Here is a 288,358-nt window from a genome sequence, read left to right on the forward strand (position 1 = left end):
CACCACTGCTGGGCTGGTATCTCACCGTCTGCTCTGCGCCCTGGACCTATGACCAGGCTCCAGTAGGTGAACCTCTTCCTTCTGTAGCAATCCCTGTAGCTAAGGGAGTATGAAGAGCATAGCAATCCCTGTAGTGATTATAAGCTGTCCCCTACAAACATGAGTCAAAGCTGCAAGTTAGAGGGTCAAAAATAGGTCTGATCTGCTGGAGCACACAGCCTGCTTTTTATTGAGGTTACATGCAAACAGGACACTCTCAGGGGGAGGCATAAAATCCCCCATCACACATTTGATATTAGATAGAGAGACACTCCCTTTGACAGGCCACAACATTACTTCAGCAGATAACATTTTACACACAATAAAACAATGCAGTCCACCTTATCACTACTAGAAGTCTGATTAGACAATGGGAATGTTTTATCACTAAACTTAATTAGAGCTGATCCCAGCAAACTTGTATTTAGAATGCTTCTTGAAGCTGAACAAAGTTATCTCTGTAGTTCTGACCGAAGGGTCTGTCACATAGCACTTGATGGCACACAATGAAACTGAACCAAGTGGGAGAAAGCCAGGGACAAGTCATTTCACAGGTCTGGGGACATAGTCTTAAAGGGGCATTGTTCACCAAAGTCACAATATGTCCCCAGACGGTTCTTAAAGGGCCATACACACCCAATAAAAGTCAATATGTCCTCAGGGGCACAATCTTCCAGGGGCCATAGTCATGTGGAAGGAGGCTGGCAAATAGGCTTCTCCAAAATCCAGGGAAGCAGGGCAATTTTCCATTTAAAGGGCCAGTTACAAATAGCAGTTTGTAACATATCTCCCCTTTTGGAGGGAGACTAACCAGGCACCTGACCTTCTGCCGGTCAGTGCCTAAGTTAGTCTCGCAACCCACCCACAAATAATCGTTAGCAGCAAAGTAGCCCCCCCACAATACGTAGTACTGGCCTGTAAGTTCCAGGTTGTAGGATGAAAGTGTAGCATCCTCTGCCTTCCTGGCGCAGCTGGGCAAATAGCTGATGGTACTTGGGGGGCAGAGGCCAGCGGCACTCTGCCCTGGTGCCAGCGCTTCTGCTGGGGTGAGGGGTTTGCAGGCCAGTCCTGTAACAAGGACAAGGTCTGTAGGGCAGAGGCCAGCAGCGCTCTGTCCTGATGCCAGCTCTTCTGCTGGGGGAATTGGGGCATAGTCCTGCCCGGTGGCAAAGGGAACGTGGGGGTCAGTGGGGGTTAACATCTCCACTGTTAACCCTGGGCCCAAGTTAGGAGTTAGCTGGGGAGGGGGAGATTGGCTTACCTCCTCCTCCTGATACTCCGGCGGCCGTTGGGAAGGGAGGTCGATGCTCTCCACTTCCTGTGAAACATGCTGCGGCTGGGGAGAGAGACCGGTTGTCTCCTCTCCCTGGAAGGCACACTCCGGCTGGGGAGGGAGGTCGATGCTCTCCCCTCCCTGTAGCTGGGTCTGTGGCTGGGGATCTGGGCCGCCTGCCCAGCATCCCTGTTGGGCCGGTAGAGAGACTGCGGTCCCATCTCCACCTGCCTGCTGGGGGTCCTCCCAGGACCAGTCTATGAGGCCTGCTGCCTCTGGTATCTCTGGTTGAGGTTGGGGAAGGAGACCGGTTGTCTCTTCCCTCTGCACAGTATACTGCCGCTGGGGAGGGAGGTCGCTGCTCTCCTCTCCCTGTGGAACATGCTGCGGCTGGGGAGAGAGACCAGGTGTCCATACCCTCAAACTCCACAGTTGGCGCTCAAAGGCTCATGCCGCTTCATTCTCAGTAGCCAATTCCCGGATGAGGCGACTGACTACCTCCTGCGCAGGGTCTGGACCATATTGGACTAGCCGCCTCTTTACCTCTGGAACGAAATCCGCGCCCTCATAGCGACGGATCAGGTTGAGGTGCTCTTCACAGGGTTCTGACCAGTATCTTGTCAGCTCCATGCTGCTGTAGGTAGGGACGCTGCACAGTGGCTAGCATTGCCCTCAATAACTTTCCTACGATACCAGTGCTCTTGTGGTGCTGCTCCTTGCGCTAGGACGCCAATCCCACCGCTGACGCCAAATGTTACGGTTGCCTCCAGGCTGGCTGGAAGTTGGACCGTAGAAAAGGATGCTCCTAGCGCTCACCAAAGGAGCAGCAGCACCGTAGACTCTATAACTGCTGCGTAGCCACCATAAGTAATGCAGACTCTATGAACCACCACTGCTGGGCTGGTATCTCGCCGTCTGCTCTGCGCCCTGGACCTATGACCAGGCTCCAGTAGGTGAACCTCTTCCTTCTGTAGCAATCCCTGTAGCTAAGGGAGTATGAAGAGCATAGCAATCCCTGTAGTGATTATAAGCTGTCCCCTACAAACATGAGTCAAAGCTGCAAGTTAGAGGGTCAAAAATAGGTCTGATGTGCTGGAGCACACAGCCTGCTTTTTATTGAGGTTACATGCAAACAGGACACTCTCAGGGTGAGGCATAAAATCCCCCATCACACATTTGATATTAGATAGAGAGACACTCCCTTTGACAGGCCACAACATTACTTCAGCAGATAACATTTTACACACAATAAAACAATGCAGTCCACCTTATCACTACTAGAAGTCTGATTAGACAATGGGAATGTTTTATCACTAAACTTAATTAGAGCTGATCCCAGCAAACTTGTATTTAGAATGCTTCTTGAAGCTGAACAAAGTTATCTCTGTAGTTCTGACCGAAGGGTCTGTCACATAGCACTTAATGGCACACATTGAAACTGAACCAAGTGGGAGAAAGCCAGGGACAAGTCATTTCACAGGTCTGGGGACATAGTTTTAAAGGGGCATTGTTCACCAAAGTCACAATATGTCCCCAGACGGTTCTTAAAGGGCCATACACACCCAATAAAAGTCAATATGTCCTCAGGGGCACAATCTTCCAGGGGCCATAGTCATGTGGAAGGAGGCTGGCAAATAGGCTTCTCCAAAATCCAGGGAAGCAGGGCAATTTTCCATTTAAAGGACCAGTTACAAATAGCAGTTTGTAACATATCGCTACATGACTTTTGTATACACCACATACCTAAAGATCTAAAGGGGACTACAGCTCTGCTATAGGGGTGGAGTGGGGACAAGTGAAGGTGACCCATCCTATTTAACACCAAAATTAAGCCCATACACGTCTGAACCTACAACCACTTTTGAATACAGGCTGTAAACTAATACTGCTCAGTTAAACACGTGAAGCTGGCACTGAACATAAATATCTATACACCGCACTGAGTAGCAACTGACTTTGAAGTTTGTTCTTTCCTCCCTGCTCTGCTTTCTACCAAACAAAGGGAATATTCTTGAAGGGGGGAAAGATAGAGGGGATATATATCTGATCTGTTGCAGTAAACCCCCACACTGTATTCTGGTACCTCAGTTCAGTGTACCATATGGCACCGGTATATACATTCAACAAGCAGAATAAATTAGCAAACTTCCCAAAAGACTCTGGAATACATGTAGCTTGTAACTAAAGGGACAACACTGCAACTTGAAGATTTGACTGCAGATCCTTTGTTTCCCATAAACGCCTAGCCAAAACATCATTTGGAACCCACAGACTACCATCCACAATAGTGCAGGCTGCCTTGATATTTGCTTGAACAGAATTATAATAAGGGGAACCTGCTGCTTTGGTGTGTGCACGGGAGCTAAAGCCTACATAATAGCTGAGATTACACAGAGCTTTCAGGACACAACTGCAAACTCTACCAGGGGCACTTTGGGATCTCAGAGTGTGAGGAACTTTTCATTATCACCTTAAAAAATACACGAGACGCCTTCCACCTTGTTACTGGACTCTGAGCCCTGAGAGAAAACGCACACTCCCCCCCCCTTTTCCTGCCGTCCCGTGTGACGGTGGGTCATATCCCACTCCCCTTTTCCATTATCGCCTTGTGAAGGCAACCTCCCTGGGGGGAGTGTACTGAAATCTACCCCCAACTTAGTGATATGTGATTGATGTAGTTGATGGGGGCATGTTGGGGGGGGACCTATCTCCTCATGCACGACTAAAGAGCTGAAGCAGCACCTACTATGCTACATAGATGAGAGAAAATAACTGACATATGCCAATACTGTAAAATTCTGCAATCCCCTTGAAAAAATAACCCTATCTGAAGAGGAAGGACATAGGCAAACACCCCTGAAAACCCCTCTCTCTTGGTACTAGGCTCTGGGAGATAGAGGGAGGCGAGAAGATACAGGGGCATTTCATCCAACCCTACTGATACAGATATCTATCTTCACCAAAAACCAACCCCAAATTGGTCCCCGCAACAGCCATTACAGGGATATAATGACTACGAGGAGAAGAGGGAAAGGGGAGAAAGTAGCAAACCCGAACACACCCTCCACGGTATCCTCCTTCTTTAAAGCTTCCCAGCCTCCTAAAACCACCAAGGACATGGCAGGAGGTGAAGAAACAGGCAGACACTCACCACCGACTGCTGAAAGCCAATCCCATATTACCAAAGCGGACCTACAACACTTAGTATCCAAGAAAGACCTGACGGATAACTTTGAAAAATTATGGGAAAAGATAGATTCAATACATACGTCAGTGACGTCCACCATGGCTGAAATTAAATCTGATCTCACGGACATGGGAAACAGAATTGACATACTGGAAGACCAGAAAGATGCAATGGTTGAAAATGTAGATGAAATGACGCAAACAATATCTGACCAACAACAACTTCTCCAGGAATTACAAGACAAAATGGAAGACTTAGAGAACAGGAGTAGGCGAAATAATATTAGGCTGAAGGGAATCCCAGAAGAGGTAACAACTAAAGAAATTCCGGCTTACATTGCACAACTCTTCAGTCAAGTCACAGGCTCGACCCCTGATTACACATTCCAAGTAGAAAGAGCGCACCGGGCTCTCAAAGCCAAAGCCAGAAACGGTATACCCCCAAGAGATGTGATAGTCAGAATGACCTTTTTTCCCGATAAAGAAAAGATATTGCAAGCATCCAGGAAAAACCCAACCTTCAAGTTCCAGGGTAACGTAATACAATTCTTTCAGGACCTGAGCCTACGTACCCTACAGCGCAGAAGCCTATTAAGACCACTAACCACTATTCTCCGCAAACAACAAATTCCTTACAGATGGGGATTTCCCTTCGTCCTAAGTATTCTCAAAGATTCCAAAACCATAAACATCAAGAATCAGGAAGACATACCGGAGGTATGTGCTTTGCTGGGCCTGGAGCCCCCAGACCCACCGACCCCCTCGGAGCAATGTCCACCAACACAGCGGGGGAGTAACTCCACAGGCTCTGGTATCCAACAGAGTTGGCAAAAGGTCAGTTATAAGAAGCAAAAAATGAGCGAAGCCGAAGCTGAGAAATCATGAGGATGTCCCCTCTCCTCTCCTTTGGCTTTGTTCTTCAATGGCTCTCTCCATCTGTCCCCTTCTGGACTTAATCAGTTGTAGATATGGGGGTTTCAAACCTCAAAGTGACTCTTCCATCCTATCACCCCCCCTGGGACTGAGGGAGCTGAGGGAGAATCCCTTGATGTCTATCTAACTGGGACAGTGAGGGAGAGAAGCTATAAACAGACGATTCCCTCAACAACTTTAGCATAAGTTGGCCGAACAGATGGACACATCCTATAACAATGCTCACCATATTATCCTTTTTGAAAATTTGATAGGTGACTACCCCCCAACACCTAAGTTAAGTGGAAATCACTTGTTTAATAAGATGCCTATGGGCATCGCCAAGTTGTCTGGGGACCAGTTAATTGTTGATTGTTTGACATTGTGTTGTGTTTTCCTTGTTTCCCCTCCCCCCCCCCCCTCTCAGCGGCCCTCCCGACACAGAAACTCCTGCGATGTGGCACGTCTACTCAACTCAGAGATCCTGGGGTAAGAATACTCACGAGGTGGGTGATATATCTACACTATCCTTAATACACATATTGACACTGAATAATACAAACACTCATGAACACTAAGATTAGATTAATATCCCATAATGTTCGTGGCCTAAATACTGATGTCAAACGCAGGTTGGCAATGAACCAGTATAAGACCTTAAATGCTAACCTAGTGTTTTTACAAGAAACACATTTTCTTAAAGACAACTTACCAAAATACTGGGCCAAACACTTTACCACACATTACCATGCCACTGCACCCAATAAGACCCGCGGGGTATCCATCTTAATCCACTCCTCGATAGGCTTCTCTCACACTAACACCCTGGCGGACCCTGAGGGCAGATATCTGATAGTGAAAGGCCGCATTCATGAAACTGAAGTAACCCTCTGTAATGTTTATGACCCCAATGAAAACCAGTACCTATTCTTTGCCCATATCGCTCACCTTCTAACAGATTGGTCACAAACTAAGATTATCCTGGCGGGGGACTTTAATATAACCATGGCTCCCATCCAATCCTCTCAAAGTAAAAAACTGACACCTAAACATCATAGACATAATCGCATAGTCAAAGCAATACAAGAATCAATCACACCGCACACTCTTATAGACACATGGCACACACTTTACGGTTCAACCACAGATACCACCTTTTTCTCAGCAGCACACAACTCCTACATCAGACTTGACTATATATACCTGAGCCAGATACTGCAGCCTATGCTGCTAAGCTCGAGTATACACACTTGCGTATGGTCGGACCATTCCATAATCTCAATTGACTTGACCGGACTGGTAGGTGTAGGACTTGGACATATGCTAACACCCTGTTAAAACACGATCAGGATCACAATGACATATTACGCTCCATGACGGAATTCTGGACAATCAACACTGACTCAACCACAACCCCAACATACACATGGGCAGCCCATAAGGCAGTGATGAGGGGATTATTAATCCAACTTAAAGCTAAAACTAATAAAAAACACAGAGCCCACACAGAACAGCTCTACAAAAATATTGAAGACTTAGAATGACAACATAAGCTCACTAAAAACCCAGGGACATTGCAAATCCTCCAAGATAAAAAACATTCTTTAGCAACAATCCTAAATTTACAAGCAGTAAGAGCAGCTCAGAGACTTAAAGCACATTACTTCATATTCGCAAACAAACCCGACAGATATATGACACACAAAATCAGGGAGAGGCTCAGAGCATCGGCTATACTATCGGTGGAGACAGAGAAAGGGGACTTGACCTCCCACCCCCAGGAAATAGTTAACACATTCGCAAAATTCTACAGTAGGCTATACGACGGGGAAAAGGTGATACACAACACGGAGACCTTAACTCAAACAAGGGAATTCTTAGATGACTGTGAATTGGCCTCACTCACGACAGAGCAAAGAGATACCCTCAATACACCGATATCTACCACAGAGATTCTAAAAGCCATTAAAGACCTAAAACCAGGGAAAGCAGCTGGCCCCGACGGATTCCCGGGGGAATATTATAAACTTTTTAAAGGTACATTAACTCCCCATCTGACTAAATTTTGTAACTCTGTCATGGAAGGCAATCCTATTCCTCAGGAGTTATTAGATGCAAAAATAGTAGTGATCCCCAAACCAGATAAGGACCATAAGAAATGTAAAAATTACCACCCTATCTCCTTAATTAACCAGGATCTTAAGATTTTCACTAAGGTCTTGGCTAATCGCCTCAAACCAATCATGCCACATTTGGTCCACCCTGACCAAGTGGGGTTCATTCAAAACAGAGAGGCCCCGGACAACATTAGACGAGTAATCAACTTGATCCATCATCTAGAAAGCACACGAACGCCTTCTCTGATCCTCTCACTGGATGCGGAGAAGGCGTTCGATAGAATAGATTGGCAATATATGCTCATGGTAATGGGAAAAATGGGTTTCGCAGACGCATTTATGACCGCACTGCAGGCAATATACTCAAACCCGCGCGCTCAGGTGACTGGGGGCGGATATAAATCTAACCTATTCCCTATACTTAATGGGACAAGACAGGGATGTCCTCTATCACCCCTACTGTTCGCTCTTTGTATTGAGCCGCTGGCAGCCAAAATTAGACTTCATCCAGATATATCTGGACTCCGGGTAGCCCAATCCGAATATAAAATTTCTTTATTTGCGGACGACATACTGCTCACCATTACAAAACCACTTATATCACTGCCCAACTTAAACAAGACACTAACCGAATTTTCACGTATTTCGGGATACAAAATAAACATGGAAAAAAGTGAACTTCTCCCCATAGCCATACCACCTCACACACGGAAAATAATCGAACTCAATTTTGAATTTCGGTGGGTATCCAAAACACTCAAATACCTAGGCATTAATCTTCCAACCCAGACACAACACCTATACAAATATAATTACCCCCCACTACTCAACCAGTTTAAAAGAGACTTAATGAAGTGGCGAACATGTGGTTTTTCGTGGATGGGGAGGGTAGCATTAGTCAAGATGAACATATTACCGCGCATTCTATACCTTTTCAGAGCCCTTCCCATTAAACTGGTCAAACCAGATATCATTAGAATACAGTCTGATCTACTGACCTTCATAAGAGGTCCGAAATCAGCCAGAATTGTGAAACAGGTGATCTGCAGAAGCAGAGCTGCGGGGGGAGTGGGGGCACCAGATCTTCTAGAATACTATAGGGCTGCTAGACTAGCTCAAGACACTTGCCTAATGAGGAGATCAGAGGAGGCCACCTGGGTGTCTTTAGAGATGAAACTGGGAGGTTGGGAGGAAAGAGACTCAATTCTATGGGACATACACCCTAAACAACCAGCTAAAACACATAACCAAGTATACAAGTATACACTTAACCAAGTATACACTTCAGACCTGACCATAAAGATCTGGAGACAGACACTTAGGAGACCAGACTTATTTCCCGAACACTCTTTACTGACCCCAATTAGAAATCTTCTGACAGGTGACTCCCGAAAGATAACGGCCAAATGGGAAAATAAGGGATTGTATAGAGTGGCAGATATAGTGCAACGGGGGCAAATGATGTCCTTCACACAACTACAAGAAAAAATTACACCCATAAAACTTCACTGGTACCTTTACCTCCAACTGCGCTCATCTCTACACACCTTTCTTAAAAAAACAAAAACTGAACACTTTACGGTGCTAGAGAGAGGTGGAGCAAGCTTGACTAGGACAAATCATAACATATCGAAGATATATTTAACATTACAGACACCTCCGGATAGGGTCAAGTCCTCGGTAATCAGGGCATGGGAGAAAGATTTGAATATACTTAAAAGTGTGCAAGAGTGGGAGGAAATAATTCTAGGGGCTGATAAAGGGTTAATCAGCATAGACCTAAAAGAAAACGTCATGAAGACCATATTTAGATGGTACCTTACCCCAACGAGAACAGCCCATATGCAGCTGAATGGGAGTAATCTATGCTACAGGGGATATGGTGAGCTAGGATCATATAAACATATGTGGTGGGACTGTGGGGAGATACAAAAGATCTGGCAGCGACTCTCCACTCTTCTTAGCCAACTGCTAGAGGAAGAGTTTAATCTTACAATTCAACAGGCACTGCTACACGAACATATAGACAAATTCCACAAACATATAAACACGTTCATTAGAATACTTTGTACAGTCACAAGGGTCTGCATAGCGAAGTATTGGAAGGTGGGCTCCCCCCCATGGTCAGAAATACACAACAAAATCTCCTACACTTACACCATGCATGAACACGCAACGAACATTTTAAACAACAGAGCTTCATTTCTGAAAATATGGTATTATTGGATCAGTAACTCGTCCACCCCCAGAAGGGAAATTGTGACTCAACAGGAGCCCTGAATACTGAACAGATGTCATCTCTGGGAGTTCGGGAGATCCGCTGGGAGTGGGGTCAATGTCTGTCCCCATTCGTTCCCTTCCTTTTCCTTCCCTCCCTCCCCCCTCCCCCCCCCCTGCTCTCTTGAGGGCTGGGGGTTAACTGATCATTATAAGTATTATGAACCCTTTGGTATTCTTTAGATTTTCTATATTAAGAGGTTCACGAATGAAGATAAATGTGAAACAGTATTCTCAAACGCAGCCAAATGTAGCAAAGGGTGAGAACCTTGATTTAGTTTATGTGACCCTGTACCCTCAATACTGTGCCCCCGGAAAATATGAGATATCCTTAGCCATAGAGGAGATGCTGGGGAAATATTAGACACACTGGGTCTGTCTCTTTGTGAATGTCATCAAACTTATTACTAAAAGTATTCTTTTACTGTATTGTACATGATCAGAGATTCTTGTTATAACAAAAAATAAAAATAAAAAATATTTTAAACATAAAGAGGTTTGACCAACTGTTCCTAGGGTAGAAGCTGTTTTCAACCTTGGCTCAGAGATCTACTACCCCTATAGAGGTTAGTTGTGCTTAAAGATCTGATGGATGATCAATTAGAGGATTTTATTAAGAAAATCATCTTTACCAGTGTATAAAGTGGCAACCGACGGTATGTATATCTACCGTCATGTGTGCGGCAGTCTACTGGTTTGATACTCGGAATGCTGACATCAAGCAAGCATCATCCTTGGACGGAATCCAGGACAGGGGATTATCACAATCTTATTGGATCTTAAGTTGGAGCCACAATTTTCTGTATTTTTTGCTCGCAGGGCCTTATGACTGACAGCTTGGTCTGCGGACGTTTTCATCTAAGTCATACCTTCTAGCTGTCCCTTACAGGGGTGTGACAGACCCTTCTGTCAGGACTGAAGGAGTTAATTGTGTTTAGCTAAGAAACTAATTTCTAAAGACAGAGTTGCTGGCCTCAGCTATTGTGTGCTATAATTACATTTAAGTAATAAACAGGCCATTGTTTAATCACCCTCAGAGAGCAGACGCTAGGTGATAAGACAAGCCAAATGTGTTTAAGTTGTTATCTGCCTAAGTAAAGTATTTAAGTAATGTAATTCTACTGTTTCATAAAAGGGCGTCTTCCCCTTTTTATCTAAATGTACAAGAGTCTTTCAACCCCCCCATCTGGGGTCAAACCTGTATAAATACTAGGCATCTAGCCTTTAATAAATGACATTCTGTTTTAAACCTGAAACTGGCTGGGTTGTGAATTGCTGATTCCCTATGCAGGACGTTGTTCCCTGGTATTAACCCTTGGTACACTGTTGGTACTGTAACATTGGTGGCAAGCGACGGAATGAACCTTATCGCCCAGAAGAGCAACTACACAAGCCAGTAACCTCAGGAAGAGGGGGATTATTACAATACTGACTAAGATGGAAAGAGTACCAGCGACAGAAGGAACCAATGGGCCCAGCATAGCAGACAGAACCCCCGCAGAAGCAAGCTTTGATCGGGCGGTTAAAATAAGACTGGCACATTATGGCCCCAACCCATCTGCGGAAATTATCGACCGGGTCATAGCAGCTGTGGAGGCCAACCTACTTCGCCAAAGCGGCGCTGCAGCAAACCCAGTGGAAAAGAGAAAAGTACATTTTGCAGCTTTTAAAAACTTCCTGGAAACAGAAGGAGAGATTGATGGGTACCTTGCGGATTTTGAGAGGCAATGTGCACTACACAAGGTACCCGCAGAGGACTGGGTCATGATATTATCCGGAAAATTATCCGGCCGGGCCAGTGAGGCTTTTCGGGCCATTCCAGATGAGGAAGTCGGGGATTATAATACTGTAAAAGAGGCTCTGCTCTCCAGGTATGCGGTTACACCGGAGGCATACCGGAGGCGGTTCAGAGACACTGTTAAATTAACTGGAGATTCCTACCTTGAGTGGGCATGTAAGGTGCACCTCACAGCAGCTCACTGGATAGCGGGGTGCCAAGCCGTGTCTGGGGAAGAGGTGCTGCAGCTATTCCTGTTGGAACATTGCTTCGACAAGTTACCCGCAGGAGTTCGAGAGTGGGTTCGGGACCGTAAACCCTCCACCCTGCATGAAGCGGCTCGCTTGGCAGATGAGTATACGGATGCCCGCAAACTGGACACTTCTACCACTAAGCCCCCTGCTAGAGTGGAGTACAGACCCCCAGTCACCCCAGCAGCTGCCAGTTACCAACCCCCGGCGCACCGCTATACCACACGTCCTCTGGCCACGAACTACCCTCAGAGAGCCCGGTTCAATTCACGGGGCTACTCACAGCCTATTTGGTGCTTTGGATGTAAGCAACTAGGGCACAAAAGACCAGAGTGTCCCCTAAATGCAGCGAACCAAGCACAGTCCTGGAGAAGACCCGCCGGCGGAATCCCACGTAACTCTCAGCCTGCGGCCCGCTACGTAGAGGCGCAAGAATGCTGGAGCATCCTACATGAGGCAGACCTTGTGCAAGCTGCCCACTGGAATAACCGGCAACTGGTTAAAGTGAATGGGAAGAAGGTCAGTGGTCTACGGGATACTGGTGCTACCATGACCTTGCTTCAAAAGAACTTGGTGTCTGAGAAACAGTACACTGGAGACACTGTGGCTGTGAGGGTAGCAGGGGGCGATGTGTTCAGCCTACCTGTTGCCAGGGTACATTTGGATTGGGGAGTGGGCGCTAGACCTGTGAATGTGGGGGTCAAGAAGGACTTACCTGCTGATGTTCTTCTTGGAAATGACTTGGCTCCCCTTGTTTCTGCCTATGCTCCCATGGGTCCCGCTGATGTTAACCCTGTGACTACCCGTGCTCAGATCCGTGCAGCAGAGACTGACCCCCCTGCTGCTAAGCCCCAGGACGCTGAGCTCAGTAAATCTCTATCCGCTATTGATACGTGGAAGTCCCGTTACAATGCGCTGATGAAGGAGAAGAGGAGCGCAGAGGAAAAAGCACGTTTAGAACGTGAATCTCTGCTAGACAAGCTGCACCGACAGACTGCAGAAAACACCAGCTTGAGAGTGGGACATGAAACATTAAAGACAAACTTAGCGACACTTGAGGAGAAGCTGACGCTGGCTCATAGTGAGGTGCAGCAACTCAAGGGCACCCTATGTCAGTATGAAGGGATTGTGGATACCTATAAAGAGCAGGTACAGAAAACTCGTAAAGAAGCTGATGGGATTTTGAAGGACTGTTTAGCCCTAGTCTGGGCACTGAGGAAGTTGAACCCTTCTTTGTATGGACAGGAATTCTCTCTCATAACGGGAATACAGATGGATTGTCCTGGCAAACTGACATGCCTACCACCTCCTAGTCCGGTCATCCCCAGGTTGACCCGCCAAAGGGTCAAGCCGGGTCTGCCGGAGTGTTCCACAAGGGGGGAGATATGTGACAGACCCTTCTGTCAGGACTGAAGGAGTTAATTGTGTTTAGCTAAGAAACTAATTTCTAAAGACAGAGTTGCTGGCCTCAGCTATTGTGTGCTATAATTACATTTAAGTAATAAACAGGCCATTGTTTAATCACCCTCAGAGAGCAGACGCTAGGTGATAAGACAAGCCAAATGTGTTTAAGTTGTTATCTGCCTAAGTAAAGTATTTAAGTAATGTAATTCTACTGTTTCATAAAAGGGCGTCTTCCCCTTTTTATCTAAATGTACAAGAGTCTTTCAACCCCCCCATCTGGGGTCAAACCTGTATAAATACTAGGCATCTAGCCTTTAATAAATGACATTCTGTTTTAAACCTGAAACTGGCTGGGTTGTGAATTGCTGATTCCCTATGCAGGACGTTGTTCCCTGGTATTAACCCTTGGTACACTGTTGGTACTGTAACAAGGGGGAAGACCCTGTTAGGTCCTGAACTGCAGGAGATTATTTCTGTCATTTCGGGAGGTGAGTGTCACCTCCCTCAGGATAAAACTAGACTAAGCTAATTGGAGACCCACTCAATCTTGGTATGAGGATACTCAGCCCAAGGAGGCGGCCAATACTCTGATACATGAAGGGTTTGCCCCCGATCCGGGACCAGATCTGGTAGGGGCCAGACTTCCTTTTCATTCAGGCTTGGGTGTGAAGGATCCCTGGGTTATGGAAATAGTGTCTCGGGGATACCAACTGGTGTTCAGAAATTCTTCCCTCCAAAGAAAGATTTCTTCGTTCAAGATTGTCTGCAGTCCAGATTAGAAGAGAGGCACTCTTAAATGGTGTAAGAGACCTCTCTTCTATGGGAGTGATTTATCCCGTTCCGATACAGGAACAGGGTTTTTATCAAATCTGTTTGTAGTTCCCAAAAAGGATGGTACCTTCAAACCTTTCTTAGACCTTAAGAGTATAAATAAGTTTCTCAGAGTTCCACCTTTCATGACGGAAACTATTCGTGCCATCCTCCCATTGATCCAGGAGGGTCGATTTTTGACTACCGTGGATCTAAAGGATGCATATCCACGGAGATCATCACAATTTCCTGAGGTTTGCCTTCTGGACAAACATTTTCAGTTTGTGGCCCTTCCTTTTCGGTCTGGCCACGGCACCCAGAAGTCTCACAACGGTTCTGGGGTCTCTGCTAGCGGTTCTGAGACCGCGGGGCATTGCAGTGGCGCATTTTCTGGATGATATTCTGATCCAGACGTCGTCTTATCAGCTAACAAAGTCTCGTACCGACATTGTTCTGTCCTTTCTGAGGACTCACGGGTGGAAAGTGAATCTGGAACAGGGTTCGCTAGTTCTACAGACAAGGGTTCCTTCTTGGGAACTCTAATCGACTCTCTATCCATGTCAATATTTTTGACAGAGGTCAGACAGTTATAGATTCTGAGTACATGCCGGACCCTTCAGTCCAATCCTCGGCCTTCAGACTCAGACGGTGGAATAGAGATTATACAAATTTGTCCCCAAATAAATCTAGATCAGAAGACAAGGGACTTTTTTCTATGGTGGTTGTCGCTGGATCATCTATCCCAGGGGACATGCTTCTGCAGACCCTCATGGATGATAGTGACAATGGATGCCAGCCTGATAGGATGGGGAGCAGTCTGGAACTCCCTGAGGGCCCAGGGTGTAGGACTCAAACGGAGTCTCTCCTTCCCATTAATATCCTAGAGTTGAGAGCAATATTCAATGCGCTTCAGGCTTGGCCTCAGTTGGCTTCGGCCACATTCATGAGATTCCAGTCGGACAACATTAAGACTGTAGCTTACATCAATCATCAGGGAGGAACAGGGAGTTCCTTGGTGATGACAGAAGTAGCCAAGATAATTCAGTGGGCGGAATCTCAGTCTTGTTATCTGTCGGCGATCCACATCCCAGGTGTGGAAAACGGGGATGCAGACTTTCTGAGCAGAAAGACTTTTCATCCGGGAGAATGGGAACTCCATCTGGAGGTATTTGCCAACCTGATTCTCAGATGGGGCAGGCTGGAGTTGGATCTTATGGCGTCTTGTCGGAATTACAAGCTTCCGAGATACGGGTCCAAATCCAGGGGTCCCCAGGCCGAGCTGATAGATGCCTTGGCAGTGCCTTGGTCTTTCAACCTAGCTTATGTGTTCCCTTCATTTGCTCTCCTTCCCCGGGTGATTGCTCGAGTCAAAGAGGGCATCGTTGTCCTAATTGCTCCTGCGTGGCCTCGCAGGACTTGGTATGCCGATCTGGTGGGTATGTCATCTCAGCCACCTTGGAGGCTTCCGTTGCGAAAAGACCTTCTCATTCAGGGACCCTTCCATAATCCGAATCTGGTTTCTCTGCAGCTAACTGCTTGGAGATTGAACGCTTGATTTTATCTAAGTGAGGTTTTTTTTTATTCGGTCATAGATACCTTGATTCAGGCACGTAAGCCTGTTACTAGAAAGATTTCCCATAAGATATGGCGTATATGTCTTTAGTGTTGTGAATCCAAGAGCTACTCATGGAGTAGGGTTAGGATTCCTAGGATTTTGTCTTTTCTCCAAGACGGATTGGAGAAAGGGTTGTCAGCAAGTTCCTCAAAGGGACAAATTTCTGCTTTGTCTATTTTGTTACACAAGCGTCTGGCAAATGTTCCAGATGTCCAATCTTTTTGTCAGTCTCTGTCTAGAATCAGGCCTGTGTTTAGACCAATGGCTCCTCCTTGGAGTTTGAATTTAGTTCTTAACGTTCTTCAAGGGGTTCCGTTTGAACCTTTCCTTTGAATTGCTTCTGCTCGCAGAGTATCTGAGTTTTCGGCATTACAATGTGATTCTCCTTATCTTATTTTTCTTCGGATAAGGTGGTTTTACGTACCAAACCTGGTTTTCTTGCTGAGGTTGTTTCTAATAAAATTGTTAATCAGGAATTTGTTGTTCCTTCCTTGTGTCCTAATCCTTCTTCTAAGAAGGAGCGGTTGTTACATAATTTGGACGTGGTCCATGCTTTGAAGTTTTACTTACTGGCAACTAAGGATTTTCGTCTTCCCTGTTTGTTGTGTCTTCTGGGAAGCATAGGGGTCAGTAAGCTACAGCTACCTCTCTTTTATTTTGGGAAGAGTATCATCCGTTTTGCATATGAGACTGCTGGACAGCAGTCTCCCGACCGACTTACGGCTCATTCCACTAGGGCTGTGGCTTCCTCATGGGCATTTAAAAATGAGGCTTCTGTTGTACAGATTTGCAAAGCTGCAACTTGGTCGTCTTTTCACACTTTTTCCAAATTTTTTCCAAATTTTACAATTTTGATACTTTTGCCTCGTCTGAGGCTGTTTTTGGAAGAAAAGTCCCTCCCTTTTCCGTGTACTATAGCTTTGGTATTGTATCCCACAAGTAAGGATGAAATCTGTGGACTCATCGTATCTTGTAACAGAAAAGGAAATTTATTCTTACCTGATAAATTTGTTTCTTTTACGATACGATGAGTCCACGGCCCACCCTGTTATTATGAGACAGGTTATTTTCTTTTTGTTAAAATTCAGACACCTCTTCACCTTGGCTTTTCCTTTCTCTTCCTAACTTCATTCGAATCACTGGAGTGGGAGGGAAGGGAGGAGCTATATATACAGCTGTGCTGTGGTGCTCTTTGCCTCCTCCTGCTGACCAGGAGGCGATATCCCACAAGTAAGGATGAAATCCGTGGACTCATCGTATCGTAAAAGAAACAAATTTATCAGGTAAGAATAAATTTCCTTTTCTGTAAGGTGTGCTACACCAAACTTTGTATTTATATATATGTATATATGTATATATGTATATATGTATATATATATATAGCAATAAGAAACAAATTGCAGAGACTTTTTGCAGATCCAAAACTTGATTTATTTCAGTTTAAAAATAATCCATGAATACATGATCAAAAAACGGCATGTCTCACAACTCCAGCAAAACTTGTAGAAAGACATGTTTCGCCGCTCACGGCGTAATCATAGCTACAGGTAAAATCCCTGCTCACCTGTTTAAGGTGGCTGGAAAAATCCAATTGGTTAAAATTTAATTGGCAAGTTTAAGCTGGAATAAATACTTAACCCCATGTGAACTGTGAACACTTTAAGAGGAAATATCTTTATGTTTATATTTTATTTCATTATATAGGTTTGTTTTTATTTTTTACAAACTGCATGGTAATTTAATTTTAAACCTTGATTAATGCAAAGCGAGTAATTCATATCAAATGGTCTAGTTATCCATTTGAAAAAATGTAAGCATTATAGGATACACCAAATTACCTGAAATAATAGGGGGGTAGGGATTATCAACCCTGTGTTCACACTTAACATGAGGTATGTATATGATGCCCATTATTACACAATGGAAATTCGTAACCACACAGTTTCGGTGAAGCATATCACACAAATTTGGCTTATAAGAATAACTTAAAGCCATTCAAACTGGATGCAGATTTATACAAAAAGTTGAAAATGAGTGGTATCTGAATTAAAAAGACAAATGAGGAGGTATAATGAAAATTTTATAAATGTTTTATCTAAGATGTTAGTTATTCTAAAATTGCAATGGTTCGAGTGGGAAAAGCTAGAGTTATAGACTCTTCCTAAATGGTAGACTTACTGTATTGTTGTATATTGATATTTAGTGTAGATATTACTCTTGTAATTTATAATTTTCCTTACATCAGGCCAATGCAAAAGAGGGAGATGAATGACCACATGATTATTTCCAGAAATTAATTAGATCATATTCAGAGTTCAGACCCGAAGGTACTCGGGTCTGAAGTTTAAAGATCCAATACATCTCCCTCTTTTGTAGTAGCCGATCACGATCACCCCCTCTAGGTGGACAACATACTCTTTCAATAGCCTGCCATCTAAGACTTTTAATGTCCTTATTGTGGCATCGTGAAAAGTGTTTCACCAGAGGTGTACTAGCTTCTCCTGCTTGAATGGTGGACAAATGGTTGCGAATGCGTACCTTTACTTCATTTGTTGTTAGACCTACATACTGTAGGTGACAGGAAATGCAGGTGAGTACATATACAACATAAGTTGAAGTACATTTCAGGCAACTAGTGATGGGAAAAGTTTCACCCGTAACTTCAGATTTAAAAATGTTAGATGCCAAAATGTACTCACATACCCGACATTTCTGTCTGCATTTGAACAGACCCTTATGGGTTAACCAAGCACTCGTCAGTCTGTTCAATTCAGGCAAGGATGAAGGTGATAATGCATTAGCCAAAGTCTTAGCTCTTCTATAGGAGCATCTTACACCAGCTCTGACACATGTCTCCAATTTGTCATCCGCAGAGAGAAACGCAAAATGTTTCTTAATTATCTTACATATTTCAGTGTATTGCGAACTATAATCGGTGACAAAGGTTACACCTTGGAAGGATGTGTCAGCGCTGGGAGATGTTTTTAAGTGTCCCTTGACTAAGCTGTTCCTATTGAGCTTCTGAACTGTTAGATGCCAAAATGTACTCACATACCCGACATTTCTGTCTGCATTTGAACAGACCCTTATGGGTTAACCAAGCACTCGTCGGTCTGTTCAATTCAGGCAAGGATGAAGGTGATAATGCATTAGCCAAAGTCTTAGCTCTTCTATAGGAGCATCTTACACCAGCTCTGACACATGTCTCCAATTTGTCATCCGCAGAGAGAAACGCAAAATGTTTCTTAATTATCTTACATATTTCAGTGTATTGCGAACTATAATCGGTGACAAAGGTTACACCTTGGAAGGATGTGTCAGCGCTGGGAGATGTTTTTAAGTGTCCCTCGACTAAGCTGTTCCTATTGAGCTTCTGAACTTCTTGTTGAGCTCTGTGAACAACATGGTTTGAATATCCTCTTTTCTTTAATCGATTGCTGAGTTCAAACGATTGTTCCTGGTAAGTGTGATCTAAAGTGCAATTGCGTTTGACCCTTACAAATTGTCCCTTTGCAACAGCAAAAGGAACATGCTGGGGATGACAGCTGTGGGCATGTAGCAATGCATTGCCCGCTGTGGGCTTACGATAGATTCTACTAATGATTCTACCTTGTTCAGTACCCTCCAATGTGATATCCAGGAAGTTAGTGGTATTCTTACTTAACTCAGAAGTAAATTTAATACCAACATTGTTATTATTCAGAGAGTCAACAAATTCTGAGAATTCTGAGTCCCCGCCACACCAGATGAGGAGGAGGTCATCAATGTAACGTCCATAAAAATGGATCATATGTCTGTAGGAGTTACTATCTCCATAGATGTGGGACAGCTCCCACCAACCCATAAAAAGGTTGGCATAGGAGGGGGCAAACTTAGCCCCCATAGCTGTCCCACACCTCTGGAGATAGAACTCCCCCTCAAATTTGAAATAGTTATGGGTGAGCAGGAAACCCAGAACTCTCAGAATGTACTCTTGGAAGTTTTCACTAAAATCTGAATAATTTTTAAGAAAAAATGCCACTGGTTCCAAACCTTTCTGGTGAGGGATTGAGGAATAAAGTGAAACTACATCAATGGTTGCCCATTGTATAAATCAAAATTCCACTCCATAGGTTCCAACAGTTTGATCACATGTTTAGTATCACTATATAGTGATAGTACAAACGGTTGAAGGATGCCATCCATCCACTGGGACACATGCTCTGTTAAAGAGCCAATCCCACTGACAATGGGGTGTCCTTTAACATCAGTTAAAGACTTATGTATTTTAGGAAGATGGTGGAAGATGGGCACTATAGGATGATCAACACACAAGAACTCAAAGGTATCTGTGTCAAAGTGCCCATCCTCCAAACCATCATCCAAGATTGCCAAAAGTTCACGTTTGTACTTGATTGTAGGATCACCGTGCAAAAGGGTATAATGCTCAGTGTTCTGTAATTGGCGTAGTGCTTCCTGAACATAATCTGTTCTATCAAGAACCACTATTGAGCCACCCTTATCTGCTGAGCGCACAACAATATCCTCCCTGCTTCTAAGATCCTCTAAGGCCAAATTTCTGTTGTTTGGTTAAATTAGATGTGATCTTGCTTCCTGTTGTTTTCAGAGCAGTTAGATCACGTTCAACCCTTTTGAAGAAAGTCTCTAAAACTTGGCCTCTGGTGTGTATTGGATAAAAATCCGATGGGTTCTTAAACTTACCGCAGGAGTTAATGTTATAGATTTTAGTGTCAGAGCAACTCTCTCTTAGTAAATGTTCTAATGTGAGAGTGTCACATTCTTCTCTGAATGTTTGTTTTTCTCTTACATTACTAAAGGTGGATATTATTTCTTCACTAAGAGGGGTTGTGTTTGTGTCTGACAAATTGGAATTATCTTGGAAAAATTTCTTCAAGGTGATATTTCTTATCAGTTTATTAACATCCAAAAGTGTTTTAAAAATATCAAAATTATTTGCAGGGGAAAAATTCAAACCAAACCTCAATACAGATAATTGATCAGGAGTTAATACATAACTAGATAAATTCACAACATTGTCAGTCATTTGTATTTCTGCTGTCCTCTTCTCCCTCTGTTGCCTCTGTTGCCTCTCAGTTGGTATCGTCCCTGACTTTGTTGTGTCTCTAAACCTATCCCTGTTTTCTGGGGAGGGAGACAAAAAACCTGAGCCAGGTTCATTTTATCCTCATTTGTAATGTAAGGGCCCTGAGCCTGTGCACCCAACGTGTCTGTCACATAAATATACTTAGATCCTGCTGCAATAGAACCAGGATTAGAATCTTTGGGTCTAACTACCTGTGTTGCGGGTGTGTCTAAAGTATTACATATTGGTGTTTGCATAGATGTAGTCGTTTTCTTTAGAATACCTTTATGTGGTTCTTCACCTTCAGAGACTACAATATCCTCTCCTGAGTCAACCTCACTGTCTGAATATGTGACTTTTTTCTGACTATTTTTGAAGCCTTGTTGTCTATTGCCATTTTTATTGGCATTAGAATTTTGATTCTGTTTTCTATTCCTGGATCTACTTCTATTTCGTCTTTGATTACCCCTGTCTGAACGCTTCCAGATATATACAGTGTTATTTGTGTAATCAGATTGGTCTCTTACAAATTTTGTGTGTTTAGTCTCAAGAACAATCTGTTTAACCTCTGCTACCCCAGTTTTTAGTATGGCATCAAATCTTGAAAAATTAATATCTGTTAATCTGTTATTCATTTCAGCCTGTAAGAGGCCGATTTCTTCTCTTACAGTGTTTAACAAATGTAATTTATAGGAGTTCAACAACATCATGAGACGAATAGAACATTCAGAAAGAGCATCATTCCAAGAGTTAATAAAATCAACATCAGAAACATCAAAAGTGGGAAACTTATTGATACGTAAACCACGTGGGATAATTTTAGCTTTAGCATATGTTTCCATTGTCCAAATGTCCCATTGCAATTTATACTCTTTTATTAATAATTTCTCCATCTCCTCAAAAAGGCCAGGGAGCGAATAATTCGCCTTATCTGTAGAAAAAACCTTAGTAATTTCAGTATTTGAACTGTCCCTTGCTGAAAGAGGCATCAATGAGTAAAATTGTGAGATATCCATGATAAGTTTTGGTCAGTCCCTTAAGGTAAGCTGATAAGTAAATTGTGAAAGACAGTGTTATCAGGCAAACACCATGAAATAATAGAAATTAAGGTAAATCACAATTACACTCAGCAACCTAAATAATCAATGTCCTTTTGACAAAAAATATATATGTATATATGTCCAAACAAGAGTCCTTAATAGAACAGGAATGAGGTACTCCTTAATACATTATTCCAAAATACAGTTCATGTATAGGTTAAACTCATGTGCAGAGATATATATATACACATACAGTGGATATAAAAAGTCTACACACCCCTGTTAAAATGTCAGGTTTCTGTGATGTAAAAAAATGAGACAAAGATAAATCTTTTCAGAACTTTTTCCACCTTTAATGTGACCTATAAACTGTACAACTAAATTGAAAAACCAACTGAAATCTTTTAGGTGGAGGGCAGTAAAAATAAAAACTAAAATAATATGGTTGCGGGGGTGGTGCCAACAGTTGAACGGACCAGACACACATTCAGAAAGCTCCTAGGCCAAAATCATTATAAGAGTATTAAAAGTTATTAAAAGTGGTAATAATTTGAATTTAACATTGGCTGAGAATTAAATAGACTTTTGGGGACTGTGTCGAAGGGCACTTCTACAAGCACCAAGTTCCGGTAATAGCGCACAGAAGGACAAGGATCTTTACTGCGCAGCAGATGGACGGCACCTTACTACTTGAACTCCGGAGGGTCGGGGCTCCGCTCCGGAGTTACTGCACAGAGACCTGTGGGGAGCATCGGTGGCACTGGGGACAGAAGTTTGCATCGAACCTCAGCAGACTACAGGTTAAAGCGCGCCTTTACCGACAGTCCACTCTGTTTCCACGCCAGCATCGAGTGTAAGGAGAACCATGACACCCAAGTACAATCAACACCCTAAAGCCTTCTAGACATGCCTGGATTGCCGGTTTAATAAGATAAGTTAAGGCGAAAATGTACCCACGCACCAGGTGAACATTTTACAATACAGGGGAGCCGCCATATTGCCTGGCTAGTGCGCAGCACTCTAAAATATCACATAGCCCTCAGACAGGCGTTTGAAGCTTAGCTGAGCTGTACAAGTTACATAAATCAATGTTTAGTTAAAGACTCAGTAATAGTGATTCTATGCTCTACAACCCTTTAACTACCAACACAGCAAATAGAGATTTATTTAAAGTCAAGGGTGGCTCATATATATTGCCTAATAAGTGCGCAGCATCTTAATTCATTGCGTAGCCCTCAGACAGACATTGGACAGCAAATAAGGCTACGCAATTACTTCAGACCAGCAATTAAAGACCCACAAGGAGTAGTTAACACTCTTATGCCCTGAAGCTCTGATAATCAAAATTAGTGTGTGGACATTGAGATTACCATAGGGAGACAAGGCAAAATTAGGTTCAGATATTGCTATACTGAAGAAGTGGGACTATAGATGTTATAGCTGTTATAGAGGTATATAAGGGATTACCCATAGCAAGCTGGTGAGTCTTTTGTGGCACGCCGCATATCTAAGATCAATACTGACACCTTATCTCACGCCATATATCACAACAACCACTTGAAGCAGAACAGTAATCTGTGCCAACCAACCCTACATTAATGAACCAACAGGCACGCTAAGTAAATCTCCCTAATTACTCTTTAAAATCTGAGAGGGTTCAAAAGAGACTGTTTGTGGACCTGCAATTCATATCACACTGTGGGACATAGCACACCATCTGCCTACTACATAAGCTCCAGCCATACCTCTAGTAATTCACTAGCAGCCACATTCATCTACATAAAAACGTACCCATAAGGCTATGTAGCTGTGTCTCTCCTCATCCTTTCCCACTCTCCTGAGCGGGTCATATCCTCTATCCTTTTGCCGTCAGTGTCCAGTGGTGACATAATCCCTGAGGAGAGGCACATTACATTTTGAATCAAGATAAAAGGCTCATTCATATCCTTTGAAGATAACTGCACCCCCCTTAAAATAACCCTCACTTTTTTCTATACTGGACTTCCAATGAGGACTAATATGACTTAAACTCCCTAGGCCAAGTCTACCCGAGGGGCCACCTCAGAGTCTCGGAACCTAATATAAATACGTACGGAACTGTTTAATATTACCATGCCACAAGGCAATAGAAAGAAACAGTCAGCTGCACTCCCAAAGAAATCCCTTGCAGACCACTTCAAGGCTGCTATTCTCACTGATAACAACTCTCAGAGCTCTGGGGTAATCCCCCAACCTGAGACCCTGATTCACAACACACCACAGCTGATAGCTCCTTCGGTAACTATGGATGGATCAGCTGCGTCAGCAATAGTTGACACTTTAACCAAAAGAATGAAAAATCTTGAAAAGACCCTTGCTAAAACTATTCTAGGATCTGTGGCTGAACTGAGAAGAGATATTGGAGTTATTAGTGAACGCACGGAAGCTCTAGAACATAAGCAAGAAGACCTTGCAATAGATCAAGCTAACTTGCTCACCCATTCACAGCATATAGTGGATCATGTGAACATTATTGAGGCGAAAGTGGCAGATCTCGAAGATTGTTCGAGACGGAACAATCTTAGGTTCCGAGGCATATCAGAGGATGTGTCACCCAGCGAACTTGGAGATTTCATCCTGGAATATTGTAAACAACTCAAACCGTCCACGATTCAATCAGAATCACTCATTGACAGAGCACACAGACTTCCGAGGGGACGGAATGTTTCAGCTGATAAGTCGCGAGACACAATAGTGCGGTTCCATTATTTCACATATAAAGAGCAAATACTGAAAGCAGCCTTCAACACCTCCTCCCTACCTGAAGGGGTCAGACATATACAGGTCTTCCCAGACCTCTCCCAATACACGATGAAGAAAAGAGCTTCTTTCCGGGAAACTACAGTTGCCCTTAGAAAAAGGGGGATCAAATACCGATGGGGATACCCAACAAAGCTACTTATACATAAAGACGGTTCGCTAATCACTCTAGATGACCCTAACCGAGGCAGAGACCTCCTAGATCTGTGGTTCCAAGGCTCTTCAAGACCCTCGGATACCCAACCAACTAGACCCACTGGAACTCAGGATCTTCACACTCCAGGACATCATAGATCTGAGAGACTTAGCCAGAGAATGGGATCCTCTTCCACAGAGATCACAAGCCCCGAGTGCCAAGAGTCAGAACCAGGACTTTGTTTCCACTCTGCACTGAGATAATATGAACTCGGCTATGTTTCTTGGGACTAGTAGCCATAAATACCGGAGACCTGAGAACGCCAAGCAGTAATGTATATTCTTATTTAACTTTAATGTTTTCTTAATTCTGTTGTTATCTTGGTTTGTTTATTACAAGTTACTTGTTTGCCAACCATAACAGGGAAAGACACAATTGTGCTTCTTAACTGTGTGATGGTTCCCTAGATGATTTTATATTTCCCAAAAGAGGCTATAACATAGTTACACTATTCTCTCACACTATTAGTTCAACGTACTCTCTTATTTTACAGTAGGATGAGCTCAAGCATCACTTACTTATGTCCCGAAGTTCTAAGATACACTACACTAGACCTTGCAATTAAAACCGGAGTCTGAATGTCATGTGACAACTAGTCACCCATGCAATAAGTCTGCGGTTGATCGAGATTGCATCCAATACAGAAGTCTTAATTAGGACACAGTATAGTTCATCACCCTAGATTCTTTGCAACCCACACCTAAGATAACTTTGAGGGGTAATTAACCACATGAGCCCTTAATCGCCTTAGCAAGGGACCCCTTAGATGAGATATCCTGACCTAGTCTTAATTGTTTTCTTAGCAATAGGCCTACACCTAGGCCTCGATGATTGAAAGTTCGTCATTGGCGGAGAGAAATGTGTATTTCTGACTCGCAACTCTCGCAAATTTCACGCCTTGCGTAATGATCGTATAAAGTGGGCAGTCCATTGTAAACAATACGTTACGCGATAAGCTGTCCATAGTAAACTATAGACTTCGCCTCCTTATATCATTTCACGAACTTCGAAATGGGTTTCCAAATATCATTGCGTCGCTTCGTACTTTTAATGATTCACTTTATTTCAGTTTGCGTTTGCATATTTCAAAATGTAAAACTACAGTTATAGTATATTGTCTAAATACGTTATATCGTATTATTTTTAAAATGAAATAAATATTGTAAATAATGTTATTCATGTTATTTCGCCAAAGGATGGCTGGCGAGATATGTATGTGAGTTGAATGTGCGATTCGTATGGCGTATGTTTTTATATCATCGTAACATATCTGCGAAACTTGCGAGATTTACTCAGGTTACGCCCATGGAACGCCCATCTTACGCCCTCTCCTTCGCAATGAAACTCTCCTTCGCAATGAATTCTGCTTTTACTGTTCTGGTTATATTTTGTTATTCTTTTTATTGAAATCGTACAATAAATATTTTTACGCTCTTTATTTAGATATTTTCACTCATTTGTATTATTACGAAATTGCGTATATGTTTTAAACAATGTTCAATGTGCAATATTTGTTAACCAATCATATTTACTGTTATATTATTTCTGTTACCATAATACCTTGCAATACATTTATGTATGCATATTTATGAGTACTTCCTTAATATTCTCCAATCACAGCGTATTTTACATTTTACTCTGGTTACATGTATATTTATATAGGTATCATATTTTATTCTGTGAGGCAGTTGATGAGATATTTGAAAATGGTTGCTGAGAGGTTTACAGTTGTGGAGAATGAAATCCTTGTATCTGCTTTGGAGCCAAATGATGACATGCTTTTTGGACCACAGAGGCGTGACACTAGTTTAAAGACAAGGGATGCAATCTGGGAAGATATTGCTGAAATGGTTAATTTAAATGCCACACATATAAAGACTGTGGCTCAATGTCGCAAAAGGGTTGCAGACATTAAAAGGAAAGTTCAAAGAAAGAATAAGAGGAGGAGGCGATTTTTAAAATATGAAAGAATATTTATTAAACTTTTAATGTCTGTAAACCCTAATGTGGACATTGAGCAACAGTCGACTTCAGCATCATCTTCCCAGACTTCTCCCTTGTGTGAAGAACATGTAGATGTCTCTGTTGGCCCAGAAAGTGATGTTTCACAGCAAAATAATTCTGAGGATGTGGATGAAGGTAATTTTTTTTTTTTTTAAATTTATTTAGTTAACATATCATGTTCCTTATAAAAAATTACATCAAGTTTATTTTTATTTAGTGCAAGAAGTTACTACATCACCAGCATTACTTGCTGAAAACACTGAGGCAGCGCGTGGAAGTGACCAATTTGAAATTCCAGCAATTCAAAATATTGAATTCATCATTACCGGTATATATGTGGATATTTTTATTTTATAATCATTTAGCATGTAAATTTAAACATCAATTTAAAGTGACAATGAACCCACATTCTTTATTTTGTGAAAAAGATACAGCATGCAATTAAAATCAACTTTCTAGTTTACTCCTATTATCAAATGTTATACATTCTCTTGCTATCTTTATTGAAAAAGCAATAATGTAGGTTTAGTTGTTAGCACATTTTTGGCAATCAACCTGGGTTGTTGTTCTTGATTGTTGGATAAGTTCACGCACAAATAAACAACTGCTGACCAAAATAATTGCTGGCTCCTTAGCTTACATGCCTTCTTTTTCAAATCAAGATAGCAAGAATATAATTAAAATTTGATAATCGGAGTAAATTAGATATTTTCTTAAAATTGCATGTTCTATGAGTGTGTTCAGTGTCCCTTTAAGCGTTGTAATTTTTGAATATATATTCATTTTTTTATATGACAAAGTTCCCTATAGACCAATATGTAAATCCCCTGATCTATAACATGCTAGGATATCTCCTTACATCTGCAAAGTTTAACCCCAAAAACCTGCTTCAGATTTGTAAATAATGTTAAAAGCACTTGTAATGGATGTTTATTAATTATGCATCCATAAAAGGGATTTGTTATACATTAATGGATGCACAATATTTTATTTTCCCTACTTGTAATATAGAAATTAATATATAAATATGTTTCTTAACTAATTGCATTTTCTTATTTTTTAAGATGATGAAAATGCAATTAGTACAAATGTGGTTGATGCTGCCAATGGAGAAGATTCTCAACCACATGAACAAGGTATGTATTCATTTACACCTTACCATGTTAATTTGCATGTTAATAAAGAATGTCACTTATGTGTGTGCATTTTTTATTTAAATGTAAAAATAAAATTACATTGTTGTCACAGTTTTTATTTTTAACACATGAACTATCAATTCCTTTTTTCTTTTTTTCTTTATCATAACAATATTTTAAATATGTGCTTAGTGCAATTAAATTTTTAATGTAGTTTAATATGATATTTGTTTTATGTCTAACAGGAAAAAGGGAAGAGAATACATTGGATAAAATGTGTGTTTTGCTAGAGAATATAAACAACAATCTCACCATTTTAAAAGACTCTATGCTTCATAGACTTCACAATCAAAAAAGTAAGAAGACTTTTAACCAGAGTGATTAAAAATCAAAAAGAACAGCGTGCTATAATGTTCAGAGAAAGAAGGTGGGAGGGAAGGGCATTTTATTCTGGGGTTAAAACACGTGGTGGACCATTTTATCATCCACATTAATATCTTATGTTTGTTTTTTCGTTTGTTATTTAGAAAGTTAATAAAAAGAATGTTTACAATTGGTCTCTTTATTTTTTTGATTTATACACCATACAACACATTACATATTTTTCACACATGTATTAAAGGGACGTGTACATTTGATTTATGATTTCAGTGTGGGGTGTTCACAAGTATGAATATATAATTATTGAACATGGATGTATATATCATTATCAAATCATGTTCTTACTTATATTAGTTTATAATACACATATTTATCTGTATATTTGTGTGCACTGTCCCTTTAATATTTTTCAAAAATAAACCTTACAAATATTTTACGAGTTTTTTATCTTCATTTATTTTAAATTACTATGTTTAACTCAAAGAATAATAATATACACATATTAAATTTATTTTCTTTTTCTATATTTTCTTATTGGTTTTTTACTAGCTTGAAGATTACCATCAGAATTCTGATGTCCTTTTCTTTTTCCATCAGATATTATAACATCAGAATTTATTCCATCAATATCTGAATTACCTAAATTGGTTGATTCGGTTACAAATTAATTTAAATTTTCAGGATTTTCTGAAGAACTAACATTTAAATTTAAAGGAGTATTTTTTTGACATAGAAAAATCATTGACTGAGCTATTGATTTTAAGGACTCACTAATGTGTTCCAAATGTGTATTACTTTTTTCCACAGAATCATTTAATTTTTTAATAGCATGATTTTGTTGAACTATTTCTTCCTTAAATTCAAGCATTGTGTTATTCATAATCTCAAGTCTGTCGCGTAATAAATCATTATGTTGTATTAATTTATAACTAAATTCACCAACATCCTTATAAAATTCATTGTCCTCAGGATTGTTCTCATTTTCTGATGGTAATGAATTATTTTCATTTTGTAAAAAAATAATTGTATGTTCAGCTTCATTGCTATTGTTGTTTTCCTCCTCCTGTTCTATGTTACTATTTGAAAATGTGGCTTGTGATAAATCCAACACTACATTTATTGGTATTTCATTTTGAGATGATATATTGTTGGGTGGTAGTTCACTTTCAATACTTATTTCTTTATTAGTTATATTACATTCTAAATTATCCAACATTTCATTTTCATTAATATTAGATTCATTATGATCCAATGATGGTGCCTCAAGATTTTCTTGTGAGCTTTCATTTTGTTCTTCTGCCATTAAAAAAAATGTTTTTGGTTTATTTTATATTTATTATTTCACAGACATATTTAAAATTACATTATCCAGAAACATAATCAATATTACCTGTTCTTACACCAATATTAGTAAGTCCAGGAACTCCAGAAACCATTGCAGCTGGGATTAATTCTCTAATTATTTTTTCAGAATCAGAGTATGTGATTGGTACATATGTTCCACCACCTGTTTTCATTCTTTCAGTTTTTTCTTTTCCCATTTTTGCTTTAACTTTAATTTTTAAATCAGAGTATCTTTTTTTGCATTTGGTCACTGATCTGGGCCTAACACCGACAGCTGATACAGATTTTGCAATTTTTTCCCATATTGAATTCTTTTCAAAATTAGAAGTTTTTGCAGACATGGATCCAAACAATTTATCATAATACATTTGCATTTGCTGTGCTAATACAAGATTTTCCTCTTCTGTGAATGCAGGGTTTCTACCAGACTCACTATTTTGGGATGATACTCCAGTTGGTAGAACCTATGAATACATTTTAAATGTCTTTTTAATAAAATAACATTACCATTAAATGTCATATTTCTTTAAATAAATAAAAGTAAATGTAAAATAACATATACAAAAAATATATATAATATGTTGGATTATATGTACTTACCATTGTTAATATTTTCGTAATTTAAATACACTTGTTTTTCTTTGGGAAATGCAAATCGAATTTTAAGTTTACTCATGAAAGTAGCATAGAGAATTTCGCGCCATAAAAAGTGGACTTTTATAATGTCAAATTACGTAACGATTGCAGTTACGAATATTCACAAACACATTTACGAAGTTTATATTGAAATAGCGAAGGATGATTGCGTATGTTTTCACTGCAAAACTTTATTATAAAATGTGCAATGATCAAAAATGACGTGATCAAAGAGCGTCGTAATAAGCAATTATGGAGACTATAAATATTTTGACGTAATTTTCAAAAAAGTGCACGAAATTCAATTTACGAGGGTAAGTTTACGAAAATTATTTCGAAAAATATGATTTTGAACAATCTCAAGGATTAATTTCAGAACCAACAGCCATGAGGACACACAGGGTATACAGGCCCAGAACATACAGAGAAAGACAATTTTTAAGTGACATGCCTGATGATATTGTATTTCAAAGATTTCGATTTAACAAATCAGTTATAATTACCCTTTATGAATTATTTAAAGATGATTTGGATCCTAGAACAAGGAGAAATAGAGCAATACCAGGAATTGTTAAATTATTGACCACACTTCATTTTTTGGGAACAGGTTCTTTCCAACATACCACCAGTTCTATTACAGGTGTGTCACAAAGTGCTTTTTCCAGATTTCTTAACCAGGTAATTAATGTTTTCAAGAAAAATATTGACAGATTTATACAATTTCCAATGACTGAAAATGAAAAAAATATAATTAAGGAATATTTCTATGAACATTATGGAATACCAAATACTCTAGGATGTATTGACTGCACACACATACAAATTTGTGCACCAATTGATCATCCAGAAACATATTTTAACAGAAAGGGGTGGCACTCTCTAAACACTCAAGTTGTATGTGACCACAAATACAAAATTATTTCTCTGTTGTCAGCTTTTCCAGGGAGTGCACATGACTCGTATATTCTAAAGCAATCACTCCTTTATGAAGATATGAATGCAGGAATTTGTGGAAATGTTTTGATACTTGGTAAGTTATGTACTAAGATGTTTAATTGCCTAATACATAAAATAAATTATTTGTAATACTAACCATAAATCATACATCCAACAGGAGATGCAGGATACCCATGTTACAAATGGTTAATCACACCTGTCTCCAAACCAGCAAACAGAAAAGAAATGAAGTTCAATGACGCACACTCAAAAGCAAGATCAGCTATTGAACGTACATTTGGACTTCTTAAGAGTAGGTTCCGTTGTATTGATAAAACTGGAGGAGCATTAAAATATCAACCGACAAAGGCTGCAGACATAATAACTTGGTGTTGTATGCTTCATAATTTAGCCATTGAAAATAATCTTGATATTGATGTGGATTATGATTATGAACATGGAATAATTCAAAATGAATTTTCTTCACAGGACCCTGCTGTAAACACCAGTGTGAGGGAACACATGATTAATAATTATTTTTGATTTAAAACTGTATAATTACATTGCATTGCATTGCTTTACTTATGAATGCAATTGTATTAATTTTCTTTTTATTTCAAAATAAACAGAAGTCAGAAATAATACATGAGTTTTGGACATTTAATATTTATAATATACAAATCTGAATTTCTAAGTTCAAAGTTGATAATACAATTGATCAATAGACACCTTTTTAAAAAAATTACGAATACAGAATTACACATACGAAGTGGGTATTTAACATTACGCAAACCAAAAAAACCATTCGCAGCGTATGTCGAATGACGAAAAAACGCCCATTTCGAATACATACACGCAATCAATTTTGAACACTTTCATTCATTACGATATTATATTCGCACTCCAGTGCGAACATCTTTACATCATATCATTTTAAAAAAGAGCTTTCAATCATCGAGGCCCTAGTGAGATAACAGTTTTTCCCAGGAGTTACATGCTAGGACACGAGTAATGGCTGTCACAGAGCCTTCTAGGTAATTACCCTTAGCACACTAAAGGGAACCCAAATGGTTTTCAGAAGCCTTATTACCTTATGTTGTTTTATGAAGTCATTCTTTTTTGGCCTATCTGTTTATTCACAACTAATTATTTTACTGTTATTGATATATGGTTGTAAAATGTTTTATATGTTCTCTCTAATTGTTTTGATATTCCAAGGTTATGTTCCAGAGCATGTAGCATAGGAAATGTTATCAACCCCCCCACCCAATAGTCAAAACACGACTACTAATAATCTTAATTACTCCATGAGACACCACATACTTTCTCTAGTTTAATCCTACATATTGGCCCCTCGGGGGGCTAGGCCCTCATACTCTATTTTACTACCACTCTACTATCTCTTTTTGAGATTTTATCACATCCCTCCTTCCGTATATACAGAACCGGAACCCCCATAGCCTAGTAGGTCTAGCCCCTCCCCTCCACCCTCCACTCCCTTAATCCCCCTCATCTTTTTACATAAAGAATGGTATGTTATTACCCTGAATCCCTTTCCCCAATCCTGTACACCTTTGAGCTTACTTCGTAAGCAGTGGAAAATATATCCTGTAGAAATTTACCTGTATTTTTCATGTATGTCTGTATGTTTCATGGTCCACCTATTGTATAATTTAAAGCAGTCTTGACTCATGACTGGGCATAAATTACAATATATTCCTAATAATATATTCACTCCGGGTCCTCTAGCTTCCTCCATCTCGACCCTTAGTCTTATTTTCCTCTCTCTCCCTTAAATCTATATCTATAACCTCTAGCTCCTTCCTGCTCTTTCGCTTTCTACTAGACTTTGTCTCCTTTACTTAGTCCCACTCCACCCCCCCTTTCCCCCCGTCCCCCTTTTCTTTTCTTTTTTTTGTTGTCTCTCCCCCTTTACCACCGACCAGAGAAATTAAAATCATGACATAATCTCCGCCTATTACTTTTACCACATTGAACACTAGGGGATTAAATTCCCCAACGAAGAGGAGCTTATTGGTGAGATACCTTATCTCGCAAAAAACAGATATAGGATTCCTACAAGAGACCCATTGGGTAGGAGGAGATGAATTGAGATTGAAAACTCCACTCTTCCCAGTTGTGTATGCAGCGTACCAGGTTAATAAAAGCAGAGGGTTTGCTATTATGATCAATTGAAATCTCTCTTTCAATGCTTACACGTTGAACAAGATGTAGAGGGGAGATACTTAATGCTAGTGTGTAAACTGAATAACTGCCTATTTACGTTGGTAAACATATATGCTCCCAACCAAGGTCAATTGAAATTCCTCAGGAAAACTCTAGACCTGGTTGACAAAATTAAACAGGGAACCCTCCTTATAGGAGGAGATTTCAATCTAATCTGGGACCCTGCTTTGGATAAGACATTTTCCAGGCTGGGTTCTAGTGATGTACATATTAATTTATCTGCCCCGAAGTTTCGGGATTTAGTGTATCAATACCAACTCTTTGACATTTGGCGCTCTTTGCACCCCACAGATAAAGACTACTCGTATCTATCTCCAACCCACAGATCTTACTCCCGTATAGATTACTTTTTTACCGACTCTTGGACTCTAAATGGTATCCGTACTGTTAAAATCTCCTCATGTCCCTGGTCAGATCATGATGCAGTTACTATTGCTTTACCAGGGAATACGTCCCTGTCCTCCAGACCTGCTTGGAGGTTTCCTCAGTCCCTTTGGGCTGACCCCCTGTTTCTTGGGTCTTTACAAGAGACAACCATTGACTTCCTCCAAAATAATCCGGAGGGGATTACCTCCCACCAAACTAGATGGGCTGGTTTCAAAGCATGCACCGAGGGTTTTGTATTAGTAAGCTAGCCAAGATTTAAAAAGATAGGGGAGCACCATTAGGCAAATTGATGTGTGACCTAAGGGAAACGGATAGGTTAAATAAATCCAACCCTACACAGGCTCACTCAGATAAATTGTTACAGCTTAAGGCCCTCATCAAAGATAGGGATATTGAAAGGGTTCAAGAGGCCGCATTACGATTCAAACAGCTCATGTATTCAAAAAGCAATAAAGCAGATGCACTAATAGCAAAAAAACTAAGGCAACGAGCAGCGACGGCAAGAATCCCCTCTCTATCTTACAAGGGACAGACAGCATATACTCCAGAAGATATCAGGGCGATGTTCGCGGAATTTTATTCAAAGCTCTACAACATTGCGGAACATGAACACCCTGAGGTAATGTCACCTCAAAACATCCAGCACTTTTTAACAACCCTAAACCTCCCACAGTTGTCAGAGGAGTGTAGGGAGTCACTTATACAGCCGTTCTCTTTAGAAGAGGTTGAGAGAGTCTTGAAACAAATCCAAAATAATAAGGCCCCTGGGCCTGATGGTTTTACAATGACATTTTACAAGACACTGAAACCGCAAATAGTTACATTACTGAGGAACCTTTTTAACAAGATCCGAGAGATGGGGGAAATGCGTAGGGAATTTTTGGAGGCCACCATCATTCCTATACTTAAACCGGGTAAAGATCAGACTGATTGTGGCAATTACCACCCCATATCTCTTATCAATTTAGATACTAAATTATATTCAAAGCTAATAGCCAATAGGATTGTCCACTTACTACCATTGATTATACATTACGATCAGGTGGGATTCACGCTGGGAAGACAAGGTACGGATAAAACTAGAAGGTTGATTTCAGTATCCACGGAGGCACAACGTCTAAATATACCAATGGTGGCCCTGTTGCTAGATGCTGAAAAGGCCTTCGACAGGGTCAGATGGGAGTACATTTGGGAGTTTTTTCGATCCTTTGGGTTTCCCGAACCCTTCATTATAGCAATTCAAACTCTATATTCAGTCCCACACGTGAGAGTCAAGGGAATGGGATTCTGCTCTCCGGAATTCCCAATTCGTAATGGGACCAGACAAGGTTGCTCACTGTCCCCACTCATTTTCGCGCTTACAATGGAGCCCTTTGCTCAAAAGATTAGACAATCCAATCTGATTGTTGGGTCCCTCTCTTGAGTCCCTCAGAAAAAATAGTTCTCTTTGCAGGCGATGTGACCTTATTATTGTCGGAACCAATGACCTCCATTCCAGCAGTTTTTAACGTGATTCACCACTTTGGGGCTTTAAGCTATTATAAAATTAACTATAAAAAGACAGAAGGGTACCCTATTCAGATTGAACAATCCATTTTACTACGGCTTAGGTCCACCTTTCCGTTTCCCTGGTCAACTCAAAGCCTCAATCATCTAGGTATCTACCTTAGTTCCAAACCGGATCAGATAATTCGGGAAAATTATGACTTACTTATCTCCAACCTTAAGCAACTATTAGTGAAATGGGACTTTAAAGAACTATCCTGGTTAGGAAGAGTTGCCTCAGTTAAAATGTAATTGATCCCAAAGGTGTTATATTTATTTTGTTGCATCCCGCTCAATGTACCGCATTCTACTCTGTTTAACACACAAAAATTATTCCTCGATTATATTTGGCAGCATAAAGCGCAAAGAATAGCCCACAATACGCTATATATATTCACTTACTATGAAGCAGCGAGGTTATCACATGTCACTGCAGGGGGTTAAAGGAGGATAAACCAGGTTGGTACCGCCTGGAGGCATCTGGGTTATCAGGGGGATTAGAACTCCCAGATTTAATTTGGGTCTCAAACATAGGGAAGCTTACCTCCCATCTCCATAATATCATAGTGCAACACAACCTTTCAATATGGCAATCCCTGAAAAGCAGACTATTAATTGCCCCCCACCAATCGCCGGTTCACCACATTATGGGATTATTTTGGGATCTTCAAAATATCCATTCAGGAGAATGGAGATTGAGGGGATTTTCGACCATTGAAGATTTCTTTGACCAAAATTCGTTACTTGATCTGTCCCTAATACCCACTAGATTCGAACCAGCTCCGCCATGGTTCCCGTTTGAGTCCCTCAGGGTCCTTAGCTTTTTGAGGACATGGGGGTTTCTTGTGGATCCCCTTAGGAGACCCACTCCATGAGAGATCAGATGGAGAAGTGGGTCTAGGCACCCCAAACCTCTCACACTTCATTACAACCTTCTTTTATCGGATATTACCCCGGGATACCGTGGCAGTATAAAGCGTGGAATAGGGAAATAGGCACTAATTTCTCTGACCAAGAATGGGAAGGTGCTATTGTGTTAACGAAAAGAACTATACATTGCGTCACTATGCTAGAAGTATATATAAAAATGCTTTTGAAGTGGCATAGGACCCCTGCAAGACTAGCTAAAATGTATCCCACGGCCTCTACATTGGGCTGGCGTGGATGCAGTATAGTTGGCTCAGATTTACATATCTGGTGGGAATGCCCGAAAATAGCCCCATTATGGAGAGAAATTAGGGAATTATGTAACTCATTGAACCTTATCTTTGAGATCTCATCCGCCAACGCTTTGTTACACATTATAGGAAATGATACGCCACTAGTGTCGAGGAGATTATTAATATACATATTTATGGCAGTTAAGTTGTGTATCGCACAAGCTTGGAAATCCCTTGAACCTCCAAGTTTAGTAGAAATATAGGCAGTAATTGACTACATGTCCTACTGGCTGATATGGGATACTTGGTTACACAAACGTTGAAAATCCTTTAGGCCAGCTTAATCATAATAAGGGGAGAGGAAAGGAAAAAGGAAAGAGAAGGAAAGGAAAAAGGAAAGAGAAGGAAAGGAGGAATTATCTTAAACCCCCCTCACCCTCTCTTCCCAATTTTTCCCCCCTCCTACTCTACCTCCTAGCTCTTACTCCTAATTTTCCCCTTCTTATCTCGCTCAGACCTTTCCAATTACCTTTTACCTTTTATAGGAGGATCCAGGAACAGACCCATTATTGTTCCCCAGTCTTATAGAGTCAGACTATAAACTATAACTATGTTTCTTTTATTTTGGACATATTAATAAACTATAAGGACCATGTGATGTACCATACGTAAATCTGTTTTATATTACCTAAAACATCTGTGCAAAGATTATATCTAAGTTTTATCTTGTATACGCATATAATTAGTAACTATCTACCCAGTTATTTACGATCTATATACAAAAAGGTTTGATTACTATCTGTTTTTTTGTTGTTGTTTTCTTGGATTGATGTTATGTATACAATTCTTTATATTGGTTCTTTGTAAGATATAGCAAAAATCTTTTAATAAAATTATTTGGAAAAAAAAATAAAATAATAATATGGTTGCATAAGTGTGCACACCCTTAAACTAATACTTTGTTGAAGCACCTTTTGATTTTATTACAGCACTCAGTCTTTTTGGGTATGATTTTTTTCAGCATGGCACATCTTGACTTGGCAAGATTTGCCCACTCTTCTTTGCAAAAACACTCCAAATCTGTCAGATTGCGAGGGCATCTCCTGTGTACAGACAGCCCTCTTTAGATCACCCCACAGATTTTTGATTGGATTCAGGTCTGGGCTGGGCCATTCCAAAACTTTAATCTTCTCCTAGTGAAGCCATTCCTTTGTTGATTTGGATGTATGCTTTGGGTCGTTTTCATGCTGAAAGATGAAGTTCCTCTTCATGTTCAGCTTTCTAGCAGAAGCCTGAAGGTTTTGTGACAATATTGTCTGGTATTTGGAAGTGTTCATAATTCCCTTTACCTTGACTAAGGCTCCAGTTCCAGCTGAAGAGAAACAGCCCTAAAGCTTGATGCTGCCACCACAATGCTTCACTGTGGGTATGGTGTTCATTTGGTGAATTGCAGTGTTGTTTTTGCGCCAAACATATCTTTTGGAATTATGGCCAAAAAGTTCAATCTTGGTTTCATCAGACCAGAACACCTTTTGAGACATGCTTTTGGGAGACTTCAGATGTGTTTTTGCAAAATGTAGTCGGCTTTGCATGTTTTTTTATTAAGAATAGGCTTCCATCTTGCCTCTCTACCCCATAACCCAGACATATGAAGAATACAGGAGATTGTTGTCACATGTACCACACAGCCAGTACTTGCAGCTCCTTTAATGTTGCTGTAGGCCTCTTGGCAGCCTCCCAGACTAGTTTTCTTCTCGTCTTTTCATCAATTTTGGAGGGATGTCTAGTTCTTGGTAATGTCACTGTTGCGCCATATTTTCTCCAATTGATGATGACTGTCTTCACTGTGTTCCATGGTATATCTAATGCCTTGGAAATTATTTTGTACCCTTCTCCTGACTTATACCTTTTAACAATGAGATCCCTCTGATGCTTTGGAAGCTCTCTGTGGACCATGGCTTTTGCTGTAGGATGCGACTAAGAAAATGTCAGGAAAGACCTACTAGTACAGCTGAACATTATTTGGGGTTAATCAGAGGCACTTTAAATGATGACAGGTGTGTACTGACTCCTATTTAACATGATTTTGAATATGACTGCTTAATTCTGAACACAGCTACATCCCCAGTTACAAGAGGGTGTGCACACTTATGCAACCATATTATTATTATTTTTTTTAAATGTAAACTTTTTATTCAGTTTTAAACATTACATATCACACCTGGGGACTCGCAGGACCCCTACATAAATTGGTACATATCGGAAGTACAAATATACCAGTTTAATATTGCGTAACAGTGTATTCAACAATCCCTCTACCTAAGTAGAGGGAACCAAAATAATATACGAGGAAAACAAATATATTCAAAGACAAAACAAAAAAAAGAAAAAAGAGAAAATGCAGTCAATACATCATAGTATGATCACATGGGGGGGGGAAGGAAGGGGAGAATGAGGTTAAGGAAGGAAGGGAAAGGGGACTATCTGGCCAATCAACCTAACTTGGGCTGGAGCGGAGTTATTAATTACTTGGCCCGTGGTTTCCATAGAGTGTCAAATGTGTCCTTCCAGTCAGCCCAGGCCAATTCAAATAAGTCAACTTTATCTAAACTGTAATAAATGTCTTTTTCCATTGTGTACAGATAAGCCATTGTATCTAGAATCTCAGTCCAATGTGGAGGGGACTCTTTCTTCCAAGACCTCGCAATATTAGTTTTGACCGAGGACAGGAGGTATATGCATAGTATTTTCTGGTGTTTGGGAAGAGAATGTATATTTAAGTGAAGTAGAGCCATAGCTGGACTCCTAGATATCGTGATCTTAAGTGCAGATAGAGTATAGAAACATAAGTTCCATAAGGGCCTGATTTTTGGGCACTCCCACCATGTGTGAAGCATATCGCCAGGAAGGCCACATTGTCTCCAGCAGAGAGGGGAAGTCTGCGGAAACATTTTGGATAATCACGTAGGGACCAAGTACCAATGAGATATAACTTTGTAATAGGTTTCGAAGGTTGTTATGCAGCATAGTGTTTTTTTAGTTAATGTAATAGACTTTTGCCAGGCGTTTACGGGAATGTGGATGTGAAGTAAGGTGTTCCATCTGAGTAAGTGTGGTGCCGGGTCAGGTGGTATGCTACCGTCAAGTAAGCCATAGTGTCTCGATAGAGGCTTAAGCAGTCTGCGTCCCCCGTGCCAGATGGACTCCCATGGGGTTAACGGGCGAGAAGCATTGGGGAGGAATCCCCAGCTAGATCGGAAACGCTTAATTCTAGTGAGTTCAAAGCAAAGGAAGGATGGGATACTTTCGCGGGATACATCCTGAGCCAACAAGATATACCCATCTTGACTAGTCCTTGACCAGAAGTCCGAGACTTGTTTAACTCCAAGTCGAGCCCACGTATTTGGGTGTGTTTCCGCTAGGCCTGAAAGGAGGCCCGGGACAGATGTAATCGGGGAGGGGTGAGGTGCAATCAACCCACTATGTCGAATTTTATCCCAGACAGCCAGACATTCAAGTATTACAAAGTTAGTTATGCCCAGGGTTCGGCGACTATGGGCTGGGGTCCAGATTAGGTCTTTAAGAAAGATGGCAACGAGGCTTGTTCGATATTCCTCCATCTATCTTGTGCCTGGAGCACCCCCCATTGGGATATATGCGTAAGCATAGCCCCTTCGTAGTATTTGACTATGGATGGGGAGGTCAATCCACCCAGGTGAATAGGAAATTGTAAAGTTCTGTGGGCAACTCTAGAAGTCTTCCCATGCCATATAAACTTTGTACATTTGCTTTGAAATTGTAGTAAAAGGTGGGTGGGTATTCTGATAGGGAGACACTGAAAAAGGTAAGTAAGGCTAGGGAGGAAAGACATTTTGAGAGAGGCTATGCGGCCCATCCAAGATATAGACTTGTGATCCCATTCATTTTTAAGAGAACGTAGGTCTGCCAATAAGGGGAGGTAGTTGTCTTTAACCATCTGCCCTAAACTATTAGAGATCCTCACTCCAAGGTGAGTAACCTGCTTGTTTGACCATTTAAAGCAAAATTTAGCTTGCAGTTCCAGAATGTAATTTTGGGGATACCCCCACCAGTATATCTCAGTTTTGGGGACATTAAGTTTGTAAAAGGACAGGGCACCGAAGGCTTCCAAAATCTCCATGAGTCTGGGGATTGTACGGAGTGGATCTGCAGAAAACACAGTTACGTCATCTGCAAACAATGCAACTTTATGTTTAGATCCGGATAACGTGATTCCCTCCAAACACTCGTCAGAACGCATTTTTTCTGCCAAAAGTTCGATGGCTAGGGCAAACAATAATGGGGAGAGTGGGCAACCTTGCCTCATACCTTTAGAGATTGGGAATGGATCAGATTGGAATCCCAGTCCCCTGACTACAGCCGTCGGTCTGGAATACAGGGCTTGTACCGCAAAACACGTGTCAGAAGGGAAATTGAATGCTTTCAATGTCTCCCAAAGTTAGGTCCATCTAACCCAATCAAAAGCTTTCTCGGCATCTAAGCAGATGACCGAGAAAGGTTTATTCATTCTCGTCGACTCGCAGACAACATTGACAAGGCACCTTGTATTGTCTGGGCCCTCGCAATTGAATATAAACCCCACCTGATCCGGGTTAATTAAACTAGGTAAGAGTTTGCAAATACGTTTGGCTAACAATTTTGAATATATTTTGATGTCTGCGTTAATCAATGAAATTGGCCTATAGTTAGGGCATAATGAGGGATCTTTGTTTGGCTTGGGAATCATGACTATGTTAGCTTCCAAAAATTCTTGTTTAAAATTCCCTTCCTGTCTCGCTAAACAAAAAAATCTAAGAAGTATTGGTGCCAGTTCTTGGCAATAGGTCTTATAGAATTGTGCAGGGAATCCATCCGGCCCGGGGGCCTTAAAAGTTTTCAGACGCTTGATTACCTTCTTGAGCTCAAGCAGGGTAAATGGACTAGTTAGTGACTCTTGTTGTTCCGAAGTCAGAGTCGGAAGGTTTAGAGAACTAAGAAATTGTCTAATGTGTTGTGTGGGGGCAGGGAATTTGTTTTCATTTTTCTCAATATTGTACAATTTGGAATAGTAATCTGCAAAACATTCCCCTATCAATGAGGGCAGTCTAATCACCTTGTTGTTATATTGAATTTGGTGAATTTGGGACGTATTATTCCGATGCCGTAGTTTATGGGATAGCATAGTGTCTGCTCTATTGCCTTTGTGGTAGTATAGCTGCCTAAGTTTTGTAAGATTTTCTTGGGTGTGACGCAGTTCTAATTGGTTGATATGTGCCCTAACGGACGAAATCTGTGTTAATGTTTCGTTAGTAATGTTGGCCCGATTAGTGGTTTCTAACAGTCTGAGTTTACAGTGGGCTTTGGCTAAGGTGAGTCCCGCCAGCTTTCTAAGGTGGGCTTGCTTGCGAATAATGTAACCCCTAATTACGGCTTTAATAGCCCCCCAGAGTGTATCATCTGCAATTTGTACGTTGTCATTATGTTGGATAAGTTCAATTATATCTCTGCGCAGCTCTTCCCTAAAGGGAGTGTCTGCCAGAATGTTGCGAGGTAAAGACCACTTGCCTTTACCTGGGTGGTGGTCACTAGAGCATAAATCAGCAAGTACTGGGTCATGGTCTGACCATTAACAAAAAGAAATGCTAGTGTGAGAAATTGAGTCTAATGTTGCTGCAGAACAGAACAAGTGGTCTAATCTGGAATAGGTTTTGTGCGCGGGGGAGTAATGGGTGTAATCCCTGTCTGTCGTATGGAGTGACCTCCACATGTCAAAATAACCAAATTCTGAGATGATAGTTTGAAAACGCGTGGAAAGAAGACACAGTTGGGTATGAGTTTTAATCGGGGTCAGGGTTTTACGGTCCATTTTGGTGTCCCATATCATATTGAAATCACTTGCTAGTAGAACCCTGCCTTGTCTGTGTTGTTCTATTAACCGTAGGATTTTCCTAAGACACGCAGGTTGGTTGGAGTTGGGTAGGGTGTGCAGAACATGGTCTAACTTACAGACAAGTATTGTGTATCTAGCTTGGGGGTCTTTTATTACCTGTATTTGCTCAAAAGCAATCCTCTTATGTATCATTACAGCCGTTCCTCTGGCTTTCTTTGTAAATGGAGAGTATTCTATAGTCGTGTAGGAACGTGAGTAAAATCTGTGGGGTGAGTCTAGATGCCAGTGAGTTTCTTGTAAGAAAACAAGATCGGGGATGTGGAACTTAAGCATACGGGTAAGTAAACTACGTTTGAAGGGGGAGTTAAGGCCTCTGGAGTTGTGCGTAAGGATTCTAAGGCGACTCATTTTCCATGTTTGTTCCTGAAGTAAAAAATAGAATGAGAGGGGGGGGGAAAGGGAGAGATGTAACTCGAAACCCTGTTAAGTGGCGGTCTACGACTGGGGAGGAGGGAAGGTGGAAAGGGGAAGGGAGTCAATCAACACTTAAGTCTAAAAGATGTATCGACAGTAAGAGGTGGAAGTAGTCCACCTGGATGGAACCCTGGTGTGGGCTACCCTTTATGGGGGGGGGGGGGACTAAGAACAGAACTATGCAAGTGGGAGCCGGAATTCCGTGAAAAAAGTAAATTAAACTAGAGAAATGACATACTTCATAGTATACCAACCCTGCTCCGTAGCATATAAGACATTACATCATATCTGTAAGAGAGAGGGTAAACCACGTCTACATAGCTAGATCTATATATTAAAATGTTGTTCAGAGAACTAATTCTCTAAGTGACTCTGATACTTCCATGTCAACCTCTATGAGACATATAGTCAGTATTCGATAAAGTCTCAGAATGATGGTTGAGATCTCCAAGTTTCGCTCAGATTATTATGAGGTATCTGAGGAAAATAAAATTTGCCAATGCTATTCTTGAACTCAGGGAGATAAGGTAGGTGGCAGAGGGGGATCCCGAGGCTGCTGGGTCTTTAACCTCTTGGGTCTTTGATCTTTGGCGGACCATTCGGGGGAGGTGACTCAATTTCGAGTGAGAAGAGGGGGGTTCCCTCGCTTCATCAACCATAAGACCCCATTGTGTGAGAAGAGTAGTACCCTGAGGCAGAGAGGACACTGTATATGTTTTATTTTCTTTTGCTATTATCAATTTAGTTGGGTAACCCCACCTGTACTTGATATTCGCCCTACGGAGGGATAGCGTAACTGGTTGGAAATATCTTCTGTGCTGTAGGGTATGTGCTGAGAGGTCAGGCAACAGTTGGATATCTTTAAACCTTTCTGAAACTTGTGGTTTGTGGAAGGCTGCCTGCATGAGTCTGCCCTTGAATAAAAAGCTATGAAAGCAGACAATAACGTCTCTCGGTTTCTCTTGGAAAACCGTTCTTGGGCGCAGGGCTCTATGTGCCCTCTCCATGGTGGCGTTCATCCCTTCCGTTGGACCAAGAAGATCTTTAAAGAGGTCTTGTAGATAATTTTGGAGATCAGCAGGTTGAATATCTTCTGGAATTCCTCTGAATCTTACGTTGTTTCTGCAAGTTCTATCCTCCACATCAGCAAGCATGAACTCCAGCTGGTTTATCTTTTCAGCTAGGGATTCTGAGTATGCTAGGAGGTTTGTCTGATCCGTAGCTATATCTTCCTGTTTTCTTTCCAAGGAATCCACCCTTTCTCCTATTTCTGAGATGTCCTTACTGAGTTCAGCATGGCTTCGCTGGATCTCCTTAGTTATGGAATGGGTTTGGTTTGCAAGTAGTTTTTTGAGGGAGGCTTCCGTGATAAAGTGTTGAGACTTAGCAGATAACACATGGTCGGGCTGACCGTCATTGGATTCGCCTAAGCGCTCCTTGGATGATTGTGTAAAGTGGTCGAGGACTGTCTTTTTCACAGATCCAGGAGTTTTCGGGTGTCTTCTAGAAGTATGAGGCATTTTCAAGTAGAGTGTAGATAGCTTGAACTGAACAACTATTCCAACGTTAGAGGCAGTGAATAAGGCACATAAACCCCTCTGGTTGACAGAAGTAAAGGAGTGAGAGAAGTTCACATATATATATATACAATAGTGTGCGGAGCAGGGCTGGGTGGCCTCTCCTGACCCCTATCCCCTCATGATGGCACTTGTTGAGCTATGGAGCACCCTTCAGAACTTAACGTCTGTCTGATAGTACCGAGTCAAGTGGAGAGAAGGGCCAAGTAGATACCACAAGCAAAATGACAAGACAATGTTAGTAAGGTACCTTTACACACCCCAAACTAAAACACAAATGACAGTTCACTGTGCAAATAATCTGAGACCATGGGAGTTGGTCTTGATGAGTGAGTCACCACCGCGCTGAATATATGATACTGGTCGAACATCAAGTCTCCAAAGTATCTCCAAGCGCAGTATGAGAACCACTCAGCAAGCCGCAGTAATCAGTACTGAGTACTCAATGCTAAATACTAAATATGCCCCCTCTGAACTCAGGGAAATGGGGATATGACCTGGCGGAAGGGGAAAGGGAAAGTGGAAGTGACCAGCTCACACAGGTGGGCTGGAAAGGGAGAGTCTCGAGGGGGCTTTCACAAAATCAGCACACAAATTAAAGCACCAATTGGGGGCTAACTAGATGTAAATATCAATGTATACAGTAGGAGAGTATTATAATTAAGGAGTAGGCCCCCCTTAGGTTCTGATGTCTCGGTGGCTAATTGTTTACAAACAACAGTTGGCTATGCAAATAGTATAAATACACTCCACTCTGCGTATGGTAACAGAGGCACATATGCTGGCGCAGCATCTTGAATATAACACAATGTAAATATATAAACACAAACAAGCAGTGTCCAACCAAATTATTGTATTGCTGATCCTTTTCCCCTTTTACGTTTTCAAGGTATTGTGTTGTCAAGGGAGAACTGTGACCTGTAAAGGGGGGGGGGGGGTTCTGGGGACAGCTCCTGTTAGGGATCAGAGAAGGTGCTGCACAGAGTCAGTTGCCAGCAAAGCTTGGAAATAGGACTAGGTAAATAGCCCCACCAGGAAACATTAAATAGGGTAGTTCCCCTGAAGGGCAGTAAGTAAAATGTAGAGTGCCACTGCAAACTACAACAAGTTCCTATGGTAATTTATTATATATTTTTTTTATTATTTTTTTATTGTTTGTACTTTTTTGTGTCCTAGAGATGGGTGGGCCTCAGAGCTGGTATCAGAGGTGCAAGTCAGTCAGCAGGGACGACACCCCACTTGCAAATGATGAATAGAGGCCCTTAGGGTAAAAGATAACCAGGATTAGGCTCTGACCATCCTGGACCCCCACACCAGACTATGGGCCGCCTCAGAAGGTAGCACAAATCCCTTATGGCAGGAATTACTGAGAGGGCCCTTTCCTGAACCTGCGTGACACAATGGGGGCTTCCTTTAAGATTCAAATAATGAGTCTCACCTAAATCAGCTCAGGGGTGCCAGCCACCAGGATCACCACCAAGATATGCAGGCTGTAGAGGGCTGAGAGTCCGGTAGGCCAGAAAATCAAGATTGCGGCCGTCGGCACCTTCCTAGACTCCATACTTTGTTCCTTGCCAGATGCGGGACAATTGGTGCAGGGGCAGCCAGGCAGTGCAACCACTACGTAGGCTACCCTGTGTTCCTCTTCCACAGAGACAGGTTCCGCCAAGCTGCAGATGCCGACAATCCGTGTCGGTAGATCCAGGGAGGCCAAAAGCCACGTGGGCGCAATTTCGGGTCGGTCTGTCCTCCTAGAACCCGGTCAAGAATGACACCTGATGTGCTGTGGCTGCACCGGAGCGGAGCCCCGACCCTCCGGTGCAGTAGTTAAAGGTGCAGCTGGACTTGTTAGGGAGAGTGCGCAGGAGAGGTACTCGCTTGTCGGCTGGATCAGACTGCTCGGGAATCCGGCCTCAGGCCTCGAGGTATTCAGTCACAGGTGTTACCGGCCAGAGTGCGCACCCTTAGACAGCTGGCCCTCGGAGCGGAGCCCCGACCCTCCGGAGGACAATATACCCAGCTGCGGGTTGATCAGTCACTCTATGTAGGGCTCTCTTGTTGTTGGCTGTGAGGCCTAATGGTGGGTAAGAAGTGCCGCCAATGCACACCAAAGTTTCTCTGAGGGGTCACTCAATTAGAGTAACACAAGTTCAGGCAAAAATAAACAGACTTAGCCTGCACTAGGAGCAGATATCCTAATTATAAACACTTTTCCTAGCTCTTATTTTTATTTTTTATTTTTTTATTTTTCACCTAGAAGATTTCAGTTTGTTTTTCAATTGAGTTATACAGTTTATAGGTAACATTAAAGGTGGAAAAAGTTCTGAAATGATTTATCTTTGTCTCATTTTTTTACATCACAGAAACTTGACATTTTAAGAGGGGTGTGTAGACTTTTTATATTCACTGTAAACATACATATTTAGATATGTATGTATCTCTATGTTAAAGCCCTTTGCCTGCCTTTTTTTATTACACCTGAGACCTCATATGTTTGAGCCCTTATAACTTTGTTGTGCAATATTTGGTTTTAATAATTATCAGACTAGGCGATAAGCCTGCCCAGATGGTAGTCTATGTTTAAAAAAGAGAAACCCCAAGCTAAAGGTAAATTTTTAAAAAAAAAAGTAAAATTACAGAAAAAAATAAACAAAATTTAAACCTAAACTAATACCCCTATAAAAATAAAAAATCCCCCTAAAATAAAAACACCTCCTAATCTAATACTAAACTACCAATAACGCTTAAAAGGGCCTTTTGTGGGGCATTGCCTTAAGTTAAACAGCTCTTTTACTTACAAAAATTACCAATTACCCCCTAACAGTAAACCCCCCCCCCCACCCACCAAACCCCCCAAAATAAAAAAAAAACTAACACTAAAAAAACCTAAACTACCCATTGCCCCTAAAGGGACATTTGTATGGGAATTGAGCATTCAGCTCTTTTCGGGCACAAAAACCATTAGTCTAAAAAAAAAAAAAAAGACTAAGAATAAGCCCCAAATAGGTACTCAACGTTCCTGAAGTCCGGCGGAGGTCTTCTTCCAGGTTACTCCATCTTTTATCTTCATCCGGAACAAAAGCGTAGTGAAGGTGCGTAGCAGTCTTTCACGATGCCTGGATCCTCAGAGGCGGTCCTCGGTGGCGGCAGCAGTCCTCGGCGGCGTGGAGGCTCCTCTCCTTCCAATGTCCATCGTACACTGAAGATTGAATGCAAGGTTCTGCATTCAATTTGGGGTACCTTGCATTCCTGTTGGCTGACATTTTGAAATCAGCCAATAGGATTAGAGCTACTGAAATTCTATTGGCTGTTCAAATCAATATTCGCTGATTTCAAAATTTTAGCCAATAGAAATGCAAGGTACCCCAAAAAATATGGGGTACCTTGCATTCAATCTTCAGTGTGTGACAGACAATCGCATGAAGATGATGGAGCCGCCTAGAAGAAGACCTCCGCCGAATTTTAGGAACGGTGAGTACCTATTTGGGGCTTAGTCTTAGGATTTTACATTCTTTTGGCTTCCTCGCACAGCCAACATTGCTTAGAGGATGCATGCGCAACTAGCGACACCAACGGATGTGTTACAAACGCGATTATAGTATAGATAGTGTGGTTATGAGTGTAACTGTACTTTGTAATGTATTTTTTATGTGTTTTGTGATGCTTTTTTTGTTTCACAAAACAGTTAACCAGAGCTCTGAGGACGCGCTATCCTGACGCGCGTTGACTTCAATTGCGCTAAAGTGATCACATTTACTTTAAACTTGTAATACGACTGATAAACCCGACACGTGCAAACACCCATAACTGTTAGCGCACCAGTCGTAATCTGGCCCTTAGGTAGATAGTTTGTATATCAAGTTCAAGAGGACTATTTATCTATGTCAAATAATGCAATAAACAACGTAATGTTATACCAAATGTCTGAGGCACTTGTATGCAAAACACCTAACAAGTGTCCAACTGTGACCTTTCTCAGATAAGATGTCGTATTTAATAATTACATAATTTAATCCATTGTCCTCCAGATGTTATGTTACACATGTGATCTTTCATGATTTTGTACAAATCCATTGTTGTGTTTAATGTTTTTCATACAATGGTTGGGGGAATGGCAATGCACTCTCATTTTTAACTACTGCACCATAGCACCACCAGTGCATTTAAGGTAAAGCTGGAATATCCTACACTTAAATAGTGCACTGTTGTCCCCAAGCAATGAGTTATGAAACACCCTTTAAAGACAACATATATGCAGAGTATATCATTTGCTTAGATAATTTCCATCTGAACACATCTAACCAAATTTGTGCTGGACTAATGGTTGTAATTTTTTTCATTGTAGGCATGATCAACTGTTTCACATTGGGTGTACTAAGTGGGTCTGGTTGATAGAAGTAAGAAGGCAATTGCTGTTAGCAATTGCTGTTAGTTTTACCCAACATGCATGTGTAGCAGAGGAGAGAAAACTGTGGTGCTAAATAGGGTCAACAACTTACAAACAGTGTAGCACCACCAAATTGCATCCAATAATTTATTTAGGAAAGAGTATACTTTTGCATTGCTGCTCCTGAGTCCCAAGGTATGGTTTTCAGCAAACTATCAATGCCAAAGACCAATGCAGATTAGATAATAGAAGTAAATTGGAAAGTAGTTTAAAATTACATGCGCTATCTGAACCATGAAAGGTAGGAGTAACTACGAAAACAAATGAGGCAGCAAGGCCTTTGGCAATTTATTTATTATCATTTTTTATTACATTCTCTGTAGTGTAATGGCCCCCCCATCCCCCCTTTTTTGTATTATAGCCCCCCATCCCTCTCTCTCTGTTTATTTATTTTCTGCAGTGTAGGGCCACCCCACTCCCTCCCCCCTCCTCTGCTGGACTGCCCACCTGCCTCATGGTTTCCCTCTCACACCTCCAACCGGCACCAACGATAAACGTTACAGATGGTAACACACACAGTGTCACCGTATGTAACGATCTGCCTTTATATGATTGTGCTCCGATTCCATATGCAGGCAGATGCCTGGAGCTCAGGAACTCCAGCAGCTGGAGCTTCCTGCAGCTCGAACGTATATATATATATATATATATATATTATATATATATATACAACATGCTGTACGATAGGCAAAGTACCACAGTACGTATATATACGTCCTTTTGGGTTAAGGGGTTAAAATTTAGATGACAAATTACTAATCTTTAATATTTTTCAAAGAAAGGTCATGTGACTGGTATTGCATTCTATTGCCAGGCTGACTTGACTTTCACAATAAGTTTGCACAATATGATTTTCCGTATTTATGTTTATTAGGGAGCAACCTCTTTAGTTTAAAGATTTACATTTCTAGTTAAAGAGGTTCATTATTATATAATTTTATACAATTACAGTATAAGGTCATATTATATTCTTTGGTTTATTTCCCAGAGTGAGGCTTGCTGTCCTTTCTCGTTATGCGCAGGAGCTGGGGTGGAGGCAGAATGGAGAGGCAGGAGCAGGCACTGATATACTCATAAAGATTGGATGGTAATCCTCCGGTAGGGTCAGCGCTTGCTGTCGCATCATATTCATCACTGTGTGCCGGAGATCTCTGCTCACATCACCTCGCACCTCAAGTAACGCCAGTACATGGTCATCACTGGAGAGATAAAAAAAGATATAAGCTTATATAGAAATAAGCAGCCTTCATTGGGCTATATTACCAATCAAAGATAGATTACAGTTTATTATTGGCTAGATTACAAGTGGAGCGCAAAAATATTAGCACTATTGAGTGCTAACTGTGCTCAAGTTAAATCAATAGCACTCTTGTGCTTGCCCTCATATTATAAGTTGAAAGTAAAATGTTAGCACTAAAGTGCGCTAGCATCTGGAGGTCGGACAGAGCGGCAATGTTCACTCCCTTTCCCATAGACTTCTATGGGGCACGCTACTAAAGCCTTTTCTGCCTTTCGCTTGCACTCTAACCCAAAGATGTGCTATGGCAACTGGGTTAAAGCCCAAGGTGCATTAAGAAATACTTCAAATACCTTTGTTCTTCACTTAGAGAATTTTATTTATTTATTTTTAAAATATGTATGTTTGAAAGATTTTTGAAACAATGACTATTAAGCTGTTTACATTTCTTCTATTTAAAATTACACAAAAATGGAATTTTTTTATGTTAACTTTTTCCCATATTTGGGTTATTCTGCAAACTAAACCTATTTTCCAAGGTAGGGTTCTTATAGAAAAAGCACTGAACATTAAGGCTAAAACTAACATTAGCACAGGGTGTGAACTGCTTAAAGGGACACTCAAGGCAAAATTAAACTATCATGGTTCAGAAAGAGCACACAATTTTACAAATTATTACAAAAATCTGCATATCCTACTGAGCATGTGCACAAGCTAATTGAGTATATGTATACTAGTCTATGATTGGCTGATGTCTGTCACATGATGCCGGGGGCTGGCAAATGGGAGAAAAAAAAGAATTTGCCAGAAAAAAACAAATCTACTGTTTTTGTGAAATTCAGAGTATGTGTTATTGCATTGTCTTTTTATAAGGCACTTGTTAATTATACAATTATTCTGTATTTAGTGGTCCTTTAATGGTTAAAGGGGTTCCTTAAAATAAGAAACGTTATTATTGTGGTGGGGTTAACGATAAAAGGAAAAACAGAATTAAACCTAGCATAGTAATTTGTTATCTATGGTATAAATATGACACATAAAAAGACACAATGATTTTTATTTGAAAACAAATATATTTAAGCTTAATAGCCAATGTTCTTAGCAACAGACTGGGAGTCCATTATTAGCAATTGATTATTGTAACAAGTTAATGGTATAATGGAGAATTTAATTATTTTAACAACTAAGTTTACATAAGGGGATTTCCCTAACTAGAGCTGAATTGAATAATTATAGCATTATACAAACATGGAAATATTATTTTAATTTGCAGTATCCCCAGTCGATATTTTTATAATAGTATAAGTTGGTAAAATATTGGCTTATATTAGTTTCTTACTCTCCAAAAATATTTATTATTAACATGATTTTAAATTCTTTGTCCCTGGGACAAACTATGTGGTTCTGCTGACAATGTTTTATTATTTTAAGTGATTTAAAAAAGTTTTATAATAAACTGTTGAGTAAAATGATAAAGGAGAATGGCTTCATACCTTTCTGACATGATTTTGGCTTAGTTACAACTTAGCTCTCGGTTAGATTACGAGTTTTGCGTTATGAGTGAAAAAGCAGCGTTATGGCTCTTTTTCACTACCGCTGCTATTACGAGTCTTGTAGGTATAGCTGTACCGCACACCTTTTCGGCCCTAACGCAACGTAACTAACGCACTTTTTAAAAATTCCTTTTTCAATGGGACTTCCACAGCGCCGGTATTATGAGTTTGCCTGTCCGGCCAAAAATTGAGCAGTACAGCCCATAACTACAAGATCCGTACCATAAACTGAAAGTCAGTAGTTTATGGGTTTTACGCTACAAAGCTGTAATAAAACTCATAACTAAAGTGTTACAAAGTACACTAACACCCATAAACTACCTATTAACCCCTAAACCAAGGCCCTCCTGCAAACACTAAAATAAAATTATTAACCCCTAATCTGCCGCTCCGGACATCGCCGCCACTATAATAAACATATTAACCCCTAAACCGCCGCACTCCCGATCGTAAACCCTAGTTAAATATTATTAACCCCTAATCTGCTGCCCCCAATCTCGCCGCCACTATACTAAAGTTATTAACCCCTAAACCTCTGGCCTCCCACATCACTAACACTAAATACATATATTAACCCCTAACCCTCCTAACTTTAATATAATTAAAATAAATCTAAATAAAACCTACTATTATTACCTAAATAATACCTATTTAAGGTTAAATACTTACCTGTAAAATAAACTCTAAGCTAGCTACAATATAACTAATAGTTATATTGTATCTAACTTATGTTTTATTTTTATTTCACAGCTAAGTTTGTATTTATTTTAACTAGGTAGACTAGTTAGTAAATAGTTATTAGTTAAAATAAATACAAAGTTACCTGTAAAATAAAACCTAACCTGTCTTACACTAACACCTAACATTACACTAAAATTAAATAAATTACATTAAATACAATTAACTAAATTACAAAAAATAAATAAACACTAAATTAAACAAAATAAAAAATAAATAAACTAATTACACCTAATCTAATAGCCCTATCAAAATAAAAAAGCTCCCCCAAAATAAAGAAAAACCTAGCCTAAACTAAACTGCCAATAGCTCTTAAAAGGGCCTTTTGCGAGGCATTGTCCCAAACAAATCAGCTCTTTTACCTGTAAAAAAAATACAAACACCCCCCCAACAGTAAAACCCACCACCCACACAACCAAACCCCCCAAATAAAATCCTATCTAAAAAAACTAAGCTCGGCGGAGCTTAGGCAAGCACAATGGTGGACGCATAGTTTGTCTGCTCCTGGTTCATCTATCCATTAAAATGGAGACTTGACACTAAAACACCTTAAGAGTGTCTTCACAAATATACCAACTTGTTCCTGAATTGGCCCCACATAAAATCGTTTACCGCACTTCATTACAATACGCGGTAGATCCAGCAACAAGTCCGGACGGATCCGGCGCATTGGAGGCCTGAGTTGCAGCCTTGGCAGGTGAATACTGCTCCCCGGCAAAAGAGACAGTCTGAGACATCTCTGTCAACACCGGAGGATAGCGCGTAAGCACTCCGGTGTTCTGAAAAAAGTTCAACACGCTGCACGGCTCACAATGGGGATTTAGGAAGGAGGGGGAGGACTGCAGAGAAAGAAAGGCCGCCATGACTGCGTGAGTAGCCACGTGGGAGACCGGACAGGCTATGACACATGCCTGTGTTAGTTAAGACCGGGGGCAAAATTAATTCTAGAAACACTGACTCAAGTACAACTCGGTTATAAGCAAACCCATAGAGCTCAAGATGGAAAGTGCTGGGTCTGCAAGGGGCTTATAGAAAGGGGAGTTGCTGCAGGGCAGAACTACAAATCTAAAATCTAAGGTCTGAATAGCAAGAAAATAAATCTTGTAGCTAAAAGGATTGTTAACTCATAACTGATCACAGTTAATCACACACCTTATAGAGCTGGAAGGAGGAGAGAGAAAAGGCTCACAAAAGTCTATATTAAAGTAAAGAAGGACTATAGTTTTTGCTTAAAATTTTATTTATAAGGTGTACTGCTGAAAATGACATTTAAATATTTTGGGCGCCAAAATAAAGCTGAGACAGCTTACAGACGGATATATCCCTTATCTCCCCCTACAAAAGGCAAAAAGAAACCTGTGTGACCCACCTAATAAAAATATAACATGTCAATCAGAAGAAATAGCAAACCAGGCTGCACATCTAAGCCAGCGGCAGCCAGCATCTTCTTTAAACCGCAGAAGGGGGATAAGATATTGGAAAGAGGAGATGAGGTAGCTGAGGAAGAGATGGAAGAAGACATAGATGCTAATCCTACAGAAAGCAGCAATATACCTATAACCAAATCTGACATCAAGAATCTCATATCCAAACAGGATATAACATCAATATTTGATAAAATGTGGGAGAAGATGGATGCTCTCCAGAGCACGGTTACTAATAGCCTCACAGAAATTAAACAAGACATCTCTGAATTGGGTACTAGACTAGAAACGCTGGAGGAAAAAGAAGAAACAATGGAGGAAGACATTACCAGCGTCAAGCAGAACCTAAAAGAACATCAGCAAGAGCTGGCGGACATGAATGACAAATTAGAGGACCTGGAAAACAGAAGTCGTAGGTGTAATGTCCGTCTGAAGGGCATTCCCGTGTCAATCATTCCATCTCCACTAGAGGACTATCTACGTCAACTATTTCAAGCCATCACAGGGGTGTCTTCAGAGGAGAAATTCCAGCTGGAAAGGGCTCATAGAGCTCTAAGAGCAAAACCTAAAGAGGCAGAACCCCCGAGAGATGTAATAGCGAAACCTTTTCGCTTCCAGGAGAAGGAAGAGATTATGTCGGTGGCGAGGAAGAACCCTACTTTCAAGTTCAAAGGCTCGATTATACAGTTCTTTGAAGACCTTAGTGTCAAAACTTTACAGAGGAGATATGCCCTTCGCCCGTTGACGCAGCTTTTGAGGAAAGCCAGATCACATACAGATGGGGATTCCCCTTTGCCCTGCACGTACTCCATGAAGGCAGCACTTTCACCATTAAAGAACATCAGGATATACCAGGGCTTTGCCAATTACTAAAGCTAGAATGTCCGGATCTCCCAGAGAACTCACAAGACACCCCCAAAGCGAGATCACTACTCTCAAAAGGGACTATTCAAAATGGTCGCTGGACGAGAGTCTCCAGGAGGAAGCAGAAATCATGAACATTCTACAGGACTTGGAGGGCTGGTAACAGCTTTCTTTTTTTTTTTTTTAATTTCTTTTTATTGATACTTTTTTTCCTTTTCTCTTGATGACATAATAAAAAAAAAATACAATGTACAACAAACCAATTATACAACAATCAAGAATACAGTTCAAAAGCAAAGTTCAAAAATGTTTCCATTATTTCTCCTTCTCTCGTTTCCTTCCGAGCTACAACAGTTATAAATTTCACTGTTCTTTTTGTTACACTTAAACAATAATTCCATTTATTTCATAGGAAGAAAATATGAAATCTTAGGACTACAGAGCTGGTGCGGGGGGGGGGGGGGGGAAGAAAAAGAGAAAAAAAAAAAAGTGAGGCAGGGGAGAACTAATCCATCTATCTAGCTCGTCCAACTAATAGGAAAATTGCCATTAAGAATATTTAATTGGAAGAAAATAGATTGCTTGAATGGAAAAACCATTTGTTTTTGTACTCCCGTTGGCATTATTCGAATAACTCTGGACCATTTGGCAAAAAAAAATTCTATCTGTTTTTTGTTCCAGATCTGTATGTTATATTGGTCCATTATTATATGTGTTTCTATACGCTTGGAAAACTCGGCCATACTAGGAGCTGCAGAAGCTTTCCATTTTTCTAAAATTAAAATCCGCCCAATCGTGATAGCAGTATTAATTAAGTAAGTATTCCTATACTTTTCCCCGGGACTAACTAGAAAAATGATCTGTTGGGATTTTAATAAAATCTGTGTGTCCAGAAATTTATTAAGCCAGAAATTAATTTTGGACCAGAACTGCCTGATCTTTGGACACCACCAGAAACAGTGGAGTAGATCCGCCCTATCTGAACTGCATCTAGGACATAGATTACTAGTTGTATACCACCCTGCAATTTTTTTAGGAGTAATGTAGATCATATTAATCAATTTAAATTGTGATTCTTTACAGGCATTAGAAGTTTTTGTTTTTTTTACCAATGAAAAGCTTGCTTGAATATTTTCCAAAGTCACCTCTGGGAACAATCTATTCCATTTAATTAATATTGCACTCATAAGTTGATGTCCCGTATGGCAAATCAGGGTAGTGTAAAAATTAGTAATTGCAAAATTACCTTTCGAGTAGGCTTTAATATTATCTGCTAGCTTTCCTAATTCCCAATCTGGGCTATATTTAATTTTAATCGTCTGTAAAAAATGCCGAAGTTACAGGTATGCGAAAAATTCAGATTGGGGAATTCCGAATTCTCTAGTAATCTGACAAAAGGGTTTGATATGGCCAGATGGAGTGTCTACTATTTGAACAAGGTATATTAATCCTTGATTATTCCATTTTAAAAAGGTTGATCGTCCCAAACCTGCAATGAATTCTGGATTCCCAGTAATCGTTAGATAGTTCGATACATATGGTATTACATTGATCTGTAAGCATGTTCTATGCCAGGCTCGAATAATATTAGAAAAGGTTATCATATTGCTGATGTTAGCTGGTAATTTAGATGGGCAGCAGTGTAAAATCGCATTTAAGGTAAATGGGGAGACCAGGTCCGATTCTATTTCTAATGAGGTCAGATATTCTTTTTTGGTAATCCAATCTACTGCATATTTAAACAGGGAAACCCAATTGTAATATTGAATATTTGGAAATGCCATCCCAGCCATACTTTTACGCATGGCCAGTTTCTGCATAGATATTCGTGGTCTTTTACCATGCCATATAAAAAGGGAACAAACCCGGTTGAACGAACTTAGATCTCTCCGAGATAATAGAAGCGGAAGATTTTGTAACAAATATAATAGTTTAGGGAATAAAACAATTTTAATTAAAGCCACGCGTGCGGAGAGAGATAGAGGCAAATTCATACACTGTTCTAATTTTTTTTTCCCATATTCGAAGAATTCAGGAAAATTTAATGCGTACCAATGCGCCGGATCTGCACTAAGAACAATACCTAAATATTTAATACTTGTAACTTCTTTGAAAGGGTGGCTTCTTATACTATATGGGGTCCTCATAATCCATAGTAACTCTGATTTTGAAGTGTTTATTTTATATCCTGAAATGGAACTATAAACCTCTATGATACGTATTAATTGAGGGATACTCTGTACTGTATTATTCAGAAAGATAAGCAGGTCATCTGCATACAGGAGGAGAGTCAGAATATTCTTCCCCAGACATATCCCTTTAAGTTCCTATCTTAATAGAATCGCTAGTGGTTCCAGGGATAAATTAAACAAGAGTGGCGAGAGCGGGCAGCCTTGTCTAGTACCTCTGTTTAGCTTAAATCTCTCAGAGATTTCATCATTAATAATCAGAGAAGAACAAGGATTCTTATAAATATTATGAATAAATTGTTGGAATTGTCCTGTCAGGCCAAATTTTGTCAATGAGGTAAATAAATGATCCCAGGTAATCGAGTCGAATGCCTTTTCGGCATCGACTGTAAGAATTGCTGAATCATTTCTTAAATGGGTTCCTTTTGAGTAGGCTTTATTCCGGTACCAATCCAGCAGGATTGTAACTTTCCGCAAGCTTTTCATTGAACTACGGCCTGTCATGAATCCTACTTGGTCACTATGAATTAATGGGTCAAGATATTTCTGCAATCTCTTCGCTAAGATAGTTGTTATTAACTTATAATCTACATTAAGTAGAGATATGGGACGATAGGAGGAGGGATTTTCAGCATCTTTAACTTTTTTAAGAATCAGGGCTATATTTGAAGCTGCAAAATTACTAGAGCACTCTTTTCCATTCTGATAATACTCATTGAACAACTTAAGTAAAATTGGACTTATTTGTTCTTGGAGCATTTTATAAAATTCGGAAGGAAGGAAATCAGGCCCTGGAGCTTTACTTAATTTAGAGGTTTTAATACTTGCTTTGATTTCGTCCATAGAAATAGGTTGATTAAGATTATTTAATTGCTCCAGAGATAGTTTTGGAATTTTAATGCTCTGCCAAAATATTTCTTTATTTTCAAGATGTATCTCTCTTTCTGCATATAGGTCCTGATAAAACAGATGAAAAACTTTTTTTATGTCCGCATTGTTAGTGAATCTTTGCTTATTAGATTGGACTGCCATTATCCTATTATTTGAGTTTTTCTTAGTGAGTCGTGCAAGATATTTCGCTGAATGCCCTGAGAAACCCCCATATAGTGCTTTCTGTCTCAGTTCTCTGCTTGCTGTTTGTTGCTTTAAAAATAAATCTCTCTCTGATATGGCCTTAATATACTTATCCCAATTTTGTTCACTTACAGATGAAATATATGCCCTAAAACTATTCTTCAAAGCATTGGCTAACTGATACTCCCTCTGCTTATTCTTGCGTTTCCATTTGCACATATATGCTTTTATTTCCCCTCTAAAGAAACATTTAGCAGTCTCCCAAAAGATTTCTGTTTTAATTATATATGTTTTGTTAAAATTGTAAAATTCCGTCCATTTGGACTGTAACCAATTTTTAAATTTAATATTATGGAGCAAATGTTTGGGAAAGAAAAATTTAGAGAAATTGTTTAGTTCCTTCTTGAGATTAGATTTAATAACTAAAGTTAATATAGCATGGTCCGAGATGACTATATCTGCAATGTCTGTTACTATATTTAGTCCACATATTTTGTCTGAAACCAAAAACAGATCAATTCTCGAGAATGTTTTATGAGTTTTCGACTCACAGGTGTACATTCTCAGATCCGGGTTTTGTAGGCGCCAGATATCTTTGAGAGCCAAAGAATTACAAAAATTCCGAAGCAATCTATTTTCACAAGTTTTTTTACATTTGCTGTCCTTTATCAAGTCTATCAAGCTTAGAGTCAGGAACCATGTTGAAGTCCCCCGCTATAATTATGTTTTCCTTGGAAAATTTTAAAAGTTTTCCACGGAGGTTATCCCAGAATTCCCAGTCAATAAAATTGGGACCATATACGTTACATAGAATAAAGACTGAGTTGTTAATTTCTATTTTTATTATTTGAAATCTACCATCGCTATCTTTCTCATCATGCACAACCTTATAAGTCAAGTTCTTGTTAATTAGAATTGCAACCCCTCTCTTTCTTTGGGTGCATGGAGTAGCAATCACTTCACCGACCCATTGAATTTTTAATTTGGTTAATTCTGGGGCTTTAAGATGGGTCTCTTGCAAACAAAGGATATCAGGTTTTAACTTCCCGGCCTGTCTAATAATGGACTTTCTTTTACTGGGGGAAGTTATCCCTCCCACATTCCAAGACAGGATTTTTATATCAGGACCAGCCATATTTTATAAAAAAATGGAAGATACACACTAAACAAAACCAAACAGGGCCAAACAAACACAAAAAAAAAAATAACCCCCACACCAAGCACTTCCTATAAAATATGAATGTATATTCTTAATTTCAAGAACATGCATGTACCAAAGAAGGGGGAAAAAAAAAAAAGCCAAACACAAACAAAGCAAGCCATTTAAATACAATATCTTTTAAACATATTAATACTAAAACAGCAGATTAATTAATCTTATTTTCTGTTAAAAAACTTTGCGCTTCCTTAGGGTCTTTTAGCATCCTAATTTCACCATTTATCCTCACTGCAATTTTTGCTGGATACAACAGCCTGGCATTATAATTAGCTTGTATAAGTTTCGAGCAAAATGGGGACATTTCCCTGCGTTTACCTAACGTTTCTATAGAAAAATCTGAAAATAAAAGAATCTTGTGTTGTTCTATTGTCAGTGGATATTTCTTCCTATAGCATCTAAAAAGATTAACTTTATCTTGAAAATGTGATACTTTGACTATCACAGCTCTTGGTCTCAAATTTCCATCTTTACTTGTACGTGTTGGTCCTACTCTGTGCGCACGCTCAATCCTTATTGGACTATTGTTTGGGCAATTTAGTATCTCAGGAAGCATAGTAGAGGCAAAAGCAATTAAATCTTGATATTTATCAGATTCTGGTAATCCAATTATCCTAAAATTATTACGGCGGGCACGATCCTCTATCTCTTCAATTCTGGCCTGCAACTCATCTAGCTTGGTTTGGTGTGCTATTGTAAGTTGGTCTTGGCTATTAACCCTATCTTCTATGTCAGAGATCCTGTTTTCTGCTTCTTCAAGCCTAGTATGGAACTGTCTTACCTCATTTGTTAGTGTGGTCATTTCTGTCTTTAGTGAATCAAACTGTGGATTAATAATTCCAGCTATTTGGCTGATAAGGTTAGGTGAGTCAGGATTTATAGATGTGTTAGGCGTGACTTCATGTGAAATGCTAGTGTCATATTGTCTAGTGTTTTTTTTTTTTCTCCTTTGTGCTTAGGAGGCATTATCAGGGAATTCGCTTTAGTGTGTGATACAAATCTTTCCATGTGATATAATGGTGTGAAAAAAAAAAAAGTGTAAAAAAAAGAAGAAGAGGAAAAAAAAAAGAAGGGGAGTGCTCGAGTGTTTCCTTTCCAAGTTGCTGCTATCTACGTTCTATTTTGATTCCAATACCACAATCCAAAAAAAAAAAAAAAGATTTTTTTTTCCACACTTATTGTTATTATGAATACTGGCTTGTCACTACGACATTAAGTACACAAATACTAACTTTCAAGAGATCCAGAATCAGTGAGTAATATATTAACAAGAAAGTTCTTCTATTATTATGAGCATAGGCATAACTTAAACCCCTTTTATCCTTTAGAGGATACTTTCCTTAATGGTTTACCTATTACACTTATTACACCTTTCTGTGGCCTTACTGAACCAAGAGACAGAGACATTGACTGCTTAATATTAGCTATCTTCCCAGGGTATTCACTAATACTCTAGTATTTATAATCTTCACATTACTTATAGGTAACAAAAACAGAAAGTATACTAGAAAACAGCACATTGAGTTGGGCAGATAATACTTGGTTTCTGTTAATCAGGAGTCTTTTCCTTTAATGTAATGTTCCTGAAAAATAAAACGTTCCCAGTGATTATAGGTTTTGATCTTCTTTCCTTTACACACCAAGCAAAATGTTATGATTATAAAGCATCTTCTTTCATCTTTAAGTACTCTAGATTATCACCACAACTTAAAGAGAACAGTATGGGCTTCTAAACTTCCACTTGCAGAGTTCACCTGTATCCAAGTGTCTGTACTTTTAACATAATTGAAGATGTGTTTGGAGAGAAAAAAAAAGAAGAAGATTTGAGGCCCCAGTCACAGACACAACATGAATATCAGTCTATAGGGTACGGGCAGGATCAGAGTCATACAAGCATTTCAGGTGCCTTTTTAAATGTTATTAGCCAACACGATGTATACTTGCGGTTAAAACCTCCAGTATTGTACACTTCTAGGCCTGTTTGCTGCTCCACGGTCGTTCACCTTTTACTGCACCGGACACCTCCAGGTAGCAATCGGGACTTCCAGGCAGCAGCTTCAATATCGGCACCTTCCTTTTGATTAAGACGCCAGCGGTTTATGCACCCCTTGCGCAAGCTGGTGTTAACTCTTGGTGTTAACTCTTAAACCCGCCGTCAACCAGGGCCAGGACCAGGTAAGAAGGAGGCTCTAGCCGACAGAGCAAATTCGGCCTTTAAGGGACTTCCACAGCGCTAGCTCCACGTCCGAGCTCAGGGATTCCGCCCCGCCAGGATAGCAGTCTCCACGAGCAACGGCAAGGCAAGCACCGGTCGGTAGCGATGTAACACTGCGCCACAAACACTTGCGCCCAACAGGAAGTCCGCCAACTGCAACAGCTTTCTAAAAGTATCTAGAGTTTTGCCTTCTCTGAGAGGAGAGAATAGTTCACAAATCACTGGATGTAGTACAGTTTAACATTGCAGATCCTCTGAGATTTGCCCATTGGTTTGTTGTACAAGAGGTATGGGGAGTGAAATAATACTCTTATAGTTGGTAGCTCCAAATAGCAAAGAGACCATGTTGGGACTGGATAAGGACACTATGGGTTGGTTTGGTCGATTGTAGAGAAGAAAAAGGATAACAATAGAACAGTCAATTTCGCTCCCTAGATAGCTGTCACTGACAGAGTCAAGGTCACTCTAATCTATTTGAAATGATCATAAATATGTTGAGCTCCAAATGTTGTAATATGAATCTTATATGCACATTTAGTTAGACAATAGGATTGTAGTATATTTATAGAAAGTACTTTGAAGTATTTTTTGAGTTTCCTTAAAAATTTATTATGTTTAAATTTAACATATGTTTTCCTGTTTCCAAATTAAGTACCGTTGAGTGGTGGTCCAGAAAGTTTCTCCATGCTGGAGGTGGCCTGAAGGGGGCAAAAGTCACTCAAGATTCAATGAAAAGGCATTATTATGCAGGTATGTGGGGGGGGGGGATACGGGATGGAATGGGTTCTAGAATACAGATAATTTCACACAATGTTAGGGGTCTGAACACCAATGTGAAGAGGAAAACGGTACTCACCCAGTATACAAACATGAAATCTAGAATAATATTTTTACAGGAGACACATTTCGCACACAATCAATATCCTAAATACTGGGACAAACATTTTAAACAAAACTATCACGCCACTTCTGATAAAAAAAAGAGAGGGGTATCGATACTCATCCACGATTCAATCCAATTCACTAATGAAGAAGTGATTAGGGACAAAGAAGGGAGATATCTCATACTGAGAGGCAACATCTACGCGCCGAATGAACAGCAACATGATTTTTTTAAGAAGCTGTCACATTTACTAACCCAATGGTCTCAATCACTTTTGATAGTGGCAGGAGACTTTAATGTAAATTTAAAGATACTTAGGGACACTAATACTACTAGTCTCACAAACAAACAGAAATGACTCAACTCTATCACTAAGTTAATTAGGGAAGAATTAGAAGCACACAACACAATGGACACCTGGACGACTCTATATGGCCAAACGACCACACTTACTATTCACCCGTTCATAAAATATATACTAAATTGGACTATATATATATCAGTCAAACTTTGATACCTAACCTAATTTCCTCGTTTATCCATGCGTCTGTATGGTCTGATCACTCTATAGTACAGATCCAGCTGAAAGGTTTTACAGACATAAATAGACAGAAATCATGGACATATGACCCCTCGCTACTGAAACACCCAGATATCCAAACTAAAATCTTAAATAGCCTTAGAGAATATTGGAGATTAAACGTTGACCCTACCATTAGACCGATTATTGTGTGGGCAGCCCATAAACCATATATTAGGAGATTAATTATCAAAGAGAAAGCTTTGTATATGAAAAGAATTAGGTCAACGATAGATTCCTTACAGCAAGAAATAGAATTGTTAGAAAAATCACATCAAGCAACCTTATCCCAATTAGATTTAATTATGCTAACCAATAAAAGAAAAGAACTTGCTAAAATTTTAACTGAAAATTCCCTGAGAGCCATAAGCAAATTAAAATCATATTATTTCTTATATGCAAATAAGCCAGATAGGTTCTTAGCCAATAAATTAAGAGAAAAAACAAAATCCTTCACTATAGCACACCTGCAGAAATCGGACGGCACACTAACATCTAATCCAAAGGACATTGTAGAGGAGTTTGCTAAATACTATGAAGCCCTATATGATGGGAAGAAGGTCTGCCACTCCTCGCTGACCGTAAATCTTAGAGAGCAAATACTAAAGAAAGCAGCTCTGCCTAAATTAAACACAGACGATGCAAAAGCCTTAGAGGCCGAGATCACATTACAGGAAATAGCGACAGCGATTAAAGACATTAAACGGGGAAAGGCAGCAGGTCCTGATGGGTTTTCAGGGGACTATTATAAGCTATACAACACTGATTTGATCACACATTTACACAAATTTTGTAACAACATTATGAAAGGCTCCTCAGTCCCGCCAGAGCTTCTTCAAGCCAAAATTGTTGTTATCCCTAAACCAGGGAAAAACCCTACACTGACACAGAATTATAGACCGATTTCGCTAATCAATCAGGACATAAAAATTCTTACAAAAATTCTGGCGAATAGGCTTAAGCAGTATTTACCCACATTAATTCACCCGGATCAGGTGGGCTTTATTAAGGATCGAGAAGCACCTGATAATATAAGACGCACTCTAGCTCTGGTGGAATATTTAAAAGCGACAGGAACGCCTTCTCTGCTCCTATCTCTGGAATGCGGAGAAGGCGTTCGACAGGGTGGATTGGGGATACATGTTGGCAGTCCTTGAGCATATGGGATTTGGCAGCCAGTTCTTAGATACGATTAGAAGCATATACTCATGCCCAACGGCAACAATTAGGGTGGCAGGCTATCAATCTAGAACCATACCTATCCTAAATGGTACCCGTCAAGGGTGCCCACTTTCGCCACTGTTGTTCGCCTTGTGCGTAGAACCTCTGGCTGCCTGCATTCGAAACTCTAAAGAAATACATGGGGTCAAATTGAATAAGGGAGAATACAAATCAACATTGTTTGCGGATGATATCCTGCTTTCAATCACCAAACCCATGCTCTCCCTGCCCGCCCTCTATCACCTACTAGACAAATTTTCCAGGGTTTCGGGTTTTAAAATCAACTCCGAGAAATGTGAAGCACTACCCATGTTCATACCAAGGCATACACAAAAATTAATGGAAACTAACTGGGACTTTAAATGGGCTAATGGGTATATCAAATACCTAGGAATAAATATCACAGACACAGTGGAATCATTATATAGGGTCAATTATAATCCAGTATTTAAAACTATAAGGAAAGATATATCCAAATGTAAAAAAGGCAACTTTTCATGGCTAGGTAGACTTTCGGCAATAAAGATGAACATCTTACCGAGGTTGCTATACCTATTTAGAGCTCTACCAATCAAAATCCCCTTGAAAGAACTAGACGAATTACAGTCCGAACTTATTAAATTTCTTAGAGGAAATAAAAAAGCTAGAATAGCTGCGCACATTCTAAAACAACATAAACAACTAGGAGGATTTGGAGTCCCAGACCTCCGAGACTATTACCAAGCAGCCAGACTGGCGCAATGTGTACTATTAAGCAAGAACTGTCAAGGAATGGCGTGGCCTAGTGTTGAGACAGACATTGGGGGACTAGCAAACCCAGGGGAGCTTTTATTGAGCTCAAAGGACACAAACACCCATCGGTTAGCTCATCTAACAATTACAGAAGACTCTAAAGTAATGTGGAAATCATTAACTAAGACATTGAAACTAATTACACCACAGACTATCATTAAACCAATAGGGACGTTACTTCCGACTGATTTCCAAAAACAACTAAGCAAATGGGAGAACAAGGGCTTATACAGGGTGGCAGATTTCATAGAAGGGGGGAAGGTATTGACTTTCAATCAATTGAGGGATAAGATTTATCCGAACACATTACATTGGTTCTTGTACCTCCAACTCTCGCATGCCACATACAAATACAGACAGGGTTCCACTGAGACAAAGAACACTACTTTAGAACAACTCATTTTAACTCCAGGCAGGCATAAAAAAAAAATTACGCACTTATATCTAGCTATTCAAAACGCGAAAAAACACAACAAAACAGAGGCTCCACGATAGTTGGGAACACGATCTAGACACAACCTATAATGAAGATGAGTGGAGACAGATCTTCTCTGAGCTAAGTAGAAGTTTGATGGGGGCAGATCTAATAGAAAACTCAATTAAGACAGCTTATAGATGGTATCTGACCCCGTTAAAGACTTTGCACTACACTCCTGAAAGCAATAGATTATGCTACCGAGGGTGTAAGGAGGTGGATTCTTATCTCCACATGTGGTGGGAATGCCCAAGGATACAACCAATTTGGAATAAATTGCAACAGTTGATTAGGAGAATACTAGATGACACATTTACGCTATCAATTTCAAAAGCTTTGCTACACATTCACTTAGATTCTCTAAACTCAGCCTCTAATAAATGGATTAACATAGTATGCACAGCTACTAGATTATGTATAGCTAGGAAGTGGAAGGTGGGAGCCCCGGAATGGAATGAGGTGCTTGTTAAAATTGAAGATATCTATAAAATGTCAGAATCGGCAGCATGGAAGCAGGGCACAGTAGAAAAATTTTCTAAATATCTGGATCCACTGGACCCTGAATAAATAAGAATAGGCATTGCAAAATCTGGAACTGACGAGGGGCTGGAGTTACTCTTTAGGGCCACAACTAATGAAACATTGAAGCATAATTTGTTGGACACTGCCGGACGGGAAAGGTTTTTGTTTTGTAGTTATACTTAGTTTAAATGGTTTATAGTTAAGGAGGGAAATGGGTTGGGGGTAAGGGAGGAGAAAAAAAAAAAAGAAAAATGGGGACGGAGAGTGTATGTTGTGTATTGTCTTATTTCATATACTTAAACTATCCATAAGAAATGTTTGTACACATTATGAACTGATATGTTATTTCGGCTGCGAAACATTAATAAAAAGTATTTCAACCTAAAAAACCTAAGCTCCCCATTGCCCTGAAAAGGGCATTTGGAAGGGCATCGCCCTTAAAAGGGCATTTAGCTCTTTTTCGTTGCCCAATCTAAAAATAAAACCCACCCAATAAACCCTTAATAAAACCTAACACTAACCCCCGAAGATCCACTTACAGGTTTTGAAGACCGGACATCCATCCTCATCAAGCCGGGAGAAGTCTTCATCCAAGCGGGCAGAAGTCCTCAACGAAGCCGGGAAAAGTCTTCATCCAAGCGGCAAGAAGTCGTCCTCCATGCGAGCAGAAGTCTTCATCCAGATGACATCTTCTATCTTCATCCTTCCAACGCGGAGCGGCTCCATCTTCAAGACATCCAGCGGGGAGCATCCTCTTCTTTCAAATCCTCTTGAAGAGTGAAGGTTCCTTTAAATCCAAGATGGCGTCCCTTGAATTCCGATTGGCTGATAGAATTCAGCCAATCGGAATTCTTGAAGATGGAGCCGCTCCGCGTCGGAAAGGATGAAGATAGAAGATGCCGTCTGGATGAAGACCTGCCCGCATGGAGGACGACTTCTTGCCGCTTGGATGAAGCCTTCTCCCAGCTTCGTTGAGGACTTTTGCCTGCTTGGATGAAGACTTCTCCTGGCTTGAGGAGGATGGATGTCCGGTCTTCAAAAACTGTAAGTGGATCTTCGGGGGTTAGTGTTAGGTTTTATTAAGGGTTTATTGGGTGGGTTTTATTTTAGATTAGGGGTTTGGGCAACGAAAAAGAGCTAAATGCCCTTTTAAGGGCAATGCCCATCGAAATGCCCTTTTCAGGGCAATGGGGAGCTTAGGTTTTATAGATAGAATTTTATTTGGGGGGTTTGGTTGTGTGGGTGGTGGGTTTTACTGTTGGGGGGTGTTTGTATTTTTTTTTACAGGTAAAAGAGTGGATTTCTTTGGGGCAATGCCCCGCAAAAGGCCCTTTTAAGGGCTATTGGCAGTTTAGTTTAGGTTTTTTATTTTGGGGGGGGGGCTTTTTAATTTTGATAGGGCTATTAGATTATGTGTAATTAGTTTAAATATTTAATAATTTATTTTTTATTTTGTGTAATTTAGTGTTTATTTTTTTGTAATTTAGTTGTATTTAATTAATGTAATTTATTTAATTTTAATATAATGTTAGGTGTTAGTGTAAGACAGGTTAGGTTTTTTTTTTACAGGTAACTTTGTATTTATTTTAACTAGGTAGCTAATAAATAGTTAATAGCTATTTACTAACTAGTCTACCTAGTTAAAATAAGTACAAACTTAGCTGTGAAATAAAAATAAAACCTAAGCTAGCTACATTGTAACTATTAGTTATATTGTAGCAAGCTTAGGGTTTATTTTATAGGTAAGTATTTAGTTTTAAATAGGAATTATTTAGTTAATGATAGTAATTTTTATTTAGATTTATTTTAATTATATTAAAGTTAAGGGTGTTAGGGTTAGGGTTAGACTTAGGTTTAGGGGTTAATATATGTATTTAGTGTTAGTGATGTGGGAGGCCAGAGGTTTAGGGGTTAATAACTTTAGCATATTGGGGGCGGCAGATTAGGGGTTAATAAGTGTAGGTAGGTGGCGACGATGTCGGGGGCGGCAGATTAGGGGTTAATAAGTGTAATGTAGGTGTCGGGGATGTCGGGGGCGGCAGATTAGGGGTGTTTAGACTTGGGGTTTATGTTAGGGTGTTAGGTTTAAACATAAATTTTCTTTCCCCATAGGAATCAATGGGGCTGCGTTACAGAGCTTTACGCTCTTTTATTGCAGGTGTTAGGCTTTCTTTTAGCTGGCTCTCCCCATTGATGTCTATGAGGAAATCGTGCACGAGCACGTAAAACCAGCTCAAAGCAGCGCTGGTATTTGTGTGCGGTATGGAGCTCAACGCTGCCATATTGCCTGCTAATGCCGGGTTTTGCAAACCTGTAATAGCAGTGCTATTAAAGGTGAGCGGTGGAAATAACTTGCAAGTTATTACCGAGCCGCTCATAACACAAAACTCGTAATCTGGCCGTCTGTTACTAGTTGTCAAAGCAATGAGTGTCATACCCTCACAACCAAAGAACACAAATTGCAATGCATTTTATTTGTTCCTTCCTGATTTAGCTGTGATCTTGGCGGGAATAAAAACATAGATCAGGTTGAATTACCACTTCTGAGAGAAAAAAAAAACACCCACCCTCAGTGATAGAGGAGATTGGCTCTTTGTTATTCAATGACTCCTGATGGACTGTATTAAATTCACTTTGGAGGCCTACATTATTCTATTACCTTGTAGAAAACATTTCAGATATGGTTAGGTAAACTTCCTCATAGTTTATGGTCTGCTCTCATTTTCTAAGCTGAAAAGTTGAATGGACAGACTTTTTTTGAGGACTGCTTATCTTTTTATTCCTTAAAAAAAACCTTCAAACAGCAGCACAGTTATACAAATATTATCCATTTTTTATTTATCCAGTGCCAAATAACAACGATGTTTTGGTAACTTATACCTTAATCATGTTGTATCCATACACACAATGAACTATAGAACATTAAATACAACTTGATACATTGCTACTGATAAATGATTTATGCAAGCAACTACAGGAGCGCAAACGGGTCAGATTCTAAATGGATGAGCAAGGCTACCTCAATGGTTACTTATACTGATGGACACGTGATCCCACAATACGAAAGCGCACAGTGGAGAGAAGCTCTTGGAGACACTGTACTCGTAGGCCGCAGGATGGGTTCTCAAGTTCCGGCTCCTCACAAAGTTTCATCTTGGGGGAATTAGACAGAGATGGAGGCAGGAAACACCGCCGCAAAATAAAACTGGTACAAAGCAGAGCTGAAGCATAAGTGATTGTCCTCGATTGATCTCAGTTAAGCCGCTTTATACAAATTAATTGTCACTGCCTTATATGGGATTATCATTTTGTCCCATGAGATACTGTGTTTATTTTACTTTAAATCAGGAACCACATAGTTTTTTTAGAACGCTGAAATTAAAGATCTGGTTGCTGGTACAAATGTACAATCGAATGTACAGTCTGATAAGAAAAACTATGCAGATAGAAAAGACGTGTATAAAATCTTTAGGTTTTAGAGATTAAACTAAATTTAATCCTCAGATTTCAAATACTAGTGTGGAAACTTTTATGCAATTGGTCTTAAGAGACAATGATAAATTAAGAGCTGAAAAGAGAAAGGGGTATACTATGAAACCAAGTTTTTTTTAAAGATGAATACTCTGCAATGGACAGTACACCCTAAGGGGGAATAAAGATCAGGAGGCCGATTTATCAATCTGTCAACCGCAAATTCACTGGAATTCTGCAGCGTAATTGTGGCGAGCCTTATTCGCCCTACAGAAGCCTACAGACCGGCAAAATTGAAATTTGTGACGTAACATACGATCCGCCGGTCTCAGTCCGACACAGATCGATGCTTACGTCATTACAGATGTTCCCAATACAAATTCGGCACTATCTGACACCTTTTGCAAGTTATCAAACTTCTAACAGGTACGCTCGCCACTATTCCGGCCCAGCGTACCTGCTTTTCAATCCGCCACACCGGAGGCCGCGGATGCCATAGGAATCAATGGGAGTCTGAAAGCAGCAAAAGCTTATGTTCTATGCTGCCAGATATCCCATTGATTTCTATGGTAGAATAAAAGTTATGTTTACACCTACCACCCTAACATAAACCCAGAGTCTAAACACCCCTAATCTGCCGCCGACACCTACATAAAAGTATAAACCCCTATCCCGCCACTCCCCGACATCGCCGCAACTAAATAAAGTTATTAACACCTATCGCGCCGCTCCCGGAGCCCACCGCAACAAAATAAATGTATTAACCCCTAAACCCCTGGCCTTCCACATCACTACCACTTACTAAACCTATTAACCCCTAAACTGCCAGCCTCCCCACATCGCCATAAACTAAATTAACCTATTCACCCCTAAACCTAACAACCCGCTAACTTTACATTAAATATTAACTCATCCCTATCTTTTAATAAATTTCAACTTACCTTTAGAATTAAATTAAACTATATTAAACTATTAATTAACATACACTAACTATTATCCTAAAATTACATTAAACTATATTAAACTATTAATTAACCTACCCTAACTATTATACTAAAAATACATTAAACTATATTAAACTATTAATTAACCTACCCTAACTATTATACTAAAATTACATTAAATTACATTAAACTATATTAAACTATTCATTAACTTACCCTATTATACTAACATTACATTAAACTAACAATTAAATTAACTATATTACATATTTAAAAACCTAACCCTACTCAAATTATTTAAATCTACTATTAAAAATTACTAAGTTACAAAAAAATAACAACTAAGTTACACAAAATAAAAAACACTAAGTTACACAAAATAAAAAAACACTAAGTTACAAAAAAAATAAACACTGTTACACAAAATAAAAAATAAATTATCAAATATTTAAACTAATTACACCTAATCTAATAGCCTTATAAAAATAACCCCCCCCCCCTCAAAATAAAAAACCCCTAGCCTACACTAAACTACCAATGGCCCTTTTTAAAGAGATCAGCTCTTTTACATGTAAAAAAAAAAATACAAATACCCCCCCAACAGTAAAACCCACCACCCACACAACCAAAGCCCGCTTGGATGAAGATTTCTGATGGCTTCGCTGAGGACTTCTGCCGCTTCGTTGAGGATGGATGTCGGTTCTTCAAAAACTGTAAGTGGATCTTCGGGGGTTAGTGTTAGTTTTTTTTTTAAGGGTTTATTGGGTGGGTTTTAATTTTAGATTAGGGGTTTGGGCTGAAAAAGAGCTAAATGCCCTTTTAAGGGCAATGCCCATACAAATGCCCTTTTCAGGGCAATGGGGACCTTAGTTTTTTTTAGATATGATTTTATTTGGGGGGTTTGGTTGTGTGGGTGGTGGGTTTTACTGTTGGGGGGGTATTTGTATTTTTTTTTTACAGGTAAAAGAGCTGATTTCTTTAAAAAGGGCCATTGGTAGTTTAGTGTAGGCTAGGGTTTTTTTATTTTGAGGGGGGGGGGGGGGTATTTTTATAAGGCTATTAGATTAGGTGTAATTAGTTTAAATATTTGATAATTTATTTTTTATTTTGTGTAATTTAGTGTTTATTTTTTTGTAACTTAGTGTTTTTTATTTTGTGTAACTTAGTCATTTTTAATAGTAGATTTAAATAATTTTAGTAGGGTTAGGTTTTTAAATATATAATATAGTTAATTTAATTTTAGGATAATAGGGTAGGTTAATTAATAGTTTAATATAGTTTAATGTAATTTTAGTATAATAGTTAGGGTAGGTTAATTCATAGTTTAATATAGTTTAATGTAATTTTTGGATAATAGTGTATGTTAATTAATAGTTTAATATAGTTTATTTTAATTCTAAAGGTAAGTTTAAATTTATTATAAGATAGGGATGAGTTAATATTTAATGTAAAGTTAGCAGGTTGTTAGGTTTAGGGGTTAATAGGTTAATTTAGTTTATGGTGATGTGGGGGGCTGGCGGATTAGGGGTTAATAGGTTTAGTAAGTGGTAGTGATGTGGGAGTCCAAGGGTTTAGGGCTTTAATACATTTATTTAGTTGCGGTGGGCTCCAGGAGGGGCGGGATAGGGGTTAATACTTTTATTTAGTTGCGGTGGGCTCCGGGATAGGGGTTAATAACTTTATTTAGTTGCGGCGGGGTCCTGGAGCGGCGGGATAGGGGTTAAACATTTTAGTATAGTGGCGGTGTTTAGTGACAGGGTATAAATAAAGTTGTTAAAAAGCTGAATAGCAGCGAGATTGATGACTGCTAGTTAACAACAGTCCGCTGCTCATCGCCCTGTACTTGGTGGGAGGCTTTTTGAAGGCTTTTTTGATAAATAAGGAGAGCGTATTCAGGTCCGCGGCCGCGATGTTAGGCGAGTGTATTGGTGCCGTCGAATGCAGCACAGTATCTTGAAACAGGTGGACAAAGGTGGCGCAACAGTGCTTTTGGACAGACTAAAAGGGTTACTAAACCCATTTTTTTTCTTTCATAGTTCGGATAGAGCATGCAATTTTTTTCTTCGTTCTCTTGCTATCTTTATTTGAAAAAGCAGGAATAAAAGCTTTGGTGCTGGCCCATTTTAGGTTGAGAACCTGGGTTGTGCTTGCTGATTGGATGGCTAAATGCAGACACCAATCAGCAAGCCCTATCCAGGGTACTGAACAAAAAATAGGCCGGCTGCAAAGCTTTCATTCCTACCTTTTCAAATAAAGATAGCAAGAGAACGAAGAAAAATTGATAATAGGAATAAATTATAAAGTTGCTTAAAATTGCATGCTCTATCTGAATAATGAAAGAAAATATTTGTGTTCAGTATCCCTTTAATTATGTTGAGTAAATAAAGGACAGTTAACAAATACAAATGTGTATCAGAAATTGAATTATCTAATATAAACAGAGATCCATGTTGCTGTCACTAGGACATTGAAGAATATTATTATAGATAGTGAAACAAGTACATTTCTGATGAAGAATGAGCCGATAACAAACCAATATTTTATACACTGCCTACAGTGAATAAAGATCCCACTGGGCCACCAGAGTGTCCCATTTTAGCAAGTAATTAATCAGTTTTTTCAAAAATATCAATTTATTTGGACAAAACACTACATCCATCTGTAGAACAGGCCAGTTTCTATATAACGGATACAAGTTATTTTCTGGGGAAATTAAGTAATTTAGATTTAAATCCCAATAAATGTATTTTGTTCGCAATGGATGTGGTGAATTTGTATACCTCCATTTCCCATACTAGTGGCTTAGGACCGGTTGAATGTACATTATTTAATAGTAAAAAATATACTGATGGGCAATGTAATTTTCTCCTAGAGCTGCTAGAAATTGTGTTACGGTGTAGTTATTTCCTTTTTCAAGATCAGTATTTCCTGCAAATACAGGGGACAGCTATGGGTTCCAATGTCACCCCAAGCTATGCAAATATTTTCATGAATATTTTTAAAGAACATTTTATATATTCAAATCCCCTCTTTATTCGCTATCGTGCCACTTGGTGTCGCTATATTGATGATGTGCTTGGGATTTGGTTGGGTGACATTGGAACCCTTCTGATCTTTTTTGGTGAAATGAATGGAGCAACAGATTGAATAACATTTAAATTGACCTTGAGTGAGACTAGTATAGATCTTCTTGACACTAGGGTGCATACGGATGAGAAGGGATTGCAGAAGTATTTATTCAGAAAGAATACATACAGAAACAACCTATTGCATTTTGAAAGTGCACACCCTGGGGCACTTAAAAAATCAACTACATAAGATTGTAAGTCATCAAAAGATTAGAAGAAATGGGTAAACTGTTTATAGAAAGGGGTTTATCCAGAATAAAGGAGAATATTTTCTTTATAGCAGAAACCCCAAGGGAGACTCTATTGAAACATCAGCCAGTAAAGAAAAGAACAAAAGTGATAGATTAGTGTTTGTTTCTGAGTTTAATAATCAGAGTGAGAGAGTCTTAAAGATTCTAAAGTGACATTGGTATTTTTTGAAAGATAGGAGAGCACCATCCTTAAGAGATAAACTTAACAGATATATTTTCTAGTAAGTCTTACAAAGGCAATTATATTACAGTTGTAAAATAAAGATTGCTATCCATGTCTGAATTGTTCTAATTGTGGAAATATGAGCAAAGGTTGTTTTTTTTTACACATTCAAGTACAGGTCAGAAGTTTCATATAAATGTGTATTACAAATGTAATACAGACTTTGTCATTTATATGATTAAATGTCCCTGTGATAGGGCTTTTGTTGGAGAAAGAGTAGAGTATGTGATCGTATGATAGTCATATATTAGGAATAAAGACAGTGAAGATGCAGTGGTATTTTATTGTTTTGCAAGCAGGGCATACAATTTCAAGCTATGTTTTCAGATTATTGAACATGTAAAAAAAACCTAGACATTTATGTGACAGAGAATGTCTTTTAAAGAAAAGAGAGGCTTTTTGGATTTTCAAGTTAGGGACATTATAACCAAGAGGTCTCAATGAGGAGATGGATTGGTCTGTATTTTTGTAGTAAGTAAATTTAGGCTGCTTTATATTCACATAGGTAGTATGTAGTAATAGTTATTGAACACTAGGTGGCAGCAGAATTTAATAGGATAACAATACATCTGGGAATAAATTGTTAATTGTTGGAATGTGGGCTATACCTAATGGGTATTTAATGTTGTATAATTCATTGTGTTTTTAGATACAACATGATTAAGGGATAGGTTCCTGAAATGTCATTGTTATGTTGTTATTTGGCAATGGGTAAATAAAAATTGGATAACATTTTTAGAACTGTGCTGCTGTTTAAAGATTTTTTTTTTTTAAATATATATTTTTATTGAGATTCAGAGAAAGTAGACATAATACATACATTTGAAAAATTTACATATGGACATTTCAAACAACCAGGAAAACAAATCGTGGTGAACATAGTACGAAACATTTTGTAAATGCACACAGTGAACCTCAAAGTTTTCAGATTTTTTTGCATAATATCTAACAAACTCATTCTTTACCATAAAGTATGATAACCATCAATTACATTTGTATAGAATGAGTGGATATAGAAAAGTGTTCAATTTTAAAGGGGAAGGGGACTATTAGAAGGAAGAAGCCTTATGTAATGTCTAATTGGGGATAGCCAATGGTGTATAGATAAATATAGGGATATATATCATTTATTGACGGCAGGTAGTAAACAAAACTGGTAGCAAATGTGTCTGTTAGAAGGGCTATATGAAGGTGGCTGGATAAAGCGCAAAACTTTTTTTTTAGATTTTAGGTGTTAGCGAGCACCTACAGCGTTAGGGTGCTAAATCACCTTTTTTGAATTTTGACCCTTTTATCCCTGCTAATGCAAGACATTTGTTGCACTGTCTAGAGTTATTGCTGTCAAATCAAGGATTTGAACATTAAAATGCAATATAAAAGTTATACTTGAATTTAAAACCATTAGAGATTATGTCTCCCAACATTTGTCTGTCTGGCCAAACAATAACCACAGCGGGTTTCAGAGCCACGCCCCTTCCTCAGGTGACAGATTTAAAATCAGACCCTTTGTATATATTTTTTTTTTACCTCTCTTCCCTTGAGGTAGTTTTGGGTCACTGAAGTGTATTTTTGTATTTATAGTAGGTAATATCTATGACATGCACTTAGCAACCAGGAAAGTGCCTGTACATATTGGGTTGTCTTATAACTAACCTCATACTAACCTATAGCTAAATACTGAGTGATTTCCACAACTTTATATGAGTTTTTTTCTTTTGGGGGGGGACGGGACAATAACTGCACAGTATGTAGAATCAAGTTAATATAAACAAGCAGGTAAATATAGTCAAACATAGTCAGACTAAAACATTTAGGGAGGAGATTAGCATGTACCAAGCTACTTACTGTATTAAAGTACAAGCCCTACACATATACATAAGAGACAAAATTGTCCTAGAGCAGGGGGGGGGGGGGGCAAATTACAGCCGCCTGGAAGTTTTGTTTTTATATATCTAAGCATAAGCTTCCACTTGTATCACTGTTATGATGCCAATGAGCCACCATTTTTAAAATGAATGCAACGTGTGTAACAAGCAATTCTCTTCCACTGCATATATTACAACTGATATAGGAGAGTCTGTGTGAGACAAAGGAGTAGGGTGTTTGCTGCTGCACCATCATTTGGAAACATCCCCCCTTTTTTTTTGGAGGTTACTATTTTGTTTCCTTTAACTGCTGTCTCTTGGCCTGAGCAGTTCTGAGACTCCATCATGAACTGTTGCCTTTTGCCTATCGTGGGCTTTGCACTCACGGTCATGGCACCTGGGACCCTTGGACTCCCCCTGGTGGAACGAGGATACCAACTGTTTCCTGTATCACCACTGGGTCTACCGGACGACTATTTGGTTCCGGACTGCCTTTACTGCACATTAGTGCTTCTCACCACGTGAGTAGGATTCCTATTATCTACCAATACTCTCTGTGTTACAGTCTGATTTGCACCATGTGGCGCCCTCTATCTTCTCCTTTCTTGATATCATTATATTTCAGGAGTTTTATTAATTTTTATATTTTTTTTATTATTATTTATTTTTGCCTTTCCAGAATCCCCATGATAACAGCTGCTGTTCTAAAAAATGCTTTAAGAAAAAAATTATCCAAAAATGTTTGATTCAGCCATTACTGAATTTAATACAGATTCTGAGGGAATATTATTTGGAGACTCATTTTTAAAGACTTAAATCAATATATAAATAAGTTTACCACCTAAAATAAAGTTTACAGTTTTGTTTAAGGGCAGTATGTTTGAGCTGCAATCCAGAGCTCCAATTCCTACTAATCTGTCAATTATCAGAAGATATTTACATTATCTTTGACAGAAATATTATTTTTATAGTTATCTCACTCTATGGGGAGGGGAACTGCTTTAGGTATTATTTGCTGTTTTGATGACTTACGAGCTGAGGTTCGGATAATTTGGGCCTAAAGCTGCAGATTTATGCAAGGCTACAACTCCCCCTCCAGAAACCTGGGTCACTCGGCCACAACTGAACTGTAGATCGCTAGATCTATATTCTACAACTTCTAACCATAACATTGTTTCCTCTCTCTGTGAATAAAGTCTCCCAGTAATAACCCCATCATCAGTAAAAATGCGGGGTGAAGCTTTACCGAGCAGATCTGATGAGCTATTTATAAGATTGGAGAATCTCCTGCTCTCCCTGATTAAGATCACTAGTTGATTATGAACTGATTCAATCTGACCCAGCAAACATTGACTCAAATATATTTGCAGAAGCAAAGCTTTATTATACCATCGAAGGGTCCCAGAATCTGGATCAGCCACGTGCTATATACAGAGGACCTCTGCAAGAGACAACTAATGTGGATAACAAGCAGGATATGCAATATAAAACAAAATTTATGCTTACCTGATAAATGTCTTTCTTTCTGGACATGTAGAGTCCACAACGTCATTCCAATTACTAGTGGGATATTCAACTCCTGGCCAGCAGGAGGAGGCAAAGAGCATCCCAGCAACGCTGTTAAGTGTAACTGCCCTACCCATAACCCCCAGTCATTCAGCTGGAAAACATGGGAAAGGAAGAGGCACAAGGGTGAAAAAGGTGCCTGAGGTTTACTCAAAAAAACTGCTGAATTATAATTTTTTTAAAAAGCGGATTGTGGACTCTTCATGCCCGGAAAGAAAGAAACTTATCAGGTAAGCATACATTTTGTTTTCTTTCCTATGACATGGAGAGTCCACAACGTCATTCCAATTACTAGTGGGAGCCAATACCTAAGCTAGAGGACACGGAATGAACAGGGAGGGAGAAAAAAGGCAGGAGAACCTAAATAGAAGGCACCACCACTTGAAGAACCTTTCTCCCAATAGAAGCCTCAGCCAAGGCAAAAGTATCAAATTTGTAGAATTTTGAAAAAGTATGCAGAGAGGACCATGTAGCCGCCTTGCAAATCTGTTCCACAGAAGCTTCATTTTTGAAAGCCCAAGAAGAGGAGACAGCCCTAGTGGAATGAGCCATAATTCTCTCAGGAGGCTGCTGGCCAGCAGTCTCATAAGCCAAACGAATCAAACTTCTCAACCAAAGAGACAGAGAAGTAGAAGTGGCCTTCTGACACTTACAATTTTATGGTTAGAATCTTTAGTAGCTTGTAAGTAAAATTTTAGAGCCTGAACAACATCCATGTTATGCAAAAGATGAATAACAATTTCCTGATTAATATTTCGATCCGATACTACCTTCGGGAGAAATCCCAATTTAGTACGTAGGACCGCCTTATCAGCATGAAAAATAAGGTAGGGGGAATCACACTGCAGAGCAGAAAGCTCAGACACTCTGCGAGTGGAAGGGATGGCAACAAGAAACAAAACTTTCCACGATAACAATTTTATGTCAACAACATGCATAGGCTCAAACGGAGCCTGCTGTAAAACTTTAGGAACTAAATTAAGGCTCCATGGAGGAGCAACAGGTTTAAACACAGGCCAGTATCTAACCAGGGCCTGTACCAATGCTTGAACATGTGGTAGATCTGCCAGACGTTTGTGCAAGAGGATAGATAACGCTGAAATCTGACCCTTTAGAGAACTGACTGATAAACCCTTATCCAGTCCATCCTGAAGAAAAGACAATATCCAGAGGAATCCTCACCCGACTCCAGGATAACCCCTTATATTCGCACCAATAAAGATATTTACGCCATATCTTATGGTAAATCTTGCGAGTAACCGGTTTTCGAGCCTGAATAATAGTGTCAATGACTGCTTCAGAAAACTAACGTCTAGACAGAACTAGGCGTTCAATCTCCATGCAGTCAGCAATAGCGCCCCCAGAATCTTTGTGAATACTCTGGGAGCCGTGGCTAGACCAAATGGAAGAGCAACAAATTGGAAGTGCTTGTCCAGAAATGCAAACCTCAGATACTGATGATGTTCCCTGTGAATGGGAACATGAAGGTATGCGTCCTTTAGGTAGATGGAAATCATAAACTGACCTTCCTGTACCAAAGGAAGAATGGAACAAAGACGGAACCCTGAAGAATTTGTTGAGACACTTGAGGTCTAGAATGGAGCGAAAAGTTCCCTCCTTTTTGGGAACCACAAATAGATTTGAATAGAATCCTAGACCCTGTTCTGCTAGAGGGATAGGAACAATAACTCACAGAGAAAATAGGTATTTTACACAGATTAAGAAGGCCTCCTTCTTTATTTGGTTTGAGGACAGTCTTGACAGGAGAAATCTGCCCCTTGGAGGGCAAGACTTGAATCCCATCCTGTAACCCTGGGTTATTATGTCCACCATACAAGGGTCTGGGACATCGCGTATCCAGGTGTGATGAAAAAGAGAAAGCCTGCCCCCCACCAGATCCACACTGGGATCGGGGGCGGAACCTTCATGCTGATTTAGAGTCAGCAGAAGGTTTCTTGTTTTGTTTTCCCTTGTTCCAGGGCTGGTTGATTTCCAAGAAGATCTGGGTTGATCTGGTTTGGAAAAGGAAGAGGAAGAGGAGGACTTTGGTCCCTTAAAGTTATGAAAAGAACGAAAATTATAGGTCTGACGACCTCTTGGTCTATTTCTCTTGTCTTGAGGTAGGAAAGATCCCTTTCCACCTGTAATCTCTTAAATAATCTCTTCTAGACCAGGTCCAAACAAAGTATTTTCCTTATAGGGTACAGCCAAAAGCTTGGCCTTAGAAGAAACATCGGCAGACCAAGATTTTAACCACAGAGCCCTGCAGGCTAGTACCGTGAATCTAGACATCTTAGCTCCCAGACAAATTATCTGCATATTGCGCACAGATAACAGTATTGGCTAATTTGAGCTCATGCTACGGAGTAAAAAGATCCCACTAGTAAAAAATAAAAAAATTATTTACCAAATTTATTATTCAGTGTGTATAATACCAAATAATTATTCATGGTACATAAAATGAAAATAAACATAAAATACGTTATAGAACAAAACCTCAGATTGCCTGATTCTCCTACCAGCCAGAGAGACACCCCACTAGTAAGAGGAAAAAACAAAACTCCTTGTAGAGATTTCCATAGAAGAGGACTAAAAGCAGGCATAAGAAAAAACTTCTAACTGTAGATATACCTTTTTTTCAATATACCTTCCCTATATCATCTGCAGCTCTGAAGCACAAGATATCAATTGTCTACAACTGCTCCGCTCCGTGAAACTGGAAGTGCGGATCACGTGATTGGGACCGATATTAACTGCGCAGATATTCTTAACAGAGAATAAAGTGCGTGAAAATGCCGGAAGTTAAAAAAACGTCTTTCCGTATTAATCAACTAAGACTTTCCCTTGTATATTAGGCAAACGTCTAGAAATATAAAAGCCCTCAAGCTATTAAATAAAATAAACTTCCCATTAAACATAATGAGAGAAAAGGTTAAAAAATAAAGTGTATCCTTAATTTTAACCTCCTACATCCCTTAGCCAAGGTGTCCTCGTCATATTTAAAAGTGCTATATTTGATTAAGAGAAATATTGTGTACCCAATATGAATCCTTAAACTATAAGGCTAATTAAGTTCCCAAAAGGATCTGTTTTAAAATAAGGAATAACCCCTTAAACGCTGGAGTCCTTCTGTACCTAGAAGGCAAAAGCACTAAACTTAGATCCAATTGCATGATAGATGCTGATCCTTAGGTGTGGCAGGCGCTTCACTCCCTGTCATAGACCTGTAAGAAAAGAAAGAACAGAGTAACTAACTCTGACTTTCTACAAAGGGGTAGCAAAGTGTTAAAGTAAAGCAAAGACTTCCTCGCCGCCTTTTAACTGCTAAAAGCCACCACTATTCTTACTCAAGAGATTGACGTGGACACAGCTAGACCCCAATCCTTGCTTGCAGGGCAAAGTACCCATAAAAGATTACATTCTTCAGACACCAACTTCACACAACCTCCATTGACAAAGGCAAAAAGAATGACTGGGGGTTATGGGTAGAACAGTTACACTTAACAGCTTTGCTGGGTGCTCTTTGCCTCCTCCTGCTGGCCAGGAGTTAAATATCCCACTAGTAATTGGAATGACGTTGTGGACTCTCCATGTCATAGGAAAGAAATAAGAATTTTACCAGACAGTGTCTGATCCCTCAGCCATATACCCAATCCTTGAAACTACTTTTGCAAGTAGGAGAGGAATCACTACTGCTATCCAACCACCATTAGGTTCAGGAATCACTGATTCATCACAGCTATTAGAGGTGGTAAGAGGAGTCTCAACACAGATATCTAAAATCTTTGCTATGGAAGAGGACTCACCAACTAATCTCAAATAATTCTTACAAGTTGGGCTCTTGCTAATCCTGATATGCAGGTCAGTGTAACAGATTAGGTTGTGGTCATATTTATAGCCCACTGTTGAAACAACCCTGTTTATTCTTGACTGCAATACTAGAAAGTCCTTCTAAACTCTCTACAGGGACAGTGATTATGTTACCAAGTTCTCCATCGTTAGGTGACACATATGGATCTTTTCAACATACCTTCCCTATATCATCTGCAGCTCGCATGGGTTAAATAGACCCCCAAACACTGTCTGGAGCAGGCTAATGACTGCTTGATATCCTTAATTGCTTGTTTCTATCTAAGATTATTTTTTTACTGTTAAAACCTGTTGATAATACCTAGGTATCCAACTGTAGGGGGCGCTATTCACATATATTAGTTAGTTAACAACATTTGATGTGCAACAAAACAATAATAAATCTCAAACCATACACTTAGTGGAAATAACTTAGCTGGATTCTTTGCCTCAGCTATGTAACATGTACTGATACTCAATATAGTCCTGAAATCTTTAAGAAATTGTTTTGGTAAAGTCCAGGAATGGTTGGTAGTATGATATTCACACTTGATAGAAGGCTTGATGGGCAGCTCCTCTTATAGCCTGAGGAAACAGCCTTTGTAGCTGAGAAACTAGTTGCAACTGTTTTTAAACAATTGTTTTTATATTGGGGTGTTGTCAATTCACATCCCTTGAATTTTTAAATAAATTGTTATTTTTATGGAAGTTTAAGCCTGATTGTTTGTCCATTTGTGCCATTTATATTACATTATTGCACTAGGAGGTGCTCCCCCATCTCTTTTTTGATTTCTTGTTCAGATTCTACATTTGTTTCCATTCAAGCTCCATCATCCAATCGCTGGATCAGTGTAGCTGGGTCACTGTGATTCCCCAGCCTGCCCCAATCAGCACATAGGTGCTGCTTATTTTGTGAGTATTTTTCTTGCACAAATTCTATTTTTTGTTTATTATCTTGCAATATTGCACTAGGAGGCGCCCTCTTTTATTTGTGATTAATTTCCACAGATGTTCGGATTTTTTACTGTTAGTCTTTGAATCTTATGCAAGATTGTTTTCTATCTATAATTACTAAACTTTTACCTAAAATTATACTCATTGATAGTCTATAAATGATCTTTCAGGCTATTGAAAGCTCCCTCTTTATATGATAATCCCCATAGAGCTATATATTCTTAGCCAATTGTATTTTCTTTAAACCCATTTATAGTTTGTTTTGTATGATGCTTATCTTAATTATGTCACATATACGCTGGTGTCTTTTATGTTATACTTCTATGTTCACCAAATCTACAACAAACCAGGGGAAAGATAGGGATTTAATAAATCTAGACACACTCCTATAGGTAATCTTCACTGTAACGGGCTTTAACCTAAATTAATTTTAGTTTTCTCCTTCTCTCATATTTCTTCTACCTTGGGCTGCTCCCTATTTACATAATTTTAAAAATACTTTTAGATTTACGGAATATCTAATTTCCATATACTTTCCCCTTCTCTATATGAAGCAACCACCTACTCCCCTGAAAAGTTGATATATATCCTGCAACATCCTTTATTTGGAGTTATGCCTCACTCAACAACTTTTACTAGCCTACTACACAGTTAATATGTGCAGAAAGTTATAACTAATTTTAACTATTGCTTTTTGGTGCACAAACTTGTAGTGCTTATATTATTTTTACCTTCCTTGGGGAGACTTTCCTGAAGTTCTGTTATTGTGGTTTTGGTTTACCCATATATTCCTCATTAGTACATATAAACAAATGGTTCAGGTGTGGCCTCTATATTACTCTATTTTATTACTTTTCTGTTATATCAGAGATTAATTATATCTTCTATGAATAATTATACTGTCATTATTAGTAAAAGGTCCATGATTGGCCTTTACTTTAATAAACCCCTATGTTAGAAAACATCATGAGACAGAGGTCGAAGAGTGCCCCTATCACTGCAGTGAGATATGGGGGGGGGGATGGGGATTGCTGTCATATTGTATTTCCCATTGTGTTCTACAGATATGTTTTGTAATACACATTCAGCTAGATTACGAGTTATGCGCGCTATAGGGAAATTAACGAACGCAAGAAAAGTTGTGTTTTTTAACCCCCTATAGTGCAGCCATTACAAGTTTTTCAAAACCCGACTTGTACGTGCGATATGGTGCTTTTAAGCTCCATACCGCACAAAAAACGACCATATGAAGAGGATGCTCTGCGCCGGATGTCTTCAGGATGGACCCGCTCCGCACCACAGGGATCAAGATAGAAGATGCCGTCTGGATGAAGATTGAAGAGGCCGTCTGGATGAAGACTTGTCGCCGCTTGGATGAGGACTTCGCTGCCGGGATGAATAATGAAGAGGCTGCCTGGATGAAGATCGTTCAAACAGGACTTCAAAACCTGCAAGTGGATCTTCGGGGGTTAGTGTTAGGCTTTTTTTAAGGTTTTTTTTGGGTGGGTTTTTATTTTAGATTAGGGTTTGGGTATGTAAAAAAGCTAAATGCCCATCCAAATGACCTTTTCAGGGCAATGGGTAGCTTAGGTTTTTTTTTTAGAGTTAGGTTTTTTATTTTGGGGAGTTGGTTGGGTGGTGGGTTTTACTGTTGGGGGGTCTTTGTATTTTTTTTTTTACAGGTAAAAGAGCTGTTTAACTTAGGACAATGCCATACAAAAGGCCATTTTAAGGGCTATTGATAGTTTATTGTAGGCTAGGGTTTTTTTTTATTTTGGGTGGGCTTTTTTTATTTTGGGCTATTAGATTAGGTATAATTCTTTTTTATATTGGATAATTTCGTTTGTTATTTTTCGTAATTTAGTGTTTGTTATTTTTTGTAATTTTTTTTTTTTTTTGTAATTAGATAGTTTGTAATTTTTAGAGTAGTGTTAGGATTTTTTTAATGTGTAGTTTAGTTTTATTTAATTTAAATTAGTTTATTGCGATGTGGGGGGCTTTTGGTTTAGGGGTTAATAGTTTACTTTAGTATATTTCGTTGTGGGGGCTTTCGGTTTAGGAGTTAATAGGTTTATTAGAGTGGCGGCGGTGTAGGGCTTAATAACTTTAGTATAGTGGGGCGATGTGGGCGGACAGCAGATTAGGGGTTAATGATATTTAAATAGTGTTTGCGATGCGGGAGGGACGGCAGTTTAGAGGTTAATACGTTTATTATAGTGGCGGCGATATCGGGAGCGGCAGATTAGGGGTTAATAATATTTAAATAGCGTTTGCGATGCGGGAGGGCCTTGGTTTAGGGGTTATTAGGTAGTTTATGGGTGTTAGTGCACTTTGTAGCAGTTTAGTTATGAGTTTTATGTTACATATTTGTCGCGTAAAACTCATACCTACTGCTTTAAGATGGCGTTACGGATCTTGTCGTTTTAGGCTGTAACGCAGGTTTTTTTAGCATCAACGCAAAACTCGTAATGGCAGCGCTATGGGAATCCCATGAAAAAACGTAATTTTTACGAGTGCAGTACTGCCGTTGCGTTACAGGCTAAAAGGCTTGCGGTACAGCTATACCGACAAGACTTGTAATGGCTGTGGTGCTGTTTTAATGCTGAAAATGCCATATTTTCAGCGTTAAAATACGAACGCACAACTCAAACTAGCTGATGGTGATCCTTCTTTTGTTTTTCTTTTATGTCTGCATGCTGTTTTTTATTTCTTGCAACTTCAATAAAAATAAAAAAAAATAAAAAAGTTAAAAATATATTCTATCCTGAACATTAAACAGGGCAGGTAAAGGTACAAACTGCTTTCCCGGCTGAGCCACATACTCCTCCAGGTTTCAATTTTCACAAACCCCTCAATATAATTTCTCCCATTATGATTATCAAAGACCACCACAAGAATCCACTTCTCATTCCTTCCCAACTATATCAAGACTGTGGAATCAAAAGGGCTCACATTCTAGAGCCAGGTATTTCCTGTTTTTGCTTCTTCCCCCTTCATTTAATTGGTGGCAGGTTAGCCCAAAATTGGAATTACATAACTGCTGAATATTGAATATTTCAATAAGTAAAATGAGTTTTGATAGAATGAATTTCTCCTCCAATTCATATCCAAAACAGGCATTGTCCCTATTCCATTTTTAACAGACCTTTATTTCAGCAATCTTTTTCTAGTAAATAAAGAAAAATGGCCAATTTTGTTCTGTAATAAATCTAAGATTTCTAAATGCTTATGTTGTCTACCATCATTTCAAGGGTGGAGGGCATTCATTGCCTAAGAGAATGCCTTATAGACAACAATTAGTTTTTTCAGCTTTTTGCACGCTTTTTTGCGAAAACCTTTTACTTTCAACTTGTAATGCACATGATACCCAACGCATGCAAAACGCCTCCGTCTAGGGGAGTTAACGCACGAACGGGACCACAAACTACCATTCTATTCTGGCTGAAATTAGCAGGACATATTGAAACTTGATTAAGGTGCTGAGATTATGCTAATTATCTAGAAAACACTTTTTCTTTACCTGATATCTGGATATGTGGTCATTAAGCCAGACACTTCTAGGCAGAGTAAAGATGGATCCTTCAGGGCAAACATTTCCTGAAGAGACAATATTAGAGGGACACAAAGAGTGGATTCTTCCAAACCCTATAAGGAAAGAGAAATACATAAAAAAAAATATTGACAAACCACAAAAGCAGATGGAATAGGGAATCATTAAAAGGACATGTCAATGCAATAATAAAAATATCTCATTAATTAAAGCATTTTATTACTGCACAAATGTCTCACAAAAGGGTTAAATAAACTGACACACCAGACATACTGCTGAGCTAAATAGTGACAGTGTATTCCAAATCCTGACTGGGACTTCAACAGTGTTTAACTCATTTGTAAATTTCTTTGCACAGAGAAGAAACTCTTCAAGAGATAGCTCCCAGCTCAATGAGAGAGGAATGATAGATAATGAAGGAGCGTCCAAATTTTCTAGATGGGCCACTTTTTTAGTTTTGTTTTACTTGGAGTGAGGGACTGGGAATAAATAAAAGTCTCTCTCTCTCTCTATATATATATATATATATATATATATATATATATATATATATATATATATATACAGGGAGTGCAGAATTATTAGGCAAATTAGTATTTTGACCACATCATCCTCTTTATGCATGTTGTCTTACTCCAAGCTGTATAGGCTCGAAAGCCTACTACCAATTAAGCATATTAGGTGATGTGCATCTCTGTAATGAGAAGGGGTGTGGTCTAATGACATCAACACCCTATATCAGGTGTGCATAATTATTAGGCAACTTCCTTTCCTTTGGCAAAATGGGTCAAAAGAAGGACTTGACAGGCTCAGAAAAGTCAAAAATAGTGAGATATCTTGCAGAGGGATGCAGCACTCTTAAAATTGCAAAGCTTCTGAAGCGTGATCATCGAACAATCAAGCGTTTAATTCAAAATAGTCAACAGGGTCGCAAGAAGCGTGTGGAAAAACCAAGGCGCAAAATAACTGCCCATGAACTGAGAAAAGTCAAGCATGCAGCTGCCAAGATGCCACTTGCCACCAGTTTGGCCATATTTCAGAGCTGCAACATCACTGGAGTGCCCAAAAGCACAAGGTGTGCAATACTCAGAGACATGGCCAAGGTAAGAAAGGCTGAAAGACGACCACCACTGAACAAGACACACAAGCTGAAACGTCAAGACTGGGCCAAGAAATATCTCAAGACTGATTTTTCTAAGGTTTTATGGACTGATGAAATGAGAGTGAGTCTTGATGGGCCAGATGGATGGGCCCGTGGCTGGATTGGTAAAGGGCAGAGAGCTCCAGTCCGACTCAGACGCCAGCAAGGTGGAGGTGGAGTACTGGTTTGGGCTGGTATCATCAAAGATGAGCTTGTGGGGCCTTTTTGGGTTGAGGATGGAGTCAAGCTCAACTCCCAGTCCTACTGCCAGTTTCTGGAAGACAACTTCTTCAAGCAGTGGTACAGGAAGAAGTCTGCATCCTTCAAGAAAAACATGATTTTCATGGAGGACAATGCTCCATCACATGCGTCCAAGTACTCCACAGCATGGCTGGCAAGAAAGGGTATAAAAGAAGAAAATCTAATGACATGGCCTCCTTGTTCACCTGATCTGAACCCCATTGAGAACCTGTGGTCCATCATCAAATGTGAGATTTACAAGGAGGGAAAACAGTACACCTCTCTGAACAGTGTCTGGGAGGCTGTGGTTGCTGCTGCACGCAATGTTGATGGTGAACAGATCAAAACACTGACAGAATCCATGGATGGCAGGCTTTTGAGTGTCCTTGCAAAGAAAGGTGGCTATATTGGTCACTGATTTGTTTTTGTTTTGTTTTTGAATGTCAGAAATGTATATTTGTGAATGTTGAGATATTATATTGGTTTCACTGGTAAAAATAAATAATTGAAATGGGTATATATTTGTTTTTTGTTAAGTTGCCTAATAATCATGCACAGTAATAGTCACCTGCACACACAGATATCCCCCTAAAATAGCTAAAACTAAAAACAAACTAAAAACTACTTCCAAAAATATTCAGCTTTGATATTAATGAGTTTTTTGGGTTCATTGAGAACATGGTTGTTGTTCAATAATAAAATTAATCCTCAAAAATACAACTTGCCTAATAATTCTGCACTCCCTGTATATATATATATATATATATATATATATATATATATATATATATATATATATATACCCATTGTTTGTGTGTTTATGGTTTCTAGTGATCTGTAAGGTGTAATGTTTGTTTAACCTTTTAGTGCTGTTATTCTTTTCTATTCCGTCATAATTACACTGGGCTTTAGAGCCGTTATGACGGAATAGAAAGTCATAGCCAACGGCTCTCCTGAAGACTTCTGGATTTGATCGAGGTCTGGAGGGCGTTCCTAGGGTTGTAGGGACGTCCCCTAGACGCGATCCAATAATTGAAATTTTGCGATCGTGTGCACGATCGCGTGGTTTCAATATGTCTACATCGGAACAGTTGTTCCGATGTAGACACTTTAGCCCTGGCAGGAAAGGGTTAAATATAATTTAAAGGGTCATGTCATCAGTGTAAGTAACTAACACTGTTCTTGCAATGGGAAAATTAAATAAGCTGCAGTTTTAGTGAAACCACCATTCTGCTGACTTTGACACTTTCTGTCCTAGTCTGAAGAGTTACAGGGACATATAAGTCAAACATCAATGCCTCACACACAAACCCCTATGAGTGCAACATTATAGAGTGTCTTTAAAATATCCATTCTTAGTTTTGGCATTTTTAAAATGAAGTCTGTTTATGCACCCTGTAGCCATTCCTAGCTGCTGCAGTGCTTTCTTTCTTCATGCTGTGGGCAATACAGCCAGTGAGGTGCAATATCTCTTTAAGGTTTCTCATAATGGTATCTCCCATTATATTTACATCCTAGTGAGAGCAGACTGTTTGTGACATTTCTTTCCTAGTGTCACTCACATTCTCTTCCTTACCATTCTAGTGAGTGTAACTCTAAGCCCTTCTGCATCTCTGGACATCCTTTCTGTCATCTGAATTCTCTCCCCAGAGCTTTTACACACCATCTTGTTGTGCATAAACCCCTTGACATATTCAATGACCAGCATCCTCTCCATCTGTATTATCAGGAACTAAAGATTAAGAGAAGAAATAGATATGTAACATTATAATGTTTCAAAGATATCCTGCCTTAGCTCATAGATTTCTAAGATTTAACAAGCATGTTACAGCCTATCCCTCTCTGCAACTCTTATTTTCTTCTAGCACACAAACTGAATAATGCTTAATACTCCAATACCCTTTATCCTTGCACTTGCAGTGAGTGTTGTTGTTATAGTGCAAAGCACTGATTCACACACAATCATACATATACCATAACTGATAACAAAGAATTAGCCACTAAGAAAACCCTCTTGAAATCACATGATCATATGATATTAAATGAATGTATTGAATGGTGTTGCCAAATATCTACTCATCTAGATAGAGAACACCTACAAATATGCAGCTATAATGTACATACCATATTATGTCATCATACGTATCCTCACCTGACACATTGGAGCTTTTGCTTGTGACAGATATTGGCTGAAATTGTCAACTTTCTCACAGATCCTGTGCATGATATCTGATCCTGAAAGCCAAGGACGAGATGGAATCTGTAGGAATAGGGGCTGAAAAGCAATGAAGTGTAAGAATGCTATAAATGACAACACTTTAGAAATACACTGCACTGGAGAAACATAAACATACTACTATTACACTGGACTGGAGACAGATCACACAAGCACATAGACTCATTGCAAACAAACAGCTCTTCCCCCAAGGTTGGCATAAACACTGCTCTGTATATAGTCTTAAATTACCTTCAGATGGTTTGAAGTTTATGCCATAGAAGAAAAAGCCGCTTGTTTCCTTTTTTTTTAACATCTTTATTTATTCATCCAAAAGCATGTACACAAAGGTATTAAACTTGCATTGCTGTGCCTCGCAGGGCAAGTATGCAGGAAAAAGTAAATTTCTTATTATACTAATACAAATCCTGTTCGGTATAATGTTCATTCCTATGAGAACAGTTCTAGTCTCTTTGCCCCCCATTGTGTTCAAGATTGACTCTATAACAATGCTGCTAGACTATTAACTTTTTCTTTATAATAAATACAATTACCATAACATAAACTAACCAGTCTAAGTTGGCCTAGGTCAGAAAACTTGATCCATTGGTTAAGAGTATAGCTTTTGAATCATATCGTTCATTGAATGTCTGGTTAAAGTCTCATTGGTGATAAGTAGTGAATTAGCCAGTAGAAGCTATGCAGCAGGTTTGTCTTCTATAACCGTTGTAAAGTTCTGAGCTCAGAATAACAAGTAAGTCCCTAGCAGCAATTATAACATCTCTGGGCTATATCTCTCTTTACAGCGTTCTGTGTGACTTGAACTCAAAACATTAAAGCTCTGTTGCTTCTTCTCGACCTAATGGAAAGATCTATCTGTTGTCTCTGGTGTTTCCTGTAGGGTCATTGTATCCCGGGCATATGAAGAATGTCTGGGTTATGATGTGAGCATTTGGGGCATAGTCCTGAGGTATCTAGTTTCCATTTATGGATGGCTTTGGGTGTAATATATGCATTGTGTAGGATTTTTAAGTGTGATTCTCATATTGGTAGCTAGGGTTGCTTATCTGCATTTCTCTAGGCTTTTTATAAGCTGTTGTTCAGTTATCTCATAGTTTAGGAGTTTAGTCCATTTTGCTTTTAAATGTTGTAGGGTCAGTTTGTTTGACTGTGTCTGTAAGCATCGGTATGTATGAGAGATGGACGTCACCCCACCTTTAGCTAATGAAATCTTTGTAGGCATCATTAGGGAGGTCTGGCATATTACCAGATTGCAAAATTTCCATGACTTACACCTAGATTACGAGTTTTGTGCTAAACAGGGTGCGAAACTAACGCCAAAATGTTGCGTTATTTCACTCTCCATAGCGCTGCCATTACGAGTTACTGAAAAGCCTCCTTGTGCGTGTGATATGGTGGCGTTAAGCTCCATACTGCACAAAATCCAAGGGCTGCTTTGATGTGCTCGTGCACGCTTTTCCCCATAGATATCAATGGGGAGAGAGTGTTAGAAAAAAACACCTGAAGAGCGGAATGAAAAATCACCGTAACTCGACCCCATTGATGTCTATGGGGAAAATAAGTTATGTTTAAACCTAACACCCTAACATAAATCCATAAATCTAAACACCCCTAATCTGCTGCCCCCGACATCGCCAACACTAATAAAAATTATTAACCCCTATTCCGCCGCTCCCCGACATCGCTGACACTAATAAAAGTTATTAACCCCTAATCTGCCACTCCCCGATATCGCTGACACTATAATAAAGCTATTAACCCCTAAACCTCTGGCCTCCTACATCGCCGCCACTAAATAAACCTATTAACCCCTAAACCTCCGGCCTCCCACATTGCAAAACACTATAATAAACTATTAACCCCTAAACCTAACAACCCCCCTAACTTAAAATTAAAATCACAATATAACTATCTTAAAATAAATAAAAACTTACCTGTGAAATAAAAAATAAACCTAACATTAAACTATAAATTAACCTAACATTACTATTCTAATAAAATAAAAAAATACTACCAATTAAAAAATCTAAATGACAAATTTAAAAAAAAAAATACGAAAAAAATAAAATAAATCTAAAATTACAAAAAATAATAAACACTAAATTACAAAAAAAAAAAGCTTACAAAAAATAATAAATGTTCAAAAATAAAAACAATTATACTTATCTAATAGCCCTATAAAATTAATAAAGCCCACCCAAAATAAAAACACCCCCTAGTCTACAATAAACTACCAATAGTATCAAAATAAATTATATTTGTCCTATTTTACTATGGAATTGATAGGAATAATAGAAACACAAGTGCTGGTCAAACTTCCAAGTTATAGTTCGTGCATCCACCCAGATAGTTTTGGGGGTGGAAATCAACAAAAAACATCTCAATTTGATGACTGAGGTCTAATGCCATCAGAACAATATTTGAAATCACTCACTGAAGTGGCAAAAGAGGAAACACCAGTTTGATGAGATTCCCCTCTTGTTGGCTGAGGTAATCTGCTGTTGGTGTTCTCAGCTCAGTGTACACATATAACATCCAGTAGATACCTTTTCCTCCTGAACATTTGGATAAGAATTCAGAGAAAGATTTGTAAAGATTTGGAGATCATAGAATTCTACAATTGTCCAAAAATTATAGGATATTTAAAAGAGAAAAAAGAGTTAGTTTTTTTTTAATCAGCCTTTGTCAACAAGTGTTATCTGGCTATATTAGCTACCACTATGTCAAGATCAATAAGCTTCAATACATCTGACAATGGTCTTTCACCAAAGAACTGCTGCAATATCCAAAAGCTGGGAATGGACCACCACTGCTGCATTCAGGCTTAGGTAACTGTTCTAAATATAAGCCAACATAATCAGGAAAAGGTTGAAATTGAAATAATTACAGTTTATCGTGAAAAACTACCTATCATGAAGGCCTCAGATGCCTTCTTTCTTTGCTTTTCCTTCTCTGCTATTTACAACCCTGTATCAGAGATGTCTAAAAGAATGAGAATTATGGGACCACTGACTTTTACTATCTGCACCCGGTTCAACAGGATAAAGGGGTAATTAAACCCAAAGACAGTGAGAGAAAACAGTGTCTCCATCAAGACATAGGCTAGGTCAATCAGAGGTGACACTAGTATATCTTGAAACATGATTTTATCACATATATGACACTGGATGATAGAAATATGAAAACCATGTCTTATTTGGTATCAAACTAATCAACATGACATCACAAGGGGATTACCTATCTGTGCATATGTACTGAATATACATAGCAATATGTTATAAGTTGTTCTATAATTTCAACCAAGGTTTCAGAGTTTTTATTACCTGCCATAAAAAGGGGCTGACCTCAGAAAGAATAGTATTTAACTGTGATTTCAACACAATAATTTTGTCATTCTACATGGAAAGCTGTTCATAACAGGGTGTCTGGCCATTTTCTAATTCCATTTCCCTGGAATGCAGAAAACTATATTCTTCGGTAAAGTTATAGGTTCTGTAATTTTTTTTCTCCCTTTTATTTTTGAAAACTGTTTTGCCTTGTATTTGTATTGTTGTTAATTCTTTGCTTTTTATATAAATGCACAGTGACTCTTTTTTGTTCATAATAAATGTCCCTTCTTAAGTTTTGCCTTTGTCTAATATTTGAACCAGGTAATTGAAAGAGACTGGTATAACATATATATGGTATATATTGTGTTTTGGGATTTTTAATCGGTTAGTCTGGGTTTTCCCTTAATATTTCCCAAATAATTATCTTAGATGGTGGCAGCAGACATAGTTCAGTTTGGGTGGCATAAAGAGGGGAGTTTGGCTTTTTTCTAAGGTCTAGTACAGACTAGAGAGTGTTTGTTAACCCTTGCACCCACTGAATTAAAGGGACAGTCTAGTCAAAATTAAACTTTCATGATTCAGATAGGGAATACAATTTTAAACAACTTTCCAAACTACTTTTATCATCATATTTGCTTTGTACTCTTGGTATTCTTTGTTGAAAGTTAAACCTAGGTAGGCTCATATGCTAATATACCCTTGAAGGCCATCTCTTATCTCAGTGCATTTTTACAGTTTTTCACAGTTAGTCAGTGCTAGTTCATATGTGCCCTATAGATAACATTGTGCTCACGCCTGTGGAGTTATTTATGAGTCATAACTGATTGGGGGGAAAATGCAAGTCTGTCAAAAGAACTGAAATAAGGGGCAGTCTGCAGATGCTTAGATACAAGGCAAACACAGAGCAAAAAAGTGTATTAATATAGCAGTATTGGTTATGCAATACTGGGAAATGAGTAGTAAGGAGATTATCTATCTTTTTAAACCATAAACACTCTTTCACTGCCAAACAAGTGACTTGTACAGGGTTGGTTAACCCTGTACCTCAAACTACCAGTACAGTGGGAAACTGGGTCTTGTATGTTGCGTATACTTAGTTGTATTATTTTATATTGAGTATCTTTAGCAGTCTTGATAATATGAATTAGTATAGACATGTTAAACCTAACACTGTCAGAGGTCAGTATAAGTATCTTCCTCAATATTCTAACATAGTGAAGTATTATTTAACTCATTCTGATTATGGGGCTTATTAATCATTGGTGTGTCCGACATGATCCGCTCAGCGGAAGAGCGGATCATGTCCGACAAACATCGATGAATGCCGCCCCCTGCAGATTCACGGCCAACTGGCCGCTAGCTGGGGGTGTCAATCAGCCCGATCGTATAGGATCGGGTGGATTGATGTCCACAGTCACAGAGCAGGCGGACAAGTTACGCGCGGAAACAGGGGCATCAGGGGACATTCAGCCCTTGATAATTTGGCCCCTATGTCTTTGCTTAAATTTAAAGAGGCTGTAAACAATGTATATTAACACAAATATCTCCCAAAACATCTATAAAACATAAGGCAGATGTTGGAGTAGATTAAATAGACCACCACTGGGGCTGAAATGATATTAAGACAGACATAGAATAAGCCATACATTTACTTATAAATTAAAAACATAAACAATTTCCATAAAGAACTCAAAGTTGATCATGTTTATAAAACTTTGGAGCAGTATTGTCCATGAGAGAATTAGCAGTCTAAGCACAGAGTAAAATCACAAAAGAAGTGACAGCCTTTGAATTAAAAAATACAAAGTATAAAAAGTACTTACAAGGGTCAAGAGGAAAAAATAAAGCACTATTTTGATAAATCTATGTGATGTATACACTCTATCAATAGACATAAAGGTCCAGTATGGAAAGATGGAGATTTATCACCTAAATATTTGGGTTGGGAGTTTCTGTTCAACCTGCTTAAACATAAACAGTTCTGGGGGGCAGAGCTAACTGCCAAACTGAGAAGACGTACTTTGTGAGAGCTCTGCAGAATTGTGCTCTAAATAGCTGATATTTATAGATAAATTCTGGTTATAGTAATTTTTATTTTACAAGGTAACGTACAATACTTGTACTATACCCTGTTTTTTGGTCACCCTGACTCTTTAACCTGCCTAAAAGCAAGTTAGAAGCCTGATTACGGACCACACATTTGGGGCCTGAAACCCACCACAGGACACTTTAAGTTTGAGACTGTGTGCCCCTTCTGAGATCTGGAGGGTTGGGGCTCTGATCCAGAGCTGGGGCTTCCATACCTGAAGGCACTTTGAGAACTGGCCTTGAGGACACATGGTGCCGGATCCCTGACACTATCATGCTACCTAAAGTTGCGGTTGCAAGAGGAGACTGCTAAAGTCGAGCATCCAGACCAGACATTTCCTAGGGGCTTCTGGAGAACGTGGCAGAGATAACCCAAGTGACTGAGGTAACCCCGGAGGTGGCCTGCTTAGAGGATTCAGCCACTGTGGAGTGACGCGAATGGTCGGCAATTGCTGAGAAGGGCCATGCAGTTGTTAAGATCTTGAAGCCCTACTTATTAATGAAGCATCCACTTTGGCCTTGAGGAGGACTTTAGGCCTTATAAATTTGTTTTGAGCTACGGAGGTGACCCAATTCCAAAAACGCCTCACTAGGGATTCAAGGAGCCCAATCTGGTCTCGGAGCAGGTCTGTAATCTAAATTGACAGTATATGAAAATCACTACCCTTGCCTTTTCTGGGTAGTGTCATTGGGAGCTTTTCAGCCCTAGGTATCCCCTGTAACCATTCATATCCCTGAGAGGGCTGATATCTAAAAGTACTACTTTGAGTATACACCCAGCATCTCATCCTCACGGCCTCTAACCTCCCTCCCTTTTCACATAGAGTATTTTATTTTTTCCACCCTGGTAAAGGATTCAGTTAACTTTTCACACTCACTCTATAACATCTGTATCTCAACACCGTCATTAAGGTCCCTGGTGAAAGTGAGGGAATATTCTACCTGGATATTTAACCTCTAACTTACTCTCACTAAGCAGGCCATATCAGACGTGCCTAAGAGGTGATCCTTCACACCTAATCTGAACACTTTATTGGAACTCTACATCCACTACTCAGATTATTGCCTGTGTAAATTTGCTGTAAAACTTGTCCCTCACCTGCCCAGCTTGTCTGGGTAGGTCACATCCTCTCTCCTTTTTCCCTTCCTTCAGTGGGGGACAAGTATATTTTGTGATTATTTGTGTAGCATTTAGCCTTCTTTAGGGGACATAGCTGTTTTTGCCAGAAATTGTTCATTGATAATATTTTGTATTGGGTATTCAAGATACATCCTATAGCCACTATTCGGCATTAATCAGTTTTCCCCTGTTTTCTTGGAGAGGTAAATCATCTTACTCCTCTTAGTAGATTGGAAGGTGAAGTTCCTTAAGACATCCACCTTTACTTAATTTACCTTATAACGGTACTCCCTGTGACTCTCTAGAAGACTCATTAGGTCACCTGATTTAACAGCAACCCCTCTGAAATTAGAAATCCATCTCCCCTGAGATGGCGCTGTAGTCACTTCAGGTAGGCTGTGGTCAGCTCCGCTCTCTTTCTTTATTCATTACCTATCATAGGCTTGTACATATTATATAGGTTGTCAGTACTGACTTGCTGTATTTAACCTACGTGATACTTCTGTTACCTCTGCTGCATCCAGTCTCATAGAAACTTTTTCATCATGCTGCACACCTCAAGAAAACAACCGAAGACTCCTTCCACGGTTAAAAAAAGGTCTTTGACCATTTCTCCCAGCAGCATAAAGACCATAAAGACGCTGCAAGCAGTGACCTGAGCAACCCAGAATCCTTAGATGAGGGTTCCCACTCAAGTACGCCATCACCTACCCATTTGCAGCACTATATTACAGAGTCTACTTTAAAAAAGATGATGGCTGCGCAAACAAAGTCTATCACATCTGAGATTTAAAGAAGCTCCGTAGAATTGAGAAAGGACATATCAGAAATTGGAGAGAGAGTGGATACCTTAGAAAGGAGACATGATGATCTGGTTACCGATCATTCCAACCTCCTCTCATATTCTGAGAATCTAGCTGAGCAGATTACCTTTTTAGAGTCCAAACTGGCGGATAATGAAGAAAGAGCAATCTGAAATAATGTTAGATTCAGAGGCATTCCTGAGACTGTTTCAGCTGCAGATCTACAAGATTACCTCCTAACTCTCTTTACAGCTCTCCTAGGTCAACTGGAAGGTACATCACACACAATGGAGTGGGCTCATAGAGCCTTACGACCTAGAACACTTTCTTCAGACAGACGGAGAGATGTTGCGGTTTGTTTCAACCACTTTACCTTTAAGGACAGATTAATGCAGGCTGCATGTAAGAGACCTGTCCTACCAGAGACCTACAAAGACATTCAGATTTTACCAGACCTGTCTTGGTACACCTTGCAGCAAAGGAGGCTCTACATCAACATTGAGAAAATCCAACAATAAATACAGATGGGGTACCCCACTAAACTCATCATCATGAAAGATAATCAAACCCACGTGGTCACCTCCCACTCTTAAGGGAACAGCCTCCTTGCAAATTGGGGGCTACAAAATGACCCTACCTCTACTCCGGCCACTTCACACACTAAGCTTAGGGCCTCTGCCCCCAAATGGACAGTAAAGGAACAAAGAGCGGCTTGCCAAAAACCAGGCCTACTCCAAGGTCCCAAACGTTCTTAAACTTTGTCTGTCTTTTTTAATCTCCATTTTATGGTAAGGTCAGCTAGTTAGAACAATAGTATGAGGGTGAATACTTCATTGTTTGTTGCTTACAAGTTTAGGCAGATTTACCTTTTTTACGCTGTGTGTTGTTATCTTAGAGCAGGGCTGACTGTTATAACCTCACATGTTTCACTATTGTTTATCTTGTCAAAACTCATTCATACGGTAGAGTCAACTAGTTAGACCAACAGTATAAATGTGAATGCTTTACTGTTTAAGAGATTAGACAGAATTAACTTTCTTATACTGTGTGTTGTTGTGCTAGAGCGGGGTTGACTGTTACAACCTTACATGCCCCACTAATGTTTATCTGTTAGAGCCTAAAGAAAATTGTTATGCTTCTAATACATGTTTTTACACTTTTGAGGGGCTGGCTCTGCCAGCCTCTTTTACTGACTTCACATTAGCTCCCACCCCACCCCTAGAGCCCACAACAGGGTTCAACTTAGGTGGACTTACAAACTCCCACACTTCCTCCACCCTTTCCAATTTATACCCCTACCCACCATCTGACCCTTTCCCATTAGAAAGGTCTTTATTAGAACTCTTCTAGGTATCCTTAGAAATTTATACTCATGGCAGCCCTTAAATTCATTACACACAATGGGGTCTATTTATGAAGCTCCGAACGGAGCTTGTTGCCCCGTGTCTAAAGACCGCTGCTCCATAACCATAACCTGTCCGCCTGCTCTGAGGCGGCGGACAGAAATCAACCCGATCAAATACGATCAGGTTGATTGACACCCCCTGCTGGCGGTTGATTGGCCACAAATCTGTAAGGGGCGGTATTGCACCCGCAGTTCACAAGAACTGCTGGTGCAACGATAAATGCCGACAGCATATGCTGTTGGGATTTATCGATGTGCGGCGGACATGGTTCGCTATAGCGGATCATGTCCGTTCGCACAATGATAAATGGACCCCAATATCAGAGGTTTGAACACTACAGGTAAACGCAGCCTCTTATTGAGGTCCCTTAAGCATCACAGAGCAGACATGGCCTTCCTTCAGGAAACCCATTTTCAGGAGATGGCCCCCACATTTACCTGCATTGAAGGATTATCCCGTGATAGAATCTGCCCCTTTCACAAAGAAAGCGCGAGGAACAGCTATTTTGATTCATAGACGGTTGGCCTATGAACCGATTCACATAGTTAGGGATGCCCAGGCTAGATACGTTATTTTGATAGGTAACCTAGATCACATTACTTATACATTGGTATCTATATACTTACCGAACTCATCAACCCAGATATTTAAAGAAAATAGTACACAAAGTAGATCAGGTCAGAGTAGGGTCATTCTTGCTGGAAATTTTTACATGGTATGGGATTATAAATTGGACAGGAACTCTAGCCTCCCTAACAAAAACCTTAAAGCCACAGACCCTTTATGTCTTAAATTTAGAACTCTGATGGCGCAGTTCGGGTACTTTGACATCTGGAGGGCTTACCACTCTTTAGATAAAGATTTCACCCATTTTTCACACCCCCACCAAACGTATTCTAGATTAGACTACTTTTCCTGCTGACACTTTAGATCTAGTTAATTCTGCAGACATTTCCCTTTGCCCATGGTCTGATCATGACCAAGTCATTATTGACCTTCAATCTAAAACCACTACTAGGCCCAAGTATACTTGGCATCTACTGCATCATCCTCTTTCAGATATACCGTTTAGGGAGGAGTTAAGAAAAGATAAAAAAATTCTAATTCAAGTTAATGATAATCTATCTGTATGGGATGACACCTTATGGGGAACAATTAAAGCCACAACTAGAGGGTACTTCATTAGAAAACATCAGGTAAGTTCTTACATAAATTATGTTTTCTTTCATGTAATTGGCAAGAGTCCATGAGCTAGTGACGTATGGGATAGCAAATACCCAAGATGTGGAACTCCACGCAAGAGTCACTAGAGAGGGAGGGATAAAAATAAAGACAGCCAATTCCGCTGAAAAATTAGTCCACAACCCAAATCAAAAGTTTTAATCTTTATAATGAAAAAAACTGAAATTATAAGAAGAAGAATCAAACTGAAACAGCTGCTTGAAGTACTTTTCTAAAAACATCAAAATGGTAGAATTTAGTAAAAGTATGCAAAGAAGACCAAGTTGTTGCTTTGCAAATCTGATCAACAGAAGCTTCATTCTTAAAAGCCTAGGAAATAGAAACTGACCTAGTAGAATGAGCCTTAATCCTCTGAGGCGGGGATTAACCCGACTCCAAATAAGCATGATGAATCAAAAGCTTTAACCAAGATGCCAAAGAAATGGCAGAAGCCTTCTGACCTTTCCTAAAACTAGAAAAGATAATAAATAGACTAGAAGTCTTTCTGAAATCTTAGTAGCTTCAACATAATATTTCAAAGCTCTTACCACATCAAAAGAATGTAAGGATCTTTCCAAAGAATTCTTAGCATTAGGACACAAGGAAGGGACAATAATTTCTCTACTAATGCTGTTAGAATTCACAACTTTAGGTAAAAATTTAAATAAAGTCCGCAAAACTGCCTTATCCTGATGAAAAATCAGAAAAGCAGACTCACAAGAAAGAGCAGATAATTCAGAAACTCTTCTAGCAGAAGAGATGGCCAAAAGGAACAATACTTTCCATGAAAGTAATTTAAAGTCCAAAAAATGCAAAGGCTCAAACGGAAGAGCCTGTAAAGCTCTCAGAACCAAATTAAGACTCCAAGGAGGAGAAATTGGCTTAATGACAGGCTTGATACGAACCAAAGCCTGAACAAAACAATGAATATCAGGAAGATTAGCAATTTTTCTGTAAAACAGCACAGAAAGAGCAGAGATTTGTCCTTTCAAGGAACTTGCATACAAACCCTTATCCAAACCATCCTGAAGGAACTGTAAAATCCTAGGAATTCTAAAAGAATGCCAAGAGAATTTATGAGAAGAGCATCATGAGATGCAAGTCTTCCAAACTTGATAATAAATCTTTCTAGACACAGAATTATGAGCCTGCAACATAGTATTAATCAAGGAGTCAGAGAAACCTCTATGACTAAGCACTAAGCGTTTAATTTCCATACCATCAAATTTAATAATTTGAGTTCCTGACGGAAAAAACGAACCTTAAGATAAGGTCTGGCCTTAATGGAAGTGACCAAGTTTGGCAACTGGACATCCGAACAAGAACCATATAACAAAACCTGAGCGGCCATGCTGGAGCCACCAGCAGCACAAACTATTGCTCCATGATGATTTTGAAAATCACTCTTAAAAGAAGAACCAGAGGCGGTAAAAATATAGGCAGGTTGATAACTCCAAGGAAGTGTCAATGCATACACTGCTTCCGCCTGAGGATCCCCGGACCTGGATAGGTACCTGGAAAATTTCTTGTTTAGATGAGATGCCATCAGATCTATTTCTGGAAGCCCCCACATCTGAACAATTTGAAAAAACACATCTGGGTGAAGAGACCATTCTCCCGGATGTAAAGCTTGATTGACAGAGATAATCCGTTTCCCAATTGTCTATACCTGGGATATGGACCGCAGAAATTAGACAGGAGCTGGATTTAGCCCAAGCAAGTATACGAGATACTTCTTTCACAGCCTAAGGACTGAGAGTCCCACCCTGATGATTGACATACGCCACAGTTGTGACATTGTCTGTCTGAAAACCAATAAACTCCTCTCTCTTCAAAAAGAAGCCAAAACTGAAGAACTCTGAGAAAACGCACGGAGTTCCAAAATATTGAATGGTAATCTCGCCTCTTGAAATTTCCAAACCCCTTGTGCTGACAGAGATCCCCAGGCAGCTTCCCAACCTAAAAGACTTGCATCTGTTGTGATCATGGTCCAGGTTGGATGAACCGAAGAGACCCGTAGAACTATATGATGGTGATCTAACCACCAAGACAAAGATAGTTGAATATTGGGATTCAAAGATATTAAAAGTGATATCCTAGAATAATCCCTGCACCATTAATTCAGCATAAAAAACTGGAAAGGTTTCATATGAAAATGAGCAAAGGGAATCGAATCAAATGCTGCAGCCATGAGACCTAAAACGTCCATGCATATAGCTACTGAAGGAAATAATAGAGACTAAATGTTCCGACAAGCTGAACCCAATATAATTGACTCTTGTCTGTTAGAGACAAAGACATTGACACAATCTATCTGGAAACCTAAAAAAGATGACCCTTGTCTGAGGAATCAAGGAGCTTTTGATAAAAAGATCCTCCAACCATGTCTTTGAAGAAACAACAAAAGTTGAATCGTATGAGATTCTGCAGAACGAAAAGACTGAGCAAGTACCACGAGATCGTCCAAATAAGAAAACACTGAGAACCTTGAAAAGATTCTTAGAGATGTCGCTAGGCCAGAAGGAAAAGCAACAAATTGGTAATGCTTGTCTAAAAAAGAGAATCTCAGAAAATGAAAATAATCTGAATGAAAACAGAATATGAAGATACGCATCTATTTTATCTATTGTAAACAAATAATGCCCTTGCTGACCAAAAGGCAGAATAGACCATATAAACACCATTCTAAAAGATGGTACTCTTATATGACAATTCAAAAAGATTTTCTATCTTTGGGACAATGAATAGTTTTGAACAAAACCCCAAACCCTGTTCCTGAAACGGAACTGGTATGAATACCCCAGATAACACCAGGTCTGAGCAGCGCCTTGAGACCCCAACGGGTGACCAGCCGCGCTTACAAGTACCCAATACATATAGGTCTGAAACACACTTCAGGAAAGTGTGAGTCTTTACTGGAATAGCTGGAATATGCTAGAGAAAAAAATACTTCTCACAGGCGGTTTTACTCTGAATCCTATTCTGTACCCCAATCTAAGAAGTTTGGACCGAATTGAACCAAACAAATTTAAAAAAGTCTTAACCTGCCCCTTACCAGCTAAGCTGGAATAAGAGCCGCACCTACATGCAAATTTGGGGGCTGACTTAGATCTTCTAAATTGCTTGAATTCATTCCATGTTGAAGAAAGCTTCTAATTATAAACATGATACTTGGGGAAGAATTAGGATTCCATTCCTTATTAAGAACAAAAACTAATATAAGCTTAAGATTTACTCTTAGAACTTAATCTTGAAGCAAAAAAACTCCCTTCCCCAGAGTAACAGTTGAAAGAATTGAATCCAATTGTGAACCAAATAATTGATTACCTTGGAAAAAAAGAAATATGGATTTTAGAAATCAAAATAGCATTCCAAGATTTAAGTCACAAAGTTCTTCTAGCTAAAATAGCTAAAGACATAGATTTAACCTCAATTGTGAAAATATCAAAAAATGACGACACAAATGAAATTATTAGCATGTTGAACAACTTAACAATGCTAAACAAATCATAATCTGATACTTGTTGCACTAAAGTATCCAACCAGAAAGTTTAAGCAGTTGCAACATCAGCCAAATAAATTGCAGGCCTAAGAAAAGGACCTGAAAATAAAATAATGTTCCTTAGATAAGATACAAGCTTCCCATCTGAAGAAACTTAAAAAATAAATACTAGGGGGCGTGTCCTAGCAGCGATCCTAGTTGGTCGCACTCTCCAAGAGCTCTGATCGAGTAGCTTAAAACCCGCCGGTTACAGGCATCATTAAACAGCCAAAACAAAGGGAAAATATAGTCTCAACATTTATTAGCTCTTTAGGGAGACCATCGCTGAATTTTGAGCTGTAACTTTGACATCAGATCTCTGGATTGGACATAAAGGGCCTGGAGCGGCGGCTCAGTAAAGGCGGCGCTTCCCCCTCGGTAAACCCGAGGTACTCGTCCCTAACTGGGGGCTCAAATCTATCTCTTCAGGTGAGAAGGGCTAACAGGTCTGCTACGATAAGTTTTGAATCGTCTCACCCAGAAAACACACCACCTGGAGATAGTGAAAATGGAGCATTTGGCGGGAGTGGAGAGTATACAGCATCCGGATGAGATATGGGAGAGAATTGAAAAGCTGTTTAATAAGATGATAGATAATGCACCATACGATCGATTGATGCAAATCCTACACAATAAAGAGAAGACTGCGAGGAGCCCAGTGGAAATCACCAACGTGGGGTGCCCCATAGACACAGAACCCCCTCTGGGCATTTTGCAGCCCGCACAGCAACCGAAAAGGACTGCCATAACAAAACACGCTGACCAAGCCAATAAATTGCAACCAAGAGGGGACCCGACGCTGGTGCTGCAGCATAACAGCTATCCTGTAAATCAGAAAGACCAAGAAACACCCACAACTACCTTACATGTTTTCCCTCTGGTGGCTCGGAACATTCAAGAGTCTGCGGCGGATCTAATCCAGAAAACTATTCGGAGGCCAACGGAACAGGAATCAGCAAGGTCTCCCCTGAAAAGCGCATCCAGCGGGCCTCAGCTATCCTCCAACTACCAGCGGGATTACACTGAACGATTCTCCCGCTCTCTATTACACCCCGCACGTAAGCGACAACAAAAAATATTAAGAGAGACTAAAGACTACCCATGTAACGATGTTTGTATTACATATGCAGAGAAGGGGTAGCCTAGAGAAACGCCAGGCACATACTATTGAACTGCCATGTAACTCTACTGACCAGTCTTGTCTGTGCTTATGGTACTAACGGAACTGAGTTAAGATGACATTCTACATAAGAGACTTTGATTTCCTCACAGATCGTTATCTGACTCACAAACAGAATCATCTCCCTAGTTGATTGTTTATTTTGTTGTTTAGCTGAGGTTGGAGACTTTGCAGTTACGCGAGCCAGTTTAATAGAGATACTTTTTATTTAGCTTCTTAATACTACATTAATGTCTAAAACCTACCAGTTAAAGTGTTTTAATCTTTATTTCAGACACCGTTATTTGTATTTTCCCTTATGTTTGTATTTGGGGGTGACCATCTTAAGCAGGATAAGTGATTATCTCTATGCCTATTGCCATTATAAGCCTTGCCGTGCAAGACCTTTGTGGCGCAGCAGAAATTAGCCGTACCACTGCAATGATTCAGATGTATCACATAAATATACGGTATAATGTCACTAGTCATACCACGATAATTATATAGGCACATTTACACCCTCACCAAGAATCACTTATATCTCACAAAAGATAACACTAGCTATGTATACAGAAGACAATTTCTCTCTGGTCAATTTACTGAGAAGGACACCATTATGAAAATTACAATCACTGTATACATGTTGTTTGGCTGCACTTGGGAAACATAACCAATTTGCATTATTAGACCTGTAATGCCCGATCACTAGTTATACTCCTGATCAGTGACCCAGTTGGGACTCCCTCTTTCCCTTTCCTAGAATTATTATCACATTAAGTTATGCCTTTGATTACACATTTTGTTTCTTTGACCTCTCTTTATTAAATCTTAGACATGTGCGGTTCGTTTCGGATTAATTCGGAAATTCGGTAAATTCGGTAAATTCGGAGATTCGGATCGATTCGGATTTCCGAATTAAAATACTTCCGAATCTACCGAATGAATCCGAAATAGCTGCCGTATCTCCGAATAAATCCGAATTAGCTCGTTAAGATTCGGCATTTCCCCATAGGAAACAATGGGAGTTTCGGCTGAAAAAAAACTAACACCGCAGCCCCATTGTTTCCTATGGGGAAACACTAAGTCTGCACCTAACACCCTAACATGTACCCCGAGTCTCTAAACACCCCTAATCTAACACTTATTAACCCCTAATCTGCTGCCTCCGCTATCGCTGACACCTGCATTATTTTATTAACCCCTAATCTGCCGACCGAATATCGCCGCCACCTACATTATAGCTATTAACCCCTAATCTGCTGTCCCTAACACCGCCGACCCCTACATTATAGTTATTAACCCCTAATCTGCCTCCCCCCAACGTCGCCGCAATCTAACTACAAGTATTAACCCCTAATCTGCCGACCCGATATCGCCGCCGCCTACATTATAGCTATTAACCCCTAATCTGCTGTCCCTAACACCGCCGACCCCTACATTATAGTTATTAACCCCTAATCTGCCTCCCCCAACGTCGCCGCAATCTAACTACAAGTATTAACCCCTAATCTGCCTACCCGATATCGCCGCCGCCTACATTATAACTATTAACCCCTAATCTGCTGTCCCTAACACCGCCGACCCCTACATTATAGTTATTAACCCCTAATCTGCCTCCCCCAACGTCGCCGCAATCTAACTATAAGTATTAACCCCTAATCTGCCGACCCGATATCGCCGCCGCCTACATTATAGCTATTAACCCCTAACCTGCTGTCCCTAACACCGCCGACCCCTACATTATAGTTATTAACCCCTAATCTGCCTCCCCCCAACGTCGCCGCAATCTAACTACAAGTATTAACCCCTAATCTGCCGACCGCAAATCGCCGCCACTATAATAAATGTATTAACCCCTAAACCGCCGCACTCCCGCCTCGCAAACAATATAATACATTTTATTAACCCCTAATCTGCCCTCCCTAACATCGCCGCCACCTACCTACAATTATTAACCCCTAATCTCCCGCCCCCAACGTCGCCGCTACTATAATAAGGTTATTAACCCCTAAACCTAAGTCTAACCCTAACACTAACACCCCCTAACTTAAATATAATTTAAATAAAACGAAATAAGTTTACTATAGTTAAATAAATTATTCCTATTTAAAACTAAATACTTACCTGTAAAATAAACCCTAAGATAGCTGCAATATAACTAATAGTTACATTGTAGCTATTTTAGGATTTATTTTTATTTTACAGGCAACTTTGTATTTATTTTAACTAGGTACAATAGTTATTAAATAGTTAATAACTATTTAATAACTACCTAGCTAAAATAATTACAAATTTACCTGTAAAATAAATCCTAACCTAAGTTACACTAACACCTAACACTACACTATCATTAAATTAACTAAATAAATGAATCATATTTAAAACAAAATACTTACCTGTAAAATAAACCCTAATATAGCTGCAATATAACTAATAGTTACATTGTAGCTATTTTAGCATTTATATTTATTTTACAGACAACTTTGTATTTATTTTAACTAGGTACAATAGCTATTAAATAGTTATTGACTAATTAATAGCTACCTAGTTAAAATAATTACAAAATTACCTGTAAAATAAATCCTAACCTAAGTTACAATTAAACCTAACACTACACTGTCATTAAATAAATTAACTACAAGTACCTACAATTAAATAAACTAAAGTACAAAACCCCCCCACTAAATTACAAAAAAAAACAAACACTAAATTACAAAAAATAAAAAAAATATTACAAGAATTTTAAACTAATTACACCTAATCTAAGCCCCCTAATAAAATAACAAAGCCCCCCAAAATAAAAAAAATGCCCTACCCTATACTAAATTACAAAAGTTAACAGCTCTATTACCTTACCAGCCCTGAACAGGGCCCTTTGCGGGGCATGCCCCAAAGAAAACAGCTCTTTTGCCTGTAAAAAAAAAACACAATCCCCCCCCCACATTACAACCCACCACCCACATACCCCTACTCTAACCCAAACCCCCCTTAAATAAACCTAACACTACCCCCCTGAAGATCTCCCTACCTTGAGTCGTGTTCACCCAGCCGGGCCGAAGTCTTCATCCGATGGGGCAGAAGAGGACATCCAGACCGGCAGAAGTCTTCATCCAAGCGGGGCAAGAAGAGGTCTTCCATCCATCATACAAGTACCAAAATACAAACAAACACTAAATTACCAAAAATAATAAAATATTACAATAATTTTAAACTAATTACACCTAATCTAAGCCCCCTACTAGCTATTAATATAGCTTCAATATAACTAATAGTTACATTGTAGCTATTTTAGGATTTATATGTATTTTACAGGCAACTTTGTATTTATTTTAACTAGGTACAATAGTTATTAAATAGTTAATAACTATTTAATAACTACCTAGCTAAAATAAATACAAATTTACCTGTAAAATAAATCATAACCTAAGTTACAATTACACCTAACACTACACTATCATTAAATTAACTAAATAAATGAATCCTATATAAAACTAAAGACTTACCTGTAAAATAAACCCTAATATAGCTGCAATATAACTAATAGTTACATTGTAGCTATTTTAGCATTTATATTTATTGTACAGGCAACTTTGTATTCATTTTAACTAGGTTCAATAGCTATTAAATAGATATTGACTATTTAATAGCTACCTAGTTAAAATAATTACAAAATTACCTGTAAAATAAATCCTAACCTAAGTTACAATTAAACCTAACACTACACTATCATTAAATAAATTAACTACAAGTACCTACAATTAAATGCAATTAAAAAAACTAAACTAAAGTACAAACCCCCCCCACTAAATTACAAAAAATAAAAAAATATTACAAGAATTTTAAACTAATTACACCTAATCTAAGCCCCCTAATAAAATAACAAAGCCCCCCAAAATAAAAAAAATGCCCTAACCTATACTAAATTACAAAAGTTAACAGCTCTATTACCTTACCAGCCCTGAACAGGGCCCTTTGCGGGGCATGCCCCAAAGAAAACAGCTCTTTTGCCTGTAAAAAAAAAACACAATCCCTCCCCCCACATTACAACCCACAACCCACATACCCCTACTCTAACCCAAACCCCCCTTAAATAAACCTAACACTACCCCCCTGAAGATCTCCCTACCTTGAGTCGTGTTCACCCAGCCGGGCCGAAGTCTTCATCCGATGGGGCAGAAGAGGACATCCAGACCGGCAGAAGTCTTCATCCAAGCGGGGCAAGAAGAGGTCTTCCATCCATCAGAAAAGTACAAAAAAACAAACAAACACTAAATTAGCAAAAATAATAAAATATTACAATAATTTTAAACTAATTACACCTAATCTAAGCCCCCTACTAGCTATTAATATAGCTACAATATAACTAATAGTTACATTGTAGCTATTTTAGGATTTATATTTATTTTACAGGCAACTTTGTATTTATTTTAACTAGGTACAATAGCTATTAAATAGTTAATAACTACCTAGCTAAAATAAATACAAATTTACCTGTAAAATAAACCCTAACCTAAGTTACAATTACACCTAACACTACACTGTCATTAAATTAACTAAATAAATTAATCCTATATAAAACTAAATACTTACCTGTAAAATAAACCCTAATATAGCTACAATATAACTAATAGTTACATTGTAGCTATTTTAGCATTTATATTTATTTTACAGGCAACTTTGTATTTATTTTAACTAGGTACAATAGCTATTAAATAGTTATTGACTAATTAATAGCTACCTAGTTAAAATAATTACAAAATTACCTGTAAAATAAATCCTAACCTAAGTTACTATTAAACCTAACTCTACACTATCATTAAATAAATTAACTACAAGTACCTACAATTAAATACAATGAAATAAACTAAACTAAAGTACAAAAAAAACAAACACTAAATTACAAAAAATAAAAAAAATTACAAGAATTTTAAACTAATTACACCTAATCTAAGCCCCCTAATAAAATAACAAAGCCCCCCAAAATAAAAAAATGCCCTACCCTATACTAAATTACAAAAGTAATCAGCTCTATTACCTTACCAGCCCTTAAAAGGGCCTTTTGCGGGGGCATGCCCCAAAGAAAACAGCTCTTTTGCCTGTAAAAAAAAACACAATACCCCCCCCCCACATTACAACCCACCACCCACATACCCCTACTCTAACCCAAACCCCCCTTAAATAAACCTAACACTACCCCCCTGAAGATGTCTCTACCGTGTCTTCACCCAGCGGGCCGAAGTCTTCATCCGATGGGGCAGAAGAGGACATCCAGACCGGCAGAAGTCTTCATCCAAGCGGGGCAAGAAGAGGTCTTCCATCCATCAGAAGTCTTGATCCAGGCGGCATCTTCTCTGTTCATCCATCCGGAGCGGAGCGGCAGCATCCTGAAGACATCCCACGCAGAGCATCCTCTTCTTTCTTGATCCGACGACTAGGTGACTGTACCTTTAAGTGACGTCATCCAAGATGGCGTCCCTTGAATTCCGATTGGCTGATAGGATTCTATCAGCCAATCGGAATTAAGGTAGGAAAAATCTGATTGGCTGATTCAATCAGCCAATCAGATTCAAGTTCAATCCGATTGGCTGATGGAATCAGCCAATCAGATTGACCTCGCATTCTATTGGCTGTTCCGATCAGCCAATAGAATGCGAGCTCAATCTGATTGGCTGATTGGATCAGCCAATCGGATTGAACTTGAATCTGATTGGCTGATTGAATCAGCCAATCAGATTTTTCCTACCTTAATTCCGATTGGCTGATAGAATCCTATCAGCCAATCGGAATTCAAGGGACGCCATCTTGGATGACGTCACTTAAAGGTACAGTCACCTAGTCGTCGGATCAAGAAAGAAGAGGATGCTCTGCGTGGGATGTCTTCAGGATGCTGCCGCTCCGTTCCGGATGGATGAACAGAGAAGATGCCGCCTGGATCAAGACTTCTGATGGATGGAAGACCTCTTCTTGCCCCACTTGGATGAAGACTTCTGCCGGTCTGGATGTCCTCTTCTGCCCCATCGGATGAAGACTTCGGCCCGCTGGGTGAAGACACGGTAGAGAGATCTTCAGGGGGGTAGTGTTAGGTTTATTTAAGGGGGGTTTGGGTTAGAGTAGGGGTATGTGGGTGGTGGGTTGTAATGTGGGGGGGGGATTGTGTTTTTTTTTACAGGCAAAAGAGCTGTTTTCTTTGGGGCATGCCCCCGCAAAAGGCCCTGTTCAGGGCTGGTAAGGTAATAGAGCTGATTACTTTTGTAATTTAGTATAGGGTAGGGCATTTTTTTATTTTGGGGGGCTTTGTTATTTTATTAGGGGGCTTAGATTAGGTGTAATTAGTTTAAAATTCTTGTAATTTTTTTTATTTTTTGTAATTTAGTGTTTGTTTTTTTTGTACTTTAGTTTAGTTTATTTCATTGTATTTAATTGTAGGTACTTGTAGTTAATTTATTTAATGATAGTGTAGTGTTAGGTTTAATAGTAACTTAGGTTAGGATTTATTTTACAGGTAATTTTGTAATTATTTTAACTAGGTAGCTATTAATTAGTCAATAACTATTTAATAGCTATTGTACCTAGTTAAAATAAATACAAAGTTGCCTGTAAAATAAATATAAATGCTAAAATAGCTACAATGTAACTATTAGTTATATTGTAGCTATATTAGGGTTTATTTTACAGGTAAGTATTTAGTTTTATATAGGATTAATTTATTTAGTTAATTTAATGACAGTGTAGTGTTAGGTGTAATTGTAACTTAGGTTAGGGTTTATTTTACAGGTAAATTTGTATTTATTTTAGCTAGGTAGTTATTAACTATTTAATAGCTATTGTACCTAGTTAAAATAAATACAAAGTTGCCTGTAAAATAAATATAAATCCTAAAATAGCTACAATGTAACTATTAGTTATATTGTAGCTATATTAATAGCTAGTAGGGGGCTTAGATTAGGTGTAATTAGTTTAAAATTATTGCAATATTTTATTATTTTTGCTAATTTAGTGTTTGTTTGTTTTTTTGTACTTTTCTGATGGATGGAAGACCTCTTCTTGCCCCGCTTGGATGAAGACTTCTGCCAGTCTGGATGTCCTCTTCTGCCCCATCGGATGAAGACTTCGGCCTGGCTGGGTGAACACGACTCAAGGTAGGGAGATCTTCAGGGGGGTAGTGTTAGGTTTATTTAAGGGGGGTTTGGGTTAGAGTAGGGGTATGTGGGTGGTGGGTTGTAATGTGGGGGGGGGGGATTGTGTTTTTTTTTACAGGCAAAAGAGCTGTTTTCTTTGGGGCATGCCCCGCAAAAGGCCCTGTTCAGGGCTGGTAAGGTAATAGAGCTGTTAACTTTTGTAATTTAGTATAGGGTAGGGCATTTTTTTTATTTTGGGGGGCTTTGTTATTTTATTAGGGGGCTTAGATTAGGTGTAATTAGTTTAAAATTCTTGTAATATTTTTTTATTTTTTGTAATTTAGTGGGGGGGGGGGTTGTACTTTAGTTTAGTTTTTTAATTGTATTTAATTGTAGGTACTTGTAGTTAATTTATTTAATGATAGTGTAGTGTTAGGTTTAATTGTAACTTAGGTTAGGATTTATTTTACAGGTAATTTTGTAATTATTTTAACTAGGTAGCTATTAAACAGTAAATATCTATTTAATAGCTATTGTACCTAGTTAAAATAAATACAAAGTTGCCTGTACAATAAATATAAATGCTAAAATAGCTACAATGTAACTATTAGTTCTATTGCAGCTATATTAGGGTTTATTTTACAGGTAAGTCTTTAGTTTTATATAGGATTCATTTATTTAGTTAATTTAATGATAGTGTAGTGTTAGGTGTAATTGTAACTTAGGTTATGATTTATTTTACAGGTAAATTTGTATTTATTTTAGCTAGGTAGTTATTAAATAGTTATTAACTATTTAATAGCTATTGTACCTAGTTAAAATAAATACAAAGTTGCCTGTAAAATAAATATAAATCCTAAAATAGCTACAATGTAACTATTAGTTATATTGAAGCTATATTAATAGCTAGTAGGGGGCTTAGATTAGGTGTAATTAGTTTAAAATTATTGTAATATTTTATTATTTTTTGTAATTTAGTGTTTGTTTGTATTTTGGTACTTGTATGATGGATGGAAGACCTCTTCTTGCCCCGCTTGGATGAAGACTTCTGCCGGTCTGGATGTCCTCTTCTGCCCCATTGGATGAAGACTTCGGCCCGGCTGGGTGAACACGACTCAAGGTAGGGAGATCTTCAGGGGGGTAGTGTTAGGTTTATTTAAGGGGGGTTTGGGTTAGAGTAGGGGTATGTGGGTGGTGGGTTGTAATGTGGGGGGGGGATTGTGGTTTTTTTTTTACAGGCAAAAGAGCTGTTTTCTTTGGGGCATGCCCCGCAAAGGGCCCTGTTCAGGGCTGGTAAGGTAATAGAGCTGTTAACTTTTGTAATTTAGTATAGGGTAGGGCATTTTTTTTTTTTTTTTTTTCTTTTTAGATCTTTTTATTGAGGAATATGCATAACAACAAATATTACAACACAAATGACCAGGAACTATACATGTATACATACAATACTTTTGTTGTAGCCACATCGTAAGTATATATATTATTGGTGAACTAAAACATCTGGAATGAGCATATCAGATTTAAAATATAATGACATTTACATAAACCTCATTTTCAGTTATTATGAACAAACCTGAATATAGGGACTAGGGTAATATTCCAGTCCCATACATGAACTCAACTTTCTATAGACTTCATAGAGTCAGTTCGGAAATGCCTTTCAACACACTTCTACTAGTGACCCTAATGCGGATTCCCAGGCGGGGGAGATTTTCCTTGAGAGGGTGGAGGGGGGGGGAGAGAGACCGGGTTAGGGCAGAGCATATTATAGGAGGGGGGGGTAGAGGGGAGGGGGGAGCGGGAAAGGGGAGAGGAGGAGGGTGGTCAGACTTTGACAATAGATTCAGAAAGGCGGGAGTCGTCATTTGCCTACCACATTATAACTAGGTATGAGAAATTAAATGCGTTAAAGTGGGTGGTCGGGAATTATCTCATGTCTATATGTTTAACTATGATTTCCCTGGTAAGCAAACCAAGGCTCCCAAATCTGCCAATATAGGTCTTCTTTATCCATATTAAAATAGAAACTTTGTTCCATTTTGGCGTACATCTGTATTATAGATGTAACAGTTGAAATATCTGGAGGGATGGCCTGCTTCCAGGCCCTTGCTATTGCCAGTTTCATGGCCGCTAGGACAAAGATGATCAGTTTGGAAACATGGGCTGGAACGTTTCTTGGAAAGATGTGCAGAAGAGCTATTGCAGGGGTGAGTGGGATAGAGAGCCCTAAGTTGGTGCATAGGTTAGCTATCTGACCCCACATGGGTGCAAGTGTTGGGCAGTCCCACCATACATGTATATCTGAGCCTCTTTGCATACATTCTCTCCAGCACAAAGGAGACGTTGTAGGAAACATTTGTGACAGTCTCGAGGGGGTGTAGTACCATTTCAGAAATAGCTTCATGTAGGCCTCCAAGGTGTTTGCACAGTGAACCGTCTTTTTAGTTAACGTCATAGCTGTGCGTAGGTCCTTATCTGTAATTGGTCTGGATAGGTCTCCCTCCCAGGCCCTTAGTTGCCAGGGTTTGTCTCTGTTAGTGGACATCTGTAGGAGGTCATAGTGAAACTATATGAGTCTAGGAGTCTTGATAGGAAGCTGCCACAGTTTTTCCCAGTTAGTCAGGGGTCTATTTGGGGTCTTGGTGAATCCCCAGGATGTCATAAAAGTGTAAAGTCTCGAGTATTCAAAAGAAACCCAAAGAGGGGGTTCTGGGATAATGGATCCGATAGTATGTGGAGTGAGTAGAGTACCCGCGGGGTATAGGTGGGAAATCGAATGCAGGCCCCACTCACACCATTGTAGGACATGTGTGTCAGGTAGAGCTGTCAGCAAAGCTGACAGGGAATGAATGGGGGACGGATGCGGGGCAATGTTGCGTAGGTTTCTAAGGTGATGCCAAACTTTTAGAGTATCTCTAACAATGGCGTTTTTTAGTCCCAGATCATCCAGGCAGTGGCTAGGGATCCAGGGTAGGTCCGCTAGTTCTAAGCCCAAAGGGAGGGCTAGTGCCTCTATATTTTTCCATCCCTGCGGTTCTCCTTTGTTCGCCCATGCCATGATATGTGATAACCTGGTTGCTTCATAGTAGCCACGTATACTAGGCATTGCAACCCCTCCATGTTCATATTTTTTTTGAAGTATTTTCGCCGCAATCCGAGGTTAGATTTGCCCCAAATATAGCGTTGTCCAAGAGATTGGAGCTTGTCTATTAAAGCATTGGGGACATTTAGTGGGATGCAACGAAAGTAATATAGGATTTTAGGCAAGATCGTCATCTTAAAAGATGCAATACGACCCAGCCACGAAATCTCTTTAAGACTCCAGGAAGAGGTAAGCTCGGTGACCACTCTAATGAGATCTGTGTAGTTAACATTGATCACCATTTTCGGATCCGGACCAAGTTGTACCCCTAGGTGTCGAATAGTGGTTTGTGACCATCGGAAGGAGTATGATGTTTGCAATACATCCAATTCAAAGGTTGGAATACATACCGGTAGAGCCTCCGTTTTGGAAACGTTAACCTTATAATAACTGTGAGCTCCAAACTCGGCGACAATATCAAAAAGTGCCGGCAAGGAGCCTATTGGATTCGTTAGGAATAGTGTCACATCATCCGCGTACAATGCTATCTTCACAGCCTCCCTGCCAAGTTGGACACCTCTGATTGCGCGTGATTGCCTAATAGCCTGAGCCAAAGGTTCAATGGCCATGGAGAAAATTAAGGGTGACAGAGGGCATCCTTGCCTAGTGCCATTAGTAATATGAGTGGTCGGAGAGGCAAATCCCAGACCTCTAACCGTTGCAGAGGGGTAAGAATATAGGGCTTGTATTGCCGTGATCACTACGTTAGGTATGCCAAATTGGGCGAGCGTGTGCCACAAGTATTCCCATCTGACCCTGTCAAACGCTTTCTCTGCGTCTAGTGACAGGGCCAGCATGGGCAACCTCAGCCGGGACGACTCTGTAAGTATGTTCAACATTTTCCGAGAGTTGTCTGGGCCCTCCCTACCGAACGTGAACCCGACCTGGTCCGTATGGATCACCTTTGGGAGTAAGCTATTAAGGCGGTTAGCCCATAGTTTCGCATAAAGTTTAACATCCCCATTTATTAATGAGATTGGTCTATAACTCGTACATAACGAGGGGTCTTTGTCCGGTTTAGGGATGGGCAGAATCACTGCCTGTAAAAATTCTTTATGAAATGAACCTGCCTCTCGGGCTTCACAGAAGACCCTCAGGAGGATCTTGTTTGTCTTACCAAGGGCAAACCCTAATATGTGACGTTAAGACTCTATTCAAGGTCCACGAGTCAGTGAAGAAATGATCAAGTCTGGAGTATGAATTATGGGGTCTGGAGAAGTATGTATAGTCTCTGTCATCGTGGTGGAGCGCCCTCCATATGTCGTATAGATTATGCTGGATAATGTATTGTCGAAATTTATTAGCAGTGGTTATAGAGTATGCATCAATTTTTTTCCCTTTCTGAACTTTCTTATCCAGTAGGGGATCCCAAATCATATTAAAGTCGCCCCCTAAGATTGTCGTTCCCGTCCTGTGTTTCTCAATTTTAACCAGTATCCCTTTCAAGAATTTAGATTGTAATTGGTTTGGGGCGTATATATTGGCAAGAGTAAACAGGATACCATTTAACTTGCAGTTAAGCAATATGAATCGTCCCTGGTTATCTTTCTCTGCATGGATATGTTCGAAATGTAGGGATTTATGTATGGCAATTGCTACACCTCTTGTTTTCTCAGTATGGGAGGCTAGGACCACTATAGGATATTCAGGGGTTCTGTATGGGTTCTGGGTTGTCGCAAGCCAATGAGTCTCTTGCAGAAATACAACTTGGACTTTCAGAGACCTCATGATATTGGTAAGCATGCTTCTCTTTTCTTGTGAATTAAGTCCTTTGACATTTAAGGTTGCAAAGGAAATACTATTAGAAGTCACCGCCATCTTTAAATTTAGGAAGGGTAAGGGGGGGGGGTAGGCAATAAGGGACAAGGAAAAGGAGAGGAATTAGGTATGTAACTCACCCCGCCTGGGTCTGTGCACCTAAATATGGCACTTGATGAGCCCTAAGTTCAGCGTTCGTATTAGTGGACAATAACAACACCTGGGGTGTAATGAGAGAAAAGTAAAAGAGAGAACGTGAAAATGTTAAACAAATGAACTGGACAAACAACTGTTGAACACAGACAGTACAAAGTAAGACTATAGGTTTGAGCCAATCGTAATTGTGTGAATTAGGTGAGATTTAAAAACTGTAGCCAGTATGGTGAACCACTGGATCACCAAGAGGAGAAGTGTGTTTGAATACAAAACTGACTTCTCCAGTCCCCGTGCAAGGGGATAGCACAAATAAATTTGCGTATATGGGGGGGGGGGGGTAGTACAAGTATATAACTTGTAGATGTAGATTGACTGTCATTGGGGGAGTATGAACAAAAAGAACAAACCATTGTCTTTACAACAGACTGAATAGCATATTACCTATCTACTAGCATAGTGATAGATATCATTAGTGTTATGAAATGGACCAAGGTCTCTACTATCCCTAGGAATAATTCAATTTAGCAACAAGTAAATGTTCAAGGGAGGTCTAGCTACCTGGATAGTATAATGGGGTAGGGAGCACCCTTGAGTCCTAACCGCGAGGAGATAATTACTTAGGAAATCAGGTATCTCTGGGCAAGCAGCCCCTCCTTCACGGGGAATCCCGGGTCGCCCCACACCATTTAGATAATGAACAATTAACACATGATAAATATATTCAACAAGATATACATTTTGCTCAATTTCAGATGTAGAAACAGTATGGTAACAGGAGCGGTTAGGTGTAAAGACCAGAGCTATCTATCTCTCATTTAGCAGGCTTTTGGAGTCCAGGAGTGAATTCTAGGGCACTAGCTCGGATTCTTGTGACCTGCGGGGTGTCGGTACGACTAGGTTTCTGCGATGATTGAGCCGTGTTCGTGGTTTCAGAGCAGTCTCTAGAGGTCAAAAAATCTGTTTCTGATCGGGGTTTAGCTGAAGTTAGGCCCCAGCTTTGTAGCAGGTCAAACCCTTCTTTAGGGGTAAAAATTGTGTGAGTCTCACCATTCTTAGAAACTATGAGCCTTGTTGGGTATCCCCATCTATATCTGACATTATCCGCTCTTAGGATTTGAGTAATATTCCTGAAGGATCTCCTTTTCTGCAAGGTGTAACTAGAGATGTCCGGGAACACAGTAATTTGGAGGAATTTATCCGGTAGTTGAGGTTTGTTAACCAGCTCTCTCAGTATCTTCTCTTTATGGGTGAAGAAATGGATCCTAGCTAGGACATCCCTGGGCTTGTCTTGGGAAACAGATCTAGGCCGTGCTACTCTGTGGACTCTGTCTAACAAGAGACCAGGCGGATCCAAAGAAGGTAGTAAGATATTACAAAACTCCAAAACATAAGACTCCAGTTCTTGGGGGCCGATTTCCTCTGATATTCCACGAAATCTCAGATTATTTCGTCTGGAGCGGTCCTCCATATCGGCTAGTTTTAACTCCAGATCAGATATCTGTATCGCTAGGTTTTGAGAGTAAGCTTGTAGGTGGGCATGATCCACAGTTAGGTCTTCTTGTTTGCGCTCTAAGGTTTCAGTGCGCTCTCCTAATGCACCAATTTCTCTACGAAGCTCAGCTGTAGAACCTTTAATTTCTTTTGTTAGCGTGTCTTGAAGGAGGTTCATACGCCTGGTTAGGACATCAACAATGTTGGCAGACAGAGCATCTGGTATAGGGGACTGGGAGTCCATGCTGCCCTCAGATTCGCTGCCCTCCAGTGCAGAAGCAGATTCCCTATACATTTGAGATTTCCCAGCGTGATGATTTTTAAAATGATCTGCAACTGTTTTCCGGGGTGGATGGGACAGTTTTGATTTTCTCTTAGAAGCCTGGGACATATTGTAAAGCCTGTTTTCCGTGACAGACCAGTGTGGTTGGGCCTTTGCTCTATAGCAGATAGAGTAATAAGCAGGACAATGGTGAGGAGTGTCTAACTAAAGTCCCCCTGACGTCAATCTTGATTTAGGCGGCCATTTTCAGCAGATTGCTTACTGCCACAGTGGATTTTGTGGGTATGCCCCTGAGTATGAGTAGATCTCAATCAGTCCACTGCTGAGGTCGGCAGAGCGAAATTCTCAATGTACACCCTCTCCAGGGGAAATTACCCACACTGGGTCAAGACGGAGAAAGGAATGGGGATATGACCTACTGTGATTGCGCACAGCAGGAAAGGGGTGGAGAGAGTGCTCAAATTGTTATAGTGGTGAGCTTCTGGTCTTTAACACCTAGTGAAAAGTAACATCTCTAGACCTGTAAAACAGTGATACATGTGAGAGGACAAGATACCGCTTTATACTATATATCTGTGGAAAGGTAACCTCTTATAGTAATAGGTCTGTAATGAGAGAATCAAGGTTAGGTTAAACAGTAAACATTCTAAACCAGATATGTAACCTAAAACATAAAAAAAATAGATTTTAATAGGCAAACACTGTACTGAAATGTTGCACCACTCAAGGTCTAGTACAATTAAACTAGTTCTTTTCCTGCAGAAAAAAAAGGGTATGGGTTAAGACACTCCACTCTGAGTTTAAACTGCAGAGATACACATGCTGACGCAGCAGCTCAAACTTTATAGCAGTAATGTTACCCAAGTTCTGAATAGTGCACTAAGCAGGATGTGCCACAAAATGGATCTGTGGCTTATTAGTGCTCAAATATTACAGTTCCTTAATATAGCTCGGTTGCAGTCCTGTTGCCTATGATGTTAAAGTTTATGTATTCCAGCAGGGCTTAGCTTGCCAGAAGTATTGTGTGCAGACAAACCAAAAAGAATGTAGATAGAGCACCAACAGTTTAAGGTGTTAAATCCCCGTTTGGAGATATTGGGTGTTGGGTAACAGGTGACAGAGAAGCAGACGTTATCTTAGTCTCACACAATGTAGGTGTTAACGAGTATAGCAGGGTTAAAAAAAAAAGGCCTGTATCTTGATAATGCCTTGTGCCCCCTCCAAAAAGGTTGCTGGTCGCCTCTGCCCTGCGACAGTATGAAGTGTGTGTGTGGTGACAAGGGAGTGCTGATGTGCTGTCTGCTCTCCTTCTTGATTTTATGATTAAATTCCTCCTCCAGCTATCAGATTTCTTGAAGTGAGGGATACCGGAGTATTACTGGGCCAGCGATGTTTAATTAGAAGTGGTATTGAGTCTGCTCTGTAAAGGATTATTGTAGGATGTCATACGTGAAAAAGCTGAGTGGGACGTGTGCTGAGAATCTAAGTGGAGGTGATTAAAAACCAAGTCTGTAACCAGAGTACTAGTGCCACGTGGGGCATAGATGGATCATATATCCTAATGTTCAGGACGTGGTATTTCCTAGAGGGCCCTCTCTACATAAAACTCCGGGGTAGCCGGGAGCTAATTTTGCGGGGTGAAAGTAGAGCGAAAGTAGAGCCAGGCCCTGTGAAGAATCTGCCTTTTATGTGGCGTGTCGTTTGTGGCGCCGTGTCTCCAGGCCTTAGGTAGGAATGAGGAGTGCTGCAGGGTATGTTAATGTTGTGATCCCCGGGCACTGCTATCAAGTTGTATTTGGGGCAGTGGCCCTAAAGAGGTAGCCAGGGGCACTATCGGGTATGGAGAGGTGGTCGGGCCTGACGCTGCTCTATGGGAGGCTGGCGTGGGAGAAGACAAGATGGCGGTTTTTCGCGCCAACCTGCACTGGGTCCCTTATGGCTACAGTCACTTACCCGCTCAGCCTCCCTCCTGTGCCTCAACACCGGTCGGTCTCCCTGCTTCCACTATGCCTCGGAGAGGCCCTGGTAGGTGTTGCAGGGCCGTAGCCGGGTCCCGTGCGTGATGGTAAGTGCAGGGCCGGTCCGTGGATGGAGATGAGGAGATGTGATAGCAGCTGCTGCTGCAGCTCCGGAGCGGAGCCCCGACCCTCCGGAGCTGGATGAGAAAGGAATTAGGCTGGCGGCAGTTGAAAGAGGTATACTCCGTTAGGAATTTCTCCACTCTATCTCTTAAGTGTCCGGTCTTGATGCGGTCCTTTCAAGAAAAAAAAAAAAAGGCGTCCGATGGAGTGGTATTAGGCTCAGCACACAAGCCCACAGTGTATAGAGCCAGTTTAGGGCAGAAAAGGAGTATTCCAAAAGCTTTTAGGCTAACAAAATTAACTTTTAATAACTTTTCCGGCAGGAGCTCTCCTCTGCTGCGACTGCTTAGCTAGGTAGCTAGCTACGCCCCCCAGGGCATTTTTTTTATTTTGGGGGGGCTTTGTTATTTTATTAGGGGGCTTAGATTAGGTGTAATTAGTTTAAAATTCTTGTAATATTTTTTTATTTTTTGTAATTTAGTGTTTGTTTTTTTTTTGTAATTTAGTGGGGGGGTTTTGTACTTTAGTTTATTTAATTGTAGATAATTGTAGGTACTTGTAGTTAATTTATTTAATGACAGTGTAGTGTTAGGTTTAATTGTAACTTAGGTTAGGATTTATTTTACAGGTAATTTTGTAATTATTTTAACTAGGTAGCTATTAATTAGTCAATAACTATTTAATAGCTTTTGTACCTAGTTAAAATAAATACAAAGTTGCCTGTAAAATAAATATAAATGCTAAAATAGCTACAATGTAACTATTAGTTATATTGCAGCTATATTAGGGTTTATTTTACAGGTAAGTATTTTGTTTTAAATATGATTCATTTATTTAGTTAATTTAATGATAGTGTAGTGTTAGGTGTTAGTGTAACTTAGGTTAGGATTTATTTTACAGGTAAATTTGTAATTATTTTAACTAGGTAGCTATTAAACAGTAAATATCTATTTAATAACTATTGTACCTAGTTAAAATAAATACAAAGTTGCCTGTAAAATAAAAATAAATCCTAAAATAGCTACAATGTAACTATTAGTTATATTGCAGCTATCTTAGGGTTTATTTTACAGGTAAGTCTTTAGTTTTAAATAGGATTCATTTATTTAACTATAGTAAACTTATTTCGTTTTATTTAAATTATATTTAAGTTAGGGGGTGTTAGTGTTAGGGTTAGACTTAGGTTTAGGGGTTAATAACCTTATTATAGTAGCGGCGACGTTGGGGGAGGGAGATTAGGGGTTAATAATTGTAGGTAGGTGGCGGCGATGTTAGGGAGGGCAGATTAGGGGTTAATAAAATGTATTATAGTGTTTGCGAGGCGGGAGTGCGGCGGTTTAGGGGTTAATACATTTATTATAGTGGCGGCGATTTGCGGTCGGCAGATTAGGGGTTAATACTTGTAGTTAGATTGCGGCGACGTTGGGGGAGGCAGATTAGGGGTTAATAACTATAATGTAGGGGTCGGCGGTGTTAGGGACAGCAGATTAGGGGTTAATAGCTATAATGTAGGCGGCGGCTATATCGGGTCGGCAGATTAGGGGTTAATACTTGTAGTTAGATTGCGGCGACGTTGGGGGAGGCAGATTAGGGGTTAATAACTATAATGTAGGGGTCGGCGGTGTTAGGGACAGCAGATTAGGGGTTAATAGCTATAATGTAGGCGGCGGCGATATCGGGTCGGCAGATTAGGGGTTAATACTTGTAGTTAGATTGCGGCGACGTTGGGGGGGCAGATTAGGGGTTAATAACTATAATGTAGGGGTCGGCGGTGTTAGGGACAGCAGATTAGGGGTTAATAGCTATAATGTAGGCGGCGGCGATATCCGATCGGCAGATTAGGGGTTAAATAATGTTATTATAGGGTTTGCGATGTGGGGGGGGCCTCGGTTTAGTGGTTCATAGGTAGTTTATGGGTGTTAGTGACTTAGTGTACTAAATGGGTGTTAGTGTAGTAAAAACATACCGAATTTCGGAACGGAATAGAACCGAATTCAGCCGAATCCGAATAAATCCGAAACGAATTTATTCGGATCCGAATAAATCCAAAACTAATTTATTCAAATTTTGCCGAATCAGATTCGATCCGAAACGAAATTCTAAAAGTCCGAATCGATCCGAACCGAAAACGAACCGAATTTTTTAGCGGTGCACATGTCTATTAAATCTTAATCATATACCTAACCAAGCCCAATATTATATCCCAGAGCACTATTTCAAGACCCATGAGAGGTCTAATTAACTAATAATTGGGTCTCATGAGAAATACACTGATGTGAAAAAAATATTTCAATGTGTTACAGCTGTCATTTATGATATATAATATATGTTTTTACTATCTAGATAGCACAATGCATCACCATGTTGAAACATAATATTGTACCACTCTTCGTGCATGCTTTGCTCATTCTTTTTGTGAAGTGTATACTCAATTATTCTAAATAAAGTATATTATAAAAGTGAAAAAAATAAATAAAAAAAAATAAAAAAAATACTATTTTCTATAAGAATAGTAGTATGTTTAGCAAGAGTAGAGATAGCCCCATTAACTTTGGGGATCTTTCCCCAAAACTCTAAACTAACTGCTGGCAAAGGATACAATTTAAAAACCTTAAAGAAGGAATAAAAGAAGTCCCAGGCCTATTCCATTCCCTAGTATCAGGAACTGGAAAAAAAAACTCTGAAGAAACCACAGGAGGTTAATAAGCAGAATTTAAATGTTAGCTAGTCTTAAAATCAAAAGAACTAGTCTCCTCAATATCCAATATAATCAACACCTTTTCAACAAAGAACGAATGTACTCTATTTAAAAGTAAAAAATTAGATTTGTTAATGTCAATATCTGATGAAGGATATTCTGAATGAGATAAATCATCATCAGAGAAGGATAATTCAGTATGTTGTCGGTCATTTGAAAATTCATCAACTAAATGAGAAGTTTAAAAAGACCTATACATTTTATTAGAAGGCGGGATGGCAGACAAAGCCTTTAGGATAGAATCAGAAAAATATTCTTATAAATTCCTAGGTATATCTTGTACATTAGATGTAAAAGGAATAGCAATAGATAATGCATTAATACTAATGGACTCTGCATGTAAAAGTTTATCATGATAACTTATTACAAACCATAGCTAAAGATAAAAATTCATAACATTAAAATAAATTAACTTAGCTTTGGTAGGACTGATATCAGTCATCAGGAATCCAACAGTATTTTCTGATACAGGAACAGTTTTTGAGATATCTTGCAAATGTAAGAGAAAAAAACAACATATAAAGCAAAATATCAATTTCCTTAAATGACAGTTTCAGGAATGAGAAAAAAATTGCAAACAAAATAAGCCTCTGAAAACCAGAAGCAGAATTAAATAAAGACTTAAATAATGTCAGAATCTGGCGCCAAGTATGACGCCCACAACTGACAAAATATTTTTTGGCGCCAAGAACGTCTGTAACAGACACGAGCGTCATAGATGACGCAACTACGTGAAAACTCTCGGCGTCAACTACAACGCCGGAAATGACGTCATTGACGTCAAACAAACGTAATTCTCGCGCCAAAAAAGTATTGCGCCAAAAATGACGCAATAAATTCTAGCATTTTTTTCACCCGCGAGCCTAACAGCCCGCAATTTAGAAAAAAAGTCAAATGAAAAATTTTCAGGTAAGAATTTTTTTTTATTTATATGCATTTCCCAAAAATGAAACTGACAGTCTGTAAGAAGGAAATATACTGATTAACCTGAATCATGGCAAATATAAGTATAAAACATATATTTAGAACTTTACATATAAAGTGCCAAACCATAGCTGAGAGTGTCATAAATAAAATAAGACTTACTTACCAAAAGACACTCATCTACATATAGTAGATAGCCAAACCAGTACTGAAACTAGAATCAGCAGAGGTAAAGGTATATAAGAGTATATCGTCGATCTGAAAAGGGAGGTAGTAGAAGAATCTCTACGACCGATAACAGAGAATCTATGAAATAGATCCCCGATAGGATGACCATAGCATTCAATAGGCAATACTCCCTTCTTATCCCTCTGTCATTCACTGCACTCTGAGAGGAAAATCGGGCTTCAGCATGCTGCGAAGCGCATATCAACGTAGAAATCTAGCACAAACTTACTTCACCACCTCCATAGGAGGCAAAGTTTGTAAAACTGAATTGTGGGTGTGGTGAGGGGTGTATTTATAGGCATTTTGAGGTTTGGGAAACTTTGCCCCTCCTGGTAGGAATGTATATCCCATACGTCACTAGCTCATGGACTCTTGCCAATTACATGAAAGAAAGTCTATACATTGCGTCACAATCTTCGAGAATTATTTTAAAATTCTTACACATTGGTATTATGTCCCCTCACGCCTTGCCCAAATGTTTCTTAATACCTCATGTAAGTGCTGGAGAAATTGCGGCCAATTAGGAGATATGAGGCATATTTGGTGGGACTGCCCAAAACCTGTGCCTCTTTGGAACACTTGTTTTGCTGCACTTTTTAGAATAGGGATTTCCCTACCCAAAACACCAGCTGTTGCTTTATTACATATAGGAGTACACGCTTTGCCTAAGCATCATAGCTACTTCTGCGTTTACCTTTTTTCACTGATAAAGTTATCCATAGCCAGGCTATGGAAGGTAGAGTCTTTTATTACCTTGGAAACTCTGATTTGTTTGAAATTATATGGGCTGATTGGAAATCCAATTATAATACCCTTTGGCTTGCTAATATTGAGCTTTAATTCTAAGAAAGTATACCTACACAGTTTAAACTTATTTTTGCACACACATATACTTGGTTTCAGTAATGATCCAAATTGATTGCCTACCTCTTCTCTAACTCAAGTGCTAATTTTAGTCTTAATGGACCTTCCTAATTCCTTCCCCTCCCCCCCCCCCCTCTGGATTAATAGAGAACCTCACTCAACCCGTTTACAGTTCCTGATAATGAGAAATTCAATATTAGTGTTAATATATTTCTTCTTATAGTTATGTAAATTCCCCCAATGGTTAGACCTGCATTGACTATCCTAAAATAGAAAGATGTGAGTCATTATATTGTCATCTAATTATATGTTCAACTGAACTTTTATATTCTAGTCTGATCCTTGGGGACTTATGTATCCTAATCAATGCCTTTGTTTGTTCTCAAGGGACCTACGAGTCCTATCTGGTGTTTGACTTTGTTGTTATGTGTGCACCTGCACATTATTGTATCACTTATTCTAAAAAAAATTTTTTTTATTAAAACATAAATAAACAGTTCTTTACTGGTGAATGCTTATATGATTAGCCAGAATATATACAAATATGTAGGCATAAAATATATGGACCAGTTCTCCTATACAAAACCCTATTTACTCTATCCGTCCTTCCCATCCTACCTAAAACGTTTGAGAATGTATTTTTGTACAGTACTGGATAGCATAAAGTTTTGCAATCTGTAGTCTTTAATACCTGGAGCTCTATCTGTATTTCATCGAAAAGGAGGTGACAGGCCTTCTTCTGCGTCTTGTCAAGTGAGGTCTTCAGGCAAGGCACTGCTTTTTTGAAAACAGGACTGACTGGGTTGTCTGGCTGGAGATACGAGATTGATGAACTGTAGAAATTCACACAAAATCTCAAGGTTAAAGCTCAGGCTGAACTTTATTAATATGTTTGGTATAGGGTTGCCACCCACCCGGTATTTTACGGCATGGGGCCAGATTACAAATGGTGTGCTAAGGCTAGTGTGGGATGTGATAAACAGTATCGCTAGACCTCACTAATATTAGCGCACAACTTGGTATTACAAGTCTATGGTAAATCAGATTTACCAGAGAAGGTTTTGCTCAGCCAACATTGCACAAGCGCACCAATTACTTTCAATAAATATCATAACCCTTCTGATATCGCTGATATTACAAGCTGAAAGTTATGGGTTGTGCACATGCGAAAGCCCAAATAGCGCTTGAAGAATTAACATTAAGTGTAAGGGTTATTTTTTTTTTACACAGAACACATCTCAAACATATTAAAATAAAGTATTACACTCATGTATGTATATATATATATATATATATATATATATATACACACACACAATATCTATCTATATATTCATATAGATATATAGATCTAGATATATACTGTATTTTACAAACAATATGGAAATATATATATATTTAAAAATAAAAAGAATATTTTCTTCTAATTGAAGAACATAGGAATTTGAAGTATTCCTTTGCACCTTCGGCTTTAGTACAGTAGGTCTAGTGCAGTTTCGGGTTAGCGCACAAACAATAAAATGAAAAGGCTTTGTTTCGCATGCCCCAGAAGTTTATGCGGTGTGGGAGTTAGTGCGGTCACGATATAAGTTTGAGACTTTTGCTTGCGGGCTAACTTTTTACTTTGAACTTGTAATATCAGCGCTAACCCAAGAGCAAATTTTTTTACCTTTATCTCAGGCTTCATGAACGATAAAAAATTATCGCTCCACTTGTAATCTAGGCCACAACCGGAATTCTTAAAGGGATAGGAAAGTCAAAATTAAACTTGCATGTTTCTGATAGAGCATGTCATTTTAAGACACTTTTAAATTCACTTCTATTTTCAAATGTGCTTTGTTCTCTCAGTATCACTTGTTGAAAAAGAATATGCACATATCCTACACTAGTGGAAACTGCTGCTTATTGGTGCCTGCACACATTTGTCTTTTGTGATTGGCTGACTAGATGTGTTCATCTTGCTGCCAGTAGTGCAATGCTGTTCCTTCAGCAAAGGATAACAAAAGAAAAAAGCAAATTTGATAATGGAAGTAAATTGGAAAATTGTTTAAAATTGTATGTTCTATTCAAATCATGAAAGAAACTGTAGGGTTTCCTGTCCCTTTAAGGTTCAGGTCCAAGTTGAAAATAAAAATTAAATATAGAAATAAAGATGTTATCATGGTTAAACTAGCAGCTTTAGTTCCTGATTTATGCTGTAAAATTATTTATGCAAATGTATGCTAATAAACCTGGTCGGTATTTTGTCCCAGAAAAGGTGGCAACCCTAGTTTGGTAACACTTTACTGAACTTTATTGATATGTTTGGTAACACTTTACTGAACTTTATTGATATGTTTGGTAACACTTTATTGAACTTTATTGATATGTTTGGTAACACTTTACTGAACTTTATTGATATGTTTGATAACACTTTACTGAACTTTATTGATATGTTTGGTAACACAGTATTTAATGAATAAATCATGTTTTACCTAACCCACTCTTACAGTATCATTTGTAGAGGCTTGTGCTGTAGTGGAATGTGAAAACTAACCCAAATATCAGAAGCATATTTTATTTATAAGAATTTGTAAAAATAAAAATAAAAATCTATATTTAAAGTTCTGAACATATACAGTCCAATAAAGATGATTCCAGAGTTTGAATGGCCAACAATATTTTGTTGTACATTATATAGGCACTTGTCTTGATCCTTTGCTATGAGGGTTGAAGGAATAGTAAACACCTTCGACTAGATTTAGAGTTTTGTCGGTAAAGACCCGCGTAGCTAACGCTGCTTTTTTTCCCAACGGACCCTTCCAACAACGCTGGTATTTAGAGTTGTCTGAGGGGCTACGTTAGGCTCAAAAAAGGGTGCGTTGAGCCTAATGTAGCTCCACTTCAACCCTCAATACCAGCGTTGCTTACGGTAGCGGTAAGCTGGGAAAACGTGCTTGTGCATGATATCCCCATAGGAAACAATAGGGCATTTTGGGCTGAAAAAAACCTAACACCTGCAAAAAAGCAGCGTTCAGCTCCTAACGCAGCCCCATTGTTTCCTATGGGGAAACACTCTCTAAGTCTGCACCTAACACCCTAACATGAACCCCAAGTCTAAACACCCCTAACCTTACACTTATTAACCCCTAATCTGCCGCCCCCGCTATCGCTGACACCTGCATTATATTATTAACCCCTAATCTGCCGCTCCGGACACCGCCGCAACCTACATTATCCATATGAACCCCTAATCTGCTGCCCCTAACACCGCCGACCCCTATATTATATTTATTAACCCCTAATCTGCCCCCCCAATGTCGCCGCTACCTTACCTACACTTATTAACCCCTAATCTGCCGACCGCACCTCGCCGCCACTATAATAAATGTATTAACCCCTAAACCGCCGCATTCCGGCATTGCAAACACTAGAATAAATAGTATTAACACCTAATCTGCCCTCCCTAACATCGCCGCCACCTACCTACAATTATTAACCCCTAATCTCCCGCCCGCAACGTCGCCGCTACTATAATAAATTTATTAACCCCTAAACCTAAGTCTAACCCTAACCCTAACACCCCCCTAACATAAATATAATTTAAATGAAACTAAATAATATTCCTAAAAATAAATAAATTAATCCTATTTAAAACTAAATACTTACCTATAAAATACGCTGCTTTTGATGGCTAACGCCAAACTCTAAATCTAGGTGCTTGTTATTACACAACCTTTTGTTGTCCTGCTTTAGAATAACATATCGGCCAAGTCTAAACATTTTTAAAACAAATTAACATCTTGTTTGCTGAAATTGTTTTTCAGTAGCCAAATTCCACATACCACTTGCCTTATTTGGAGGAGCAAATCTATTGAGTCTGCAGACAACAAGGCTAGGTAGTGGACATTATGTTAGTATAAAGTGTATTACTTTGGAGTTGTTATCTGCTAAAGCTACTTAGTGAATGAGACATAGCAGCGTTAGCCTTGAGTAGTTTGCAGTATGCGTATTAAATTCTGTTTTCCACAGTTGCCTCTTTTTCCACAATTTTCAGAGTTAAATTAAATAAAAAAGGGGGCAAAATAAATAATGAAAATATACTACAAAGTTGTTTTACTACACATAACTAATCATTTTAAATTAAAATCTCAAGGTGTGTTTACTGCCAGTTGTAGTTATTTATGCATGTACTTTATGTGCCTATGTATTTATTTAAATAAGAAATGGCAGATTAGTTGAATGTTGAAGCAGTGGTGGAGCAGATGGAGACCACAACATTAGTTATTGGTGAGGGAGTAAGAGTAAGTACAGAGTACAAGGGTTTACAACATAACTCAGAATATGGATCAGGGTGTTAACATTAGATGGTAAATCAGGGAACTGGGAGCTTTAGTAGTTGGAGGCAAACGTAGAAATTAAGCAGTTGAGGTTAGAGCAGCTGTCACATAGTTATGGGTTAAAACAAATCTCAGGCAGCTAAGTGATAGTTTATAAAAGTGTTCATACCTTAGAGCAGTGCAGCCATTTATTGTGGCGAGTAGATAGGGGACATACAATTTGGGGATTGTTCTGTCCTTCATATGCTCAATGCCATATTTAACCAGGGCCTCCCGTAACCTGGAGAATGACAAGTATCAGGGAGAAATATGGGGTACATTTTTTTTTCTGAAAAGCACATTCTTTATCCTTAATTAAATTCCCTCCTTAAAGGGATATTATGTTGCTGGACACAATTTCAACAGGATGGTTAGTACTCTCCTTGCTATTGTAATAACTCCTGTCCCTGCAGCTCTCTTCAGAGCCGTTCTCTTATTCCAATGTTTACAGGAGTTGGATGATGAAGCACTGCCATTTTTGTCTATTCACGCCATCTTGGAGCTCACATATACTTACACCCTGTGACAGAAGTGGTGAACGTTCACAGCTGGATTATGTGCTTTGGGTAAGCACACACAATATTGTGCAAAAAGTTTACATTTTAATAAACAGTTTAAAAGTTACATACCATGTATAGAAAGACTGTTTGAATAATATAGATCAGTGAAGCTACTGCAAAAATCTAAAGCTCTCACTCATTGTCATGTATGTTAAGTGTACAATAGAGTGGTCAAATATCACTGATCTGGGAATGCACACTGCTTCTGTCACAGAACACCTAAGCTCAAAATGGCGAAACCCAATATGAAGATGTGGAGCTTAACTAACTCTAACCAGTAAGTGGTTAAAGGGACACTAAACCCAAATGTTTTCTTTAATGATTCAGATACAGCATGTAATTTTAAGCAACTTTCTAATTTACAGCTATTATCTTTTTTTCTTCGTTCTCTTGCTATCTTTATTTAAACAGCAGTAATGTAAAGCTTAGGAGCCAGCCCATTTTAGGTTCAGAACCCTGGATAGCACTTGCTTACTGGTGGCTAAATTTAGCCACCCGTAACCCATGTTCTGAACCAAAAATGAGCAGGCTCCTAAGCTTTACATTCCTGCTGTTTAAATAAGGATAGCAAGAGAACGAAGAAAAATTGATAATAGCTGTAAATTAGAAAGTTGCTTAAAATTCCATTACGGAAAACATTTGGGTTTAGTGTCCCTTTGAAATAACAGAACAGTTCTGAAGACAGCTGCAGGAATAGGAGGAAAAAAACAGTGAGTAGTAACTGTGCTATTGTAGATGCCAGTTTAATCTCCTATTAAATGTGTTATTCAAAAAAATACAATTACTGTAGAAATGGTTACTAATAACTCGTAAACACCATTCCTTGTGAAAGAGAAGTCTCAATCATGGATGAAAAGCCTTGTCTTTTTAAATAAGTTTTACCATTTCACATACTGCCAAGCTGCTACAAGAGAGAAACTATTGTTTTTAATTTATAACAGTTTAAAGGGACACTGTACTAAAAAAATAGTTTTCCCTTAATTCATTCCAAATGACTTGTTATACCTGCTGCAGGGTATTAAATGTATGGGAAACTATGCCTTTATGTTTATTTTTGTATTTTGAACAGCTAAGCTTATTTTGCTCATTAAAACCATCTTTTACTGTTCTCAAGGACATGTCCATATTAGTGGGATGAGACTACAGTTAAAGCAGACCTGTTTATGTTATTTCTGTCTATTCACACATCCTAATAATTATGTATTGAAATGCTAATTGTGACTGGGGCGTTCAATGAGCACCACCAGCTATTTTAGATACAAAAATATCCCTATGTATCTCTATGTATATGTTTACATATCTTTTCTACAGAAATTTCACCTGTATGCATCTTTTCAGTATGGGCAGCAGCTTCAACAGGCAAAAGCAGCTGTTTGCAAACAATTTAATTCAATCCAGCAGATATAATAGATCATTATTTTTTTAGGACACAGCATCTCTTTATGTGGCTTTAATTTTTGTATAGAGTCAGTACTTGGCAACTAGAAAGGGATACTCAAACATAAAAATGAATTAAATAAATTGTTGAAGTTTTTACTGACTTGATGTGGTGATTACAAATTTAAACTATGGCTTTGCTGATGACACCATGGGTGACATATTTCTTGTATGATATTAAAAATTGCACAAAAAAAACATAAAAAAATTTGCTCGAAAGGTAAAATATTAGGATAATCCAAATGCTATCAGTGCCGACATCCATAAAAGTACATAGCAAAAATACAGCAGAATCAATAGTATTGACCAAGCTGCAGACAAATCTATAAATTACACTACTGATGTTGTAACAGATTTTACTGATGATAAAAGATCACATTACAGCGCTTAAGCAAAACCATATCCCAATTCCAATCCATAAGATTTTACATGTAAAAACATTGGGGCTGAATTATTCAAGCTCCAAATGAAGCTTGATGTCCCTGTTTATGCACGAGCCTTCAAGCTTGCCGGAAACAGCAGTTATGAAGCAGCGGTCTAAATACATAAATTGTCCGCCTGCTCGGAGGCTGCGGACATCAATCCGCCCGATCCTATATGATCGGGCTGATTGACACCCCCTGCTAGCGGCAGATTGGCCGCAAATCTGCAGGGGGCGGCATTGCACAAGCAGTTCACAAGAACTGCTTGTGTAATGATAAATGCTGATAGCATATGCTGTCTGCATTTATCAACGTGCGGCGGACATGATACCCGCTACATCGTATCAAAAATAAACTTTCATGATTCAGACAGGGTGTGTCATTTTAAACCTTCCAATATCTGGGTGCTTAGGCTTACTTTATACTTATTTCAGGAACTTATAAAAGTTATATAAAACTATTTTGGCAATGTTATGGTGCAGTCACAATCTGTTCATTTGTATTTGGTTGTATTGTTTTTGGAGTAAGATAATGAATAGCTCAGCTGTCATTGCTGATGTTTGAATTATAATTTAACACTTTGCTGCCTTGTCATGAAATGACAATGTGCAGTCGCAGGAAGTGATGTTTTTAAGGCAGTACTGGGTAATGTGCAGTGTCAGTAAGGTATTATTTTTGGGGGGTTTTACTGATGCAGGTTGAACTTTAATATGAGGTCATGCGATATATCAAAGATGAGGTCACTCATCATGTAGTTTTCATATTAGGAAAATGATAAATTATTCAGTAGTTACTGAAAACAAACTATATTTTACAATTCAACAAAATCTTCATGCAAATCATCTTCATTCACACAGTCCACCTTAAAGGGACATAAAACAATTTTTTTTTCTTTTATTGTTAAAGTGAATGTCAACTTTACTGAATTAAAGGCCAGTATCAAATAATAATTTTAAAACAGGGGCACTTTAATTCATTAAAGTTTACAAAGATGCTTATTTTTTAAAATACTTACCTTTGCGTTATGGTAAACATAACACCGATCCTCCGCCCGCATCTCCTGCTTTCTTTAGCAGAACGATGATGAATCCGGCTTCCTCCAATCATTGTGTGCCCCCTTTGGTGTCCAGCGCATGGGGCAACGTAACAATCGGAGAAAGCCAGATTCGTCATCCATATGCTAAAGAAAGCAGGAGATGTGGGCGGAGAATCAGCGTTATGTTTACCATAACGCAAAGGTAAGTATTTTTAAAAATTCATTAAAGTTTACATTCACTTTAAGATAGATCATGCAACTTTCTAATTTACTTCTATTGTGAAATTATCTTTGTTCTCTTGGTATCTTTTATTGAAAAGCCGGGACATAAGCTCAGAAGCGTGCACGTGTCTGGAGAACTGGCAGCAATTTTGCAGGAATATTCTCCATTTGCAAGAGCACCCCTTGATTGCCTATATGTGTTCCAGACAGAAATTAAATCACTGCTGTATGTGTTACTGGGAACCAAAAGGTGAAAGGAATAGGAAAGCACAAACTAAACGGTTTAATTTAGTTAAAAACACTTGCAGGCCCATTTATCAAGCTCCGTACGGAGCTTGAAGGGCCGTGATTCTTGCGAGTCTTCAGACTCGCCAGAAACACAACTTATGAAGCAGCGGTCTAAAGACCGCTGCTTCATAACCCTGTCCGCCTGCTCTGAACAGGCGGACAGGAATCGCCGGACATCAACCCGATCGAATACGATCGGGTTGATTGACAGCTCCCTGCTGGCGGCCGATTGGCCGCGAGTCAGCAGGGGGCGGCGTTGCACCAGCAGCTCTTGTGAGCTGCTGGTGCAATGTTAAATGCGGAGAGCGTACTGCTCTCCGCATTTAGCGAGGTCTTGCGGACCTGATCCGCAGTGTCGGATCAGGTCCTCAAGCCCTTTGATAAATGGGCCTGTTAAAGGTACAGTCTAATCAAAAATAAACTTTCATGATTCAGACAGGGTATGTCATTTTAAACAACTTTCCAATATCTGGGTGCTTATGCTTACTTTATACTTATTTCAGGAACTTAAAAAATGATTATCTGAAAACTATTTTGGCAATGTTATGGTTTATTTGTTTACGGCTGGTTGTATTGTTTATGAAGTAAAACATGTAATTTTAAGGCACTTTTAAATTCACTTCTGTTTTCAAATGTATCCATTGTTGAAAAAAATATATGTACATGTCCTACACTAGTGGGATCTAGCTGGTAATTGGCGCCTGCACACATTTTGTTTTTGTGATTGGCTTGCTCATAGTAGTGCAATGCTGTTCCTTCAGCAAAGGATATCAAGAGAAAGAACCAAATTTGACAATAGAAGTAAATTAGAAAGTTGTTTAAAATTGTATGTTTTGTCTAAATCCTGAAATAAAATATTTGGGTTTCATATCCATTTAAATCAATGAAAATGTTACATTTTAATGATAGCTGCATGGTAGAACATTTTTTATGTTACATTCTAATTTTCAAATATTTAATTCTTTTAAATGGATGTTTGGCTGAAATTATGCAATGTTGTATCATTAAAATCCTTTTGTCATATATTAAAATAAGACGTCATTATACAATAATGTAAGTGTTTATGTTCTCACACACAGGAAAAAGCTGCACTTTCTTAATACTTTGAAATGGTAACATAAAATGATAAATCATATATATATATATATAACAAAACTCTGCCATATGCTTTCATTATTTATTTTGTCTAATCTCTGGTTAATCTTTGGAGTGCTAATTGCTACCACTTGTAATGGCTGGTTAATTATTGCACTCCCGCAAACAATCATTTATCGCTCCACTTGTAATCTAGCTCTAAAACTTTACACTTATTTTGTCCCTATTTAAACAGCTAATGAAAAAAATACATCTACATGTTATTCTCAAACTAATCTTTTCTTCAAATGAATCATTCTATCTAGCATTTATTTAGTGTTTAATGTCCCTTTAAGGCAAATTTAAATCTTTAAAAACGCACTTCCATCAAGAAATATTGAACCTTCTATGTTAAATGAAGTTGCGTTTGCATGCAGTGTATTGGGGGAGCTGAGTGAGAACTCTGACATCACACACCACAAATAATGAAAACATTTCTGGGCTGGTTCCTTTATTTCAATAAATTTGTTGAGGTCTGTTCAGTAATTTTGTAATCTTTTAATATTCTATAGGTAAAGCCCCCCCCCCTTCACTGTCTAGAAAACCCCAGGAAGAGAAGCAAGAGTTCGGCATGAGATCATTCCTTTCCCTGGCACACTTAGCTAAATGTCCTTTTTATGGTCAACTCCAGCAGAACATGTCTGGTTTTTTTTTAAATACAGACTAATAGGAATAATCAACATATTTCAGTTTATTGCTTGAAGATGTTTAACATTCTGCTAATGTGATTGCTAATTCAGTAAAAACAAGCAGAACTATGGTTCTCTCAAACTGAAGTCTAATGACCTTTTTGGTTTAAATACTCAAGCTCCAGTGTAACTTACCACAGTAGACAGTTGTCCATCTCATGTAAAGCAGCATTTTTTACACGGCTCTCCAGGGATTCACCAAGGACCAAAGCTAACTTTATGTTTTCAGCCATCATCTGAAAAGACAGAATGAAGTGCAATAAACATATCAAACATAGGCCACTTCCACAGGAAGCTGGACAGAAACCAAACACCTGAAACTGCTTCTTTTCAGATGGGTATAATATTCCTCATCCTCTTGCTACATTTCATCTTAGTTAAAAGCAGTAGCAAATGAAATGGGAGCTTCATAAGTGTGGCTTTGGGAACTGAGCCAAAATATTGAAATTATGGTATGATTTAATTTTTATTTATCTTGATTACCCTAGCAGCACTCACTAACAGTGATTTACCAAGTAAAATATACAGCAGTAGAGAGCCTGCAGCTCGGCTACAAATATAAAACACAAAAGAAGGTGCCTCCTAATGCAGATTAGTACGTTCCATAAACCTCCCTCCTCATATAGTGCACAAATTACTTATAATTGTGGTAGCGCTCCTTTGCGCTGCTAGGAGCAGTCTGAGCACTTGTTTCTGGAACAAGGTTTGACTTCTTGTACCACCTCTGGTATATTTGACTGGTCTCACCTATAAATACACTCCCATAGTAAGGCAACAAGTCTCTCGTTTCATCAAGTATAAAAATGTTTGATACCCAGAAATTTAAATACAAACATGTAACCAATCACAAAAAGTCTTATCCGAGAAACGCGTTGGAGTGTGCAATGTATACACACAATCCCTGCTTTCAAGGTTTTATTGTTTAACTTATTACAAATTTTACACTTGGAGTCTAGGTCTCATTGCCTTACTATGGGAGCGGATAAACAGTATAGGAGACCAGTCAACTATACCAGAGATTGTACCGGTTTCTTAGAAGCCAGGACATACATGTATTGAGTCATTGTTAGTAATCAGACTGCTTCTAACAGTTCAAGGAAGTGCGGCCACAGTTGTGAGTAATTTGTGCACTATATAAGGAGGGAGGATCATGGAACTTACTGATCTGCACTAGGAGGCCCATTCTTCTGTGTTTTATTTTTTACTAGTTGTGGTGTGTGAAATAGGAAGAGCAGGCCACGTGTGTAATTGGGAAAGAGTATACATCTAGACTATGTGGACTCACATACAAGAATCCCTTATACCTCTATGAGGACTGCATATTGTGTTGGAAAGTATTGTTTTTGTAGTTACATATAACCGATGAATGTATTACCTATTTATGCCATTTAGGTTTCCTGGCACCCCTAAGTCTTGACTGAGAGAAGAGAATATTTTGTTTTCATCTACAATTATGCTTCATATAACGGTTCAAAAAGAGGTATCATCAAGGCTTCCTAAGGAAAGTACCGGTATCATGGAGAAATTAAAGACTCGTTCATAGGTAATTCGAGAACAATTGATTTAAATAATGTTGTACCAAAGGATTTGAGATCATTGATGGCTGATAAGTCTGATAATTGGGTGCATTCTCCACCACATTCTCCACCTAGTTTTTTTAGTAGACAACCCAAAGTATTGATCTAGGCCCATTTTGGTATATTTCACGCCACCATTTCACCGCCAAATGCGATCAAATAAAAAAAATGTACTTTTTTTTCTAACTTTTTCACAAACTTTAGGTTTCTCACTGAAATTATTTACAAACAGCTTGTGCAATTATGGCACAAATGGTTGTAAATGCTTCTCTGAGATCCCCTTTGTTCAGAAATAACAGACATTTATGGCTTTGGCATTACTTTTTGGTAATTAGAAGGCTGCTAAATGCTGCTGCACACCACACATGTATTATGCCCAGCAGTGAAGGGGTTAATTAGATAGCTTGTAGGGAGTTTGAAGAGTTAATTTTAGCTTTAGTGTAGAGATCAGCCTCCAACTGAACATCCCACCCCTTGATCCCTCCCTGACCACTCTCAAACAGCTCTCTTCCCTCCCCATCTCACTATTGTCACCACCATCTTTAGTACTGGCAGAAAGTCCGCCAGTATAAAAATAAAAAGTTTTTGTTTGTTTAAAAAACAACCTCCCTGAGCCCCCCCAAACAGCTCTCTAACCCTCCCCCCTCTAACTATTTGCCACCATTTTGGGTACTAGCAGCTGTTTGCCAGTACCCACTTTGCAATAAAATTTGCCATTTTTGTTTTTGTAGCTGACCCTCCTCAATACCCTACCCTCTCCCAGATCCCTTTCCCAACATTATTCCCCCCTCCAACTCCCACCTTCCTCTCCCACCCTCCTCTCCCACCACTTCTTAATTAGTGATTGCAAATGCGCGCACACACAACCCTGCACCCCCCTGTGCACACTCTCACGCGCACCCGCAAGTCATTTCCCACTACTGGTTTAAAGTTCACCAGCGATGGACCACCCACCCCCCTCCTGCAATGGCTTCCACCCACCAACGATCAGTACCATCGCTGGCCGATGCAGAGAGGGCCACAGAGTGGCTCCACTTGTAATCTAGCCCATAATAATTTGTATCACAGTTATACTATCACCATCTAGTGGTTACATATTTAAAATATATATAAACATATAAAACATAAGGTAACATACACCATAAAATTCTATACAAAGGATTGAAAACCAAATGATAAGGACAACATAGGTGACTCAAAGGTAAGTAAGAAAGGCCCAAATATCAAATCAGTGGAACCAATAGACCAATTGAAGTCACAATTAATGACCTTTGGTTGTAAACTCCTCAATTTATAAGTCCAAAACATTTCACTTTTCTTGAGCAAAAGCTTCCTATCTCTACCCCTCCTAGGTCTTTCCACTAATTCTATAGCCTGAAACTGTAGCTGGCTAATATTATGTTTTACACTAAGAAAATGACTAGAAACTGGTGCATCCATTTCACCCCTCGTGAAGTTCTAATATACTATCCCTTAACCTCTGGGTCATTTCCCCAATATACGTCAAACAACAGGGACATTTAATCAGATATATGACCCATTTAGAGTCACAGGTAATATCTTTTTTATAGGAAGTTTTTCTCCTGTATATGTATGACTAAAAGTAGAAACCTTATGACAGAATTGCAATTGGCACAGTTAAGGCAAGGGAAACACCCCATCCTCACTGGGCCAATAGTCTCAGTGTTTTGCCCCAAATATCGGCTTTCACCTATTGGTCCCTCAGATTAGTACCTGGCCTATATGCCATCATAGGTGGATTAGCGAAGATACCGACTCCTGGATTACAGTTTTTTTTAAAACACACAAAAAGAGAGAAGTTTCCAACCAGGGAATGAACAACAATGTAATAGCTTGTTCTATGACTAATATCCACCCCTCAAGTTGCCTCATTCTGCCCAGCATGTGCCTCTCACATATAAGAACTTTCCTGTAGTATATCAGTCTGGTCCTGACTAAAGAGCATTCCAGCCCATTCCAGTTGTAAAATACAAGGTAATCCCTCTCTGAACAAGATACATGGAAACCCCAGATGTACACTTTAGCTTTGTGTTTGGGACTTGTCACATTAAACAAGAGGTGCACATCTGATTTCCCACCATCACCCTTAGGGAGACTTCCCCAAGGGTCATAATTTGTGTACACAAAAAGAGAGAAGCACTCAACCAGGGAATGAGCAATAGCCTAATAGCTTGTTCTATAGCTCGTTACCACCCCAGAAGCAGCATCTTTTTGCTAAAAGTGGCTACTCCTAGGTGGTAACTCACCATAGAACAAGCTACTGACCTGTTTGTTCCTGGTAGAGCGTTTCTTTTGTGCAGTAATTGAACATGTGCTTTTAGAAGCTAAGACAATTGTTACTGATCATATCCAGAGCAGCGAGAAACAACAATAGTCATGGTTCTAACTGAAGAGCTCTGGGCAGACGTAATCTCACACTTATAAGAAGACTGCAAATAGGACACTGCCACCGCTTCTTGTGCATGAGTTCTTCAAATGTGTCTCTGGATATAAAATATCTTGAGGAGGGAGACTAAAAATGCTGAATCTGAATTTCTATTTCTATAGCTCGTAGGGAAAACCTAATTTCCCCACCTGCTCTGGCAAGCTGATTGGGTAGCAGCATCTGCTACCCTATTCCTCAGATGCCAGTCTGGTCATTTCAGCTGACACCCCAACTTTAGTATAAGCTCAAAGGACTATGCTTGCCAGGGAAATATTTTCTAAATCCTTTAGATTTTTACAATAGATGACATAGCCAGCAGGGGGCGATATACTGACCCTAGAAACAAGCAAACAAATGTTCTTTATAAATTGGTCTCTGTTTATCTTTTCAAAGAAATTTAATCCAATCAACCTTAAGGGTACAGTAATCACTTTGTAAATACAACATTTTTTTCTGCAGTCTTACAAAAGATTTAACATATCAGCAGAATATGAATACTATTAAAACACCACTTTTCTTATTTGGAATTGATTCTGGAGATAGCAAGGTTTGCAACTGGCAAAGTGTTAACAAAATCTGCAGTGTTTAGCAGCAGAAATGATAATATAACAAACAAACTGCAATTTATGGACATATATGTGTCAGAGTCAGCCTGCCATGTGCTCTTTCAGTTTTCAGTACTGGAAAATAGACAATTTTCAGAGTTAAATTACAGGAAAATGGGGGCAAAATAAATAATGAAAGTATATTGTAAATTTGTTTTTCTATGTATAATTAAAGGGCCATAATAGTGAAAAAATTGCGTGCTCTAATTTATTAGACCATGTAATTTATGACTATTAACCCTACACTACTGTGTGTTTAACCCCAGTATCTAAAGCTGCTGTTTGGATCAGCCACAGTTTCTGCTCGGGACCAGCAATGCTCTGTGGTCCCAAGCGATACATCTACTTTGTGTTAACCCCTTTTCGGGGGGTTAAATACACAGTAGAGCAGGTTCAATAGTCTTAAAATAACATGCTCTAACAAATTAGAGCATATCAATTTTTGACTTTTATGGACCGTTAAAGGGACGCTCAAGTCAAAATGAAAGTTTCATTATTCAGATAGAGCATGCAATTTTAAACAACATTCCAGTTTACTTCTATTAACAAAATGTGCAGTATTTTTATATTTATAATTTTTGAGTCACCAGCTCCTACTGTACATATGCACAGAGTTCACAGAATATATGTAAATGCAGTTGTGATTGGCTGATGGCTGTCACATGATGCAGGAGAAGTGAAAATATACATAACCTTTGAAAATCTACTCATTAGAAGTTCAGACTAAGTCCTTTTGCATTGTCTTTTTATTATGCACTTGTTGATTAGGAAAATCTACTGTATTTACTTGTCCTTTAAAGGGACAGTCAATGCCAAAATTGTTATTGTTTAAAAAAGATAGATAAAGCCTTTACTACCCGTTCCCCAGCTTTGCACAACCAACACATTGTTATATTAATATACTTTATAACATTTAAACCTCTACATTTCTGCCTGTTTCTAAGCCACTACAGACAACCTCTTATCACATGATTTTTTAATTAGCTTTTCACAACAGGAGACTGCTAGTTCATGTGGGAGATATAGATAACATTATGCTCACGCCTGTGGGTTGTGGATGACACTGCACTAATTGGCTAAAATGCAAGTCAATAGATAATAAATACATAGCCATGTGATCAGGGGGTTGTCAAACTAATCTTAGATACAAGGTAAACAAAGAGGTAAAAAGTATATTAATATAACCATGTCGGTTATGCAAAACTGGTGAATGGGTAATAAAGGAATTATCTATCTTTTAAACAATACAAATTTTGGAGTTGACTGTCCCTTTAAAGGGACATAATACGCATATGCTAAGTCACTTGAAAGTGATGCAGTATAACTGTAAAAAGCTGATAGGAAAATATCAACTGAGAATCTCTATGTAAAAAAGGAAGATATTTTACCTCACAATTTCCTTAGCTCACCAGAGTAAGTCCTGTGTAAAAAGTTATACTTCAACTGCTGTCCAGCTGCAGGTTAAAAAAAATGATCAGCAGCTAATCAGCATCAACAGTGCTGAGGTCATGAACTCTTTTACCGTGATCTCATGAGATTTCATAGTACACTTCCTTAAACTGAATTGGGAAATAACACAAGCGTGAATGAGGCTCACTCCCTTGCCTGTCCTGGGACAGACATACTGATTTGCTGCATAAAGTCTTTTACAATGGCGTGTGAATACTTAGGACATTTTGAGGTAAAATATCTTTCTTTTTTACATAGAGATATTCAGGTGATATTTTCTAGTCAGCTTTTTACAGCTATGCTGCATCACTTTCAAGTGTTTCAACATTTGGGTATCATGGCCCTTATAAAAAAACATAATTTATGTAAGAACTTACCTGATAAATTCATTTCTTTCATATTAGCAAGAGTCCATGAGCTAGTGACGTATGGGATATACATTCCTACCAGGAGGGGCAAAGTTTCCCAAACCTCAAATGCCTATAAATACACCCCTCACCACACCCACAAATCAGTTTAACGCATAGCCAAGAAGTGGGGTGATAAGACAAAAGTGCAAAAGCATAAAAAATAAGGAATTGGAATAATTGTGCTTTATACAAAAAAATCATAAACACCACAAAAAGGGTGGGCCTCATGGACTCTTGCTAATATGAAAGAAATGAATTTATCAGGTAAGTTCTTAAATAAATTATGTTTTCTTTCATGTAATTAGCCAGAGTCCATGAGCAAGTGACGTATGGGATAATGAATACCCAAGATGTGGATCTTCCACGCAAGAGTCACGAGAGAGGGAGGGATAAAATAAAGACAGCCAATTCCGCTGAAAATAATCCACACCCAAAATAAAGTTTAAATCTTATAATGAAAAAAACTGAAATTATAAGCAGAAGAATCAAACTGAAACAGCTGCCTGAAGAACTTTTCTACCAAAAACTGCTTCAAAAGAAGAAAACACATCAAAATGGTAGAATTTAGTAAAAATATGCAAAGAAGACCAAGTTGCTGCTTTGCAAATCTGATCAACCGAAGCTTCATTCCTAAACGCCCAGGAAGTAGAAACTGACCTAGTAGAATGAGCTGTAACCCTTTGAGTCGGAGTTTTACCCGACTCGACATAAGCATGATGAATTAAAGATTTCAACCAAGACGCCAAAGAAATGGCAGAGGCCTTCTGACCTTTCCTAGAACCGGAAAAGATAACAAATAGACTAGAAGTCTTTCGGAAAATTCGAGTAGCTTCAACATAATATTTCAAAGCTCTAACTACATCCAAAGAATGCAACGATCTTTCCTTAGGATTCTTAGGATTAGGACACAATGAAGGAACCACAATTTCTCTACTAATGTTGTTAGAATTCACAACCTTAGGTAAAAATTGAAAAGAAGTTCACAACACCGCCTTATCCTGATGAAAAATCAGAAAAGGAGACTCACAAGAAAGAGCAGATAAATCAGAAACTCTTCTAGCAGAAGAGATGGACAAAAGAAACAAAACTTTCCAAGAAAGTAATTTATTGACCAGCGAATGCATAGGTTCAAACGGAGGAGCTTGAAGAGCCCCCAGAACCAAATTCAAACTCCAAGGAGGAGAAATTGACTTAATAACAGGTTTTATACGAACCAAAGCTTGTACAAAACAATGAATAACAGGAAGACTAGTAATCTTTCTGTGAAAAAGAACAGAAAGAGCAGAGATTTGTCCTTCAAGGAACTTGCAGACAAACATTTATCCAAACCATCCTGAAGAAACTGTAAAATTCTAGGAATTCTAAAAGAATGCCAAGAAAAATGATGAGAAAAGACACCAAGAAATGTAAACCTTCCAGACTCAATAATATATCTTCCTAGATACAGATTTACGAGCCTGTAACATAGTATTAATCGGAGAGTCAGAGAAACCTCTATGACTGAGAATCAAGCATTCAATCTCTATACCTTCAAATTAAAGGATTTGAGATCCTGATGGAAAAAAAGGACATTGTGATAGAAGGTCTGGTCTTAACGGAAGAGTCCATGGTTGGCAAGTGTCCATCCGGACAAGATCCGCATACCAAAACCTGTGAGGCCATGCTGGAGCCACCAGCAGAACAGACGAGCACCCCTTAGAATCTTGGAAATTACTCTTGGAAGAAGAACTAGAGGTGGAAAGATATAGGCAGGATGATACTTCCAAGGAAGTGACAATGCATCCACTGCCTCCGCCTGAGGATCCCTGGATCTGGACAGATGCCTGGGAAGCTTCTTGTTTAGATGAGAAGCCATCAGTCCCCACATTTGAACAATCTGAAGAAATACCTCTGGGTGAAGACCCTTCGCCCGGATGTAACGTTTGGTGACTGAGATAATCCGCTTCCCATTTGTCTATACCTGGGATATGAATCGCAGAAATTAGACAGGAGCTGGATTCCGCCCAAACCAGAATTCAAGATACTTCTTTCATAGCCAGAGGACTATGAGTCCCTCCTTGATGATTGACATATGCCACAGTTGTGACATTGTCCGTCTGAAAACAAATGAACGACTCTCTCTTTAGAAGAGGCCATGACTGAAGAGCTCTGAAAATTGCACGGAGTTCCAAAATATTGATTGGTAATCTCACCTCCTGAGATTCCCAAACCCCTTGTGCTCTCAGAAACCCCCAAACAGCTCCCCAACCTGTCAGACTTGCATCTGTTGAAATCTCAGTCCAGGTTGGAAAAACAAAAGAAGCCCCCTGAATTAAACGATGGTGGTCTGTCCACCATGTCAAAAAGGGTCGAACAATCGGTTTTAAAGATATTAATTGTATAATCAATGCACCACTGGTTCAGCATACAGAGCTGAAGAGGTCGCATGTGAAAACGAGCAAAGGGAACCGCGTCCAATGCAGCAGTCATAAGACCTAGAATTTCCATGCATCAGGCTACCGAAGGGAAAGATTGAGACTGAAGGTTTCGACAAGCTGAAACCAATTTCAGATGTCTCTTGTCCGTCAGAGACAGAGTCAAGGACACTGAATCTATCAGGAAACCTAAAAAAGGTTACCCTTGTCTGAGGAATCAACAAACTTTTTGGTAAATTGATCCTCCAACCATATTCTAGAAGAAACAACACTCATAAAAGACTGGAAAGGTTCTTTCTAGTGAAAAATGAGCAAAGGGAATTGAATCCAATGCCGTGGCCATAAGACCTAAAACTTCTATGCATATATAGCAACTGAAGGAAATAATAGAGACTAAAGGTACCGACAGACGGAACCCAATAGAATTATCCCTTGTCTGATAGAGTCAAAGACAGTGACACAAACTTTCTGGAAACCTAAAAAAGGTGACCCTTGTGTGAGGAATCAAGAGTTTTCAAAAAAAAGATCCTCTAACTATGTCCTGAAGAGCAATTGAATCATATGAGATTCCGCATCCTCAGAAAATAATCTGAATGAAAACAGAAAAATGAAAATATGCATTTATTGTATCTAATGAAAACAAATAATGCTATCAATGACCATAAAAAGGCAAAATAGTTTGAATAAAACTCAAAACCCGGTTCCTAAAAAAGGAACTGGAAGAAATACCCCAGGAGATTCTAGGTCTGAGCAGCACTTGAACCCCATGGGTGCCCAGCCATGCTTCAACAGTACCCAAAATATACAGGACAGAAACACACTTAAAGAAAGTGTTAGCCTTACTGGAATAAAATCAAAGAAATTTGGACAAAAATGAACCAAATAAATTTCAAATAAGTCTTAACCTGCCTCTTACCAGCCATGCTAGAATACGGCACCTACATCGCAATATTAGGACATCGCAATATTAGGGAGCTGATTTCGAACCCCAATTAAAAGCATGTTACTTGGGAAAGAACTCAGGAATTCGTTCCTTAATAAGAACAACTAAACTAGTATAAGCTTAAAGTTTTAGTCTTAGAACTCAATTTTGAAGCCCAGAGTAACAGTTAAAATTTAATCCAATTATAAAACAAATAATTTAATATCTTAGAACAAAATTCTTCTAGCTAAAATAGCTAAAGACATAGATTAACCATCATTTGCGAAAATATTCAATAAAATGAAGACACAAATGAAATTATTAGCATGATAGTCCAGTTTAAAGGACCAATCAAAACAGAGGACTTGCATAATCAATAAATGCAAAACAACAAGACAAATGCAACAGCACCTGGTCTAGTAAATGTCGTCCTTAACAATGCTAAAATAAATCATAATCTGATACTTGATCTTAAAGTAAACAGAAGCAATTGCAATATCTAAATAAATCACAGGACCAAAAGAGTACCTGAAACTAAATAATTTTCCATAAATAAGATACAACTATCTAAAGGAAAATAAATACTATTTTGCTATAGAAACAATAGCATAATTAGTAGAAGTAGAGATAGCCCCAATAAATTGGAGAACCCTCCAAATTGAATTTAACTGCTGGCAAAGAATATAGTTAAAAACCTTTAAATAAGGAATAAAAGAAAATTTTCAGCCTATTCCATTCCCTAGTATGGGGAATTGGAAGGAAAACCTCTGAAAACACAGAAGAAAAAAGGCAGAAATAATGTCAGCTAGTCTTAAAAAACTAGTTACCTTAATATCCAAAATAATCAACACCTCTTTAACAAAGAACAAATGTACTTTAATAATAAACAAATTATAAAAAAGTAGATTTGTTAGTGTCAATATCTGATGAAGAGAATTTCTGAAAGAGAAAAAAACATCATCAGAGAAGGATAAATCAGTATGTTGTTGGTCATTTGAAGCTTCAATAATTAAAAAAGAAGTGAAAAAGACCTAAAAATTGTATTAGAAGGCACGAAGTCAGACAAAGCCTTAATCAGAAAAATATTTCTTATAAATCTTCTAAACATTTCTTGTACTTAAGAATGGAAATGTATAAAGCATAAATACTAATGGAATCTGCATGTAAAAGTATATCATAATAACTTATTACAAACCATAGCTAAAGATAAACATTTATAACATTTAAAATAAATGAACTTAGCTTTGGTAGAACTGAAACTCAGTTAAGCATTTTTCCAGAAGTGACTTCTGACTCAGGGTCAATCGGAGACATCTTGCAATATGTAATAGAAAAAACAACATATATAAAGCAAAATTGATCAAATTCCTTAAATGACAGTTTCAGGAATGGGAAAAAAATGACAGTGAACCAGCTTCTAGCAACCAGAAGCAATAAATAATGAAACATAGAAACATAGAAACATAGAAACATAGATATTGACGGCAGATAAGAGCCATAGGCCCAGCAAGTCTGCCCGACCTTACCTAACAGTATAAACTTATCTAGTTCGTAGGATAGCCCTATGCTTGTCCCATGCATTTTTAAAGTCCCCCACAGTGTTTGTTGCTACTACCTCTTGAGGAAGTTTATTCCATAAATCAATCACTCTTTCTGTAAAGAAGTGCTTCCTCAAATTACTTCTGAATCTACTACCCTTTAGCTTGAGCTCATGACCCCTTGTTCTTGAATTTTCCATTTTATGTAAAATACCCACAGCCTCAGTTTTACTAAACCCTTTAATGTACTTGAAAGTTGCTATCATATCACCTCTTTCCCTTCTCTCCTCTAAGCTATACATATTTAGGTCAATGAGCCTATCCTGGTAAGTTTTATTTTTTAGACCATGTACCATTTTGGTAGCCCTCCTTTGCACAGATTCAAGTTTGTTAATATCCTTCTGAAGATATGGTCTCCAGAACTGCACACAATACTCAAGATGAGGCCTAACTAATGATCTATAAAGTGGCATAAGAACCTTACTATTTCTGCTGCAAATACCTCTACCAATACATCCAAGCATTCTGCTTGCCTTACTCGCTGCATTACTACATTGTTTACTAAGTTTTAAATCATCTGAAATAATAATTCCCAAGTCCTGTTCCTCGTCTGTAACAGTCAGTTAAGTGTCATTGAGTCTGTAATTAACATTTGGATTTTTCTTCCCTAAATGCATTATTTTACACTTTGCTGTGTTAAACTTTAGACCCCAGTCGTTTGTCCAATCCTCCAATTGTTGTATATCACTTCTCATTTTGTCTACCCCCCCTGGAACATCCACTCTGTTGCAAATTTTTGTATCATCTGCAAAGAGACATACTTTCCCCTGTAGCCCTTTGCTGATATCGCAGATAAATATGTTAAACAAAACAGGCCCCAGAACTGACCCCTGAGGAACACCACTAGTAACAGCCCCCTCTGCTGAATGAACTCCATTTACTAAGACACTTTGTTTTCTGTCCTTAAGCCAGCATTCCACCCAGTTCACAATTTTTGAATCTAGACCAAGGAGATATAGTTTGTGAATAAGTTTATTGTGTGGGACGGTGTCAAATGCTTTGCTGAAATCTAGATATGCTACATCAACTGCTCCTCCCTTGTCTAATACTTTTGTTACATAATCAAAGAAGTCAATTAGATTAGTCTGACATGATCTCCCTGAAGTAAAACCATGCTGATTTTGGTCCTCTAAATTGTTTGTCTTTATGTAAGTCATAATTCTTTCTTTTAAGAGGCTTTCCATTAATTTCCCTACTACTGAAGTTAAACTAACTGGCCTGTAGTTGCCAGATTCTTCTCTACTGCCCTTTTTATGAAGGGGTATTACATTTGCTATTCTCCAATCATCTGGGACAGCTCCTGTTAATAGTGACTGATTAAACAGATCAGTTAATGGGACAGTTAGCACTGATCGAAGTTCTTTTAAAACCCTTGGATGAATATTATCAGGACCCACTGCCTTTGTAACATTTATTTTTGATAATGCTAACAAAACCTCATCCTCTGTAAAAAGATTACTGTTAAGCTTGTTTCTATTTTGCGTAGCATCCCTTAATGTAGACATTGTATCTTCACAATCTTTAGTGAAAACAGAACAGAAGTAATCATTGAGACAGTCTGCAATCTGCTTATCTCCTTCTATTATTCTACCATCAACTGATTTCAATTTTACTATTCCTACCTTATTTTTTCTTCTTTCACTGATATATCTAAAGAATGTTTTGTCCCCATGTTTTACTGACTGTGCTATCTTCTCTTCTGCATGAGCTTTAACCTTCCTAATTAACTGCTTAGTCTTTTTTTGTTGGAGTCTCCATATTTTCATATCATCATCTGCTTGTGTGTGTCTGTAATTTTTATAAGCTATCTTTTTTGTCTTTACAGCATGTGCTACTTCTTTGGAAAACCAAATTGGTTTCCGCTTTCTTTTACTTTTACAGACATGTCTAATACAGTGTGCGGTTGCATCTAAAATGGCGCCTTTCACAAATTCCCACTGTTCTTGAACCCCTGTAATAAGAGTTTTCCCCTTTAAATAGTTCTTTAGGTATTCTCCCATTAATGAAAAATCTGCCGTCCTAAAGTCTAAAACTTTTGTTTTAGTCTGGGTGGACAGTTCCTGAACATGAATACTAAACCAAACAGATTGATGATCACTGGATCCTAAGTTCTCACCTACAGACACATCTGAAACTGTATCACTGTTTGTAAGTATTAGATCTAATATAGCTTCCTTACGAGTTGGTTCCTTGACTAATTGTTCAAGTGATTCCCCTAGCAGAGATTCAAGAATATACCTGCTTCTAGCCGATCTAGCAGAAGGAATCTTCCAGTCTATATCTGGCAAATTAAAGTCCCCCAGTACTATAACCTTACCCTTCATGGTCATTTTGGTTATTTCATCTAATAACAGATTGTCCAGTTTTTCATCCTGCAATGGAGGCCTATATACAACCCCTATTCTAAAAACATTTTTATCTCCAATTTCCAAAGTCACCCAAATACTTTCCACCTCATCATTTGTTCCTACAATTTCAGTAACCTTTATATTTTCATTTACATACAAAGCAACTCCTCCACCTTTCTTTCCTACTCTGTTCTTTTTAAATAACCTGTATCCAGGTATGACTATGTCCCAGTCATGCAAATCATTGTACCATGTTTCTGTTATAGCTACTAAATCCAAGTTGTCCCTAGTCATTATTGAAATGAGTTCAGGTAATTTATTTCCTAAGCTGCGAGCATTTGTGCTCATGGCACGAAGAATTTTTCTACTAGAATTTCTAGAATTGTTACTTGGACTAACAGTTTTGGCATGCTGTGGGGGGCAGGTGGATATATTAATGCTACCCCCCTTTATTAGTTTAAATGATTTCTAATAAAGTATTTGAACTCCTCTCCCAGATACTCTGTTCCTTTAGCATCCAAATGCAAGCCATCTCTCCTAAATAACCTAGTATCTTTCCAAACAGAGCTATAATGGCCAATAAAACCAAATCCTCGTTCCCTGCACCACTTATCTAACCAAGAATTAAATGTTGTTATCCGCTCCATCTTTCCTGCTTCCTGGTCATACACAGGTAAAATAGCAGAAAATTATAGAGTTGATGCCACAGTCTCTAAATGATTACCTAGGTCACAAAACTCTTTCTGAACAGCAGCAACATGATTACTAGCCAGATCATTTGTTCCTAAATGTACAATCACATCTAACTCACTTCCCTTTCCTGCTGCCTTAACAATTCTCAAAATACGATTCTTATCCCTGTGAGCAGTAGCTCCTGGAAGACATCTAACCTCCCTTGTTTCTCCTTTACTTTCACCTAAATACACATTCCTCAAAATAGAGTCACCCACTAACAGTCTTTTTCTCAAAATGAGACTTAAATAATGTGGAGACAATAGTGACGCCCATATTTTTTAGCGCCAAAAAAGACGCCCACATTATTTGGCGCCTAAATGCTTTTGGCGCCACATCCGGAACGCCGACACTTTTGGCGCAAAAAAAACGTAAAAAATGACGCAACTTCCGGCGACACGTATGACGCCGGAAACAGAAAAAAAAAAATTGCGCCAAAAAAGTCAGCGCCAAGAATGACGCAATAAAATGAAGCATTTTCAGCCCCCGCGAGCCTAACAGCCCACAGGGAAAAAAGTCAAATTTTAAGGTAAGAAAAAAATGATTTATTCATATGCATTATCCCAAATATGAAACTGACTGTCTGAAATAAGGAACGTTGAACATCCTGAGTCAAGGCAAATAAATGTTTGAATACATATATTTAGAACTTTATATAAAAGTGCCCAACCATAGCTTAGAGTGTCACAGAAAATAAGACTTACTTACCCCAGGACACTCATCTACATGTAGTAGAAAGCCAAACCAGTACTGAAACGAGAATCAGTAGAGGTAATGGTATATATAAGAGTATATCGTCGATCTGAAAAGGGAGGTAAGAGATGAATCTCTACGACCGATAACAGAGAACCTATGAAATAGACCCCGTAGAAGGAGATCATTGAATTCAAATAGGCAATACTCTCCTCACATCCCTCTGACATTCACTGCACGCTGAGAGGAAAACCGGGCTCCAACCTGCTGCGGAGCGCATATCAACGTAGAATCTAGCACAAACTTACTTCACCACCTCCATAGGAGGCAAAGTTTGTAAAACTGATTTGTGGGTGTGGTGAGGGGTGTATTTATAGGCATTTTGAGGTTTGGGAAACTTTGCCCCTCCTGGTAGGAATGTATATCCCATACGTCACTAGCTCATGGACTCTTGCTAATTACATGAAAGAAAAAGTATTTACTGTCCATTTAAGGAATAATCAATTTAGTTAGACAGGGAAGTGAAAATGGAGAAGAGTCATCTTATCAGGAACAACTTATTTTTTTTTAGTGTTCCTTAATTTTTTGCAAAACATTTCTAACAAGGCAGGAGAAAATGGAAATTTATACTTTTAATCACTTTTATTTGGAAAAGATGGGGCTGGTTAATTAATACAGCCTGAATAATATTTGTAAGCATGTATAAGTCAAATGAAATAATCTCTTTAGTAATAGGTGCACTATGAGAAATGTCTAGTAGGCACTTGAAGAGTTCAGTATAAAAACTGCTAAAACCTCTGACTCTCCACACATTATTATGATTACTACAACTGCTGCCCTGGGTAATATGTATCCAACAGTTATTCTAATATTATGATATAAGGAACTGGCTCTTGAGAAAATTCTAAAATTGAAGAACAAAAGCTGTAGATCAATTGTGGACTCTGTAGTTGGACTTGCCCTAATCAGCTGAGCTGTTTGGAATGGACTCCACTGGCAGTTCTGGAGTCATGGTGGTTAAAAACAATTTTTCAGTGACATCATCCAATACTGTGGAAATTGTAGATTAATGGAAGTGAACAATTAAGATTTTTTTAGAGCATTCAAATAAGACACTTAGAACTATATTTGATTTGAAATGGATATTTGTAGAAAACACTGTATGTATTTGTTTTCTATTTATACTTGTGCACTAATATTGTCTCTTGTTGTTGAACATTTAAAAACATACATAAATAGCATGTTATATGTAAAATGTATACAAATGCACATACTGCAAGCCATGATAAATGAATGTGTGCTGTCCCAATATATATAATGTACATTTCCCATAGCCAGAACGGGTACCATGTTGTCCCAACAACAGAATGAAAAAAAGATGCAATTTAGCAGTAAAGGGAGGGGGGGTTCTTATACCAACTAAAGGATGGTTTCAGGCATTTGACCAGTCCACAATAAAAGGAGGAAGTCTTTGTTTCATTAGTAAGTACAACTAAGGTGAACCAAGATGCTATATAAATAAGGCAATAGCACCATATAATTTATCATTGATATTTATTTATTTTCATAATACTGGTCCCTGCCTTGCTGGCTAGGCAAACTGTGTGTATTAATGTCATGAGTTACTGTAATTAGTATGAAACGAAATGCAAGCTCTCTGTATAAGATGTGCTGAGAATAGCAAAAAAATATAGTAGGATATCGATGTTTTCTTACCTGCATTACGAGGAGTAGCATACTAGACATATACATGCCTTCTGGATCTTTGTCAGGTTCTTGTTCTCTAGACCAGTCCATATACTCCACTTCCAACGCTTTCTGTATCCATTGGCTCAAACATGTCTGAAACAGAAAATCATTGGCTACTAGGAATAATCCTTTTTTCTATGTAATCCATTTTAACCTCAAGCTGCCTTGATCCCATTCTAGTCGCACACATATATCTTATACCCCGGGTGCAGGAGGCTACTACTGCTGCTTAGAATGGCAAAGATATGCAGACACAAAGATAATACATAACACAACCCACAGTCAGTGTTCCTTGTAAGGACAGTTTTGTGTGTGGCCCAGTAGTGAAACTGTTAATTAGGGCAATTAGCAAACACTACACAATACAGACTGCAAGGTGTGGTTCCATTATTAACTATTTCACTGCTGGGTCACACACAAAACTGGCCTTAGAGGGAACACTGCCCACAGTAATATGCATGACAACCAATTTTAACTGTAACCAATTATGCCACTTATTTTTTCCCTCATGAATATCATTTGGACCAGTGACAATCTCCGCTTGGTGTGGACACTCTAAAGGCAATGTTAGTGACTTAGGTCAACTTTTAAGTTTTTTAAGATGCTTCTGATGAAGAAAACATAATTTATGCTTACCAGATAAATTCCTTTCCTTCCTGGCAGGGAGTGTCCACAACTTCATTCCTTAGTTTTGGGAAATACAACACCTGGCCACCAGAAGGAGCCAAAGACACCCCAGGCTTAAATATCCCTCTCACTTCCCCAATCCTCCAATCATTCTGCCAAGGGAACAAGGAAAAGTATGAGAAACATCAGGGTATAAAGGTGCCAGAAGAAATAATATAAAAAGGGAGCCGCCCATCAAAAAATAAATTATGGCGGGGCCGTGGACTCTCCCTGCCAGGAAGGAAAGGAATTTATCTGGTATACATAAATTATGTTTTCCTTCCATAAGGCAGGGAGAGTCCACAACTTCATTCCATGCTGTTGGGAAATCTATACCTGTCAGGTTTCCGTGGAGGGTGTGTGTATACCTTTAACACTTCCCTATAAATCCTTGAACAGCCCTACAACACCTGCTAATTCATTTTTTGTTGTTAGCTCTGAAGTGCTGCTGGAACACGTAGCAAGCTGATATTTCCTCTCTGGCTCTTGCCAGCCAATTTGTGTTAAACTACAACTTTCTTATTTTGCCTGACGGATTCTTGATCTCATCAAGCACAGCCAGCAGCTATTTACTTAAAGATTACAAACATCACATTAAAAAACAGAATTTACTACCTCCTTCTCCATGTCACTCGAAACACTGTGTCCACTCTTCAAACGCTTTCTAAAGATACCTCCTCGACACCATCTTAAGTGCAAAGATCCGCATTGCGGTAAGCTAAAAGACTTTCCTCCTGCAACATTAATCTATTCAGTTGGTGATATTATCTGTACGCTAATTGTACTCATATACACTGAACAGTCTCAAGCCATTCCTCCCCCAGCTATACATCATCTGCTTGTCTCAGTCGGCCATTCCTCACAGCTGTCTGCTGTAGCCTGAACTTCCTCTGCTACGTGAACCTGCTTCACTGCAGTCATACATAACTTGTCTGTAAAACTATTCCTCAGCAGCTCGTTTCACACAGGATCCTGTCTGAGTCAATTCAGGCAATCAGGAAACTCCATACTCGTCACAGGAGACTAAGATTAATTCTTCCTCATTTGCTTTTAAGCAGATCACACATAAAAACATTGCTAAATAACAGACTATTCTCTTATTATCTCCTGTAACCAAAAATCAAGGGAATACACTGAAGTAGTAACACTTAATGCAAAGTTTCTACTGTTTACTATCTGCAGTTGAGATCCTCCCTTTTCCTGTTCCACTTTCTATACCATTACAACTACAGTAATCTGACAATACCCAAGCTCCAGAGGACACTGATTGAATAACGGGAGGGAACAAAAAAAGAGGCGGACCCTATACTGAGGGCACCACAACCTGCAAAACTTTTCTCCCGAAAGCTGCTTCAGCCGAAGCAAACACATCAAAATGTGTAAGGAGGACCAGGTAGCTGCCTACAAATCTGATCCATAGAGGCTTCATGAATGAAGGGACCCTGTAAAAGCAGATCTCTGCGACAAGGTAACCACCACTGAGGAGATGAGGACATCCCCACCAGTTCCTCAAATCATGTCGTTCGCAGCCACTATGGAGCAATTAGAATCACTGATGCTCGCTCCTGCTTTATGTGAGCCACCACACAAGGGAGAAGCGGTAATGGAGTAAAAAGATATAGGAGTGTGAACCTCCATGGGACTGATAGGGCATCTATCAATTCTGCCTGAGGATCCCTCAACCCGTACCTGGATAGCTTGGTATAGAGGCAGGATTCCATGAGATCTATCTCCGGAGTCCCCCACTTGCTGCATATCTCTGCAAACACCTCGGGTGGAGAGACCATTCCCCAACTTCCCATTTGTCCACACCCAGAATGTGGATCACTGACAGCGTATATTTGTGAGTCTCCGCCCACTCTAGTATCTGAGTTACTTCTCTCATCACCAAAGAACTTCTCGTTCCCCCTTAATGGTTCATGTAGGCAACCGAGGTTATTTTGCCTGATTGGAATCTGATAAACTGGGATGAACCCAGAAGGGGAAAAGCCTTCAAGGAGTTCCAATATATTGATCAGAAAGGAGGACTCCTCCTGAGTCCACAGTCCTTGTGCCTTCTTGGCACTCCAAACGGCTCCCCAGCCGCAAAGGCTTGCGTGCATAGTGACAATCTCCCAGGACGATCTCAAGAAGCATGTGCCTTGGAACAGATGATAAGGACAGAGCCACCAAGAGAGCGAGTCTCTCGACAGGTTGTCCAGCACAATCTGTTGAGACAGATCTGAATGGTTGCTGTTCCATTATCTCAGTATGCATAGTTGTAAGGGTGTAAGATGGAATCTGGCAAAAGTAATGATGTCCATACAGGACACCATGAGTTTGATCACCTCCATACACTGAGCCACTGAGGCCTGGAGGGCAAGGCATGCAGTTGTTAGCTTGCAACGTCTCTGATCTGTGAGAAATATTTTCATGTATATGGAGTCTATTATTGTCCCCAGGAAATTCACCCTTGTACTTGGAGTAAGAGAACTCTTTTCCAAGTTTATCTTCCATCCATGTAATCAAAGAAGATTGAGAAGGGACTCTAAATGTTCTTGCGCTAGACGAAAAGATGGTGCCTGCACCAAGATATCATCCAGGTAAGGCGCTACTGCAATACTTGTGTTCTGGCAACAGCTAAAAGAGCCCCCAGAACTTTCATAAATATCCTTCCCAAACGGAAGAGCTATGAACTGGAAGTGCTGGTCCAGAAGGCAAACCTCCGGAACTGAAAATGTTCCCTGTGTATCGGAACGTGAAGGTAGGCATCCTTCAGGTCTATGGTGGTCATAAACTGTCCTTCCTGAACCAGACACACAAACTTGTTTAGGCACTTTAGATCCAGAGTTGGATGAAATGTTCCCTCCTTCTTTGGAACCATGAAAAGGTTTGAATAAAACCCCAAACCTCTTTCTGCTGTAGGTACCGGGACAATTACTCCTAGAGAGGAGTGATCCCGTACGCAACCTAAGAAGGCAGCCCTCTTTTTCGGTCTTGTAGGCAGACTGGAGAGTAGGAATCTGCCCCTGGGCAGATGAGACTTGAATCCTATCCTGTATCCTTGACATACAACCTCCAGGACCCAAGGATCCTGCACATCCTGGAACCAAGCATCTGAAAAAAGAGACAGTTTGCCTCCTACTCGATCCGATCCCGGATCGGGGGCCGCACCTTTATGCCAATTTGTTCTCGGCAGGCTTCACAGTCTGTTTGGACTTATTCCAAGTACTCTTGCGCTGCTCAGACTTGGATGAGGATTGCTGTCATTGTGAATTGTCAGAACGAAAGGAACGAAATCTAGACAATTGCCGTCCCTTAGGTCTATTTTTATTATCCTGTGGTAGGAAGGCATCTTTCCCTCCAATAAACATAGAAATAATGGAGTCCAACCCTGGACCAAATAAAATCTTCCCCTTGAAAGGAAGAGAAAGGAGTCTGGATTTAGAAGTCATATCCGCAGTCCAAGACTTCAACCAGAGGACCCGGCGGGCTAGGACTGCAAAGCCAGAAGCCTTTGCATTTAGGTGAATAATCTGCATATTCGCATCACAGATGAAAGAGTTAGCAATTCTCAGAGCCTTAATTATCTCTTAAATATCCTCGAGGGGAGTCTCCACCTCAATGAACTCCGACAGAGTGTCGCACCAGTAGGTAGCTGCTCCAGCAACCACGGCTACAGCTGCCGCCGGTTGAAATAAAAACCCTGTATGTTGAAACATCTTTCTCAGAAAGGTATCAATTTTCTTATCCATAGGCTCTCTAAAAGAAGAACTATCCTCCAGAGGGATAGTAGTACGTTTAGCCAGTGTAGAAATAGTGCCATCCACCTTAGGGATGGAGCCCCACAAATCTAAAGTAGACGAGGGGGAAAAAGAAGTTCCTATTCTTTCCAATTCATTACTAATAATGTTCGCCATCTTAACTGGCACAGGAAAAGTCAGAGGGATCTTCCTGTATTTATAAACCCTGTCTAATGTAGGGATCTTAGGTTCCTCAGGGAGTGTACCCTCTGGAACCTCTAGTGTAGACAGAACCTCCTTTATTAAAAAATGCAGACGCTCAATTTTAAATCTAAAGGAGGGTTCCTCTGCTGAAGGAGTTTTAGAAACTGAAGTCTCCGACTCAGAAAGCTCGCCCTCTGAAGCTACAGAAGTTAACTTATCCTCGGATAGCTGGGACATAGTAGTTAAATCCGTCAAATATTTAGATGGCTCTAGGTCAGGAAAACTATGTTTAACCTTTCTCTTACATTTGCTAGAACGAGGTAAGGCACTAAGGGCCACAGACACAGCAATTGTAACTGCGCGGTAAAGTCCGCCAGAAAACAGCCCTCTCCAGATGGAGGATTAGTTGAGCCCCAGGACTTCCCCTGCTATGAAGAAAGACACTAAGATATTATGAGCTGCGCAACACTCAAAACCGAAAGTGAAACCTGTTTGTTCCAAGCCAAAAGCACACAGTCTATGAGCCCCAAAAAACTCTCACATTAAAGCAGCTATAAATAACCCCTAGATGTTCAAATAATCTCCCTGAAGGAGATATTAACCCTTGATCCTATCAAGGTATAAAGGAGCCATACTGTGACCCTTGTATTGAAAAAGTGTATATATAAAATGGTCTTACCCTCCAGGATCCATGCTGTAGAACAGACACAGCCTATCAAGTGTGACAGTCTTGCAGCAACGCTTCTGAAATGGACTTGAGTGTGTACAGCAAGCAGTGAAACTCATCAACACTGGTTGCTCAGGTGCTGTTAGGCGACAGTCTGGATGGGTTCGCAGAAAAACTTTCCCTGCATCTTCAGACTCTAACTTTCATCAATACTCTCACTGAGAGGTTGACATAACTACTTAAAACTCCAGTCCTTTCTTGAAGGGAACATACCCATTACAGAACTATACAAATCTTCTGACACTTCTCTGCCACCTCCTATAGTGACTGGCTGGGGTGTCTTTGCCTCCTCCTGGTGGCCAAGTGTTGTATTTCCCAACAGTAATGAATTAAGTTCTGGACTCTCCATGCCTTATGGAAGGAAAGTTCTCCTTATGAATATTTACAGCTATGAAAAATACATCAGCTCTTCTTCTTTATTTTAAGTAACAGTTTTATCTTAGCAATAGTGTTTACTTTTGACTTTGATTGTAGGTAAACTATTTTCTCATGCCTGTATAATTTATATATGTACAAATACAAAAATTATATTTAAAATAGAATTATATATTGATACATAATTAAACTTCAAGATTTACCTTCTCTACATCAGGGTCAAAAGTGATTACAGAATTATTGGCCGCTAATAAAAATTCTTAGAAATGCCTAATGATTAAGGATCCAGATAATTGCTATAGACCCAAAACCTTAAGAGGGATAAAGATATTTGGGATGCAAAAGATGTTATAGTCTCATGCTGGGAAAATATATTTACCATCCACATACTACAAGACTTATTTCAGACTCCATTGGGTGACCAACACCTTTCAGTATATGTCATCATCTGCTTATATGATCTTTTATATGTGACAAGCTGAACTGCCAGGGAAGCTGCTGAAAACATCCCTAAAGATGAATGATCTAATGATGTGCTGGTGATCTGTTCACATATCCCGAGTCTTCACTACAATACAAGACCTCATCCCACATCCAAGGCTGTTTTGAAAAAATCTGTGTGATCCCTAATTATGTTTGTAGCTTATCAGGGCAAGATAAACCATGGAAATGCCAATTCACTATAAAATCCTAGGTTCTGTTGTAAACTTTTATGGTCAATAAGTGAAAAGACAATGGAATTCATACATGATAATTCACCATTTATGTTCTAATAAAATGTATTTTTATGTGCATGCCTTACAGTGTGATAGGAGTATCATATGTATTTGTTTTGTAAATCATTGCTATACCTGCAGATAACTAGACATTATCTCTAATAAAACAGCTGCATTCTGTGTGGCAATAACCTACATTGGACTAGATTACGATTGAAGCTCAAATTAGCTCTCCCGCCGCGCCTTAACTATGCTAGACGAAGGCCTTTTGCACAAGTCGGTTGTGCTCATATTGAAAGTAAAAAGTGTGCACGAGAGTGTAAACCTGACGCAAACAAATTCCATAATTGCTGGCAAACTCGACTGCGTATATTCAGGAGTGCTAAACCCGACATCAAATATTAATCTTTCACATTCCAATGTTCTATACATAGCAGAATACAGAGGCGTAACTAGAAACCACAGGGCCCAGGTGCAAGAATCTAAGAAGCCCCCCCCACACACCCCCACCCAAAAAAAAGTGAATTTGATACATATCTTTTTTTTTTTTTACACTTAACACAAAAAAAATGTGAATCAGATTACATGTCTACAAAAGGAGGTACCCTGTACCCCAGTACTTTATAAAGTGACCACAGTAGTCTGTGACATGGTCCAGCCCCCCAGTACTGTATATAGTGGTACTGTATAGACTTACACTGTTTACCCTCCCGCCCCCCATGCTGTAGTGACAAGGTCTGTAATTTGCTGGTTCCACAAACATACACACACACACATGCATGCATAAATACACACACAGTCACATACATACATATACACATAAACACCAATGGGTAAAACAGAAACACTAACCCCTGTAGTCAGAGACACTAGTGAAGCATCATGTCACACTCACATGATATCAGTGCAGGCAGTGGCAGGTCAACATTTTTTATTGTAAAAAAAAAATTTTTTGAAGCTGGGCCCCCAGTCGCAATTGCGACCTCTGCACCCCCTGTAGTTTTGCCTCTGGCAGAATATGTTCTATTTATTCTTAAATATTTCTATATATATCTGTATATACCTATACATCTATTCCTATAGATATATGGTTATACTGTAGGTATGTATTTTACATTAACAGTATCAGATAATATATATATATATATATATATATATATACACACACTATATATATATATATATATATATATATATATATATATATAGTAATATATATAATAATAATAATAATAATAATAATAATAATAATAAAAAGTACATTATTTCCTTTGTGAAGAACATAGTAATGTGAAATATGCATTTTGTGCATCATGTATCGCAATCTAGATTTAAGAGTGATCAGGTTAGTTCACATGGAAATCTTAAAGGGACAGTCTAGTCAAAATTAAACTTTCATGATTCAGAAAGGGCATGACATTTTTAAACAACTTTCCAATTGATTTTTATCATTAAATTTGCTTTGTTCCCTTGGTGATATTTTTGAAAAGCAAAACCTAGGTAGGCTCAAACTGATTTCTAAACCGTTGAAAACCGCCTCTTAGCTCAGAGCATTTTGAAAGTTTTTCACAGTTAGACAGTACTAGTTCATGTGTGTCATATAGATAACATTGTGCCACTCCTGTGGAATTATTTAGGAGTCTGCACTGATTGGCTAAACTGCATGTCTGTCAAAAGCACTGAGATAAGGGGGCAGTCTGCAGAGGCTTAGAAACAAGGTAATCATAGAGGCAAAACATATATTAATATAAATGTGTTGGTTATGCAAAACTGGGGAATGGGTAATAAAGGGATTATCTATCTTTTTAAACAATAAAATTCTGGTGTAGACTGTCCCTTTAAGGCGCGATATTGAAATATTACAAATAAAATATTTTTAAAAATGTATAAAAATTATTACAAATTATTAAACATACTATAAAATATTCTAAATAATTATAGAATATATCTATATATTTGACAGTATTTTCTTCACATAAAAAAATAATGTACGTTTAATTAAATATATATAAATATATATATATATATATATATATATATATATATATATATATATATATATATATATATATATATATATATATATGAAACTGTTCATGTAAAACACATATCTATATATTTATATCTATAGCTATACAGATATAGGGATATACAGTATATAGATATATGTATTTAAGAAAAAAACATAATTTATGTAAGAACTTACCTGATAAATTCATTTCTTTCATATTAGCAAGAGTCCATGAGCTAGTGACATATGGGATATACATTCCTACCAGGAGGGGCAAAGTTTCCCAAACCTCAAAATGCCTATAAATACACCCCTCACCACACCCACAAATCATGAATAGCCAAGAAGTGGGGTGATAAGAAAAAAGTGCAAAGCATAAATATAAGGAATTGGAATAATTGTGCTTTATACAAAAAAATCATAACCACCACAAAAAAGGGTGGGCCTCATGGACTCTTGCTAATATGAAAGAAATGAATTTATCAGGTAAGTTCTTACATAAATTATGTTTTCTTTCATGTAATTAGCAAGAGTCCATGAGCTAGTGACGTATGGGATAATGACTACCCAAGATGTGGATCTTCCACGCAAGAGTCACTAGAGAGGGAGGGATAAAATAAAGACAGCCAATTCCGCTGAAAAAAATCCACACCCAAAAATAAAGTTTAAATCTTATAAAGAAAAAAACTGAAAATATAAGCAGAAGAATCAAACTGAAACAGCTGCCTGAAGTACTTTTCTACCAAAAACAGCTTCAGAAGAAGAAAACACATCAAAATGGTAGAATTTAGTAAAAGTATGCAAAGAAGATCAAGTTGCTGCTTTGCAAATCTGATCAACCGAAGCTTCATTCCTAAACGCCCAGGAAGTAGAAACTGACCTAGTAGAATGAGCTGTAATCCTTTGAGGCGGAGTTTTACCCGACTCGACATAAGCATGATGAATTAAAGATTTCAACCAAGATGCCAAAGAAATGGCAGAGGCCTTCTGACCTTTCCTAGAACCGGAAAAGATAACAAATAGACTAGAAGTCTTTCGGAAATTCTTAGTAGCTTCAACATAATATTTCAAAGCTCTAACTACATCCAAAGAATGCAATGATTTCTCCTTAGAATTCTTAGGATTAGGACATAATGAAGGAACCACAATTTCTCTACTAATGTTGTTAGAATTCACAACCTTAGGTAAAAATTTAAAAGAAGTTTGCAACACCGCCTTATCCTGGTGAAAAATCAGAAAAGGAGACTCACAAGAAAGAGCAGATAATTCAGAAACTCTTCTGGCAGAAGAGATGGCCAAAAGGAACAAAACTTTCCAAGAAAGTAATTTAATGTCCAATGAATGCATAGGTTCAAACGGAGGAGCTTGAAGAGCCCCCAGAACCAAATTCAAACTCCAAGGAGGAGAAATTGACTTAATGACAGGTTTTATACGAACCAAAGCTTGTACAAAACAATGAATATCTATAAGGTTTGTTTCCAGGTTGTGCAGAAATATAGGAACTCAGCTGCAGACTTAATGAGAACTGAATATGTATCACTTTGTTGAACAGGCTATTAATTAGCATAGACTGTTTGATAAAGTGAAATAAAGTTAATGTAATTTACATAGGAGGAGATAGAGTTATAATTCACTCTATTATTGTAACTGATATCAGTATAGGAGTAAGATTCTGCAATGTAAGCAGAGTTCCAAATTACTCATACATAGATTAGCAAGCAGGTATTGAGGGGAGTAATGTGCACAGAGAGGATTAGCACAGTTCGTCCAAAAGGTAAGCTAGCAGGTTTTAACAAAGGACTTAGGTGTTAAGTTTTCCTTCACAGTGTTACCATGATGAGGGAATTACATACGAGACACAGAGTCTTTGTACTAGCCCGCTATAGAGCCGAGATCAGTAACCGCTGGTAGGAGGAGCTGAGACTCTGACTGACAGCGGCACAAGCGGCAGTGAAAACTGTAGCTCCGGTCACAGAAGAGGTAAGCGGCTGTCTCTAAATGAGAGTTTGAATTGTAGGTGAGACAACCGGTTGAGTGCAATGTCAGAGGGCTTGATAAGATGGTAAGTGAAGTCCCACAGAGAAGGCGTGTGGCTTGTAAGCAGCTGCAGGGAAAGTGCCGATTATGGCAAAACATGAAATGTGATAAAACCTTTGTGCAGCAGAGGGTATTAGGAGCTATATGAAAGTCGCTGTGTTATAATCCTCCTGAGGTAAAAGGATAAGTAGAATCCAGGTGACAAAGGAATAAAGCTTTGTAATCCACAAGGAGAGCTTGATAGAGAACTCAGTAGCAAAGGATAGCAGGACTGCTACAAACAGCTACATGTGCAATAACTAAGCACCTGTCTGCAGTCAGGTGATGACTTAAATGCAGACAGGTAGAGACCATGTGATTGAAAGGTAACTGGAAAAAGCGGACTGGAATCCTTACAATATCAGGAAGATTAGCAATCTTTCTGTGAAAAAGAACAGAAAGAGCAGAGATTTGTCCTTTCAAGGAACTTGCAGACAAACCTTTATCCAAACCATCCTGAAGAAACTGTAAAATTCTCGGAATTCTAAAAGAATGCCAGGAAAAATGATGAGAAAGACACCAAGAAATATAAGTCTTCCAGACTCTATAATATATCTCCCTAGATACGGATTTACGAGCCTGTAACATAGTATTAATCACAGAGTCAGAGAAACCTCTTTGACTAAGAATCAAGCGTTCAATCTCCATACCTTTAAATTTAAGGATTTGAGATCCTGATGGAAAAAAGGACCTTGCGACAGAAGGTCTGGTCTTAACGGAAGAGTCCACGGTTGGCAAGAGGCCATCCGGACAAGATCCGCATACCAAAACCTGTGAGGCCATGCTCGAGCTACCAGCAGAACAAACGAGCATTCCTTCAGAATCTTGGAGATTACTCTTGGAAGAAGAACTAGAGGCGGAAAGATATAAGCAGGATGATACTTCCAAGGAAGTGACAATGCATCCACTGCTTCCGCTTGAGGATCCCTGGATCTGGACAGATACCTGGGAAGTTTCTTGTTTAGATGAGAGGCCATCAGATCTATTTCTGGAAGTCCCCACATTTGAACAATCTGAAGAAATACCTCTGGGTGAAGAGACCATTCGCCCGGATGTAACGTTTGGCGACTGAGATAATCCGCTTCCCAATTGTCTATACCTGGGATATGAACCGCAGAAACTAGACAGGAGCTGGATTCCGCCCATACCAGAATTCGAGATACTTCTTTCATGGCCAGAGGACTGTGAGTCCCTCCTTGATGATTGATGTATGCCACAGTTGTAACATTGTCTGTCTGAAAACAAATGAACGATTCTCTCTTTAGAAGAGGCCATGACTGAAGAGCTCTGAAAATTGCACGGAGTTCCAAAATATTGATCGGTAATCTCACCTCCTGAGATTCCCAAACCCCTTGTGCTGTCAGAGACCCCCACACAGCTCCCCAACCTGTAAGACTTGCATCTGTTGAAATTACAGTCCAGGTCGGAAGAACAAAAGAAGCCCCCTGAACTAAACGATGGTGATCTGTCCACCACGTCAGAGAGTGTCGTACAATCGGTTTTAAAGATATTGAGATATCTTTGTGTAATCCCTGCACCACTGGTTCAGCATACAGAGCTGAAGAGGTCGCATGTGAAAACGAGCAAAGGGGATCGCGTCCGATGCAGCAGTCATAAGACCTAGAATTTCCATGCATAAGGCTACCGAAGGGAATGATTGTGACTGAAGGTTTCGACAAGCTGATATCAATTTTAGACGTCTCTTGTCTGTCAAAGACAGAGTCATGGATACTGAATCTATCTGGAAACCTAAAAAGGGTACCCTTGTCTGAGGAATCAATGAACTTTTTGGTAAATTGATCCTCCAACCATGATCTATTAATAATGCTATGAGAATTATGATCTGTTACTTGTTGCGCTAAAGCTTCTAACCAAAAAATTGAAGCTGCAGCAACATCCGCTAAAGATATAGCAGGTCTAAGAAGATTACCTGAACACAAGTAAGCTTTTCTTAGAAAGGATTCAATTTTCCTATCTAAAGGATCCTTAAAGGAAGTACTATCTGCCGTAGGAATAGTAGTACGCTTAGCAAGAGTAGAGACAGCCCCATCAACCTTAGGGATTTTGTCCCAAAACTCTAATCTGTCAGATGGCACAGGATATAATTGCTTAAAACGTTTAGAAGGAGTAAATGAATTACCCAAATTATTCCATTCCCTGGAAATTACTTCAGAAATAGCATCAGGGACAGGAAAAACTTCTGGAATAACTACAGGAGATTTAAAAACCTTATTTAAACGTTTAGATTTAGTATCAAGAGGACCAGAATCCTCTATTTCTAATGCAATTAGGACTTCTTTAAGTAAAGAACGAATAAATTCCATTTTAAATAAATATGAAGATTTATCAGCATCAACCTCTGAGACAGAATCCTCTGAACCAGAAGAACCATTATCAGAATGATGATGTTCATTTAAAAATTCATCTGAAAAATGAGAAGTTTTAAAAGACTTTTTACGTTTACTAGAAGGAGGAATAACAGACATAGCCTTCTTAATGGATTTAGAAACAAAATCTCTTATGTTATCAGGAACACTCTGAGTATTAGATGTTGACGGAACAGCAACAGGTAATGTAACATTACTAAAGGAAATATTATCTGCATTAACAAGTTTGTCATGACAATCAGTACAAACAACAGCTGGAGGAACAGATACCACAAGTTTACAGCAGATACACTTAACTTTGGTAGATCCAGCACCAGGCAGCGATTTTCCAGAAGTATCTTCTGACTCAGTGTCAACGTGGGACATCTTGCAATATGTAATAGAAAAAAACAACATATAAAGCAAAATTGATCAAATTCCTTAAATGACAGTTTCAGGAATGGGAAAAAATGCCAGTGAACAAGCTTCTAGCAACCAGAAGCAATAAATAATGAGACTTAAATAATGTGGAGACAATAGTGACGCCCATATTTTTTTAGCGCCAAAAAAGACGCCCACATTATTTGGCGCCTAAATGCTTTTGGCGACAAAAATGACACCACATCCGGAACGCCGACACTTTTGGTGGAAAAAAGTCAAAAATGACACAACTTCCGGCGACACGTATGACGCCGGAAACAGAAAAAAAAATTTTACGCCAAAAAAGTCAGCGCCAAGAATGACGCAATAAAATGAAGCATTTTCAGCCCCCGCGAGCCTAACAGCCCACAGGGAAAAAAGTCAAATTTTACGGTAAGAAAAAATTGATTTAATCATATGCATTATCCCAAATATGAAACTGACTGTCTGAAATAAGGAACATTGAACAAGGCAAATAAATGTTTGAATACATATATTTAGAACTTTATAAAAAAGTGCCCAACCATAGCTTAGAGTGTCACAGAAAATAAGACTTACTTACCCCAGGACACTCATCTACATGTTGTAGAAAGCCAAACCAGTACTGAAACGAAAATCAGTAGAGGTAATGGTATATATAAGAGTATATCGTCGATCTGAAAAGGGAGGTAAGAGATGAATCTCTACGACCGATAACAGAGAACCTATGAAATAGACCCCGTAGAAGGAGATCATTGAATTCAAATAGGCAATACTCTCCTCACATCCCTCTGACATTCACTGCACGCTGAGAGGAAAACCGGGCTCCAACCTGCTGCGGAGCGCATATCAACGTAGAATCTAGCACAAACTTACTTCACCACCTCCATAGGAGGCAAAGTTTGTAAAACTGATTTGTGGGTGTGGTGAGGGGTGTATTTATAGGCATTTTGAGGTTTGGGAAACTTTGCCCCTCCTGGTAGGAATGTATATCCCATACGTCACTAGCTCATGGACTCTTGCTAATTACATGAAAGAAAAAAGGACATTATCCTGTTAGTGAAGAACATTGGTCTGAAATATGTACAGTAAATATACAGTAAACACAGAAATACATAAGTACACACATATATATACATATACACACACATACACATATTTAGACATGTATTTGTATCTCTATGTTAAAACCTTTTTCTTATAACTCCTGAGAACCTCATAGCTTTGAACCATTACAACTTTTTAAAAATAATTTTTATCAGACTGTTATTAAAGGGACATAATACTCATATGCTAAATCACTTGAAACTAATGCAGTATAACTGTAAAAAGCTGACAGGAAAATATTACCTGAGCATCTCTATGTAAAAAAAGGAAGATATTTTACATCGCAATTTCCTCCGCTCAGCAGAGTAAGTTCTGTGTAAAACGTTGTACTCAGTTACTGCCCAGCTGCAGGTAAAAAAAAAAATGAAGAAATTAATAGCAGCCAATCAGCATCAACAGTGCTGAGGTCATGAACTCTTTTACTGTGATCTCATGAGATTTCACTTAACTCACATGAGATTTCATTGTAAATTTCCTTACACTGAAGAGGGAAATAACATGAGAGTGCACGAGGCTCACTCCTTCAGCTGTCCCGGGACAGACATACTGATTTGCTGCTTAGAAGTCCTTTACAATGGGATGTGGCTACTGAGAAACTTTTGAGGTAAAATATCTTCCTTTTTTACATAGAGATGTTCAGGTGATATTTTCTAGTCAGCTTTTTACAGCTATGCTGCATCAGTTTCAAGTGTTTAAACATTTGGGTATTATGTCCCTTTTAACTGTTCTGTCAAATGTATTTTTATGTTTTTTGACTCATGTAACAGTTAACCAGAGCTCTGAAGTTGCGATAACAAGGCGCGCGTTAAATTCAATTGTGCACGTGAGTGTCAAGTGAGCGCGTCGACTTTCTATTATAAAATTAAATAAGCAGATTAGTGGTTAGCACAGCTGTGACCATAGATAACACTCACCCTTACACTGCGAGTATAACGATTCAGCTGTTCTTCCAATGCTTTAGAAGAAATAAGAGGTCCAAGTTCTTGCAAATCCACCTCAGGAGACACATCAGGATGTCCCATCATCTCCTCACTGTAATATACATTTAAATATATTTCTGGAATTTGGAAACTTTGTTCAAAACTAATTGCATCTATATTCATATGAGAAACTGAAAGTGGTCCTGTAATTCATACAGCTGTATACAGCAATATGATGCTGCACACAGCAGAATTCCCAAAGCTATGCACATACCACAACATGACATCCTAGAGCAGAGCTTTCCAAACTTTTCATGTTGGTGACACTCTTTTTAGACCTACATCATTTTGAGATACAGTAATTCAGTTGTACTAGCAAACAGGAGGTTAAACTAACTTATTTTAATAAATACAGACACATACATAAATGATATAATAACTAAATATATTTACAAGTAACAGTATGTATGTGCAAGAATTAAAAAAAAGTTTAAAACCAATAGCTTCTTACTATTTTAATGGGATGTATGAGGTTGATGGGATAAACACAGTTTCTGAATATTTAGTGGAATATTAGAAAAAGACACCCGCATTTCATCATCAAGCATTTTAAGCTTCAACTTCCTATCCATATATAAAGAGCAGGAGCAGCAATGCATTACTGGGAGCTAGCTGCAACAACAAAAAAAGTCGGAAACCAAACAAAAATTTAAAAAGAATTTTAAATTAAACAAAAATTGTGCTGAAGCAGGGACACACCTACACACTGCAGCTGACACACTAATGTGTCAGGACACACAGTTTGGAAAGCACTGTCCTAGAGGCTTAATTATTGTTGCAAAGCTCATCACTTTTTATTTTGCTTTCTTGAAGATTATTGATCTTTAGGCCTATCATACTGGCCATGTAATCATTGATTGTTATTTCTATTGTCACCATTTATTATTTTTCTTCTTTGTATAGTTATATAATAAAAAAAAAGGAATGCTCACAGTCATACAAAGCTACATCTAAGCTTTAGCATATTTTGAGATAATCTCCTTTACCTGGGGTATACAATAATAGTCCAGTGTAGAACTTGATATAATGCAGAGTGGGACAGTTTAAAGTTCAGTATATCACGAACATGACGAGAAATGACACGATTACACATCATACCCACAGTTCGACACACATCGTAATGCGGGGGAAAACAGGGAGCAAGCACAGAAGATGTAACACGAAGTTCTTCCAAAGCACGACCCTGTAGTTCTTTTAAATGTTTTGCCAAAGCTGTTGGGTTAATATTCTCCTCTTCCTCCAAGCTAGAGCCTATCAACCTCTCACACACCCCTCTCTCAAGACCTTGAAGAAAGCCATTTTTCCATTGCTTGGGTCGCCCTGGGGGTTTCCATGGGTGTCGTTGTGGTCCCCTTGACTCTGCAGCATCCAGATTCTCTTCACGTTCAATTATGCGGACAGCAGAGACTAGGGTAGTCGGATCAGAGGAAGCCAAGCTCATTGCCGAGTGGGCTAGAGAGAACAGAGTGCGACCCAACTCCTCACTCAGCTCCTGCACCCCAGCAAAGAACTCCTGAACCAGCTTAGCTGCATCTGTATTGTAATTAGAAGTGCAATTGGTGCTTTCTGTTGCAGGGCTTACCCTCTGCAGTCGATACAGAACATCATCCCGTAGACTTTCCAGTTCCCTTAAATGGAGGTGAACTTCCAGGAAATGTTGGCTATTAATAAGACTTTGAGTCTGACAAATAATTTCTGGAACTGTAAAAAGAGAGAGTTACAACATATAGTGATCTGTATCTGCAAAGTAAATAAATTGCTGGACCCTTATAAATAGAGAGATACACACAAATGTAAGTGTTTTCCACAAAAACACATCCAGACACTTCTGGATTCAACAATATTTTACACAAAAACATCTAAGCCATTTCTTAACCAACTCTTTTATAGACAAAAAGCCGGATCCTGCCGGATCCATATCTGGCAAGAACCGTCAGGATCCGGCTTTTACACAATTCCAGAAATAGATATTACTTGCCATAATTTTATTTTTCTTGTCTATATTCCACTACATTATTCACCAAATCAAATAGCTATATAAAAACAACACCTTCATCAATATAATGTCTTCCGCGAGATGTTCTTTTAAATCAACCGTTTAAATTTTTGTAGATGTAGTCATACAGAACAGAAAATCTAAAATAACAGCAGGTAAGATTGTTTTTTTTTTCTTACTCACTAAATGCAGCCACCAATCAGCAAGCGCTATCCAGGGCTGGTGTTGTGTCGAAATATCAAACCCCTCAGAATGTGGAACCCCGTCACTTCGGGAGGGTTGCAACTCCCGCAGCGCAACATGCTTGGAATTCCTAACACGAATACCGCGCATGCACACATTGCCCATTGGATATTGCTACCACAGATATACTAGATTGACCGTCGGAATGTGGAACCTCTGTCAGCACGCATGCGCACAATGACTTCCCAGCGGGTTGTCTCCTATATGTCACTTTAAGTTGCCTCTGTACTCAGACTACAAACTCTTGTCTTTTAAGTCCCCTGATAAGAAATCCTGCAGGTCTGGCCCATTCTGAATAAATTTTAATGTCTAAATATGCCTTTACTTGTTTGTTTTTCATTTAACAGATATTAACATCCAGTACAGAGGTTGGGGTAGTTTGCCTGATGAAAAGAAAGATTTTATTCAGAATGGGCCAGACCTGCAGGATTTCTTATCAAGGGACTTAAAAGACAAGAGTTGCGGTAGCAATATCTGATGGGCAATGTGTGCATGCGCGGTATTCGTGTTAGAAATTTCAAGTATGTTGGCTGCGGGAGTTGCGCATGCGCAAACCAATGGATTGAGTTCCACGTTCCGAGGGGTTATTTCGACACGACACCGGCTCAAAAGCTTACATTCCTGCTTTTTCAAATAAAGATACCAAGATAACGAAGATAAATTGATAATAGGAGTCAATTAGAAAGTTGCTTAAAATTGCATGCTCTATCTGACTCATGAAAGAAACAATTTGGGTTCATTATCCCTTTAATTTTTGAATATCAATTTTCAAGTTCCCATGAAATCTTATACTGTTTTGTATTTTTTATTTGTTGCAACATTTGAAAGATTTCCTGCACCTCTCTCTAAACATGGGTGCCGCCATTTTTTAACCTTCAATCCAGGTATCTAAAGGAGAGTTGCTGCACATGTGCAGACAAATCATCACTGGAAACCAGTGAAAGTTAGCGCTGCAGAATCTGTTGGCGCTCTACAAATACCTCATAATAATAAAGCTAGATTTCAACATGGCGCCACCCGTGACTAGAAGGAGGAGGTGAGGAATAATCTCAATACTACACTTATAAAAACATAATTTATGTAAGAACTTACCTGATAAATTAATTTCTTTCATATTAGCAAGAGTCCATGAGCTAGTGACGTATGGGATATACATTCCTACCAGGAGGGGCAAAGTTTCCCAAACCTCAAAATGCCTATAAATACACCCCTCACCACACCCACAATTCAGTTTAACGAATAGCCAAGAAGTGGGGTGATAAGAAAAAAGTGCGAAAGCATATAAAATAAGGAATTGGAATAATTGTGCTTTATACAAAAAAATCATAACCACCACAAAAAAGGGCGGGCCTCATGGACTCTTGCTAATATGAAAGAAATGAATTTATCAGGTAAGTTCTTACATAAATTATGTTTTCTTTCATGTAATTAGCAAGAGTCCATGAGCTAGTGACGTATGGGATAATGATTACCCAAGATGTGGATCTTTCCACGCAAGAGTCACTAGAGAGGGAGGGATAAAATAAAGACAGCCAATTCCTGCTGAAAATAATCCACACCCAAAATAAAGTTTAATGAAAAACATAAGCAGAAGATTCAAACTGAAACCACTGCCTGAAGTACTTTTCTACCAAAAACTGCTTCAGAAGAAGAAAATACATCAAAATGGTAGAATTTAGTAAAAGTATGCAAAGAGGACCAAGTTGCTGCCTTGCAAATCTGATCAACCGAAGCCTCATTCCTAAACGCCCAGGAAGTAGAAACTGACCTAGTAGAATGAGCTGTAATCCTTTGAGGCAGAGTTTTACCCGACTCAACATAGGCAAGATGAATTAAAGATTTCAACCAAGATGCCAAAGAAATGGCAGAAGCTTACTGGCCTTTTCTAGAACCGGAAAAGATAACAAATAAACTAGAAGTCTTTCGGAAAGACTTAGTAGCTTCAACATAATATTTTAAAGCTCTAACAACATCCAAAGAATGCAACGATTTCTCCTTAGAATTCTTAGGATTAGGACATAATGAAGGAACCACAATTTCTCTACTAATGTTGTTGGAATTCACAACTTTAGGTAAAAATTCAAAAGAAGTTCGCAACACCGCCTTATCCTGATGAAAAATCAGAAAAGGAGACTCACAAGAAAGAGCAGATAGTTCAGAGACTCTTCTGGCAGAAGAGATCGCCAAAAGGAACAAAACTTCCAAGAAAGTAATTTAATGTCCAAAGAATGCATAGGTTCAAACGGAGGAGCTTGAAGAGCCCCCAGAACCAAATTCAAACTCCAAGGAGGAGAAATTGACTTAATGACAGGTTTTATACGAACCAAAGCTTGTACAAAACAATGAATATCAGAACAGAACAGAAAGAGCAGAGATTTGTCCTTTCAAAGAACTTGCGGATAAACCTTTATCTAAACCATCCTGAAGAAACTGTAAAATTCTCGGAATTCTAAAAGAATGCCAAGAAAAATGATGAGAAAGACACCAAGAAATATAAGTCTTCCAGACTCTATAATATATCTCTCTGGATACAGATTTACGAGCCTGTAACATAGTATTAATCACAGAGTCAGAGAAACCTCTTTGACCAAGAATCAAGTGTTCAATCTCCATACCTTTAAATTTAAGGATTTGAGATCCTGATGGAAAAAAGGACCTTGCGACAGAAGGTCTGGTCGTAGCGGAAGAGTCCACGGATGGCAAGAGGCCATCCGGACAAGATCCGCATACCAAAACCTGTGAGGCCATGCCGGAGCTACCAGCAGAACAAACGAGCATTCCTTCAGAATCTTGGAGATTACTCTTGGAAGAAGAACTAGAGGCGGAAAGATATAGGCAGGATGATACTTCCAAGGAAGTGATAATGCATCCACTGCTTCCGCCTGAGGATCCCGGGATCTGGACAGATACCTGGGAAGTTTCTTGTTTAGATGAGACGCCATCAGATCTATCTCTGGAAGCTCCCACATTTGAACAATCTGAAGAAATACCTCTGGGTGAAGAGACCATTCGCCCGGATGCAACGTTTGGCGACTGAGATAATCCGCTTCCCAATTGTCTATACCTGGGATATGAACCGCAGAGATTAGACAGGAGCTGGATTCCGCCCAAACCAAAATTCAAGATACTTCTTTCATAGCCAGAGGACTGTGAGTCCCTCCTTGATGATTGATGTATGCCACAGTTGTGACATTGTCTGTCTGAAAACAAATGAACGATTCTCTCTTTAGAAGAGGCCAAGACTGAAGAGCTCTGAAAATTGCACGGAGTTCCAAAATATTGATCGGTAATCTCACCTCCTGAGATTCCCAAACTCCTTGTGCCGTCAGAGATCCCCACACAGCTCCCCAACCTGTGAGACTTGCATCTGTTGAAATTACAGTCCAGGTCGGAAGCACAAAAGAAGCCCCCTGAATTAAACGATGGTGATCTGTCCACCACGTTAGAGAGTGTCGTACAATCGGTTTTAAAGATATTAATTGAGATATCTTTGTGTAATCCTTGCACCATTGATTCAGCATACAGAGCTGAAGAGGTCGCATGTGAAAACGAGCAAAGGGGATCGCGTCCGATGCAGCAGTCATAAGACCTAGAATTTCCATGCATAAGGCTACCGAAGGGAATGATTGTGACTGAAGGTTTCGACAAGCTGAAATCAATTTTAGACGTCTCTTGTCTGTTAAAGACAGAGTCATGGACACTGAATCTATCTGGAAACCCAGAAAGGTTACCCTTGTCTGAGGAATTAATGAACTTTTTGGTGAATTGATCCTCCAACCATGATCTTGAAGAAACAACACAAGTCGATTCGTATGAGATTCTGCTAAATGTAAAGACTGAGCAAGTACCAAAATATCGTCCAAATAAGGAAATACCACAATACCCTGTTCTCTGATTACAGACAGAAGGGCACCGAGAACCTTTGTAAAAATTCTTGGAGCTGTAGCTAGGCCAAACGGCAGAGCCACAAACTGGTAATGCTTGTCCAGAAAAGAGAATCTCAGGAACTGATAATGATCTGGATGAATCGGAATATGCAGATATGCATCCTGTAAATCTATTGTGGACATATAATGCCCTTGCTGAACAAAAGGAGAGATAGTCCTTACAGTTACCATTTTGAATGTTGGTATCCTTACATAACGATTCAATATTTTTAGATCCAGAACTGGTCTGAAGGAATTCTCCTTCTTTGGTACAATGAAGAGATTTGAATAAAACCCCATCCCCTGTTCCAGAACTGGAACTGGCATAATTACTCCAGCCAACTCTAGATCTGAAACACAATTCAGAAATGCTTGAGCTTTCACTGGATTTACTGGGACACGGGAAAGAAAAAATCTCTTTGCAGGAGGTCTCATCTTGAAACCAATTCTGTACCCTTCTGAAACAATGTTCTGAATCCAAAGATTGTGAACAGAATTGATCCAAATTTCTTTGAAAAAACGTAACCTGCCCCCTACCAGCTGAGCTGGAATGAGGGCCGCACCTTCATGTGGACTTAGAAGCTGGCTTTGCCTTTCTAGAAGGCTTGGATTTATTCCAGACTGGAGATGGTTTCCAAACTGAAACTGCTCCTGAGGATGAAGGATCAGGCTTTTGTTCTTTGTTGAAATGAAAGGAACGAAAACGATTATTAGCCCTGTTTTTACCCTTAGATTTTCTATCCTGTGGTAAAAAAGTTCCTTTCCCACCAGTAACAGTTGAGATAATAGAATCCAACTGAGAACCAAATAATTTGTTACCCTGGAAAGAAATGGAAAGTAGAGTTGATTTAGAAGCCATATCAGCATTCCAAGTTTTAAGCCATAAAGCTCTTCTAGCTAAAATAGCTAGAGACATAAACCTGACATCAACTCTGATAATATCAAAAATGGCATCACAGATAAAATTATTAGCATGTTGAAGAAGAATAATAATATTATGAGAATCATGATCTGTTGCTTGTTGCGCTAAAGTTTCCAACCAAAAAGTTGAAGCTGCAGCAACATCAGCCAATGATATAGCAGGTCTAAGAAGATTACCTGAACACAGATAAGCTTTTCTTAGAAAGGATTCAATTTTCCTATCTAAAGGATCCTTAAACGAAGTACCATCTGACGTAGGAATAGTAGTACGTTTAGCAAGGGTAGAAATAGCCCCATCAACCTTAGGGATCTTGTCCCAAAATTCTAATCTATCAGACGGCACAGGATATAATTGCTTAAAACGTTTAGAAGGAGTAAATGAATTACCCAATTTATCCCATTCTCTGGAAATTACTTCAGAAATAGCATTAGGAACAGGAAAAACTTCTGGAATAACCACAGGAGATTTAAAGACCTTATCTAAACGTTTAGAATTAGTATCAAGAGGACCAGAATCCTCTATTTCTAAAGCAATTAGTACTTCTTTAAGTAAAGAACGAATAAATTCCATTTTAAATAAATATGAAGATTTATCAGCATCAATCTCTGAGACAGAATCCTCTGAACCAGAAGAGTCATCAGAATCAGAATGATGATGTTCATTTAAAAATTCATCTGTAGAGAGAGAAGTTTTAAAAGATTTTTTATGTTTACTAGAAGGAGAAATAACAGACATAGCCTTCTTGATGGATTCAGAAACAAAATCTCTTATGTTATCAGGAACATTCTGCACCTTAGATGTTGAAGGAACTGCAACAGGCAATGGTACATTACTAAAGGAAATATTATCTGCATTAACAAGTTTGTCATGACAATTAATACAAACAACAGCCGGAGGAATAGCTACCAAAAGTTTACAGCAGATACACTTAGCTTTGGTAGTTCCAGCACTAGACAGCGATTTTCCTGAAGTATCTTCTGACTCGGATGCAACCTGAGACATCTTGCAATATGTAAGAGAAAAAACAACATATAAAGCAAAATTGATCAAATTCCTTAAATGACAGTTTCAGGAATGGGGAAAAATGCCAATAAACAAGCTTCTAGCAACCAGAAGCAAAGAAAAAATGAGACTGAAATAATGTGGAGACAAAAGCGACGCCCATATTTTTTAGCGCCAAATAAGACGCCCACATTATTTGGCGCCTAAATGCTTTTTGGCACCAAAAATGACGTCACATCCAGAACGCCGACATTTTTGGCGCAAAAAGACGTCAAAAAATGACGCAACTTCCGGCGACACGTATGACGCCGGAAACAGAAAAGATTTTTTGCGCCAAAAAATTCCGTGCCTAGAATGACGCAATAAAATGAAGCATTTTCAGCCCCCGCGAGCCTAACAGCCCACAGGGAAAAAAGAGTCAAAATTTTTTAAGGTAAGAAAAAATGATTGATTCAAATGCATTATCCCAAATATGAAACTGACTGTCTGAAAATAAGGAATGTTGAACATCCTGAGTCAAGGCAAATAAATGTTTGAATACATATATTTAGAACTTTATAAACAAAGTGCCCAACCATAGCTTAGAGTGTCACAGAAAATAAGATTTACTTACCCCAGGACACTCATCTACATGTTTGTAGAAAGCCAAACCAGTACTGAAACGAAAATCAGCAGAGGTAATGGTATATATATAAGAGTATATCGTCGATCTGAAAAGGGAGGTAAGAGATGAATCTCTACGACCGATAACAGAGAACCTATGAAATAGACCCCGTAGAAGGAGATCACTGTATTCAAAATAGGCAATACTCTCTTCACATCCCTCTGACATTCACTGCACGCTGAGAGGAAAACCGGGCTCCAACTTGCTGCGGAGCGCATATCAACGTAGAATCTAGCACAAACTTACTTCACCACCTCCATAGGAGGCAAAGTTTGTAAAACTGAATTGTGGGTGTGGTGAGGGGTGTATTTATAGGCATTTTGAGGTTTGGGAAACTTTGCCCCTCCTGGTAGGAATGTATATCCCATACGTCACTAGGTCATGGACTCTTGCTAATTACATGAAAGAAATGTATTTAGCGTTTGATGTCCCTTTTGTGTTTCTTTACAACTGATGAATCCATTATACACAAAAGAGATATAAATTCTTAAAAGAGAATTTAAGCCAATAAACGTTCTCTTGAAGCTTCTGGCTCACTCCATATTCTCATTTGTTTTGTATCTTTTCATCTAACAGCTGTTTCTTTAAACTGTCAAAATACCAAGGTTCATTTTAAGCATCCAGTTTTGCATTGACCTTACATTTTTTAATATTTTTGTGGCCATCTCTCTTAAAACAGTAAACAGTATATAAAAAAAAACTTTCCTCTTTGTCTCCCAGCCATGGTAGAATTCAGTTTACACTTTATACAAACTAAACAAACAAAATCACAAATTACTATTTCATATTTAAGTCATCTTGACACTAGACTGATTGGAATCAGTAGCAGCATTTATCTTGGGGTATCTTTCACTGAATTGGTTGAACTGCTCACTATGAGAAATTGCTCAATTTTTATATTTTTTTTTAACCTTATATTATAATGTAGGTGTCTCTCATTCACATCCAGAACCCTTCATAGCGGGATAAACAGCTCTCAAGCTAAAATTTACCTTTCTAAATCTCTTTGAAGGACCTCACAGTACTGACGAGACTTCTTGCCAGACCAGAGAGCTTTAGATAATCAGCCCTAAAATTCTTTCAGAAAAAAAATACCAGCCATGGTACATGGTATAAAATTGTAGTCAGAAATTAAGGTTGCTAGGACTGACTTTAAACGTTTATTTGCTTATAGTTAGATTCAGACAAAACATTTAGTGGTTTCACAGATAATAAGACCTTTATTTCTATATATAATCTTTCTTTTCTACATTGACCTGAACCTTAAACATTGTGGCTATGTCGGTAAGATACTGGCTGGGTAGCAACATTAACCCTAAACAAGAACTTCTGATATATCTCTGTCTGTAAATGATGGAAACAAAACGATAAACAGAGCAAGCATGTTAGGGCTATTAAAAAAAGGTGAAGTGATACAATTTGGATAACTGGCTGTTTTGGTGAATAAGGATAACATTCATAAATACATAGGGGCCATTTATCAAGCTCCGTATGGAGCTTAATGCCCCTGTTTCCGCGCGAGCCTTTAGGCTCGACAGAAACAGAAGTTATGAAGCAGTGGTCTAAAGACTGCTGCTCCATAACTTATCTGCCTGCTCTGAAGCCGCGGACAGAAATCAACCAGATCGAATACAATCGGGTTGATTGAAACCCCCTGCTAGTGGCTGATTGGCCACGAATCTGCAGGGGGCGGCATTGCACCAGCAGTTCACAAGAACTGCTGGTGCAATGATAAATGCCGACAGCGTATGCTGTCGGCATTTATTGATGTGCGGCGAACATGATACACTACTTCGCACCATGTCCGCTCGCACATTGATAAATATGCCCCATAGTCTTAAATACTTATTTTGTGAACATCTCTAGGTGAAATGCAAATTTCACATAAAGGCAGGATGCAATTTCCATTGCTTAGAACACAGACATTTTCATTTTAATGTGAGTTTTTTCTTTTCAGATCTAGATCCATGATATTAGTTAACATTTTCAGTTTATTTTTGCTAAAAGTAGAGAAAGGAGTAAGAATGATTTTGTCTAACCTGTGTAGATGTATGGCAGGCTCTGGATAACCACCGTCAGCTGCACATGCTCGGTCATCAGGTTTCGTAACGGCTGTAGACTGGTGAGAAGCTCCTCACTGCCCTTCCAGATGTCCTGAGCCTCTCTGAGAGATTTCTGCACCTCTTTTACCTCAGTGAGTGATGAGCGGAGCTGTGATACACCTTGCTCTACCCCTTCCACGTAAGATTGCACTGCTGACTAAAGCACAGTGTTAATACTGCAGAATACAAAAAAGCTCCTAGATGCCAATTAAGGGCTAGATTACAAGTGGCGAGCTAAAGTTAGAGCGGGTTGCGATAAGTAATATCGAGAATGCATTAACTTGTGTGTGAGTATTACAAGTTGAAAGAAAACAGGTGCACTCATATGCTTAGCACATTTGAAGAACTAACGTAAAGTGTAAGTGGTAAAATAAAAATGCACCAATCACAACATAAGTATATTAAAACAAAGTGTTACACTCATATACAGTTTCTGATAAAAAATGATTCATATAAATAAAACAATTTATAAAGGTTAAAAGGTATATGGTATATGACAAGGTTTTTGACTGTAAAGGGTTATAATGAAAAAAAACAAAAAAAAAACAACATAATTTATGTAAGAACTTACCTGATAAATTCATTTCTTTCATATTAGCAAGAGTCCATGAGCTAGTGACGTATGGGATATACATTCCTACCAGGAGGGGCAAAGTTTCCCAAACCTCAAAATGCCTATAAATACACCCCTCACCACACTCACAATTCAGTTTAACGAATAGCCAAGAAGTGGGGTGATAAAAAAAGTGCGAAAGCATATAAAATAAGGAATTGGAATAATTGTGCTTTATACAAAAATCATAACCACCACAAAAAAAGGGTGGGCCTCATGGACTCTTGCTTATATGAAAGAAATGAATTTATCAGGTAAGTTCTTACATAAATTATGTTTTCTTTCATGTAATTAGCAAGAGTCCATGAGCTAGTGACGTATGGGATAATGATTACCCAAGATGTGGATCTTTCCACGCAAGAGTCACTAGAGAGGGAGGGATAAAATAAAGACAGCCAATTCCTGCTGAAAATAATCCACACCCAAAATAAAGTTTAATGAAAAACATAAGCAGAAGATTCAAACTGAAACCGCTGCCTGAAGTACTTTTCTACCAAAAACTGCTTCAGAAGAAGAAAATACATCAAAATGGTAGAATTTAGTAAAAGTATGCAAAGAGGACCAAGTTGCTGCTTTGCAAATCTGATCAATCGAAGCTTCATTCGTAAACGCCCAGGAAGTAGAGACTGACCTAGTAGAATGAGCTGTAATCCTTTGAGGCGGAGTTTTACCCGACTCAACATAGGCAAGATGAATTAAAGATTTCAACCAAGATGCTAAAAAAATGGCAGAAGCTTTCTGGCCTTTTCTAGAACCGGAAAAGATAACAAATAAACTAGAAGTCTTTCGGAAAGACTTAGTAGCTTCAACATAATATTTCAAAGCTCTAACAACATCCAAAGAATGTAACGATTTCTCCTTAGAATTCTTAGGATTAGGACATAATGAAGGAACCACAATTTCTCTACTAATGTTGTTGGAATTCACAACTTTAGGTAAAAATTCAAAAGAAGTTCGCAACACTGCCTTATCCTGATGAAAAATCAGAAAAGGAGACTCACAAGAAAGAGCAGATAATTCAGAAACTCTTCTGGCAGAAGAGATTGCCAAAAGGAACAAAACTTTCCAAGAAAGTAATTTAATGTCCAATGAATGCATAGGTTCAAACGGAGGAGCTTGAAGAGCCCCTAGAACCAAATTCAAACTCCAAGGAGGAGAAATTGACTTAATGACAGGTTTTATACGAACCAAAGCTTGTACAAAACAATGAATATCAGGAAGATTAGCAATCTTTCTGTGAAAAAGAACAGAAAGAGCAGAGATTTGTCCTTTCAAGGAACTTGCGGACAAACCTTTATCTAAACCATCCTGAAGAAACTGTAAAATTCTTGGAATTCTAAAAGAATGCCAAGAAAAATGATGAGAAAGACACCAAGAAATATAAGTCTTCCAGACTCTATAATATATCTCTCTGGATACAGATTTACGAGCCTATAACATAGTATTAATCACAGAGTCAGAGAAACCTCTTTGACTAAGAATCAAGCGTTCAATCTCCATACCTTTAAATTTAAGGATTTGAGATCCTGATGGAAAAAAGGACCTTGCGACAGAAGGTCTGGTCGTAGCGGAAGAGTCCACGGCTGGCAAGAGGCCATCCGGACAAGATCCGCATACCAAAACCTGTGAGGCCATGCCGGAGCTACCAGCAGAACAAACGAGCATTCCTTCAGAATCTTGGAGATTACTCTTGGAAGAAGAACTAGAGGCGGAAAGATATAAGCAGGATGATACTTCCAAGGAAGTGATAATGCATCCACTGCTTCCGCCTGAGGATCCCGGGATCTGGACAGATACCTGGGAAGTTTCTTGTTTAGATGAGACGCCATCAGATCTATTTCTGGAAGCTCCCATATTTGAACAATCTGAAGAAATACCTCTGGGTGAAGAGACCATTCGCCCGGATGCAACGTTTGGCGACTGAGATAATCCGCTTCCCAATTGTCTATACCTGGGATATGAACCACAGAGATTAGACAGGAGCTGGATTCCGCCCAAACCAGAATTCGAGATACTTCTTTCATAGCCAGAGGACTGTGAGTCCCTCCTTGATGATTGATGTATGCCACAGTTGTGACATTGTCTGTCTGAAAACAAATGAACGATTCTCTCTTCAGAAGAGGCCAAGACTGAAGAGCTCTGAAAATTGCACGGAGTTCCAAAATATTGATTGGTAATCTCACCTCCTGGGATTCCCAAACTCCTTGTGCCGTCAGAGATCCCCACACAGCTCCCCAACCTGTGAGACTTGCATCTGTTGAAATTACAGTCCAGGTCGGAAGCACAAAAGAAGCCCCCTGAATTAAACGATGGTGATCTGTCCACCATGTTAGAGAGTGTCGTACAATCGGTTTTAAAGATATTAATTGAGATATCTTTGTGTAATCCCTGCACCATTGATTCAGCATACAGAGCTGAAGAGGTCGCATGTGAAAACGAGCAAAGGGGATCACGTCCGATGCAGCAGTCATAAGACCTAGAATTTCCATGCATAAGGCTACCGAAGGGAATGATTGTGACTGAAGGTTTCGACAAGCTGAAATCAATTTTAGACGTCTCTTGTCTGTTAAAGACAGAGTCATGGACACTGAATCTATCTGGAAACCCAGAAAAGTTACCCTTGTCTGAGGAATCAATGAACTTTTTGGTAAATTGATCCTCCAACCATGATCTTGAAGAAACAACACAAGTCGATTCGTATGAGATTCTGCTAAATGTAAAGACTGAGCAAGTACCAAGATATCATCCAAATAAGGAAATACCACAATACCCTGTTCTCTGATTACAGACAGAAGGGCACCGAGAACCTTTGTAAAAATTCTTGGAGCTGTAGCTAGGCCAAACGGCAGAGCCACAAACTGGTAATGCTTGTCCAGAAAAGAGAATCTCAGGAACTGATAATGATCTGGATGAATCGGAATATGCAGATAAGCATCCTGTAAATCTATTGTGGACATATAATGCCCTTGCTGAACAAAAGGCAAGATAGTCCTTACAGTTACCATTTTGAACGTTGGTATCCTTACATAACGATTCAATATTTTTAGATCCAGAACTGGTCTGAAGGAATTCTCCTTCTTTGGTACAATGAAGAGATTTGAATAAAACCCCATCCCCTGTTCCAGAACTGGAACTGGCATAATTACTCCAGCCAACTCTAGATCTGAAACACAATTCAGAAATGCTTGAGCTTTCACTGGATTTACTGGGACACGGGAAAGAAAACATCTCTTTGCAGGAGGTTTCATCTTGAAACCAATTCTGTACCCTTCTGAAACAATGTTCTGAATCCAAAGATTGTGAACAGAATTGATCCAAATTTCTTTGAAAAAACGTAACCTGCCCCCTACCAGCTGAGCTGGAATGAGGGCCGCACCTTCATGTGGACTTAGAAGCAGGCTTTGCCTTTCTAGAAGGCTTGGATTTATTCCAGACTGGAGATGGTTTCCAAACTGAAACTGCTCCTGAGGATCAAGGATCAGGCTTTTGTTCTTTGTTGAAACGAAAGGAACGAAAACGATTATTAGCCCTGTTTTTACCCTTAGATTTTTTATCCTGTGGTAAAAAAGTTCCTTTCCCACCAGTAACAGTTGAGATAATGGAATCCAACTGAGAACCAAATAATTTGTTACCCTGGAAAGAAATGGAAAGTAGAGTTGATTTAGAAGCCATATCAGCATTCCAAGTTTTAAGCCATAAAGCTCTCCTAGCTAAAATAGCTAGAGGCATAAACCTGACATCAACTCTGATAATATCAAAAATGGCATCACAGATAAAATTATTAGCATGCTGAAGAAGAATAATAATATTATGAGAATCATGATCTGTTACTTGTTGTGCTAAAGTCTCCAACCAAAAAGTTGAAGCTGCAGCAACATCAGCCAAAGATATAGCAGGTCTAAGAAGATTACCTGAACACAGATAAGCTTTTCTTAGAAAGGATTCAATTTTCCTATCTAAAGGATCTTTAAACGAAGTACCATCTGACGTAGGAATAGTAGTACGTTTAGCAAGGGTAGAAATATCCCCATCAACTTTAGGGATTTTGTCCCAAAATTCTAATCTGTCAGACGGCACAGGATATAATTGCTTAAAACGTTTAGAAGGAGTAAATGAATTACCCAATTTATCCCATTCTCTGGAAATTACTTCAGAAATAGCATTAGGAACAGGAAAAACTTCTGGAATAACCACAGGAGATTTAAACACCTTATCTAAACGTTTAGAATTAGTATCAAGAGGACCAGAATCCTCTATTTCTAAAGCAATTAGTACTTCTTTAAGTAAAGAACGAATAAATTCCATTTTAAATAAATATGAAGATTTATCAGCATCAATCTCTGAGACAGAATTCTCTGAACCAGAAGAGTCATCAGAATCAGAATGATGATGTTCATTTAAAAATTCATCTGTAGAGAGAGAAGTTTTAAAAGATTTTTTATGTTTACTAGAAGGAGAAATAACAGACATTGCCTTCTTGATGGATTCAGAAACAAAATCTCTTATGTTATCAGGAACATTCTGCACCTTAGAAGTTGAGGGAACTGCAACAGGCAATGGTACATTACTAAAGTAAATATTATCTGCTTTAACAAGTTTGTCATGACAATTAATACAAACAACAGCCGGAGGAATAGCTACCAAAAGTTTACAGCAGATACACTTAGCTTTGGTAGTTCCAGCACTAGACAGCGATTTTCCTGAAGTATCTTCTGACTCAGATGCAACGTGAGACATCTTGCAATATGTAAGAGAAAAAACAACATATAAAGCAAAATTGATCAAATTCCTTAAATGACAGTTTCAGGAATGGGAAAAAATGCCAATAAACAAGCTTCTAGTAACCAGAAGCAAAAATGACGCCACATCCGGAACGCCGACATTTTTGGCGAAAAAGAACGTCAAAAAATGACGCAACTTCCGGCGACACGTATGACGCCGGAAACAGAAAAGATTTTTTGCGCCAAAAAAGTCTGCGCCAAAAATGACGCAATAAAATGAAACATTTTCAGCCCCCGCGAGCCTAACAGCCCACAGGGAAAAAAAAAGTCAAATTTTTAAGGTAAGAAAAAATGATTGATTCAAACGCATTATCCCAAATATGAAACTGACTGTCTGAAAATAAGGAATGTTGAACATTCTGAGTCAAGGCAAATAAATGTTTGAATACATATATTTAGAACTTTATAAATAAAGTGCCCAACCATAGCTTAGAGTGTCACAGAAAATAAGATTTACTTACCCCAGGACACTCATCTACATGTTTGTAGAAAGCCAAACCAGTACTGAAACGAAAATCAGCAGAGGTAATGGTATATAAATAAGAGTATATCGTCGATCTGAAAAGGGAGGTAAGAGATGAATCTCTACGACCGATAACAGAGAACCTATGAAATAGACCCCGTAGAAGGAGATCACTGCATTCAAATAGGCAATACTCTCCTCACATCCCTCTGACATTCACTGCACGCTGAGAGGAAAACCGGGCTCCAACTTGCTGCGGAGCGCATATCAACGTAGAATCTAGCACAAACTTACTTCAAACAAAGTTTGTAAAACTGAATTGTGGGTGTGGTGAGGGGTGTATTTATAGGCATTTTGAGGTTTGGGAAACTTTGCCCCTCCTGGTAGGAATGTATATCCCATACGTCACTAGCTCATGGACTCTTGCTAATTACATGAAAGAAAAAAAAAAAAATTATATATATATATATATATATATATATATATATATATATATATATATATATATATATATATATATATACTGTATATAAGTACATATGTATACGGGTGATTATATTATGTGTATTTGTATATGTGTATTTATTTGTTTATATTGTATATACGTACATATATACACATATATATATATATATACACACACACACACACATATATATATATATATATATAGAGAGAGAGAGAGAGAGAGAATATATATACATATATATATATATATATATATATACACACATATATATATATATATATACACACATACAAGCCCTTTCCACTCAAATACCTTAAAACTTTAAAATATTTAATAATTTTTTTAATGTAAATAATGTAAATATTTTACATTCCAATGTTATTCACTCAGAAAAATTGTTCCTTATATTTTAGGTATAGATATATATTTTACAAAAAAATCATCACATATTTATTTAAAAATGAAAAGAAAATTTTCTCCTATTTGAAGAACATTGGAATGTAAAATATTCATATATACCTTCGGATATAGCTCTGTAGGTCTTACGCGGTGTCAGGTTAGGGCACAACCGATATGTTAGTTTTTTTTGTTTTTTTTTAAAGTGAGCTTCAGTTAAGTTTAGGGAGAAGAGGTTAACGTGGTTGCGTTTTTCAAAGTCCTAAAGCTAGCACACATCATGCCTCGCTTGCAAACAATTTACTAACGTGCTAACCTGCCCGTGCTAAAAGTTTAGCGCCCCACTTGTAATCTGGCCCTAAATAGGCTACACGTCTTCATAGTAAGACATCTATTGTTTGCTTTCAAAACACAGAAAATTAGAGTAGATCTTTTTATACCTCATTAGGTTATTAGCAGAAATTGCACTTATGCATTTTTTTTTATTAAATCCTTGACATCTAAAACTAGCAGACATGCACATACCAAAAAAATTGTTTCAGATAAATTGTTCTCAATAAAAAAAGAAGTATTTAAAAAATTGTTTCAGATAAATTGTTCTTCTCAATAAAAAAAAAAAAAAAAGACTTTTATTAACCTAAGATACGCTCATGAGGATCATTCAGAATTTTTTTATTAATAAGGATCAGTGAAAACGTTATTTAGGACAAAAGAGTAGAAAATTGAGCAGAACTTAAAGTTCAAGGGACATGAAACCAATCATTTTTCTTTTATGAATTATATATTTTTTTTTTTTTTTTTAAATACTTCTATAATAAAATTTACTTGGTATCCTTTGTTGTAAAGCAGGAAGGTAGCCACATGAGTATGCACATTTCTCAAGCACTATATGGCCACAGTTCTGCAATATTTTACATTTGCATGAACACAACCACAAAATGCTGCAGACACGTGCATGCTAAGAATATGAAAACAAAGCACATTTTATAATAGAAAAGATATGGAAAAACTTGTATGAAAACATACACCCTATCTGAATATATGAAAGAATAATAAAAAGATCATTTTTAATTATTTATTTTTTAGTGGTGACTTTAATTCTGAATGGCTGACACAGAAATCAATGAAGAAGGACAATGCTGGATCACCCTTTTCCTCCTTTAGAGTTATGAGGGTTTTTTTTTTCCATTTTTAGTACAACTGCTTGAAAATGTTTGTTTAAATTCATCCAAATCCAAATGTCTATTTATTTAATGTATGTTTCTTTAGCAATGTTTTGAAGGTCTTCTCTTCTGCACCACTGACAGTGCAACTCGCTCTATGCATCAAGAAGTTGTGAGATAAACTTGGCGCCAGGGATCATAATGCAACCTGATCTATAAACTGTCTGTGATGAGGGTCAGGTCCAAATCTTTATGACTTTTTTCAAGTTGTGATGTTGCAGTGAGTTGGGTTTTTTTCAGTAAAACAGTAAAGTTTTATTAAATATAGGGCAATGTTTATAGTGTGCAAATCTGCACAAATCCTTATCAGGCCCCTGGTTTTATAGTTATTTTTTTTTTTTTAAATTGTGTATGTATTTAACAAGATTTTTCTTTAATAACGTTTGCTTATTCAACTGTTTTTTCTAATTCATATGTCAGCTCTAATTATGTAATGGATTGTTTTTTGTCCGTACAGCTATTACAAGTTGTTTTGCATGGAACTCTAACAAATGACAATTACTGACATTGCTGCTGTCCCTTGTTAATTGCTATAAGAGAATTACAAAGTGCTGATTTCTGTCTGGAGACATTTAATATGATGATACATTTACAGCAAGTACCCACTTTAAGTATTACAAGTCTTTACAAGTACATCATCAGCTCTCTTACCTTCAGTCTAGATTGTATGGAACTATTGCGCTGAGTCTCACGTCTCCTGTAATGCCCAAGTCTAGCTAGTTGATCTGAACGACAAAATATCCCAGAAGCCCATTTGAGAGCTGCTCCTCGTGCCAAATTCTCTGCTTTATCCAAGGCAAGGATCCCATAGTCTGAATTAGAAACAAATAATTAATGAGACATGTTACATTGTTAGGAACCTAGAGATATAGGGGCCTATCTATCAAGCTTCGTACAGAGCTTGAGGGCCCGTGTTTCTGGCGAGTTTGCAGGATCGCCAGAAACTGCTGCTCCATAACCCTGTCCGCCTGCTCTGATGAGGCGGACAGGAATCGTCGAGTACGATCGGGTTGATTGACACCTCCCTGCTGGCGGACGATTGGCTGCGAGTCTGCAGGGGGCGGGGTTGCACCAGCAGCTCACAAGAGCTGCTGGTGCAATGCTGAATACGGAGAGCGTATTGCTCGCCGCATTCAGCGATGTCTGTCGGACCTGATCCGAACTGTCGGATCAGGTCCGACAGACATTTCATAAATAGACCTCATAATCTAAAGGTAGATAGAGCTTTCTATGCAAAATATACAAAACAAGTGCTAAACCCTTTCAATAAATGTTTTATTTGCATGCAAACATTAATTGATTTCAATAAGTGAGTTTTCTTAAAGGGACCTGGAAATTAAAGGGCAATCGTAGTAATTAGCTTTGTTCACAGTAGCACAGTCATGCTGGAACAGGAAAGGGCCTTCAACAAACTGTTGCCATAAAGTTGGACGCACCCAATTGTCTAAAATATAATTGTATGCTGTAGCAAAGTGGTTTTCAAAATGTGAGGCAGGCATCCCCAGGGGGGTGCAAGCAGTGACACCACACTATCATATGGAAGCCACAAGCAGTAACTGACTTTGGCAAAACATAGAATGTTTTTTAATAGATGATGACACTTGCCATTTTGTGGTGGAATTAAGTAAATGGCAGCATGTAGGTGGTGGAAAGGCACTGAGTTGTCTAGATCCCTAATTGGTATTTAACACAGGAGTAACAAAGTGCAAATTGTAAAGTGAGTAAAGCACTCTTTTAGCTAAGGAGAATAAGCTCTTAAGATCTGTGTGTGAACCCTAGATCTGATGTAAATTCCCAAAATTAAAACAAAAAATAAATACAAATGTATTAAAAGAGAAAAATAAAGTAACATCTATTATGGGGGGCACTGTCTTGTAAATTTCATCAGAGGGGAGGCCTACCGCCTAAGACTTTAAAAACTCCTGCTGTAGCATTATAGTAGGGATGTCCATATACTTTTGGTCACATAGTATATATATAAAACTTTTGGCCACATAGTAAATATATATATATATATATATATATATATATATATATATATATATATAAAATGCTTTTAAAGTGATGGTAAATCCTAGCGTTTTTGACCCCTGTGCTCTCTAAAACCCCTAACTTCCCCCAAAACTGAAAGACTTGGGTCTGTTTATACAAAAGCCTAGTTTGGTAAAACAAAAGATGACCCTAGAGCAATGGACTCATTATCTATCCACCAGGAAAGGGATTATTTTGCTCTGAAATCCAGAAGGATTTTCTGAGAGAGTGAAGTATGATCCTTGCACCATTGCCAAAGCATACAAAGCTGGAAAGGTTTCATGGGAAACTGAGCAAATGGAATAGCATCTGATGCTGCTATCATCAGACCTACACCTCCATGCAAAGAGCTACTGTGGGAAAAAGAAGTGACTGAAGATTAGAACAAGCTGTGAGAAATTTCAATCTCATTTGATCTGTCAAGGATAGTCTCACAGAGATTGAATTTATAATGACAACTAGGAATATTACCCTAGTAAGAGGAGTAAGAGAACTCTTTGGAAAATTGATTCTCCAACCATGCCTTTGAAGAAACAACAAGAGTCTGTTTGTATGAGTTACTGCTAAAGGTAAAGATGGAGCCTGAACCAAATATCAACCAGGGAAAGAACCACTGAAATACCCTGAACTCTTATCACAAATAATAGAGCTCCCTGCACAGTTTTATAAATTCTGGGAGCAGTAGCCAGACCAAACAAAAAAGCAACAAACTGAAAATGTTTATCCAGGAAAGCAAATCTTAGAAACAAATAATGATCCCTGTGAATATGAATATGAAGATAAGCATCCTTTAAATCTATTGTAGTCATAAACTGCTCCTGTTGAACAAGAGGAAGGATAGTCTAAATTGTCTCCATCTTGAAAGACAGAACCTGGAGGAACCTATTTAAAGTCTTTAGTCCTAGAACTGGCCTGTAAGTTCCCTCCTTCTTTGGAACAATGAAGAAGCTGGAATAAAATCCCTGGCCTTGTTCCAAAATTGGTACTGGGACTATAATCCCCATAGATTCCAGATCTAGGACTAACGAAAAAAAGACTTTTGTCTTTATAGCAATCTTCAGAATATGAGACAGAAGAAACCTTCAACAGGGAGGTCTTGATTTGAAACCTATTCTGTATCCCTGAGAGACTATATTTATAAGCCAGGGATCCTGAAAATATTGAGACCAAATCCCCTAAAAAAGGCACAATCTGCCCCATACCAGAAAATCTGGATCAGGGGCTGTACCTTCATGCTGACTTTGAAGAGGAAGTAGGCTTCTTATACTGTTTAGCATTGCTCGTTTTTTTAATTTGGCTTCCAGGGAAATCTGGAAGAGCCCTGCTTTTGAGATATTTGGTTTCTAGATTGATGAAAGGAATGAAAACGATTAGAAGCCCTGTTCTTTACCCTAGGACATTATATCCTGAGGAAGAAAAGCTCCTTTATCTACAGTCAAAGTAAAAATAATAGCATCCAGACAAGGTCCAAATAAAGTCCTTCCCTGAAAAGGGAGAGACAAAAGCCATGACTTAGAAGCCATGTCATCTGACCATTATTTTAACCACAAGGCCCTTCTGGTCAGAACTGCTAATGCCATATTCTTAGCATTAATCTCAATAATGTCAACAATATCATCAAAAAAGAAAGCATTAGCTAACCTTAAAAGTTTCAAATGATTCTGAAACTTATCACCAGCAGATTCATCTGAAAACCAGAAATCACTGGTCTAAAGAGAAAACCTGCTTGCTGAAAAGCCATTTTATGAAAATACTCTATCAATAGGGTCCTTGAAAGAAGTATTATCCTAAAGGGGAATAGTAGTACGCTTCACCAAAGTAAATATAGCACCCTCCCGCTTAGGATTAGTTTCCCAAAGCTCTAGGTTAGCAGCAGGTAAAGGAAACATCTTAGTAAATTTTAATACTGGATTAAAGGGAATACCAATCTTAGACCACTCTTTAGAAATCAGTTCAGAGATAGAAACGGAAATTTGAAAAAGGAACTTTAGGACCCTGAATCCTTAAACTACATAATACTTCTCTTAAGAGAGAATAAAGTAGCTCAAGGGGGATATCTATCAAGCCGCATTTAACGGCACCAATATGCTCGCCTAACATCGTCTAACATTGCGGCCGCGGACCTGAATACGATCTCCATATTTATAAAAAAAGCCGGCAAAAAGCCGTGCACCAAGTACGGGGCGATGAGCAGCGGACTGTTGTTAACTAGCAGTCATTGATCTTGCTGCTATTCAGCTTTTTATCAACTTTATTTATACCCTTTCACTAAACGCCGCCACTATACTAAAATGTTTAACCCCTATCCCGCCGCTCCCGGACACCGCCACAACTAAATAAAAGTATTAACCCCTATCACGCCGCTCCCGGACCCCACCACAACTAAATAAAAGTATTAACCCCTATCCTGCCACTCCTGGACCCCACCGCAACTAAATAAAAGTATTACTCCCTATCCCGCTGCTCCCAGACCCCAACACAACTAAATAAAAGTATTAACCCCTATCCCGCCACTCCCAGACCCCACCGCAACTAAATAAAAGTATTAACCCCTAAACTCCTGACCTCCCACATCACTAACTAAACCTATTAACCCCTAAACCGCCAGCCCCCCACATCGCCATAAACTAAATTAAGCTATTAACCCCTAAACCTAACAACCCGCTAACTTTACATTAAAATTAAAACATCCCTATCTTATAATAAATTAAAACTTACCTTTAGAATTAAATTAAACTATATTAAACTATTAATTAACCTACCCTAACTATTATACTAAAATTACATTAAACTACCAATTAAATTAACTATATTACATATTAAAAAAAACTAACCCTACTCAAATTATTTAAATCTACAATTAAAAATTACTAAATTACAAAAAAAAAAAAAACCGCTATGTTACAAAAAATAAAAAACACTAAATTACGGAAAAAAAACCCACAGTATCAAAAATAAAAACAAATTACACCTAATCTAATAGCCCTATCAAAATAAATAAAGCCTACAATAAACTACCAATGGCCCTTAAAAGGGCTTTTTGCGGGGCATTGCCCCAAAGAAATCAGCTCTTTTACCTGTAAAGAAAAATACAAACACCCCCCAACAGTAAAACCCACCACCCACACAACCAACCACCCCAAATAAAAACCCTATGTAAAAATCCTAAGCTCCCCATTGCCTGAAAAGGGCATTTGTATGGGCATTGCCCTTAAAAGGGCATTTAACTCTTTTACTGCCAAGACCCTATTTTAAAAATAAAACCCACCCAAAAAAACCTTAAATAAACCTAACACTAACCCCCGACGATCCACTTACAGTTCTTGAAGTTCCGCTTGAAGGATCCATCCAGCCAGCAAGAAGTCTTCATCCAGGCGGCAAGAAGTCTTTATCCGGGCGGCCTCTTCCATCTTCATCCAGCCGGTGAAGTCTTCATCCATGCGGCCTCTTCAATCTTCATCCATCCGGCACGGAGCGGGTCCATCCTGAAGAAATCCGACGAGGAGCTCCTCTTCAATACGGTCTCCGCCGTAAACTTGATCTTGAATGCAAGTGACATCATCCAAGATGGCGTCCCTTGCATTCCTATTGGCTAAAAGGTTCCAATCAGCCAATAGGATGAGAGCAGCTCTCATCCTATTGGCTAATTGGAACAGCCAATAGGATTTTAGCGGCTCTAATCCTATTGGCCAATTAGAACCTTTCAGCCAATAGGAATGCAAGGGACGCCATCTTGGATGATGTCACTTGCATTCAAGATCCAGTTTACAGCAGAGACCGTATTGAAGAGGAACTCCTCGTTGGATGTCTTCAGGCTGGACCCACTCCGTGCCGGATGTCTTCAGGATGGACCTGCTCCGTGCCGGATGGATGAAGATAGAAGAGGCTGCCCGGATCAAGACTTCTTCCCGCCCGGATCAAGTCTTCTTGCCGGCTGGATGGATCCTTCAAGCTGAACTTTGAGAACTGTAAGTGGATTGTTGGGGGTTAGTGTTAGGTTTATTTAAGGGTTTTTTGGGTGGGTTTTATTTTTAGAGTAGGGTCTGGGCAGTAAAAGAGCTAAATGCCCTTTTAAGGGCAATGCCCATACATAAGCCCTTTTCAGGGCAATGGGGAGCTTAGGTTTTTTTAGATAGGTTTTTTAATTGGGGGGGTTGGTTGTGTGGGTGGTGGGTTTTACTGTTGGGGGGTGTTTGTATTTTTCTTTACAGGTAAAAGAGCTAATTTCTTTGGGGCAATGCCCCGCAAAAGGCCCTTTTAAGGGCTATTGGTAGTATATTGTAGGCTAGGGTTTTTTTATTTTGGGGGGCTTTTTTATTTTGATAGGGCTATTAGATTAGGTGTAATTCATTTTTATTTTTGATACTGTGGTTTGTTTGTTTTTGTAACTTAGTTTTTTGGTTGTTTTGTAACTTAGTAATTTTTTATTGTAGATTTAAATAATGAGTAGGGTTAGGTTTTTTTTAAAAAATGTAATATAGTTAATTTAATTGGTAGTTTAATGTAATTTTAGTATAATAGTTAGGGTAGGTTAATTAATAGTTTAATATAGTTTAATTTAATTCTACAGGTAAGTTTTAAGTTATTATAAGATAGTGATGTTGTAATTTTAATGTAAAGTTAGCGGGTTCTTAGGTTTAGGGGTTAATAGCTTAAATTAGTTTATGGCGATGTGGGGGGCTGGCGGTTTAGGGGTTAATAGGTTTAGTTAGTGGTAGTGATGTGAGAGGCCAGGGGTTAATACTTTTATTTAGTTGCGGTGGGGTCCGGGAGTGGTGGTATAGGGGTTAATAACTTTATTTAGGTTGCGGCGGGGTCCGGGAGCAGCAGAATAGGGGTTAATACTTTTATTTAGTTGCGGTGGGGTCTGGGAGCAGCGGGATAGGGGTTAATAACTTTATTTAGGTTGCGGCGGGGTCCGGGAGCGGCAAGATAGGGGTTAATACTTTTATTTAGTTGCGGCGGGGTCGGGGCAGCAGACTAGGGGTGTTTAGACTTGGGGCTTATGTTAGGGTGTTAGGTGTAAACTTTACTGGTTTTCTACTATAGAAATCAAAAGGATATCTGGCAGCATCGAACATGAGCTTTCGCTGCTTTCAGACTCCCATTTATTCCTATGGCATCTGCAGTCTCCAGGGTGGCGGATTGAAAACCAGGTATGCTGGGCCGGAATAGCCGCGAGCGTACCTGTTAACTATTTGATAACTTTTAAAAAGTGTCAAATAGTGCCGAATGTGTATTCGGAACATCTGTAATGACGTAAGCATCAATCTGTGTCAGATTGAGAGCGGCGGATCTCATGTTACGTCACAGATTTAAACTTTTGCCGGTCTGTAGGCTTTGATAACTAGGTCGAATCAAGCTCACCACAATTACGCTGCGGAATTCCAGCGTATTTGCGGTTGACGGCTTGATAGATATCCCCCCAAGTTTGAACATAAATGAGAATTAATCTGTATGCTGATCAGAAATCAATTCCTGATTATCTGAAAATATCTCACCTTCAGAAGACAATTCCTCAGAAGCTTAACAGATTGTTATATTTAAATCAGAAAAGCTAGACGAAGGGTTATCAGAAACCAACCTTTTGTGGTTACTTGGAGGAGGCATAGCCCCAACCATCTCAACAGTTGACAGTACAAATTCTTTAAATCCTAGAGCAAAATCTGAAGAACTCGCCTGTATGAAACAGAGGGAGGACATATACCTTTAGAAGCAAGAGCAGCATCCGTCTGAATAAAATGCATAAAATGATTCATACAGGAATTGTACTGCTGAGCTAGGGGGAATGTGTTGCAAAAAACACATTTAAAATTAGTAGAAAAGAGTTCAGTGGATATAGCTTCTAAGGAATCAACATTTAAAGCAGTTCCAGAATGCTTTATCATGAAAACAGATTATAAACCCCAGAAAGTAAATAGATCAATGTGGCAGGCAAACTGTAACAAACAAACAATCAGTGATTTAAACAAGAAAATAATAGAACACAAAATAGGCAAATAAGTACATGAACAGAGAACCTCTCAGTAAATATACCCAAAAATATAGCAGCTCTTGCAAGGAATGAAAACCCTACCACATCCACAAGCCAAGGGCAGCTGAGCAAACAAGGGAGCACTATTTAACAAAAGCAACTAAATAACGTGGTGGGAAAGGAATAAAAAACCTGTGCTAAAACATAAAGCAACAGGTACTGACCTGCAGCTCGGCAGCACAGAGAGGAATAGAAGAGCCAGCGTGCATATACTTATAGCGCTAGAAAGCAAAAGTGTGCTAACAAACATAGCATGTATTAGCCATCATATAAAGAGATGAAATTAAAGATGCTTATGTGTGCAAAAGCTGAAAAGAGGTTGACATGCACAAAGACAACAAGCTCTAAAAAGGCTGACACACGCACGCAAACAAGACCAACATGTACAAACAAGACCAACATGTACAAACTAGGCCAACATGCGCAAACCAAGTTGACACACACAAGCAAGACCTGCGTGTGCTGAAAAAATATTAACATGCGCAAACAGTCTATACGTGCTTACAATGTCAAACTTGCACAATAAAAGGTATATAATTGTGCCACTACCCAATACTCCAAAACTCCCTTTTGTCCCAAATAGCAGCTCTTTGATGGGAAAATGGGCTTCAAAACGATCTGAGAACCCCTCTCACATAAAAACATCTGGAGCTCCTCGATTCTTTACCTTCCTACTGAGGCAGCAAATATAAGGTTAGTTTACCAGGTTTTAAGTGCTCTTGGAGTTTTGGGAATCTTTGCCTCCTCCTAGTGGCCAGGAATGGAATTCCCTGGACTAATGGGCTGTGGACTCTCACCACCTTTATAAAAAATAGTAAAGTAATAGTGTTCTAAATTTAAATTTTAAACGAATACAACTACTACTAATGTTCATTGGCTCCAATTAATGCTTATTGATTTAAAGGTACTTCTTGCTTATGTTCAATTAAAGGGATAGTCTAGTCAAAATTAAACTTTCATGATTCCAATAGAGCATGCAATTTTAAGCAACATTCTAATATACTCCCATTAACAATTTTTCTTCGTTCTCTTGGTATCTTTATTTAAAAAAGCTTTAATGTTAGCTTAGGAGCCAGCCCATTTAGACACCAATCAGCAAGAACTACCCAGGTGCTGAACCAAAAATGGGCTGGCTCCTAAGCTTACATTCTTGCTTTCTAAAATAAAGATACCAAGAGAATGAAAAAAAATTGATAATAGGAGTAAATTAAAAAGTTGTTTAAAATTGCATGCTCTACATGAATCATGAAAGTTTAATTTGGACTAGACTATCCCTATAACATTAGTAGAAAGTATCTATAAATCTATGAGCATTTAGTGGGAAGTGCCCTACTGGTATATTACTTTACATTTACATTTAAACAGCTTATAGTTTACATATTATTTTTTGTAGGCAAAAAAAGATATTATACATGTTTAAATGCCCCTCTTTCAAATGGATGATGAGTACAGTTTTCCTTATATACAGAGACCAATTTTTATGTAGCAGAAACACATAATGGCCCACAGACATACACAGTGCTGTAACACAAATACTAATCGTGTACACAAACACAAGGCATTAGCGTCACATACACATTTGTATAGCATTCAAACACATTTTGACACAGTTACACAAATAATATATTACACATGCAGAGAGCTGCACAATAAAGTGACTTTTACAAAGTGATTCGCTCAATCAAATATTGACATGACATAAAGAAACAGAGTTGTAACATGAGCAAACACAAAGATGTAAAATGAACACACAACATTGCATACACTGTAAAATATATACATATGGATGCCACAAGATGCACAGATTCAGTGGCACATACTGAAGTAGCATAGGCAGATACGGCTATGTAACACAGTCAGATATAGTCTGCAGACACAAGACCACACTGTTGTGTAACCTGCACACATAATGATATTACACAATATGAGCAACAAACAAGCAGTTTAATATCTCTAACACTTTTCTAGACACAGTGACAGACAACACTACTCCTATCACTGCTGGCTCTATACTTATGGTAGAAATGAATGCAACCTCACCGTCTGCAGACATACTGATGGCTTGTTGTGCATCCAGAGCTGTGAGGGAAGGGAGGTGGCTGCAGCACATCCCTTCCCCACCTACATCCTCTGCTTGTATTGTGATCCAGAGAGAGCAGGATGTGGGATGGAATCCTCGGCCCATGACATTGAGGGCTGAGTACAAATCAGATATTACTCTGTGACACACTATTTAGATAATACGCTGCAGGACCAGTATACAAACCATCACTGTGTATATTACACTGGAACATTTATATTTCCTTGTGTAATATAAGCAGTGACTCCAACAGACTTTTCATGAAATAGATGTTGCGTTAAGAATATTTGACATTTAAGGAATCTCCATTACAATACTGATATTGTTAATTTGTTTAAAAAAGAGCAACAATTTTACAGGAAGAGGTCATAAAATGATCCCAGCAGTTTAGTGGTAGCCCAGAGGCGTGCCAGTAAATGTATGAGTACCACATTCGGAACTCTTATCATAGGTTTATCACCCCTGTCTTAGTGCAACACTTAGAACTTGTCTGCATTCTCTAACTGCCACATACTAACCTTTGAATAGTCTGTAGGTAGAGTCATTAATCCATTCTCTAACACCCTACATTTAATCTTTGACAGTCTAGAAAAGAGGACCTCTATTTAAATCCTGTTCCTCCTCTTACTGTCCCCTATGTTTTGCCCTCCTCCTACAGAATTTTCGAGAGCTGTTATTGTAATTCCTATTTAGACAACAATTGGAAATGCAATAACTTTTCATTGTTATTTCTATATAATAATTACATTTCTTCTTATTCATGGCAGCAATAACACACTGGTTACTTAGTGCCACACAGTTCTGCAGGTTATAGAAATGTTTAACAATCTTAAAGGCTCCTCAAGGTCTCACACTTCACAGCTCAATCAGAAAAGGATATAAACCTGGAAATCCCTGGGAGCTGTTACCTATCTCCTTTAGAAAGTAATGGTGCAGAATCCTAATGGGCTATGTGGTTTAACATGGCAGACACATTACTAAAAACATAATAATAATAGAATGTTAGTGTGAATATAGAAAAAGAAAGACAAACCAGAGATTCATTAAAAAAGGAGTAATTACTTATTGAGCTAGTTTCAATTAAAGCTTATCTGACAAATTAGATGCTTCATCAGATTAATATTATACTTTATTTATAAAGCTCCAACATATTCCACAGGGCTGTCCATGGGTACAATTAATTTAAATAAAACAATGATGTAAAACTTGTAAGAGACAAGACAAAATTTGACAAACACATACAGGAGGAATTGAGGGCCCTATTTCTGTGAGAACTTACAATCTAGAAGGGTAGGAGGTTGAGAAACAGGAGGTGAGGACTGCAAGATTGAGAACGATTTTAATACAGAGTTAGACGAGTGAAATGTTAGGTAAGTGGAATTAATTTATTACTGAGTTGGGTGGTAGGCTTCCCTGAAGGGAGCATTTAAAAGAAGAAAGATTAGGGCAAAGCCTGACGCCACGAGGGAGAGTATTCCAGAGGTTAGGTGCTGCACGACAGAAGTCCTGCAGTCTAGCATGGAAAGAGATGATAGTGGGCGGGCTGGACTATACTTGTTGACTAGAGAAGATAGGTAGTGGAGAGTGGCGTTGGTGAGAGCTTTGTATGTAAGGGTGAGAATTTTGAATTTAATTTTGCTGTGAATGGGGAGCCAATGAAGGGACTCGCAGAGAGGTGCAGCATATACAGAGCGACCGGAAAGGTGGATTAGCCTGGAAGAGGCATTTAGGATGGATTGAAAGGGGGGAAGGCAGAAAAGAGGAAGGCCAGTAAGTAGGTTATTGCAGTAGTCAAGTCGGGAAATAACAAGTAGATTAATTGCTTTGTGGTAATAGCACTCAGAAAAGGGTGAATCTTGGAAATATTGCGTAGGTGGTTGCAGCCGGATGAAGAAAGTGATTGGATGTGGGGGATGAAGGATACATTTAAGTCAAGTGTAACTCCGAGGCAGTGGACTTGGGGCGATGGAGAGATGGTGATCCCATTGACAGGGATAGAAAAGTCAGAAGTTGGCATAGAGATTGAGGGGGGGGGGGATTAGAATGAGCTCAGTCTTGAACATGTTAATATTTAGGTGGTGAGAGGCCATCCAGTAAGAAATACCAGATAAGCAGTCCCTGACATGAGAAAGGATATAGGGAGAGAGCGCAGGGGTGGAGAGATAGATCTGGGTGTCATCAGCATAGAGGTATAGATATTTGAAGCCATAACTGTTGATAAGTTTACCCAGCGAAGAAGTATAAATGGAGAAGAGTAGAGTACCCAGAACAGATCCTTGAGGTACTCCAACAGACAGAGGCATTGGAAAGGAGGAGTCACCACCAGCAAATGACAAAGAAAAAGATCAGGAGGGTTTGCAGAATTCTTAAATAATAAAACCCCACCATAGTTGCCAACATTTAAAAAAAAATCTAGGGACACTTTGCAGCAGAACAAGCAAGTAGGTTACTGGAGTATTGGCAACATACTGTTCAACTCCTCCGCCCACTCAGTTCTCCAATCAAAATACACCCACCTGGTAGTAATAGTATAATTTAGACTTATACAGATTACAGCACCAAGCTCTTATACCTACCCAATAATATTGACAATACCAGTCTCTGGAACACATTTTGTGCATTTGGTTATTGTTACAACACAGCATCAAAATTAGGCAGAAAAATAATATATATGAACCAATTCAATAATAATAACAATATCCCAGTAGCAGATAATTATATTTAAATAATACTATATATATATATATATATATATATATATATATATATATATATATATATATATATATATATATATATATATATATATATATATATATATATATCCAAACAGCAGGCACTCACTGGACTTTATAATAAAATATAATAGATTTATTTCATAAGATTAAAACAGACAAACGTTTCGGCACTGCATTGTGCCTTTTTCAATGTCAGGTACAAAAAGAACACACAAACAGAGTGCAGCTCTACACCCCAAAAAATCAATGTATACACAATTAAAAACATACCCTTATATGCTTATCTAAACTCCCTGTATTTTGCCGCCAAACATCCGTACCGCCATCCTGAAGGACCACCACTGACGTCACGCTGACACGCTAGTCGTGCCTAGCGTGATGACGCATAGCACGGAGTTGCCATAGCAACGTCAAGGCGTCTAGTTGGCATGTTAGCAAGGAAGTAGGGAGCATTCGGTTTTGCCGTGCGCATGTCAAACAGCAAGCGCAATAACTCACATAACTGTTGCTAACGGCAACAAGTAAACAAATACCTTGCACAACGGCAAACTCACCGGGTGCTCCCTACATAAGGCGGCACTATTAAATAGCCTAGTAGCTAATATTGTACATGGGCCCGAAAGATCAGGCACAGTTGTAGTTAACAATATGTAGATTAAGCGGAATAATTAAAACAGTGCAGCTATGCATTCCGTATATTACCAATGCAATTTTGTTTGCCATAAATCCACACATAGCTTAAATGGTAAATCCGCAAATCAGATCTAATCTGATCTAATAACATATTGGACTACATATAGATAACAAATACAAAATTGAAGAAAAACTACAAATCCCCTACTTACTTCAGGGAAATTGGAGTATAGTAGAAAAAATACATATATGCTATATCGATATATGTAATAGAAGCGGACACCCTAAATCCCCCAGTCTACTGGGTGATAAGGTAATGATTTCCATTAATAGAAAGGGCTGAAATCCAGTGTGGTGTTAAGTCCCTTCGGGGCCATGGTATCCAATTTAAAAATCCATCTGCTTTCACGTTGGAGTAACTTCTTGCCTCTGTCCCCTCCCCTTGGATTAGGGGGGTATAATCTATAAGCATGGATCTAATGCTGGACACAGAGTGTTTCAATTGTGCACAATGACGTGCTATGGGTTGGTCTGACTCGCCGTTTTTTAATGCCTCTCGGATGGCATAGCGATGGTTTGCCATCCGATCTCGGAAGGAAGTGATCGTCTTTCCAATGTACACTAGGGCACACGGACAGGTGAGCATATAGACCACATGTGTACTCGTGCAACTCAAGCGATGGTTTATTTTATACCGCTGATTTTTATGGGGGTGCTGGAAAGAATCTCCCTTACACATACTGTTACACGTGGTACAGCTCCCACAGGGGAAGCATCCCTTTTTTCATGACTTCAATCAAGTCTCCATTTTGTAATGGTCCACAGGGTCAGATTTAACGAGGATGTCCCTCAAGTTCCTTGACCTCCGATACACCAACCTTGGTGCTGCCATATTCTGAAATGGTAAGGTGGGGTCAATACCAACCACAGGCCAGTGACAGCGTACAGCATTCGATATACGTTCACAACCAGGCGTGAACGTGGTTATTAGATTGAGTTGCTCCCATGTCTCCTTCTTAAGGATTTTGGTGTCTATTTTTGTATCTGGCCCCAATAGTTTTTCTTGGATATCACAGATCTCTTTCATAGGGTAGCCCCTCTTGTTCAATTTCTCACCCATTTCTTTAATTTGAATCTTCTGTAAGGGTGTCTCGCTATTATTTCTCAGTGCCCTGGTGAGCTGGGAGGTGAGGACACCCTTTTTCTGGTGTTTAGGGTGAAACCTGCTGGCATGTAACAATGAATTCCGGTCTGTAGGTTTCGTGTACAACTTGGTACCAAACCTCAAAGTGCCAGAGTCATTCACCTTAAAGACATTAAGGTCCAAAAAATTCACACTATCAGAGCTGAATTCTACTTTAAATCGTATTGGATTGGCCATGAGGTTCAAATGTGACACCCACTCACGCAATGATGGCTCCCCACCTCTCCATATGAGGAACACATCGTCGATGTAGCGGGTATAGTAAATCACTTGAGAGTGTTCAAACGGCTTCATAAGTTTTTGCTCGTACCATGCCATATAGATGTTTGCGTAAGTGGGTGCCACATTCGACCCCATGGCCGTACCAGCCTCTGTAAGTAATAACAATCCTCAAACTTGAAGTAATTTTTCTCCAAGCAGATCGTTAACAGCTCGCATATGAATTCGATTGGTGGACCCACATAATGTTCATTATTAGTCACCATGGATCTGACAGCTTCCACCCCCTCCACATGGGGGATGACAGTGTAGAGGCTGTCAACATCCATGGTGACCAAAATGTCATCACATTCCAAATTAGTAAAACCTGCAAGTATCCTGAGTAAACTAGGGGAATCTTGTAAATAAGCCCTAGTATTTTTAACAATAGCCTGTAAGAATGAGTCAATATAGATGGCAAGGTTAGATAGAACAGAACCCCGGGCAGAAACAATAGGTCTGCCCGGGGGGTTCACAAGAGTCTTGTGAACCTTTGGTAGAAGATAGAGTACAGGGACTATTGGGTGGTCAGTGATTAGAAAACTCAGTTCCTTCTCATTAATGAATCCTGCTTCCAAACTACATTGTAAAAAGGTGTCAATGGCTGCTTTATATGCATGAGTTGGATTACCTCTCAGTTTTATATATGTGTTCACATCTGCCAATTGCCGCAGGGCCTCTTGTCTGTAATCTATATAATCAAGGACAACGATAGAGCCACCCTTGTCCGCATGGCGGACAATGACTGATCTATCATTGCCTAACCTCGTGAGTGCTTCTCTTTCAATCTTAGTAAGATTTGGATAAGAGGTTATATTCGAAGCCTCATTAATACTCGTAAGTAAGTAAGTATTCTAGTGTAACTCCTGATAGAGGAGTTAGTGTGAGGTGGTTCAAAAGTGGATTTCTTTTTAAATGGTTCAGGTGAATATTCCTGTTCTCTAAAATTATCCCTTAGTTTTAATTGGCGCTGAAATCTATGAATATCAACCATCCTCTCAAAGGTGTCTATGTGTGGAGTCGGTACAAAAGATAAACCCTGATTAAGTAGAGCTATTTCAGCTTCACTTAATGATCTACTACTAAGATTAAACACTATGTTTGTTTCCTCCTAGTTTGTTTCTGACTTGGGTTTGTGTTTGTAACCTCCCCTCCGTGTCCTACATTTTTTTGGCCATAATCTGAATCAGAGGTTTCATGGTGGACCTTGTGCTTACCCCTAAAAAAGAAGAATGTGTCTGTTGAGTGTTCTCACTTGGTACTGGAACCTCTGAAGTGGTCTCAGTCCCAGAGGAATCTCCTACGCTGCTGTCCACAACACAGAGTATTTTTTTATTTTAGATTTCTATGGCGCCTATATGGAATCTCATCTTTACCATATAACCAGTTATACACCCGCCGTTCCCTGTAATCACTCTCCACATTGTTAAATTTTTTGTTCTTGAAAGCAATCAAATCACTACGGTATTTATTGACCATGCCATCCAACTTGTTCACCCACTCCTGGCTAGTGTCATTTTCCAAAATGTGGAAACTCTGCATTTTGATGGCGTCCAATTCAATTTTAATCTTCACTTCTAATCTGCTGACCTCTTCAATGACCAAGAGGATGAGGTCATATGAACATTTATTAAGAATTGAACAACAGCGCCTGCAGAACTCCACATTTTGTCTCCCCAAGGTTGGGATGTTCTTAACCCTGAATCCCCTAGGGATAAATTTCTTTCTAAAGTATCCAGACAAGAATACTGCATGTAGGTGGTAATCCACCTCCTTTCTGAGTAGGTTTAATATCTTGTGATAAATATTAATGGGTGTCTCACCTCCAAGCTCGCCTGTATCATCTGAGATCAAGATTCTGTCCGCATCTTCATCAGTAAATGCAAGAGGATCCGTATTGAAATCTTCATCATGTTGTATAATGTCCATGTTAGCAGCCGCCTCCGCCATATGGAACAGATGAAAAAAAAAAAGGAGTTCACAAATATTAAAAACAATGTAAGAAATGTAAAAAAATGATTTCAAGGTAGTTGCACAGCTGATTCAATACAAAGTCCATAATTCAATGTGTTATATCCAAGAGGAGTGCTAATCCCAAATGCCCCAAGGCAGAATCACAATGTCAATGTAAGGATTGCACAATATATATATAGCATATATGTATTTTTTCTACTATACTCCAATTTGCCTGAAATAAGTAGGGGATTTGTAGTTTTTCTTCAATTTTGTATTTGTTATCTATATGTAGTCCAATAAGTAATTAGATCAGATTAGATCTGATTTGCGGATTTACCATTTAAGCTATGTGTGGATTTATGGCAAACAAAATTGCATTGGTAATATACGGAATGCATAGCTGCACTGTTTTAATTATTCAGCTTAATCTACATATTGTAAACTACAACTGTGCCTGATCTTTCGGGTACAATATTAGCTACTAGGCTATTTAATAGTGCCGCCTTATGTAGGGAGCACCCCGTGAGTTTGCCGTTGTGCAAGGTATTTGTTTACTTGTTGCCGTTAGCAACAGTTATGTGAGTTATTGCGCTTGCTGTTTGACATGCGCACGGCAAAACCGGATGCTCCCTACCTCCTTGCTAACATGCCAACTAGACGCCTTGACGTTGCTATGGCAATGCCGTGCTATGCGTCATCAAGCTAGGCACGACTAGCGTGTCAGCGTGACGTCAGTGGTGGTCCTTCAGGATGGCGGTACGGATGTTTGGTGGCAAAATACAGGGAGTTTAAATAAGCATATAAGGGTATGTTTTTAATTGTGTATACATTGATTTTTTGGGGTGTAGAGCTGCACTCTGTTTGTGTGTTCTTTTTGTACCTGACATTGAAAAAGGCACAATGCAGTGCCGAAACGTTTGTCTGTTTTAATCTTATGAAATAAATCTATTATATTTTATTATAAAGTCCAGTGAGTGCCTGCTGTTTGGATATACTGGGATGGATATTTGCAGTGCACCGTGGCAACGGCTAACAGTTTGATTGTGCAATCCTTACATTGACATTATATATATATATATATATATATATATATATATATATATATATATATATATATATATATAAATATATATATAAATGTTGGGCACTAGAGGTAGCATTTTATATGGCTGTCTAGCCAGTAGAGGGTTAATAACACAGCAATACAAAAAATATGTGTGTATTCCATTTTAATTAGAGGTAAAGCTTCCTAGACAGAACGGTATTGTAAATATAGACATCTCCCAACTGTAGAAATCGGGCAACTTTGAATTTCATAATTTGCAGTAATTTCTCATATTCAGTGATATCACAGTAAGAGACGTCATAGGAAGAGATGTCACAAGAAGTAAAGCAATATTCAAAAACAGACTTCTAAAAATGTTAACGAAAAAAAAATAATTCCTTTACTTTAGAATTTCTTGCAGTAAATGTGAAACAGTCTGCATCACTAGTCAAAATGTATTAAAGTAACTAATTTAAACAAATTATGCATGTGCACATATATTTACAGAACTTGTACTATTTTTCATAAAAAAAACCCTCATAAAAATAGAAGCATCTTGCACTATTGCAGTTAAATTATAATGAAACATAAACTATCTCCTAATCAATTATTTTTAACTGTCCAGCTCTTATATCAGGGCTCAAAATGTCAAGCCCTAAGCTACTAGCCAGCCCAAAATGATACTCAACACTTTCGATCCCAACCACTACCCCACTCACACCACACCCACTACCCTCCCCTCTTTGCATATGTTTAGCCAATGTGAACACCTTATTGTGCAGTCATTTTTTTAATATTGTTTTTGTTTTATACCATAAATAAAATAATGCTACATACAGTAATAAATTAATAAAAACAAGTGCAAAGCAAATAGCAACACCAACTAGGGCTCTGGGGAAGACAACAGCTGGACTGAATAAGGAAGTTGTTGAACTAAGAGAAAGCCGAGAGTGTTGACATTAATGTGAGGTCACAGCAGACCTGGAAAATTGTTTTATAATTATCATCTCTCATTTATCTTTCTCCACTCCCTTCTCTCACAGGCCATATCTTGTAAGACATCTCTAGAAGAGAAGGGAACCAATTTTGAGTTGGTCAACAAGGAGTTATCAGAAGAAGGGACAATAGATTCCTTTTCGCAAAATAAATTGTTAGAGGATTCATCGAAAAAGGTGGAAACATGTAAGCCCCTTGAATCAGCCATTGTTGAAGAATGGCATCTGTTGCTAAAGCTTTTGGATCCGGTCTCCAGCTGTAAAAGGGAAGCATCTGAAAATTCAGACGAGAAGCAAAGTGATCTATTGAAAAAGGACCTCTCAGAGATTGAAGTAGAAGAAAAATGTTTTTGTTCAACTTCCAATCGCTGCCATCCGATAAATAACGAGAACCCCAATCTGCAACTTGATTGTTTAGGCCTGGTAAGTATTCTGCTTGAATAAAAATATTGTCAAAAAATACATTAATGAATAAAGTCCCTGGTAAGGTTGGATAAAATCTTTGAAATTGTGCCACCTAACTGGTTTACATATCTGACTGCAGAAATATTGTCCATCCGGAGTAGAATTGAAATAGGTTGATTGGTTTTGATAAAACTTTTTACTGCAAAAGAACTTGCTATAAGTTTTAGACAATTGATATGAAGGTTCTTTACAGAAAAAGACCATTTCCCCCCTGCAATGTGAGGACCACATCTGGCAACCCAACCTGAGTTGGCTGGCATCTAACTCTACAATAATATCTGGCGATTTGCCAAATATAGCCTTGCCATTCCAAGCTTCTATGTTGGCAAGCCACCAATGTAACTCCATTCTGGCTTCTTCTGATAAAGAAATTATGTGAAAATAAGCAAATCATTGATGAAGATAATGAATCTTCAATCTTTGAAGAGCTCTGTAATGTAGAGGAGGATTGCTTGTATACAGAAGAGGTTTAAAGACCTGTAATTCGAGCAAGAGAATGAAAAGGAAGCAATTTTTTTGGAGAAGGAAGGTAATATCTTTCTTTCTTCTCTTTATCTTGTCTGAAGGAAGACTTAAGGTAGCTGAAGGTGTAAGGATGGATTTCTTGAAGTAGATAATGAAGCCCAGATTTTGAAGGAGGGGAATAGTGAGGTGTAAATGACAAAAAAGTTGAGAATAATCTTGATGGAGTAAAAGAATGTTGTCTAAATAAATAATTAGACAAACGCCTCTTTTCCTCCACCAAGTCACTACAAGTCTTAGAACCTTTGTAAAAGCCCAAGATGCTGAAGAAAGTTCAAAACGCAGGCAAGAAAATTGCCAAGCAGAGTCTCTCCAAAGAAAATGAAGGTAATTCCTGAAATTTGGATGAATAGGGATAGTTAAGTAAGCTTATTTTAAATCTAGTCAAACAAGCTAAGCATGATATAGAAGACAATGTCATTTGAAAGGATTGTTTTCTAGAAAACAATTCAAGTTCCTTAAATTTAGGATTGGAAGAAAGGATCCTTCTTTCTTTTTTACCAAAAACATATTGTTGATGAAGGGAATTTTTTGGAAAGGGAACTTCTTCTATGGCATCTTTTTCCAATAGATCTATTATTTCTTAAACTAAGAGAAAAAGGTTGGATTGAGAAAATTGTATTGGAACTGGAAGGGATTTTTGAATGGAAGGGGAAACGAAGTCTAAGTGAATACTTGAAACTGCTTCAAGAACCCAAGGGTCTAAAGTGATAAAATGACAATTGTGAATGAAATGAGCTAATCCTTTTTGGGGAAAAATGTATGAAGTAAGAGATGTGGGAACTTACCTGAGAAGAGTCTGCAATATGGTCTGTATCTAAAATTCCTCCCTGTCCAGGATCTGCTTCTGGTCGGGAAGAAGTTGGTGTGTGATGTAGATAGGAAGCCATGTTTTGAAAGTAGGACCTTGAGATGGCAGGAGAATGGCTGGGAAAAGCGACCCCTTCCTTTCCCAGCCCTGTCAAACATTTTGCTTTGTTGAGGGTAAAACATTTTCTTAGTACTTAATTTAATTTTATTTAGAGAATTAAAACTGTTAACATAAGAGCCCAATTATTTAAGGCCAGAATCACTAAAAAGCAATCCATTGGCTTTGGTACCCATTTCAGTGTAAGCAAAATCTTAAACCTTTGGATCAATGCGTCTCAATACAAAACGTCTGCGCTGAGAGGCTAAGGCAGTGTTGGCCTATTCTCTGTGTCCATTCTCTCATAATATATGGATCCAATAGAGAATCTTGGGAAATAGCCTCCTCAGAAATTTAAAATAATTTAGTTACAGGTCCTAAAATATTTAATAATCTATCTTGGCAAGCTTTCAAATAACGATCAGGATCTTTTCTAAAATTAAAATGCCTGTAACCAATACATTTTAATAAATTTAAATCAATAGCAGGTGCCAAATGAGTGTTATGGGGGAGATCAGGTCTGGGACATTCTGCTTTCAGAGTGGATTTTGTCTTTTTAGACAAGGGTCTTCTAAATGTAATAATCTAAGAACCTAGCAACACGTTTGGAAGGTCTCTACTGTGAAGACTGTGGGTGATGAATTTCGTCAGGGTCTAAAAACAAGTCTCCTTTATTGTCACAAAGTTTTTGTTTAGGGGAATGAGGAATAACTGTGAACAAACAGAGAAAAAATTATACAAAACTAAGTCCTATGAATTAAATAAAGAAATTGTTACGAAATGTTACTAAATATGTAACTAAATACAGTGAGGGAAAAAATTATTTGATCCCCTGCTAATTTTGTACGCTTGCTCACTGACAAAGAAATGATCAGTCTATAATTTTAATGGTAGGTTTATTTGAATGGTGAAAGACAGAATAGCAACAAAAAAATCCAGAAACATGTATTTAAAAAAAGTTAGAAATTGATTTGCATTTTAATGAGTGAAATAAGTATTTGATCTCCTATCAATCAACATAATTTCTGACTCCCAGGTGTCTTTTTTACAAGTAATGAGCTGAGATTAGGAGCACTCTCTTAAAGGGAGTGCTCCTAATCTCAGCTTGTTACCGGTATAAAAGACACCTGTCCACAGAAGCAATCAGTCCGATTCTAAACTCTCCACCATGGCCAAGACCAAAGAGCTGCCCAAGGATGTCAGGGACAAGATTGTAGACCTACACAAGGCTGGAATGTACTACAAGACCATTACCAAGCAGCTTGGTGAGAAGGTCACAACAGTTGGTGCGATTATTCGCAAATGGAAGAAACACAAAATAACTGTCAATCTCCCTCGGTCTGGGGCTCCCTGCAAGATCTCACCTTGTGGAGTTTCAATTATCATGAGAATGGTGAGGAATCAGCCCAGAACTACACGGGAGGATCTTGTCAATGATCTCAAGGCAGCTGGAGCCATAGTCACCAAGAAAACACTTGGTAACACACTACACTGTGAAGGGCTGAAATCCTGCAGTGCCCACAAGGTCCCCCTGCTCAAGAAAGCACATGTACAGGCCCGTCTGAAGTTTGCCAGTGAATGATTCAGAGGAGAACTGGGTGAAAGTGTTGTGGTCAGATGAGACCAAATCTGAGCTCTTTGGCATCAACTCATTTTGCTGTGTGTGGAGGAGGAGGAATGCTGCCTATGACCCCAAGAACACCATCCCCACCATCAAACATGGACGTGGAAACACTATGCTTTGGGGGTGTTTTTCTACTAAGGGGACAGGACAACTTCACTGCATCAAAGAGATGATGTACGGGGCCATGTACTGTCAAATCTTGGGTGAGAACCTCCTTCCCTCAGCCAGGACATTGAAATGGGTCGTGGATGGGTATTCCAGCAGGACAATGACCCAAAACACATGGTCAAGGCAACAAAGGAGTGGATCAAGAAGAAGCACATTAAGTGGAGTGGCCTAGCCAGTCTTCAGACTTTAATCCCATGGAAAATCTGTGGAGGGAGCTGAAGGTTCGAGTTGCCAAACGCCAGCCTCAAAACCTTCATGACTTGGAGAGGATCTGCAAAGAGGAGTGGGACAAAATCCCTCCTGAGATGTGTGCAAACCTGGTGGCCAACTACAAGATGATGATTGCCAACAAGGGTTTTGCCACCAAGTACTACGTCATGTTTAGCAAAGGGCTCAAATACTTATTTCAATCATTAAAATGAAAATCAATTTATAACTTTTTGAAATGCCTTTTTCTGGAGTTTTTATTCTGTCTCTCACTATTCAAATAAACCTACCATTAAAATATAGACTGATCATTTATTTGTCAGTGGGCAAATATACAAAATCAGCAGGGGATCAAATCATTTTTTCCCTCACTGTATGTGCTCAGTAGACTGCCTCTCAGAAGTTGTCAAGGAGGAGTCGTTGTGAGGTAAGGAGAAGGCGGGTAGTGAGGGCAGGAATGAAACAGTCAGGCTCGTGACAACAGGGGGCGGGAAAATGAGTCCAGTGACGCCAAGATCGGAGGAGGAGAAACAAAATGGCAGCCTTAGCCATGCATAAGGAAGAAAGCAAAGAAATGGCGGCCGGAGGTGTTCAGAGAAAAGAAACAAGACAGAAAAAAGGTAATGGAAAGAAAAGACAGCAAAAATAGCCACACAAAAAAACAAAAAGTCAGAAACAAAATGAAAGATAAGGATCTAAAATATAGAAAAACTAAATGACCGTATTTTTCGCTCCGTAAGACGCACCTGACCATAAGACGCACCTAGTTTTTAGAAGAGGAAAACAAGAAAAAAAATATTCTGAATCAAATGGTGTAGTAAACTATTTAATAAACTATAACAAAATAATAGAACAGTCAACAGTGGAATAAAGAACCATCATCAGTGTCATTAACAAATGAAGAGAGACTTTAAGGTTTTGAGTACTCTTCTAGTCTGTGTACCCCAAGAACTCAATCGCTAGAGTCAGAATTTAAGAAGCTGAGATCACAAACATCACTTTCGAAGCTATCTTCAGCTAAGAAATCATCTTCAGTTCCATCCAAAGCATTGCTAATGCCACATTTTTTGAATGACTGTACAACGATTTCCTCCTTCACTGAGTGCCATGATGTTTTCACCCATTCACAAACTTGAGTGATAGAGGGCCTTTTCATTTGTCCAGTAGGTGTCAGATCATTATTACCAGCAGCCATCCATTTGTTCCACTCTTCTCGCATAAAGACCTTAAATGGCTTGTTGATAGAAACGTCAAGATGTTGCAACTGGATGGTAAGACCTCCCGGAATTACAGCTAGATGAGTCTTTACTTCTTTAAAGCACTTTTTTGTAGTTTCGCTAATATGTGCTCTTAACTGGTCAAGCACTAATAAGGCAGGTTTTTCAGAAGCCCTCCAGGACGTTTGGACCACACTTTTTCAAGCTATACTGTCATTCCATTTTCGTCCATCCATCCTTTCTCATGAACATGTACAACAACTCCTCTTGGAATCACTTCTTTTGGAAATGTTTTCCTTTTGAAAATTAACATGGGTGGCAATTTGATGCCATCTGCACAGCAAGACAACACAACCGTGTAATGGGTTTTCTCATGTCCGGAGGTTTTCACGGTGATAGTTTTGGCACCTTTCAGATCAACAGTCCTATTAGATGGCACATCAAAGATTAGCGGGACTTCATCCATATTCCCAATCTGGCCAATTTCAAACCCATTTTTCTTCCTAGCATCAATTACAAATTTATGAAAAGACAGAATCTTATTTTCATATTCTTTTGGCATTTTTTGCGCAATTCTAGTTTTGGTGCGCATAGCAAGGCCACATCGCCTCATAAACCTGTAGCACCATGATGGTGATCCAGTAAAATCATGAATGCCATTCTCTACAGCAATGCGTTTGGCTTCATATATTATCATTTTTGTAGAGACTGATAAGCCATTATTCCGGTGATGTGTGATCCATTCTTTCATGGTCACGTCTAACTGTGGCCACTTTGCAGCATTCCCACGAAAAGTGTGCTTACTTTTATTCACTTTTTGCAGCTAATCCTCCTGTTTCCTCCAGTCTCTTATCATTTTTTCAGTTGGAGGTGGCCCAAAATGTCTCTCTGCTGCTCTGTTTTCATGCTCCTTTGCATAGTTTACTACCTCTAGTTTAAAAGGAATCTTATATGCTATTCTTTTCTGCTTTATCATCTTTGTACCGGTATGTACGGGGGAGGTTTTCTGCAAGAAAATACAGTGATGAAGAAACTGTCAGTAATGTACCAATATCTCCAATGTTTACCACTGAGCGATGACCATTTGCGTTATCTCTGAGCACTCTGGTGGCACAAATCAAATAGAATTACATCCATATTAAAGAAATATTACGGTAAATAGAATTGCATCAATATTAAAGTACGGTAAGCATTTACAATTCTGCATCCTTCCCTCCTCCATGCCGCACAGTCTCAGTATTCTTCCCTGCTTTTCACCCCTGCACTTGGCGATTTGGCTCCAGGGCACACACACATTCGCTCCATAAGACCTGTACACACTGTGATTGTGTTCTGTGAATAGCAGTGTTTTATGGAGGCTTTTAAAGTTTGAAATGAAATAAAGTATCTTGGATTTATACATAGATTTTGACTTCTGGACTTTCTGGGATAAGTGCGCTACACTACTTGTTACATTCGCTCAGGGCCGGTGCTAGGATTTTTGACCACACAGGCGAGGATACATTTTGCCGCCCCCAACCCCACCATGATTACCGGTACATACCATCCCCATTGCTAGTTAAAGGGATATGAAACCCAATTTTTTTCTTTCATGATTCAGACAGAGCATGCAATTTTAAGCAAATTTCTCATTTACTCCTATTATCAATTTTGTTTCCTCTCTTGCTATCTGTATTTAAAAAGTAGGACTGTAAGGCTAGGAGCCGTCTCATTTTTGGTTCAGCACCTGAGTAGCTCTTGCTAATTGGTGGCTAAAATCAAACATACCGGTATATATAAATAAATAAAGGACTGTAATGTTAACTACCGGTATATAACATGTCATTAGGTGACCTGGGGGGAACAATGTCTATTTCCTGATGCCTGATGTGCCAAGGGGAGGGGGGCTAACCCTAACCCTAAACCCCTAACCCTAATAACCCTAAACCCTAACCCTAAACCCCAACCCTTAACCCTTACCCGCAGTGCCAATTTTTAAAACATTAATTGCCAGATTTAAATTCTTACCGGTATATAAAAAAAATTCACCTACTCCTCCAGCCCCCTAACAGTAAAACTAGTGCATTTTGTGGCAGCATATGGCTCACCTATTGCCAGTGTTCTTCACCGGGATAAGTTCTGCTCCACAGTAGCACTAGCTGCAGCAGATCCCCGGGCCTTCACACAGCAGCTTCCGGTGCCCCCAGTCTCGGCTGAAAAGATCTGCCCTGCTCCCGCAGACACTGTGTGTGGGTTCACCATCCTATAGTGCTTCCTCCTTCACTTCTCAGACAGTGACAGATAACCTGCGCCCCGCACGCAGAAAGTAGAACTCAGCAAGACAGTGCAACCAATTAGGGGATGTGACACCATCGCCACTGTTAACCCCGCTGCTCTAACAAAATTATTATTACGGTAAATAGCCTAAATATGCAAGCGTAGGGCCTGCATTCGCTCCATAAGATGCACAGACATTTCCCCTTAGTTTTGAGGGGGGAAAAGTGCGTCTTATGGAGCGAAAAATACGGTAAATTACAAAGTCAAAATAAGCTATAAAAAAATATAGAAAATATATAGAAAAAACATACAGCTAGAATGTAAAATGATAATAAAGAGTTGAAAAGCATAAAATAAATAATTATTTAATTTATTTTAATATAAAAAACAAGAGCAATCAATATAATACTTAGCTTGTAAGAGCAGCAAAAGAAAAGAGGATGTTTAACAGCTGTTTGGATTATTTATACCTATGAGACTGTATTACTGGACATTCAAATATCTGACCACTGTACTCTCATTCTTATTGGATGTCATTTTACTGTTTGTTTAAATTGTGGCAGTTTCTTATGTGATACTTTTAAAAGCTGTTGGGCAGTAAAGGAAAAGTTAATGCAAAATATGAAGTCTCTGTCCTTGTAATCAAATCAGCTAATTCAAATGCCAATATAAAGGCTAAGGAGCTATTTGTAAACAATTTAATACACTCCAGCATGTAAAATTAATAATTGGGAACAAATTAAAGGAAAGTTTTTGGGTAAACTGCGGTGTTAATTTTGACAGTAAATTTCCATTTAGTCTTAGTTTCAGTCTTTTGACTAAAATGCTATTTTAGTTTTAGTCGTATTTTAGTCATCTGAATTGTTTTAGTAGACTAAATCTTCAGTAGATTTTAGTCAACTAAAATCTTAGGGGTTTAGTTAAAGTGTAATGCATTATTTAAGCATTTCTCTATAATTTCCAAACTCATAATATACTCCAGGAGTAAACATAGCACCTGTTATTATTTATGGCGTTAAGGTTTAAACATGCAATACAGACACAGATTTAGCTGTTGTGATATATAACGTCTTTATTTAACTTAAAATTAAATAAAACCAAGTTTCATAAACAAACAGAAGTGCAACTTTAAAATATAAAAAAACAAATTGTAAACTGTATTGGCTGTAACACCATTGCACATATTACCCAATATAAAAACTTTAACAGTTCTCTGTCAATAATTAAAACAAGTACCAAGTAACTCAACACAACAAAAAGTTTCTGCAGCTAGCACAGGCACAGCATAATTAAACCGATACTCGTGGGTTATTCTTATTTCTACAGGAAGAATCAATTGATTGTTCACAGATTTGAAAAAATTTCGGCAACAAATTTAACACTGTTCTAAAACTTCCAAACTCATTATATACTCCTGGAGTGAAGGTTTATTAACCTGTTTTTATTTATGGTATTAATGTTTGAACATGCAATACAGATTTAACAGTTGTGGTATATAACATGTCTTCATCTTAAAATTAAATAAAAGCACGTTTCGTAAATAAACAAGAAGATAACCTTTTTTTTTTACAAAAGAGCAATAATTAGATATGGATTGATTATAACAAATTGTATAACGTGTTCATTTTGACAGCAAATTATGATTTAGTTTTAGTCATAGTCTTTTGACTAAATGCCATTTTGATTTAGTTTTAGTCATAGTCTTTTGACTAAAATGCCCTTTTAGTTTTAGTTGTATTTTAGTCATCAGAATTTCTTTAGTTTTATGCTCATTTTAGTTTAGTTCTAGTCGACGAAATTAACCTTTCACTTTATGCAGTTTGCCCAAGTATAGGTGTTACTGTGTGTGCTCCTGGGTGCTTATATTTCTCTACTTGAACTGCTGATTGCTTTATCGTTACTGAACTCTGCCTGTTTCAAGACTACTCTATTGCTTAACCCCCAAGCTGCTGATTGCCTTATTGTTGCTGACCTCTGCCTGTTCCTGACCATTCTACTGATTTACCCCTGAATTGAGGAACTGCTGGATTGCCTTATTGTTGCTGACCACTGCCTGTTCCTGACCATTCTACTGGTTTACCCCATAACTACTGAACTGCTGGATTGCCTTTCTGTTGCCGAACTCTGCCTGTCTCTGACCATTCTCTGCCTTACACTTATTGCCGTGAAGGTCTACCCTGTCTAATGTGAGTACTTCTTACCTCATTTCTTAACCTAACTTTGTTCTGGGATATTTCCTTATCCTTCCACTTGACGCCGGGATAAGAAGACTACTGGCCATGTTTGGTCTGATAGGGAAATATCCCACAAGCATTACATTATACTTGGGCCATGAACCCAAATGAGGTAGCAAGAGCAGTCTATCTTCAGGGACAGACCCTGGGAACCCATGCCATACACTTGCAGAATTTGGATTCTAAACTAGAGACTATGGGGCTAAATTATCAAGCTCTGAGGCGGCGGACAGAAATCAACCCGATCAAATACGATCGGGTTGATTGACACCCCCTGATAGCGGTCGATTGGCCGCGAATCTGCAGGGGGCGGTATTGCACAAGCAGTTCTGGTGAACTGCTGGTGCAATGATAAATGCCAACAGTGTATGCTGTCGACATTTATTGATGTGCAGCGGACATGATACGCTACATTGTATCATGTCTGCTCGCACTTTGATAAATATGCCCCTATAACTGCTATGCTCTCCTTACTGGTTGCAGAGAAAAATGCTTCTCCTGTTGCCACACAGCTGGTCCCTGCTGCTAGTGCTGCAACCTCCTCCCCTGTTTCTGGTAGTATACCCCAGATACCGTTGCCTGACAAGTATGATGGTACTAGCGACTGTAGGGGTTTTCTCAAACAGTGCAGACTGCACTTCCGCAATGACCCTCAAACCTTCCAGTCTCATCAGTCAAAGGTTACTTTTATCATTTATTTATTTAAAGACAAGGCCCTAGCCTGGGTCTCTCCCCTTTTGGAACAGCGTGCTCAACTCCTGAACGATGCAGATACCTTCATTTGGGACCTCTGGACGCACTTCTGCTGCAGAATACTCTCTTTTGGATCTCCACCAGAGCAATAGATCTATGGCACAATACGCCATCAAGTTTTGCACCTTGGCACAGGAGACCAGTTGGGATGGCAGTGCTCTCAAAGCGGCTTTCAGGAGAGATCTGCATGAGTGCATCAAGGATGAGCTCACTTATCGTGATTTCCCATCTTCCCTGGATGAATTCATAACACTTTGCATCAGTCTGGCAGTCTGGATTCTTGCTTTCAGGAGAGACAAGCTGAGAGAGAGAGAGAGAGAGAGAGAGCAGAATCCTTTCCTCTCGTTCTCCTACCCGTCCAGTCACTAGACTATCCTCTACCCCTTCAGCACCTTCAGTAACCTCTGAAGAAGAACCCATGGATCTCTCTTTCCTTAAGCCCTCTGAATCTGAAAGACAGAGAAGAAGGAGATTACGACTGTGTTTCTATTGTGGTTCCAATTCACACCAACTTAAGAATTGTGATATACTGTCAGGAAAAAGCAACGCTTAGAGGATAACAGTGGGGTACCTCTAAGCCTAGCCACTACTAATTCCCCTCACTCTTCTCGGATCCTGATACCTGTTACCCTTACATTTCTTTAGAATTCTGTCCAGGTTCAAGTCATTATTGATTGAGGGGCACCTGGAAATTTCCTAGATCACGTTTTTTATGATTCACGCATGGTTGCCTCTTATTCAGAAAAAACAATCTCTTAAAAAAAACCACTCTGGATGGCACTCCCCTTGGATCAGATTTAATCCATTTCGAATCAGCACCCCTAACCATGACTGTGGGAGTCCTACATATCGAACAGTTGCAGTTTGATGTCATTAATTCTCCTGCACAACCAGTTATCCTTGGTCTTCCTTGGCTATGTAAACACAATCCTCAATTCGACTGGACTGAGGGACAGATGGCCTCCTGGGGTAAATCCTGTTTTACTCCTGCCTGGCTAAGGTTACTTCTCTGCATCACATCCCTATAGCCAGCCTTCAGACCCTTCAAATCTTCCCTTAGTATATGCAGAATTTATGGATGTCTTTGAAAAGAAAGCAGCTGATGTGCTGCCACCTCCCTGTCCACAAAATTGACCTCTTTCCTGGAGCCCCACTTCCTAAAGTGAGGACTTATCCACTCTCCAAAGCTGAAACCAAGACCATGGAGGAATATATCTAAGAGAAGCTAGCTAAAGGCTTTATTCGCCCTTCCTCCTCTCCTGCCGTGGCTGGCTTCTTTTTTGTCAGTAAAAAGGATGGTGGTCTCAGACCCTATATCGACTACAGAGCCCTAAACAACATTACAATCAAGAACCGTTATCCTATTCCTTTGATCACTGAATTATATGATTCGTTCTAAAATGCTTGCTACTTTAAAAAGTTGGATCTACGCGGGGCGCACAATCTCATTCGTATCCTTCCGGGACATAAGTGGAAAACTGCCTTCAAAACGAGATCAGGGCACTGCGAATACATCATAATGCCTTTTGGGTTGTGCAATGCCCCTGCTGTCTTCCAAGCATTTGTCAATAATGTCTTCTGTGACCTCCTTAATTGCACTGTCATCGTCTTTTTGGATGACATCCTCATATTCTCCTCCACCCTTGAGGAGCATCATGAGCATGTAAAACAGGTACTTCTTCACCTCAGAAACAATTCTCTGTTAGCCAAGCTGGAGAATGTTTGATCAAGTCCAGATCCAGCTCCTTGGATATGTCATCTCAAAGGAGGGTTTTGCCATGGATCCTACAAAGCTAACCGCAGTTCTGGAATGGCCTCAATCCACCTCATTAAAGGTACTACAGAGATTCTTGGGGTTTTCCAACTATTGTCTCAAGTTTATAAAGAACTTCTCCCAAATCGTTGCTCCACTCACTGAGCTGAATAAATAAAACAGAGACTGCAAGAATTGGCCTTCTGTAGCTGTGGATGCTTTCTCTCATCTGAAAAAGTTATTTTGTTCTGCTCCTGTGCTGCAGAGAGGAATTATGATGTGGGTAATCATGAACTCTTAGCCATTAAGATGGCCATGACTGAATGGCGTCATTGGCTAGAGGGTAGCGCCAACCACATTCAGATTCTCACTGACCACAAGAATCTGATGTACCTAGAGACTGCTCAACGACTTAATCCTCGACAGGCCAGGTGGTCCATGTTCTTTTCTCATTTTAACTTCAGAGTCTCTTATCTTTCTGGGACCAAGAATAAAAAGGCTGATGCTCTTTCTCGTCAGTTTAATGACTCTTCTGAAGCACCTATCGAACACATCATTCCTCCGTCCTGTGTGCTTGCTCACCTTAACACCTCTCTTCTTCAAAGACTGCAACGTTCCCAGTCTAGAAAACCTCCTAAAGCCCCTCCGGCTCCTGATATCTTCTTTGTACCTCTGAACCTTTGCACTCCCGTGCTATCCTGGGCTCATGACAGCAAACTATAAGGACATCCTGGTATGACAAGAACCTTTAAACTTCTTTCCTGACATGTATAGTAGCCTACTATGAAGTCTGACTCTCAGGATTATTTTAAGGCCTGTCAGACTTGCGCTGCTAATAAGACTCCTCATTCCTTGCCCCATGTCCTACTCCAACCATTGTCTACTCCCAAACAACCCTGGACACACATAGCAATAGATTTTGTTGTGGACCTCCCTCCTTCTGACCATCATACGGTAATCTGGGTTGTGGTGGATCGATTTTCCAGACTTGCTCATTTCATACCCTTGACCAAGTTACCATCTGCCCATGAATTATCAACCATTTTTCCACTGTTTCCTTGTCCTCTGGTTACCATCCCTAAACTAATGGGCTAATGGAGAGAATTAATCAAGATCTTGAGACTTATCTCAGAACCTATGTCAATTATCTACATACCAATTGGTCTGAATCGTTGCCCCTGGCCAAGCTGGCAACGAACACTCACTGGAACTCCTCTCTACAATGTTCTCCATTTCAAGCTGCTGCTATCAACCTTGTGTCTTTCCTCTTTCTGCTCAGCATACAGGGGTTCCTGCTGCAGCTTTACAGACCTCACTACTCATTGGCGACGTATTCGCTCTCAGTTACGTTCAGCTGTCTCCAGATACAAGAGGTTTGCCAATAATCATCGAGCTACTGTTCGTGCCTTTTCAGTAGGTGAACACGTTTGGGTCTCTACCCAACATGTTGGTTTATGTCAACCCTGTCATAAATTAGGGCCTAGGTATATCGGCCCATACAAGGTCCTTAAAAGACTATCTCCTGTTGCCTACAGAGTGGCTTTGCACAGAACCCTGCACATACACCCAGCCTTCCATATATCACTGCTCAAGCCTTATATCATGAACAGATATATTCGACTCAGATCTCCTCCTCCTCCAATTTTGCTTCATGGTGAACCAGAATATGAGGTTGCTAAAATCCTAGACTCCAGACTCAGATGCAGGCAACTTCAATACCTAGTGCATTGGAAGGGTTACTCTGTGGCGGATCATTCCTGGATTCCAGCCAGTGATGTGCATGCTCCATCTTTGGTCTCCAAGTTTCATTCTGCTCATCCCTCTAAGCCACGTTGGCTCCCTGGGGTACCCTTTGAGAAGGGGGCTGTGTCGCGCTGCTCCGTCTTGGCAGCGGCTCTGCCTCCCCTGCCATGGTCGTTGCCAGGGTTGCAAAGTGATTGCTGCACACTGCTTCTAGTCTCTGATGTCTCCTGTTTGATATTCTTGGTGCGAACCTGCGCCTATGTAAGTACCTCTCACTTTATGCAGTTTGCCCAAGTATAGGTGTTACTGTGTGTGCTCCTAGGTGCTTATATTTCTCTACTTGAACTGCTGATTGCCTTATTACTGAACTCTGCCTGTTTCAAGACTACTCTTTTGCTTAACCCCTGAACTGCTGTTTGCCTTATTGTTACTGAACTCTGCCTGTTTCAAGACTTCTCTATTGCATAACCCCTGAACTGCTGATTGCCTTTTGTTGCTGACCTCTGTCTGTTCCTGACTATTCTACTGGTTTACTCCTGAATTGCTGAACTGCTGGCTTGCCTTATTGTTGCTGACCTCTGCCTGTTCCTGACCATTCTACTGGTTTACCTCTGAACTGCTGGATTGCCTTATTGTTGCTGACCTCTGCCTGTCTCTGACCATTCTACTGGTTAACCCCTGAACTGCTGGATTGCCTTTCTGTTGCCAAACTCTGCCTGTCTCTGACCATTCTCTGCCTTACCCTTATTGCCATGAAGGACTACCCTGTCTACCGTGAGTACTGGTATATTTCCTTATCATACTGGTCAAGTTTGGTCTGATAGGGAAACATCCCACGAACATTACAAAAAGTCAGGATATCCTGCACTAAAAAGTACCTGAATAAAAAGTTGTAAAAAGAGGAAATATTCTCTTTAACCTCTCCTGTGCCAAAGTTAAAAAGGTGTGTCTGGAAAATCACCCTCTTTCTCTCCTCCAGAGTATCTTCCTACTACTGGTCAAATCAGAGGAAACATTGTGGATTATACTTTCCCACAGGTCTGACGGCTTCCAACTGCAGTGTCCCTGTAGCCCTCTATCTTCTCCAGAGTACACTCAAACCAGCTTCAGCCTCAATATTATTTTATTCCAAATTATAAGATCCAAGGAAGTTTAATAAACAAACAGCAGTCACCACACAAATGTGTTACAATAAATATACAAACAATCTTAGCCAAACAGTACAACCAATACAATTATGTAATGAATTGTTGATGGTCAACTTCTTTACAGATTGGGGGCTCAAGATCAATATTTTAGAAGCCGAAAAAAGCGACATAATACTGATATGCTAAATCACTTGAAAGTCATCTATTATAACTGTAAAAGACTGATAAAGAAATATCACCTGAACATCTCTATTTAAAAATAGATATTTTACCTCAAAATGTCTTTAGCTCACAAGAGTAAATGCTCTGGTAATAGTTATATTTCAGCTACAGTCCAGCTGCAGGTTGGTGAAAAAAACATAATTTATGTAAGGAACTTACCTGATAAATTCATTTCTTTCATATTGGCAAGAGTCCATGAGCTAGTGACGTATGGGATATACATTCCTACCAGCAGGGGCAAAGTTTCCCAAACCTTAAAATGCCTATAAATACACCCCGCACCACACCCACAATTCAGTTTAACGAATAGCCAAGATGTGGGGTGATAAGAAAGGAGCGAAAGCATCAACAAGGAATTGGAATAATTGTGCTTTATACAAAAAAATCATAACCACCACAAAAAGGGTGGGCCTCATGGACTCTTGCCAATATGAAAGAAATGAATTTATCAGGTAAGTTCTTACATAAATTATGTATTCTTTCATGTAATTGGCAAGAGTTCATGAGCTAGTGATGTATGGGATAGCAAATACCCAAGATGTGGAACTCCACGCAAGAGTCACTAGAGAGGGAGGGATAAAATAAAGACAGCCAATTCCGCTGAAAAAAAGAATCCACAACCCAAATCAAAAAGTTTTAATCTTTATAATGAAAAAAAAAAATGAAATTATAAGCAGAAGAATCAAACTGAAACAGTTGCCTGAAGAACTTTTCTGCCAAAAACTGCTTCTGAAGAAGCGAAAACATCAAAATGGTAGAATTTAGTAAAAGTATGCAAAGAAGACCAAGTTGCTGCTTTGCAAATCTGATCAACAGAAGCTTCATTCTTAAAAAGCCCAGGAAGTAGAAACTGACCTAGTAGAATGAGCCGTAATCCTCTGAGGCGGGGATTTACCCAACTCCAAATAAGCATGATGAATCAAAAGCTTTAACCAAGACGCCAAAGAAATGGCAGATGCCTTCTGACCTTTCCTAGAACCAGAAAAGATAACAAATAGACTAGAAGTCTTTCTGAAATCTTTAGTAGCTTCAACATAATATTTCAAAGCTCTAACCACGTCCAAAGAATGTAAAGATCTTTCCAAAGAATTCTTAGGATTAGGACACAACGAAGGGACAACAATTTCTCTACTAATGTTGTTGGAATTCACAACTTTAGGTAAAAATTTAAAAGAAGTCCGCAAAACCGCCTTATCCTGATGAAAAATCAGAAAAGGAGACTCACAAGAAAGAGCAGATAATTCAGAAACTCTTCTAGCAGAAGAGATGGCCAAAAGAAACAATACTTTCCAAGAAAGTAATTTAATGTCCAGATAATGCATAGGCTCAAATGGAGGAGCCTGTAAAGCCCTCAAAACCAAATTAAGACTCCAAGGAGGAGAAATTGGCTTAATGACAGGCTTGATATGAACCAAAGCCTGTACAAAACAATGAATGTCAGGAAGATTAGCAATTTTTCTGTGAAACAGAACAGAAAGAGCAGAGATTTGTCCATTCAAGGAACTTGCAGACAAACCCTTATCCAAACCACCCTGAAGAAACTGTAAAATTCTAGGAATTCTAAAAGAATGCCAAGAGAATTTATGAGAAGAGCACCATAAAATGTAAGTCTTCCAAACTCGATAAAAAATCTTTCTAGATACAGATTTACGAGCCTGCAACATAGTAATAATCACTGAGTCAGAGAAACCTCTATGACTAAGCATTCAATTTCCATACCATCAAATGTAATAATTTGAGATCCTGACTGAAAAAAACGAACCTTGAGATATAAGGTCTGGCCTTAATGGAAGTGGCCAAGGTTGGCAACTGGACATCCGAACAAGATCCACATACCAAAACCTGAGTGGCCATGCTGGAGCCACCAGCAGCACAAACGATTGCTCCATGATGATTTTGAAAATCACTCTTAAAAGAAGAACTAGAGGTGGAAAAAATATTGGCAGGTTGATAACTCCAAGGAAGTGTCAATGCATCCACTGCTTCCGCCTGAGGATCCCTGGACCTGGATAGGTACCTGGGAAGTTTCTTGTTTAGATGAGATGCCATCACATCTATTTCTGGAAGCCCCCACATCTGAGCAATTTGAAAAAACACATCTGGGTGAAGAGACCATTCTCTCGGATGTAAAGCTTGATGACAGAGATAATCCGCTTCCCAATTGTCTATACCTGGGATATGGACCGCAGAAAATAGACAGGAGCTGGATTTTGCCCAAGCAAGTATCCAAGATACTTCTTTCACAGCCTGAGGACTGAGAGTCCCACCCTGATTATTGACATATGCCACAGTTGTGACATTGTCTGTCTGAAAACCAATAAACGTCTCTCTCTTCAAAAAGAAGCCAAAACTGAAGAACTCTGAGAATCGCACGGAGTTCCAAAATATTGAATGGTAATCTCGCCTCTTGAGATTTCCAAACCCCTTGTGCTGACAGAGATCCCCAGACAGCTTCCCAACCTAAAAAACTTGCATCTGTTGTGATCATGGTCCAGGTTGGATGAACCGAAGAGACCCGTAGAACTATACGATGGTGATCTAACCACCAAGTCAGAGATAGTTGAATATTGGGATTCATGGATATTAAATGTGATATAATAGAATAATCCCTGCACCATTAATTCAGCATTAAAAACTGGAAAGGTTTCATATGAAAATGAGCAAAGGGAATTGAATCCAATGCTGCAGTCATGAGACCTAAAACTTCCATGCATATAGCTACTGAAGGAAATAATAGAGACTGAAGGTTCCGACAAGCTGAACCCAATATAATTGTCTCTTGTCTGTTAGAGACAAAGACATTGACACAATCTATCTGGAAACCTAAAAAAGGTGACCCTTGTCTGAGCAATCAAGGAGCTTTTGATAAAAAGATCCTCTAACCATGTCTTTGAAGAAACAACAGAAGTTGAATCGTATGAAATTCTGCAGAACGAAAAGACTGAGCAAGTACCACGAGATCGTCCAAATAAGGAAACACTGAGAACCTTGAAAAGATTCTTAGAGCTGTCGCTAGGCCAGAAGGAAAAGCAACAAATTGGCAATGCTTGTCTAAAAAAGAGATCTCAGAAAATGAAAATAATCTGAATGAAAACAGAATATGAAGATATGAATCCTGTAAGTCTATTGTAGGCAAATAATGCCCTTGCTGAACAAAAGGCAGAATAGACCTTATAATCACCATTCTGAAAGATGGTACTCTAACATGACAATTCAAAAGTTTTTCTTTCTTTGGGACAATGAATAGTTCTGAATAAAACCCCAGACCCCGTTTCTGAAACGGAACTAGTATGAATACCCCAGATAACTCCAGGTCTGAAACACACTTCAGGAAAGTCTGAGCCTTTACTGGAATAGCTAGAATATGTGAGAGAAAAAAATACTTCTCACAGGTGGTCTTACTCTGAATCCTATTCTGTACCCCAATCTAAGAAGTTTGGACCGAATTGAACGAAACAACTTGAACCAAACAACAAAAAATCTTAACCTGCCCCCTACCAGCTAAGCTGGAATAAGGGCCGCACCTTCATGCGAATTTGGGGGCTGACTTTGATCTTTTAAATGGTTTGAATTCATTCCATTTTGAAGAAAACTTCCAATTAAAAACATGTTACTTGGGGAAGAATTAGGATTCTTTTCCTTATTAAGAACAAAAATTAATATAAGCTTAAGATTTACTCTTAGAACTTAATCTTGAAGCAAAAAAACTCCCTTCCCCATAGTAACAGTTGAAAGTATTGAATCCAATAGTGAACCAAATAATTTATTACCTTGGAAAAATAAAAATCTGGATTTTTAGAAAACAAATTAGCATTCCAAGATTTAAGTCACAAAGTTCTTCTAGCTAAAATAGCTAAAGACGGGGGCGTGTCCGAGCTGTGTTCTGGATAGGACACATTTTCTGTGGGCTCCAGAGGAATCTTTAATAATCCGCCGGTTATTATCTTTAAACAGCAAGAATAGAACATATCATCTAAACACCCCACAGTACTGGCTATTGTGGCACTATATTTTCCTATTTTTAGCTGTTTTCATGACACTGGAGGTCCAGATCGGAGTTCAAGGGCCTATGGCAGCGGCCTACTTTTCCTAGGCAATCACCTCCCCCCCGGGTAGAGCCGGGTGATCAGTGCTGTCAGAGTAACCTGACTTACTGAGTCTCTACGACCCATCATCATCAAACAGCTCTAACGGATCAGAGGGCTGAACCTGCATACCATTAACAGAAAAAGTTAAAACATGTTTATAAAATATTTGCAACAAGCAGAGGATGTCCAGCATGGCGGAGGAACACAGCCAGCTAAACCACGAGGAACTTATGGCAAGATTAACTGCACGCATGTTAAAGCTGATAGATGGAGCTCCATATGAATATTTAATGCAGCGCTTGGAGGTAGAGCAGGAGAGTAAGATACCCACTACTGTTCATTTACAGGGAAAAATCCAGACAGGCTCAATTATAACTGACCCCTCTCCTACTACACAGGAGCTGTACGGAGCGGTACAAGCACAGAAGGCAGACACACTTCTCGCAGCACATAGGGGAAAAACACAGCTCACACACCAGCAGACCTACACACCAAGCAAGAATTATAAAGAGCAGCACAAAGAGGAGTTTTGTCAAGTGGAACTACCCCTGATGATTACAGATCCCCAGGAACCTCAAAGCCAGATCACTAGTGTCGCAGCACAAATAGCAGCAGAGAAGGGCACAGCAGCGTGGTCGCATAAAGTAGATACCGGGTCAGGTTTCACTAAAGTGGGGATTTCAGAGATAGCACCCAAGACTGGACCATTATATGGAACTCATCACAAAGTAAGAGACACAGCACCAACCTTAAAAGATCACGCCTACACGTGGGCTCACTCTTCTAGGATACTCTGTAGCAGGCTTAGAGCACCAGAGACATTGTCCAGTTTAACAGGTCCTTTAGCTCTAATAGCCACACGAAACACTATTGGGAACTTTATCTCTCTGATCAAGTTGAACTGGCTTGGTAGTCACTGCATAAAAACTCATACCTCTATCGCCTACTATGGCCAGCTGGACACAGGGGGTTAACTGGAGGTAAAGTGCTCCCATCATCCAGCACAGTTGCTGCTTATGGCAGCTGCCTGTCAGAATGATTTTGTGGCAAAGTATTCAAAATATGTTGTTAGGTTTGGGATGTTTATGTTAAATTACGAGAAGCTTTAATAGTTCCACACTGTTCCTAGTTTAACCTTGTTTATCTGTTGTGTTATGAACATCGAGTTTGTAAGCTTTATTTGATATATAACAATATTAGCTTGAGATCCTGATCAGCTTGGTACATTAACTTGTTTTTAACATACCCTGAGCAGACAGAGCCAGTGCACATCGTAACATAACAGAAATTGCTTGCTTTCAATGTGAAATATATTTTATCCTCAGACCACTAGATGGCAGCATATTCATATCAGATTAATTTGGTCATACAACAATGCAATCAGAGCGACAAGACTAGCCTCCTTCCATCCTCATACTCACATTATCACCTCTATACCTACTGCATCACAACTTACTTTACACTGCAGGTAATCTTTTTATTTATTAGCACATCTCAGAACACTGCCATCTGATCCTGTTTTGGTTTTTAACATACCTGTATTATAGCATTTGGATTGTATAGTAGTTTGTTTTTTTGTTTGTTTCCCCATGATTATATAACCCCTATATCGTTTCTCACATAATCCAAGGACCCAAGAGAGGTCTATTTGTTGAAGGGGCAGAAATGAGGATATTTATCATATGTTTTAAACTAAAAGGAAAATCTATTTGAATGTATCTAAGTTATGTTACTGTGTAGGTTTTATCTTTGTTCTTAGTTTCATGTGCCTGTGAGTTTATCCATCTCTTGACTTGGAAAATCTGAAAATGTAACACTTGCAGGTGTAGCCTACACAGAATTATTTGTATTAATTTATATTATGTTCTGCTCATGATTCCTCAATAAAAAATGAAAAAGAAAAAAATAGCTAAAGACATAGATTTAACAGCAATTGTGAAAATATCAAAAAAATTACATCACAAATGAAATTATTAGCATGTTAAATCAACTTAACAATGCTAAACAAATCATAATCCAATACTTGTTGCGCTAAAGTATCCAACCAAAAAGTTGAAGCAGTTGCAACATCAGCCAAATAAATTGCAGGCCTAAGAAAAGGACCTGAAAATAAAATTATTTTCCTTAGATAAGATACAAGTTTCCCATCTGAAGGAACTTAAAAATAAATACTATTTTCCATAGGAATAGTAGTATGTTTAGCAAGAGTAGAGATAGCACGTTAACTTTGGGGATCTTTCCCCAAAACTCCAAACTAACTGCTGGCAAAGGACACAATTTAAAAACCTTAAAGAAGGAATAAAAGAAGTACCAGGCCTATTCCATTCCCTAGTATCAGGAACTGGAAAAAAAAACCTCTGAAGAAACCACAGGAGGTTAATAAGCAGAATTTAAATGTTAGCTAGTCTTAAAATCAAAATGACTAGTCTCCTCAATATCCAATATAATCAACACCTTTTCAACAAAGAACGAATGTACTCTATTTAAAAGTAAAAAAGTAGATTTGTTAGTGTCAATATCTGATGAAGGATATTCTGAATCAGATAAATCCTCATCAGAGAAGGATAATTCAGTATGTTGTGACTACAACGAACCATACTTAAACCTTATATTTTAAGAATTTTTATAAGAATTTTAAGAGAATGGTTTAGAAACTTTTATGTCAGCATTGTGTTTTTAATACAAATCAAGATTGTCACTTATCATAATTGTATGTTTTTTACATGGATCCATGTTTTTAACTGTATGTTTTAATTACATGTTTCAATCAATTGTATGAGGAAATAAATTTGTTAATCTGTATACATTTTAACACTCAGTATTCCTGAATACATTCTAATATATATGAGAATTATTCCTATCTGAAATTCAGGCATATCCGATATTATCTAAGCCCATTTCCCATAGCCTCTAGTTAGGCGCTTTCTGATATACAACCACCTTAAAATCAAAAGGACTAGTCTCCTCAATATCCAATATAATCAACACCTTTTCAACAAAGAACGAATGTACTCTATTTAAAAGTAAAAAAGTAGATTTGTTAGTGTCAATATCTGATGAAGGATATTCTGAATCAGATAAATCCTCATCAGAGAAGGATAATTCAGTATGTTGTCGGTCATTTGAAAATTCATCAACTAAATGAGAAGTTTAAAAAAGACCTTTACATTTTATTAGAAGGCAGGATGGCAGACAAAGCCTTTAGAATAGAATCAGAAAAATAATCCTATAAATTCCTAGGTATATCTTGTACATTAGATGTTAAAAGAATAGCAATAGATAACGCATTAATACTGATGGACTCTGCATGTAAAAATTTATCATGATAACTTATTACAAACCATAGCTAAAGATAAAAATTCATAACATTAAAATAAATGAACTTAGCTTTGGTAGGACTGATATCAGTCATCAGGAATCCAACAGTGTTTTCTGATACGGGAACAGTTTTTGAGATATCTTGCAAATGTAAGAGAAAAAACAACATCTAAAGCAAAATATCAATTTCCTTAAATGACAGTTTCAGGAATGGGAAAAAAATGCAAACAAAATAAACCTCTGAAAACCAGAAGCAGAATGAAATAAAGACTTAAATAATGTCAGAAATCTGGCGCCAAGTATGACGCCCACAACTGACAAAATATTTTTTGGCGCCAAGAATGTCTGTCAAAAACACGAGCATCATAGATGATGCAACTATGTGAAAATTCTCAGGTTACCAACAAAGATGCCGGAAATGACGAAAATACGTCAACAAATGTAATTCTCGCGCAAAAAAAGAATGACGCAATAAATTATAGCATTTTGCGCACCCGCGAGCCTAACAGCCCATAATTTTAGAAAGAATGTTAATTTGAAAATTGAAGGTAAGAATTTTTTTTTTTTTTTTTAAATATGCATTTCCCAAAATGAAACTGACAGTCTGCAAAAAGGAAATATACTGATAAACCTGAATCATGGCAAATATAAGTACAAACATTATATTTAGAACTTTACAAATAAAGTGCCAAACCATAGCTGAGAGTGTCTAAATAAAGGAAAACCTACTTACCAAAAGACACTCATCTACATAAAGTAGATAGCCAAACCAGTACTGAAACGAGAATCAGCAGAGGTAATGGTATATAAGAGTATATCGTCGATCTGAAAAGGGAGATAGGAGATGAATGTCTACGACCGATAACAGAGAACCTATGAAATAGATCCTCGTTAGGATGACCATTGCATTCAATAGGTAATATTCCCTTCACATCCCTCTGCCATTCACTGCACTCAGAGAGGAACCGGGCTTCAGCATGCTGAGAAGCGCATATCAACGTAGAAATCTAGCACAAACTTACTTCACCACCTCCATAGGAGGCAAAGTTTGTAAAACTGAATTGTGGGTGTGGTGAGGGGTGTATTTATAGGCATTTTGAGGTTTGGGAAACTTTGCCCCTCCTGGTAGGAATGTATATCCCATACGTCACTAGCTCATGGACTCTTGCCAATTACATGAAAGAAAAACACAGCCAATCAGAATCAGCAGTGCTGAGGTCAAGCTTTGCATTGCTGTGATCTCATGAGACTTTACTGAAATCTCTTGAGATTTCATAGTAAACTCCATAAACTGAATAGGGAAATAACACATGACTGTGCCTGCACATGCCAGGTGCACACTCCTTTGCAAGTCCTGGGACTAACATCCTGATTGGCCGCTTAAAGGCACCGTCTACTCCAATTTTTTATTGGTAAACAAGATAGATAATCCCTTTATTACCCATTTCCCAGTTTTGTATAACCAACATGGTTATATTACTATACTTCTCACCTCTGTGATTACCTTGTATCTAAGCATAGGCGTCGCTACAGGGGGGCTAGGGGGGGCAAGTGCCCCCCTTAGAAAAATCTTTGCCCCCCTGTGTGCCCCCCCACTGAATTAAACAGATTAGGTTGCCGCAAGGGTGCCGAATTTACAAAGTGAAACCGGGCGCAACTTAAGTCCCTCCTCCATGATGTAGGTAATTGAAGGGAAGCATGAGCGGGAGAGCAGGGGCGAACTAGTCCCTGAGGTAAATTAGTTAGAGCTGGCTGGGGCAGAGAATGCACCGCAAGGCATTTAGGAGAAGCACATGGAAGGGCTGGCTGCTGCTTTATAAAGGCAACAAAGAGGAGCTTTATATTGAGTGCATTCTAGGGATCCACAGCGACATCAGAGCTTTTCATGCAAGTCCTGAATTTTATTGTCTCTCCCGCTGTCCCTGTAAGTTAGCCCATAGTACCGCATTGCCTCTGCTCTGGTTGGTTCTTCAATACCTCCGCATACATTTATTTTTAAAATAGACAGTATGTTTATCCACTTCGTAAACTGAGCTGTGCAGTGTACACCAGCTCAATTTACTATGCTTACACACATAACACAATTGCTGGATCACTGGATGGTACCACTGACTGACGGTGACTGGCTCTTAACTGTGTGTGTTTATACAAACTCCCCTTAGTTAGCAGCCAGATGTGTTGTTTTAATGACATAGAATTGGGAGGGGCGGAGTTTAGAGCTAGCGCGGCAAGATTGAAACTTTGAAAGACATGAGTCTACTTCAGGACTGGAGACAGGGATTCTTTCAAGTTCCTATTCTAGCAAAGCAGCAGCAGGTATTTTAATGTGATTGTGTGGGGATTAGTGGCTACTCCTGTATGCAGTGTCTCAAGGAAGGTCCTGTGAGTAGCGTTAGTAATTTGACTCCCATGCCAGAACATGACCACAGGATTTTAGTGCAGGGGTTTGGCTTTCAACACGGAGGGATAACAGCCTTGTTTTCAGCTGCTGGGTTAGTGTCCCTCCCCCTTGCATGGATAACGGCAGGTAGTGTCAGTGCAGTCACCCTGCTACTGCTTCAGATCTGAGTGATGTTTTCACTACTTTCTCTATTCACTTATTTTTATTTTCCCTTTCTACAGAAGTAACAGAAAAAAGTGCTGCTATCAGATTACATAAATTAATTTGCATTGCGCTCCCTTCTAAAATAAGTTATTAGAAAAATAGTGTCTCAGTTGCGTGTTCTATAGAGATTTGTAGTTATTTTTATTATTACATTATGCTCTGTCAAAGGCAGGGACTGGCTGTTAATCAGTTGCCCTGTAAGAAACTGCTCAGATTACTCTAACCTTTTTTGTTTTTGTTACAGCCACAAAACACTACATATATTGCTATACCTATCACACTTTAACATATCAACATTTATTTACTAATTTAAAATGTTATCAGCATCACAAATAAATATTTGGTTTTGTTCATTATAGTACCAGTTACATTAAACTTTCTTTTGTGCAGAAAACGTATTAGGTACACATGCAAGAAAAGCAACGACAGCATATAAATGTGCTTTTAAAAATGCAAACATCAGTTTCTTAAATTCTAACCTAATCCTGCTAATTTATTGCTGCTTGACCCCTCATGCCATGGATTAATATCCCTGTTCACAGCACTACATCACTATGTCTGGCAAAACTTTGTAGACCTTTGTATATGTATATATGTGAGTATATGTTTATACAGTGTATATATATATAAAATAAAATAAAACATTGAGTGCCCATTTTAACCACTTTCATATGACAGACACACACACACACACATATATATATTTAAACATTTAGTGGCCCTGCATGATACAGATAGAGCATGTCATTTTAAGACCATTTTAAATTCACTATTTTCAAATGTGCTTTGTTTTCTTGGTATCCCTTATTGAAAAAGAATACACACATATCCTACACTAGTGGGAGCTAGCTGCTGATTGGTGCCTGCACACATTTGTCTCTTGTGATTGGCTAACAAGATGTGTTCAGATAGCTGTCAGTAGTGCAATGCTATTTCTTCAGAAAAGGATAACAACAGAATGAAGCACATTTGATAATAAAAGTACATTTGAAAGTTGTTTAAAATTGTATGTTCTATCCGAATCATAAATGAAAGTTTTTGAGTTTCCTGTCCCTTTAACACCTTTCACAGAACAGAGGGCTACAGTGGAATGTATAGCAATCCTTTGCAGTCCTCTGGTTGTTCTCTACTGTAACTGGATTAAAATATAGCACAAGCCGAAGCTGATAGGTTTAATCAGCACACTAATGATAGCTTAAACAAATTATATATTGTGGTTTAAGAAAACGTCTGTGGTTTTCTTTATTTTATTTTAGCATTGAGACAAACAAGCTTGTGAATAAGTTATGTTTCATTGTTATTTGAAGCACAACATACGGCCATTAGGCAACTATAACTGCCACTATACCCTTTAATGATTAATTTTAAAATATTTTATATATTTTTTTTCTTTTGTCTTGTTCTTTATGTTCTTTTGGAAACTGAAGTTTCTATTTAAAAACTAAGGTACATTTTGGAAGAGTTGAAAATTAAAAGTAAATTCCAGTGAAACATGGAAGGTCGGGAGGGAGATAACATTTTAGGAGTGGGGGGCAAATTTTGCAATCTCGCCCTGGGAGCCATATTTTCTAGAAACAGCCCTGGTGGCAAGAGTGCAGGCTATTTAACCTTATAGTAATAAGACTGGCAACTCTTGTACTGACATGCTTTGCAACTTCTCTTTACATTATATTATTATCTGCTTACCTTTATAGTTTATTATTCTGTGAATTTATATTATAGTATTCCCTATTTACATTTATATTATATTATTATCTATATAAATGTATTTTTTTTCTCTACATACATTTATATTATATTTTTCTCTTCATTTATATTTTTCTCTGTATAAATTATTTATTTTATTTTCTCTGTACACATTTATATTTGTGATATTATTCTCTGCATTTATATTATATATTACTATTATTTTTGCTGTACTTTACTTTAAATCTCACTTTATACTCTATAGGATTATGGGACATTCTAAAAGTGACATGCCCTAATTTGTTTACAGAATGACACTTTTGCATTACTGACCCTAGATAACTATATGTTTAACCGTTGTAAAGGTGTTAAATACATAGACAAAGCCCCACTCAACAGCTAAAACACTGCAGCTCCAGCAGCTCCTTAGCATCAGACTGTGATTGGTGGCCCCTGACTCCTGACCATTCATGTCCTGCAATGATGTGGATCCAGAGTGGGAATTTACCTATGTGTATAACTCCTATGCAGGGGTTAAATACATAGTTATTTAAGGTCAGTAAATAATGTACAATGTCATGTTTGCATCAAGTATCCCATTAACCCTATTTGAATGGGGTGCAGCCTTAGATTATAGCATTGTTTTCTGTGTTATTTTCTGGTAATATTTTGTTATTCTATATGTAAACCCATCTATAACTGAGGAGATATTTTCTTATATTATTAAACTTATTAGTAATCAATTCCTTGGCATATGGGTCAGTCTCTCCTTATACTATTATTGGTTTATATATTAAACTGGTTGCATGGCTTGTTTCTAACAGTGAGATTGGCTGGTTATTACTTATTCAATTTTTGCATTACCAACTAGGGTTGCCAGGCATCAAGTATTCCAACTGACAGTCCAGTAATTTAGCAGGCTGTCTATTAAAATCTTTACATAAATACTGGGCACTTAAATGTCCAGTTTCTTAAAGTCCATGGGTTTTGTTTAAATGTAAAATGCCTCCTATGTCTTGATGCAGATCACTACTGTTTATATGTGGTACAGCAGCTGAAGATTAAAAATGACTGATGTGTAACTAGCTGCTATGGGGTAAAATTACTGCTCAGTTGTGTATAATACACATGGTTGGACCAAAGTCGAGGCTATTGCGGGGGCGGGGAAGTGTTGTGTCACCCCACCTGCCATTTGCCAAATTGTCCAGTATTTTTGGGGTGAACAGCTGGCAACCCTAAGTGCACCATGAAGGCTGGAGAATTTGAATAGTGCAATGTAGCTTACTAGCCACGCTGTATTGGAATATTCTGCATTACTCTCCTCCCTAGTCCCTGTGCTGAAGTGCCTTCCTGCCTGCTGTTCTCTAGTATACAGGAGACTTGTATACTGCATTACTCTGGTATTTTGGAATCTTATTTATTTAGTTTTTTTTACAGTGGTATGATTTAATGGTGACAATTATTAGTGCCCCCCCCCAGTTTTTACTGTGGTATCTTGTGCCCCCCCTATATATTTTTCCTAGAGTCGCCACTGTATCTAAGACTGTGCAGACTGCCCCCTTAATTAAGTTCTTTTGATAGACATGCATTTTAGCTAATCAGTGCTCACAAATAACGCCACAGAGTGAGCACAATGTTATCTATATGACACATATGAACTAGCATTGTCTAACTGTGTGTAGCATTATCCCATGGGCCTCTATACAAATTTTATACAGAGAGAACTTAAATATAAGTGCCCCATCCATAGCTGTGAGTGTCTATAAAATATTCATACTTACCTGCATGCAGACACTCGTCCACTTAGAAGCAGACAGCCAAACCAGTACTGAACCATATCAGTAGAGGTAATAAAATGTGGAGTATAATGTCGATCTGTAAAGGGAAGCAGAAGATGAATCCCTGCAACCAAATTTACAGAGAGCCTTATCAAAAGATTTCCCTTAGGTGAAAACATGGTGTCATCAGGCAGTACTCCCTTCACTTCCCTCTGACAATCACTGTAATTAGAAAGGAACTGGGCTTCAATATACTTAGAAACGCCTTTCACTGAAGAATCAAGCACATCATGCTTCACCACCCCCTAAGGAGGCAAAGTTTTAAAATGAGGTATGTGTGAGGTGGTAGGGGTATTTATATGCATTTTAGGTTTGGGAAACTTTGCCTCCTCCTAGTAGGAATGTATATCTCCATTAGTAACATCTTGTGGACTCTCACCACCTATATGAAAGAAAATATGCACTGAGATAAGAGGCGGCCTTCAAGGGCTTAGAAATCTGAATATGAGCCTACCTAGGTTTAGCTTTCAACAAAGAATACCAAGAGAAGAAAGCAAATTTGATGATAAAAGTAAATGGGAAAGTTGTTTAAAATTGCATGACCTATCTGAATCATGAAAGTTTAATTTTAACTAGACTGTCATTTTAAAGTCTCTTTACAGTGGGGTGTGAATACTTAGGAAATCATGAGGTAAAATATCTTCCTTTTTTTACATAAAGATGTTCAAGTGATATTTTCTAACAGCTTTTGACAGCTATGCTGCATGACTTTCAAGTGCTTCAACATTTGTGTATATACAGTATCTTGTCCCTTTAATGGCCACATATATACGTATGGCTATTTAATCTAATATATGGAGTTAGGAGATAGGTAGAGAGAGATTGGGAGGGTGAGGTAGATTGAAAACGAAAAAGAGAGAGATAGTGAAATAAAAGAGGAAGGTGTAGAGAGAAAGGGTAGAGGTAGTAGGATAATTTTACCCCATGATCTACCTCAGGTGCTCTCTGCCTAAGATCTCTACAATACCATAAGTGCCATTGGTCTTAGCATGAGTTTGGTTAGAAGGGAGGAAGCTAAAGGAGTCTGCTGCACCTTTCTCCCTGCCTAGTGGGCAATCTGGTCTTGATTTCCTCAAAAGACTTGGCAATTAATATAATCAGTCTGAATTTTAACAATAATTATGGTTTCTATGTTAGTATAAAAACAGATTCTTTATTACATGAGAAAGATTATAAAATATTGCATCACCATGGTACAAGACATTCAGCTAGATTACGAGCTGTGCGTTATGAGTGAAAAAGCAGCGTTATGGCTCTTTTTCACTAACGCTGGTAATACAGGTCTTGTAGGTATAGCTGTACAGCACACTTTTTTTTTGCCGTAACGCAACGTAACTACCGCACCTTTCAATGGGACTTCCATAGCGCCGGTATTACGAGTTTGCCTGTCCGGCCAAAAAGTGAGTGGTACAGCTGATAACTACAAGATCTGTACCGCCACCTTAAAGTCAGTAGTTATGAGTTTTACGCTACAAAGCTGTACCATAAAACTCATAACTAAACACCCATAAAAATAAAATAAAATTATTAACCCCTAATCGGCCGCTCCGGACATCGCCGCCACTATAATAAACATACTAACCCCTAAACCGCCGCACTCCCGCATCGCAAACACTAGTTAAATATTAATAACCCCTAATCTGCTGCCCCCAATGTCGTTGCCACCTACATACACTTATTAACCCCTAATCTGCTGTCCCTAACATCGCCGCAACCTACATTAATGTTATTAACCCCTAATCTGCTGCCCCCAGTGTCGCCGCCACTATACTAAAGTTATTAACCCCTAAACCTAGCCCTTTTAAGGGCTATTGGCAGTTTAGTGTAGTCTAGGGGTTTTAATATTTTGGGGGGCTTTTTTATTTTGATAGGGATATTAGATTAGGAGTAATTCATTTTTATTTTTGATAATTTCTTTTTTCTTTTGTTTAATTTAGTGTTTATTATTTTATGTAATTTAGATAAATGTATTTTTTTTTATTTAATTTATTTAATTTTATAGTAATGTTAGGTGTTAGTGTAACTCAGGTCAGGTTTTATTTTACAGGTAAATTTGTATTTATTATAACTAGGTAGCTAGTAAATAGTTAATAACTATTTACTAACTAGTCTACCTATTTAAAATAAATACAAACTAAGCTGTGAAATAAAAATAAAACCTAAGATAGCTACAATGTAACTATTAGTTATATTGTAGCTGGCTTAGAGTTTATTTTACAGGTAAGTATTTAGTCTTAAATTGGTATTATTTAGGTATTAATAGTAAGTTTTATTTAGTTTTTTTTTAATTATATTAAAGTTAGGGGTGTTAGGGTTAGACTTAGGGTTAGGTTTAGGGGTTAATATATTTATTTAGTGTTAGTGATGTGGGAAGCCAGAGGTTTAGGGTTTAATAACTTTAGTATAGTGGCAGCGGCGACGTTGGGGGCGGCCAATTATGGGTTAATAAATTTATGTAGGTGGCGGTTAGGGGTTAATAAGTGTAGGTAGGTGGCGGCAATGTTGGGGGCGGCAGATTAGGGGTTAATAAGTGTAGGTAGGTGCGCGGCGATGTCGGGGGCGGCAGATTAGGGGTGTTTAGACTCTGGGTTTATGTTAGGGTGTTAGGTGTAAACATACATTTTCTTTCCCCATAGACATCAATGGGGCTGCGTTACGGAGCTTTACGCTCCGTCATTGCAGGTGTTAGGCTTTTTTTTTAGCCGGCTCTCCCCATTGATGTCTATTGGGAAATTGTGCACGAGCACGTCAAAGCAGCGCTGGTATTTGTGTGTATTATGGAGCTCAATGCAGCCATATCGCCCGCAAACGCCAGGTTTTTGCAAACCTGTAATAGCAGCGCTATTAAAGGTGAGCGGTGACAATAACTTGCAAGTTATTACCGAGCCACTCATAACGCAAAACTCGTAATCTGGCCGATTGTTTTCTGTTACTTGTTCACATATGCACCACATTACTTAAACTTGCATATTTTTATTGGGTACTTTTATATAGAACAATCAAATGAGTATTCTTATGTACCCAGGCCCGGTAGTTAATAGAGGACTACATAAATATTCTGTTCTTTGGAAACTAATCCAATTCCCTTATAAAGCATTGGTCCGTACTTTCTACTGCAGATTTATAATTTACATCTGTAATGCTCGTGGGATATTTCAGACCAATCCTGGCTAGTAGTCTTCTTATCCCGACATCAAGTGGCAAGATAAGGAAATATCCCAGAACAAAGAATATATATATATAAGTAAATGAGGATGCAATCCAATACTCACAGAGAAATGGTCCCAGGAAGTGCAGAGTTAAACACCAGGTGAACAGTACAAACCTTCACGGTACCAAAGGGTAAGCAGAGAGGGGTCAGAGACAAGCAGAGTCCAGCAACAAAAGGGCCGACCAATGTACCACAGCAGATCAGGGGTTAACCAGGAGAATAGTCAGTAGGCAGGCATAGTTCAGCAACAATAAGGCATACCAATGTATCACAGCAGTTCAGGGGTTAACCAGGAGAGTAGTCAGTAAGCAGGCAGAGTTCATCAACAGTAAGACAGATCAATGAAACACAGCAGTTCTGAAAACGAGCACCCAGGAAGCACAATACAACAGTATACTTGGGCTGTGTAGTAAGTAAAAAGGGGTACTTACATAGACGCAAATTCGCGCCAAGGAGGACCCACAGGTGCAATCAGAGCAGCATTCCAGAGAGAGACAGCGTGTGGCGATGATGTCATTGCTGCACACCCAAAACCACTGCAGCGTCCATGGCAATGGTCATGGTAATAGATGGAGTGGCGAGCGGCGTGACATAGCCCCCCTCCTAAGGGTTACCTCCGGGAACTAGAGTCGACTTGGAGGGGTGAGCAACATGAAACCTGGAGACCAAAGAAGGAGCATGCATATCATTGGCAGGAACCCAGGAATGATCCGCCACAGAGTAACCCTTTCAGTGCACTAGGTATTGGAGTCGCCTGTGTTTGTATCTGGAGTCCAGGATTTTAGCGATCTCAGTCTCAGGCTCCCCATGGATCAAGAGTGGTGGAGGAGGAGGTCTGAGTCGAGTAAATCTATTCATGGTATAGGGCTTGAGCAGTGATATGTGGAAATTGGATGAATGTGCAGGGCTCTGGATAAGGCCACTTTGTAGGCAACAGGAGATAGTCTTTTGAAGATTTTATATATCAAGGCCCTAATTTGTGGCAGGACTGAAGTGCACATTTCGAGTAAAGACCCAGACACGATCACCTACTGAAAAGGCACGAATGTAGGAACGATGTGGATCATCAAAATTCTTGTATCTGGAGGCAGCTAAGCGTAACTGAATGCGTATACGTTGCCAATGAGTAGAGAGTCAGAGAACCAATGTTCTGCAGCAGGAACCCCTACAGATTGAGGAGAAAGAGGAAAGACCCGGGGTTGATAACCAGCTGCCGCTTGAAATGGAGAACATCGTAGAGATGAGTGCCAATAACTGTTCTTTGCTAGTTCAGCTAGGGGTAACAACCCAGACTAATTGGAGTGTTAACTTAGGCTCTAAGAAAGGTTTTGAGATCTTGATTTGTTCTCTCTGTCTGCCCATTAGTTTGGGGATGATAGCCTGAAGAGAGAGAGACCATGGTTCCAATCAATTTACAAAACCCCCTCCAAAAGTCAGAGACAAATTGAGATCCTCTGTCAGAGACAATGTTAACGGGTATACCATGGAGTCGTACTACATGGAAAAGAAAAAGGCTTGATAGTTCCTGAGCAGTAGGCAACTTGGGTAAGGGAATAAAATGAGCAAGTTTGGAGAATCGATCAACCACAACCCAAATAACGGTATTATAGTCAGAAAGAGGGAGATCCACAATAAGGTAGGGATCGAGGTGTCTTATTAGCAGCATAGGTCTGACAAGCCCTAACATACTCCTGAGAATCAGACTTCATGGTGGATCACCAAACGTGTTAAGAGACACATTTAAGGGTTTTTGCTGATCCAGGGTGGCCTGACAATTTGCTATCATGAGCACAGAATAGCAGAGGAGTGCATAAACTTGGAGGCACAAATAGAATTTCATGATCCGCAGGGGCTTCAGAGGGTCTTCTTAACTGGGCCAGTTTCTTGAGAAGAGTGGTGTTGAGTTGACCTTTAACACAAGAGGCAGGAATTATGTGCTCCTTAGGAGTTTCAGATGAATCAGTAGACAGAGGAAACTGACGGGAAAGCGTGTCAGCTTTTTTGTTCTTGTTCCCAGGAAGATATGAGACTATGAAGTTAAAATGTTAGAAGAATAAGGCCCACCTGGCCTGTCGGGGATTGAGTCAATGAGCAGTTTCTAAATATGTCAGGTTCTTGTGGTCAGTAAGAATCTGAATGCGACTAGTAGTGCCCTCGAGCCAATGGCGCCATTCAGTAAGGGCCATCTTAATGGCTAAGATTTCTTGATGCTCCAAATCATAATTCCTCTCTTCAGGGGAAAAATGTTTGGAGAAAAAAGCTATAGGATGCGACTTGGAGGTAGAAGGGTCTCTGTGAATCAAGAGTGCACCGGCACCTATCTCATAGGCATCAACCTCTAGGGTGAAGTGCAGGTCAGGATCAGGATGGCTTAAAACAGGTGCAGAACAAAAGACCTTTTTCAGGAGAGAGAAAGCATCCACGGCTTCTGCTGGCCAATTCTTACAGTCTCTGTTTGATTTAGTCAGATCAGTAAGTGGAGCAACTATTGTGGAGAAATTCTTTATAAACTTGCGGTAATAAATAGAGAAACTGAAGAACCTCTGTAACTCCTTCAAAGTAGTGCGTTGAGGCCATTCCAGGACTGCAGCTAACTTTGTAGGGTCCATGGCAAAACTGGTTTTAGTTATAACGTAACCAAGGAACTGGATCTAGACTTGATCAAATTCACATTTTTCCAGTTTAGCGACCAGAGAACTGGGGGAGAATTGAGGTAAAGAAGCACCTGTTTCACATGTTCATGATGATCCTCCAAGGTCTTAGAAAAAATGAGGATGTCATCTTTATAGACAATGACAGTATGATTAAGTCAGTCTCTGAAGACGTAGTTAACAAAGGCTTGAAAGACAGCAGGGGCATTGCACAGCCCAAAAGGCATAACTACAGTATCCCACAAAAGTGAGTACACCCCTCACATTTTTGTTAATATTTTATGAAATCTTTTCATGTGACAACACTGAATAAACAAAACTTTGCTACAATGTAAAGTAGTGAGTGTACAGCCTGTATAACAGTGTCAATTTGCTGTCCCCTCAAAATAACTAAACACACAGCCATTAATGTCTAAACCATTGGCAACAAAAGTGAGTACACCCCTAAGTGGAAATGCCCACATTTCAATATTTTGTATGGCCACAGTTATTTTTCAGCACTGCCTTAACCCTCTTGGGCATGGAATTCACCAGAGCTTCAAAGGTTGCCACTGGAGTCCTCTTCCACTCCTTCATGACGACATCACAGAGCTAGTGGAAGTTAGAGACCTTGCACTCCCCCACCTTCCGTTTGAGGATGCTCCACAGAAGCTCAATAGGGTTTAGGTCTGAAGACATGCATGGCCAGTCCATCACCTTTACCCTCAGCTTCTTTAGCAAAGCACTGGTCGTATTGGAGGTGTGTTTGGGGTCGTTATCATGTTGGAATACTGCCCTGCGGCCCAGTCTCCAAAGGGCGGGGTTCATGCTCTGCTTCAGTATGTCACAGTACATGTTGGCATTCATGGTTCCCTCAATGAACTGTAGCTCCCCAGTGCCGGCAGCACTCATGCAGGCCCAGACCATGACACTCCCACCACCATGCTTGACTGTAGGCAAGACACCCTTGTCTTTGTACTCCTCACCTGGTTGCTGCCACACACGCTTGACACCATCTGAACCAAATTTTATCTTGGTCTCATCAGATCACAGGACATGGTTCCAGTAATCCGTGTCCTTAGTCTGCTTGTCTTCAGCAAACTGTTTGCAGGCTTACTTGTGCATCATCTTTAGAAGTGGCTTCCTTCTGGGACGACAGCCATGCAGACCAATTTGATGCAGTGTGCGGCATATGGTCTGAGCACTGATAGGCTGACCCCCCCACCCCTTCAACCTCTGCAGCAATGCTGGAAGCACTCATACGTCTATTTACCAAAGAAAACCTCTGGATATGACGCTGAGCATGTGCACTCAACTTCTTTGGTCGACCATGGCGAGGCCTGTTCTGAGTGGAACCTGTCCTGTGAAACCGCTGTATGGTTTTGTCTACCGTGCTGCAGTTCAGTTTCAGGGTCTTGGCAATCTTCTTATAGCCTAGGCCATTATTATGTAGAGCAACAATTCTTTTTTTCAGATCCTCAGAGAGTTCTTTGCCATGAAGTGCCATGTTGAACTTCGAGTGACCAGTATGAGAGAGTGTGAGAGCAATAACACCAAATTTAACACACCTGCTCCCCATTCACACCTGAGACCTTGTAACGCTAACAAGTCACATGACACCGGGGAGGGAAAATGGCTAATTGGGCCCAATTTGGACATTTCCACTGTCCAGTGTAATTTTTTCAGTGTTGTTCAGCTAACCCCCCCCCCCCCATGCTTCTGACTTACAGATCATGTGCTGCTGACAGTTTGTGGCAAGGAAAGGGCTGCAGATTTGGTGGTCTAAAAGGGGCAGAGGGGATCGGGGATCTAATCTGAGGTCTGCTCTGGGATTGCAAGGTCAGGGATTTAAGGCTAATGTGGTTATAGGGGTTGCAGAATTTAGATCTAAACTCTGATTTGGGTATAGAGTGGAAGGTTCAGTAGTTGGATCTGAAGTTTGATGTGTGTTATAGGGCTGCAGGAGTCTGACCTGAGGTTGATGTGCATAAAGTGTATGAAGGCAATTGTTGGCACTTGATCCTAAATATTAATTAATGATGTATACAATTAACAATTTTATATAATTAAAAAAAATACTCCAAACTTTATTGCAATAATCAATACTATTCTGCCGATCATATTTAGTTTTAGTTTAAGGCAGGCCATAAGATAGGCACTTTGCAAGATGTTTACTGACAAGGTGGCCAAGACATTACCCGTAAATAAGCAGAGTGACATCTGGCATTAATGGTGCAATTCATGCACTTTTGAATCACCTTAGTAGTAATTGTGAGGGGTAGAAATAGATTTACCAGAGGAGGTTCCAGTGTTTTTTTCTGACTTTATGGGGTTCTGAGGTGTACATATAGGCTTTGTTGTATTTTGGGAAAATACACTTGCTATTTTAAAATTTTGGAATACATCTATTTTCATCTTTACCCCCATCTAATATTACTGACCCATTGGAAGGGAACATCCTGCAGCTTAGGAACATACTGCAGTCCATTATCCCTGTTTATTATGCAAAACTGTTCCAGTGGACCAAATTAACTAGTTGTGTGCTAATTGTGTCCCACATCTTTAGTTTACAACCCATAATCCTGTCAGCATGGCACCTGGCAGACATTTAGTGCCCATGCCTGTTTATGTGGCACAAGGGGATTCCACTGACTTTTCTCCAGACTTTAAAACCAATGTACAATAAACTATGAAGGAGCTTTTAGCGGCTATCCCTAAACCAAGTACGCGTAAGCAAAAATCAGATTATCTAACACCACTTGTAATATGCTGGGTCATATACCCCTCAGTTACCTCCTAGCTTACAAAGCTCTGACTTGGCTGACTCTTTTTCTGAGGGTGAAATCCATTCTGAGGACCCAGAACCAGCAACTAAGACAGATGTTTCCACATTTATATTTAAAGTGGGCCATATACGCTTCCTGCTTTAGGAGGGTTTTGAATACTTTTAAACTATTAGAACCGAATCCAGAAGATTTCAAGCCTGTAAACAAGTTGAATCAGGTCTTTAAAGTTCTGCCCAAAGTGTCTAAGCACCATACTTGGTTACAGAATATCTAGTCAAAGAATGGAAGTAAGCAGGCATTCCTTATGCACTTTCAAACAGATTCAAAATAATGTATCCACTTTCAGAAAATAATTTATCAACCTGGGAAGTAGTTCCTAAGGTTGATGGAGCTATTTCCACTTTAGCTAGACACAATACTATTCATATGGAGGATAGTTCTTCGTTTAGGGATTCAATGGACCGCATATCTAAGTCCTTGCTTAGGAAATTATATTCCCAATCAGCTCTTCAGCTTAGACCTGCAGTAGTGATCACCTGTATGGCTGCTGCAGCGTCCTTCTGGTGTGATTCTCTTTCTCAGATGGTTTCTGACTAATCTTCTGAGGATATTCACAACTGCATTAAAGTCCTTCAAGGGACAGTAAAATACAAATGAAACTTTCATGACTCTGATAGGGAATGTCATTTTAAACAACTTTCCAATTTACTTTTAACATCAAATTTGCTTTGTTCTCTTGGTATTCTTAGTTGAAAGCTAAACCTAAGTAGGCTAATATGCTAATTTCTAAGCCCTTGAAGGCTGCCTCTTATCTGAATGCATTTGGCAGATTTTCACAGCTAGAAGGCGTTAGTTCATGTGTGCCATATATATAACATTGTGCTCATGCCTGTGGAGTCAGCACTAATTGCCTGAAATGCAAGTCTGTCAAAAGATCTGCGATAAGGAGGCAGTCTGCAGAAGCTTAGATACAAGGTAATCACAGAGGTAAAAAGTATATTAATATAACAGTGTTGGTTATGCAAAACTGGGAAATGGTACATAACAAAATTTATGCTTACCTGATAAATTTCTTTCTTTCCGGAAATGGAGAGTCCACAACATCATTCAATTACTAGTGGGAATTTCCCACTCCCCTACCCATAATCCCCAGTCATTCGATTGAAGGGAAATGGAAAAGGAATAACACAAAGGTGTAGAGGTGACTGAGGTTTAGTCAAAAATAACTGTCTTAATAAAGGGTGGGGTTGTGGACTCTCCATATCCGGAAAGAAAGAAATTTATCAGGTAAAAACAAAATTTATGCTTACCTGATAAATTTATTTCTCTTGTGGTGTATCCAGTCCACGGATCATCCATTACTTGTGGGATATTCTCCTTCCCAACAGGAAGCTGCAAGAGGATCACCCACAGCAGAGCTGTCTATATAGCTCCTCCTCTAACTGCCACTACCAGTCATTCGACCGAAGACAAGCAAGAGAAAGGAGAAACCATAGGGTGCAGTGGTGACTGTAGTTTAATAATAAAACACACCTGCCTTAAAATGACAGGGCGGGCCATGGACTGGATACACCACAAGAGAAATAAATTTATAAGGTAAGCATAAATTTTGTTTTCTCTTGTAAGGTGTATCCAGTCCACGGATCATCCATTACTTGTGGGATACCAATACCAAAGCTATAGGACACAGATGAAGGGAGGGACAAGGCAGGTGCTTAAACGGAAGGCACCACTGCCTGCAAAACCTCTCTCCCAAAAATAGCCTCCGAAGAAGCAAAAGTATCAAATTTATAGAATTTTGAAAAAGTATGAAGCGAAGACCAAGTCGCCGCCTTACAAATCTGTTCAACAGAAGCCTCATTCTTAAAAGCCCATGTGGAAGCTACCGCTCTAGTAGAATGAGCTGTAATCCTTTCAGGAGGCTGCTGGCCAGCAGTCTCATAAGCTAAGCGTATTATACTCCTTAGCCAAAAAGAAAGAGAAGTTGCTGAAGCCTTTTGGCCTCTCCTCTGTCCAGAGTAGACAACAAACAATGCAGATGTTTGACGAAAATCTTTAGTAGCTTGTAAATAAAACTGTAAAGCACGAACCACGTCAAGATTGTGTAAAAGACGTTCCTTCTTTGAAGAAGGATTAGGACACACTGACGGTACAACAATCTCCTGATTGATATTTTTATTAGATACCACCTTAGGTAGAAAACCAGGTTTGGTACGTAACACTACCTTATCGGAATGAAAAATGAGATAAGGAGAATCACATTATAAAGCAGATAACTCCGAAACTCTTCTAGCTGGGGAGATAGCTACTAAAAACAAAACTTTCCAAGATAAGAGCTTAATATCTATGGAATGCAAAGGTTCAAACGGAACCCCTTGAAGAACCTTAAGAACTAAATTTAAACTCCAAGGCGGAGCAACAGGTTTAAACACAGGCTTAATTCTGACTAAAGCCTGCCAAAACGCCTGCACGTCTGGAAGATAAACTAAATAAAAACACCACATCTCTCTAGCTACTTCCTTTCTTGTCGAGAGCTGCAAGAGAATGACTGGTAGTGGCAGTTAGAGGAGGAGCAATATAGACAGCTCTGCTGTGGGTGATCATCTTGCAGCTTCCTGTTGGGAAGGAGAATATCCCACAAGTAATGGATGATCCGTGGACTGGATACACCTTACAAGAGAAACATACATTTTGTTTTCTTTCCTAACATATGGAGTCCACAATGTCATTCAATTACCAGTAGGAACCAGTACCCAAGCTAGAGGACACAAAATGAACAGGGAGGGAGTACAAGACAGGCAGACCTCAGCCGAGGCAAAAAAAGTATGCATAGAGGACCAAGTTGCAGCCTTACAAATCTGTTCCACAGAAGCTTTATTTTTGAAAGCCCAAGAAGAGGAGACAGCCCTAGTGGATTGAGCTGTAATTCTCTCAGGAGGCTGCTGTCCAGCAGTCTCATAAGCAAAACGAATTATACTTCTCAACCAGAGGGAAAGAGAAGTAGCAGTAGTCTTTTGACCCTTACGCTTTCCTGAGAAACAAACAGGGCAGAAGACTGGCAAAAATCCTTAGTAAGTAGAATTTTATAGCACGCACAACATCCAAGTTGTGCAACAGACGTTCTTTATGAGAAGAAGGAATGGGACAAAGAGAAGGAACAACAATTTCCTGATAAATATTTTTATCCAAAACCCCTTTAGGAAGAAATCCCAATTTAGTATGAAGAACCGCCCTATCCGCATGAAAAATAAGGTAATGCGAATCACACTGCAAAGCCGAGATTTCTGAAACTCCCCGAGCAGAAGAGATAGCAAAAAGAAGCAAAACCTTCCAAGATAGCAACTTAATATCTATGGAATGCATTTACTCAAACGCAGCCTGCTGCAAAACTTTAAGAACAAGATTAAGGCTCCAAGGAGGAGCAACAGGTTTAAACACAGGCCTAATTCTGATCAGGGCCTGACAAAAAGATCGAACATCTGGCACATCTGCCAGACGCTTATGTAACAAAATAGATAATGCAGAAATCTGACCTTTCAGAGAACTGTCTGACAACCCTTTCTCCAGACCTTCCTGGAGAAAAGACAAAATAACTTTGTAGGGTCCATGGCAAAACTGGTTTTAGATATAACGTAACCAAGGAACTGGATCTAGACTTGATCAAATTCACATTTTTCCAGTTTAGCGACCAGAGAACTGGGGGAGAATTGAGGTGAAGAAGCACCTGTTTCACATGTTCATGATGATCCTCCAAGGTCTTAGAAAAAATGAGGATGTCATCTTTATAGACAAGGACAGTATGATTAAGTCAGTCTCTGAAGACGTAGTTAACAAAGGCTTGAAAGACAGCAGGGGCATTGCACAGCCCAAAAGGCATAACTACAGTATCCCACAAAAGTGAGTACACCCCTCACATTTTTGTTAATATTTTATGAAATCTTTTCATGTGACAACACTGAATAAACAAAACTTTGCTACAATGTAAAGTAGTGAGTGTACAGCCTGTATAACAGTGTCAATTTGCTGTCCCCTCAAAATAACTCAACACACAGCCATTAATGTCTAAACCATTGGCAACAAAAGTGAGTACACCCCTAAGTGGAAATGCCCAAATTTCAATATTTTGTATGGCCACAGTTATTTTTCAGCACTGCCTTAACCCTCTTGGGCATGGAATTCACTAGAGCTTCAAAGGTTGCCACTGGAGTCCTCTTCCACTCCTTCATGACGACATCACAGAGCTAGTGGAAGTTAGAGACCTTGCACTCCCCCACCTTCCGTTTGAGGATGCTCCACAGAAGCTCAATAGGGTTTAGGTCTGAAGACATGCATGGCCAGTCCATCACCTTTACCCTCAGCTTCTTTAGCAAAGCACTGGTCGTATTGGAGGTGTGTTTGGGGTCGTTATCATGTTGGAATACTGCCCTGCGGCCCAGTCTCCAAAGGGCGGGGTTCATGCTCTGCTTCAGTATGTCACAGTACATGTTGGCATTCATGGTTCCCTCAATGAACTGTAGCTCCCCAGTGCTGGCAGCACTCATGCAGGCCCAGACCATGACACTCCCACCACCATGCTTGACTGTAGGCAAGACACCCTTGTCTTTGTACTCCTCACCTGGTTGCTGCCACACACGCTTGACACCATCTGAACCAAATTTTATCTTGGTCTCATCAGATCACAGGACATGGTTCCAGTAATCCGTGTCCTTAGTCTGCTTGTCTTCAGCAAACTGTTTGCAGGCTTACTTGTGCATCATCTTTAGAAGTGGCTTCCTTCTGGGACGACAGCCATGCAGACCAATTTGATGCAGTGTGCGGCATATGGTCTGAGCACTGATAGGCTGACCCCCCCACCCCTTCAACCTCTGCAGCAATGCTGGAAGCACTCATACGTCTATTTACCAAAGAAAACCTCTGGATATGACGCTGAGCACGTGCACTCAACTTCTTTGGTCGACCATGGCGAGGCCTGTTCTGAGTGGAACCTGTCCTGTGAAACCGCTGTATGGTTTTGTCTACCGTGCTGCAGTTCAGTTTCAGGGTCTTGGCAATCTTCTTATAGCCTAGGCCATTATTATGTAGAGCAACAATTCTTTTTTTCAGATCCTCAGAGAGTTCTTTGCCATGAAGTGCCATGTTGAACTTCGAGTGACCAGTATGAGAGAGTGTGAGAGCAATAACACCAAATTTAACACACCTGCTCCCCATTCACACCTGAGACCTTGTAACGCTAACAAGTCACATGACACCGGGGAGGGAAAATGGCTAATTGGGCCCAATTTGGACATTTCCACTGTCCAGTGTAATTTTTTCAGTGTTGTTCAGCTAACCCCCCCCCCCCCCCCATGCTTCTGACTTACAGATCATGTGCTGCTGCCAGTTTGTGGCAAGGAAAGGGCTGCAGATTTGGTGGTCTAAAAGGGGCAGAGGGGATCAGGGATCTAATCTGAGGTCTGCTCTGGGATTGCAAGGTCAGGGATTTAAGGCTAATGTGGTTATAGGGGTTGCAGAATTTAGATCTAAACTCTGATTTGGGTATAGAGTGGAAGGTTCAGTAGTTGGATCTGAAGTTTGATGTGTGTTATAGGGCTGCAGGAGTCTGACCTGAGGTTGATGTGCATAAAGTGTATGAAGGCAATTGTTGGCACTTGATCCTAAATATTAATTAATGATGTATACAATTAACAATTTTATATAATTAAAAAAAATACTCCAAACTTTATTGCAATAATCAATACTATTCTGCCGATCATATTTAGTTTTAGTTTAAGGCAGGCCATAAGATAGGCACTTTGCAAGATGTTTACTGACAAGGTGGCCAAGACATTACCCGTAAATAAGCAGAGTGACATCTGGCATTAATGGTGCAATTCATGCACTTTTGAATCACCTTAGTAGTAATTGTGAGGGGTAGAAATAGATTTACCAGAGGAGGTTCCAGTGTTTTTTTCTGACTTTATGGGGTTCTGAGGTGTACATATAGGCTTTGTTGTATTTTGGGAAAATACACTTGCTATTTTAAAATTTTGGAATATATCTATTTTCATCTTTACCCCCATCTAATATTACTGACCCATTGGAAGGGAACATCCTGCAGCTTAGGAACATACTGCAGTCCATTATCCCTGTTTATTATGCAAAACTGTTCCAGTGGACCAAATTAACTAGTTGTGTGCTAATTGTGTCCCACATCTTTAGTTTACAACCCATAATCCTGTCAGCATGGCACCTGGCAGACATTTAGTGCCCATGCCTGTTTATGTGGCACAAGGGGATTCCACTGACTTTTCTCCAGACTTTAAAACCAATGTACAATAAACTATGAAGGAGCTTTTAGCGGCTATCCCTAAACCAAGTACGCGTAAGCAAAAATCAGATTATCTAACACCACTTGTAATATGCTGGGTCATATACCCCTCAGTTACCTCCTAGCTTACAAAGCTCTGACTTGGCTGACTCTTTTTCTGAGCGTGAAATCCATTCTGAGGACCCAGAACCAGCAACTAAGACAGATGTTTCCACATTTATATTTAAAGTGGGCCATATACGCTTCCTGCTTTAGGAGGGTTTTGAATACTTTTAAACTATTAGAACCGAATCCAGAAGATTTCAAGCCTGTAAACAAGTTGAATCAGGTCTTTAAAGTTCTGCCCAAAGTGTCTAAGCACCATACTTGGTTACAGAATATCTAGTCAAAGAATGGAAGTAAGCAGGCATTCCTTATGCACTTTCAAACAGATTCAAAATAATGTATCCACTTTCAGAAAATAATTTATCAACCTGGGAAGTAGTTCCTAAGGTTGATGGAGCTATTTCCACTTTAGCTAGACACAATACTATTCATATGGAGGATAGTTCTTCGTTTAGGGATTCAATGGACCGCATATCTAAGTCCTTGCTTAGGAAATTATATTCCCAATCAGCTCTTCAGCTTAGACCTGCAGTAGTGATCACCTGTATGGCTGCTGCAGCGTCCTTCTGGTGTGATTCTCTTTCTCAGATGGTTTCTGACTAATCTTCTGAGGATATTCACAACTGCATTAAAGTCCTTCAAGGGACAGTAAAATACAAATGAAACTTTCATGACTCTGATAGGGAATGTCATTTTAAACAACTTTCCAATTTACTTTTAACATCAAATTTGCTTTGTTCTCTTGGTATTCTTAGTTGAAAGCTAAACCTAAGTAGGCTAATATGCTAATTTCTAAGCCCTTGAAGGCCGCCTCTTATCTGAATGCATTTGGCAGATTTTCACAGCTAGAAGGCGTTAGTTCATGTGTGCCATATAGATAACATTGTGCTCATGCCTGTGGAGTCAGCACTAATTGCCTGAAATGCAAGTCTGTCAAAAGATCTGCGATAAGGAGGCAGTCTGCAGAAGCTTAGAAACAAGGTAATCACAGAGGTAAAAAGTATATTAATATAACAGTGTTGGTTATGCAAAACTGGGAAATGGTACATAACAAAATTTATGCTTACCTGATAAATTTCTTTCTTTCCGGAAATGGAGAGTCCACAACATCATTCAATTACTAGTGGGAATTTCCCACTCCCCTACCCATAATCCCCAGTCATTCGATTGAAGGGAAATGGAAAAGGAATAACACAAAGGTGTAGAGGTTTGGTCAAAAATAACTGTCTTAATAAAGGGTGGGGTCGTGGACTCTCCATATCCGGAAAGAAAGAAATTTATCAGGTAAAAACAAAATTTATGCTTACCTGATAAATTTATTTCTCTTGTGGTGTATCCAGTCCACGGATCATCCATTACTTGTGGGATATTCTCCTTCCCAACAGGAAGCTGCAAGAGGATCACCCACAGCAGAGCTGTCTATATAGCTCCTCCTCTAACTGCCACTACCAGTCATTCGACCGAAGACAAGCAAGAGAAAGGAGAAACCATAGGGTGCAGTGGTGACTGTAGTTTAAAAATAAAACACACCTGCCTTAAAATGACAGGGCGGGCCGTGGACTGGATACACCACAAGAGAAATAAATTTATAAGGTAAGCATACATTTTGTTTTCTCTTGTAAGGTGTATCCAGTCCACGGATCATCCATTACTTGTGGGATACCAATACCAAAGCTATAGGACACGGATGAAGGGAGGGACAAGGCAGGTGCTTAAACGGAAGGCACCACTGCCTGCAAAACCTCTCTCCCAAAAATAGCCTCCGAAGAAGCAAAAGTATCAAATTTATAGAATTTTGAAAAAGTATGAAACGAAGACCAAGTCGCCGCCTTACAAATCTGTTCAACAGAAGCCTCATTCTTAAAAGCCCATGTGGAAGCTACCGCTCTAGTAGAATGAGCTGTAATCCTTTCAGGAGGCTGCTGGCCAGCAGTCTCATAAGCTAAGCGTATTATACTCCTTAGCCAAAAAGAAAGAGAAGTTGCTGAAGCCTTTTGGCCTCTCCTCTGTCCAGAGTAGACAACAAACAATGCAGATGTTTGACGAAAATCTTTAGTAGCTTGTAAATAAAACTTTAAAGCATGAACCACGTCAAGATTGTGTAAAAGACGTTCCTTCTTTGAAGAAGGATTAGGACACACTGACGGTACAACAATCTCCTGATTGATATTTTTATTAGATACCACCTTAGGTAGAAAACCAGGTTTGGTACGTAACACTACCTTATCGGAATGAAAAATGAGATAAGGAGAATCACATTATAAAGCAGATAACTCCGAAACTCTTCTAGCTGGGGAGATAGCTACTAAAAACAAAACTTTCCAAGATAAGAGCTTAATATCTATGGAATGCAAAGGTTCAAACGGAACCCCTTGAAGAACCTTAAGAACTAAATTTAAACTCCAAGGCGGAGCAACAGGTTTAAACACAGGCTTAATTCTGACTAAAGCCTGCCAAAACGCCTGCACGTCTGGAAGATAAACTAAATAAAAACACCACATCTCTCTAGCTACTTCCTTTCTTGTCGAGAGCTGCAAGAGAATGACTGGTAGTGGCAGTTAGAGGAGGAGCTATATAGACAGCTCTGCTGTGGGTGATCCTCTTGCAGCTTCCTGTTGGGAAGGAGAATATCCCACAAGTAATGGATGATCCGTGGACTGGATACACCTTACAAGAGAAACATACATTTTGTTTTCTTTCCTAACATATGGAGTCCACAATGTCATTCAATTACCAGTAGGAACCAGTACCCAAGCTAGAGGACACAAAATGAACAGGGAGGGAGTACAAGACAGGCAGACCTCAGCCGAGGCAAAAAAAGTATGCATAGAGGACCAAGTTGCAGCCTTACAAATCTGTTCCACAGAAGCTTTATTTTTGAAAGCCCAAGAAGAGGAGACAGCCCTAGCTGTAATTCTCTCAGGAGGCTGCTGTCCAGCAGTCTCATAAGCAAAACGAATTATACTTCTCAACCAGAGGGAAAGAGAAGTAGCAGTAGTCTTTTGACCCTTACGCTTTCCTGAGAAACAAACAGGGCAGAAGACTGGCGAAAATCCTTAGTAAGTAGAATTTTATAGCACGCACAACATCCAAGTTGTGCAACAGACGTTCTTTATGAGAAGAAGGAATGGGACAAAGAGAAGGAACAACAATTTCCTGATAAATATTTTTATCCAAAACCACTTTAGGAAGAAATCCCAATTTAGTATGAAGAACCGCCCTATCCGCATGAAAAATAAGGTAATGCGAATCACACTGCAAAGCCGAGATTTCTGAAACTCCCCGAGCAGAAGAGATAGCAAAAAGAAGCAAAACCTTCCAAGATAGCAACTTAATATCTATGGAATGCATTTACTCAAACGCAGCCTGCTGCAAAACTTTAAGAACAAGATTAAGGCTCCAAGGAGGAGCAACAGGTTTAAACACAGGCCTAATTCTGATCAGGGCCTGACAAAAAGATCGAACATCTGGCACATCTGCCAGACGCTTATGTAACAAAATAGATAATGCAGAAATCTGACCTTTCAGAGAACTGTCTGACAACCCTTTCTCCAGACCTTCCTGGAGAAAAGACAAAATTCTAGGAATCCTGACCCTACTTCAACAGTAACCCTTAGATTCACACTAATAAAGGTATTACGGCCATACCTTATGATACATTTTTCAAGTAACATGCTTGTGAGCCTGGATCATCGTCTTAATGACCGACTCAGAAAATCCATGCTTAGACAGAACTAAGTGTTCAATCCCCAAGCAGTCAGCTTCAGAGAAATGAGATTTGGATGGAGGAATGGAGCCTGAGTTAGAAGGTCCTTCCTAAGAGACAACCTCCAAGGTGGCCGAGATGACATCTTCACTAGGTCTGCATACCAGATCTTGCGAGGCCATGCAGGAGCTATTAGAATTACTGATGCTCTCTCCTGTTTGATACGAGCAATAACTCATGGAAGGAGCCCAAACGGTGGAAACAGGTATGCTAGACCGAAATCCAATGGAACCGTCAGAGCATCTATCAGAGTGGCCTGATGATCTCTTGCCCTTGAACCAAACCTTGGAAGCTTGGCGTTCTGCTGGGATGCCATGAGATACAACTTCAGCACCCCCCTGGAGAACACCTTCGGATGGAGAGCCCACTCCCCGGGATGAAATGTCTGTCTGCTCAGGAAATCCGCTTCCCAGTTGTCCACTCAAGGAATGTGGATGGCAGATAGACAACAATTGTGAGCTTCTGCCCACTGAATAATCCATGCCATCTCCTTCATGGCTAAGGAACTCTGAGTTCCTCCCTGGTGGTTGATGTAAGCCACTGAGGTGATGTTGTCCGACTAAAACCTGATAAACCGGGCTAAGGACAATTGAAGCCAAGCCATTAGAGCATTTTAAATGGCTCTCAATTGCAAGATCTTTATGTCGAGAGCAGACTCCTTCCGAGTCCATAGTCCCTTTACCTTTAACGAGTCCCAGACTGCTCCTCAGCCTAGCAGGCTGGCGTCTGCAGTCACAATCACCCAGGAAGGTCTCCAGAAGCATGTGCCCTGAGACAGATGGTCCTGAGAAAGCCACCACAGGAGAGAGTCTCTTGTTGACTTGTCTAGATCTATCCTCTAAAACAGCTCTGAATGATGTCCATGGAAGCAACCATCAGACCAATTTTTTAATTCTATTTTGTAACCCTGATATACTATGCCAACAACCTAAGGATCTTGGACATCTCGTCTCCATGCTTGACAAAACAGGGAAAGTCTGCCCGCCACTCGAACCGATCCCAGACCGGGGGCCGACCCTTCATTCTGACTTAGACTCAGCTGAGGGTTTCTTTGATTGCTTCCCCTTATTTCAAGGGCTGATTGGGCTTCAAAGAAGACATGGACTGCTCCTGCTTGGAAGAAGGAGAGGAAGACTTTTGACCTTTGAAGTTACGAAAGGAATGAAAATTACTTTGACGTCCTTTCAGTCTGTTCTTCTTGTCTTGCGGTAGAAAAGACCCTTTTCCACCCGTAATATCAGAAATTATTTCTGCCAGACCAGGTCTGAACAAGCAATATTTTTATGCTATTCACTAGCAACTATACACACATAATGCAGTGCTGTTCTATCAGCATGATCTACTTTTACCTCGTTACATAAAAAGTAATGTTTTTGCATGAACCCCCCGACATGGGTTATCAATATTTATGCCTTCTATCATAACATGCTTATACGCAGTCATTACTTTTAGTTATTAGCTTCCGAGAAAGAACACAGAAAATCTACACATTTCCTTGCAAATTCCAATCAAAGTAAAATCCTAGGTAACACATTTTGTTGATGTGTGCACAAACCTCCAACTCTGTATCCTATACAGCGCACACAGAGTTAAGTTGTTTTCATTCAATTAACTGATCTTTATTGACAGCTCAATGTACCAATAGCATGATCAGCATGATCTACTTTTACTTTGTTACATAAAAAGCAATATTTTTTAAGCTATTTATTAGCAATAATATACACATAATGCAGTGCTGTACTCTCAGCATGATTCATTTTCACCTCATTACATAAAAAGCAAAATTTGTTTACATGCAACCCCGACATGGGTTATCAATATTTATGTTAAAGAACACAGAAAATCTACACATTTCCCTACAAATTCCAAATAAATTAAAATCCTATGTTACACAATTTGTCAATCTATGCACAAACCTCCAACTTTGTATCCTATACGGCACACAGAGTTAAGTTGTTTTCATTCAATTAACTGATCTGTATCGACAGCTAAATGTACCAATAGCATGATCAGTATGATCTACTTTTATCTTATTACATAAAAAGCAATCGCCTAGATTTAGAGTTTTGTCGGTAAAGACCCGCGGTGCTAACAAGCCTTTTTTTTCCAGCGCACCCTTAAGACAACGCTGGTATTATGAGTTGTCTGAATGGCTGCGTTAGCCTCATAAAAGGGAGCGTTGAGCCAAATTTAGCTCCACTTCAACTCTCAATACCAGCGTTGCTTACGGTAAGGGTAAGCTGGAAAAACGTGCTCGTGCACGATATCCCCATAGGAAACAATGGGGCTGAGCTGGCTGAAAAAAAACCTAACACCTACAAAAAAGCAGCGTTCAGCTCCTAACGCAGCCCCATTGTTTCCTATGGGGAAACACTCTCTAAGTCTACACCTAACACTTATTAACCCCTAATCTGCCACCCCCGCTATCGCTGACACCTGCATTTTATTATTACGAGAATTCTCTTTCTTTGGAACAATGAACAGATTTGAATAAAACCCCAGGCCCCGTTCCAGAACTGGAACTGGCATAATTACCCCAGCTGACTCCAGATCTGAAACACATTTCAGAAACGCTTGAGCCTTCACTGGGTTTACTGGAATGCGTGAAAGAAAAAATCTTCTCACAGGCGGTCTTATCTGGAAACCTATTCTGTACCCTTGTGAAACAATGTTCTGAATCCAAAGACTTTGAATCGAATTGATCCAAACATCTTTGAAAAATCGTAACCTGCCCCCTACCAGCTGAGCTGGAATGAGGGCCACACCTTCATGCGGATTTGGGAGCTGGTTTTGACTTTCTAAAAGGCTTGGATTTATTCCAGACTGGAGAAGGTTTCCAAACGGAAACTGTTCCTTTAGAGGAAATGTCAGGCTTTTGTTCCTTATTCTGACGAAAGGAACGACAACGATTAGCAGCCCTATATTTACCTTTAGATTTTTTATCCTGAGGTAAAAAGGCTCCCTTCCCCCCAGTAACAGTTGAAATTATTGAGTCTAACTGAGAACCAAACAATTTATTACCTTGGAAAGAAAGAGAAAGCAATGTTGACTTAGAAGTCATATCTGCATTCCAAGACTTAAGCCATAAAGCTCTTCTAGCTAAAATAGCTAAATACATATACCTGACATCAATTCTAATGATATCGAAAAACATAATTTATGTAAGAACTTACCTGATAAATTAATTTCTTTCATATTAGCAAGAGTCCATGAGCTAGTGACGTATGGGATATACATTCCTACCAGGAGGGGCAAAGTTTCCCAAACCTCAAAATGCCTACAAATACACCCCTCACCACACCCACAAATCAGTTTAACGAATAGCCAAGAAGTGGGGTGATAAGAAAAAAGTGCGAAAGCATAAAAAATAAGGAATTGGAATAATTGTGCTTTATACAAAAAAATCATAACCACCACAAAAAAAGGGTGGGCCTCATGGACTCTTGCTAATATGAAAGAAATGAATTTATCAGGTAAGTTCTTACATAAATTATGTTTTCTTTCATGTAATTAGCAAGAGTCCATGAGCTAGTGATGTATGGGATAATAAATACCCAAGATGTGGAGCTTCCACGCAAGAGTCACTAGAGAGGGAGGGATAAAATAAAGACAGCCAATTCCGCTGAAAAAAATAATCCACACCCCAAAATAAAGTTTAAATCTTATAAGCAGAAGAGTCAAACTGAAACAGCTGCCTGAAGAACTTTTCTACCAAAAACTGCTTCAGAAGAAGAAAACACATCAAAATGGTAGAATTTAGTAAAAGTATGCAAAGAAGACCAAGTGGCTGCTTTGCAAATCTGATCAACCGAAGCTTCATTCCTAAACGCCCAGGAAGTAGAAACTGACCTAGTAGAATGAGCTTTAATCCTTTGAGGCGGAGTTTTACCCGACTCGACATAAGCATGATGAATCAAAGATTTTAACCAAGATGCCAAAGAAATGGCAGAAGCCTTCTGACCTTTCCTAGAACCGGAAAAGATAACAAATAGACTAGAAGTCTTTCGGAAATCCTTAGTAGCTTCAACATAATATTTCAACGCTCTAACTACATCCAAAGAATGCAACGATCTTTCCTTAGAATTCTTAGGATTAGGACACAATGAAGGAACCACAATTTCTCTACTAATGTTGTTAGAGTTCACAACTTTAGGCAAAAATTTAAATGAAGTTCGCAACACCGCCTTATCCTGATGAAAAATCAGAAAAGGAGATTCACAAGAAAGAGCAGATAACTCTGAAACTCTTCTAGCAGAAGAGATGGCCAAAAGGAACAAGACTTTCCAAGAAAGTAATTTAATGTCCAGAGAATACATAGGTTCAAACGGAGGAGCTTGTAAAGCCCCCAGAACCAAATTCAAACTCCAAGGAGGAGAGATTGACTTAATGACAGGTTTTATACGAACCAAAGCCTGAACAAAACAACGAATATCAGGAAGATTAGCAATCTTTCTGTGAAACAACACAGAAAGAGCAGAAATTTGTCCTTTCAAAGAACTTGCAGACAAACCTTTATCCAGACCATCCTGAAGAAATTGTAATATTCTAGGAATTCTAAAAGAATGCCAGGAAAAATGATAAGAAGAGCACCAAGAAATGTAAGTCTTCCAGACTCGATAATATATCTTCCTAGATACAGTTTTACGAGCCTGTAACATAGTATTAATTACGGAGTCAGAGAAACCTCTATGACTGAGAATCAAGCGTTCAATCTCCATACCTTCAAATTTAAGGATTTGAGATCCTGATGGAAAAAAGGACCTTGCGATAGAAGGTCTGGTCTTAACGGAAGAGTCCACGGTTGGCAAGTAGCCATCCGAACAAGATCCGCATACCAAAACCTGTGAGGCCATGCTGGAGCCACCAGCAGAACAAACGAACGCTCCTTTAGAATCTTGGAAATCACTCTTGGAAGAAGAACTAGAGGCGGAAAGATATAGGCAGGATGATACTTCCAAGGAAGTGACAATGCATCCACTGCTTCCGCCTGAGGATCCCTGGATCTGGACAGATACCTGGGAAGCTTCTTGTTTAGATGAGAAGCCATCAGATCTATTTCTGGAAGTCCCCAGATTTGAACAATCTGAAGAAATACTTCTGGGTGAAGAGACCATTCGCCCGGATGTAATGTTTGGCGACTGAGATAATCTGCTTCCCAATTGTCTATACCTGGGATGTGAACCGCAGAAATTAGACAGGAGCTGGATTCCGCCCATACAAGTATTCGAGATACTTCTTTCATAGCCAGAGGACTGTGAGTCCCTCCTTGATGATTGACATATGCCACAGTTGTGACATTGTCCGTCTGAAAACAAATGAACGACTCTCTCTTTAGAAGAGGCCACGACTGAAGAGCTCTGAAAATCGCACGGAGTTCCAAAATGTTGATTGGTAATCTCGCCTCCTGAGATTCCCAAACCCCCTGTGCTGTCAGAAACCCCCATACAGCTCCCCAACCTGTCAGACTTGCATCTGTTGAGATCACAGTCCAGGTTGGAAGAACAAAAGAAGCCCCCTGAACTAAACGATGGTGGTCTGTCCACCACGTCAGAGAGTGTCGTACGTTCGGTTTTAAAGATATTAATTGTGATATCTTTGTATAATCCCTGCACCCCTGGTTCAGCATACAGAGCTGAAGAGGTCGCATGTGAAAACGAGCAAAGGGGATCGCGTCCGATGCAGCAGTCATAATACCTAGAATTTCCATGCATAAGGCTACCGAAGGGAATGATAGAGACTGAAGGTTTCGACACGCTGAAACCAATTTCAGACGTCTCTTGTCCATCAAAGACAGAGTCATGGACACTGAATCTATCTGGAAACCTAAAAAGGTTACCCTTGTCTGAGGAATCAACGAACTTTTTGGTAAATTGATCCTCCAACCATGTTCTTGAAGAAACGATACAAGTCGATTCGTATGAGATTTTGCTAAATGTGAAGACTGAGCAAGTACCAAGATATCGTCCAAATAAGGAAATACCACAATACCCTGTTCTCTGATTACAGATAGTAGGGCACCGAGAACCTTTGTAAAAATCCTTGGAGCTGTTGCTAGGCCAAACGGCAGAGCCACAAACTGGTAATGCTTGTCTAGAAAAGAGAATCTCAGAAACTGAAAGTGATCTGGATGAATCGGAATATGCAGATATGCATCTTGTAAATCTATTGTGGACATATAATGCCCTTGCTGAACAAAAGGCAGAATAGTCCTTATAGTTACCATTTTGAATGTTGGTATTCTTACATAACGATTCAATATTTTTAAATCCAGTACTGGTCTGAAGGAATTCTCCTTCTTTGGTACAATGAATAGATTTGAGTAAAACCCCAGACCCTGTTCCAGAACTGGAACTGGCACAATTACTCCAGCCAACTCTAGATCTGAAACACATTTCAGAAATGCTTGAGCCTTCACTGGATTTATTGGAACGCGAGAAAGAAAAAATCTTCTTGCAGGAGGCCTTATCTTGAAACCTATTCTGTACCCTTGAGAAACAATGTTCTGAATCCAAAGACTGTGAATCAAATTGATCCAAATTTCTTTGAAAAATCGTAATCTGCCCCCTACCAGCTGGGCTGGAATGAGGGCCGCACCTTCATGTGGACTTGGGAGCTGGCTTTGACTTTCTAAAAGGCTTGGATTTATTCCAGACTGGAGATGGTTTCCAAACTGATACCGTTCCTGTAGGGGAAGGATCAGGCTTTTGTTCCTTATTGTTACGAAAGGAACGAAAACGATTAGCAGCCCTATATTTACCTTTAGATTTTTTATCCTGTGGTAAAAAAGTTCCTTTCCCCCCAGTAACAGTTGAAATAATAGAATCCAACTGTGAACCAAACAATTTATTACCTTGGAAAGAAAGGGAAAGCAAAGTTGACTTAGAAGACATATCAGCATTCCAAGTTTTTAGCCATAAAGCTCTTCTAGCTAAAATAGCTAAAGACATATACCTGACATCAACCCTAATGATGTCAAAGATGGCATCACAAATAAAGTTATTAGCATGTTGAAGAAGATTAACAATGCTATGAGTATTGTGATCTGTTACTTGTTGTGCTAAAGCCTCCAACCAGAAAGTTGAAGCTGCAGCAACATCCGCCAAAGATATAGCAGGCCTAAGAAGATTACCTGAACATAAATAAGCTTTTCTTAAAAAGGATTCAATTTTCCTATCTAAAGGATTCTTAAAGGAAGTACTATCTGTCGTAGGAATAGTAGTACGTTTAGCAAGAGTAGAGATAGCCCCATCAACCTTAGGGATTTTGTCCCAAAACTCTAATCTGTCAGATGGCACAGGATATAATTTCTTAAACCTTTTAGAAGGAGTAAATGAATTACCCAGATTATTCCATTCCCTGGAAATTACTTCAGAAATAGCATCAGGGAGGGGAAAATCCTCCGGAACAACTACAGGAGGTTTAAAAACCATGTTTAAATGTTTAGATTTAGTATCAAGAGGACCAGATTCCTCTATTTCTAATGCAATTAAGACTTCTTTAAGTAAAGAACAAATAAATTCCATTTTAAATAAATATGAAGATTTATCAGAATCAATCTCTGAAACAGAATCCTCTGAACCAGACAAATCATCATCAGAAACAGAATCAGAATGATGATGTTCATTTAAAAATTCATCTGGAAAATGAGAAGTTTTAAAAGACCTTTTACGTTTACTGGAAGGAGGAATAACAGACATAGCCTTCCTAATAGATTTAGAAACAAAATCTCTTATATTAACAGGAACACCCTGAGAATTAGATGTTGATGGAACAGCAACAGGTAATGGAACATTACTAAAGGAAATATTATCTGCATTAGCAAGTTTATCATGACATTCATCACAAACAACAGCCGGAGAGACAGTTACCACAAGCTTACAGCAAATACACTTAACTTTGGTAGATCCAGCATCAGGCAGCAATTTTCCAGAAGTAGCTTCTGATTCAGGGTCAATCTGAGACATCTTGCAATATGTAATAGAAAAAACAACATATAAAGCAAAATTTATCAAATTCCTTAAATGACAGTTTCAGGAATGGGAAAAAATGCCAATGAACAAGCTTCTAGCAACCAGAAGCAAATAAACAACTAGACTTAAATAATGTAGAGACAAAAATGACGCCACATCCGGAGACGCCGACATTTTTGGCGCAAAAACGTCAAAAACATGACGCAACTTCCGGCGACAAGTATGACGCCGGAAATGACTAAGGAAATTTTTGCGCCAAAAAAGTCTGCGCCAAGAATGATGCAATAAAATTAAGCATTTTCAGCCCCCGCGAGCCTAACAGCCCACAGGAAAAAAAGTCAAATTTTAAGGTAAGAAAAATTGATTAATTCATATGCATTATCCCAAAAATGAAACTGACTGTCTGAAATAAGGAATATTGAACATCCTGAATCAAGGCAAATAAATGTTTAAACACATATATTTAGAACTTTATATAAATGTGCCCAACCATAGCTTAGAGTGTCACAAAAAATAAGACTTACTTACCCCAGGACACTCTTCTACATATAGTAGATAGCCAAACCAGTACTGAAACGAGAATCAGTAGAGGTAATGGTATATATAAGAGTATATCGTCGATCTGAAAAGGGAGGTAAGAGATGAATCTCTACGACCGATAACAGAGAACCTATGAAATAGACCCCGTAGAAGGAGATCATTGAATTCAAATAGGCAATACTCTCTTCACATTCCTCTGACATTCACTGCACTCTGAGAGGAAAACCGGGCTCCAGCCTGCTGCGAAGCGCATATCAACGAAGAATCTAGCACAAACTTACTTCACCACCTCCACGGGAGGCAAAGTTTGTAAAACTGATTTGTGGGTGTGGTGAGGGGTGTATTTGTAGGCCTTTTGAGGTTTGGGAAACTTTGCCCCTCCTGGTAGGAATGTATATCCCATACGTCACTAGCTCATGGACTCTTGCTAATTACATTAAAGAAATGGCATCACACATAAAGTTATTAGCATGTTGAAGGAGTTTAATAATGCTATAAACATTATGGTCTGACACTTGTTGCGCTAAAGCCTCCAACCAGAAAGTTGAAGCTGCAGCAACATCAGCCAAAGAAATAGCAGGTCTAAGAAGATTACCTGAACATAAATAAGCCTTCCTTAGAAAGGATTCAAGCTTTCTATCTAAAGGATCTTTAAACGAAGTACTATCTGCCATAGGAATAGTAGTACGTTTAGCAAGAGTAGAAATAGCCCCATCAACTTTGGGGATTTTATCCCAAAACTCTAATCTGTCAAATGGCAAAGAGTACAATTTCTTAAACCTTGGAGGAGGAGTAAATGAAGTACCCAGACTATTCCATTCCCTAGAAACTACTTCTGAAATAGCATCAGGAACTGGAAAAACTTCTGGAATAACCACAGGAGGTTTAAAAACTGCATTTAAACGCTTAGTAGTTTTAATATCAAGAGGACTAGACTCCTCCATATCTAAAGCAATCAACACTTCCTTAAGTAAAGAACGAATAAACTCCATCTTAAATAAATATGAAGATCTATCAGTGTCAATATCTGAGGTAGAATCTTCTGAATCAGATAGATCATTTAAAAATTCATCTGAAATATGAGAAGTTTTAAAAGACCTCTTACGTTTAGCAGAAGGTGGAATAACAGACAGAGCCTTCCGAATAGATTTAGAAACAAATTCTTTAACATTAACAGGAACATCCTGAACATTAGATGTTGAAGGAACAACAACAGGTAATGGATTATTACTAATGGAAATACTATCTGCGTTTGAAAGCTTATCATGACAAGTATCACAAACAACAGCCGGAGGAACAGTTACCAAAAGTTTACAACAAATGCACTTAGCTTTGGTAGAACCGACATCAGGCAGCGTCTTTCCAGAAGTAGATTCTGATCCAGGGTCAGGTAATGACATCTTGCAATATGTAAAAGAAAAAACAACATATAAAGCAAAATTATCAAATTCCTTAAATGGCAGTTTCAGGAATGGGAAAAAATGCAAAAATGAAACAAGCTTCTAGAAAACCAGAAGCAACTGAATAGTGAGACTGAAATAGTGTGAAAAAAACTGGCGCCAGGAATGACGCCCATATTTTTGGCGCCAAGTATAACGCCCACACATTTTGGCGCCAAGAATGACGCCCATATTTTTTGGCGCCAAAAAAATGTCCGCAATACACATACGTAAAAAATGACGCAATTACGTAAAAACTTCCGGCGCCAACTATGACGAAAATTTTTGCGCCAAAAATGATGCAATAAATAGAAGCATTTTCTGCACCCGCGAGCCTAACAGCCCGCAATTTTTAAAAAAAAGTCAATTGAAAATTTAAGGTAAGAAAAAACATAATTTATGTAAGAACTTACCTGATAAATTCATTTCTTTCATATTAACAAGAGTCCATGAGCTAGTGACGTATGGGATATACATTCCTACCAGGAGGGGCAAAGTTTCCCAAACCTTAAAATGCCTATAAATACACCCCTCACCACACCCACAAATCAGTTTAACGAATAGCCAAGAAGTGGGGTGATAAGAAAAAAAGTGCGAAGCATATAAAATAAGGAATTGGAATAATTGTGCTTTATACAAAAAAATCATAACCACCACAAAAAAAGGGTGGGCCTCATGGACTCTTGTTAATATGAAAGAAATGAATTTATCAGGTAAGTTCTTACATAAATTATGTTTTCTTTCATGTAATTAACAAGAGTCCATGAGCTAGTGACGTATGGGATAATGACTACCCAAGATGTGGATCTTTCCACACAAGAGTCACTAGAGAGGGAGGGATAAAATAAAGACAGCCAATTCCTGCTGAAAATAATCCACACCCAAATAAAAGTTTAACAAAAAACATAAGCAGAAGATTCAAACTGAAACCGCTGCCTGAAGAACTTTTCTACCAAAAACTGCTTCAGAAGAAGAAAATACATCAAAATGGTAGAATTTAGTAAAAGTATGCAAAGAGGACCAAGTTGCTGCTTTGCAGATCTGATCAACCGAAGCTTCATTCCTAAACGCCCAGGAAGTAGAAACTGACCTAGTAGAATGAGCTGTAATCCTCTGAGGCGGAGTTTTACCCGACTCAACATAGGCAAGATGAATTAAAGATTTCAACCAAGATGCCAAAGAAATGGCAGAAGCTTTCTGGCCTTTCCTAGAACCGGAAAAGATAACAAATAGACTAGAAGTCTTACGGAAAGATTTCGTAGCTTCAACATAATATTTCAAAGCTCTAACAACATCCAAAGAATGCAATGATTTCTCCTTAGAATTCTTAGGATTAGGACATAATGAAGGAACCACAATTTCTCTACTAATGTTGTTGGAATTCACAACTTTAGGTAAAAATTCAATAGAAGTTCGCAACACCGCCTTATCCTGATGAAAAATCAGAAAAGGAGACTCACACGAAAGAGCAGATAATTCAGAAACTCTTCTAGCAGAAGAGATGGCCAAAAGGAACAAAACTTTCCAAGAAAGTAATTTAATGTCCAATGAATGCATAGGTTCAAACGGAGGAGCTTGAAGAGCTCCCAAAACCAAATTCAAACTCCATGGAGGAGAAATTGACTTAATGACAGGTTTTATACGAACCAAAGCTTGTACAAAACAATGAATATCAGGAAGAATAGCAATCTTTCTGTGAAAAAGAACAGAAAGAGCAGAGATTTGTCCTTTCAAAGAACTTGCGGACAAACCCTTATCCAAACCATCCTGAAGAAATTGTAAAATTCTCGGTATTCTAAAAGAATGCCAAGAAAAATGATGAGAAAGACACCATGAAATATAAGTCTTCCAGACTCTATAATATATCTCTCTAGATACAGATTTACGAGCCTGTAACATAGTATTAATCACGGAGTCAGAGAAACCTCTATGACCAAGAATCAAGCGTTCAATCTCCATACCTTTAAATTTAAGGATTTCAGATCCGGATGGAAAAAAGGACCTTGTGACAGAAGGTCTGGTCTTAACGGAAGAGTCCAAGGCTGGCAAGATGCCATCCGGACAAGATCCGCATACCAAAACCTGTGAGGCCATGCCGGAGCTATTAGCAGAACAAACGAGCATTCCCTCAGAATCTTGGAGATTACTCTTGGAAGAAGAACTAGAGGCGGAAAGATATAGGCAGGATGATACTTCCAAGGAAGTGATAATGCATCCACTGCCTCCGCCTGAGGATCCCGGGATCTGGACAGATACCTGGGAAGTTTCTTGTTTAGATGAGAGGCCATCAGATCTATCTCTGGGAGCCCCCACATTTGAACAATCTGAAGAAATACCTCTGGGTGAAGAGACCATTCGCCCGGATGCAACGTTTGGCGACTGAGATAATCCGCTTCCCAATTGTCTACACCTGGGATATGAACCGCAGAGATTAGACAGGAGCTGGATTCCGCCCAAACCAAAATTCGAGATACTTCTTTCATAGCCAGAGGACTGTGAGTCCCTCCTTGATGATTGATGTATGCCACAGTTGTGACATTGTCTGTCTGAAAACAAATGAACGATTCTCTCTTCAGAAGAGGCCAAAACTGAAGAGCTCTGAAAACTGCACGGAGTTCCAAGATATTGATCGGTAATCTCACCTCCTGAGATTCCCAAACTCCTTGTGCCGTCAGAGATCCCCACACAGCTCCCCAACCTGTGAGACTTGCATCTGTTGAAATTATAGTCCAGGTCGGAAGAACAAAAGAAGCCCCCTGAATTAAACGATGGTGATCTGTCCACCACGTTAGAGAGTGCCGAACAATCGGTTTTAAAGATATTAATTGATATATCTTCGTGTAATCCCTGCACCATTGGTTCAGCATACAGAGCTGAAGAGGTCGCATGTGAAAACGAGCAAAGGGGATCGCGTCCGATGCAGCAGTCATAAGACCTAGAATTTCCATGCATAAGGCTACCGAAGGGAATGATTGAGACTGAAGGTTTCGACAGGCTGTAATCAATTTTAGACGTCTCTTGTCTGTTAAAGATAAAGTCATGGACACTGAATCTATCTGGAAACCCAGAAAGGTTACCCTTGTTTGAGGAATCAAAGAACTTTTTGGTAAATTGATCCTCCAACCATGATCTTGAAGAAACAACACAAGTCGATTCGTATGAGACTCTGCTAAATGTAAAGACGGAGCAAGTACCAAGATATCGTCCAAATAAGGAAATACCACAATACCCTGTTCTCTGATTACAGACAGAAGGGCACCGAGAATCTTTGTAAAAATTCTTGGAGCTGTAGCAAGGCCAAACGGTAGAGCCACAAATTGGTAATGCTTGTCTAGAAAAGAGAATCTCAGGAACTGATAATGATCTGGATGAATCGGAATATGCAGATATGCATCCTGTAAATCTATTGTGGACATATAATTCCCTTGCTGAACAAAGGGCAATATAGTCCGTACAGTTACCATCTTGAACGTTGGTATCCTTACATAACGATTCAATAATTTTAGATCCAGAACTGGTCTGAAGGAATTCTCCTTCTTTGGTACAATGAAGAGATTTGAATAAAACCCCATCCCCTGTTCCGGAACTGGAACTGGCATAATTACTCCAGCCAACTCTAGATCTGAAACACAATTCAGAAATGCTTGAGCTTTCACTGGATTTACTGGGACATGGGAAAGAAAAAATCTCTTTGCAGGAGGTCTCATCTTGAAACCAATTCTGTACCCTTCTGAAACAATGTTCTGAATCCAAAGATTGTGAACAGAACTGATCCAAATTTCTTTGAAAAAACGTAACCTGCCCCCTACCAGCTGAACTGGAATGAGGGCCGTACCTTCATGTGAACTTAGAAGCAGGCTTTGCCTTTCTAGCAGGCTTGGATTTATTCCAGACTGGAGATGGTTTCCAAACTGAAACTGCTCCTGAGGACGAATGATCAGGCTTTTGTTCTTTGTTGAAACGAAAGGAACGAAAACGATTGTTAGCCCTGTTTTTACCTTTAGACTTTTTATCCTGTGGTAAAAAAGTTCCTTTCCCACCAGTAACAGTTGAAATAATAGAATCCAACTGAGAACCAAATAATTTGTTTCCCTGGAAAGAAATGGAAAGTAGAGTTGATTTAGAAGCCATATCAGCATTCCAAGTCTTAAGCCATAAAGCTCTTCTGGCTAAGATAGCCAGAGACATAAATCTAACATCAACTCTAATAATATCAAAAATGGCATCACAGATGAAATTATTAGCATGCTGGAGAAGAATAATAATATCATGAGAATCACGATTTGTTACTTGTTGCGCTAGAGTTTCCAACCAAAAAGTTGAAGCTGCAGCAACATCAGCCAATGATATAGCAGGTCTAAGAAGATTACCTGAACATAGATAAGCTTTTCTTAGAAAAGATTCAATTTTTCTATCTAAAGGATCCTTAAACGAGGTACCATCTGATGTAGGAATGGTAGTACGTTTAGCAAGGGTAGAAATAGCCCCATCAACTTTAGGGATTTTGTCCCAAAATTCTAATCTGTCAGGCGGAACAGGATATAATTGCTTAAAACGTTTAGAAGGAGTAAATGAATTACCCAATCTATCCCATTCCTTAGCAATTACTGCAGAAATAGCATTAGGAACAGGAAAGACTTCTGGAATAACCGCAGGAGCTTTAAAAACCTTATCCAAACGTATAGAATTAGTATCAAGAGGACTAGAATCCTCTATTTCTAAAGCAATTAGTACTTCTTTAAGTAAAGAGCGAATAAATTCCATCTTAAATAAATATGAAGATTTATCAGCATCAATCTCTGAGACAGAATCCTCTGAACCAGAAGAGTCCAAAGAATCAGAATGATGGTGTTCATTTAAAAATTCATCTGTAGAGAGAGAAGATTTAAAAGACTTTTTACGTTTACTAGAAGGAGAAATAACAGACAAAGCCTTCTTTATGGATTCAGAAACAAAATCTCTTATGTTATCAGGAACATTCTGCACCTTAGATGTTGAGGGAACTGCAACAGACAATGGTACATCACTAAAGGAAATATTATCTGCATTAACAAGTTTGTCATGACATTTAATACAAACAACAGCTGGAGGAATAGCTACCAAAAGTTTACAGCAGATACACTTAGCTTTGGTAGATCCAGCAGGCAGAGGTTTTCCTGTAGTATCTTCTGGCTCAGATGCAACGTGAGACATCTTGCAATATGTAAGAGAAAAAACAACATATAAAGCAAAATAGATCAAATTCCTTATAAGACAGTTTCAGGAATGGGAAAAAATGCCAAACATCAAGCTTCTAGCAACCAGAAGCAAATGAAAAATGATTCTGAAATAATGTGGAGACAAAAGCGACGCCCATATTTTTTGGCGCCAAATAAGACGCCCACATTATTTGGCGCCTAAATGCTTTTGGCGCCAAAAATGACGCCACATCCGGAACGCCGACATTTTTGGCACAAAATAACGTCAAAAAAATGACGCAACTTCCGGCGACACGTATGACGCCGGAAACGGAAATGAATTTTTGCGCCAAAAAAATCCGCGCCAAGAATGACGCAATAAAATGAAGCATTTTCAGCCCCCGCGAGCCTAACAGCCCACAGGGAAAAAGTCAAATTTTTGAGGTAAGAAAAATATGATAATTAAAGCATAATCCCAAATATGAAACTGACTGTCTGGAAATAAGGAAAGTTGAACATTCTGAGTCAAGGCAAATAAATGTTTGAATACATATATTTAGAACTTTATAAATAAAGTGCCCAACCATAGCTTAGAGTGTCACAGAAAATAAGACTTACTTACCCCAGGACACTCATCTACATGTTTGTAGAAAGCCAAACCAGTACTGAAACGAGAATCAGTAGAGGAAATGGTAAATATAAGAGTATATCGTCGATCTGAAAAGGGAGGTAAGAGATGAATCTCTACGACCGATAACAGAGAACCTTATGAAATAGACCCCGTAGAAGGAGATCACTGCATTCAATAGGCAATACTCTCCTCACATCCCTCTGACATTCACTGCACGCTGAGAGGAAAACCGGGCTCCAACTTGCTGCGGAGCGCATATCAACGTAGAATCTAGCACAAACTTACTTCACCACCTCCCTTGGAGGCAAAGTTTGTAAAACTGATTTGTGGGTGTGGTGAGGGGTGTATTTATAGGCATTTTAAGGTTTGGGAAACTTTGCCCCTCCTGGTAGGAATGTATATCCCATACGTCACTAGCTCATGGACTCTTGTTAATTACATGAAAGAAATGAAATTTATGTGCATTTTCCCAAAAAATGAAACTGACAGTCTGAATGAAGGAATACTGATTATCCTGATTCATGGCAAATATAAGTTTAAACACATATATTTAGAACTTTACATATAAAGTGCCCAACCATAGCTTTGAGTGTCATAAATAGAAATAATACTTACTTACCCTAAGACACTCATCTACATAAAGTAGATAGCCAAACCAGTACTGAAACGAGAATCAGTAGAGGTAATGGTATATAAGAGTATATCGTCGATCTGAAAAGGGAGGTAGGAGAAGAAATCTCTACGACCGATAACAGAGAACCTATGAAATAGATCCCCTAGAGGAAGACCATTGTATTCAAATAGGCAATACTCTCTCACATCCCTCTGACATTCACTGCACTCAGAGGAAAACCGGGCTTCAGCCTGCTGCGAAGCGCATATCAACGTAGAATCAAGCACAAACTTACTTCACCACCTCCATGGGAGGCAAAGTTTGTAAAACTGAATTGTGGGTGTGGTGAGGGGTGTATTTATAGGCATTTTAAGGTTTGGGAAACTTTGCCCCTCCTGGTAGGAATGTATATCCCATACGTCACTAGCTCATGGACTCTTGCTAATTACATGAAAGAAATAGCTACAATGTAACTATTAGTTATATTGTAGCTATATTAGGGTTTATTTTATAGGTAAGTATTTAGTTTTAAATAGGAATAATTTATTTATTGATAGTAAATTTATTTCGTTTTATTTAAATTATATTTAACTTAGGGGGGTGTTAGGGTTAGACTTAGGTTTAGGGGTTAATAACTTTATTATAGTAGCGGCGACGTTGGGGGCGGGAGTTTAGGGGTTAATAATTGTAGTTAGGTGGCGGCGATGTTAGGGAGGGCAGATTAGGGGTTAATAAAATTTATTATAGTATTTGCGAGGCGGGAGTGCGGCGGTTTAGGGGTTAATACATTTATTATAGTGGCAGCGATGTCGGGTCGGCAGATTAGGGGTTAATAAGTGTTTTTACTAAATTAATACATTTTTTATTATAGGGTTTGTGATGTGGGGGGGCTTCGGTTTAGGGGTTAATAGGTAGTTTATGGGTGTTAGTGTACTTTATAGCACAGTAATTAAGAGCTTTATGTTCCGACGTTAGCCCATAAAACTCTTAACTACTGACTTTTTTTTGCGGTTGGAGTCTTGTCGGTAGAGGCTCTACCGCTCACTTCTTTCAAGACTCGTAATACCAGTTAGGCACGTTAGGCAAATCCCATAGAAAAGATAGGATACGCAATTGACGTAAGGGGATTTGCGGTAGCCTCGAGTCGCGGAAAGAAAGTGAGTGGTAGACCCTTTCCTGCCTAACTCTAAATACCAGCAGGCGTCAAAAAGCAGCGTTAGGACCCCTTAACGCTGCTTTTTAACCCTAACCCAGAACTCTAAATCTAGCCGAATATTTTTTAAGTTATTTATTAGCAATTATATACACATAATGCAGTGCTGTACTCTCAGCATGATCCACTTTTACCTAACTACATAAAAAGCATGAACCCCGACATGGGTTATCAATAATTATGCCTTCTATCATAACATACTTATACGCAGTCATTACTTTTAGTTATTAACTTCCAAGAAAGAATACAGAAAATCTACACATTCCCCTACAAATTACAATCAAATTAAAATCCTATGTAACACAATTTGTCGAAGTGTGCACAATCCTCCAATTTGTATCCTATACGGCGCATACAGAGTTAAGTTGTTTTCATTCAATTAACTGATCTGTATTGACAGCTCAATGTACCAATAGCTTACATTCCTGCTCCATGCAAAGAACCAATCTAAAGCATGGTAGGAGGGTTTAGAAACCCCATAATAGCTTGAGTCAAACGGCGCACCGGACCCTTCTGAGGAAGCATATAAGTGAAACGCGACCGCGTCAGGGGCTTCGTGTTTATTTTAACTGCACTCTGTTAATTTCAGATTATCTACTAATTGATATTTTTATTTGTTGTCGTAACATGTGTTGTAACATTTGGGGCATATTGTGGGAAGGATGGGGAAGGGATATATAGCATATTTAGAGTAAAAAAAAGTGGCTTATCTACCCTAATATAGGGCAATACAGGACACAGTTCCTAAATATAGGCTCTTACATTTACCTAATATCGTTGATTTTTCCCCTCCTCCTCCTCATATGGGATATACAACCTAAAATCAGCAACATTGAGGTACTTTATACAAGTCACAGTTACAGAGTTGTGTTTTTAACTATTTTTCTGGCACGCTAGATACAACTTCTATTTCTGCTGCCTTTTTTAACTATAACTAGTGAAAGTTAAATTTTAAGTGGAAAAATATATACTTAATGTGTAGAAATAGCATACTTTTCCCTATTTTCTTAATAGGGTTTTTTCCTAGAAGGAGCACCATAGTTTTGATTAAGTTTACTAGACTTCTTAGTGTTGACAACGACAGAAGTATCAGAGTCATCCAAAGTAGTCAATATCTCCTTTAACAGTACACAAAGGTGTTCAAGCTTAAATCTGGTTTACTTCTTCAGTATCAGATGAAGGAATAATACTGTCCGAATCTGAGATTTCACCCTCAGAGGCTACTGACGTATCCTCTTTATCAGACTTATGAGGGAGGGCAACCTCCGTAGCAGTAGGTGGAACAGAAACCTTATTATCTGCATGTCTAATTTTCCTCTTGCGTTTTCCCAGCATAGGAAAAGCAGATAATGCTGCAGATACAGCAGAAGATACCTGTGCAGCGAAATCTGCAGGCAAATAAACTCCTCCAGGAGGCTGAGAGTAACTGCAGGGCACTGTATGTGACGCCATAGAGGCTTGGGACATTTGAGGAGAAAGCTGTGGCATTGCCTGATCAGCATCATCCAGAGAGACATTGGGCTTCAATCTTTATATTGAAGTGTTCAAGCTAAGCATGCAGCACAGAATTGCATAGGAAAAACAATTTGTGCCACTAGGCATAACAAGCATTTGTCCTCTATGTCCATAATACTAAATACTAAATAAAAAATTCCCCAAATTGTAGACATTTTTTTAAATACACTGCCTCTTTAAGAATTTTTCATACCACAACCGCTTAACGTTATGCAAAAATTATTTAAAATAATAAACCAAGCAGGATCCCTACACCTCAAACAGGCTGAGCTGCCTTACCGTAACACTTATTATTATCATTATTATCAGGTATTTGTAGAGCGCCAACAGATTCCGCAGCGCTGTAAACATAGTCGGTGTAGGGGTCAAGTGGGTAGAGGGCCCTGCCGAGAGTTTCACTGTTGTAGTCGGCTCTTATGAAGCAATCTGTAAACAGCTGGGCCCATAGGCTTACATTCTAAGGGGTTCAAGGGGAAAGCAATGGCGTTAGGAAAGGTTAGTGTTGGTTGTATGCATCCCTGAATAGTAGAGTTTTTAGGGAGTGCTTGAAGCTGTTAAAACTAGGGGAGAGTCTTATGGAGCGAGGCAGGGAATTCAACAAGATGGGGCCAGTCTGGAGAAGTCCTGTAAACGGGAATGTGAGGAAGTAACGAGAGGAGGAGATCCTGAGCTGATTGAAGGGGACAGAAGGGAGAGTATCTAGAGACAAGTTCTGAGATGTGGGGGGGGGGGGCAGTGCAGTTGAGAGCTTTATATGTCAGGGTGGGGATTTTATGTTTAATCCTAGAGGAAAGAGGAAGCCAGTGAAGGGATTGGCAGAGAGGTGCAGCAGATAAAGAGCGACAAGTAAGGAAGATGAGCCTGGCAGAGGCATTCATAATGGATTGTAAAGGAGCTATGCGGCAGCTATACACAATTTGGCTGCCAGAAGTCTCTAAAACGATTGCATAGTAGATTGACACTGAAGAGACTGAAATTCAATGACACCGCTCCACTCCGTGAATATCCGACAGCAGAGAGAAGTCACATGACTGGCAGAGAGAGGAAACTATGCAGCAAGTAGAAAGTGCGTGTTTCCCTCTGCCTACAACACCGGAGCTAAATTACACAAACGCTCAAGCAGTCTGTCAGTTAGTCTGTTCTAACTAAGCAAGCAAAGAAAACCAACAGCCAAATTTTAAGTTTATACATAAATCCCTGTATAAAACATAAGCCCCACACACATGCTAATAAAGTATTTCAACAAAATTAGCCCAAAGAGGAAAAACGCCCCAATAAAGGGAAGATTAACCCCTAGTCTCAACATACATAATGTACCTGCTCACTGCCAAAGAGAATCATGTATAAAGGATTTTAAAAATGTCCCCATCTACTGCATATGAAATATTCTTCTGAAGTGCAAGTCTCCAAGACCTAGAAGACTAAAGCACTTACCTGCAGTCTAGCTGTCCTGCAGGAAGACAGCTCACAAGGCGTGAAAGGACATACTCCTTACAGAGACCTGTAGAAAAAGTAACCAACTCTGGCTTTCTGTACCATGGGCAGCAATGTGTTAGAAAACAAAGCAAGGACTACCTCACAACTGCCTAACTGCTTAAAAGCCACCACTACTCTACTGAAGAGAATGACGTGGACTCAGCTAAACCCAAATCCTTGCTTGCAGGGAAGAGTACCCGAAAAAGGAATTTCTTCAGACACCAAACTTCACCTCCTCCATTGACAGAGGCAAAAAGAATGACTGAGTATTATGGGTAGGGGAGTGACACTTAACAGCTTTGCTTTGGTGCTCTTTGCCTCCTCCTGCTAGCCAGGAGGGATATTCCCACTAGTAATTGAATAACGTCATGGACTCTCCATATCTTAGGAAAGCAAAAGGGATTATCCATCTTTTTAAACAAGAACATTTTTGGTGTTTACTGTCCCTTTAAGATGGCTAATAATTTAATTTGTGGTGTGGTTTATGACCATTAAAATTGATTCAAGAATATGTCCATTGCTGTTTTATTAAAGATAGCTTAATGGCTTATATCTTGGTCATGTGACATGGTCTCTAAGAACAGGCTATTATCATTCCCTTTTGAAGGGAAGATGCTTTTTGGATCAGAATGGCAAAACTGTCACTGTGGGAAAAGGAGCTTTTCTTTCTTAGGACAAAAAGTCTAAGTGCAAACAAATTTTTTTCATTCCTTTTGCTCCCCTAGGCCTAGATTTAGAGTTCGGCGGTAAAAGGGCTGTTAACGCTCCGCTGGTTTTTTTCTGGCCGCACCATAAATTTAACTCTGGTATCGAGAGTTCAAACAAATGCTGCGTTAGGCTCCAAAAAAGGAGCGTAGAGCATTTTTACCGCAAATGCAACTCTCGATACCAGAGCTGCTTACGGACGCGGCCGGCATCAAAAACGTGCTCGTGCACGATTCTCCCATAGGAAACAATGGGGCTGTTTGAGCTGAAAAAAAACCTAACACCTGCAAAAAAGCAGCGTTCAGCTCCTAACGCAGCCCCATTGTTTCCTATGGGGAAACACTTCCTACGTCTGCACCTAACACTCTAACATGTACCCCGAGTCTAAACACCCCTAACCTTACACTTATTAACCCCTAATCTGCCGCCCACGCTATCGCTGACCCCTGCATTACACTTTTAACCCCTAATCTGCCGCTCCGTAAAACGCCGCCACCTACGTTATCCCTATGTACCCCTAATCTGCTGCCCTAACATCGCCGACCCCTATGTTATATTTATTAACCCCTAATCTGCCCCCCACAACGTCGCCGACACCTACCTACACTTATTAACCCCTAATCTGCCGAGCGGACCTGAGCGCTACTATAATAAAGTTATTAACCCCTAATCCGCCTCACTAACCCTATCATAAATAGTATTAACCCCTAATCTGCCCTCCCTAACATCGCCGACACCTACCTTCAATTATTAACCCCTAAACTTCCGATCGGAGCTCACCGCTATTCTAATAAATGGATTAACCCCTAAAGCTAAGTCTAACCCTAACACTAACACCCCCCTAAGTTAAATATAATTTTTATCTAACGAAATAAATTAACTCTTATTAAATAACTTATTCCTATTTAAAGCTAAATACTTACCTGTAAAATAAATCCTAATATAGCTACAATATAAATTATAATTATATTATAGCTATTTTAGGATTAATATTTATTTTACAGGCAACTTTGTAATTATTTTAACCAGGTACAATAGCTATTAAATAGTTAAGAACTATTTAATAGTTACCTAGTTAAAATAATAACAAATTTACCTGTAAAATAAATCCTAACCTAAGTTATAATTAAACCTAACACTACCCTATCAATAAAATAATTAAATAAACTACCTACAATTACCTACAATTAACCTAACACTACACTATCAATAAATAAATTAAACACAATTGCTACAAATAAATACAATTAAATAAACTAGCTAAAGTACAAAAAATAAAAAAGAACTAAGTTACAGAAAATAAAAAAATATTTACAAACATAAGAAAAATATTACAACAATTTTAAACTAATTACACCTACTCTAAGCACCCTAATAAAATAACAAAGCCCCCCAAAATAAAAAATTCCCTACCCTATTCTAAATTAAAAAAGTTACAAGCTCTTTTACCTTACCAGCCCTGAACAGGGCCCTTTGCGGGGCATGCCCCAAGAATTTCAGCTCTTTTGCCTGTAAAAGAATAAATACAATACCCCCCCCCCCAACATTACAACCCACCACCCACATACCCCTAATCTAACCCAAACCCCCCTTAAATAAACCTAACACTAAGCCCCTGAAGATCTTCCTACCTTGTCTTCACCATCCAGGTATCACCGATCCGTCCTGGCTCCAAGATCTTCATCCAACCCAAGCGGGGGTTGGCGATCCATAATCCGGTGCTCCAAAGTCTTCCTCCTATCCGGCAAGAAGAGGACATCCGGACCGGCAAACATCTTCTCCAAGCGGCATCTTCGATCTTCTTCCATCCGGTGCGGAGCGGGTCCATCTTGAAGCAGGCGACGCGGATCCATCCTCTTCTTCCGATGTCTCCCGACTAATGACGGTTCCTTTAAGGGACGTCATCCAAGATGGCGTCCCTCGAATTCCGATTGGCTGATAGGATTCTATCAGCCAATCGGAATTAAGGTAGGAATTTTCTGATTGGCTGATGGAATCAGCCAATCAGAATCAAGTTCAATCCGATTGGCCGATCCCATCAGCCAATCAGATTGAGCTCGCATTCTATTGGCTGATCGGAACAGCCAATAGAATGCGAGCTCAATCTGATTGGCTGATTGGATCAGCCAATCGGATTGAACTTGATTCTGATTGGCTGATTCCATCAGCCAATCAGAAAATTCCTACCTTAATTCCGATTGGCTGATAGAATCCTATCAGCCAATCGGAATTCGAGGGACGCCATCTTGGATGACGTCCCTTAAAGGAACCGTCATTAGTCGGGAGACATCGGAAGAAGAGGATGGATCCGCGTCGCCTGCTTCAAGATGGACCCGCTCCGCACCGGATGGAAGAAGATCGAAGATGCCGCTTGGAGAAGATGTTTGCCGGTCCGGATGTCCTCTTCTTGCCGGATAGGAGGAAGACTTTGGAGCACCGGATTATGGATCGCCAACCCCCGCTTGGGTTGGATGAAGATCTTGGAGCCAGGACGGATCGGTGATACCTGGATGGTGAAGACAAGGTAGGAAGATCTTCAGGGGCTTAGTGTTAGGTTTATTTAAGGGGGGTTTGGGTTAGATTAGGGGTATGTGGGTGGTGGGTTGTAATGTTGGGGGGGGGGGTATTGTATTTATTCTTTTACAGGCAAAAGAGCTGAAATTCTTGGGGCATGCCCCGCAAAGGGCCCTGTTCAGGGCTGGTAAGGTAAAAGAGCTTGTAACTTTTTTAATTTAGAATAGGGTAGGGAATTTTTTATTTTGGGGGGCTTTGTTATTTTATTAGGGGGCTTAGAGTAGGTGTAATTAGTTTAAAATTGTTGTAATATTTTTCTTATGTTTGTAAATATTTTTTTATTTTCTGTAACTTAGTTCTTTTTTATTTTTTGTACTTTAGCTAGTTTATTTAATTGTATTTATTTGTAGCAATTGTGTTTAATTTATTTATTGATAGTGTAGTGTTAGGTTAATTGTAGGTAATTGTAGGTAGTTTATTTAATTATTTTATTGATAGGGTAGTGTTAGGTTTAATTATAACTTAGGTTAGGATTTATTTTACAGGTAAATTTGTTATTATTTTAACTAGGTAACTATTAAATAGTTCTTAACTATTTAATAGCTATTGTACCTGGTTAAAATAATTACAAAGTTGCCTGTAAAATAAATATTAATCCTAAAATAGCTATAATATAATTATAATTTATATTGTAGCTATATTAGGATTTATTTTACAGGTAAGTATTTAGCTTTAAATAGGAATAAGTTATTTAATAAGAGTTAATTTATTTCGTTAGATAAAAATTATATTTAACTTAGGGGGGTGTTAGTGTTAGGGTTAGACTTAGCTTTAGGGGTTAATCCATTTATTAGAATAGCGGTGAGCTCCGATCGGAAGTTTAGGGGTTAATAATTGAAGGTAGGTGTCGGCGATGTTAGGGAGGGCAGATTAGGGGTTAATACTATTTATGATAGGGTTAGTGAGGCGGATTAGGGGTTAATAACTTTATTATAGTAGCGCTCAGGTCCGCTCGGCAGATTAGGGGTTAATAAGTGTAGGCAGGTGTCGGCGACGTTGAGGGGGGCAGATTAGGGGTTAATAAATATAATATAGGGGTCGGCGGTGTTAGGGGCAGCAGATTAGGGGTACATAAATATAACGTAGGTGGCGGTCGGCAGATTAGGGGTTAAAAATTTTAATCGAGTGGCGGCGGTGTGGGGGGAGCTCGGTTTAGGGGTACATAGGTAGTTTATGGGTGTTAGTGTACTTTAGGGTACAGTAGTTAAGAGCTTTATAAACCGGCGTTAGCCAGAAAGCTCTTAACTCCTGCTATTTTCAGGCGGCTGGAATCTTGTCGTTAGAGCTCTAACGCTCACTTCAGAAACGACTCTAAATACCAGCGTTAGAATGATCCCATTGAAAAGATAGGCTACGCAAATGGCGTAGGGGGATCTGCGGTATGGAAAAGTCGCGGCTGAAAAGTGAGCGTTAGACCCTTTAATCAATGACTCCAAATACCAGCGGGCGCCCAAAACCAGCGTTAGGAGCCTCTAACGCTGGTTTTGACGGCTACCGCCGAACTCTAAATCTAGGCCCTAGAGATTAAAAGTCCCCTCCAACCAGAAGTCTGAATCCTCCAAGCATCCCTGGAAGCCATGGTCTTCTTGGTCTAAGAACAAACAGACCAAAAAGCCCAATTCCAAACAGAAATCTGCATGAAGGGATGGCCCCATGTTCAGAAGATCTTCTGGTAGGAGGTAGATTGATTCGATTTTAGAAGACCTGCTCTCAATTAGTTCCATATCCCTGGGTTCTCAATATCATATCCCTGGGTTATCGCATAGGCTTTCACACCAGACCTCCCTGGGAACGGTATCATATGTATAACGTTCCAAAGGATCATGTAAAGGCAGCTGCTTTTGTTCAATGTGTTCAAGACTTAGAGGACATGGGAGTGATAAAACCTGTTCCAAGCTCTCAACAGAGACAGTGTTTCTATTCCAACCTCTTCATTGTCCCAAAGAAAGGCACCTACCATCCTATTCTGGACCTAAAGACACTGAACAGATTTGCCCAGTAAATCTCCATTGCCCCTTATTTGAACGATATTTTGGTCCAAGCTCCGTCTCTTTCTCTGGATACTGCTCATACCCAGAGAATGATCTCTTTCTGTCAGGAACATTGATGGGAAATCAATGTGCCCAAAAGTTCTTTATCCCCAGCCACAAGGGTGTTTTTTCTGGGAGTGATAGACTCTAATTGGTTTTATGGTAGCAGGGCCAGATGCTATACCTTTTGTTCGCTTTCATCTTGGTCCTCTCCAATTGTCCATGCTTCAACAGTGGTCAAAGGATTGTTTCCATCTGGAACAGCAGATAGAGCTCAGTTCTCCAGTCAAACTCTCTGTCTCATGGTGGAAGGAAAGTCCCTATTTGACCCTTGGAGCTTTTTTCTTTGACCTAGATGAACTATAGTAACTACGGATGCAAGTCAGATGGGTTGGGGTGCTGTTTGGGAGTTCTGGAGGGCACAGGGATTATGGTCCCCTTAGGAGGCGAGGTTACCTTTCAACATCTTAGAACTTCATATGATTCTTCAGGCCTTCAGTCTTGGCCCTTTTTCAAACAGGAAAAATTAATTTGGTTCCAGTCAGACAACATCACTACCGTGGCGTACATCAATCATCAGGGAGGAACTCAAAGTCCTTTACTATGCGAGAGGTATCTCACATTCTGTCTTGGGCAGAGAAAAACCACTGCTCCTTATCGGCCATTCATATTCTAGGAGTGAACAAGTGGGAAGCAAATCACCTAAGTCATCAGTCCCTGCATCAAGGAGAATGGTCTCTTCATCAGGATGTGTTCGATCAATTAGTCCTGAGGTGGGGTGTTGCAGAAATAGATCTTATGACATCCAAATTCAACTGCAAACCTCTGGTTTATTGCGTCACATCAAGAGATCCAAGAGATTATATGATAGATGCTCTAGTGTGTCCTTGGAACGTTCGTCTAGCATATCTATTTCTTCTGTTTGTTGTTCCTCCAAGAGTCATTGCCAGAATCAAACAGGAATCAGCGTCTATAATTCTCCTACTGCATGGCCCTGCAGAACTTGGTATGCGGACCTAATTCAGATGTCTTCTCTTCCCCCATAGGCTTTACCCCTAAGGTAAGCTCTGCTTTCTCATGGACCCTTGTATCATCCGTATCTCAAATCTCTGAATTTGACGGCGCCTAGTTCTCAAAAACAGAGGTTTCTGGGGGGATGCTTCCGGGCGGCGGCCATGATGGTCGCTTCTATCAGAGGCTGAGAGGAGGACTCGATCATTTTGCTGCTTATCAGTCACAAAACCAACCTTCCACACTCGTCTAGAACTTTTTTGGAATATACTTATTACGCTGATCCATTTGATTCATAAAGTAAATTTTATCTCAGCCCTAAAGAACTGGAACGGTATGATCGGCAGTGATGGCCTTGTAATAGACCGGATCCTACCTATACCCCCCCCCCACCGGTAACCCGGATACAACAGCTTTTATGCTGGTTAATATTTCTACACTTTTCATTGAGAGTCTGTCATTTCATAAAGTATTATACCATACGTTGTTTTTGGCTCATAATTTGAGAACAGCTACCTTAAGTTCCTGCATGATGGAGCCCGAGTTGGGACTGCGGGGAGAGGAGATCTGTGTTCTGCTGGAAGAGCATTTCTGGTATCTGATCCGATAGCAATCTGGGGGAGACAGTGGGACCCCATCGTGTTGATACAGATGTTACCGTTGAGATGGCTGGGGCCTCTCTGCATGGCGCACCTAACCTTGCGGTAGTAGATAACACCCACCAAGACCGCAATAAATAACCCTATGAGCCGGAGCAGTCAAACCTACCTTCGATTCACCCGCTACACCCCTCCTCCACACCAGAGGTTTCTGGATGCTGCCAAACACATAATTGCTGTTGGTGACGGAGGTTCACGATGTGTGCAGTTTGGCATGACATCTGATATAGAAGGGAGCTGTGTATATGAAGGAGAAAATGGATGTGTAGTGTGCTGCGAACTAGGGAGCAATTTGGTCTGGATCCCTGTTGTTACTGAGATGGAGGGAGTGGGAGTTGGTGGAGTGGGAGTTGGTGCATTGTTCTTGCAGCGACTTGCCTTTGGGCTGCCTGTGTCTGCAGTCAGGTCTGAGCCTTGCAGTTATTCTGCTGTTTCCGATGAACGTTCCCCACACCTCTGAGACTGTGCTGCAGGCCATTAAAGTTGGAGTGGGTTAAATATCACTGTCGGTACCTTCTACTGCCCAGCACTGGTAAAATGACATTGGCAGTCTCTTCAGCATGACTTTTCTCCTAATCCAGGAATTACCTTGTCAGTAATTGTACACAGAGTACCTTGTAATTGCATGTGTTATTGCCTTTAAAATGACTTTTGTTGCATTCACAGACCTGAACCCACTGTATGTTTAATGTCTAAAATATGTTACCTAAGAGGATATATAGGCTTAGCTGTAAAAGATTTGTCCCACCATTAGTTTTGTAATATAGCTTGTTCTCCCCACCTTAACTATACCAAACGCCTGGTGTCAGTGAGTTTTATATAATACACTATGAGTCTCTGTCTACATATTTTTCTAGCCCGTACAAGGGTACCTGTAGACTAGACAGGGCCCCAAGATAATCAAGGGTTAAACACTGCTATGGATCCTGAGAGACTTAAGTTCACTGCACTTGCCAGGCTGTATTATTAATAAGAGTTTTTTCAAGACTATCTATAACTGCACTGTGGCTTTTAGACGTTATTTATGAAGAGCGCACTGTTTTAATTCACCAGATCCTACTGATAGCATATTATAGTAACTGGAAGCTAGATAAAGTTTGTTCAAGTCTCATCCTGTGCGCTCCATTTTACTTATTACTTAGTTCTCAATACTTGTTGTTTGTGAATAGGGGTTGGAGTTGCATTGCGGTTGTGCTTATTTATGGCAGGGGTATACTGTTCAGCTTTCTACAAATAACAGGAAAAGTTAGTTCATGGCTATAGTGTGGCTTAGCATCAATCTTGATTAGACTGAGTCCAACACAGCAATGCCCTATTTAAACAGTAGTTATTACCCAACGCGGGTCTCTCCAGTTATCCCATATAAACTATTAACTAGCCAGGGTAGTTTTAATATTCCACATATACTAACCTTGGTCACCCTTTTATATATTTGAACATACTACCCTGATCTTCCTGTACAATTTAACCTACAGAGCGTTCCATTGCTATAATAATTTATGGTTGTGCTCTGCCAGCGGCCGGGGCGGGGTGGAATCATTCTATTTACGGACTTTTCTCTGCATCACTGGAGTGGTAGATGGTAGACATGTCTAGATCCCTATTGTACCCTGTTAACAATTTGGATGGAACATACTTTCTTAGATTGAGACTGATTAGAGGTAACCTAACCTCTAATATGAGATATAGCTATTGGGTTCTAATAGACCTCCACATATCCCCCCATATAGTCTTACGCTTATGTAGACTTACTGTGAGAGACCGTGATTCCTAAAGGCATCTATGTGTATATACGCAAACGCTACATACTAGGCTGATTACTTCAGTATTGAACCTTTCCAACTTATTATTTTTTTTTCATAGCTGACAGACCTTTTGAATGCTCCCTCTCCCTATTTTCTTAGAAGTGTATAATACAAATTATAATATAACTCATGGAAGACTCAACTACCATTATAGCTGGTTATTATATTATTTTGTGTTCTATTTAATGTTTTCAATATGTACAGTATCAAATCTACAATAAGTATGCTATTACACAAGCCAGTTGTTTTCATTTGGGGTCCAAAAGTGGCCCACTTTGTTATTTTATTTCCCCTAAAATTCCCTACTCTGATTTAAACCTTGTTCCAGGGGGTCCAAGAGAGGCCTCTACTTTTCATGGAGGGAAATCATTGTATTTGTCTTTTTATCAAATTTTAAGGGTATAATCCTTAATTGAAAATCTGAGGTTAACTTTTATTTACACAACTGTGCGATTAAGTGAAGGTTTATTTTGACATTTAATATGTATACCGTATTATGATTCTACTATGTTTCTGAAGTTGAGATGTTTTTTTGCCTGTATTATTTTTTCGAACCTCAATAAAAAAATTAAAAAAAAAAAAAACAGGTTTCTCAGATTCTGTAATCTCTAATCTACTGCAAGCAAGAAAACCTGTCACGCAGTGAAGAGCATCTGAATTATCAGCTCTGTCTTATTATTCTCCCTTCTTGTTTTTTTCATCAGGATTAAGTGGTCCTCCGGAGTAAATATTATTTTCTTCCGAAAGTAGTGTCCTCAGAAAATATTAATCATGGAAGTCTTGTTCCTTCACTGTGCACAAATCCTTACTCTAAGGAACGACTACTAAACAGAGCATTAAAATGTTATCGTCAGGCTACTAGGGTTCTTGACCTCCTCCTAGTGGCAGTAAATATATCCCACATGTTATGGACACATGGACTCTCATCATCCCTTAAGAAAGACATTTATCGGTAACTATAAATTCTGTTTCTGTTGCATTTACTGAGGAACATTTCTCAGATTCCATTTTGAAGAACATTGTTCTGACAAGTTTATGCCATAACCAGACCAGCATCCCTCTTTTTAAAGAGCAAAAAAGGGGTCAGAAAAAACTCATATGACTACCATAATGTACACAGGAATGAGGAATTTGATCCAATATACTATGAAATGAACCAAATAGTTTTAATCAGACTACATTAACTGAGAATGGTTGAAGTTTCAGACATCTTTGAATTTAGCCTGGAACTTAACTGGACTGTTCCAACCTAGCTAGTTTCAATACATCCTCAAAGCAGGATGTTCTACCAACTAATAGTAATGCATTACATTTAGCTGGGACAAAAGCATGAACAATAAATGACCAGTCCCAAGTTTGTTAATCCATTAAGCACAGTAAAATCCTTCCTAGTTTAGAATCAATCATTTCAGATGAGGGTAGAAACCATTAAAAAACATTTTTATTGAGATTTTGAGCTTCACAAAGGAATTAAACATTAAACAAACAAAAGTATTCCGGTATTCAAATAATAAATTGGTAAGCTTTGATTGACAATGTTTATAAAATTTGTGTCTACATACATCAATATTATTATTTTCATATGTCTGAGCGATCGGAGAGGTTCTTGCCGCCACAGTCTCTGATAGTCCATGCTCATAAGTATTGATATGATTAGGAAGAATGAACATTAAACTTTATGATTTATTATCTAAACGACAAATATCAACTATCAGGGCTGGGGATGGACCCCTATATAACTTAATGTCTAGGAACATTTCAAGCTTTTGGGTTCTGAAATAGCCATATGCTTTAAGGATTAGGGAGTCTTTCATATGGAAGATCCACTCTGTTATGGATGGAGCGGATGTTTTTTCCACTGTCTAGCTATTAGAGTCTTTGCTGAGTTTAGAGAAAATTGTAGGAGACGGGTGCATAATTTGCATGTTTTCTGTGGAAGTGAGTTTAGTATTGCCATGGTAGGGGTTAAAGTGAACAAGGGGCCCATCAGGGTTTGTAAAAAGTTTTGAAAGGATTTCCAAAAGGCGTTAAGTTTGGGGCAGGACCACCACATGTAAGTGTGGTGCCTTTGGAACTGCATCACCTCCAACATCTGTCGGAGGAGGTGGGGTATATGCTTTTCAGGCGTGTTGGAGTCAGATACCACCTTAACATAATTTTATAAATTGGTTCTAGAAGCTTAGTGGACGTTGAAGACTTTTTAGTAAGTTGGGAGATTCGATTTCATGTTTGTGCCATTTGTGAGTAAAGGCTGGAAGATGTGAGTTTTGGTACCTAGTTAAGATTATTTTTGCTATGGTTAGTGAGTGTCTAAATCTTCCGTCTGTCATACACAATATTTAGAAGGGTGTTAATTGTCTTTTCCATCCTTGTTTGTGTGTAGATGTGTTTAAGAGGTGTTGTAATTGTCTATATTTGAGCCATTACGCAAAGTTAACGTTAAGGAGTTCTTTTAAATCGGATATAGGTTTAAGCTGTGTGCCACTGAGTAACTTACATATGGGGATCATGTAACCTAATTCGCGATTTGTCAGTATATGGTTAACATAATCTAGGCCACCCAGAAATTCAGTGTTTGGAGATAGTGGGGATCTAGGTGTAGTAATATGAGGGAGTAGTTTTTTTTTTGTTTTGTCCCATATGGTAAAACCGCTCAAGTAATGGGAGTAGAGGTTTGTCACTTTGGGTCTTTTTGGTTTGGGAATCCAACATTCGGCTCCCACACTAGAGGTTCTAGAAATATGTGAATCTACAGTTATCCAGGCTTTGGTTTAGGCATTTCTGTGCCAATCAATCAAGTATCCTTTGTAGGCATGTCGCCCTGTAGTATGTATTAAGACATGGGAGGCCTAGCCTATAAAATGTGCTTCTGCTTATATAGAACCCCATGTGTTTAATACCTTTTGCCATTTTTTAGAGGGGTATGGGCAGGGGTATTGCTTGGAAATGTATACAATTCTCAGAAGTGTGGTCATCTTCAGTGCCTGGATCTTTTCCCACCAAGAGAAAGGGTGTGTTGACCAGGATATTAGGTCATTCTGGATGGTAGTGAAGAGAGCGTTATAGTTTAGGGCAAAACGTTTTTGTAGTTAGGGGTGAGATTGATGCCTAAGTATTTTAGAGCTTTAGGTTGTAGTTTGTATTGGCTTATCCATTTCAGAGTGTCTAGTTTTGGCTTAGGGAGATTAATACTCAAAATTTCTGATTTGGAATAATTAATGGAGAAGTATGAAAGGTCACCGAATAGGTCAAACTCCTCCTTCACTGCTGGGAGGAGTGTGGGGATGTGAGAGAATGTCATCCGCATAGGGAGATTTTAAAGTTATTATTCTCTAGGGGTATTCCTTTAATTGTAGTATTTTCTCTTATTCGGGCTGCCAGTGTTTTGATGTTAAGGACAAACAGTAAGGGGGACAGGGGGCAACCCTGCCTTGTGCCATTCCCTATTTGGCAGCTCTCTTACAATAGTCTATTTATTTTGACTTTGGCTGTTGGGGTGTGGTAATTCTATTTATAATGGTTTCTCTGAAACCAAATTTCCGTAGGGTAAGAAACAGTAAAGACCAGTTAAGGTGGTCAAAAGCCTTCTCTGCGTCTGTGGACCGGAAGATGGTTTCAATTTTGTTTATTTTGGTATATTCCATTAGTTGGAGGGCCCTTTTCTTATTGTCCCTTGCCTCGCTGGCTGGTATGAAGCCTACAAAGAAAAAAACAAATATATCCCAAATGATTGCGTAGCAACTCTTAGTGAGAGAATTTGCCAAATCTCTCACAACTTTAAATGTAACAACAAATAAGAGTGCGCTAAAAAGGAGGTCTTTTCACCCAGTCTCAGTGTGATCCGATATAGAATATAAAGCCTTAGAATGCGGTGCTATATCCAGCATATACCAGAATATGAAATCTATTTTGCCCATAAGATTTCTCTACTCACAGAATCCGTGTGGACTTCTTCTGTTTAGACACTTTTTACCTCTTCTGTCATGTACAGCGTTCAACTTGTGAACTAAACGGTCTGCTTCAGAATGTGTTCAGATCACATGTCCTCCAGTATCCTATAGCGTGAGTAGATTTCCGCTTTTACCTGCTGGAACTATACTTCACTGTTATAGTTCAAAAAGAAACAAAGTCCAATGGTAACATACAGAGCGCTCTGATCGGTTATTACAAGGACTTGATATAGGAATATAAGATGTGCTCCATCAACGCGTTTCAGCTATCAAAAACAGATTTTATGCTTACCTGATAAATTTCTCTCTCTTACGGTGTATCCGGTCCACGGCTTCATCCTTACTTGTGGGATATTCTCAATCCCTACAGGAAGTGGCAAAGAGAGCACACAGCAGAGCTGTCCATATAGCTCCCCTCAGGCTCCGCGCCCCCCCCCCAGTCATTCGACCGACGGTTAGGAGAAAAAGGAGAACCATAGGGTGCAGTGGTGACTGTAGTTTACAAAAATAAATTTAAACCTGACTAAATTGCCAGGGTGGGCAGTGGACCGGATACACCGTAAGAGAAAGAAATTTATCAGGTAAGCATAAATTCTGTTTTCTCTTACATTGGTGTATCCGGTCCACGGCTTCATCCTTACTTGTGGGAACCAATACCAAAGCTTTAGGACACGGATGAAGGGAGGGAACAAGTAAGGTAACCTAAACGGAAGGCACCACTGCTTGCAAAACCTTTCTCCCAAAAATAGCCTCCGAAGAAGCAAAAGTATCGAATTTGTAAAATTTAGCAAATGTATGCAGTGAAGACCAAGTCGCTGCCTTACAGATCTGTTCAACAGAAGCCTCATTCTTGAAAGCCCATGTGTAAGCCACAGCTCTAGTGGAATGAGCTGTAATTCGTTCAGGAGGCTGCCTTCCAGCAGTCTCATAAGCCAACCGGATGATGCTTTTCAGCCAGAAAGACAGAGGTAGCAGTTGCTTTTTGACCTCTCCTCTTGCCAGAATAGACTACAAACAAGGACGATGATTGTCTGAAGTCTTTAGTTGCTTTTAGATAAAACTTCAAAGCACGAACTACATCAAGATTGTGTAACAGACGTTCCTTGTTAGAAACTGGATTAGGACACAGAGAAGGAACAACTATTTCCTGGTTAATATTCTTATTGGAAACCACTTTTGGAAGAAAACCAGGTTTGGTACGCAAAATGACCTTATCTGTATGGAACACCAGATAGGGTGAATTACACTGCAAAGCAGACAATTCAGAAACTCTTCTAGCAGAAGAAATAGCTACCAAAAACAAAACTTTCCAAGATAGTAACTTAATATCTATGGAATGTAGAGGTTCAAACGGAACCCCTTGAAGAACTGAAAGAACTAAATTTAGACTCCATGGAGGAGCCACAGGTCTGTAGACAGGCTTGATTCTGACTAAGGCCTGTACAAACGCCTGAACATCTGGCACGGCTGCCAGACACTTATGCAACAGAACAGACAGAGCAGATATCTGTCCCTTTAGAGAACTAGCTGCCAACCCTTTCTCCAATCCTTCTTGGAGAAAGGATAGTAACCTTGGAATCCTAATCTTACTCCATGAGTAACCCTTGGATTCACACCAAAGATATTTCCGCCATATCTTATGGTAAATTTTCCTGGTAACAGGCTTTCTAGCCTGGATCAGAGTATCTATAACTGATTCAGAGAACCCACGCTTAGCTAGAATTAAGCGTTCAATCTCCAAGCAGTCAGTTGCAGAGAAACTAGGTTTGGATGCTTGAATGGACCTTGGATTAGAAGGTCCTGCCTCAAAGGTAGCTTCCATGGTGGAGCCGATGACATATCCACCATGTCTGCATACCAAGTCCTGCGTGGCCACGCAGGAGCTATCAGAATTACCGAAGCCTTCTCCTGCTTGATTCTGGCTACTAGCCGAGGGAGAAGAGGAAACGGTGGAAAGACATAAGCTAGATTGAACGACCAAGGCACCACTAAGGCATCTACCAATGTCACCTTGGGATCCCTGGACCCGTAACGTGGAACTTTGGAGTTCTGGCGTGACGCCATCAGATCCAGATCTGGAAAGCCCCATAGTTGAGTTAACTGGGCAAAAACCTCCGGGTGGAGTTCCCACTCCCCCGGATGGAAAGTCTGACGACTCAGATAATCCGCCTCCCAGTTGTCCACTCCTGGAATGTGAATTGCGGATAGATGGCAGGAGTGATCCTCTGCCCATTTGATGATCTTGGATACCTCCCTCATCGCCAGGGAACTCTTTGTTCCCCCCTGATGATTGATGTACGATACAGTCGTGATGTTGTCCGACTGAAATCTGATGAATTTGGCCTCCGCTAGTTGAGGCCAGGCCTGGAGCACATTGAATATCGCTCTCAATTCCAAAATGTTTATCGGGAGAAGAGATTCTTCCCGAGACCATAGACCCTGAGCTT

General features: G+C 39.2%; 1 protein-coding gene across 1 annotated transcript; it reads right to left on the reverse strand.

The window, feature by feature from the left end:
• Positions 1 to 49,809: 49,809 nt before the first annotated feature.
• On the reverse strand, positions 49,810 to 196,224 carry EXOC3L1 (exocyst complex component 3 like 1). Its single transcript, XM_053702850.1, has 13 exons — positions 196,176 to 196,224; positions 186,722 to 186,882; positions 178,063 to 178,282; positions 168,257 to 168,971; positions 167,205 to 167,322; positions 151,889 to 152,014; positions 135,114 to 135,214; positions 129,321 to 129,431; positions 125,524 to 125,665; positions 89,279 to 89,401; positions 88,703 to 88,858; positions 85,716 to 85,840; positions 49,810 to 50,160 (listed from the first exon to the last, which is right to left on the reverse strand). The coding sequence occupies exons 1-13, from the start codon at positions 196,186 to 196,188 to the stop codon at positions 49,974 to 49,976; spliced, it is 2,298 nt and encodes a 765-aa protein (XP_053558825.1). The 5' UTR covers positions 196,189 to 196,224; the 3' UTR covers positions 49,810 to 49,973.
• Between the last annotated feature and the right edge of the window lie 92,134 nt (positions 196,225 to 288,358).

Source organism: Bombina bombina, chromosome 1 (genome assembly GCF_027579735.1).
Source record: "Bombina bombina isolate aBomBom1 chromosome 1, aBomBom1.pri, whole genome shotgun sequence".
Lineage (NCBI taxonomy): Eukaryota > Metazoa > Chordata > Amphibia > Anura > Bombinatoridae > Bombina > Bombina bombina.

Coding starts and splice junctions, on each gene's coding strand:
- EXOC3L1 (XM_053702850.1), bottom strand. Junction 85,841..88,702: donor GAGTTACACTCACTAGAATG/GTAAGGAAGAGA, acceptor CTTTCCTTATAG/GGTTTGGAAGAATCCACTCT. Junction 50,161..85,715: donor ACCACATATCCAGATATCAG/GTAAAGAAAAAG, acceptor TTATCTCTCCAG/TGATGACCATGTACTGGCGT.